The 288358-nt window shown below is 40.9% G+C and overlaps 2 protein-coding genes across 6 annotated transcripts; both read left to right on the plus strand.

Moving 5' to 3' along the window:
* Positions 1–45240: 45240 nt before the first annotated feature.
* On the plus strand, positions 45241–192939 carry NRP1 (neuropilin 1). Its single transcript, XM_069958963.1, is given in 19 exon segments — positions 45241–45471; positions 46423–46783; positions 52140–52320; positions 105316–105497; positions 112058–112285; positions 125795–125950; positions 126697–126863; positions 161526–161681; positions 163719–163863; positions 165886–166220; positions 167362–167506; positions 168693–168785; positions 172744–172800; positions 182634–182771; positions 185766–186043; positions 187033–187129; positions 188069–188125; positions 190875–191111; positions 191114–192939. Coding segments are annotated over 18 exon segments (2805 nt in total). The 5' UTR covers positions 45241–45471; positions 46423–46719; the 3' UTR covers positions 191203–192939.
* A 5859-nt stretch (positions 192940–198798) lies between these two features.
* Positions 198799–227860, plus strand: LOC138783804 (integrin beta-1-A-like). 5 transcript variants are annotated; one of them, XM_069958965.1, is made up of 14 exons: positions 198799–198898; positions 203963–204029; positions 204453–204538; positions 205485–205701; positions 207524–207694; positions 213999–214210; positions 216081–216236; positions 216333–216428; positions 216512–216601; positions 216687–216827; positions 222205–222404; positions 223475–223713; positions 223798–224001; positions 226950–227859. In XM_069958965.1, the coding sequence occupies exons 1-14, from the start codon at positions 198896–198898 to the stop codon at positions 227048–227050; spliced, it is 1983 nt and encodes a 660-aa protein (XP_069815066.1). In that variant the 5' UTR covers positions 198799–198895; the 3' UTR covers positions 227051–227859. The 5 variants fall into 5 exon arrangements, with proteins under 5 accessions (XP_069815066.1, XP_069815069.1, XP_069815065.1 ...); XM_069958964.1 differs by having other exon boundaries at positions 198816–198964; XM_069958968.1 differs by lacking the exons at positions 204453–204538; positions 205485–205701 and having other exon boundaries at positions 226950–227860.
* The last annotated feature ends 60498 nt before the right edge of the window (positions 227861–288358 follow it).

The raw sequence follows: 288358 nt of genomic DNA on the forward strand, positions 1-288358 counted from the left end.
GGTTTTTTATGGGGATTTGCTGCTGCTTTGGACAGTTCCTGACACAGACAGAGGTGGCAGCAGAGAGCACTGTGTCAGACTGGAAAGAATACACCACTTCCTGCAGGACCTACAGCAGCAGATATGTACTGGAAGCCTTGACATTTTTAGATAAAATTAAATCACAAATCTATATAACTTTCTGATACCAGTTGATTTAAAAAAAAAAAAAAAAAAAAAAAAAGAATTCTAAAGTATTCAATAGTGCCACCTCGTTGCAGTTGTTTGAAGGGTTTTAGCACTTTTAAGAGATTTGTTCACTTACTTATCTGTCTTTGTTTTGCTTTGTAACCCTTGGTTATTTAACAGCAATCTTAGAGATGGTCAAGCATGCTCTTTTTAGCTGCATATTGTTCATTAGTCTCTACTTCATATGCAAGCAAGGGGGGTTGTAGGAAAGTGTGTACTATGTTACATGGCAACAGCAGGAGAGCAAACCAGGAAGTGATCTTATCTATGGGAGAGAAGAACAGTACAGTGATGTTGATAAGTCACGGCGAAGGTAGTGGATTCACGATGGATGCCCCATCAGGGAGCGGGGAGCGAGTCTAAGGGGCTGCTGGTGTTCACGACCTCCAGGTCTCTAGCCTTGGCTTGGCTTGCTAAAGGCGGCAGGTAAGGTGCGCGTAGGTTAGCAGAAACACAGCCAGACTCCCGGCTGGAATCAGGACAGTAATCACAGGCAGGAATCATAGGGAAATTTATAGGTTTAAGTGCTTGTGCAATTAACCAATTAAGGACGTACTGTCCCTTTAAATTTCGTCGGCACACGCAAAAGTAAGAGCAGGAACTCGCCCAGGTAAGTTATACTCCGGTGGGGGACGGAGTGTAGATGGACCTGCGTTCCAGCAACATGGACGTACCACAGAAAGGGCAGAAGAGGAGCGGGGGTTGCTGTCGCCCGTGGTATGGGTCACCACCACGTCCGTCACATGATCATTGTACCTAAAAGAAACAGCTCATTTGTACTTCTTTATGTACTTGTATGTGTTACACTGATTTTACCAACTTTGCTACATGGGAAAACCGCTTGAAAAGTCGTGGAAGTAACTTTTGCAATGTTAGAAACCATACAGGAACATATCCTAAAAAATAACTGTGCTGTCTGTTTTACTTGTACCCAGAGCCGTTTTAATACATTGGTGGGCCCAGTGCACAGCCCTCAAGAGTGGGCCCCCCCCTTCCCTTTCGGCACATTGTATAATGTACTGAATTTGCCCCCACACTGTATCAAGAGCCCCAATACATACAGTAGTTACCTTATAACACTATTTCCACCATACATTGATTACATATTACATAAAAACTGCACTGAACAAAACAGAAAGATATCACCAATGATACCATTACATAATACCGCCACATCATGACCCCTAACACTACAACCCTATAACAGAGTGCAGTTACATCCAGTGACTCACCGGGGGCGTCTTCTCCGATCAGAGTCTGTCACCTTTTCTTTTTCTCTCCATCCAGCCTGGGCCACCTTGAAGTCTTCTCCTGGCTGTGAATCTTCTCTCCAGAATCTGCCAGACAAATATTTTAGGCTCCAACACATACAGTAGTTAGGTCCCTTGTACCCCTATACAGTAGTTACACCCCTCTGTACCCCTACATAGTTACACCCCTCTGTGCCTCCATAGTTTTAAGGTGTCCCTGTAGTATATAGCCCCTCATGTGCTCCTCCAGTTATATACAGCCCTCCTGTGCGCTCCCCCATTAGTATATAGCCCCCCTGTGCACTCTCCCAAGTAGTACATAGCCCCCCCTGTGCTCTCCCACAATAGTATATAGCCCCCCTGTGCTCTCCCACAATAGTATATGGCCCCCCTGTGCTCTCCCACAATAGTATATAGCCCCCCTGTGCTCTCCAATAGTATATAGACCCCTATGCTCTCCCTCAATAGTATATAGCCCCCCTGTGCTCTCCCCCAATAGTATATAGCCCCCTGTGCTCCCCCCCCAATAGTATATAGCCCCCTGTGCTCTCCCCAATAGTATATAGCCCCCCTGTGCTCTCCATAATATAAAGCCTCCCTGTGCTCTCCCCATAGTATATAGACCCCTGTGCTCTCCCACAATGGTATATAGCCCCCCTGTGCTCTCCCACAATAGTATATAGCCCCCCTGTGCTCTCCCACAATAGTATATAGCCCCCCTGTGCTCTCCCCCAATAGTATATAGCCCCCCTGTGCTCTCCAATAGTATATAGACCCCTATGCTCTCCCACAATAGTATATAGCCCCCTGTGCTCTCCCCCAATAGTATATAGCCCCCCTGTGCTCCCCCCAATAGTATATAGCCCCCTGTGCTCTCCCCAATAGTATATAGCCCCCCTGTGCTCTCCGTAATATATAGCCCCCCTGTGCTCTCCCCCATAGTATATAGACCCCTGTGCTCCTCAATAGTATATAGCTCCCTGTGCTTCCCAATAGTATATAGCTCCCCTGTGCTCTCCAATAGTATATAGCCCCCTGTGCTCCCCAATAGTATATAGCTCCCCAGTGCTCCCCCATAGTATATAGCCCCCTGCGCTCCCCCATAGTATATAGCCCCCTGTGCTCCCCCATAGTATATAGCCCCCTGTGCTCCCCAGTAGTATATAGCCCCCTGTGCTCCCCAGTAGTATATAGCTCCCCTGTGCTCCCCAGTAGTATATAGCTCCCCTGTGCTCCCCCATAGTATATAGCTTCCCTGTGCTCCCCATAGTATATAGACCCCTGTGCTCCCCAGTAGTATATAGTCCCCTGTGCTCCCCCATAGTATATAGCTCCCCTGTGCTCCCCCATAGTATATAGCTCCTCTGTGCTCCCCCATAGTATATAGCTCCCCTGTGCTCCCCCATAGTATATAGCTCCCCTGTGCTCCCCCATAGTATATAGCTCCCCTGTGCTCCCCCATAGTATATAGCCCCCTAAGCTCCACCATTGTATATAGCTCTCTGTGCTCCCCAGTAGTATATAGCCCCCTGTGCTCCCCAGTAGTATATAGCCCCCTGTGCTCCCCCATAGTATATAGCTCCCCTGTGCTCCCCAGTAGTATATAGCCCCCTGTGCTCCCCAGTAGTATATAGCCCCCTGTGCTCCCCCATAGTATATAGCCCCTTGTGCTCCCCCATAGTATATAGCTCCCCTGTGCTCCCCAGTAGTATATAGCCCCCTGTGCTCCCCCATAGTATATAGCCCCCTGTCCTCCCCTATAGTATATAGCCCCCTGTCCTCCCCCATAGTATATAGCCCCCTGTGCCCCCCCCATAGTATATAGCCCCCTGTGCCCCCCCCCATAGTATATAGCTCCCCCTCCCATATAACATTGAAAAAAACAAACACTGTTACTCACCTAGGTCCTCGCATTCCTCTTCTCTTCCCTCTTGTGGCCGCACTTCCTGCAGTCACAAGAGGCTGCACTCCCCTTACCCTCGCGCCGACGCTCCAGTGACGTCGGGCGCTAGAGGGAGAGTGCGGCCTCTTGTGACCGCAGGAAGTGCGGCCACAAGAGTGACTGACAGGGAGGGAGCCAATGGCTCTCTCTCTGTCAGTATCGCTGCTGCTGCAGAGCTGAAGGGCAGCGGCGAACACCGGGGGGGCCCTGCAGGGGGCGCCATGGAGGGGTAAGTAGATTACCCATCCATGGCGCTCCCCCCTGACAGGCTGGTGACCGGAGCCCTGTGTGACCGCATTGGTCGCACAAAGCAACGGCCGGCCTGCTCGGGGGGGCCCCTTTAACCAGTGGGCCCGGTGCACGTGCACCATGTGCCCTCTGGTTAAAGCGGCCCTGCTTGTACCTCATTCAATATTGGTCATGTTGAGGGTAACTTATGTCCATGTTTAGATTTGCCTTTCTTTTAGGTTGTTTTTATTTTATAATTTATTTATTTTTTTGTGCAAAAAAAATTATAATTTAAGCTAAATACGAGATAGATTTCTATTTTATACACGGCATTAAGCTGCCAATACTGAAGCAGAAGTCTGACTGCACAGAGGGGGGAAAAGAAGATTAGAAGCAGCAAGGCAGAAACAACCATATGCTTTATGGCCTCCTAATGTACACATATATAGTCACATATACATTCTAGTAAGCAGACTTAGAAGCACATTGTTAGTGATAATTAAAGGTCTTTAAAACAAAGCTTAAAGTTTCTGAACATCGGAGTCGGCGGGGGCCAACAATTACCCTGAGCGATGGATTAAGGAGAAATAGTCGAGAGCAAGAAATGGAATTTTAGCAATTTCTGTGGACTACATTGCAGTTACACGGACTTCGTACTATCACAAACGCTTTTATTTTTAGTAAATTAGGTGGAAGTCATTTCCTGGCATCCAGTAAATGCAGCGTCTGAGCTAAGTATCTGGAGGATTAGTGTTGTATGATAGGCATGCACATTATTAGAGAGACGTAGCTGAAGTCTGACTAGGAGACGTAGCTGAAGTCTGGAGAGAGCTGGAGGCCCCTTCACCTCCGCCCCTTGATCAATAGGAAGGTCTCAATGTACAGACTTCGGTCACGATCATACATCATTTCAAGCCCAAATAATTCCGCTATTCAGCGAATCACGGACATTGTGGGAGATTTATCCAACATGCTGTAAAGTGAAACTGGCTCAGTTGCCCCTAGCAACCAATCAGATTCCACCTTTCATTTTCCAAAGAGTCGGTGAGGAATGAAAGGTGGAATCTGATTGGTTGCTAGGGGCAACTGAGCCAGTTTCACTTTACACCATGTTTGATAAATCTCCCCCATTTTTTAGAACTAATCAATGTTATTTTGGCTCAAACTAACAGTAGTCAAATGGCCATAAAAAAAAACCTATAAGAACACGAGATTTTTAAATAGAAGTAAATTACAAATTTATGTAACTTTCTGTACCTGATTTAAAAAAATATTTTTGCTGGAGTACCCCTTTAGGGCCGGGTTCACACGCTGTATGACACCGGCCGTTCTGTGACCTGGCCGTGTCACAGAACGGCTGGTGTCAGTGAATATCTTCCCGACAGGTACTGCAGTACCGGCCAGAGGAACTTTATTTATGTTAAATTGGGATGCGGACGCATCGGTGTGTGCCCGCATCCCAATTCGCCATAGCACACAATAGAAAGTGCAGCCGGAGCCGGAGAACTTACAGTTCTGTGCGGCCGCTATTCAATGAATAGTGGCTGCAGAAAACTGACATGTCAGTTTTCCGTGCGGCTGCTTGCAATCCCGGCCGGAGCGTATACTATGGGGGGGATTTATGAAGACCGGCATACAAGTACGCCTGTCTTATATTAACCCCCGCCCCCTTTTCCGTGTACGCCTCTTAGTGAAACCGGCTGGCCACCCGAATCTGCGCCCGGTGTACCAAATCTACACCTGCTTCCAGTAGGTGTAGATTTGTGCCATGATTTGCGCCTGCAAGCAGACGTAAATCATGATAAATGAGGCGCCCCCGCAAGCTCCAGGGGACGCACGGGAGGCATACGCCAGGGAGAAGGGGTATATCTGCACCTTCTCCCTGGCGTATGCCTCTGGCGTAAGCTTAGTGAATCCCCCCCTAAGTGTATACACTCCGGCCGGGATTCCATTCCTCTTCAGTGCAAAGTATCTTTTGAGTTAATCACGGCCGTTATTGCAAATTGCAATAACGACTGTAATTACTTCAAAAAATATGTTGTGTGAACATAGCCTAAATATGTATATATGTATGTATAAAAAAGACCATCCAAAAAATGGTCGTAAAAAATATATATATATATATATATATATATATATATATATATATATATATATATATATTATCAGAGTATTTATCACAAGTCCAATAAAGAATATGTGAAGGAGGCCTCGTACTCTTCAGATCTCTCGGCCCATTTCACTACACGGAGTAATTGCTATAGAAAACTATTTTTCTCTAAATACCTGAAAGGATCATTTAGGAAAGTAGAAATCTGGCGCTGGCCTCAGCACTCCGGCTATCATTCTTGAACTCAGATTGTATTTGTGGTATTTCTTTATGTAATTGTAATCATAATGGAAGTGAGAGGAAGACCATTTTGTGTGGCCTCAAATGACTCTTAGCTGTAAATGGGCAATAGGGAAGATAAGAGGCTCACATGATCTCATCATCGCTCTGACAGTATCACACTCCGCCGCTGGAGAAGCTTTATTATAAAGTACCACATCATGGCTTCTCTTACACTATGATTTTTTAAAGCCTTTTTTTAGGCCGGGAAAGTGATCATTTTCTTTTAGATAGAGCTTCTCATCTTTCCGTTGTCATACAATGTCTTCGGTTTGTCCGATTTCTTAGGGCAGCCATGGTCGTACAATAACGCTGGCTACGCAGGCTATACAGATGTTCAGCGCAAGGATTTTTTTAGAGCAGTCTTATCCAATCTGTGGCGATCCAAGTTGGACAAAACTACAACTCTCATCCGGATCAGTTGTAGAGCTACAGGATGGAGGACACTGTTTTATTACATGCTGGGTTAATTGTAGAACCAAGAGGGCTGCAGGATAGGCATTGACATGGTCTGTAAATATGGATGATGTGCTACGGAACAGAGTTCGGAGCTCCTGAGGGTGTCTCCAGCTGTCGCAAAACTACGATTCCCATCATGCCTGGATAGCTGTAACTTTAAAGGGGTTATCCAGCAAAAATATTTTTCTTTCAAATCAACTCTCTTCAGAAAGGTATATAGATTTGTTATTTAAAAATCTCAAGTCTTCCAGTACTTATCAGCTGCTGTATGTCCTGCATGAAGTGATGAATTCTTTCCAGTTTGACACAGTACTCTCTGCTGCCACCTCTGTCTATGTCAGGAACTGTCCAGAGCAGTAGCAAATCCCCATCGAAAACCTTCCCTGTTCTCCAGGCTGGAAAAAAATATACCACTATCTGCAGGACATGCAGCAGCTGATAAGTACTGGAAGACTTGAGATTTTTAAATAGAAGTAAGTTACAAATCTCTGGCACTTACTGACACCAGTTGATGTGAAATAAACTTTTTTTTCCCGCTGGAGTACCCCTTTAAGGCTGTAGAAATGTATTTACACACCATTCATTCGATTTTTAAGTACTTTCAAGTAGCCTTTTACTATACTTGATAGAACGTGCTCATGTATCTCTACTAACAGCCCAATCCCATATTCTGGGACCAGCTTGTTATCACCTATAACAGCGATGGGGAACCTATGGTCCTCCAGCTGTTGCAAAACTACAATTCCCATCATGCCTGGACAGCCAAAGCTTTAGCTTCGGCTGTCCAGGCATGATGGGAATTGCAGTTTTGCAACAGCTGGAGGGCGACAGGTTTCCCCATGCCTAATCCACTGGCCTCAGTAGGGAACACTTCTCAATCCTTTAAGAGGTGAGAGTTCTTGATGTATTGTACATATAAATATTCACACATTTACCTCTTATGTGCCGGTTACAACATGTTTTATGAGGATTTCATTAGAAGACGGAAACGCCAGTTCTAACCAGTTACACGGCCGCCGTAATTGCACATATTCCAGTACATCCATAAATCTTGGTTACATTGCTGCTAATTTTCCCAGTTCACTATAAGATCCCGTGAGTGAAGGTATTGCTGGAAATATGTAGAGGAGGAGACGGGAAAATCACATTTGGAGAAGCCGATATTGACAACTTAAACATTAAAGAAAATCTTCATATATACAAAATGAGCGATTGAGGGATTTTCTGCCTCCTGTGTAGTGCGCACATTTGCATATCATATATTGTTCTACTCCAGGAATAGCTCTCATCCAGCGCCATTTACAAAGCTCCGCTAATCCCTCTCCCCAGCAAACATGACAATTTTCAATATAATAAACTGGAAACATATAGCTTATTGCTTCGAGATGGAAGACGCAATATAATATCAGTTTTTTTGTGTTTTTTTTTTTTCTGGAGCAACGTACAGTTTCTCAATTTCATGTCTACATTCATTTACAATATTTTCAGAAGTAACTGAGTAGTAATTTCCTAACCCAAATCTATTAAAGGGGTATTCCAACTCCAGGTTTTTGCGCACCCTCAGGCGACAGAGCTTCAGCGGGCCCCTCATCCATCCACTATGCACCGATCATCCACACACTATGCACAATCACTTGAGACACCACTAACATACACAAACACACATTATTGACACAGACACTGACTGACTGACATGGACACTGACCCTGACACTGACTGACACACTCAGACACTGACACCCACAGCGCTTACAGCTCAGTCTTCTCCCTCTTCCTCTCTGTCAGGCTTCCCTCCACATTGTAAGGTTGAGGACCTTCGGGTCATGTGATCAGGTCCTTCACCCTTTTCTCTCCCTGTGCAGGTCCTGCTCCACCTCCTGTGTCTTCTGATGCTCAGCCTGCTCACCCTGTACTACAGTGAGCGGCCTGAACATTAGAACACTGGGCCCCTCTCTTGGCTCCTAGAGAAGCTGTGGGCCCTGGCACCTGCCCAAGTAAGCCCTGTACCCTGACGCCGGCCCTGTTCCAACTTATTTCTTTACTCTTTTCCATGTGTCAGATTGTTGTGATTTTGAGGTTGGGGACCCTGCTCGAATATGTTCAGCAGCTCCATAGGCAATGAATGGAGCAATCGCTTGCATACATGATTCTCCACTCTGCAACAAGACTTGGATTCCTGTTCTCAAGATCATAGGGGTCTCAGTAGTTGGATAATATAATGGATATTTCTTAAATAAATGTAACTTGGGCACTTACATCTATAATTAAAAAAGGCTCAGGCTTGCATTTTGTACGAATTTGTTGGTTTTTGTTTGTCCACCCGTCTCTTGATGATTGACCACAAGTTCTCAATGGGATTAAAAGAAACAAACGTAAAAACAAGAAGTGGCTTGAAACAGCCGTACCCGAGTGATAACCAGCGCTGCCCAACACAGTATTCAGGAGTAGAGTGCAAATAAAAATGTAAAAGTTTATTGCATGCTGCACATATTACGCGTTTCAAGAGTACTAGGCTCTCTTCATCAGATTAAGGCACTTAATCTGATGAAGAGAGCCTAGTACTCTTGAAACGCGTAATATGTGCAGCATGCAATAAACTTTTACATTTTTATTTGCACTCTACTCCTGAATACTGTGTTGGGCAGCGCTGGTTATCACTCGGGTACGGCTGTTTCAAGCCACTTCTTGTTTTTACGTTTGTTTCTTGTATCATACGGGCCCCTTTTTTCTGGGAGTATCCCGTTCATGTACCCTCAACTAGCTCTTGCAGCCTAACATCACATCAGAAGGACTTCCGCCTGGACCCACGTCAGGATCAACCTTCCATCCACCTACCCTACCTCAGGGTGATATGCATAAAGCCCAAGGGGCAACAAGGTGAGCCTTGCTACCTTCCCTTTCTCATTACCAACAACTTTTGCGGTATCACACGAGGCGCCGTCCTCTGCCTGTTTTTTCTACCCTTTGTTCAATGGGATTAAGATCTGGGGAGTTTCCAGGCCATGGACCCAAAATCTCTATGTTTTGTTCCCTGAGCCATTTAGTTATCACCTTTGCTTTATGGCAAGGTGCTCCATCATGCTGGAAAAGGCATTGTTGATCGCCAAACTGCTCTTGGACGGTTGGGAGAAGTTGCTCTTGGTGGACATTCTGGTACCATTCTTTATTCATGGCTGTGTTTTTAGGCAAGACTGTGAGAGAGCAGATTCCCTTGGCTGAGAAGCAACCCCACACATGAATGGTTTCAGGATGCTTTACAGTTGGCATGAGACAAGACTGGTGGTAGCGCTCACCTCGTCTTCTCCAAATAAGCTGTTTTCCCGATGTCCCAAACAATCGGAAAGGAGATTCATCAGAGAAAATGACTTTACCCCAGTCCTCAGCAGTCCACTCCCTGTACCTTTTGCAGAATATCAGTCTGTCCCTGATGTTTTTTCTGGAGGGAAGTGGCTTCTTTGCTGCCCTCCTTGAGACCAGGCCTTGCTCCAAGAGTCTCAGCCTCACAGTGCGTGCAGATGCACTCACACCTGCCTGCTGCCATTCCTGAGCAAGCTCTGCACTACTGGTAGCCCGATTCACTTTTAAGAGACGGTCCTGGTGCTTGCTGGTCTTTCTTGGGCGCCCTGAAGCCTTTTTAGCAACAATGGAACCTCTCTCCTTGAAGTTCTTGATGATGCGATAGATTGTTGACTGAGGTGCAATCTTTCTAGCTGTGATACTCTTCCCTGTTAGGCCATTTTTGTGCAGTGCAATGATGACTGCACGTGTCTCTTTAGAGATAACCATGGTTAACAGAAGAGAAACAATGATGCCAAGCACCAGCCTCCTTTTAAAGTGTCCAATGGTGTTATTCTTACTTAATCATGACAGATTGATCTCCAGCCCTGTCCTCATCAACACCCACACCTGTGTTAATGGAGCAATCACTGAAACGATGTTAGCTGGTCCTTTTAAGGCAGGGCTGCAATGATGTTGAAATGTGTTTTGGGGGATAAAGTTCATTTTCTGGGCAAATATTGACTTTGCAAATAATTGCTGTTAAGCTGATCACTCTTTATAACATTCTGAAGTATATGCAAATTGCCATTTTAAAAACTGAAGCACTAGACTTTGTAAAAATTTATATTTGTATCATTCTCAAAACTTTTGGCCATGACTTTGGCCAATACTGCAGTATCGGTGATGAACATCATTTTCTTTCATTTACCATTTACCATTGACCTCAATACAATGTAAAGCTATGAGCACGGCCACACAGACTGTCTGCCGGCCAGAAATAGTTGACAGGTCAAATATTTCCATGGCCATGGTATTTACACATTTGTCCTGAGCTTTTAAAGGGAACGTGTCACACTAAAAATGCAGTGATATAGGGTTTTATTGCAAAAGTTTTACCTATTAATTTATTCATGTAAATGTCTGCTCATTCTGGGCTAAGTAGTCAAGTGGGCGGTCCTATCTCTCTAAAGCTCTCTCTATATGCACACCTGTATTCAGAGATATGAAGTAGCACCACCCACTTGACTACTTAGCTCAGAATGACCAGATAATTACATGAATAAATTACAAAATATACTAAAAAAAAAATTCCCACCAAACCATATATCAATCTGCTCGGTTCCTCCTGCTCCATAATAATTATTCAGTATGTTGCATGATGGATTGGTATAAACTCACAATTTTGTTAAAATTTAGCTTTTTTAGACAGTTTTTACATATATCACTATAATAGATTAGGGGTTAGTGGGTCAATGCGTCTTAACATTCCTCGCTGCCAATGAATCCACGTACATGTGAGTGACTACCAAATGGAGAAAAGCCATTGTCTTGTTGTAATAAAAACATTGAGCGGAATGATTTGTGATTAATGTCGATGTTGTGAACGTCTCGGAAGGGAAGTCAATGGCTGATGTGTAGTTATATAAGTAGAAAGTGGATGTTAAGCAGTAGAATTGGAGGAAATGTAGAGATTTGCTTTGGCTCCTTTATTGCATTCCTCTATCCTTGAGATTATATTCCTGTGTCCCTGACAACTAAGATTGCATTGTAAATTCCGCACGGCAGCCATGTGTAATACCAAGTAGTAAAAATTGTGGTTTCTACAAGCTGTCCCGGCTCCACTTGATAGAGTAGGTGGGAATAGCCTTGCCTACTTCTATTCCCCTCATAATGGTGATTGCGAGGCTTATGAAATTACTTTTTATACATTTATATTTCAAGAGTGACTGTGTCTAGCACACCAGCATAGGGGAAATGATGAAAAATTATTGTCAAGTACTAGTCAAAAGATGCAGCCGGAAAGTGTCGGAAAAAAACATTCAACATATTTGTGTGAATATTATTTTTCCAGTAACATCTATGATATTTTAGTAGTAGAAGTCTGTTAGACCATGTCACCAACATGGAGGGTAGATGTGTAACACCAGAAACCGATGGTATGTTTCGTGTTATCGGAAGTTTATTTATTCTCGTGGTTAGTGGTGAGTGGACTTGACGAACTGTTTGGGTTCGGCAACGTTCTCTGAACCTAAAGGCTTGGCATTTGGCTCCTAACAGCTGGAGAAATTGGTTACCACACTAGACAGTCATGGAAAATATGGATACACTCTTTGGCAGCCCTATGACGGCCCTCAACTTCTCTAGCCACCAGGAGTCAAATGCTGATTGTTTGGGTTCGGGGAACATTGCCGAACCCAAACAGTTCAACACTACTCATGATCTTAAAAAAATTAGTGTAGGTTCTACAGAATCTGTTCAATGTGCTATCCACCATGTTTGTATATTAAGGTTATACTTTTTCTTCTATTCTTGACGAACTTTCCCCAAAACATCTGGCTAAATGCTAGCAGAAGCATCAACAATGCCTTTAAGATGAAAAACAGACTAAGCAAGTGCCCTGACATGATGCTACCGATAGAAATCCAAAGGGGTCAAATTAGGAGAAAGTAGTGGCCACTTGACTGGACCCATACCACCAATCCACTTTTGGGAAACGGCACATCAAGATAGTCACCATCATCCTCCGGCATCATATTCTGTTCTTAATGGTTCACCAAATAATTGGTATGGGTAGTGCACTATGCTGTCGGTGTGGCACACCATGCGTTTGCCTACTGTAGGGGCAGAGAAGGGCACTGCTCCCTGGCTGTGGTTCTCTAATTGACACTTGGATAGGCGAGGCACCCTGGCATCACCTCTGAAGATGAGAGGACTATGCAGTAGAGGTATATACTTTGGAGAGTGATCTATGGTATATGTGTGATGTGGTTTGCGGTATTGCACACAGTAATATTCATGGCATCCAGCAAGATGTAGAACCACCATAATCCAGTTGGTCGATGCTACATCTATACATTGTAGGATGTTTCTAGAAATTTGACAGGCAGTGTATGGCCATTTTTATATAGTTACTAGAGAGGAGCGAAGCAGCCAGAAATCTGTTTCACAAGCTTCGCAAATTTTCAGTCAAACTCATTAAAATTTGTAAATCTTAAATTTTGTTAAAACAGCCAACACTATAGTAGCTACAGTACTGGGACTATTTTAGAAGGGCAAATTTTTTAAAGCATGTTGTTGTAAAAGTGTCAAAAATCACAAAATCACAATTTTAAAAAACAGTCGATCAGCCAGTCACTCATCCAATTTCCGCAATTCCTCTCCTCTCTGTCCCTATATCGCTCTGTTAGTCTCTCCCTGCTCTGCTGTAACTGCCTGCTGCCATCCTGCTCTCTCCTCCACATACAGCCTCCATAACTTAACTGCCTTATATAGAGGGGGAGGTGCTGACATCACAGAGGGGCCTGCAGCTGATTGTACAGACGCTAGGGATTATGGTTAATCCTTTTCTCCTACCCAGTGACGCTCCATGTGCATGTGTGGCCGCCTTTTTTTATTATTTTGAGAATTTCCTTAACATGGGAAACCTATGGTCCCCAAGTTCTTGCAATATCCCTCATACCTAGATAGCCAAAACTTTGGACAGTTGCAGGTTCCCTATTCTTCCTTTATACCTTTATTGGTAATATACCAACATTATCTAAGCACGACACATCAAACAATGACCAGGTGGTTCATCTTTGGCCCAAGGACAGATGTTTTCAGAAGTATACAACCCCTTCAATTCTTTTGTTTTATGTCCATAGATAGGCCTGGTTTACCAATGCCGAGTGAAGTTAAATGCCTATATAACTAAAGGCATACAAAGGAAATCAGATGCACATGTGTTTGCTGACATCCAATAGGTTGTAACATATATCCAAGACGAGGAAAGTGTTAAACCCAAGGACACTGGACTAGGGATGAACAATGTCTTGACATGATAAGATAAAGGACTTCAGAGGATATAAATACCTGGGTAGGAATACATTGACTTCTTTGTGTTTCCTCCATGACCTCCAATCACTTCCGTAGCTTATCTGACTATACAGTAGTCCTAGTTCTAATCATTGGCTGCACTTTTCATATGTTTAGCAGGAATAAAAAAAAAACGCAATAAAAGAATTGCCTGCAGTGTATTATCTTCCTATTTGTCTCAGCGTTCTCGATAGTCAGGTCTGATGGATGATGTCATCATCGGAGTATATGAAATCTGATCGCACAATGGTGGGCCGCTCTCTCCGTAAGGGATACATTTAATATACTCCACTGATACCTTGTTGATGTGTGGCTTTCTACATGGATTTTTTTTTTTGTCATCATGGCAAAATTGTGAGATTGCGAAGCTAATTTTAGAGTTCACTGCATTTTCACCCCGAGGGAAGGAAATTTTGGCTTATATGAAAGAGATATCCCCTCCCTTCTCGTCTCGTATCCAGAATAGAGGAGTTGTAATACTTTGCCTCTTCATGATGAAACCTGCATAAAATCACCTTCTTATACCCTGTAATCAAAAGGTAACATTTCCAGTAATAATAGGGAAAATGACAAATAAATTATAATAGTTTTGATAACAGGTTAGATCACAATTTAAAATGTATTTTTATATTCCGGCGAATCTGTCACTATAATATATCCTAGACATCAATAAGATTTTTTTTCCCATTTACTATAAAAAGCACTTAGGATTTGGATGTCACAAGGTGCCACTTCTACAGAACAAGCCTATACCATGATGTGCTTTGTGTTATGCCGGTGGGTGGCTCTATCACTTACTGTCACCAGCAATCGTCTCCTGCCCCAATCCCTGCCCATTGCTCTCTTCTGCCAATGGGTGGCTCACATCAATGAGCCGCTCTGTCTGCCCCTTTTTGCACCATGCCTCGCTATCCCAACTGTCGCAATGCTTCCCCTTAGGTTACTCCCATTTTGGGCCTATATATGCTGTGAGAAGGCGTCTTCACTTATCGAAAGGGACAGTGAGCACATCCCTAACTTTTCCGCTACCAGTCCACACTACTTTGGCGAATTTTATAAGGATGAAATAAAATTTATTTTTTTATCAAAAAGCTGAAGAGTCTGTGAAGTACAGTACACATATATATATATATATATATATATATATATATATATATATAGCAAAATTGAACATGAGGACGGCACTCCAGTAGTATATAGTGAAGATTTATTCACCCAATCACAAATAGCGACGTTTCGACTCTAACATGAGTCTTTCTCATGTTAGAGTCGAAACGTCGCTGTTTGCGATTGGGTGAATAAATCTTCACTATATACTACTGGAGTGCCGTCCTCGTGTTCAATTTTGCTATCCAGAGGAGTCGGGGGTCGACTTTTATGGGACGTGCGCCCATCAGCTTTAAGCTATTTTTTGACTTCAAGCCAGCACAGTGCCGTCCATCTACTACTTTCTATTTATATATATATATATATATATATATATATATATATATATATATTTCATACAGATAGCATTTACAGGGTCCTATAGCTTGACATCATCACACCTCTAGCCACCCATGACAAGTGGTTTTGGTGCCCTCATCCTGTTTTAATGACTTGTACATTTTCCACATTGCAACACGGAGACCACAAGCTTGCGCAGGTTCACACCATTTAAGTGAGAAGAAAACAACATAGATTGTGACCCCATTTACTCGAATAAGTGAATAAACATTGGAGATATTGCGGAGATTGGAAAAGCACTGCAAGCTCTTCAGTCAGTCGGGGTCCCAGGAGTCAGACCCCCACCAATCTAATATCGATGGCCTATCCTCAGGTTAAGCCATCAGTTCTGGATAACCCCTTTAAGTCCTCCTTAGAGTGATCATTTACTCTGCCCCATTGCTGACATTGCTGGCGGATCTGCACTAAAGCATTTATCCTTCAGACTTTTTATGGTAATAGAAATGTCTGTGTTTTTTTCCCGGATAGCCCCCAATGGCTTGTTAGACAACACATAAGCAGCTTAAGCTCTAATCTTCAGATACTTTTTTTTATTATTAATTCCATTTATATGTGAAAATTCCTCAACAGATTTCGTCTTTTCTACAATGGAATGCTGTATCTAGGAAAGACATGAAAAGCATCTAACTATGGGGGCTTATATACAAGTCGCTGCCCCAAGAAACGTCTTTGAACCTAACCCAAGTGAATATTAGTAATTATATTCTATATACTAGATTCTAGATGCCTTGGAGGTGTAAGGTTAGCCAATAAAGTAAAAAATCAGTGGTCGTTTTGATCTGTTAAAAAATGAGCGGCCGTTAACCACATATCCCCCACCCCATAATAGGCGGTGTGCGGCCATCAACTGATAGCAGCAAAGAGCCAAAAGAATGATCATTCATGTGGCTCTTCCTGCCTGGTGCTTGAACCTTGTAATAGGTTCTGTAAATGATCAATGATCTACAAGATCAGCGCTCATTTGTAGCAAGCATTGGGCCATTGGGGCAAAACTTTAGTTGGGTGTCTTTTCCTTTTGCAAAAAGCTCTGGTTTGACTAAAATCCCTAGCCAAAGTCAAATCTTTCTAATGGCTTGGACATTGACTAACATAGTAAACAGATTGCAATGAATGTTGCTGCACTGCAACGAGTCTTGTCACCGCTATAGTATTTAACTTTATTGATGATATCTTTAGGAAACTGATAAGGTTGAAGGAGATGTAAGAGGATGGTTTTAACCATGAAACCTCTCTCTTGTGTATGGCATTGAGTTCATGGATCTTGGTGCTGTAGTAGTCCATGGACAGCATGGACAGGTAAGCATACCTTTTTTTTTTTGTTTTTTTATGTGATTTAAATTGTGCGGCCACCATCTTTCCGAACTCATTACAAACTTTGTAAAAAGTTTGGTTTGGTAACGACCCAACTTTTTGCAAAGTTTGAAAAGAATCCCTTGGTTCGTAAGATTCATTTTATTCACCTCAAATCATAATCATAAAACTTATACCGCCCCCCACCCCCCACTGTTATAAAGCTTTAACACACCAATAGAAAGCAAAACATCTTGAGCAAAGACACGCAGAGAAGCAACTGACTGTAATGAAAGTTGAACACCTGTTACAGTATGCCCTCTCCCCGGGATCCACATCCCTGCAGGGGAACCAGATGCCACCTGGGAGAAAGCAATTGACTGCAGGCATGGAGTAGAACTGGTTCCATTGTTTTTGCTCCATATAAAAAACATAATGCCCTGTATACAAAACAAACAACGTCAAATAGGGAAAAAATCAGATAGGTCCCCATAAATAAAAAAAATCTGCATTAATAAATGAGTACAATTCTCCCCTGCCATGTGTTACATCATTGACTGTCAAAACTGCGGAAGTTTTCCACTAATTATAGAGACGCAGGTGATTTCGAGCTTATAAAATGGTTATTTTCACCTAGTAGGTGGTAGGAATAACACAAGGAAGGTGTACATTAAGCCTTCCAGCACAGATGTTAATTGTGGTATTTGTGTTAGCGAGTGCTGTAGGGCTTGTAGAGTCCACCCCATAGACTACCAGTGGGTCCAGCTTAATATTGACTGCGACATTTACACCTATAAGTTATTTTCAGTTCTACCACCCGGGGTTCTGGTTTATTATTTTCCAAAAATCCTAACTAACAAGCTACTATGGTAACTCGCAGTTGCGCTTGTCTTGGCAGGGTCCGTGTTATTTTGTTCCATCTGATATTATCCGGTTTGAGAGACGCCGCTGCATTTTCAGCCTGTGCGTTGAACAATATTAATATTATTTTTGGAGATTCTTTTGATCCACTTGGACTCTTGTGAATCTTAATAAACGTAAAAAGGATTTCGACAGAAAAAAAATAAAATAAAAAAAGAAAATTAATGATTTTCTGAGGTGGGGGTTTTCGAGAGACTTCTGTGTCTCATTTCAAATACTATACGGGAAGTGAAGTAACTTTATATTATGATGACTAAACTAAAGTTTCGGCTTTTAAAAAGGACTGCGTGCCTGTCGCGGGGAGAAAAAATAATTGTTTTCATTATTAAAATAAATGACATTGTACAGTTTGTCATAGGAAGTAAATGGACCCGAAAATTCTATTTGTACTGCACTGGATGGAGTCATTTATGTTTGTTACAGTGTTTCTAGATCTGTAACACGAAACAAAGTGACCTAGTAAGCAATTCAAGATGTATTTGGGAACATCTGTTGAAATGAAGGCAAGAATTAAAGTTGCACATATATCATACTGGATTAAACTGCTTTGGGCACTTGGGCTATGGCCACTTTGATAGGTAATGTCCAATTTCTCAGAGTGTAATGTCTATTGTAATGCTAATCTGCATTGGGTGAGGCTGTATGTGCACACTTCATGCAGCAGTATTAGTGATACAGTATGAGACCATGTTCACACAACATAAGTTGTGTATTAATCACGGCCGTTGTTGCCGATGTGCAACAATGGCCGTGATTAATACACAACTTACGTGCACTGCATTCTGAGGGAGTCCCGGCCTGAGTGTATACACTCAGGGGGGATTTATGAAGACCGGCGTACAAGTACGCCGGTCTTATATTAGGCCCTCTCCCCTTTTCCCTGGCAAGATTCACTAAGAGGAGCACACCTCTTAGTGAATCCAGCCGGCCAGGCGCCCGAACCTGCGCCCGGCGTACTAAATCTACACCTGCTTCCAGCAAGTGTACATTTGGATCATGATTTACGCCTGTGTCATGATAAATGAGGAGCGGGAGAAGGCCACGCCTCCTCCACGCCTAGTCAGGCCCCCCCAAGTTTCGCCAGCCCGCCCATCGGGGCAGCTGGCATGCAGCAGGCGTACGCCAGGGAGAAGGGGTGAATCTGCACCTTCTCCTTGGCGTTCACTGTAGGCAGACGTTTCATAAATGTCCCCCATAGTATACACTTCGGCCGGGATCGCTAGCAGCCGTACAAAAAACTGACATGTCAGTTTTGTGCAGCCGCTATTCCTTAAATAGCGGCCACACAACCATTGTGTTCAATGGTGAATTGGGATGCGGTTGCACATGGATGCGCCCACGTTCCAATTCAAGAGAAATGAAGATCATCTGGTCAGTACTGCAGTAGCAGCCGGGACGATCTTCACTGACACCGGCTGTTCTGTGACACGGCCGGGTCACAGAACGGACGATGTCAAACAGAGTGTGAACCTGGCCCAACTGTGTAGGCTTTTGCAGCCCTGTAGTTCCCAATAGGGCCACTAGTGGCAGCAGAGAGTTTTCCCCTCAGTGGAAACGTGAAAAAAAATAATAATATTAATAAAGTTATATTACAAAGTTATACAATTTTAACAAAAAAAATTAAAAAATAATTCACCTAAATACCTCTTTAAATGTTAGCATTGGAATCTTAGGTTCCAACTCATCTGATCTGACCTAGTATTTGTATGGATCTTGGCTTTCTATATAAGTTACAGTAGATTGGGATCCTTACTGGGATATATACTGATAGTTTCTGTACAGCACTACTGAATATGTTGGTGCTATACAGGCAGTCGAAATATAAAAAGAGTATATTTAATTCCTGTCAATCTTATTTAATAATATGAATATCCCCCTGCATCACATAGTCTTTGATATAGTTTCCTCTGCCATGGTGATACCAGTCCAACCCCATGATCCGTGAGCAGCTGATCCACACTAAGATGAATGATTCATATATAATAACTTCCCGGTAATGTTGACTTCTATAGTTTTACCTTTAAATGTTCAAACATTTGTGGCTTCCCCCTGACTCATATCTCTCTGTGGGAAAATACGGAAAGTCCATAGTCTTTAGTGTATTCCTATACATTGGGTCAAGCAACAGTGACGTCTTCCAGACAACCAAGGGTCCTGTGAGTGTTATGTGCCATAAAATGCCTGAACTCCTTTTTTTCGTCCTTGTATAAACAATGACAAGCAGATTCTATACAGAATATTTTTAAGGAACAGACTTCTAGAAAAGGATATGACTCAGAAAACTGTGCTCGATGTAACAGCCAACGTGTCACATGGAAGATACTGTAGAAAAACATTCCAGGGCCTTGTAAACATGATGGAGCCTGAGCTAAATTACCTCCTTGTACAAGACAATGTTAGTTCAGTGTATCCATGCCTCATTTACTACATAGGTTGTCAGTCCCTCATGAGAATAGAGGGGGCCATTTTATAAGCTTATTTCTTATGGTTTTATTAACAGCCTGTGATATTACAGCATTGAAAAGTATACAGTTTATTACAGGGGATGTACACTTGGTTTCTTGCTACTGGCTCACAACTTTTACTCAGAAATAGGGAAAAAACTTGGAACAGAAAGCCTGTGAGTCTATTGCAGAATGTCAAGAAGTGCCAAGTCTTTCCCCTTGTGAGGAGTTAGTCTTAGACCATCCCTGTGAGGAGTTGGTCTTAGACCATCCCTGTTAGGAGTAAGTCTTAGACCATCCCTGTTAGGAGTTAGTCTTAGACCATCCTTGTGAGGAGTTAGTCTTAGACCATCCCTGTTAGGAGTTAGCCTTAGACCATCCTTGTGAGGAGTTAGTCTTAGGCCATCTTTATGAGGAGTTAGCCTTAGACCATCCTTGTAAGGAGTTAGTCTTAGAGCCCTATTCCACGGGACGATTATCGTTCAGATTATCGTTAAATCGTTCGAATCTGAACGATAATCGTTCGGTTGAAATGCAGTTAACGATTAACGACCGAACGAGAAATCGTTGATCGTTTAATAAGACCTGGACCTATTTTTATCGTTGCTCGTTCGCAAATCGTTCGCATTGAATAAGACATCGTTCGATCGTTCTCAATAGATACGAACGCAATAGCGAATAAATAGCGAAGAGAAACGATCGCAATTACGATCATAAGTAACGATTATCGTTCCATGGAAATGAGTGAACGTTTTCAGGTCTTTCGCAATAGCGGTCGTTTGAGATCGTTAATCGTTAACGATTATCCAAACGATAATCGTCCCGTGGAATAGGGCCCTTAGACCATCCTTGTGAGGAGTTAGTCTTAGACCATAGTCTAGAGATGAGAGAACTTTTCAAAAGTTCTGTTCCGCTGGTTTGCCGAACTCTGAAGTAAAGTTCAGGTTCATTCAAACCAAGATTTAAAATAAACCACGTTAAAACAGCTGTACAATTGCAGGAGTTTAGCTGTTTTAGTGCAGTTCTGCAAGTTCACTCATCAATACTTACCTGTCCTGTCCTCTTTCTCTGATCTCCCATGCCCATGCAGTTGCCTCAAGCCCATTTAATCACTGGCCATTGTGCTGTCCCATCACAGTTAGTCAGTGATTGGCTGATTGGCTCTCAGGAGTGACAGCCTGCTCGCCAATCATTGACTGTGACAGTGCTATGGCCATTGCTTGGCTGAGAGGGGTTTACTTCTGAGGTGGGAGTGACAGCCAGCTCAGCCAATCACTAGCCGCAGTGTTGTCCTGTTTCAGTCAGTGATTGGCTAAGACAGCTAGAGACACTGGAGACCCATAGGAAGACACCGGAGGAGTGCAGACAGGTAAGCATACCCCTTTTATTAAATGTATTAAATTGTGCAGCCACTATCTTTACAAACTTGTTACGAGCTTTGCAAAAAGTTTGTAACTAATCTTGGTTTATAAGATTCGATTCATTCACCTCTACTTGGAACTATTCCAGCTTATGTAGAGAAACCTGTCTTGGTGTTTCTCTAATCCTGGTCCTCCCTGAGAGCAAGAGAGAGAAATTGAATAGTGGAAAGAGAAAGGGGGATGTTTTGTACAAGTGCCTTGTAGCATCACCCTAGGACCCTCCTGGGCTTCAGGCCAGGTTTAGGAGACATGGAACCTCAGCAACACGTGAGTAGAGACTTTTAGGTAAAGCTATTATCTGGACTGTCACCATCTTTTAAAGATGTTAGATGACTACAGTAAAAGTTGTGCTGTCTCCATGTTACGTAAATGTCCGGCCTTCTTTCCAGTTTGCAGCATCATGGGCATCCTAAACACCAACAGGCCCAACAGGTAAAAGGCTGTGCCCTGGGAGAACTACAACCACCAACATGTACAGTCCTCTCATCACTATGCTTTCCCATGACACCTGGGAGATTCTTGTGGCATCCCTCAAGACACTGTTACCAAAGCTACATCAACCATGAACAGCACAAAACTATGGGGGGAAATTTATTAAACATGGCGTAAAGTGAAACTAGCTCAGTTGCCCCTAGCAACCAATCAGATTCCACCTTTCATTTTCCAATGAGTCTGTGAGGAATGAAAAGTGGAATCTGATTGGTTTATCTGTTTGATAAATCTTCCCCTATGTGTCCTCCCCTGCTGCACCCCCTTTCTTCCCCCATTTCCCCCCACACTCACACACTGCCTATACAAAAAGTAATTTTAATAGAGGCTCATAATTCTTAGGAAATATAATTTGTTTATTATAGCAGGTGGTTCAATATAGGGACTGAACTATAACATCTTCGAAAACTTGAGAAATTCTTTTTCACTTTGAGAACTTCAAATTTCATTTCCTAAAAACCACGTTTTCGTACATACAGTCAAAAGCGTGATCACGACACGAGATTTTATCAGTGCAAATATCCCCGATATAACACAAAGATTTCTCGACAACAAGAAGAGGAACTAAAAGTTTATTTTTAACTCATCTTGCAGTAGTGGTCTGTGCACCAAGTAAATCCTAATGTACACAGCGCCAATATCCCTTCAGAGGCTAATAGCAGGGTTTTATTGTTCTGTGACTAGGACTCTTTGCTTGCAATATTTCCGCCAAGGGCTTTATTTGTGAAGAGCTAAAGGCCGCACACATTGAAAACATTTCTAAAAGCGAATCCTTTTGTGTGAAGAGGAATAGTATGTGGTAAAGTTGTCAAGTGGAAAAGAGTTATTGAATGTGATATCGGAAAATGTTTCTAGTTTTGGAGACAGGGCAGTATATATTGTTTTTTTTTTTAATACCTTTAAATAGACCTAAAATGGTGTTTATTGTCCTAGATAAATCTGTGTAGAGCCTTAACAAAAAGTATAAAAATTATAGGGACACAACTACTATATATATATATTTTTTTTTTATTAAAAAGACTGTACATAATTAGACAAACATGGCTTCTATCTTGTAGGAGACAAAAAAATCTTGGTAAGGGTCCTATTACACGACTTGATCATAGTGTAAACAAGCGTCGATCTGCTGGATCGGCGCTTGTTTACTGAGCAATTACACAGTAAAATAATAAAGTATTAACTTACCTTACCAAGTTCTCTGGTGTCCTCGGGCTTTCCCTGGCGCCCTCAGGCCTTGGGCATTCTCTGGTCTCCACAGCTCTGCCTTTTGTTCTGGTCTCTGCACTGACAGGCTGCGGCCGCTCAGCCAATCACTGGCCGTGGTCTCTCTGGGCCAGGACACTGGGAAAGGCCCGAGGACAGCAGGAAACGTGGTAAGGTAAGTTAATACTTCAGCCGTCGGCTATTACACATAGCAATGTGCGCCCAACACCTGAACATTTTAGGTCCTAACCTAAAGAAACAATCAGCTCATGATCATTTCATATAGTGATCATTCTCTTTATTACATGGAGCGATAATTGGCCGAATCGGCCTAATTTGGCCGATTATCTCTTCGTGTAATGGGGCCCTAACTTCTGGTCATTAGCCAACTTGGTTGAGCTGCAATGCATGAGGTCAATGCTTTTCTAGAGAACAACTTTTATTTAAAGCAGATCTCTCAGTAATTTTAATGTTGTCAAAACTGCTTACAACTAAAGTTAAGCGGACCTGTCAAAATGTTTGGGTTCTGCAATGTTCTCTGATTGTGAACGCTCAACGTTTTATTCCAATGGCTTGTGAAGGTGGATACCACCATAGGGAGTCCTGGAGAGCATGTGGATACAAACATAGGCTGTATCCATGTTTTCCTGGCAGCCCTAGGGTTGCATGTAACTTCTGAATCGGGGACTGTTCGGGTTCATAGGACGTTGCCAAACCCAAACAGTTTGACTAGTCCGCTCTACAAGAGGTTGGGGGTGGAGCCATACCTGTGGTTCAGTTTGCACGACTGAGAAAAATGGAGTTCAAAGCGTTCCTGTGTTTCAGGCAATTTTTTTAGGATAATCTGCTGTTTGTGTAGATGAGGGGCAGCACTATAGGAACATGAGGAACCTATACTATATGTTTGGATAAAAGGTTTTGGATTGAAAGCAGAAATATCATCTGGAGTGCACTTTGTATTTGCATCCTAACTAGAGATTAGGGAAACTTGAGCATGTCAGGTCTGATAGTTTGCCATTTGAACACCCTTGAATTTGTTCTGTCCTTCCTATGTACTTAGAAGCAACGAAGTTCGTGTATAAGTGACGAGAGTACACAATCTGTCTCAAGCTTATTCTTGTGGTACCCAATTGCTTCAACCTGGTTTTTATGGAACCTGTCACCACTATCATACTGCCCGAACCACAAGTCATGAGGGACGTCCCTAAGGTTTCTACCTTGAAGCTTGATTGATACATTTCTCTAGAGGTCTATCAATCAGGGACGGTAGGGCAGACAGAAGCCACATGGGACTAGCCAATGACTGGTTCGGGCAGCATGAAAGAGATTATTGGCACCCTTTAAACAACAAAAAAAAAGACATAGACCTAGTCATTATGGCTACTTTCGGTTCATGAGAATTCGAGTTTATTAAAGGGGAAGTCCATCATGACAAAACAAATGGTTATTTCTTGTATTCTGAAAAGTTATACAATTTTCCAATATACTTTCTGTATCAGTTTCTCACATACAGTATTTCACAAGGTTAAACGTTTGTGATAGACTCCCAGATGCCAGGGCTGACTACAATTATAGCATAGCATGTGCATATGTATGCCATGTGACCAGAAAAAAAATAAGAATTCTGGGAGTTAACAGGATCGTGGAAACCATAAGGCATTAACACAGAAAGTATATTTATATTATTAAAGAAAAAAAAAACAGCTAATAACTAAAACTGGAACATCCCTTTAAAGGGGTAGTGCGGTGCTCAACATTTATTCACTAAATAACACACATTACAAAGTTATACAACTTTGTAATGTGTGTTATTTAAGTGAATGGCCCCCTTCACGTGTTCTCCCAACCCCGGAAGAGTGGTGCATTATACTCACTGCAGTACTGTCGACCCCGGCCACCATCTTGGGGCAATAACATAATCTTCAGGGGACCAGCCGGACCGCTTCAGCCCTCCCTCATGCCGGCCCCTTTCCAGCGCGTCATCAGCTGCTCAGCCGCGATTGGCTGAGCATAGCTATGCTCAGCCAATGACACGCCAGAGGGGGGGGCGGCATGAGGGACGGCTGGAGTGGCCCTGCCGGCCTCCTGAAGATTACGTCATTGTCCCAAGATGGCGGCCAGGGTCAACAGTAATGTGGTGAGTATAATGCACCACATTTCCAAGGGTGGAGGGAACACAGGGAAGGGGGCCATTCACTTAAATAACACACATTACAAAGTTGTATAACTTTGTAATGTGTGTTATTTAGTGAATAAATGTTGAGCACCACACTACCCGTTTAAGTCCACCCATCACCTTAGTTTCGGGCTTCATACTTTGTATGCGTTCATTCTATGGAATGATACTTCATCTTTGTATGTCCGGGATTTTACAAGTATGAAAAGAGGAATAATCTGCTGCCAGACTCCTCTGTCAATTATTTATCTTTGTCAAGAACAAATAATGGGGCATACCTATGTTTCAAATAAGCATATATTGTACTGCCAGCAAGACAAATTCTGTGTCTCTGACCCCCCCCCCCATAGAGAAATCCATGAAACTAAATCAAGTAGAACATAGCTGCTACTACTAGAGACCCCATATATAAATGATGACCTGCCCCTTTAACTGTAGACTGTGTATCTAATAAACAGATATTTGAAATATTACATTTTTACAGCGATGTCTCTTTAAACCCACGACTGAGTGTTAATAACGCACCGACTGTTATAAAATAATAAAATATCAACACTATCACTATCATTAACCCCGCTAGCAGCAGCAAACACAACAATGAAGGCGATGGTATTAAGCATCAATTAATGAGCAATTATCACCAGATGCTGCGCTGATCTGTTTATCAGATTCCGAGCTTTTCTACAATCACGGTTCGTCGGGAAGGGGCAGTGGCGAGCGGCGCGGATGGGGGGGGGGGAGAAGGGTCCTGTAATCACATTCTGCACTTTGCAAGTCACTGAACCGTAATAAAATCCAGCAAACAGAAGAGAACCATTTCACAATTCACAAAAAGGTTTTGCTAAGACTTGTTTGCTAAAAGGCTTTTATGCCGGGTGGGTTTTGTGGCGTTTTTTTTTTTATGCTCAGTAAGAATAGTTGGTTGGAATATTAATTTCACTCAGCTTTTATCTGTATAAAAGGGCACAAGTGTATATGGGCGTATGTTATATGTGTGATGGTTCTATTAATTAGTTTCTCTTATCATATTCAGGGCGGGGGAGGGGGGCTACTGGCTCTCATTGAAGAAAACAGGGGTGTGGAGACTTAAGGCAATGCTCCATGGGGGGGGGGGGATATGCAAATGTGTGTTTTCCTCCACAAAGAAGTAAACTAAAGCTGGGTTCACAATGCGTTTTTGCAGTCCGATTGACATATCCGTTAAATGGAAAAAGAACTGATGAAAAATGGGCGTATTTGTGCTATCTAAAAACAGATCCGTTAAAAGAGTAGTCTGGCGTTTTTTAAAAGCCAGAAGCCTGAAGGGGGAAATTGATTTCAAGCAACAACTTACCTCTCCTTGTACCCGCAGTGAGCGGCCGCGGGACCCCTGGCGGGTTCCGGCATCTCTGGGTGTCCACATCACGACCCGGCTGATAGACTGCCCGCTTAGCCAGTTAGTGACTTAGGCAGGACGCTGCTCCAGTCACTGATTGGCCGAGTGGTCAGTTTATCAGCCAGGAGGACATCATCACAACTCGTGGCTTACCGCACGGGGAGAGGTAAGTGCATACTTGAAATCAATTTCCCCCCTTACCCTGCTGGATGCCAGCTTTTAGAAAAAGCAGGACTTTTCCTTTAAATGGACAGCAAAAAGATAGTGTGAACCCAGCCTTAGCTACACTAAGAACACTAAAATAGCTGTCTACAGGGGGTGACGCTTTTGGAGAAGATGAGTTTGCACCCACAATCTGACCCCCCCAAACCGCTTGTACTGTCAGACAGCAGCTTGTAATCCAAGATATTTCCTGGGTTCCGTTCGGCAGGGGATGCAGTTATTGTCCTTAAAAAAAAATTTTGAGCTTGCAGCCCTGTGTCAAACGGCCATGGCCTAGATTGTGTATGTACAACCTGTCTGTCCCTCTTCCCTGCCCACTTCATCATTAGGAATGCTCCAGGCAGATTTCCTACTATTCCTCACCTCTGTCAGCACGGCACATGGGCTGGATCGTTAAGGCACCTGTGCAATGTTCACTGCAGAGGAATAGGAAAAATGATGAAGAGGGTGGGGAGGAGGGACAGAGGGGTGGTGCAAAGTAAGGGCACAGATACTCCAAGTCATGGTCGTTGGGCACAGGGCTGCGAGTTTATAAGTTGTTAATAACTGCATTACCTGCCGAACGGACCCCAGGACAGATCTTGGATTAAAGCCAGCTATCCGAAGGTACAAGTGGTTTGGGAGGAAAGATTGTGGGTACAGAGTCACTTTAAAGCCCCCATATACATTTGTTAAAATCTAATGTGCATGGTGGCCTCCCAACTCTCTCTTGTCAGATGATGTTGGATTGCAACTGTCTAACCCTTACTTGTGTGGTTTCCTTGATTGGAGACATTCCTTGGCTTGGTTGTTTCTTTCCGGAGGAGGGTCTGGCTAGTTCACTGACATAGAGACACGTGATGGTGTCTCTGCAGTGTTCTTTTGCATATTTGGACTACGTTCACACTACGTAAGTTTCCGTAGATTTACGTAGTTTGAGTACAATGGAAAGTATACGATCTACGGCCGCACAGTTCACACTACGTACGGACTTACGCCTGGATCGTATGCGACGCTGTAAAAAATGAACCAGACCATTGTTTCGGGGCGGAAATGCTGTAATTTACGCCCGTAGCGTAACATGCGGTCCCGTACGTAGTGGTGATTTCTTCATTTTAAGACCTTTTTGTGCCGATCCAAAAGGTTCTGTAGGGTGTCCGGGGCTAGCTGAAGATTTCCAAGTAAAAGACCGCTGTCAGATCGCTCCGTACGCCGCTCGGGAAGCGTACGTAGCTTACGGGCGTAAGTTCGCGGTTCGTACGTAGCCGGCCGCAACTTGCGTAAATCCTGGCCAGAGTTTTACACGTATATATCCGGCCGCGAAAAATATGTGGCCGGACATATACGTAGTGTGAGCCTTACAATACTAAACACAACCTGTAAACAAAGGTGGCACTGTTTCAAGCAAAAGATCCAAAGAGGAGGCAAACCCTTATTTCTGACATAAAACATAAAGCAAATACTCAATACAATGGATACTAAACCCTTTGCCTCAAAGTAAAGTAATTTACTTGATTACTGGCCAAGTAAAAAGGTCAATGTGCCCCAAATGCCTTTATATATTATTATTATTATATACTGATTTGTAATGTCTCCTTCCAGAACTTCCTAACCCCCCCCCCCCCCCAGGCCAAACACAATACAGATTTTATAGGCTAAAGTGCCTGAGTAATGCTTCTTAAATGCAGCCTATATACAGTATACGGCTGAGTTACGACGGCCCTGTCAATGATAACTGAGAATATTATATGTGTCTGAGTGTATACGTTTTACTACCGCTTCGATATATGTTCCTGCGACGTACAAGTAAATTGCAGCGTCTGGCTCCAGAATTATTGGGTCCATTTTCCTCAACAATCCATTACAAGTCTATTTTAATCGGAGGATGATTATTCAGCCTGAGACTTTCGCTGGTTGACATGGTAAACAATGGGACGGTGCATCTGCCTTAATAGCCTGCGGTAGTGGTGGTAAACGTTCTACGTTGCACAGTAATTCAATGTTACACAACAATAAATGACCGGGATATTCCCTCGTGTGCTTTTCTGCAAATATTTTATAGATCAAATGTAAAATCCATTATCGAAAAGGCCAAAAAGCGCTAATCCTGAAGAACAAGTGGCGTGACATAAGGAGCCACTAATAACATTACCAGATTTCTATGTGTAAGATCCCATAAGTTGACAGATGTCTCACATTTAGGGGTAATTCCTGCAAAACCACGGCGTTGACCACGATGGCCGTTGAGATTCTGTAATGTGATAGTGATCGGGATCAGAACTGACACTATGACCCCAGTGACTGCAGCCAGGAATCCTAATGACTTGGCTGCCATGCTGGTAATAAGCATATGTACCGAAACCAACCCGTGCCAAGGTATACAGTGGAAAATAGATCAATGGACGAATAGCAGAACAACTGTATAATAAAATCAGAGAACACTTCTCAATATACTGCTCAAACAGAAGTCTTACCTTAACTCTTCAAGGGTATTTCTACGCTTTACTACTATGTCATGTTTAGGTAAAAAATAAATAAATATATATATATATATATATATATATATATCCTTCTTAGACACAGAGTTTATATTGATAGACAGTTTTATTATTGAGTTCAATGGATAAACTGTATGCAGTTAGCTCTTGAGCTCCCTCTATCTGCAGATACAGGTATTAGATATTATCTTTTTGTTGTACTATCTCATTTGACAATGCCAGCTCCATACATGCTGTAATGGCTGGAGAAGCAAATCCACTTGACCACAGCTAGCGATGGCTGTCACATCAGGGTGCAGAGTATTGGAGGCTGTTGGTCGTCACCAGAGCCTGCCGCAAGACGTGAGGGACTTGCTGCGTTAAGTCGCTATACCTGGCTTGACTTGCTAGCATTGGTGGCCGTGGTGCAACATTGAATAGAGACCTGTAACAGCTCTGGAACAGGCAAAAAGATCTTGGGCAGGCAATGTAGTCAGGGCCTGGAGCTAATGGTCAGAAACACGGGCAGGCACAACAGGCAAAAAACACCTTCACAATAAGCACAGGGCACTAAAGTTCTGGCAAGGGACGCAGGAAGAAGCAGGGCTGTTTATTAAAATCATAGACACCAAGTACCAATTAAGGGCACACTGGCCCTTTAAATTTCCCTGTGCTGGCACATGCACCCTAGGAGGTAGAGAAGTGTGTGCTGGGGAGGAGACCAGGAAACAGGAGCGAGGAGAGGTAATGGGCAGGTACAGGGGGGCAGAGCTGCAGTCAGATCCACGCCCCGGTACATGAGACTTGGCATTCGCTGCAGCAGAAGACACATTGAGACGAGTGCAGCTGCAACCCAATGTGCAGGTCGCAGCTACCACCGTAACACATGCTTGGTGTCAGTTGTGTATTATAACTGAAACCCACCAGCAGCATATCTAGAAACCTTTCTAGTTCATCTCATCTCGTGTGATAATGTGATACATCATAAAGGCAGCCCTGTTCTAAGCAGTAAACTGCTGCTGATTATGGTGATGATCATAGCAAGCTTGCAGACTAAAAATAAGGACAAAATTGAATTCTATTCAGGAGGCAGTACTGTGTGCAGAGTAAGAACACAAGTGTTTACATAAAAGGCCACTGGCCAGAAGAGGGTAACTGGATCCCATCTGAGGCTCATTGCATGTGCACAGTCTCTCTTTCTCCCCTGCATAACTAAGCTAAGCCCCACATCCTAAGTCCCATCCTAGTCTCTGTATGGTGTCCCCCAACAACAAGTAGTGGCCAGCAGGGAAGTTAGACACCTACTGGCCAAACCTTTAGGGCTTTTATCGTGGCTTTTTTTTTTTTTTGTAAAAGATTTACAAGGCTAGGTTCACACACAGTTTTTCCGTTAGGTATTTTGGTCAGTATTTTGCAACAAAAACCAGGAGTGGATTGAAAACACATAACAGCTATGTTCACATACTTGAAATTGAGTGGATGGTCGTCATTTAATGGTAAATAACGGGCATTATTACAAAATATTGGTGTTGTTTTATAATACTGGTAATTATTTCCCATTAGATGGCGATCAAGTCAGTGACAGTCTGCTGCTCATCACTCCATGTAATAGCTGATCACCACTGACTTCAATGGGCCACCCAAACAATACGGGCAGCCCCTCCCACTGCCCCCCATGGCCCCTCCTGCTGCTCCCCGTTCTCTGTCTGTGCATGTAATAGCACAGGTGGCGAGCAGAGAATGAGGGGAAAGAAGCTATGACCAGACATGGCTTCAAAAAAGCCTATCACATGAAGGGAAGCTGTTTGCAATGAGACCCGTTTAAAGCAACTCTGTACCCACAATCTGACACCCCCCCCCCCCAAACCACTTGTACCGTCGGATAGCTGCTTTTAATCCAAGATCTATCCTGGGGTCCGTTTGGCAGGTGATGCAGTTATTGTTCTAAAAAACAACTTTTATACTTGCAGCCCTGTGTCAAATTGGTGTGGCCTAGAGTGTCTGTGCTCTAACTTTGCACCGCCTCTCCGTCACTCTTCATCATTAGGAATGCCCAAGGCAGAATTTTTCCTATTCATCACCTGTGTGAACACTGCACATAAGCTGGATAGTTGAAGCACCTGTGCAGTGTGCAGACAGCTGATAAATAGAAAAAAATCCTGCCTTGGGCATTCCTAATGATGAGAAGGGCTGTAGGGGTGTCAGAATTCTAGGGCACACTCTAGGCCACGCCAATTTGACACAGGGCTGCAAGTTGTTTTCTAGGACAATAACTGCATCACCTGCCGAATGGACCCCAGGACAGATCTTGGAGTAAAAGCAGCTATCTGACGGTACAAGCGGTTTGGAGGGGTCAGATTGCAGGTACAGAGTCGCTTTAAATTCAACCAAATTTGTCTGTTTCGAGTATGAAGAATGAAAATCCCTGATGTAATTACTGACCGACTTTGACTCTTTTAGGGGGTTGGATACTTTTGCAAGGTACCTTCTTTTTACAATGCAATTGTTGGAAACAATAAAAGTGACCTCATAATCCCCCAATAATAGGATTTTGGTTAATTATGACACTGTATCTATAATATACTAAGCAGGTGCTGTGTACTGTACAGAATAGAAAGAATTATTTCTGTCTCTGACCATCTCCTTTCCTTCCATGTAAGTAGCCCGGCCATAATTGGCCATTTCCTGGCTTTCCTTCCGGTCATTGTCACTTGGAGTATAGTTTGCATAACCCGCCTAACACCATCATTCCTTGTGTGTGTGACAATAGTACAAGAACCTATGTTTATAAAACCCATTGATTTATCTCACGTACTCCGTGAGATAAATCCATACAGATTTGTAATTTACTTCTATTTAAAGATCTCATATATTCCAGTACTTATCAGCTGCTGTATGTCCTGCAGGAAGTGGTGTATTCTTCCCAGTCTGACACAATGCTCTCTGCTGCCACCTCTATCCATGTCAGGAACTGTCCACAGCAGTAGCAAATCCCCATAGAAAACCTCTCCTACTCTCCAGTCTTCAGGACATACAGCAGAAGATAAGTACTAGAAGATTTTTTAATAGTCTCTGGAACTTTCTGCCACCAGTTGAATTGAAAGAAAAGAAAAATGGTGAACAACCCCTTTGGGTCTAGAAAATTGCATTTCCAGGCTATGTTCACACATTGTAAGAGACCGGCCGTTCCGTGGCCCGTACTCCAATACCGTCCGGATGATCTTTAGCGCCGCTGAGTTCTGATGCCGAAGTATCCATGCGCGCCCGCATCAGAACTCCCCACAGCACACTATGGAGCGTGCGGCCAGAGCCGCACGCTCCATAGTGTGCACTGACAGGGTTTTCTGCAGCCGCTATTCATTGAACAACGGCCGCAGACAACTGACATGTCAGTTTTTCGTGGCGCCACTAGGAATCCCGGCCAGAGTAAATACCATGTGTATACACTCCGGCCAGGATTCCCTCAGCCTGCAGCACAACGTAACAACAGCCGTGATTAACACGGAACTTACGTTGTGTGAACATAGCCTAACATTATATGGAATTCCAGTACTTATCAGCTGCTGTATGTCCTTCAGGGAGTGGTGTATTCTTTCCAGTCTTGCACAGTGCTCTTTGCTGCCACCTCTGTCCATGTCAGGGACTGTCAGGAGCAGCAGCAAATCTCTCCTACTCTGGACAGTTCCTGACATAGACAGAGGTGGCAGCAGAGAGCACTGAGTCAGACTGGAAAAAATACACCACTTCCTGCAGGACATACAGCAGCTGATAAGTACTGGAAGATTTGAGATGTTTTAAATAGAAGTAAATTACAAATCTGGAGTACCAATTTAAAGCAGAATTTTGCACAGTAGTTTCCAAAGTTTTTCTATCTCCTAGCCATAGAGGGCATGCTTTGTGTGTGATATGGTTGTCACTCAATAACCCGGCTGCCCCCCCACCCCCTGCCATCTGGATTACCCTGCTGAAAAGAGACGAGATGCCAGCGACATTAGAGATACCCTGTGCACAATAACTCTACAATCCCCCAAGGTTGAAGTTGATTTGACATTTACCTCCTCATTTAAGGTTCTAGTAAGTATATTGTTTTTTTATTGCTAACATACAGTGATCAATGTATATATAGGGCCGGCCGTAGTAATGTTTATAGCTGTGAGAGCGCTGGGGCCTTGTTATTGCTTATTTTCTTAATTCCCAATCTGATTAATGAACAGGAAAAATACAAGAAGAAAGGAAAAAACTGGTGGCTGCTTGTTTAGCATAGCTTATATACATTGTATGTTTTTATCAAATAGATAGATAGATAGATAGATAGATAGATAGATAGATAATTGATAGAAGATAGATAGATAGATAGATAGATAGATAGATAGATAGATAGATAGATAGATAGATAGGAGATAGATAGATAGATAGATAGATAGATAGATAATAGATAGATAATAGATCGATAGATAGATAGATAGATAGATAGATAGATAGATAGATAGAAGATAGATAGATAGATAGATAGATAGATAGATAGGAGATAATAGATAGATAGATAGATAGATAGATAGATAGATAGATAGATAGGAGATAGATAGATAGATAGATAGATAGATAGATAGATAGGAGATAGATAGATAGATAGATAGATAGATAGATAGATAGATAATAGATAGATAATAGATCGATAGATAGATAGATAGATAGATAGATAGATAGATGATAGATAGATAGATAGATAGATAGATAGATAGATAGGAGATAGATAGATAGATAGATAGATAGATAGATAGATAGATAGATAGATAATTGATAGGAGATAGATAGAGATAGATAGATAGATAGATAGATAGATAGATAGATAGATAGATAGATAGATAGATAGATAGGAGATAGATAGATAGATAGGAGAAAGATAGGAGATAGATAGATAGGAGATAGATAGATAGGAGATAGATAGATAGATAGAAGATAATAGATAGATAGATAGATAGATAGATAGATAGATAGATAGATATAGATAGATAGAAGATAATAGATAGATAGATAATTGATAGGAGATAGATAGATAGATAGATAGATAGATAGATAGATAGATAGATAGAAGATAATAGATAGATAGATAGATAGATAGATAGATAGATAGATAGGAGATAGATAATACATAGATGATAGATAGATAGATAGATAGATAGATAGATAGATAGATAGATAGATAGATAGAAAAAACAAAGTTCACGCAGCACTCTAAAATTCAGGTTCTGCTGGGTGCCTGCTGTCACACCTTGGTCGACAGGTGTTTTATTCAGACAAACAAAGAAAATCGACTTGCAGCACATCCAGACTTGAAAGTGAAAATAGTGAAAATTTATTCCATAAACGATACACAAGGAAAAACAGCGATGTTTCGCTCCTCCGATAGGAGCTTTCTCAAGCCAGTGAATACACACATGTAACACAAGTGTTTTATACATTCATTAATGAGCCAATAAGTGACGTGTACAGAATGGCAGTGATCAATAACTATTGGTTATTCATGTACGGGAAAATTAATTCCAAAAGTGATTAAGACAAATAAATAAATGAATAATGTGAAAGAAATGAATCAAAATCATACATAAGGTTTAAAGTCCAATAAGGGGCAAAAGTGGATTCCTCACGGACAGCAACATTGACGGCATCTCCTACCATGTGTAAGCGTGAACCGCACGCTCCGATGGAACGCACGGACATATTGGGAAGTCAAAGGCGTCTCAGTATCTAGGCAACCAAAGATGACGTCAGGTGAAGACACCGTGTAGGAACATCGGTTCCTGTGTTCAGCCCAGCAGATGAGACCAACCGATTATCACAGAAGTCCGCTGCCCTCCGTCCGCGGGGGGCGATCTCAATCAGGTAGCAAACCTCTCTCACAGGGATGCAAATCCTGAGGATCCAAGGTTATCTGTGGGGGCTCATCTGGATTCGGCCTTGTAGATGGTAAACGGTGAATCACCTCGGTTGCTATGGATACTTTTTTGCCCCTTATTGGACTTTAAACCTTATGTATGATTTTGATTCATTTCTTTCACATTATTCATTTATTTATTTGTCTTAATCACTTTTGGAATTAATTGTCCCGTACATGAATAACCAATAGTATTGCTTTGTTCACTTGATCACTCCCATTCTGTACACGTCACTTATTGGCTCATTAATGAATGTATAAAACACTTGTGTTACATGTGTGTATTCACTGGCTTGAGAAAGCTCCTATCGGAGGAGCGAAACGTCGCTGTTTTTCCTTGTGTATCGTTTATGGAATAAATTTTCACTATTTTCACTTTCAAGTCTGGATGTGCTGCAAGTCGATTTTCTTTGTTTGTCTAGATAGATAGATAGATAGATAGATAGATAGATAGGTAGATAGATAGATAGATAGTCCACAGAAATCCGCAGCACTCCAACATGTGGTAAGAAAATTTATTCCATCAACACAGGTACAAAAATGGCGACGTTTCGACCCTCTCACAGGGTTATTCTCAGGCCTGAGAATGACCCTGTGAGAGGGTCGAAACGTCGCCATTTTTGTACCTGTGTTGATGGAATAAATTTTCTTACCACATGTTGGAGTGCTGCGGATTTCTGTGGACTGTGTTTGGGATCCCTTGCCAAGGGACTTTCTTCGCTGGCACCCACGCCTTTGCCCCCGGATGTGCGACTTTTCTCTGGACTAGATAGATAGATAATTCAGTAAATGTGTGTTCCCTACGGGTTCACACTATGCGGCGCTGCACTGCAGGTACCTGGCCACTATGCTGCTGTATAGATCTAGAGGGTTCCGAGTCCTCTATAGTGGTGTGAAACAATTAAAGCAAATATTGGTGGTCTATAGCGCTGTAGCTGGTACAGGGATATTCTATTACAAAGCAAAAAATATATGTATCATATAAAAGAAGAAATTGTGATGTAAAGACTAACAAAAACAGGTGGATATTTGGTGTATAGCTGTGTTGTTATCTCGATAACGGTATACTGGTACTCCACGTAGTAATGCCCAAGTGTTCTAGTGGATTTAGTATTGTAGCGGTGTCCTACCTGTGTTTCACAATGGATTCTTCCTATGATGATCTTGCTGTAAAGTCCATCTTGTGAAGTGTAAAGAGGAAAGTCCTTGCTGTCGGGGTTGGGAGCGAGCCCCGGCCGGCGGCTCTGCTGCTACCTAACGCCCGGCACGGTGGAGTGAGTTCAAAGGAGTCCACGTTTAGGTGACGTCACTATAGTGGATACGGAGGCCGATGTATGGCAAAAAGACATCTAACGCGTTTCAGCGAACTTGCGGTCGCCCTCGTCAGAGATGATGCAGGCTCCTATACTTCCTCCTTATATAGACTACTCCACCTATCATTCCTCTTCCTACTGCGATCATGTTGAGGTAAGTAGTATTCATCGGTTATGTTACGCTACGGTATTTATGTATTACCTGTGTCTATTGCTGTCTGGGTAACAAACATAGTTGCTAGTGTGTATAATGCGATTGTTATATACTTATATGTCTTACTCTTTTGTGAGAAGCTTGAGATATGATTTAGTGTTTGCGAGTCCAGTCAATTTAAAAACGCAAACAGTTCCAGATCCGCATTAAGACCATAAGGGATAAGACTGTTGAGCCTAAAAATCCATTCCGTTTCTACCCTTGACATCTGCTGAATAAAATTCCCACCTCTCCAATTCGGAACCACTATCTCTATGCCTGCAAATTGTGCATTTTTAAATGATCCTAAGTGTTGCTCTGTGAAGTGTTTAGACAGGGGGTGGCCCATAAATTTCCTTTCAATGTTGTATATATGTTCTGTTATACGTGTACTTAGTTGTCTCTTAGTTCTCCCTATATAAATTTTACCGCATGGGCACTTGATGTAATATATGACCCCCTTACATTTGCATGTGATATGTTTCCTAATTTGAACTGATCTCTTATCTTCCTGGATGGAGAGAACCATGATCTGCTTGCACCTGTTTTTGTTAGTCTTTACATCACAATTTCTTCTATTATATGATACATATATTTTTTGCTTTGTAATAGAATATCCCTGTACCAGCTACAGCGCTATAGATCACCAATATTTGCCAGATAGATAGATAGATAGATAGGAGAGAGATAGATAGATAGATAGATAGATAGATAGATAGATAGATAGATAGGAGATAGATAGATAGATAGATAGATAGATAGGAGATAGATAGATAGATAGATAGATAGATAGATAGGAGATAGATATATAGATAGATAGATAGATAGATAGATAGATAGATAGATAGATAGGAGAGAGATAGATAGATAGGAGATAGATAGGTAGATAGATAGATAGATAGATAGATAGATAGATAGGAGATAGATATATAGATAAATAGATAGATAGATAGATAGATAGATAGATGATATATACAGATAGATAGATAGATAGATAGATAGATAGATAGATAGATAGATAGATAGATAGGAGATAGATATATAGATAGGTAGATAGATAGATAGATAGATAGATAGATAGATAGATAGATAGATAGATGATATATACAGATAGATAGATAGGTAGGTAGATAGATAGGAGATAGATATATAGATAGATAGATAGATAGATAGATAGATAGATAGATAGATAGATAGATAGGAGATAGATAGATAGGAGATAGATAGATAGGAGATAGATAGATAATAGATAGATAGATAATAGATAGATAGATAGATAGGAGATAGATAGATAGATAGGAGATAGATAGATAGATAGGAGATAGATAGATAGATAGATAGATAGATAGATAGATAGATAGATAGATAGATAGATAGGAGATAGATAGATAGGAGATAGATAGATAGGAGATAGATAGATAGATAGATAGATAGATAGATAGATAGATAGATAGGAGATAGATAGATAGATAGATAGATAGGTAGGTAGGTAGATAGATAGATAGATAGATAGATAGATAGATAGATAGATAGATAGATATGGGATAGGGACAGCATGACAGATACCAATAGATACAAACCCCAGATCCTGTCAGACATTACTGCAATCCTTAAGTTGTTTATTTCTCCCTTTCTCTTGTATATACAATGGTTAGTGGAGTGAGGGGCTGAAGATTCTGTCTCAAACGTGGGAGAACTTGACTCAGATCCCAATTACTAGAAGTATGTGGCCTTTGACATAGTGTATGGGATACTATTTAACCCCCTGTTCACCAAATGGTGAGTGTTGATGCCTGACTAAGGCACAACTAGACAGCAGCAAATGCCTATAGCACCAGAGTACATAGAAACCCCACTGTCTCTCCATTGCCATGGCTTTAGTAAATATTATCCTGCCTTCCATGGAGCCTGCCCGGATGGATGTGTGACTGGGAGGTCATATAAAGCATGCCCCATGGACAGTCATGTGTGAGATACGCAGAAGTATACACAGGACTCCAGGAACAATGCCGCATTTCTCTGGCCACCAAATAAAAACCTTTACGATTTGGAGGGATTGTTAAAATGAGATCACTTCTTCTGCGGGTTGCGCAACCCCAGTCGTGAAAATCACGTCCGTCTGGAAATGTGGCTGATGTCATGTGTGTATAATCGCTTAACAATTAGAAGGGAGACTCACAAACAGGCAACAATGTTTTGACAGCGAGTTCTTTTTTTTTTGTGGGGTCCTTTCCTGTATTTTTCAGACTGAAAATAGAGTTTATATTGTGTAATGACGGATAATTTAATAAAAATGATCACTGCGATCACTACTATATAAGGAAATTGCCCGAGAAGTGCCCATCTCTCTTGACATCTCTATTTAAAGGGGTTATCCAGCAAAAATCTTTTTCTTTCAAATCCACTGGTTTCAGAACGTTTTATAGATTTGTAATTTGCTTCTATTTAAAAAAAATCGCAAGTCTTCCTATACTTATCAGCTGCTGTATGTCCTGCAGGAAATATTGTTTTCTTTCCAGTCTGACACAGTCCTCTCTGCTGCCACCTCTGTCCATGTCAGGAACTGTCCAGGAAATAGTGTATTCTTTCCAGTCTGGAGAGTAGGAGAGATTTTCTTTGGGGTTTGCTACTGCTCTGGTCAGTTCCTGACATGGACAGAGACGGCAGCAGAGAGCACTGTGTCAGACTGGAAAGAAAACAATATTTCCTGCAGGATATACAGCAGCTGATAAGTAAGGGAAAACTTGAGATTTTTAAATAAAAATAAATTACAGATCTATATAACTTTCTGATACCAGTTAATTTGAAAGAAAAAGATTTTCGCTGGAAAATCCCTTTAACTAAATATAAAATCTTCTCTTAGAACCTTGCAATGTGCTGTTCCTTCTAGAAATGTACAGATACTATGACAACTGGGTGTTACCATTTCTCTGATAAATAGGGGTGTCCCTATGTTCTATTCAATCATTGCCAATCATATCAGACTATATATATAATTGCACCCTTGTGATCAGGGATTAAATGGTAACGCCCAGTTGTCAATTTATTATATATTTACAGGAGGAATAATAGAAGAACATCACAATACAGAGTCCTAAGAAGCTTTATTTCCAGTGCAAATATTAACTTCCACAGACATGTCAGGGCGGATAACAGATGCTTATTTAATAGGTTGTCCTTACAAGCAGTAGTCTCCTTAATAATAGCCTGCAGGGACGTGGGGTATGTGAAATTCTAATGTTTTTTCCCAGTAGGAGCATCGCCAGCAGTCTTTATTGTATGGACGTGGGGTGACACACTGGTGTCACCATCATCCAATATGCCCCACATTTGCAGAACTAGATCCTTAAAGGGTTAGTTCACAAAAAAAAAAAATCTTTCAAATCAACTGGTGTTTTAAAGTTATACAAATTTCTAAATCACTTCTATTAAAAAATCTCAAGTCTTTCAGTACTTACCAGCTGCTGTATGTCCTGCAGGAAGTGATGCATTCTTTCCAGTCCGGAGTGCAGGAGAGTTGTTTGTTTTTTTTAATTGGGATTTGCTCCAGCTCTGGACAGTTCCTGACGTGGACAGAGGTGGCAGCAGAGAGCACTGTGTAAGACTGAAATGAATACATCATTTCCTGCAGGACATACAGCAGCTGATAAGTACTGGAAGACTTGAGATTTTTTTTTTCTTTTTTTTAAATAGACCTAAATTACAGATCTCTGGCACTTACTGACACCAGTTGATTTAAAAAAAATGTTGTGAACTATGCCTATATACAAAGATTAATTCAGTACTAGGGGTGAGCGAATCAAATTTCAGTCAAATTTCCAAAGAACGTTCAGATTTGTACAAATCCAAAACATTTTGCATTTTTGAGGGACAATTGGGACTATTTTGAATTTTAAACAAATTTAAAGGCTGATTCTACCAGATGAACTTTGCACATCTCTATGGAGGACTATGGCTGAATGGATTTGTTTGAAGTGGTTAAAGGGGTACTCCGGGCAGGGGTTATTTTTAGAGTATGGCCGGGGAAGGGGTGGAAATAGAGGGTGCCAGTCACTTACCTCCCCGGTTCCAGATACAGGTCCCGGATCGTGCGGCCCGTCCTCACCCGCTGAATAGCTGAGCTGCCTTGAGACGTCACGTCTTAAGCTGCAACTCAGACCAGGAAGCGGCGGACGTATGGGAGAACGGGGCGGTGCAATCCGGGACCTGGCGCTGGAACCCTATTTCCACCCCTTCCCCGGCCATACCTTAAATATAACCCCTGCCGGGAGTACCCCTTTAAAAACATGGCCGCTTTCTTCAAGAAACAGCTCCACTCTTGCACTCAGTTTGGGTGTGGGGTTTTGCAGCTCATTTCCACTGAAGTGAATGGAGTTAAATTGTAATACCACATGCAACCTGAGGACAGGGGTGGCGCTGTTTTTGCAAGAAAGTAGCTGTGTTTTTCCTAATGTTGGATAATGCCTTTGAAGATATATGTACATAAAGCACCTCTCTTGCTGAACACATCATATCTGTCTCTTTGTTTGGGGACTTTGTATAGTGACACACAAAGATCCTATTGATCTGTTTTATAGAGTCATAAACACTCTGGCACCATGTGCTCCCCGAAACACAACCCATCTGGAAGTGAATATCTCAATAATACAGCATAAAATGGAACAAATTCACATGAAAGTCTGGTATGAAGCACTTACAGGCTATAGGCTCCATGTTACAGATCTGTGCGCTATGGCTCATGGTCAGCTGTGCAGAATGATTCGTGCCGGCGGCTACTTATTGTATGTAGTAGTGGAGCCATGGATCTTATTATAGTGGCTGAGAAGAGCTCTTACAATACTTTGGGGAATTACTATTTAAGCCAGGGATGGGGAACCTTCGGCCCTCCAGCTGTTGCAAAACTACAATTCCCATCATGCCTGGACAGCCAAAGCGAAGCTTTGGCTGTCCAGGCATGATGGGAATTGTAGTTTTGCAACAGCTGGAGGGCCGAAGGTTCCCCATCCCTGATTTAAGCAATGATCTTAATACTGTAGTAGTCAAACTATAACTCTCCAGCTGTTTTCTAGGCATGCTGGGAGTTGTAGTTTCACAACAGCTAGAGAGTTGAAGCTCAGGCTGCATTTACACGTTTAGTGTTTTTCCTGGTCCGTGATTGTGGTCTGCTGCTGCTGGCTACCTCCGTGATCCGTGCAAAACTATCTTCCGTTTTGCATGTGTCCGCATTTTTCACGGATCTGTTTAAAGCATTTTAAAGGGATTGTCCAGCGAAAATCTATTTCTTTTAAATCAACTGATGTCAGAAAGTTATATAGATTTGTAATTTACTTCTATTAAAGGGAACCATTCACCCCGTGGCCCCCGGCAGAAACTGACATACAGTGACATAAAGGTCAATATACTTACCACATCGCTCCCGGTCCTGTCCCGCATCCCGTTGTTGACACGGAGAAATTGCCGATTCTTCTTCTCCCGCCCATTATGGTAATGAGCTGAGATGAGTCCAACGTCCATAGGAAACGACGGACGAGTCCAACTTATTCATGAGGTCCTCTTCTCGTCGCCGCCCATCCACGCCTCCTGGAACTTGATTGACGTCTTCAGTCTTCAGTCTTCTGCCGAATTCCCGCGCAGGCGCCGCTGTGATGGTCTCGTCACCTCTTCTGCGCCTGCGCGGTAAACAGGATACGGTCTTCGAGCAAATCGGCGCACGCGCAGTAAACAGTGAAGCTGCGGAGCGGCTTCAATTGTGAACTGTGCATGCGCCGAAAACGACTGTCACGGCGCCTGCGCGGGATCCGGCGAGAAGAAAGAAGACGAGGAGGAAGAGGACCTGGCGTCAATCAAGTGTCGGAGGCGGGGAGAAGGCTGGACTTCGGACCCGGCGGCGCTCATTACCATAATGGGCGCGAGAAGAAGAATCGTCGATTTCTCCGTGTCAACAACGGGCTTCGGGACGGGACCGGGAGCGATGTGGTAAGTATATTGAACTTTATGTCACTGTATGTCATTTTCTGCCGGGGGCCACGGGGTGAATGGTTCCCTTTAAGTCTTCCCATACTTATTAGCTGCTGTATGTCATGCAGGAAATGTTGTTTTATTTTCAGCCTGACACACTGCTCTCTGCTGACATCTCTGGCCAAGACAGGAACTTTGTCTCGGTTTTCTATGAATCCCCATAGAAAACCTCTCCTGCTCTGGACAGTTCCTGTCTCGGCCAGAGATGTCAGCAGAGAGCACTGTGTCAGACTGAAAATAAAACATTTCCTGCAGGACATGCAGCAGCTGATAAGTATAGGAAGACTTGAGATTTTTTAACAAAAGTAAATTAAAAATCTATATAACTTTCTAACACCAGTTGATTTGACAAAAAAGCTTTTCGCTGGATAACCCCTTTAAATGACATTCATTTCATCACATCCGTGTACATCCATGAAAACACGGATCTCATGGATTTCTATGGGGAATCTGTTCCGTGCTTCCATCCGAGTAAGGCTGCATTCACACATTCCGTGAAGTCGTCCGTGCGCACGGATCCATGTACACAGACAAATTTATAGCCTATTGCTTTGTATGGGGCTATTCACATGTTCAGTGTTTTCACGGATCTCCATTCTGGTCCGTTTAAAAATAGGACATGTCATAACTCGGAACGGAAGCGCCAAACTGATTCCCCATAGAAATCAATGAGATCTGTGTTTTTCACGAATGTACGCAGATGTGACATCCGTGAAAAACAGGGATGTGATGTAACCAGTGTAAGGCCTTATTCAGTGATTTTCAAGGTCCGTGGATGAAGTCCGCTATCGATCTCCATGATCCGTTAAAAAACATCCGTGATTACATCCGTTTTGCATCCGTGTCCGTGTTTTTCAAGGATCTAATTACATTTTGTTAAATGACACTGATTACATTACATCCATGTTTTTTCACAGATTGCACGGATGTCAGATCCGCGCAATCCGTGAAAAACACAGATCTCATAGACTTCTATGGGGGAATCCCTGCTGTCATCTCGTCCGAGTTATGACCTGTCCTGGAACGGATTGCGGATCCGTGAAAAAAAAAACGGTACATGTGAATAGCTCAATAGAAAGCAATGGGCTATATATAATATTGTCTGTGATCACAGGTCCGTGATCAAGGACAACTTCACGGAACATGTGAATAAAGCCTAATTTAAGATGCTTTAAACAGATCTGTGAAAAACACGGACACGGATGGAAAACGGGCGGTTTTGCATGGATCACGGAGGTAGGTAGCGGACCACAATAACGAACCAGGAAAAACACTGAAAGTGTGAATGCCGCCTTATGACATGTCCTATTTCTTAATGGCATGGATCCGTGCAATCACGGAGCGTCTGAATAGCCCAATACAAAGCAATAGGCTGTAAAATTGTCCGTTGTGCACGAATCCAATGGCACGGACAACTTCACAGAACATGTAAATGCAGCCTCACTGTTCAGACGTATTCTGGTAACACCGTAACAATAGTAACACTGAAACAATGTAACAGTCACCAGAATGGGAAACAATGTAACAGTCACCAGAATGGGAAACAATGTAACAGTCACCAGAACAGTCATTGTTTAGACTACGTGGGTCTGTTTTGTAAATATTATTGTAAATAATAATAATAATAATAATAATAATAATAATAAATAAATAGAACAAGATACCAATACCACTCATCCACCTGTTTAGCATCGCTGACACAGACCATTTGAGGACAGCGCACTCTTTACCGCTATTTCCCGTAATGTATATGCAGATTAATGTTCCCTACACAGGATTCACTTCTCCTATATTTCCAGTTGTGGGGATGAGATGAATGGGGTTTATTTGGAGCACAAGTCTGCCCCCTGTTGGTGACTGGTTGCATCATCCATATCCCCCAGCAGTAGATGTATGTTGTCACTTCTCAGTGCTCTCTGCTCCTGTGTCCTGCTGCTCTCTCCCCAGATCCCCCCTGGGGTGCAGACTCTTTTAGTTCTTTCCAAATCCTTTTTGTTTTCTTAAGTCAATCAGTTTGGCTACTAAGTAAACAGTTTGCCCTCCAGGCGGTGACATGCCAGCAGCCACTGTTCTCTTGTGGGTTGTGCTCTCTGGAGAGGAAAGTGTTAAAATCTCACAGTGACAAAAGTTCCATGTTCTTTTAACTCTTTCCTTTCCAGATGGCACACTGATTCCAATCAACAAACAGCAGCTTTACCTATAGTTACACCTCACCTCATCTTACATTGGAGTTACTGTGTAACAAGCCTCTACCTCCAAACACTGAAAGAGCTGTGAAGAAGTGACTGATCTGCACAGTCATCATAAAAGAAGGTCCTTCCCTCCTCCCCTGTGATCATCCTCCTCCTCCAGCCTCCTCCTCCTCCTTGCTGGGTTGCACACCATACCCTCCTAGCTGATAGCACTAGCTTGTTCTTCAGAGAGGCTCTGACTGGGAGTCTGTCAGCTCTCTCTCTCTCTGCCTGCTCCTATTCCTCCCATGCCTTCTGTGCTGAGAAACTGTGATCTTACAAATCCTTCCAAGGAGCTGCATGTACAACCACCACAAAAACACACAGCAGCCTGCTCTATACCTCAACAAGGACACTCACCCTTAGATTTGTACTAACCCTGCCATGGCATATTCTTCACCATAAAGGGGGAACAGTGCATCAGCTGAAGGTAAACTGCATTTATGTCTATGTTCATGTATTAAAGTAGATGCATGGCAGTTTGCTATCCACACTCCATCGTGTAATACACATGTACAGAATGCATGACCTGGAGCAAGGCTATTTTTTATTATTATTTTTTTGTTGCTATGGCATAAGCTTACCATGCGTAAAGGGCATCAGCTATACCCAAACTTAGCACTTGTCATCTGCTACTGGTGACACTCAGCAGCTTCTTGAGTCTGTATAATCCTTGCTGACAGATCTGTGCTCAGGGTTGAGTGGCATGGACCAAGAGCTCCAGATGTGCCCACCACCAGTCTCTTCTCCTGTCTATCTTCTTCATTAGATTTAATGCTGGGCTTTTGCACTTGGACTAGGTGCACCTTGGGGTTAGAAGAAGCACTGGCTTGTATAATGGAGAAGCTGGGAAGCTGCCTTTAATTACAGAGCTTGTTACCTGATGCAGATGGGCAGGTCATGCCTTGTCAGTTTCACTTGGGTTTACCTGGCACAGGGGCTGCTCTCTATAACCTCTGGGGTTTCTCTAAACAGTTGGGTGGATAAGTTCCTTTTTATTTTTTGAGGCTTTCTACAAGCTGTGGTCAGTCATCCTTGGAGATACTGAAAGGCTTGGAGAGGGAGGGTGAATAGACCTGTTCCAGGTGCAAGGAGCTAGGAATTGCATGGTTGGGGCAGGGACATACTCCTTGGCACTGTGTGTATGACTTGATGCTGGCTCAGCTGCCAGTCCCAACCCAGTAAGACCCTCTATATAACAAAAGGACCTGAGACTGGAGCCTGCCCAGATGCTGCTTGCACACAGTGGCTGAAAGAGCTCCCAGGGCTATCCATGTAAAGGAGACAAGTCATTAGCCTGGCTACTCCTGTCAGGGCTCTGGTGGTGGCTCTGCAGCTGCTCATTAATCATATTTTTGTCCTTCCTTCCTCATTTCTCCAGGAAAGCAAGGAGTCGTTTGGTTTCCTTATCAGTTCCCAAAGTGGCTTTAAGGAGGAGCTTGTATTTTTCTTCTTGCTGTTTGGAGATGGTAACAGAACACAGAAGACATCATCACCAAGTGTGGGAAGTGGTGGAGGAAACCCTGAAGTGAATGACAGGATACAGGACACTGCAAACACTAAGGCACAATTGTCCCTGCTTCTTTTTTTTTGTGTGTGTTTTTCCTGGAACTGGACTAAGGAATATAGGATTTGCAAGGAGAATTTTCAGTTGTATTGTTACCAATCCAGCCTGAGGATGCCTAGCAGGTTGGTTTTCTGCTGGGTGATGCTCATCCATTTCGCTGGTGCTACCAAGGAAGGTGAGTCTTCCAGATGTTCCCATCCATTCAGTGATATGGCACAATCTGTTCACAGTGGAGCTCTCCCACGCTCATCTATCACTATTACCCTGATATCATGGGGCACTTTATAATATATAAACATCACCCTTCCGGATGAAGTGCCGAGCCTGGGATTTCAGACTAAACAGAAAATGTTGGGATTCTGCTAGAGGTGTATTTGTCATTTGTGTTCTGATTTGCATTTAAAACATTGTATCGGCTATATAACTACACTAGATGAGTGTATCGGAAAGTTTAGGTAAAATTTTTTAGAGCTTGTTAGTCTCTAGTTCTGAGCTTTTTTTCGTAGAATAATAATATACTAAGCACTGAGTATCTTAATAGGAGTACAATGTGTAGAGTGTCAGACTATTGTGCTTTCACTTAGGAGTTTATGATAAAGTTTAAGTAAAAATTGCATGAAGAGCATGTTAGTATCTAGTTTTGAGCTTTTTTGTAGAGTAATTATATACTAGGCACTGAGTATCTTAATGTGTAGAGCGTCAGACTATTGTGCTTTCACTTAGGAGTTTATGATAAAGTTTAAGTAAAAATTGCATGAAGAGCATGTTAGTGTCTAGTTCTGAGCTTTTTTTGTAGAATAATAATATATTAAGCACTGAGCACAGTGTAGAATATCCGTCTATTATGCTTTCACTTATGAGTTTATGATAAAGTTTAAGTAAAAATTGCATGAAGAGCTTGTTGGTGTCTCGAATTTTGCTTTTCTGCATTTTTTTTATAATAAGCTCAAAAGGAGTGAAATGTGTAGATTGGCAAACTAATATGCTTTCATTTCATGTGGGCAATATAGTCAATTGATCTGTTGTAAAGTTTAGGTAACAAATGCAGCAAAGGCTTGTTAGTGTCTAAAATTGAGCTTTTTCTGTGAAATGATAATATACTAGGCTCTGAGTACTTTATTAGGAGTGCAATGTGTATAGTGACAGACTTATGGCTTAACTCTGTATGGTTGATATATAAAATGAGTTTATGGTAAAGTTTCAGGGCAGTCTGTATGAAGAGTTTGTTATGTTGGTGCCTAGAATTGAGCTTTTTTTATCAATATCAATGTACTAAGCTGTGAGTATATGAAGTAAGGTATATGTGTAGATTGTCTGACTATTTTTGGTCTCTCTATATGGGTCACATATGGGATGAGTTCAATGTAAAGTTTAGGGGAAATCCACATCAAGAGCTTGGTATGTTAGTGCCTACAACTGAGCTTTTTCTATACAATATAAATATACTAAGCTAAGCTAAGCTAAGAATATTGTGGTTTCACCCCCTATATAAGATAGGTTCATTGTGAAGTTTAGGTAAATCTGCATCACAAAGAGCTTGTTATGTTAGTGTCCGGCACTGAGCCTTTTTTTATAGAATATTAATATACAAAGCTCTGAGCCTTTCCATAGGAGGGAAATGTATAGTGAACATGACAGCTCAACTTGTAAAACAGCAAGAGCAATATGGAAACGGTGAATTATTCCGGTATAAACGGTGACTACCAATGCTAGTAAGTTACTCATCATTAGATTCCGCATTTGCCGGCATCGTCCATGGTTATTCCTTGTTGGTATCATGATGGATAAGGAGCGATTTAATAAATTGAGAATAATGGACTGGGCACATTCTTGCCAGGAAATAGCTGATACAGAGCTGCACTTTGCTAAACCGTATTAGTTGCAGACACTATTATGTGAGCGGAGCAGTTAGGGACTGTTTAATGACCTTAGTGGAGTCAGTCCTGCCATTAACCCACAGTGCAAAGTAACCGAGCCGGTGGATGAGGCTCCCTGCATCCAGATAGCACAGTCTCTAACATTTCCTTATTATATATATATTTAGGCCTAATGGTCAAAGGCCATTACCAGCGACTCCTATTAATGACCAGTGATGGTGAAATAGAGCACAGCCAGATACGTAGACGATTATCTGATTACTACGTCCCTTTTACAGAAGTCACAGATTAAGGATCATTGATGGTCCAGGATCCTGTGTTAATAATGACTGAAGTGACTCTGTCAAGTGACTGGGAACAAGGCTGCTTTATGTCACTTGTCTAGCAGATGCCAGATCCCTCTGCCATACTGTTTGCTAGGATAAGGAGGAGGCTTTAATGAGAGCCTATCACTTCCAGAGTCCTATCCTCAGTCAGTAGGAGACTCTCTCAGCAGATGTATCTCTCTCTCTCTCTCCTCGCACCTTCTGGAAATTGAAAGACATCTTTCAAAGCCTGGAAACAATGTCAGCTCTCCAGCCTCTACACATCCTATGCGTTTATTAGAAGTTTACCCCCCTCAGACAGAGAACACTTTGCTTAACAAACACTCTAATGAAACTCATATTTCTCACTTTAATTCTTGACAAGCGGCATCCACAATGCTGGTAGCTCTATGCATTTTTCATGGGCATATTCCGTTCATTTCCAATTGACCTGGTTTTTTTCCTGTAATAAAAATCTGTACATTTAGAAATTCATGCTGAGAGCCAGGGATGCTATTTCCCTTTCCACGGGGGAATCTATTAGGGGATAGGATAAAGAAGGAAAAAAACACACTGTCCACATCATTAAGAAGAGAAGCAATGTGTGGAGTGTGAGCGGCTCATTGGTGCCCGGCTGTTTACCTTCAGCCCATGCATCTGGATGGCTGGACTATAAATCGCACTAGGCACAAGCTGACAGATCCCTGTTGTCTAGAGGATGGAGAGGCTGGAAGCCATATGGCGGCACAGACTGCCACAGACGGACGGATTGTCGGACGATAATCAGGATTAATATTCCTGCCAACATATTCTGCAGCCCATCAGTCCTTACTAGGGACGATCTCATTTTTTTTAGTAAATTAAAACAGCGCCACACTCAGGTTGTGTGTGGTATGACAATTCTGCATTCCATCCAATTACAATTCTGCATCCCATCAGTCCTTATTTGGTCTATTTTTTTTTCTTTTTAGCTTAGAACAGCGCCACACTCAGGTGGTGTGAGGTATTACAACTCGGCTCCATTCAATTTAATGGAACTGAGCTGCAATACCATACGCAACCTGAGCACAAGAGCGGCACTGTTTGTTTTTCTAATTCCGGATAACCCCTCTAAAACTTCCGGACTCATGCAGAATATGTTAGTGGTAAAACACATTAAGGGTACGTTCACACTTACCGGATCCGCAGCAGATCTGCAGCAGATTTCATTTAAATAACTGAACACAGCATCAAATCTGCACCATCAAATCTGCTGTGGATCTGCTGCGGATCCTGTAGGTGTGAACGCACCCTAAAGATTTTTTTTTTTTTTTAAAGCCCACCCAAAATTACCTTGAACGCTACCTAATATATTAAAATGTAAGGTTGGTCATCCCAAAGATATAGTTGAGGTTTCATTGTATAGAGCAGGGGTAGGGAACCTTGGCTCCCCAGCTGTGGCAAAACTACAACTCCCATCAAGCTAAAGCTTTGGCTGTCCAGGCATGATGTGAGTTGTAGTTTTGCCACAGCTGGAGAGCCAAGGTTCCCTACCCCTGGGATAGAGTTTCAGTAGATGATGAAAAGTGCCCATAGGAGTTGGCATTGTTACTTTGGGGCACCCTGGTTATGGAAAACTATAGGGCAACTCCCAATCAAATTAACTTAAAGATTTTCCATCAAAATTCCTCTTGGCATGCTGAGACTTGTAGTTTTGCAACAGCTGGAAAGCTATAGACTGGGGAACACTGTAGATACCTATATACCAGGGGTAGGGAACCTTGACTCTCCAGCTGTTGCAAAACTACAACCCCCATCATGCCTGGACAGCCAAAGCTTTAGCTTTGGCTGTCCAGGCATGATGGGAGTTGTAGTTTTGCAAAGCTGGAAAGCCAAGGTTCCTTACCCCTGCTATATACTGTATATGTCTTAACCCATGGTAGATGCAATTGAGTTTCTTCCAGAAGAGTGTAAGCCTTTGTTCAACATACGCCATAGCTGTAGTTTGTCACAGCATGCTGGGAGTTGTAGTATCGTAGTCTATAGGTTCTAAGATGGTGCCCTCCATAACAATCATTCCATCTATGGCCAACATAATGGACCGGAGAGATAAGAGAGTCCATGCATTCCACCTCATTCCCCTCTAGAATGTTTGAATTTAGATTTAAAGGGGTTATCCAGCAAAATATCTTTTTCCTTCAAATCAATTTGTTTCAGAAAGTTATATATGGCTATGTTCACACTACGTAAAAAAAACATGGCCGTATTTTATAACAACGGGCGTAGTTGCGCAAACATCACAAATAACGGCCATTGTTTGCGCAACTACGCCCGTTGTTATGAAATACGGCCGTGTTTTTTTTACGTAGTGTGAACCCGGCCGACATCTGTAATTTACTTCTATTTAAAAATCTCAAGTCTTCCAGTACTTATCAGCTGCTGTATGTCCTCTTTCCAGTCTTACACAGTGCTCTGTGTTCAAGACAGAAACTGTCCAGAGCAGTAGAGGTTTTCTATGGGGATTTGCTACTGCTCTTGGACAGAGGTGGCAGCAGAGAGTACTGTGTCAGACTGAAAAGACTACACCACTTACTGCAGAGCATACAGCAGCTGATATGTACTTGAAGATTGGAGATTTTTAAATAGAAGTAAATTACAAATTTATATAACTTTCTGAAACCAGTTGATTTGAAACACAAAGGTATTCGCCGGACAACCCCTTTAAATGTTTGAAATATTTGAAGCTGACAGTTTGCCGTCTGGAGAAATCTGCTGCTTTGATCTCCAGTACTTAACTCTGTGGGGTAAGATAAAGAAGTGTCTAGTGTCTGGTCTGGTCTTGAATCAAACTACTGAAGGTCTTCTCACATAGCTTCACATTGGTGGGGGTAATGATGAGACAAAGGATGAGGCTGCTCCCAGCTTAAACAGATAGGGATGGTAAATGACCCAGCAAAAGGGTTTATCAGTGCAGGGGGGGCAGCCGGCATCTTTTTAGTGCCTAGCCACTTAAAGCATGTTCTCTAATGAGATTACAGCAGCTCTACAATAATCCAGACTGTGGAGGGGCCCCGGAGACTCGTTCACTGCAGAGGGCAGAGCGAGATCTTATTTTAGGGAATGAATCCTTATTATATCCTAGTGCCTGTTAATTTCCATCACAGGTTCCAATTAAACTAGAGTCGCTCTCCCGTCCGCCCCGAGAAGGCCCGCTGCTATTTCGTTGACATTTTTACAGCATTAACATTTAAATAATTTTTCCCCAGACAAAAAAAAAAATTGGAAATTGGAGCTAAAAAAAATAGAACCAATTAGGGATCCAATTACACAGATCTATCAAGTGACAGTTCTGATGTTTCTCTTCTTGCAGAGAAATGCGGTGGGACTATATCCGTCGAGGAACCTGGTTACGTCGTCTCCCCCGGATATCCGAATTCTTATACCCCGTCCCAGAAATGTGAATGGATATTAAAGATAAAAAACCCCAAAAAGGACCAGAGGATTCTTATCAACTTCAACCCTCACTTTGACTTGGAAGACAGAGAATGCAAGTAAGTGGAATGGAGTCTGTGTAGTCTTGGGCGCCATCTGCTGGTGGATGGAAAGAACTGGCGGCTTTGAGAACTTCTTGATTGATCGGTTGGAGACAACTGAAAGCCATGTCAGATGATTTGTTCTGGGTTTATAGGTTAGGTTATCGTTTTTTTATCGTATTATTATTATCTGCTACATATTGCTTGCTTTTCCTCTAAATCATATGGCCATTTAAACTGACAAAAGTTTCTTTGGTCTTCAATGATATAAGTATGGGAAAAAAAAGTTTCTTTGGTGTTACGTAGAGGCAGACTTACTACTACTATCTAATACTTAGACTGTGTAAACTTACACTAGAAGGTCTAAGAATACACCAAGTTGTGAAATCAAATCTTATCTGGTTTACTTTATGCCTGTGGTTGTCAAGACATGCTGAGAGTTGTAGTTTTGCAACAGGCCAAGAGCCGCATGTTATGGAGATATACTGTATATTAAAGAGGTTTCCAGGATTAAAATAAAATAGCTACTTTCTTATGGAAACAGCGCCATTCTTGGCCTCAGTTTGTATGTGGTATTGCAGTTGGAGTTGTAATACCACGCTTAACCTAAGGACAGGGGGTGGTGGTGTTGTGAGATGAAAAGCTGTTTTTCTAATCCAGGATAATCACTTTAAATGGGCACTGTCAATGTAAGAAACTTTTGACATCAAAAATTTTGTTCAGGCCACCAATCTCTATATACACCAATTCTCTCCCTAGCTCTATGCAAATGGCTGACATATACCCTTAATGTAAGTCTGTAGGACTTGTAGTAAGGGTGGTATTACACGGGCCTATGGGGGCCCGATAATACCTGTAAACGAGCACCGATCTAGCAGATCGGCGCTCGTTTACTGGGCCTATTACACGGCCCGATAATCGTTTAACAAGGGCTGCAGGGACATTGTTACCAATGTCCTTGCAGCCCTTGCTTAAACTATATACTTTACCTATCCACGCTCCAGGGCTGCTCCTGTGGTCCGCTTCTCCCCAGGTCCCACACGCTCTAGCTTCAGAGCGGCCTGTCAGCTGACCGGCCACTCAGCCAATTACAGGATGGGACGGCCATGGCCTTTGATTGGCTGAGAGGCCTGTCAGCTGACAGGCCACTCTGAAGCTAGAGCGGGGAGAAGCGGACCACAGGAGCAGCCCTAGAGCGTGGATAGGTAATGTATATCATCAGTCGCCGGCTGCGCACCGCTATTACACGTAGCGGTGCGCAGTCGGCGCCCAACAAATATAGGTTCTAACCTATATCATCGATCAGCAGATGATCGCTGTCATCGGAAGATGACCGTTGTATTTATTACACGGAGCGATAATTGGGCGAATCGGGCTGATTCGGCTGATTATCGTTCGGTGTAATAGTACCCTAAGTCTGTAATAAGTCTTGTAGTAGAGAAAGAAGTGTGCTTCTTCCTGCTTGTTCTAGTGCTTAACAGGGACTTGAATATCCAGATCCGGCTAATCAAAAGTTTTGACATGTCAAAAGTTTTTTATTTTTTTTTTGTTAAGTGTCAGGTAGACCTAAAGCTTGGGCAGATGCGCTCCAGTTCCATTCAGGGGAGTGCAGGTTGTTCAGTGCCTACTCTGTTCCTAGACTATATATATATATATATATATATATATATATATATATATATCCTATAACATATCGGATTTGCTGACACTAGGCAATGGAATAACTAACACTATGTTACAATCCGCCTGCCTGTTGCAAGGTTGAAGCATTTTACTATTTCTTGATGGGGGCAACTTGAAGTTTTTGGGATGCAGTGCAAAATCGGCGAAAGGGTCTCCTATTTATCATGTGCCATTTATACTGTGTTTTCTTATGGGCATCCTATGTATTAGGACCTGGGTGCAAATCCTATGTTGTCTAGTCTAGCGTTGACCATGGATGACGTTTTATTACAGGGGTACTCCAACGAAATTTTTTTTTATTCTTTCAAATCAACTTGTGTCAGAAAGTGCCAGAAATTTGTAAATTATTTCTATTAAAAAATCTTATCAGCTGCTGTATGTCCTGCAGGAAGTGGTGTATTCTTTTCAGTATGACACAGTGCCACACTGCCACCTCTGTCCATGTCAGGAACTGTCCAGAGCAGTATCAACTCCCCGTAGAAAACCCCTTCCTGCTCTGGACAAAGGTGGCACTGTGTCAGACTGGAAAGAATACATCACTTCCTCTAGGACATACAGCAGCTGAAGACTGGAAATTTTTAATAGAAGTACATTTTAAATCTATATAACTTTCTGACTATTTGATTTGAAGAAAAAAGAAAAAAGGGTATACCCCTTTAAATCTACCTGAAATGCATTGGATCTATATATCAAGGCTGCCAGACATACATGCTGATCAGGCCAGGTCAGTCCACACAGCCGCCCTAACTAGCCGTGCAATCAGAAAGTCTAATGCATTGCACAGAACATATAGATCTCGGGTTGTGCTGATGTTTCCATACAGCAGACGCTTCATTTCTAGATTGGTATTCAACGTGAAGCGGGATCATTAAATGCATTGTGTATATTGATCTGGTCAGGTGTCTTGTTGTGTCTGATTTCATTACATGGAAGGCAATCCCCAGCTCGCAGGTATAATAAATCTGCCTCCGTCACTCCAATAGACATGGATTGAATTGTGAGTGGATATGTTACTAGGCCGCTGCATGCCTGCCACTTGTTATACATTAGCATAATGTAATATAGGAAGAAGTAGGTTGTTTAGCGCTGCATAGTAATATAATTGTTACCATACTTCATTAGGCCATGGACGACTAGAGCAGCCTTCCCCATCCTGCGTCTCTTTCCAGCTGTTGCAAAACTACAACTCCCATCATGCCCTGACAGCCGAAGGCTCTCAGGGCATGATGGGAGTTGTAGTTTTGCAACAGCTGGAGATACACAGGTTGAGTATCATTGTGTTAAGGTGTAAGCCTGCAATTCACTTAGGGGGAGATTTATCAAACATGGTGTAATGTGAACCTGGCTCAGTTGCCCCTAGCAACCAATCAGATCCTTCCTTTCATTTTCCAAAGAGTCTGTGAGGAATGAAAGGTGGAATCTGATTGGTTGCTAGGGGCCAGTTTCACTTTACACCATGTTTGATAAAACTCCCCCTTTTTTTAATCAACTGGTTTCAGGAAGTTATATAGATTTGCAATTTACTTCTATTTAAAAATCTCCAGTCTTCCAGTACTTATCAGCTGTTGTATGTCCTGCAGGAAGGGGTGTATTCTTTTGAGTCTGACAAAGTGCTCTCTGCTGCCACCTCTGTCCACCAGGAGAGGTTTTCTATGGGGTTTTGCTACTGCTCTGGACAGTTCCTAACATGGACAGAGGTGGCAGCAGACAGCACTTTATGAGACTGGAGAGAATACACCACTTACTACAGGACATACAGCAGCTGATAAGTACTGGAAGATTTTTAAATAGAAGTAAATTACAAATCTATATAACTTTCTAACACCAGTTGATTTGAAAGAAAAAGATTGCATAAGGAATGAACTAACTCTTCAAGATCTTCCTGTATACATGCATGTTCGGCTTGGGTGAGCATACATGTATACCCCATAGGGAGAGGGGAGAGGGCCTGAGCCAGACTCCTCTGGTGTCAATGGGTTTGGCCAGTACTTATCTAATGTGTATTTATACAGGTAATGCTTCCTGGTCGGAGAGTCCCTATAGGTGGTTTGACTACAGTGGGTCCGCTTACTGTCCAGCCTAAGGCTAGGTTCACACACACGTTTTTGTCCGCCTTTTTGTAGGTCCGTCATTTTGAGGTCAAATAACATTTGTTGTTTTGCAATGACGCCGGTGCTTGCGAAATAACGGATGTTATTTGACCTTAAAATGACGAATGTCCAAAAAGACGGATATCGAACGGCCAAAAAAAAAGACATTGTGTGAACCTAGTCTTAGGGTCCTTTTACACATACAGATTATCTGACAGATCTTTGAAGCCAAAGCCAGGAACAGACTATAAGCAGTAAATATGTCATAAAGGAGAGATTGAGATTTCTCCTCTTTTGAAATCCATTCCTCACTTTTGGTTTCAATGATCTGTCAGATAAATCTGTCTGTGTTAAAGGACCCTTAGTGGCCTATTCCACGGGCCGATGGGGGCCCGATCAATCTGCTAAATCGGTGCTCGTTTACTGGGCCTATTACACAGCCAGATAATCGTTTAGCGAGGGCTGCAGGTACATCGTTACCTTGCAGCCCTTGTTTAAACACCATACATTACCTACACATGTTGCAGGTCTTCTCCTGCGCTCCTCTTCCTCCTGGTCCCGCGCGCAGCAGCTGCTTCAGAGCGGCCTGTCTGAGCTGACAGACCGCTCAGCCAATCACTGGCCGCGGCGGTCCTGGCCAGTGATTGACTGAGCGGTCGGTCAGCTCAGACAGACCTCTCCGAAGCAGCTGCTGCGCGCGGGATCGGGAGGAAGAGGAGCACAGGAGAAGACCTGCAACATGTGTAGGTAATGTACGGTTTTTGTGAGATCGTCGATTGCCCACAGCGCATCGCTATTCCACGCAGCGATGTGCGGTCGGTTCCCGCTGATTTTAGGTTTGAACCTAAATAAACGATCAGCCGATGACACGATCATCGGCTGATTGTTCTCTCTATTCCACGGAGCGATATCGGCCAATTATCGCCACGTGGAATAGGCCCCTTAGAGATAGAATTTTCTCACTTACGGCCACCATAGCTTTGCAGAAAAGTTTTCCTAGTCTCATACACCTCCTTCAGTTTAGCGTACAACGCACAACCAATGCAAACCGCCTCAGCTCTGCTACATTAGTGTAGTTCTTCAGTTCAGGAAAGCAATAAAGCAGCATTTCCTTAACCGACAATTGCCACAGCTCAGGAAATGCTTCAGTCTGGCACCCGCCTGTTTCCATTTCTTCAGCCTTGAAGCGCAGACTGTGGCTTAATGTCCTACACTTTGCATGCGGAGAATCTCTTTGGAAGGCTCCCGGCAGCCTTGTCCTTGATGGCAATGTAAAATGAAGGGTGTAACGGTACAGAAGTGAGATGCTCATTGTTGTGTGCACGCTCTACAACTAGTAAGCAGGCTGGAGGACAGGGACCCTGTGTCTCCGCACCTCTCCTCCTTCCTCCCATGTGGCTCTTGGCACTTTTTGGAAATTCCATCCAGCACTTTATGGGTCTTTTTAATTAGTTCCCAATGTTTGGGGGGAACATCATCCACCGTGAGAGTCTCTCAGCTATAAAGTAAATGCGTGGCCCATAAAGTAGCCGTATTAATGAAGGCTGGGATGTTTATTTCTGGCCGGCCCCAGGGAAGGAGACTTGTAGAACTGACTTATAGATGGCTGAACCTGGTAGGAGTTGTATTCCGGGAACATAGATGAAACATTATAGACATTAAATGCATTAAAATATTTTTCTTTCAAATCAACTGGTTTCAGAAAGTTATATAGATTTGTAATTTACTTTTATTTAAAAAATCTCATGTCCTCCAGTACTTATCAGCTGCTGTATGTCCTGCAGGAAGTGGCGTATTCTTTCCAGTCTCTGCTGCCACCTCTGTCTGAAACAGGAACTGTCTAGAGCAGGATAGGTTCTGATACTGCTCTGGACAGTTCCTGACATGGACAGAGGTGGCAGCAAAGAGCATTGTGTCAGACTGGAAAGCATATACCACTTCCTGCAGGACATACAGCAAATGATAAGTACTGAAAGACTTGACATGTTTTAAATAAAAGTAAATTACAAATCTATATAATTTACCCTTTAATCCATTATATTGCTTACCTGGGGTCCAGACCTTGCCCAGTCCTTGGGGGCCAAATCCTTTTCATGTTTCCACTTACTTTTGAGCAGAAACAGCCTGAATGTTAATTCTTTACTATATAATGTTTCGTATCTACGTAGTGATGACCTATATAGGTTGTTTTCATGGAGCAGAGACAGATGTTTCATATACTGAACCGATGTTCATTAAATTAAATTTCCTAAGAACTAATTGTATTAGTGAGGCTGGGGGCACAGAATGCCTCATTCAGCTATTACTAGGCAGATAACTACTGCAATGACTGCTTTCTTACACCATAGTATTGCTTAAAGGGAACCTGTCGTATTGAACATGTAATCTGATCTCCAGGCAGCATGTTATAGAGCAGATTGATATATTAGCTTGGTTATCTATATAATTTTATACAGGAAATGGAAATATTGAGACTTAAAGGGGTTGTTCACCATTTTTTTTTTCCTTTCAGTTCAACTGGTGGCAGAAGTGACAGAGATTTGTAATTTACTTCTACTTAAAAAAAAAAAAATCTCAAGTCTTCCAGTACTTATCGGCTACTGTATGTCCTGCAGGAAGTGGTGTATTCTTTCCAATTTGCAGAGCAGGAGAGGTTTTCTATGGGGATTTGCTGCTGCTCTGGATAGTTCCTGATATGGACAGAGGTGGCAGCAGAGAGCACTGTGTAAGACTGGCGAAAATACACCACTTCCTGCTGAACATACAGCAGCTCATAAGTACTGGAAGACTTGAGATTTTTTTTTTTTTAATAGAAATAAATTACAAATCTCTGGCACCAGTATATTTGAAGAAATGTTTTTTGGTGAACAAACCCTTTAAAAAAACATGGCAGCTTTCATCCAAAAACAGCACCACTCTTGTTTTCAGTTTGGATGTGGGTTTTGCAGCTCAGTTCTATTAAAGTAAATGGAGAGGTATTACAATGCCACAACAGGGGGTGGCGTTGTTTTGGTAAGAAAGTAGCTCTGCTTTTTCTAATCCTGGACAACCCCTTTAAATTTAGGAGTCCAGGGGAGATTCTAATGAGTAACTGACAGAACACTTATACAGGGGAGACTGTCAGTCACTTATTAGGACCTCCCATTGGACTCCTAAATATAGAATAAGCTGGGATTTCAATAAATAAAATACAACTAATACGGAATCTTTTCCCACAAAACTATAAATTAACCTGCCAGTAGACTGTACATTATTCCCATGCTAACCAGTTCCCTTTAAAAGGACAGTGTGAAGTTTGTTTTTTGTTTTTAACTGTATATGGGGTTCAGTTAAAAAAAAAAATGTACTCACCCTCCTCTGTCTGCTGCCACAGCTTATACATTTTGATTCCCACTGTGCAGCAATTCCTTGTATCCATGTTGGCACAAGGACCTTCTCACTCAGCCAATCAGTGGCTGCAGTTGTTAAATGGTAAGGTCCTTGTGCCCACAGCGATGCACGGAAATGCTCGCAGCATGGACGACACCAAGACACAGAGGGAGTGTGGAGGGTGAGTATATTTTTTTCTTTTCTATTTAACTGTGTCAATTTGAAAAACAATTCTCCGTAATATGCCTTTAAGCCAATACGGTGTTCAGTAAGTAGTCAGGCACTGAGACCCCTATGGAGTAACTATTTTCTGTCCCCATTCAGAGCAGACACTTTTCCCACATCCTATCACTTTTATCACTATAGAACAGTATGACTCACAGTCAGATCACCCCATACTCATAGAATCAAAGCCCCCCCCCCCTTCTCTCCCCCTGTTTTCAAGGGCTAAAAAGTTTCTTTTCACATTTTTAGAATATTCAATTTACTGAATATTCTGTTAGAACATCCAATGATTAACCTACAGGAGAGTTCATAATTAACTTTTCAGCCAGTTTACCCCCCAGGCCATGAGTGACCGGAGTCAATGTCCTATTACTTCTAAGTTCTCCCCCCCCATTCCTGTGTTCTCACTGGGAATTCTAGACATTCATGGCCTCTGCTATGTCTGGTCATGGAGAACGTCCCTGCCTGTTGCCTTCATGTGAGCAAACAGCTGGCAGTAATGAGCTGGAGCCTTAATCTAGGGAAAACTTTCATCGCTATCACTGACACTAAGCAAACAATGTACAAAGTGATGTCACTGGGAAGATAACGCTGGATTTTATTATCCCACAGCCTGGAAAGTGGACAGGAGGGGTTTTTGCTTCTGTGCAGTTGTCAATTTTCCCCCCTAAGGAAAGATAAGGTGATGTTGTCCATGAGTTTTCTGTCTCCAGCTAAAGTTATATATGGATGAGGATTGTAGAGGTAACTGCTCACATATTCCGGGGTTAATCATTGAGGCGTCCGGAGGGGGCTATAATAGGTTTCCTTCTATCAGGCCTGTAATAAGTGTTCAATAAAATAATGTCTGTAAGGAGATAGAAGTCTGATATTAGCAGTGTCACTTTTATAGATTTCATCAGTGCCGGATATAGAACATTAACTTCCCACCCCTCTTACCACTCGCTTACCCTTTCTCTTTACGTACCTTGTATTATCTCTTGATAGAAGCACCTAACTTTTGGTTAAAAAGAACACAGGATAATATTAATATATAATATATATATATATATATATATATATAGTGTGTGTGTGTGTGTGTGTGTGTCACAGCTTTTTTATCTATGTATGTGCATGTACGTCACACTTCGTATGTCTACGTGAAAGTGTGTCACAGTTGGTATATGTGACTGTATGTGTCAGTTTGCGTATGTATGTTTGTATGTGTCACAGCTTGGCTACGTATGTGCATGAGTCATAGTTTTTATATGTGTGTATGTGTCTGCTTGTGTATATATAGCTGTACATGTCACAGTTTGTGTGTATGTGTCTTATAGTTTGCATGTGTGAATGTGTGTCATGATATGTATAGGTATGAATATGTGTGGAGTTTATGTGTGTGTGTGTGTGTGTTCCTGTACGTACACTATGCAAGTGTACCCATGTGCATGGCTGTGAATTCACCCTTCCTCTTCTTCTTTTACAGTTTTGCATTTACCCCTCCACCACTAGCCTAACACCTTCCCCTTATGTCATGAAAGATATAGATAGATAATACATAGATAGATAGATAGATAGATAGATAGATAATACATAGATAGATAGAAAGATAGATAATAGATAGATAGATAGATAGATAGATAGATAGATAGATAGATAGACTGTATGTCATTGTCTCTCAGTAGAGATGTAACTTAAAGCTCCTTAGACCATGTGACATTTACAATACTTACTGTATATCCTCCTATATGTCAGGGCCATCTTTGAGCCTGCCCAGACACTAGGGATCAGCGGACTTGCCAAAAGTTTGGGTTCGATCCCTGATCCGCCTTCTCCGGGCAGTAGGATTCAAATGCAGATCATTCGGATTTGTGCGAACCCAAACTTTCGGCAAGTTCTCTAATTTCTATCTGAGACTTTATCTCATCACACCAATGGACCAAAGGTTAGTCTTCCTGATCTCCTATTCGGCAAAAAAAAGCCTTTAGGTTTTAGGTGTAAATTTACCTCTGTACCACTTGCCGCAACACTTGCCAAAAAGGATCATCGGGCAAACTTAGGCAAGATGCCCGGTGGGCCTCTATCTATGCTGCAACCATGTTGGGGTTAAGGAGCCCACATTAACACAAGAATGTATGCCTGAACCCCACTCCCCAGCCCCGCTCCCCTTCCCCTGGAGGATAATAGTAGAATGTGTTGTCTACATGGTTCCGCTATAAGTAGAATTAGTAACCTAAAATATGCCTTATTGTGAGTTGGATAAGTGAGGCAGCCCACCATGTGACTGGTCATTGGAGGCACCTTAACGTGACCTATATATGAACTATATATGAACTATCCCAGACGCATCTACAATGGAAGCATTTTACTTCTCGTCCCGATCTCTGGCTAGACTTGCGTGAGAATTCAGTAGGGCGGTGAAATGAATAATTTTTCGTTTCTCGGCGTAAACACATGCATGATGCTTACAAATTGTTATTGTTCATATTGAAAGAAATTCTTCATTTCCTCACATAGTGGTGGACTATAAAAGCGATATTTATTGGAGCGATAAATGTGATTGCATCTGATAGAGTGCTCCGCATTTACAATCGTTCTGTTTCCCAGCAAACTGTATCAGTGTGATCATTTACAATGTCTTGTGACAAATGCTGCTGAGAAAGAAGTGGATGGTTACCATCGGGTCAGATGTCATCATCGCGGGAGCTATAAAAATATCACAGATGCTGCATTATGGAAGCTGGGAGGAGGCTAGATCTCTATAAGGGCTGTGTGTACAGTCTACGCTGTATGTCCAAACCATCACTGCTTGTATAAGGAGTTGGGAATAGTTATCTTGTCAACACCAGGGTGGAGACAGGTCAAAGAAAATGGGGTCTTAGGGTATGTCCACATGCCAAGGTGAGGGATAATGGATAGGGGGGCAAGTGAAGGTGGAGGTCGTAAGAACAGTCTGTCGATGGAAGACGGATTGTTGGTTTCTTGTATTTTTATTGTGACCTACATAATGGTTTCTTGGGTTCCTCGGCCAAATTCAAAGGGGTTACAAATATCATTGAGCAGACTTTCCAAAATACTCAGGTTTGGCAACATTCTCTGAACCTGGATGCTTGCCATTTGACTCCAAGATGTGACCCTTGTTTTCTGGGAATGATGGGAGTTGCAGTTTGCAAGAAGTAGAAAGCCACTTGTTGGGGGCACTGCCTTAGAAAATGGGGGTTCTGTGCAACTGCCTGCATTGCTTCACCCTAAACACCCTAACACATACTGGAATCTAAGGCTTGGGGCCCTTTTTATCTTGTGGGGCCCCAATTCTTGTTATGAGCAGGGACTCTGCATGTGCGAGGCCATTTTATTCTTTGTCTATGGAGCATTTGAAGATATATCTAGAGATCGGTGGTGGTCTCGGCAAGTAAAGCTAGCTGTGCGTGACCCACCCCACTGGAATAACACATGGGGCTTGGTTGAATGTTCATGTTTGTGGGAAGAGGTCATTGTTGGCAGAATGATTTTCTGTGTGATAAGTCAGTTTTCTCCCCCATCTCCAGGATCTCTGGGACCCCCGCCGTGTAGTATCGGCTATCCAGTCAAGTTCGGCTTTTTCGACCAGCTCCATAGGCAATGAAGGGAACGGCTAGTCTCACCACTCAGTTCATACCAAACACTTAGGGGGAGGTTTATCAAACATGGTGTAAAGTGAAACTGGCCCAGTTGCCCCTAGCAACCAATCAGATTCCACCTTTCATTCCTCACAGACTCTTTGGAAAATGAAAGGTGGAATCTGATTGGTTGCTAGGGGCAACTGAGCCAGTTTCACTTTACACCATGTTTGATAAATCTCCCCCTTAGTGCTTTGTTCTGGAGATTACATGGTATCCCAGCAACTTATTTTTATCTCAGTATTCCCCTTTAACGTTAAGGACAGGTTCACCTACGACTGAGTTTATGACATTGGAAGTATGAACATGGAAATTCGAGCATGGACCTTCTAACTTAACAGCCGCCAAATTTCCTTGCTCAAAACTTTAATGTGCAGGTTTTGGAAGGGGATTTGTAGAGAAACTCAAAACTTTCGACTAACATGAAGCAGATCACTTCCAATATATACAAGGTCTAATACCTGCACAAACAGTAACAGACCCATAAACTACATAAGCATTTTTTTTCCTGGCAAATTATCCGACAGCACTAATAAATAAGAGGCGCTATCTCGAGACGGGAATATGTTTGCTCTAACGGTTCACTGTTGGGGCTCTTAGTTAAGATATGACATTCATCTCCTTCCAAGCCTGTCATGTGAGAATTGCTCCATGGCTGTCATATGGCAGCAGTTTATATATAGCCGGCCATCAGCCTGACGACCATCTTGCCTTGGTGCATGACTAACGCCTCCTTATAATAAGACTCTTTCCAAATCATAAACCCAAGTAAAACATTGCCTCTTATCGGAGAGCGGCGGTCTAGGGCAAACAGGTTTAATGCTTCTTGCTAAATTTAGCTCAGTGTAATTCTCACATTCTGCAGCAGCAAACACGCAATCTGATGAAGGCGGAAAGAAAGGGGGGGGGGGGAATCGACATTGTATTTGTATTTGATGTCGAGACTCCGGCGTCTTGCACTTAGCCGAAGCGTGTTTTATTTGCTGGAAAGCCATTGAAGAGCTAGGGCTTCAAAACTTCTCGCTTTATCATCAGATCGCTGGTGTACTTTGTTGCTGAAATTATGACAGAATATTATTTCTAGGCAATTACACCCATGGCTCGTGAATTAACACGTATTTAATAAAGAGCTAGAAGAAGGAGAGGGAAGTTGACATGTACGGCAACATGAGGTGCTAAGAGCTAATATTGCTGAAATTTGTTGGAGTATGAGGAAAAATGATCGGGATGAGAAGAATTCTTGAGGGAATCGGGGAAGTTGTACGAAACTGAAGTTTTCTAAGTCTTTACGAAAACGAATATTTTTCATGTTTTAAGGGTCACTTTAAAAAAAAAACTTACATACGGTCCCTAAATATGGGGACTTGAGCATTCTCCTCACCTCTTTTCTTCAGATCTCTATAATCTTACAGTATCCTATGTACAATGCTATAGGTTTCTCTTCCCTCTGGAGGTGATACCGTCTTCACTAATAATCAGCACTCATGTTTCAAGGCTCTTCAGTGGTCGGCAATGAGAGCAGTGCTTCTCATTTCCATTCCTCATGGACCACCAACAGGTCATGTTTCGAAGATATCCCATATAAAGAACACCTGTTATAATACCTGATTATATCACCTGTAAAATTCTAATGAAGGCCTCAAAACATGACCTGTTGGTGGGCCATGAGGACTAGAATTGAAAAGCACTGCCATAGGCTATATACCGTATTTTCCGGGTAATTAGGGTTAAAGTCGGGGGTCGTTTTATACGCCGGGTGTGGTCGCCCCATACGGTAGGGGGGCTCAAAAATGGCCCCAGCAGGGCTGTGGTCAGGCAAGGGTTAACAGGGAGGTTTTTTTGTATATTTCATCCCTTGAAGGAATATTTAAACAAAATATACAAAAATTAGAACAAAAATTTCTGCAAGAACTTTGGCGGTATGCTGAGCATAGGGCACCTGGTTGAATGTTTGAGTCTCCCATTTATTTCAGTGGGGTGGAAAAATCTAAAAATGTTAAATTTGTTTGAATTTGAATGAATATTGAAAACCTTTTAAGATAGGGTTTAGGGTCAGTAGGCAGCCCATGTATACAACTCTACTGATATGGTGTTCATCAGCAATTCTTTCCCATAGCTGGTAGTTTACCTCGTATGCAATATCTGTGAGGTATTGTGACAAATGACTCATTGTAAATTGCAATCAATTTTAATTAACCCAAAGTCTTTTTGGTTTCCATTAATCATTTCTGACTATCCACGTGCACATAAACATCTGGTTATAGCTCAAACAGCTTGTGTGTGCACTTTCTATTGATACAAGTCAAATCTGTTTACAGGGAACCCTACTCTGCAACATGCACAGGCAGGTCTATGAGGGCCTACAGGAAATCTCAGGTGGTTTCTGGCTCTTTGGCCGCACTGACATCTGTAAGACCTTATACTTATCTCATTCTTTTATTATTTTCCTACTGTAAACACAACTGGTTAATGTGTAGTTGCGTGCACCGCCCTGCCAACGCTCTTGTAAGGAATGTATACATTTACATGGCTGCAAGGAATGCAATGGACATAAAAATACCATGTTTATTTCTCACTCGACTGTATCAACCTACTACATAGCAATAGCAATATTAAAGTGTGAGCAAAGGGAAAAGCAAAGTGGGAGCATTTGCCCTTGTAAGACCAGGAAATGGGGACCCATCACATTGTAGTCTCTACTTTATCCTTTGTAGTGTCTACTCTATCCTTAATGTGACCCCAAGACTGGTTGTCCCTCTTTTATTTGCTACCATCATGGTGACTTTTAGATACCATGCACATTGTCTCTTTTATTTGAAAAGCCATCATAACAATGCATTACATGCATATTGCGTTGATTTCAATAGGTACTGTGCAATACTTTCTTTATCCTGCGGAGGTGCTATAGGATGTTTAAATACTTTAGGTTTCCCCTGAAGTCAGCAATTGGATTATAGTTGGATAATGTGTGATCAGTTGAATTTTGAGGGACCTGTATAACAAAAAAAAAATTGTGTGGAAAGGAAGACAAACCTCCTTTTTAAGACTATCTGCAAGGTGCATTAGTTTACTGGGGCTCACATTCTCAAAATCCACTGAATAGGGGCTAACTTTTTCAGATGAAAAACCCCTTTTATCATGGCTGCCTAGCATTTCAGATCAGTTCCACTGATGTAATTAATAGCTGCAATACCTTACACAAACTGACTACAGGTGGGGCACTGTTTCTGGGGAAAAAAAAATTCTTAATCCTGAACAACATGTTTAAACTCCTACTAAAACTTTCCACCTGTAAGATTACAAAATACAAGCGAATAGATCAAATGCACGTAAAACATTATACATTAACCAACCCGCTAAATTGATCGCCTGCGTTAACTAAACATTAAAAACATTCAACAGGGTATAATTTTTCCAAAATAAATAAATAAAAACCTGCAGTATATCTTGTGGAATAAACCAATAATTAAGAGCTGGATCTGGGATGGCTGCCTTATACCATCACCGGTGAATGAATTGTTATTGCCTGGCTTGGCAATCTACCTGTATATATAAAGACCTCCTCCTCCTCTTCTTCTTCTCCCCCCCCCCCCCCCCCCATTTTGGCTCGATTCAGCATATCGTTTTTTTTTTTATTTATTTGTTTGTTTGCAGTCGTTTAGCGTTTCCGCCTGGTGATTTATCCGTCATAATCATTTAATTGTGGTTAGAAAAGTACAACCTTGCGAATGTGCCGGGACTTGGCAAGACGTAAATGCTACACAAGCGCATGTAATATTTGATTACACAAAGAAGCAGAAAGGCAAATTGTTCGGTATTCATCGCGTAGAATCAATGCCGACTTGTAACGCCGCTTTTATTTTATGTTAAGATCCTTGTTTAAATCACAACTCCACACTCCCCGGCAAACATTTTCTTTTCTTTTTTTTTTCTTTTTCTCTCATTTGTTTGTTTTTCCCATGACTGGTCACTGTTAGCACCAGGGTTTTTTTAGTTTTTTTTCTCATTTTTTATGTAAATCAATCAGGCTTGTTTAGGGTTCGTAGCCAGTGTCCAGCTATAAACTAGAATGGAGCAGCTTGGAACAGCATGAGATAACGCACCGTGCAAGCTCTACGACCATTACAAAAGTACCTTCAAAAAGGTTTAATCGGGGGGTCGTAAATCAGGCCGAATCACATCACTAATCCCGAAAGGTAGAGCTGTCGCAATATCCTATTTGAATGAGATTAAAAGGCCGTTAGACGAAGGAGACGAGCCGGCTTTATAGCAGGACGGAGGGGCTAATGTTGGTTAATGTCCGTTATTACGGCTTCCTCAAGGTCCCTCCTCTGTAAACACTACAAGGAGTAATGAAAGAAAATGTTCAATAAACACACATCTAACATGTTTTCCCCAAAGCAGAATACTAGAGGTCATTGCATTTGTTGCTGTTCTCCATGGACAGAGGAAAATGTATTAGCACCGGAGAGAAGAAGACAAATAGATATAAATGGGGGGATTCAACTATATTGGAGGAAATGCCAATTGTAAGGAGGGTTTTTTTTTTCTCTAGTTTTAGCCATTCTTTTGAATTGTCTTAAAGAATAAGTTTTTCTTTAATTCAACTGATGTCAGAAAAATATATAGACTTGTAATTAAAAAATATCAAGTCTTCCAGTACTTATCAGATGCTGTACGTCCTGCAGGAAGTGGTGTATTTTTTCCAGTCTGACACAGTGCTCTCTGCTGCCACCTCTGTCCATGTCACGAATTATCCAGAGTTTTTCTATGGGGATTTGCTACAGCTCTAGACAGTTCCTGACATGGACAGAGGTGGCAGTGGAGAGCACTGTGTTAGATTAGAAAGAATACACCACTTCCTGCAGGAAGTACAGCAGCTGATAAGTACTGGAGGACTTGATTTTTTTTTTTTTTTATATAAATAAAAGTACATTACATAAAAGTCTATATAACACCAGTTGATTTGTAAAAAAAAAAAATCTCCAGATCACCCCTTGAAAAAGGTTGTCCAGGATTAGAAAAACATGGCAGCTTTCTTCAAGAAACAGCACCACTCTTGTCCTGAGTTGGTTTGTGGTTTTGCAGCTCAGAGACATTGAAGTAAATGAAAGTTAAATTGTAATACCACAGGACAAAGGTGGAGCCATTTTTGTAAAAAAACAAACAAACATTATATTATATTATTGGTGCAGGAATCTCAGGGTCTTTGAGGTGATTGAGGATGATAATGGCCCCATTTAAAGGGACCTTAAAGAAGTTGTCCAGAATTAGAGAAACATTACCGCTTTGTTCTTTAAGCAGCGCCACCCTTTTGTACAGGTTGTATCTTGTAATACAGCTTAGCGCCATTCACTTTAAAGGAACTGAGCTGTAATACCAGATGCAACCTATAGAGAGGTGTAGCACTGTTTCAGGAAGTAAGCATCCATGTTTCTCTACCCCACCTAAAGCCTGGAAGAAAATGAGCAGCTCGGCTATCATGTCAGAGATGGATATATATACTTAAAATCATCATTTAAACTTAAGTAAGATTAAAGAAAAGATGCTTAGATCCATCGGATAACCCCCCTTTAAGCTCTGGAATCATCTAACATTCCTTCGCTCTATAAAATAGCTGTAGATCTGCCTAAAAGAAGCTCGCAGGAAGCTGTAGGGATATGTTAACTCATTACGAAAGCTTGTAAAAGCAACATGATAGTCCCGTCCAAGTAACTTTATCCAAAAAGTAACCAAATGAAGAGGTTTTTTCTGTCTCGGTGCATGACTGTGTCCAGGACCCGGTTCTGGGGATTACATTTAAAGAGGTTATTTTTGGACATTTACAGTCAGCATGTGGAATCTTAAATTCCCTGCATGGATGTTAAAGCGAGACATCAAAGAGGCAACTCCAGCGGAAGACGGGTTTCATAGTGTCAGACAGTCCTCGCTGCCTTCCCACTGTGTAGGGGGAGGTTGTTCACCAGTTGTAATTAATTATACACCATCTTTCAGGAGCCATTTATCAAGCTTTAAAGCAGTCAGACTATTTTAAATAATTAAACAAAAGGTAACCGGCCACAAAAAAAAATTATTTGGCAACGTGTAACGGAGAAAAACAAAAAAAAAGCAAAAGTCCCCCGAGTGATGGAGGTTAATTACAACTAACTTTATAATTCCTTCTCGTGTTCCCAAGTCGATGCCCAATGGCTACAAAATGCGTCTCCGGTGCAACCATTTAAAAATTTTAAGTGAAAAATAAGCACTAAAGAATTCTCCGATAGGGCATTGGAGGATTTTATTATTTTAAGCTTTCCCCGAGGAGGTTGTGTTTACACATGATGATGGATATATGTCAGTATTTTAAAGCTTTGGTGGGAAATCATTATGCAACATTCAAAGGTTGGAGATATTAATGAAGGACCTGCGAGGATCAATCGGAAAGGGGGGGGGGGATCACTTAATTAGTTATATACTGTCGAAACTCCTAATGTAGAGATACATTTTCCGTGGACTTTTGTAATCCCTTTGGCAAAACTTTTAAATTATTTAGTTTGTATAATTGTAAAAATTGTGGATGTTATGTTTCGTGGATAAAGTGACTATAGGTTCGCGAAGAGAGAAGAGAGGAATAACCCAGCTCATGCTTCAAAGACGTAACTGGGTCATAAATAGTTTAGCTTGCTGATTCTCTCTGTCAACTTAGGTGACACCTACGTAGGCTCATGAGTTGTTGTTTCCATTTGTAAATCTTGAGATCTAAGATGGCCATACATTTTCAATGACTATTGCCTGAATGTTCAGTCAACTCCTGACCTCTTGATACATATGAACGTTTGAAACGACCAAACATTGATGTGTTCACTATAGGGAGGCTTAAGCTGCACCTAGACAACTCTAGTGCTGGTTTATCCCTCCCAAAAAAGAAAAAATACCAACAAGCTCCACTGACACGATCTATTGGTGGATAGTCGGGAAGCTGCCATACACTTCAAATAGTTGGCTGAACCCACTGTCCCACATTGTCAGTGAGTTTGGCAACTTAAGTCAAAAATCCCTATTACAAGGGCCAATCTGGAGGAGCAAGCGTGCGCCGACCTGTCAGGTCAGCGCTCGCTTGCTCCTTGTTCCCTACCTGCTGCCAACGCTATAACACACGCCAACAGCGAGCAGGTAAGAGCGGTGGACCGCAGGGAGCTGGCCAGATGTTTTAGGAGAGCCCATAGGATTTAGCGGCGGTCTGCTGCCACCGCTCCTGTCACATGGAGCGACGGCCAGCAGACCGTCGCTATCGTTTCAATTTTTTTCAATATGTTTAAAGACAAGTGCATGTAGGCTGATCATTGAATTTTAACACTAGCTATTACACCAAGCAATTATCGGCCATAACGGTGGATAATCATCCAAATATGGCCAATAATTGCTTGGTGTAACAGGGCCTTAAGGGTCTTTGTGTTCTTTATGGCAGACTACTCTAACTGTGACATCTCTCTCTCAGAACAAAGTGGTCGGCCATGATTTTCCATCACACCCGACCCCTATGTCCACTGACATCATCTGCCGGTGGTCATTCAAGAGAGCCCAATGCTTCTTATATTGACGGCCGATAGCAGTATAAGATATATGGGGACCTTTAGACTAAGGCTACCCATGACCGTGCAGCATAGGACTGCAATATGACCTCGCTATTAGAGATGATCGAACATCGGGATTTTGCAGGTTCGATCAAACTCAATTCTCAATGCCTTCGCGTTCCATGGGGACAGTGGAGACTGCCTGAGTATCGCCTGGAAAACAGGGATACAGTCTATTACCTAGGCTGTATCCCTGTTTTCCAGGCAGTACTTAGGCAGTCTCCACCTTCTCCACAGAACGGAAAGGCATCGGGAATCAAATGCTGAAGGTTCGAGTTGGCTCGAACCTGCAAAATCCCAATGTTTGATCATCTCTACTCGCTATATCACAGCTGATTATACTAGATTTTACCGAGACACAAGAATCAGCAAGCAATCCAAACCTGCTGGACTTCTGTACAACCACTGGCTGTCTGACCACAAGACTGCAATCTTACGTTGCATGGTCCAATGTCACCAAGTAGCCCTAACCAAGATACAAATAACATAGAATAGAGAGTGTAGCTTATCTGTTCACTTTTCTACTACAATAAATGGCTTTCAAAATGATTTCTGAAGCTGTGACCCCATAATGAGTAAGTCGCAGACATTCCACGCTATAGTGTAATGACTTTATGTTTCCTGTGCATTACCTTTTATTTTGTACCTAGTTAGCTAACTTCAAGCTGTGAGCAAGTATTTAAGAATTACCACCATGGAGACTGAGAATGGTCCATCAACTGTGGAGGGGCTTGGGGGCATGGAGACTAATTCAGTGTAGTTTTGATGATTCACTTCTATCCCTCCTCAATTCTCTTTTGCCTTGGTTCCGGTATAATCTAGGTTTTTATTACTTTGTGGCTTTTATTGTTTCCTTTGCAAAGGTGATCTATATTATAACCATATCATTAATAAGCCTCGGATATGCATGCCTAAAGGTGATGTCTCTACAATGGTATTTAGGTGTCAAAGAATGATGTCGCCCACTCGTGAACTCTTCTATAAGCCAGTTGTTTCCGCCGTTGAAACCTAGCCCATCTATGGGAGGTAATGGTAATACTACTTTTTGCCTTCAGTTAAAATATATGGTCCAACAAAACTTCTGGTGATCAACAGGGGTCGAGTCAAGTTGGCCACAGAACTTTAACAAACATTATATAAACACCAACACCATGAATGTTCATAACAGTTTTGAAATTAGGGGGTATGCCACTGCCAGACAGCTCTGGTGATGGCTAAGCTCTCAGAGAACCTTAGGGTCAAGGAGTTGCATTCCAACATGTCTGACCTCTCTCTTCTCCAACATCATCTGTCATTGGAGAGTCGGGAGGCGTCCATATTAGAGATGACTGCAACTCGAGCATGTTTGAGTATGGTCGTTTGGCATTTGAATATTGGTGGTTGTAGAAGTTGGATGGAGCCCAAGGGAGTCCTGAAAGCCATAGGCTGTAACCATGTTTTCCCGGACTCTTCATCCAACTTCTTCAGCCATGGGTATTCAAATGTTGACCGATCGGACGTGAGCATGCTCCATATACATTACAGACTTTGACGAGCTGGCTAACTTTTGACTAAAGTGTTTGGGGACAATCAGACCCACAAACATCAGCCAATTTCTATGCAGATGTATTTTTGGAAAGGTTGTCTTCATGGGATAACCCTATTAGAATTCTGTCGTAGAGCCGTCTTCAATATGAAGCAATAAGATGAAGATAGGACTCCTAAGCTGGAGTCAGTATGGAGCATAGTACATTGCATATAGTAGGACCTTTCCCAATAATATTCACCTGTGACCTATATACATCCATTATAATGCTGGTTTCTTCTTCCGATTTGATCATCCACTTATAAGACCATATTATAATTTACAAGTACCGAAATCTACATTTCCACCATGTTAGCGAGAAAATATACAGCAAAGACTTTTACCCTAAACGCTAGCTTTATATTATGTTTACATTATTATTATATATATAGCAACTATCTGCAAATATCTCTGCAATTGTTACCGAGCCTGGGAGCATTTCAAGGGAAATACAACCAAGTCAAAGGAAAGAGAAAGATGACCCCAGAGGCATTTAAGGTTATTTTTCTTATTGATCCCATACTTTGAAAAATATGCCACACTGAGAACAGTACGACTTCTTAAGAGAGGAAAACAGCATGATGCCAGATCACAGAATTACACTACAAGGTGGGAGTTAAACATATCAGGGGATTTACTTTTCTAATGTATTTTATGCCCCCATGATATGGAATTTTAAGAGATCATTGGTAAAGCTCAAGACTGTTCTGTGTTGCTTAAGGGATTGTCGAGGCTTAGAAAAACATGGCAGCTTTCTTCCAGGAACAGCACCTCTCCTGTCCTCAGGTTTGGTGTGTGTTTTGTAGCTCAGGTCCTTTGAAGTGAATGGAGCTAAATTGTAATACCACACCCAAATTGAGGGCAGGGGTGGCGCTGTTTTGCAAAAAAAGGAGATTTTTTTTCTTCTAACCCCATTACTGTTTTTTCTTTAGGACCCTTTTACACCATGTCTTCAACAGAGAGTTTAAGTATACTCTAAAGCCAAGGTTGTCTAACATTACAATATTGTCCACCTGTATGAGCGTCCAAAAAAGAAGCATATGCATTCTATTTATTCCGTCCTGATAATTTGCCCATAAGTTAGCATTGTTCCTCTTATGTGGTGACATTTTTATGTATTGTTTTTTGCATTTGCTTTTTATTGTTGAATTGTTGACATCACTGTGAGACCCAAAATCTACAAAGGACCCCCAACTATTACATGTCATTTGTAGTACCTGGCGCCCCCAACTATTACATGTTATTTATAGTACCTGGAGCCCCCAACTATTACATGTCATTTGTAGTACATGGGGCCCCCAACTATTACATGTCATTTGTAGCACCTGGGGCCCCCAACTATTATATGTTATTTACAGAACCCTCCACCACCATCTATACCCATCATTGCTATGATTGTCTTACTTTATTGAAGTGTAAGTCATGTCTGGCCTAGACAGGACTTCCTTGTTTGTCATCAAGTGTCTATTAGTCAGTCTCGACACCAGGCAGCAGATTTCCTATATATCCTTGCAGAAGAAAGTGGCTGACAGCCTGGAGGAGAGCAATATGCTCAAACCACATTTTCTTGGGAGAACAGACCCTTTGCTTTGTATACAGTATCTAATGTCCTATGTACAAAGCAAAGAAAATTGTGTAGGAGACATGCTGACATTTCCACTGAAAACAATATCTTCTTGTATCAAAACTGGCAAAATAACAATGGGGGAGATGAGTCAAAACTTGATGTGTTTCTCAGGAAAAAAAAGGATGTGTTATCTGAAAATCCTCTTCCTATTTATTTTGTTGAGTCGATTATTTCACTTGGGATCCTCTCTATAAAGCAAAGCACTGAAAAGTAGGGACTCTCTAATGAGATTATGTATTATATCCATTTGAATACCTGCATGTAATACTGCATTTCCCCTGTAGTGGCCACTGCAGGGCAATTAAGCAGCCAATTCTAGCTTCTATGATCTTGCGGCGATCAGTTGATCAGTGTACGGCTGTCAAGTTAAAAGAACTGTGAAAACTCCTTTAAGGCAGCAATCTAAATGGTTTCTATAGGTAACTGCTATTAATATTATATTGTAGAGTAGTAGTGATGAGCGAATACTGTTTGATCGAATAGTGAGATATTCGAATATTCAATATTCGTACGAATATCCCGCAAATATTCGATAAATATTCGATAAGCGTTCAAATCCCCCAGCTTCCGGTTAACACCCTCCAAATGGTCAAATAGATGTTTTTCACTAATCGAATACTTGTTCCCATAGATTTTAATGGGATCGAATATTCGATCGAATATTCGCGGGATATTCGTACGAATATCGAATGTTCGAATATCTCACTATTCGCTCATCACTATAGAGTAGTATTCCATACCCCAACCTGTGGCTCTGTACTGCACAATTTTTGGCATTATTGCAAAACTACAATACCCACCATGCCCTGAGAGCTAAAGGCTCTTAGGGCATGGTGGGTATTGTAGTTTTGCAACAACTGGAGACTCATAGAATAACACTGATACAGAGAATTTAGTTGTTTGTTGGATTAAACATTACAGAGCACACTTCTATAAGTACAGGGGGTGAAAGTCAATAAAGAGCCCATACCAGTATGCCCCAGTAATCATTAACCACAATATCCAGCTGGCTCAGCGTCCCCTATGGTGCACGTCCCAGCATGCCTCTGAAGCCACTGTGCTAGGTGCCTGGAGCTAGCTATACTATCAATGAAACCGATTTGCCCTTCTCCAATGATCTAAAGTCACAGGCCTCATTAACATCAAGTTTCCTTCTCCATCTTGCTCCTTTATGTGAATGAACATATTGAATAATTAACAACCCCGGTTATTTGCTATTCTGTGTTAAATGGAGTTTAAATGAACCTGGATTCAGAATTATTCCCATTATTCACTCTCTGTCATCTGTCTTAAAAGCTTCCAAGTGTTGCAAAGTAAAAAAGAAAAAAAAAAAGACTTCCATCTGAGCTGACAGCTTGTTTTCTGTATTGTAAGGCAAAACGACGCTCTTACAAGTCAATGGGATCGGTTGGGATCCATTATGAAAGAGATCTTACTCGGCGTGGCTTGAATCAGACGCTATCGGAAAGATCTTGGAAGGTTCTAGTGCAGTCAACTTCCGAGTATATATTACTATATATTGAATATATGGCTATGGGTATGAAGATATAAAATAACATAAAACCAGTACAAAACAGGACGTAAATTTGCTCGGGAGAATCAAGTGGTCTCCAATGTTATGTGTAATTATATAATGCAATGATGAAATTAATGTCTTCCTCTATAAGACTAGCGTCCTATTTATATACTCAGGGCCAAAGACATGTCTCTAATCTATAGATAATGTCAATTAGAGTGAGAGAGAAGAGGGTGTATTTTCCATTCCCCGTATATAAGTCTCTATAATATGATAAAAATGCCATTAGAAAACCTACAGACACACACACGCGTCCTATTAGTCAAAGTTTCCTTGACAACATGACCTATAATAATGTCAGTGGGCCATGATGATGTCACTAAATCACAAAATGTTGGCCCCAGCTTCATGTGCAGTCAGTATAGGGGACCTGGGCACACAACGTGGTGCGGGGCACATGACGTCTTGGGAACCCTGCACTTTCCTCTATATAAGGGACCTATTACACGGGCCGACTATGGCTCGATCATTTTAGTAAGCTCGTTTACTATTACTAATCCTATTACTATTACTAATCCGGCCGCAAGGGCTGCATGGACATCGTTAGCTATGTCCATGCAGCCCTTGACCAAACATCTGACACCATACCTCTCCTCGCTCCCGGTCTTCTCTCTTGTGCTCCGTAGATTCCCAGTCTGTGATTGGCTGAGTAGCTGTCAGCTGACAGGACGCTCATGCTGCTGCCGCTGGGCCCGGGAGGCTGCGGAGCACAGGAGAGAAAACCAGGAGCGGGGAGAGCTTAGGTGTCAAATTCTTGGGAAATTTTTAGCTGTATTACACATAGCAATTACACATAGCAATGCATGGTCGGGCCCGACTATTTTAGGTCCAAACCTAAATCAACGATCAGCCGATGATCGCTGTCATCGGCTTATCGCTTTCTCTATTACGCGGAGCGATAATCGGTCCGTGATATAGGGCCCTTACATCTATACTTTGACCATATCACAAGCTTATCAGTCCTCCCTTAGGCTGAGTTGACGCCATTTTTTTCCCAATGGAAGTAACACATAAAAACAGATAAAAACAGATGACTGCCTTCTGCAAGGTCAACACACTCATCTCCTGCTGCTGCAGCCATTCAATCGATGGGGGTTCTCTGATCCAAATAGCAATAGGAAATGAAAACAATACAATAACATGCTTAGACTCTGAAATGGCTCTGACTGTACCTTGAAGTCATATAAGATGCGGCGGTGGGGCTGATAAATATAGACACTCACCAAGATGCTGGTAAAATGTAAGGCCATGAACTAATTTCCAGGAAATAGGTTTCTGCATGTGGCTTACTACAAGAAAAGCTTACACACATACAAGCTGTGCACAGCCCTTCTGAATCCACTTAGCACCTCATTCACATAGGGGGGAATGAAGTGTTTTGCTATTTCTTTGTATCGGGGGGATAGCTGAACCGATGGGTATAGGCTGTATATGAAGATAATACTCACCTGAGATCTGACACTAAGGGAAATTGTATCTAAAATGCATATTCCCTATATACAACATGTTATTATGGGACCCATTTGAGACTTCGGGTCATGGTTTCATGTGAATTCTCAGGATTTCATGGATTCTTTTTGACACTAATATTTTTCCTTTAGTCTTTCTGGTCGGCCGATAATCATTCCTTGGAATAGGGCCTTTAGTCGCTGTAAAATATCCCCAACAGCAGCTTAACAAAAGAACCAGGTGTCATTAAACTCTCTAATTGTTCCTTCCCTTCTTTGCTAGGTGAACGTTGGGAAGTCTTCAAAGATGTAAGATGGTCAAATGGTCCTACAGAAATCAGTGGATTTAGCCAACTTTTACTCTAGGCTGTGGTTGGGGAACCTTCAACCCCCCTACGATTCCTGTCATGCCTCGACAGTAACAGCTTAGTTTGGCAGTCCAGACATGGTGGGTAATGTAGTATTGCTGTAGGCAAAGACTTAAGTTGCTTGTACACAGGCTGATCATGAAGAACAAGCGAACGCCAACCTTTTGGATCGCCGCTCGCTTGCTCCTCATGCCAGCACTATTACACACCGACAGCGAGCGGGTAAGAACGGAGAGGCCACAGGGAGCTTCTGTACGGGCTCCCCAGATGATCTTTAGGGAAGGCCAGCATCCCCACCCCCCTTGATCTCAGTATCGTAAGGTAATGTAATGAGGAGGATAGACCTTAAATGGGGCAAAACCAGAATTTCCAGTATATTCCGGATAAGCTTGTAAAGACGATGAATGGGAAGCTATGAAACGTTCATGGTTACTCTCCAGTAGTCAATTGCATTTAATGAAGCTTCTGAATACTCAGGCTGTCAGTTACGAGACACTTAGCTTATACTGTTACTGTCAAATGCTTCTTCATATGGAGTTTGGGAATCTATTTCCATATGATGTCAATTTAGCACAATAAGCCATTTCCTAGCGTCGTGTGAATGAGCTCTTGAGGGGTTTAAGCAATTTTTTTCCCTCTCCATTTGGTTCCACCGTATTTTGGCAAATGGCAAACATTCAATTCTCTGAAGATAAGGAATGTGTTTTTTTCTTTTCTTCTTGATGAAACCGTTCTGTACTTGAGCAGTTGTATTTATTGGCTGTCAGCTACGCGGCTTATTTCATTGGAACATGGAAAACCCCGGGTAAGTTGTGTGTTCTGGAAACAGATTAATTACACTAGACGGCCCGGAAAAATCCGGATGAAGTCAAATTCTTCGCTAGACTCTCTTACAATCAGCTCAAGGACAATGGCAGAACCATTACTAAATGGTTGCAGACAAATATCAGAAAAAATAAGGCTTATGTAAGAAAGGAAGCCAGTCTAACCAGGCAAGTCAGGCTAGGACAAGTATTTGCAAAGAAACTAGAGGGAAGATGGCTAGAATTTCAGACACTAGACCTCATATGAATCAGTTGCCTATTGAGTTTCCATTGAATGGCCCCCTGTCATAGAGGTTCTGTATATGCGTTGGTGATATAGTAATCAGTCATAAATACTCTATGGTTTACTGCTGGTACATGGCAGGATACCATAGTAAGTTCAGACCAGCGGCTTGTGCTCATTTTTATATATGAGGCCATGTTTCTTGTTTTCGATTTAAGAATAGTATTTTCTGCCTTGTAGAACTTCGGTTGTACAACTTAATTTATGATGTTTTGCATTCAGCCAAAATGTCCCATGACTGTCATGTCCTTGTGACCACTATCGTTAATGTATAGCACAATTTATCAAGTTTATCATTGTGAGGAGAGAAGCTGTGGATGAAGGGTAAAGGGATGGCAAAGTTTATACTTTTTTTTCACCACTATTAAAGTATAGGTTAAGAATTTATCATTACCCGGGGATGCTTTAAAAAATAAATAAATAACCATACTCACCTGCCCTGATCTCCTGCCAATGCCATTCTAATGACTTTCGTACCTTCTGCTCTCTACCTCTTTTCCTCCTTCCTCTGAGCCAATCACTAATGCCAGGAATAACTCAACTCAGTCAATGCAGGGGACAATATATGATAAGAAGGAGGAAGCAGCTGTGAGCAGCGTCAGGGGATTGGGGCAGGTGAGTATAGCCCCTTTCTTTATATAAGTACCGAAGGCAAAGATTTTTTTTTTTATTTTATTAAAATTATTTTTTTAAGGTATGAATCAATCAAAAATGAAATTATTTCTCCCCTGACCAAAGAGGAGATCAGAAAACATCAACAGAAATTGCTTACATTGTGTTAAAAGAGGATTTTTTTTTATCTGAGCTTGTAATTCTCTATCCATAGGATAGGGGATAACAAGCTGATCACTGAGGATCTGACTGCCAGTACTAAACCAATCTCAAAAACAGAGACACAATCGCCCCATGGTCATAAGCGTTAGGCGGACCCATATCGAATGAATGGAGCACAGGCCAAAGTGAGCTAGGGCGTATGACATTAGAACACTTTCAAAAACATTGTAATTGTAAAGCCTCTATTTAGTGAATTACATATTCTAATGCTATATTAAGATTGCGGGGGTGAAGCAAGTTATATCTTATATAGGAACGCATCAGATCTCTTCTACTCTCAGCAGTGGCTGTAGTGCCAACAAACATATGGAGTATAAAAATCCTTGGTTCAAAAATGTTTGCGTTATACATTCACTGTGCCTTGACACTGAACATATGTTCTGCATACCATGAACTGATAGCGAGATGTTGTCGGTATACATTGCAATGACTTCCACTAGACTGTTTAATAATGTGCAGGCGCTGTGTGGACTGCAGGTGCTCGTAAGCCACGGACTTGTGTCAATGAGGTGCTAACTGGATTCAGAGGGACTTTGCAGAGCTTTGCCTGTTAATGCTGAAATCCCACCAAGAGGCGAGAAGTGTGAGGGTGCAGGGCGAGGCAGCTCCAGTTCTAATTTATAAAGCATCGCTCTCCACAGGTGACAATGACTTTCTCGGTGCACAAATGTGTTGTGCATTCTCCAAACCTTACTGTCCCATAAATATTTAATGCCCCATTGTAAGTGGGACAAAAAAAAGAGCACAAAAGAGAGAAAAGTAAGCTAAACATTCATGGTAGTTACAGAGAACAAGCGGTGACCACACATGAAAGCTATTAGAATTCCGAGACTTATCCAACAGAATACATTTTATTTCTTAATTCCCAAGTGACTCAACCAAATTTACAGAGCATGACTGGTCTATAGGCCTCTGGGTTTAGGGGGATTAGTGATGTCACCACGTAGACATAGTGACACGTCGCCAAAAGAGCTTGTTACAATACAAGGAAAAGTGGTGAACTCTACTAATGGCTTCATGATGGAGTAAATGTTCTTTATGTGGCGGGAAAGGATAATCTCCGAACCTTCAAAGTTGCCAATATTGGGGGCTGGTAAATATTTTATAGATTATTGATTTCTCTAGATTGCTGCTATAACACTCATGGTGCCAGTGGGAACTTTTACAGCCTACGGCTATGTTCACATTAGGTGAATGACCAGCCGTTCTATGACCCCGGCCAACTCACGGAACAGCCAGTCTCTGCCCAGATCATCCCGGCCGGTACTTAAGTACCGACCGGATGATCTTTCCGGCCGCAGGGTTCTGATGCGGACGCATCAGCGCGCGCTCACGTCAGATCTTCCCATAGCGCATAATGAAGCAAGCGGCCGGAGCCGCTCACTTCATTGTGTACACTGACAAGGTTCATTGAATTCATTGAATTGCGGCTGCAGAAAGCTGACATGTCAGTTATTTGCGGCGCCGCACGGGATCCCGGCCGGAGCGTATACGATTTGTGTACGCTCCGGCCGGGATCCCATAGATCAATAGGCAGTGTTCACAGGTGTACAAAGTACAGCCGTTGTTGCCGATGGCAACAACAGCCGTACTTTTACGTAGTGTGAACATAGCCTACCACTGTATCCATGTTTTTACTGGACTCCCTGGGGTGGCATACAACTTCTGCAGTGGCAGGGAATTAAATGTGGAGTATTTGAGTTCAGAGAACGTTGCCAAATCACATACAGCCCATACTGTTCTATATTAGACTTATAGATTTTAACCATAATGTGTGCTTAGGGGAGTAGTTTGCTTTCTTGAGGAGACCACCTATTTTAAAAATAGAGTCTTACAATGCTCCATTGAAAAATGGATGCAAAGTAACCTATTTCCAAAAGGTAAAGAACTTGCTTTGTGGAGCCACCTAGTGGTAGTTTTCTGTACAGTCAATAATCAACCCCTAAACAGCCTTAAAACATGATTAGGGACTACTGTATATGCCAAGCCATAATGACCTATCAAGGGGTGAAGAATTCTTTTAGGAATGTTCTATAGGATGCATAGGCCATAACCTTTTCTTGATCTTCAAAATGATGGTCTTTTGTTTCTTAGACTATACCGTGGCTCATAAAGTTACTACTGTCTTTGTATTGATTTCTCTATGAAAGATTTAGTGGCCAGATGGGTATTAAGAGGAACAGCTGCAGACCCATCGACAATACACTACATGAGATAATGGGTTAGTCGGGTCTATGGGACAATAAATTGTATATAACAAAGAATAGAAGGTTATTGGTATCAACTGTTGGCCAGACATATGTGACCACAAATTGTTGCTTTATAGAACATATTTTTTTGTATGGAAAGAATGTGGATTTCCATCTCTTTCTGTGAATTCCTAGCACCAGGTCCTTTCGATGGTGTTTTTGGTTGATTATTAACATGTGGGAGATCCAGTAGATTAAGTTGGGAATGTTTACCAACGAAAATAACCTGACCTCTGTGAAGACAAGTCCAACATTTCGGGTGAACATTCATGGCTCCCAGGACGCGCCATACAATCTGTTTTTGCACACATTGCCGTGTCTCACTATGCTACAGTGTAACAATATATTGACACAGCCCTTGGAGAGCCATAACTCAATAATGGCTGGAGAAGTATAGCAGCAATTCAGTGGACGTCTGTCGGGAGTCTTGCCTCCAATGTGACAACAAACATATATTATTTTTCCATTAAACGGCATGAGTCAACGTTTCACTCCTCTTAAGTGACATCTGTACGGCGAAGAGCTAGAACAAGATGTCTGTTTGCTCCGTTCCCCCTAGTAGTCTGCGCTGAGAAACAACTCTGGAATGTTTTACAGAGCTGGAAGTAAATGGATGTCAGATGGCAGTAAATATCATCGAGCGGCCAAGTTGTACCTGCCTTTTAGCAGATTGTCTGACTTTTCGAGACGTAACACCTGGTGGCTACCATCAGCAATAAAATAGATCTACAGTCTGGCCCAAAACCTCACCACTGTTATCCAGTAGACCATATGTGTACTTGATAAAAGATAACATTGTAGAAGCTGTAGCTTTCATTTACCGCCACCGGATGGAACATAGTTTTTATTTTTCAATTGTAAATTGTATTCAACTGGAATTCACACCGATACTAACTATTGGGCGCCGACTCCTTACGTTACACCTCAGAGCCACCAATATATTCAAAGGAGAAAGAGTTGCCACCCAAAAATGTGAGCACATGGGTCTGATGTCATCAACAAGAAGGGAAACCGGATGATGACATCACACCCACATGCCGACCTCAAGATGAAGCCCATCTCTCATATTGTTCCTTATTGCTTTCATTGTTGTTTCATCTCAAATCTATGACTATGCCTTCCAGAAATCCATGCACCCTCCTGATATAACATGTTTGATGACATGTCGAAATTTTTGAGAGGTCCGAGGTTGGGTGGTCAGACTGCCACAGATTGGTAGATTCATCATGTTTGAATGCAAAAAGACATATGCATAAGTTACCTGTTCTACGATAGACACCTACAAGCTTCTCTCTCTTGTTTGAGTCTGATGAAGGGCATATGCTTGAAACACTTGCACAGTAATATCCTTATAGTGATAGCCTTTTTTTCTGTGGAACTTGAAGGCATCAAGAAGCAATAGAAACACAAACAAATGTACAACTATATATGAAAAGACAAGGTAAAAAAAAAAAATATATATATATATATATTTACAACATCATCAGTTTAGTGTTTCTTTGTTGCAATCAACTGTCACACTATATTTAAAAAAATATATATTTTTAAGGGGGGTTTAGGGTAAAGAGATGATGTGATTGGCTAATCGCAGCTGCCTCGTGTTCCGGAACACCATGACAGTAATTACTTATTGTCTGATAACCGGTACAAGGTGCCGCATAATAAGAAAGATAAATGTTTAAAATTACAATTTATGACCATATTTAACCTTTTCCATTTTCTTTCTGACACCCATTTCCCTTTAAATCTGACACATTGCCAAAATTCCAGCCTGAAATTAGAAGCAGAATATATTTTACAATTTCAAAAGCCACATGCCTAGAAAACACATTGTCACATTATAGCTTATGTATTGGGAATCTAATGAATATTTTTGCATTTTTCGGGCTTAGGACAAATTAGAATCAGCAGGATTTTCCTTTTTCCTTATGCAGGCTGCAATGAGATGATTTTGTACATTCAGTTACAATAGCCGAGGCTTGAATCCTAATTAGCACGAGGCTAAGATGTCAACTCCACCTTACGAAATACTGAAGAATTATTGCTACTGTAATAGCTGAAAATTTGGACTTGGCAGCTTTATGGATTGCCGCGTGACTAAAAAAAAAAAAAAAAAAAAAAGCTGCTGGATTTAAAAGCCTTGTGAAAAGGTTTCTTTCTAAAGACACCCACAGAGTGCTTATTTATATATACAAAAAAACACCCAATAATTTCTGTTACTTAAAAAGTATTGGCAGGGAAAAAAGTCATGATATTAAATCAATAACCTTTCCAAGCCCATGGCCTTTATTGAAAAGCATGGCGGGGAGCTTGTGAGCGAGAGAATGGTGGGTGGACAGGGTCACGGATAAATGAGTAGTTGGGAATGCCGCTTTGCTTTTAACAGCTTTAAAACATCTCAGACTTTAACTCCTTTTTTTTTAGACTGTTAGTTCCAGAAAATAGAGGTAGTTCATGAACAGAGCACTTTGCGGGAGTGTAGAAATGCACTTTACCCCTTTTGTTAGAATGGTTAGAATGGAACTTATACAAAAATACTAAAAAAAAAAAAATGTGCTTAGTATTAAAATGACAGTTTACAAAAATAGAGATTTGTATCTTAAATAGATTTCAGTTATTCATTTAACCCCGGGGGGAAAAGGTAGAATAAAAATTTAAGTCATGCATATAGTTGACAATGGATCTATTGGCTCCATACAAATGGTAGGTCATTGTTCCTGTAAAAAAATGAATAGAAAAATTGTCCCTGGATAAAATAATTGTGCTTTTCATAACAACCAAGAACAAGTATTCAAAAAGTCCCTATACACCCTATACTTTTGTAGACCAGACCCACGGCTTGCGGCCCTTTTCGCCATAAATATAAGGTGTAAATGGTTCTCATGAACGAACACCAATAGATGATGTCAGTGGTGATAGGGGTCAGGTGTGATAAAAAGAAACTTCCCGATCTCTTTGTTTTGGGAGAGATAAGCTGCAGCTGGAGCTCTCTGGCCATGGCTTAACCCTCCCCATAGAGAACACAGGAACACTAGGCTGTACCAAACTTTCCTGTATATTGGGGGGAGTACGAGGGCCAGACAGGAGCGATAACTGATGGCTGAACAATCAGTTATTGAAGGTGTATGACCATGTTTAAAAAAAAAAAAAAAAAAGGTAAGTTTAAAGGGAACCTGGCACCCACTACAAATTCTGCTCAGTCTACCAGCATCATGAGCAGCATATAGAGCAGGAGAAGCTGAACAGATTGATATACAGTTTTTTGTGTATATCTTATCTATTTGTGTATATCTCTGCTCATTTTGGACTTAGGAGTCCAGTGGGCGGACTCATTGATAATTAGGAGGATTAGGATCTTGCAGTGAGAGTTGTAATTTTGATCAATAAATCAATCAAAAAGTATTCTAAACTATACTGTAGATCAGTCTGTCTGGCTCCTCCTGATCTGTGCTATCAGTGTACTTTCAAAATGATAGGTTCCCTTTAAGTGTCAATCAGTGCAGTATCACCATAACAATAACAATAATAGTGTGCATGATTTTCATTGTCAGTCCATCCATTTAGAGGACTTGTGATCATTGGTGGTCCTAGCAGTTGGAATCCCACCGATCTGCTTATCCCCTGTTATCCCCTATTTTATGTATAGGCAATAACTAATAATAATAATAATAATAATACCCATTGCTTACCCTCTATATATGACATCTAATATCCAAACAATAGAAAAACTCTACTGTAAATTCCAAATAAAATATCAGACCAAGGAACCAATAAATCAAAGCCCCAATTAGACACATATAATTCATTACAGTAATTTCGAATATGGAATGTTTTTAAAAAAAAATGTTTTACTTTCAGCTACTGGTATAATTTTTTATTTTTTTTTTACATTAAATGTGTATTGCAAAAAATTATTTTCATGAATGCGGCTAAAAGAGAAGAGAAAATGAGACTATTCAGTCACAAGAGAGAAGCTCTGATGTGAAATAAATGCGATCTTCACGCTAAGGGTCATTGCAAATTCTTCAATAAAGGTTAAACCCAATATATATGGCCGAACAGATTTTATAATGCCTATTGTATAATCCTGGCAATAAATCAGCTTTTTTTTTTTTACCAGAAAGGTTTCACGATTTTTACTTCCACCGGCCCAATAGACCTCACTATCATTTTCAATTTCAATAAAACATAATCTTTGTTTGAATTAAGGAGAGTATAAAAGGGTATTAGATTTCAGCCAGACGAGCATACATCACTTTGGAAATAGCCAAGACCTTTTCAACAAGTATGAAGGCAAGTGTAGGGGGCAGGGAGAAGAAGAGGCGGAGAGCAAGTGACCTTAAAATTCCCATGGGGCTGAACTAATAAAGACAACGCACATTTCAATCATGTAAAGAGGCTATTTAGTGTTTGTTGTGTGCCATGTAAAGGGAGGGGAGAGGTATTTATACGGAATGAGTTCAGATCTCTGGTGAGAGGGTCTATCACAAGAACGGTCTACAGCACGACAAAGGAAGGCTAATCAGAGATCATTCTATTCTGCACCGATACATAGACGACGTCTTTCATATTAATTTCATCAACAACAATGCCCTCGCCCCAACTTACAGTCACTGTAATGCATATGGATTTTTTGGAGAAGGTTTTTTTTCTGGTTTTTCAGTAAGCTAAGTGTCCAGGGAGTCTACAATGTGATGAGGCCATGAAGAAGTCATACATCATCTGGGCACACACAGGATAGAGCAGTTCATTAGACAGGGCTGGCTATCTACTTCAAATCCCACATTGCATTACAAAGCTTGTTTGAATAGCACACATGGCTTTCAGCCAATGTGTCAGCCCGTTGTGGTCTGGCTGTGAACGTCTATGCTGTTTGCACTCTGTGACTTCCTTGGATATAGAGAAGTAATACTTTCTGTTTACGGACAAGGAATATTAAAGAAGACCTCAAGTAGGGAGACAAGTCTTAAATTCACTGATTCCCCACAATGTACTTGTTTAGCTTTAAGAGGTTTGTCACCGTCACTTAAGTAAAAATAAAAAAATTAAATAGTTAAAATTAATGACAGTAACACCTACACCGATCCTGCTCCAATACTTCCCAGGTACTCTGCTAAAGATTTCCAAAAGAGAGCAGATGTCCATGTCGAGAGGGACCAGTAGTACAGAAACCAGCAGGGAATCTAGGAAGCATCACAACAGAAGTAGCATGGAATAAGTAGCACCAAAAGATTTCTTTGCCTCTTTGACAAGGCCACCCCTTAGTTTCACCAGATTTCTCAAGACATTATCCATCCTGGCCATCTTCTTTTAGAAGAAGACCGCTCCACAGAAGATGAGTGTTACATGCAATTTTGGGAGATTGGCTTAAAGAGGTTTTACAAAGGGGTTGTCCCGTTTTGAAATCTTATGTTGATACTCTCTATTGGGAATTCTAAGGTAATAGAGGGAACTTGTTTTTTTCGGAATCCTCACCTCTTGGCAATTATAGAGAGGAGGTAAAAAGGTCAACTCTTGAGAACCTGCCCAGTACCCAATACAGATAACCCATTGATTTGTATCGGCTCTTGTCATTGTCACCTCAAAACTTTCCAGGTTTTTCAAAAGTTTTTTTATAAGTCGTGGTCTTATTGTTCAGATCCCCACCAACTTCTAGAAGTTAGTACCTAGCTAAGTGGTTACCTTCTCATCGTACTGCTCATAAGATGGGCTCATTAGACTTACTGTAGAATCTGTATTATAGAGTGAGACACAAGACAAGAGAAGAAGCTCTTAGTTCAGTAGCTCTCTCAGCTCTTTTTTGCAATAATTAGGGATTTGAAGACCAATCAAAACTTTGACATGTCTCACTATGAGTTATAGGGACTAGAGATGAGTGAACTTGCCGAAAGTTTGGGTTTACATAAACCGTAACATTCAGCATTTAAATACCACTGCCTAGAGGAGGCGAATGCAACCTGAGGACTGTCCGGAAACATGTATACAGTCTGTGGTCTATGGGTGTATCCACCTTCTCCAGGCAGTCCTCGGGTTGCATCCACCTTCTTCAGGCAACGGGATTCAAGTTTGTTTGAACCCGAAATTTCGGCAGGTTTGCTCATCTCAATAGTGACACCTAGGCTCTAGACTTAATGGACCAAATTTTTTGTTTGCTTTTTTTTTTTTTTTTTTTTAAAGTATTCTTTCTTTGGAATTTGTTACAGGGTACAAATGGTAACAATTAAAGACGTCTATGCACCATACAGTACAAATTGAGTGCATTGTTTACTGCATTGTTTGCTTTGTGGATTCCATTGCTGAGTGGAGTAAGATTGGGCCAAAATGTTGCAATTGATAACTACAACTAAAAACTGACAACACTTAAACCATTGCCTTTTTCACAATTTTGATGGACCTTAAAGGTGAAGACGCTAAAGGTATTAAAACACAAAAAATATATAGTGCAAGCCCAAATTGCACCCGAATTCTGGCACACTTGCAACAGTAAATTAGCCCCATCGCATTACCATTGCAGCTTGCCTCTTTTACATGCTAATGTACACAGCAAAGGGAAAGGAAAAGACCCTGAGGAAGTCCTCCCAGAGGAGACAAAATGCGCATGAGCCAAGAGAATAAAGAACAAGAGGCTTAATGATGACTAAGCGCATTAGCCCATGAAGCTCAAACCAAAAAAAATAAATAATAAAAATTGGGGAAGCTGCCTCTTTGTAACCACATATTCCGGCTCCGTATCTGGAGGTGTTTGCAGATGAGCGTTCCACCGATTCATCTCATAAACCCCAAGTGCAGATCCTTTTGTGCCAGCACAGTTAAAATAACTTAATTAGTGCAATTAGACAGGAATAACCATTTAATTGTGGATATAAAAAATCTAAATCCATTAAGTGTCTCCTTTGATGTAGCCGACTGATTTAATGATTAGAATTAGTGCTTTTAGTATGTAATGCTGAATTCAAGGAAAAAAAAAATTCTAATTAGTATGGGAAACCACTAGGACGGGGACGCACGTGACGCGCCAGTAATCGGAATGGCTTGTGTTAATAGGATTTCAGAGATCTCTAGTTCCTTATATTTATTTTCATGAAATAGGAACAGCTGCTGCACATAGATACTACCTGAGCCGCCTGCGGGTGCCGGATTCGCTGGGTCATACCTACTGATGAATTAGCAATAATTATTGGAGTGGTTAGATATTAATCACCGTCCATTATAAAGGACTTTATCAGTAAAAGGGATCACGGTCTAATTCACTATAGAATTTATAATATGCTTGTATTGAGGACATTGGGTTTGTTCAGGTTATTGCAATTTTTGCAGGTACAGTACTTAACCTCTCCTGACTACATCTAGTAATGTGCATCCATTTAGGAGGGAGGATGAGTGTTACTTTGAAAGGATGCAGTTTTCTATCGATAATCTGCCATATAATATATGAGCTGATAATTCAATCCATCACGGTATGTGGGATACTTCCTAGGAGACAAGGTGGGTGATTTACGCATTGGAGTGTGGATAGATGCCAAGCAGGGCCGATTCCTGATAGGAGGATGCTATATGGCCATGCACTCAGATATTCACATGCTAAGCACAGGGGTTCTTGAAAGGGAACTGTTTTAGGTTTGTGATCAGTGTTGTAGCTACAGTTTATTGCTACTCTGATATTACCTTTAACCCCTTAAGGTCCAAGCCAATTTTCGTTTTTGCGCTTTTGCTTTTTCCATTTTATGTTTAAAAGTCCATAGCGCTTGCATTTTTTCACCTAGAGACTTATATGAGTGCTTATTTTTTGCGAAACCAATTGTACTTTGCAATTACAGGCATAATTTTTCCATAAAATATGTTGTGAAACCGGAAAAAAATCATTTGCGCTGTCAAATTGAAAAAAAAACGAATTTGTTTTGATTTCGGGGAGTTTTGCATTTACGCCGTTCGCCCTATGGTAAAACTGACTTGTTATGCATGTTCCTCAAGTCGTTACGATTAAAACGATATATAACATGTATAACTTATATTGTATCGGATGGCCTGTAAAAAATTCAAACCATTGTTAACAAATATATGTCACTTAAAATCGCTCCATTCCCAGGCTTATAGCGCTTTTATCCTTTGGTCTATGGGGCTGTGTGAGGAGTCAGTTTTTGCGCCATGATGCGTTCTTTCTACCGGTACCTTGATTGCGCATATACGACTTTTTGATCGCTTTTTATTACATTTTTTCTGGATTTGATGCGACCAAAAATGCGCAATTTTGCACTTTGGGATTTTTTTGCGCTTACGCCGTTTACCGTGCGAGATCAGGAATGTGATTAATTAATAGTTCGGGCGATTACGCGCGCGGCGATAGCAAATATGTTTATTTATTTATTAATTTATATTTATAAAATGGGAAAAGGGGGGTGATTTGGACTTTTATTAGGGGAGGGGATTTTTTATTAATAAAAACACTTTTTTACTTTTTTTTTTACTGTAACTAGAAGCCCCCCTGGGGGACTTGTATATAGACAGCACTGATCTCTCATAGAGATCAGTGCTATGTATATACACAGCAAAGATCCATGAGATCGGTCATAGATTGCTATGGCCTGCTGCAGGCCATAACAATCTACTGCCGAGCCGGGATCAGCGTCATTCCGACGCTGAGGCCCGGCACGGCCAGAAGAACGGATCTCCCCCCCGCGATCACATCGCGAGGGGGAGATCCGACCCACTAGACACCAGGGATGTTGTGCATAAAGCACTTCAATGCAGCTGTCAGGTTTGACAGCTGCATTGAAGTGCTTAATTAGCCGCCGCGGCAACGGGACCCGCGCCGGCTAACAGAGGCACTGCCCGGCTGCACGTGTCAGCCGGGATCAGCGCCGTTCAGAGCGGGGTCCCGGCGGGACCCCGCTCTGAACACCCCCCGCGGCGCCATGACGTATCAGATACGTCATGGGTCGCTAAGGGGTTAAAGAGGGTTGTCTGCTTCAGATTCCCCTTTGTTTTATATATGGTGGTCTACTACAAGGGGTTTCATTCTATTAGTTGATTAGCACTGTGGACATACAGCAGTAGGAACACCAGCACAAGGGACAGCTGCCTTAGCTTTTTCGGTGGTGAGATATAAAACATGAGAAAAGAGCCTTGATTTACCTTTTAGGATCATCTACAACATTCAGACTGACTCATTTTGCTAGTACATAGCCCATTCTTTCTAAAGCACTCTCTATCCCTCTCCTGCACCGAGCACATGCTAAGCCCCACCCCCACTTCCTGTGTTCTGTCCTGATCCAGCTGATACTAGAGACAGATTTCACCTGGCAACAGGCAATGAACTACAGATTGCAGGAGAGGGAGAAATCTAGTAGGCAAGATTTTACAGCCGTTTTTCTGGGGTAGGGAGTAATTTTTAGTTAAATTAATAATTCACAAATATGGAACAAAAGCAACTGTGTAAGGCAATGGTCAATGTTCAGTGGGATTATATACATGGGGGAAATGTATGAATCTATGTACATCAGTTTTGATGTATTTTGTATTGATATTTATTAATTGATAAAGTTAAAAATGGATTTTCTTTAATAGATTGAAAAATAATCTACTGTGGTAGATATATTATACTATAATATAATATGTTATCTAGAATATTATTATAATAATAATATTTATTTATTTGTACAGCGCCAACAGATTTCACAGTGCTTAATGTATTACTGCTACTTCTCACCATCCAATGAGGAAGATTACAGGAACTTTACCCTGAATTCTTCACATACCTGAAAACACTCATGCCGATCACCTAGCCGAGCGCCTGGCGATTTAATATATAACCAAAATACCAAAACAACATGAATGGCCGTAGTGTGCAAATATTGATATTGTGGCAAACCTCTCACTAAACTAGCCCTGAGTTATTTGCTCTGCCTTTTGGCCTTATCAATTAATTCAGGGTAATCTGGGCTTGGAGAATGCATATAAATTACAAGCTTTTTATTTGGTGGAAAATTGGCAGGAAGGAAGATTTTGCTGTGAGCGAGAGATGCTACAAATGGCTTTATAATACATACCAGATGGCAGAATTTTACTTGAACGCCATATTCAGAGGAGTAATTTGGATTTCCCATAAATATCAGAGATCCTGCCTGATAAGGTTATCAGGGAATTTCAGGACTGGGCAGGATGGTAAGAGAGTCAATGTTATGGTCCATTCTATCTAGAGTTAAAGCTGACTTATAGCCGGACATTCAATGGTTTGAAACAGAATCTGTCTACCTAGTCTATCTATCTTCTATCTATCTATCTATCTATCTATCTATCTATCTATCTATCTATCTATCTCCTATCTATCTATCTATCTATCTATCTATCTATCTATCTATCTATCTCCTATCTATCTATCTATCTATCTATCTATCTATCTACCTATCATCTATCTATCTATCTATCTATCTATTATCTATCTATCTATCTATCTATCTATCTATCTATCTCCTATCTATCTATCTATCTATCTCCTATCTATCTATCTATCTATCTATCTATCTATCTATCTATTTATCTACCTATCATCTATCTATCTATCTATCTCCTATCTATCTATCTATCTATCTATCTATCTATCTATCTATCTATCTATCTCCTATCTATCTATCTATCTATCTATCTATCTATCTATCTATTATCTATCTCCTATCTATGTATCTATCTATCTCCTATCTATCTATCTATCTATCTATCTATCTATCTATCTATCTATCTATCTCCTATCTATCATCTATCTCCTATCTATCTATCTATCTATCTATCTATCTATCTATATATCTATCTATCTATAATCTATCTATCTATATATCTATCTATCTCCTATCTATCTCCTATCTATCTATCTATCTATCTATCTATCTATCTATCTATCTATCTCCTATCTATCTATCTATCTATCTATCTCCTATCTATCTATCTATCTATCTATCTATCTATCTATTATCTATCTCCTATCTATCTATCTATCTATCTATCTATCTATCTCCTATCTATCTATCTATCTATCTATCTATCTATCATCTCTCTCCTATCTATCTATCTCCTATCTATCTATCTATCTATCTATCTATCTATCTATCTATCTATCTATCTATCTATTATCTATCTCCTATCTATCATCTATCTATCTATCTATTATCTATCTATCTATCTATCTATCTATCTATCTATCTATCTATTATCTATCTCCTATCTATCTATCTATCTATCTATCTATCTATTATCTATCTCCTATCTATCATCTATCTATCTATCTATTATCTATCTATCTATCTATCTATCTATCTATCTCCTATCTATCTCCTATCTATCTATCTATTATCTATCTATCTATCTATCTATCTATCTATCTATCTATTATCTATCTATCTATCTCCTATCTATCTATCTCCTATCTATCTATCTATCTATCTATCTATCTCCTATCTATCTATCTATCTATCTCCTATCTATCTATCTATCTATCTATCTATCTATCTATCTCTCTCCTATCTATCTCCTATCTATCTATCTATCTATCTATCTCCTATCTATCTATCTATCTATCTATCTATCTATAGAAGAGAAAGGTGAGCAGCACTGCTGGTGCGGATTGCGGGTGCCAGCGGGCCCAGGTCCCGACTTCAGACCTATAAATATAGTAGAAGAAAGTCCGCGGCACACCAGGTAATGGTGAAGTAACTGTGGTTTATTTGATTAAAGTGACCCCCTTTGTGCATTCTGACATCTCTACACAGGTGTAAAGGGTAAATTTAGCGTTTTTCATACCTTATTTCATATCATACGTCATGGTGCTTGTTCAAGTAAAAAGTGTCCTTTTATCAAGCGCCACTTAGCCCGGCCCCTTTGACGCCATTGGTTGGCCAACGTAAAGGGGGTGGGGTCTAGACCTTTCGGCCAGCCTGTTCCAATGTCCGGTGAGGGGCGGGCCAACTGTGGTGTTGTGAGCGGGGCTAATTGGCGCTAATGCAGCGAGGCCCCGTCCACTTAACACAATCTGCAGTTGATAAAAGATGACTTTTTACTTGAACAAGCACCATGACGTATGATATAAAATAAGTTATGAAAACCGCTAAATTTACCCTTTACACCTGTGTAGAGATGTCAGAATGCACAAAGGAGGTGCACTTTAAGTGCAGCAATCCATAGACGCAACGTTTCGGTGGTATCTCACCACCATTTTCAAGCGCTTGAAAATGGTGGTGAGATACCACCGAAACGTTGCGTCTATGGATTGCTGCACTTAATCAAATAAACCACAGTTACTTTACCGTTACCTGGTGTGCCGCAGACTTTTCTCTACTATCTAACTATCTATCTCTCTATCTATCTATCTCCTATCTATCTATCTATCTATTTATCTATCTATCTCCTATCTATCTATCTATCTATCTATCTATCTATCTATCTATCTATCTCCTATCTATCTATCTATCTATCTATCTATCTATCTCCTATCTATCTATCTATCTATCTATCTATCTATCTATCTATCTATCTATCTCCTATCTATCTATCTATCTATCTCCTATCTATCTATCTATCTCCTATCTATCTATCTATCTATCTATCTATCTATCTATCTATCTCCTATCTATCTATCTATCTATCTAGTTATGATCTAATTTTCTATTAGAAACTACTGATGTACTCAGTAGACCGCAGAAGACTCAGTAGACCGCAGTAGACCGCAGAGGTCTGAAGCACGTCAGCAGTCAGTGTATGCCGGTTTTATGAAGCTGACTAAATAAAGCATTAGCGTTGTACCGGATTGCTAGAGTTCCTGTCTACAGTACATTGTGATTTCCAGTGAATAGGTTATTACTGAAATATCCCTTTAAAAGCACTGACAGGCGAAGTGAATACATTGATTATCCCACGACAATGGCTCCTGTCAAGGTTTGCCATATATTGGATGGGAATTTGACAGTAATTTCTTGAAGGTAATGTGTTGGAAGCAGGAAGGTAAGGATGTGAGTGAATGTGAAGCTGGGTCAGAGCATCTCCAATATGACAGGTCTTATAAGGTGTTCCTGGTAGGTATCAACTGGGGCAATAGGCGAACCAGTGATATGGTTATAGGTGGCTAATGCCCATTGTTGTACTTGTGGGTCCATCTGGTCTGATCCCACACTAGTTTTGAAGTTCCTACTGGTTGTAATGGAAACAAGTAAGACGACACAGAATATCTCAGACTTTTGCATATGGGTCTGCTTAGTCTCACATTACACTTAATATTGGGCAAGTTTTTTTTTAAAGAGGTAGTTCACCAAAAAAATGTTTTCTTTCAAATCAACAGGTGCCAGAAAGTTATATAGATTTGTAATTTACTTCTATTAAAAAATCTCAAGTCTCACAGTACTTATCAGCTGCTGCATATCCTGCAGAAAGTGGTGTCTTCTCTCCAGTTTGACACAGTGACACAGTGCTCTCTGCTGCCACCTCTGTCCATGTCAGGAACTGTCCAGAGCAGCAGCAAATCCCCATAGAAAACCTCTCCTGCTCTGGACAGTTCCTGACATGGACAGAGATGGCAGCAGAGAACACTGTATCAGACTGGAAAGAATACACCACTTTCTGCAGTACATGCAGCAGCTGATAAGTACTGGAAGACTCGAGATTTTTCTTTTTTTTTTTTTTGAGAAGTGAATTACACTTTCTGGCACCAGTTGATTAGAAAGAAAAAAAAAATTGTGAACTACCCCTTTAATATCATGGCAGACTGGTGTATAAGTGTATAGATACTGCCTGAAACCTATGTGTGCGGAGAGTCCATCAGTGCATCCCTCCCTCTCATTACTGCAGGCTGTGTACTCAGTAATGCTGCGCAGTCCCGTCCAGATGGTTCCACTGGAGACCCTGTCCTGAACTTTATTATTTACTGGAACAGACTGTGGAGACATACTGTACGTATTTCATTCTGGCACGGAAGGTACACACTCTTGATATACAGGCATTTTGTTTTCCGAATGAAACTTTGTCTGCATCCGAATGAGCTTATTACAAAACATCATTTCATATGGAAATCGTAGCGCTCTCTTGCAGGTTTTATGATTTTTTTCCCTCTTCTGTTTTGAAACGGGAAATTATAAATGCTGGTAGAGTGTTTGGATGATTGTGAAACTCAATCATGAAATGCGTTTCATGTCTGGAGCCATGCTTCAAGGTGTCATTTCAATACATTACCAAGTTTTGGCTGTACATTATTATTGGGAATGTTGGTATGAGTCGCTACGTTATGAAGAACTAGTGTTATGATTGTATTAGTCTTAAAGGAGAAGAGCGCTTTAACGAAGGATATAGCTTTGAGGGACTATGGTTTCCATTGAGGAGATCTAGCTAAAATAATTGTTACGGATTTGCCTCCAGACGCTTTCATAATGACTATCTGGTCCGAATTACAAGTTATATAGTTTATAGTGTGTACTGAGAATCAAACACCCTGAGCTTGAGAGCAATGCTCTATGGGAAAACATTTATGCAAATGAGCTCTCCTCCAGAAGGAATAAAACTGTCTCTCTAGAGCCACCTGAAGGTAGTTACCCTGTAAATCTACAGATGACGCATGAAAATCCTTGATAGAAAACTAAGCCACACATCAGAAATTCTTTTTAGACATCTCATTTTTGGGGGTCTTGTCCCTCGTTTTCTAGATCTCCTCAATAAGAACAATTGCCCCCCACTTCCCCCCATAACTGTATCAAAGGCATCTCATTTAGCCAACCTTAGTGAGTTAGGCATTGAATTATAGATCGTATTCTTTCTTCTGGAGGAGAGAATATTTGTATAACATAGAATATATATATATATATATATATATATATATATATATATATATATATATACACATATATAATTTTATATATATAATTTTATATTTTCTTATTATTTATTTATAGTTGTGAGAAGGTATAGTTGGTAACAAGGGAGTGTGTTGCACTTTGGACAATTCATATTTTAGTTCCACAATGAACCAACAGATGTCAGCTGTAATCTTTAGAGGGATAATAGGAGTGCCGTTTCTCTACAGCGCCACCATAGGGGAAAGAAAGCATTGCAAAGTACTCAATGGCACCATAGACTATCCATGTAATGCATGGACATGCATTTTCTAGTAGGGTATATAGAACGGATGTACAGATGTAAGAATATAGCTAAAAGTTATAAAATATATATATTTTTTATTATACAATATATTACTAAGAATTTTATTAAAGAAGTAATCCAGCAAAAAAACAATTATTTCAAATCAACTGGTGGCAAAAAGTTATATAGATTTGTAATGTACTTCTATTTAAAAAATCTCAAGTCTTCCAGTACTTATCAGCTTCTGTATGTCCTGCAGGAAAGGTTGTTTTATTTTTAGTCTGACACAGTGCTCTCTGCTGACATCTCTGTCCGAGACAGGAACTGTCCAGAGCAGTAGCCAATCCCCATAGAAAACCTCTCCTGCTCTGGACAGTTCCTGACATGGACAGAGGTGGCAGCAGAGAGCACTGTGTCAGACTGAAAAGAATACACTACTTCCTGCAGGACATACAGCAGCTGATAAGTATGAGAAGACTTGAGATTTTGAAATAGAAGTAAATAACAAATCTATATAACTTTCTGACAACAATTGACTTGAAAGAAAAATATTTTTGCTGGATAACCCCTTTAAAGAGGTTTCATGAGATTAGATATATGAGACTATTATGCATAGTCTCTATTTATTATTGCATCATAGCTTTAGTCTATGGCCAAGCTGCAATACCATTCACAACCCAGGAACAAGAGTGGTGCTGTTAGTTATAGAAAGCAGCCATGTTTTTTTTTTTTTTCTTAATACAACCCATCACATCATAATAGCCTAAGATACGAAACAAATTACAATGACATTAGCGGTAAATAATCGTAAACAAGTCTCGATATTTCTTCCTCTGCCATTCCGTCTTGCATCCGTAATGCTTTTACCTCTGTTACCCTTGGAGACAGTATTTCATTATTATTTCTTCTTCCTGTGTATACATTATTAGGAGCATCTGTGAGAACACAGCCCTACGCGCACCTGAAATCCTCCCCATTTCCACAGAGCATCGCACAATACACAGCGCACAGCCAACTATAAATATACGACGCTGGGGAAGCTTGGAGAAAAAAGATTGTTTATTTCCTGTCTTGTACAAAATCATATAGTCTCCTGGTGATTCCTGCTGCTAAAAATGTAGACGCTGAAATGGCTGAGGTTTATTTTTAGAGATTGTTAGGCTGTGTGTGTGTGTGTGTGTCTGTAGGAGGAAATGCACTTATGGTCTATGGATCTGTAGTGAAGCACGTATGTGTGGATACATTGTAACCTATAGGGGTCAAATTATATATTGTTTGTTACATTGTTACAGAATAATCTCCCCAACAACTATAAGTATAACTGACTCTTAAAGTAAGTAAGTATGACACTTGTAGTAAGTAAGTATGACTTTTGTAGTATATTATGGTCCCAACTGGAGTTGTGGATTCGCTAGCGATGGTGTAAGCCACACCAGGGAGCGGAGTCTAAGGGATCACTGGTCTTCACCAGTGCCCACTGCAAGGTGAGATGGCAGGTGACCCCCACGTTGCTACCCCTGGCTTGGTTTACTAGTGGCTCTGGGCGAGGTGTAGCTGGTGACGTAGGCAGGCAGGAACACAGCAGGACTCATGGCTAGAACCAAAGGTGGCAGAAACCACGAGCAGGATACACTGGCAGACATCCTGGGCAGCTGGGACCACACGCTATGGGAAGCATGCAGAGGCTCCAACCGAGGGGTCAGGGAGGTGCAGGGATTTATAGGGGAGTGTTTTGGGTGCAGCACCAATTAGAGACGTACTGTCTCTTTAAACTGTTGTGAGCCGGTGTGCGTGCGTCCTAGGAGGTGCAGACACGCGTGGGGGAGAGCAGAGGAGACAGGAGCGTGGCAGGTTTAGACGCCTCTGGGAGCTAAAGAGGAGGCAGCACTGAACCCAGACAGCAGGGAGCAGTGAGAGAAGGTGCGGCGGCACAGAGCATGGGACGCCGCCGCAGCCCTAACAATTATGGTATGCATGGAACATATGTTATATAGTTATGTACGGAAACATAGCTGCTATATATCACAAGTTGTGAAGCCTTTCTTCTCTTTAGTCACTGTAAAGTCTCTGCAGGGGAAAAGTTGGAAGCCCCAATATACCAGGGGCGGATTAACTTTACCATCGGCTTCGGGCTGTTCACCAAGCATGGGCCCCCCCACCCACTGTAACTAAGGCAGCACTAGCGTGGTGTTGATAGTAGAGGATATATAATGTCATGATGCCCTGATCAGTGAAAAATTGCTGTAGTAAAGCCACGATTTTTGGCAAATCATGGCAGAACTGTAGCCAGGAGACATTTCACCACTAAAAGTAAAAGGCTTTTTGGGTGGCCATGGGCCCCCCAAGAGCTCAGGGCCAAGCGCTACCGCCCGAAACGGACCTATAATAATCTGCTACTGCAATATACAATAGATTATTGACAGGTGACATGTGTTCACAGCTTTAAAGGGGTTATACAGTGCTACAAGAACATGGCCACTTTCTTTCAGAGACAGCACCACTCTTGTCTCCAGTTCAGGTGCGATTTGCAATTAAGCTCCATTCACTTCAATAAAACTGAGCAGCAAAACCCCGCCCAATCTGGAGACAAGGGAGGGGCTGTCTCTGGAAGGAAGCGGCCAAGTTTTTGTAGCGCTGGATAACCCTTTTAGGGTGCGTTCACACCTACCGCATCCGCAGCTTATTTTTCGCGGAAATCCGCAGGTCTGGTGGTGCAGATTTCAACCTGCGAGAAATCCGCATATGTGTGCGTTTTGCGGTTTTTCTGCAGCAAGTTTATCGCAACTGAAATGTCTATTTAGAATAAGAGACATTTTAAACTGACATTTCAGTTGCGATAAACCTAATGCAGAAAAACCGCAAAACGCACACATACGCGGATTTCTCGCAGGTTAAAATCTGCACTACCAGACCTGCGGATTTCCGGGAAAAAATAAGCTGCGGATGCGGTAGGTGTGAACGCACCCTTAAGGGTTATTCTCATCTCAACACACATAGTTAAATTCCTAGGAGTTGTCAAATTAAAACATTTTGCAAATACAATCATTTAGCCAACTTGCCTCCTTCTCCAGACATGCTGCTCTTTCCCTCCCATTGTTGACAGCTCCTTGTCTAGGTTACCGACCATCACCCTGCTCTAAAAGCAGTGGTCTGGCTGGTGTACAGATATGGTTATAGTATTAATCTAACCTGCTTGTAGTTCCCCTTTAACTTGATGAGCCCTACAAGTAGAAGATGGGAATACCCCTTTAGGAGTGTATCCATAGTTGCTTCACATAGATACAGTTCCCCCCAATTTAGTAAGGAAGCAACAACTAGACTAAAAATAAAATATCAGGTTAATATCTTTCTTTCATTTTCCATTTTCGAGTCTCATGATCCCCTATCTCTTTGAGGCTTGTCATCGGTATAACGTTATACGATGACTGGTGACTTTGTTTCACTGGAACATCAGCATTTACACCAAGATAGTCGAATAGACATTTCATCAAATTCTTATCAGCTACAGAATGAGTTTATTGTTGCGTACGGCAGACGCTGTTTCATCGTGTCCTCCAGTAAACTCCGCAGAAACAGCCGAGACAAAAATAAAAGGACAATTAAGCCGCCAATAATAACTGTTGCAGATTTCGAGAAGAACACTTTCTTGGATGGATTCCTCCGTGAACCTTTCAGTTAGTTATTTTTACCAGGAGTGAATGACAGTTTCTGGCCCTGGAGGGGTCGCTCGCTGCCAGTGTTGGGTAGGTTGTCTTTTTTTTTTTTTTCACTGTAAGGCAAATCATTTCTCCTGGCCCAGATATAAAAGCATTATACAGCCCTTACGCTTCCACTGTAGTGATGAAATATGCAGGAGTGATCTTGCCACAGGCTTGCCAGAACAAAACATCCCTGGTGGATATAACTTTTGTATTAGCGTCGGCATGTTTGTAAGCATGACACACATAATTTAGGGGCTGCTGAAAATTTCGACACAGGCAAAGTGTAAACCGAAGGTAGAAGGCTTCTGCGTGGCTTTAATTCCAAGAATTCAAGATAGGAACTTTAAATGGAACTGGGAAAAAATTACTTAAAACTTTTTTACCAATTTTATATAAGATGGAAAGATAGGCTATGTTCCCGTGAAGGAAATAAGTTGGGGAAAGGTGGCTGTCAAGTCATAATGATGGTCGTGAATAATGATCATAGTCATTATTGGCGGACATCATTTTAAGGTGATAACCACCTTTCCCTGATATGTTCCCAGCATGGGAACATAGCTATAAAGAGTATTTTCGTTTCAGTTTTCAGGACAAATTCTGTTATTGTTTACCTCCATGTTCCTTATAGATAGAACGCTTTGAACACACTTCTATGTCGTAAAAAAACAGGATGACAATGGATATGAGGATCATTTTGTTACTTTCTGACCCTGAAACTGGAGTAGAGATGAGATTTACTTATTTTGGAGACATGTTGTACTTAGTCATGGTACAGTACATTGATGGGCATTGCTAGAATTGTCTGCCCATCCAATCCATATAGAAAGAAGGGTATAGTCCCGTCAAAAAATGGCTGTTAATGACTTTTGACTCTAAACATTTTTCAGTGACCTCATTATTCCAATTGTACATACTCTAAGGGCAGACATCTTGAGTTCTAAAACTGTAGCTATTGCAAATACCACCGTTATACCATAATAGTTCCCACTTAAAAGGGGTGGTTCAGAAAGCAGAAAAGGTTTTCTACTCCCTAGTTCTTACATCTCCCTCTGCTGCACGTCTCTGAAATACAGAGAGCGGGAAGGAGTGAGTGCCAGTCATGATGATGATTATGAGATCCAATGGCCGCAGGATGCTGCTATAAGGGCCAGTCCACAATCAATGGAATTCTGTGGCAGAATCCCGCCTGCCTCAGTTTGACGGTGTTTCTCTATGGGAGGGCGCACACGGCTCTGCTCTCCGCAGCTGTCCACATTTAAAAAATTGCCATGTCAATTCTTTGAGCGAAGAGTGGCAGGGGCGGAGGCACATAAGCCCTCCCATAGAGAAACAGTGTCACACTGAGTTAGCGGGATTCTGCGGCAGAGAGTTTTGCAGCGGAATTCTGCTTATTTTACTCCATATGAACTGGCCCTATGGCCACAACATTTTATTTTTGAAAAAAATTAACACTGTTATTAATAAAACTGAACACCCTCCCCCCCCACCCCGACCCACTGACTTTCATGGGGCCTATTGGGTTTTTGGTATGGTATTTATTGACTGACATCTACAGTGAAGACCACAAACTAAGTCTTTGACGCAGGTGTGAACCCAGAATTATTTGAACAAATAAAATGGAGTTCCCTATAAAAAAAATAAAAAAGACTCTTTAGGTTTCCGATTCTGTCTCCCCAAGAACGGCCTCCATTTTACAGCATTATTTTCATTTTTCAAAAATTAGCAACATATGAAACGAGACTGGGAATTAATAAGCCGGGGCCAAACAAATGAAACACACATTATTTATACATCCTTCATGCGCAAATACATTGCCAAAGGGATTGTGGAAAATTGTAACTTGGCCATTCAGCATACAGAGTTACAGGAAGTGACTTTGTTAACCATGCACTCGTTTCAGTTTTATAGCTAGCATTAGTTTATGGAGGAATAAAAGATGTACTGTCTTTGTGCAGTGCGTATCGGTCAGGAAAAGCTGAAAATTCTGAACGCTCATTAATCCCGGGTTTCTGAAGAGTTTCAACTTCCAACCAATTTTATAACAAATTACCAGGAACATGGAAGGTAGCACAAAGCCCAAGAGCCACCGTGATGGTCTACATGTATTGAGCTGTGTGCAGTTAATTCAATAAGCCACGTATGCTAATGCCCAACGACCCCATCAGTGTCATTTTTCTTTCTTTTTTGATGCTCAGCAATACTGGAATACAAATTAACTTGATGAGGTAATGGTATTTTTTTTCCATGGAAGACCTATTACCTGTCTACTAACCAGTGATATCATCTCAGCCACGATCCCAAGGGACCTCCACCAAACATTCGTCTCGTGCTCGGGAAACCTGGGTACAAGGCTGTTAAGGGAAGCATTACGCATAATAAAATAATTCATTGTCCAGGGCCTTCTTGTGTTTGTTCATCAATGAGGCAGCGCTAAACCTAATTTAAAGCTACCAAGACAGAAATTGATGTTTAGCCTGAATTTTACGTCCCAAAATGATATATATATTGGAAAAAGCATTTCCAACACAAATGGTCAATTGTATTATGGTGCCGGTTGAAGAGATGCATGGAGCTGATCATTTAATTTGCTTTTTGGGTTCACAACCAAAATAGATATCTATATAATTTGACTTGGGTTATTGGTCATCATAAAAATGGGATGAATTATATTGTGTGGCTTTAGTACCTGGTAAAAGACTCACACATTGGTATTCCATATGTGTTACCAAGTGGATAAATAACATATTCTATTCTTTTCTACAATCTATTTTTATCTCCCATATATATATATATATATATATATATATATATATATATATATATATACTGTATATATATATCAAGCATAGAGGTTTCCAAAAAATTTGAGTGATTTTTTTATTCATTAAATAGCGTCCGCACAAGCCTGAGAGGTTAGACAATGGAGCGTGTGGCTCTGGCCACGTGCTCCATTTTTGAGTATGGTGAATTGGGATGTGGGCACAAACGGGGGTGCCCACATCCCAATTTAGCACAGAGGAAGATTATCCGGCCCGTGCCGCAGTACCGGCCGGGATTATCTTCTCAAACACCAGCTGTTCTGGGTCACAGAACGGACGGTGTTTTACACCATGTAAACATGGCCTAACACAGTAAATATTTTGAGCAAGAAGTATAATGGTTCACGGCTAAAGCTGCCATCTTGTAGCTATGTGATAAGGGTTCTGCATACTAAGCTAAGGCACATCATAGAATTCTCGGCAAAAGAGGTACAAACACTTTAAATCTAGGTTCACACTATGTAAAAAATGATGGCCGCCTTTCATAATAATGGGCATCATTGCGCAAATAACGTCTGTTATTTTTTTAATAAACGCACGTTATTTGCACAATGGCGCCTGTTATTATGTATAATGGCAGTCGGAAGTCTAGCAAGGCTCTATGAGTGAGAACAGGTATGTCCAAAACACGTTAGCTAGCATCTGCACCAATCTTCACTAGACACTCACGCTATCTCTCCGTTCCCCAGCATATTCAGATTATTCGATCTGAACAGGACCGAAATTTTGCCTTTACCGTAATTGTAGGAATATAATCATTTTCTAAGTTATGCACCAGTTGGAGCATATGTGATATGGAAATCTTCTTTTTTTTGGAGTGCCGTGGTTTTGTACAAAACGATATACTACACTAAAACATTGCAGGCAAAGTAAAATATTATGTTTCCCATGGGGTCAGGATTCTTTACTTGTGGTGATAACTCTGGTTTGATATCCTATACATTCTCCACTTCATCCACAACTTTTGTAGTGTTGGAACTCTCCAATGTCTTGCTTGAGGAACACTGGGGAAGAGGAATCCCCTAGAAAATGTAGGCCACTGGGTAATAGACCTCTTTTTGCCATTGCTATAACGTCGGTCTGCGTTGTCTACGAATGATGACGATGCCTGCATAGATTTTATTTTTGGCCAATGACTCTATACGTTTCTTCTGAATACTTTAGTTTTCGTGTCACTTGGACAGAACAGAAGCAAATTCCGGACAGAGCTTAATGTGAAGTATAAAGTGATCCCAATTATATTTTTTACTCTTTGTTGTCTCTTAAATAAATTTGCCAGTGGCTCCTTTGAGATGACATAATGTTTTTCTACAGTACTTGTGATGATGTTGTGATCCAAAGTCATGCTACTAATTCATCATCAGACGCGAGCAGGACCGGCACCCTCACGGCTTTAAAGCCATCTTTGCATTCCAAATCTATGAGATAAATATGTTTTCACCTCTTCCCACGAATTATGATGGTACTGTATTTATCTCAATATAAAAGCCCTTTAACTGCTTGTCACCAGCCACACCACGTTTTATAAAACTTCAAATGTTCCAACGCGTTTCAAAGGTTGCTTTGATGAAAAGAGATAATACTCTTTATTGTCATTTCAAAGTATTTATTTTAACAAGATTTCGACACTATCTGTAGCTTAATACATGGATCTAAAAAATGGATATGAAAAATAATACTTTTACTTTCATCCTCCACCCACAATGCCCCAGCACGTAGAACAACCGGCTTAATGCAAAACGAGTACTGTGGCCCCCAACCTATCATATGCCACCAATAATACTGGGGTCTTATGTAACAGAGGGGTCTTTTGGCTACTAGAAGCATCAAAGCCCAGGTGTGCCCACCACCTCTAGACCCCTGTATACCTCTACCCATTGTGGAAGGTGCATTTTCTCTGTATACTAATGCCTTATGACGTTGCACATTTACAATGTATAGAGAAGATATTGTATGCTATGTAACTAACTCAGCTTTTCCCTTCCGTTCCTTAGATACGATTATGTGGAAGTCTACAACGGGGAAAATGCAGAGAGTCCTCTTTTGGGCAAATATTGTGGAAAAATCGCACCGTCAGCCGTAATAACCACGGAACCATCCATGTTTATCAGATTCGTCTCAGACTATGAAACACACGGAGCGGGATTCTCAATTCGATATGAAATCCTTAAAGCAGGTCAGTTCCTAAACCAAGGACTCTTCTACTATCCTACTATTGTTTTTTATTCTTATCGGTATTGTCTCCTACCTGCCACCTGTCCTTCCCATACATAGGAACATTCGGCATTCCTGTGAGGGCTATAGGGAAGGGTAAGCCGTAGTGAATGCACTTTTGCTGTGGCTTATCTCTTTTTGAACAAATGGATCAGACGTGATTTTCCATCATGGCCAACCACTATCATATGACTGACATCATCTGTCGGTAGTTGTTCAAAGGGGCCCCATGTAGGCTAGACTGATGACCAACTCTACCATGAGCGGCAGGTTTGTCTGTCAGTAGTCTAAAGCCCCTATTACACAAAGCAATTATCGGCCATATTTGGCCAATTATCAGCCATAATTGCTTAGTGTAATAAAAGGCAACAATCGGCTTACATGCACGATGTTGGCTGATTGTTGTCTTTCAATGTCTCTCTACATGTTGAAAGACAAAGGACCACAACAGCAACGATCTGCTGACGTCACTCCGTGTAATAGGAAGGCAGCAGCAGACCACCGCTATCGTCCATGGGCTGTTTGGACGATCTAAGGATCACCCGATCTGACCCCCCCATGGCTCTCCCCGAACGAGGAGCAAGTTAGCACTGATCTGACAGGTCGGCGCTTGCTTGCTGTGAAGATTGGACCACGTAATAGGGGCTTCAAGTGTATAGAGACCTTTACAGATCAAGCATTGATCAAACATAGAAAAGCTACCTTAAGTAGGTGGCACTGTTCAAGTTCTTTTGTAGAGCTAATTTGCATACATGTTTTTCCCATGGAACATTGCATGGCTGGTAAGACTCCATTGGCCTGTTGGTGGACTCCTCAAGTAGATACACTCCAACTACCCTCTGAGCCTATGGCTATATCCTTGTTCTCCCAGACTCACTAGGGCTGCGTGCAACTTCTATAGCCATCCATATTCAAATGCTGAATGATTGGACTCAAGCACGCTCCAGTTGCACTTACTGTATGTCTACTCAGTACTGTTATTGCATTTCTTAAAGGGGTTATCCAGTGCTACAAAATGGCCACTTTCTTCCAGAGACAGCATGACTCTTGTCTCCAGTTCAGGTGTGGTTTGCAATTAAGCTCCATTCACTTCAATAGAACTGAGTTACAAATCCCACCCAAACTGGAGACAAGACTAAGGCGGCATTCCCACGTTCCGTGATCCTGACGGATCACGGACGTGGAATACATGTACCGGAGTCCCCCCGCGCCCGGACAGCATCTGTAATTATGAATACAGTCTCCCCCGCTCCCAGCATCTAATTACAGATGCTGTCCGGGCACGGGGGAACTCCAGTACATGCATTCCACGTCCATGATCCATCAGGATCACGGAACGTGGGAATGCAGCCTAATGCCGTCTCTCGAAGAAAGTGGCCATGTTTTTGTAGCGCTGGATTACCCCTTTAAGACTCTGGGTTATTCTCATCCATCATTCTACTCTGATGGTATATGTGGTGCCATGGTACTGATAAAATGTGGTTAGTAGTGGATTCATGTGCCCCTATTGCCAGTCACTGGAACACATTACACGAACGTAATTTAGTATTGCCATATATTACATCATTGGTCTGGTAAAAATCTTGCCCCATCTTAATATACAATGAAGCCAGCCCATAAACATGGTAGCTTGACCCTTTATAGTGTTCACTCCAAGGGTGCAAGAGGAAATATAGTGCCAAAAACTTTTCAGTAACTTCTTTCCTTGAGGTTTTGCCCTTGCATTATTGCAATATCTTCAATTTCCTTTCTCTCCGACACACTCACACCCCTTGGAAAGCCCAGTGTGTGTCCCGCCATGCCCTTCCAGCAGCTAGTCAAGTGTGCTGTTTACACAGCTGTTCAGTTATACTTCACATTGATTCTGAAACTCTCGTAGTCCGTTTCTCCTTCAGCTGAAGGTTCCTATAGAGAGAACAGCGTGGTTTCTTTTACAATGGTTTAATATTACATCATTTGTTAATACAATCCACGTCTCTGTTTGCCCCCGGAATTAAGGGAGTTATCTATTACGTCTGTGTCGAATCCTTGGCGATAATGAGGTGCATGGTGACCGGCAATAAAAATATCACATGACTTCATAAATCAGAAAGAAACTACTGAAAGCGAGTGTTCTCACAGTGCTTTCCGACGTGTAGTTAAAGTGATAGTTTGCTATGAAGAGAAGTTAAAGGAGAAGTTCATTCATAAAGGAGAAGTCCGTCCATTTTTAAAATTCGACAGCCAGCAGGGGGGATTTTAATTAAGTATGAACTTACCTCTCCTCGTGTCTACGGTGAGAGGTGGGTAAGGCATTTGGCGTCACTACTCGAGGGGGAAAGGCCTGTCCTGGCTGATGGACTGGCAGCTCAGCCAATCAGTGACAGGAGCGGTGTCCCACCCCAGTCACTGACTGGCTGAGCGGCCAGTCTATCAGCCAGGTTGTGCCGTGCCAACTCCGGAGATCCCAGAGCCCGGTGGAAGGCGTGCCACTCACCATGGGGATGGGGAGAGGTAAGCCAAAGCCAGGAATGGATTTCAAAAGAGGATAACTCTCAGTCTTATCTTTACAACCTGTTCTCTGTTTATAGTCCATTCCTGACTTTGGCTGAAAAAATCTGTCAGATAATCTGTCAGACATCTTTTGGTGTAATAGGGCCCTTAGGGTACTATTACACGGAACAATAGTCGACCGGATCGGCCATATCTGGCCGATTATTGTTTCGTGTAATAAAGACAATGATCAGCCGATGGTCGTTGTCATCGGCTGATCGTTGATATAGGTTCTGACCTATAATCGTCGGGCGTCGACCGCGCACCACTATGTGTAATAGCGGTGCACGGCCGACGCTGACAATATGCAAAGAGGAATACATACCTATGCAGGCTGCAGGGCTCCTCTTCCTCTGTGCTTCTCACTGGGTCCCACGCGCTCCGGCTTCACAGCAGCCTGCCTCAGCTTACAGGCCGCTCAGCCAATCGCAGGCCGGGACCGCTGCGACCAGTGATTGGCTGAGAGGCCTGTCAGCTGAGACAAGCCGCTGTGAAGCTGGAGCGCATGGGACCCGGGAAGAAGTACAGAGGAAGAGGAGCCCTGCAACCTGGATAGGTATGTATACAGTTTAAACAAAGGCTGCAAGAACATCAGTAATGATGTCCCTGCAGCCCTTGCTAAACGATTATCGGGCCGTGTAATAGGCCCAGTAAACAAGCGGCGATCTAGCAGATCAGCGCTCGTTTACAGGTTTTATCGGGCTCCCATCGGCCCATGTAATAACACCCTAAGTCCACAGAATAGGTCAAAAGTCAAGAAAAACCAAATACAATGCTTAAAAATGAACTTTCTACCTATCCACCCTAGCTGTCTTCTTTCACAAACAGCGCCTTTCTTGTCCTTAGTTTATGTGTACTCCTGCAGCTCCATTAAAGTCATTAGAGTTGAGTTATTATACCACTCACAACCACAATCTGAGGTGGTGCTGTTTTTTTGGGGGGGGGAAATGCAACTGTTGTTTTTCCAATTTTCTGAATTTTGAATCTTTTGAGTTTTTCAAATCTGATGAACCCCTTAAAATTTTTGCATTTCAGTTACCACGGTCTGCGTTTTTTTATAAAGCTACAGATGCAACAATGATATTAAAAAGGCTAAAAACAACCTTCCATATGAACAAGTAGATCATTCGGCCAGGACGTGTTTGCATTTAGAACCGCTCCAGAATGACATATAAAAATACAATATTGCTTGATTTAGAGCGTCAGATCGGGACTCATTCTGACACAGTATTGGATAATCAAAAACCTGCTGTGCCTTGATGTGCACTTAGACAAGTAATTTGACTCAATGCGTGGAAGGAAGTGACATATCACTGTGTAAAAAGAAATAACAGAGGAATATAAAGCTTCATTAAATCAAGGTAGCTACTCATAGCCACAGCATGGGTTATAATGATACCTGTCTCAGGATCATCTAAATCAATTGAATCTTCCCCAGGTCCCCACAATCTCAATTTTATTTTCGTGCTTTTTACATCTAGGTTGTGCTGATTGCATTTGTTATTGCATCAAACCCTGCTGACTGGCGTAAACTATTTTAATCCAGTTGCTAGAGCCTAATAATCACTTTCTTACTTCCCTCTCGTAGCTTAGCCAACATTTATTAAAACAGCCATCTGGAATGAGATCTACAAACAGAAGAATATGTCTTTCCCCGAGCACCTTTCTCAGGGTTCGGGAGATGAGGCGGTCATTCTATATGAAGAGTCGTCATCATGGGGCATATAGTGCAGGTCACATCCAATATTGGATAGGATTCCGGGAAATATTACAGGGAAATTAAAGGATTTTGTGGTGTTTGGGTTTGTGATATGAACCGGGAAAGGTTGGGGGTCTTACAATGAAAGTGTGATTTGTAGATTACCCTCAAAATTTATGATTCCTAATAGACCTAGGGGATAATGTGATAAAATTCAATTTTTTCATTCTCCAGTTCATGCCATGTTCTAAGGCTTCCTAATCAATGAAAGGTAAAGGTACTGCCATTCTTCACAGAACTCCCAGTGGAACATAAATGGCCTACACGCCTTTATGGAGCTCTCCTCGAAGAGGAACTATATCTCTTTGATCCCACAATGATAAGCCAGTCAGTACCCGCCTCTAAAGGCCCTATTCCACGGAACGATTATTGGCCATATTCGGCCGATACCGGCCGTTACGGACGATAATCGTCCTGTGGAATAAAAGGCAGCGATCAGCCTACATTGTTCATGTCGGCTGATCGTTGCGTCGTTTGTCTTTCAAACATGTTGAAGAACAAACGACTCATACAGCAACGATCTGCTGCCGTCGCTCCGTTGCATAGGAGTGGCGGCAGCAGACCGCTGCTGAAAACTATGGGCTGCCCAGACAATCTAGCAATCACCCGGGCAGCCCCCCTCCCTGCGGCCCCCCCCCGCACTCACCCGCTCGCTGCCGACACGTGGAATACCTGCGGCAGCGAGCGGGGAATGAGGAGTGAACGAGCGTTGACAGCATTGCCTTCTGCCTTCTGTTCTGGTCTCTAAACTGAAAGGCCGTGGCCTCTCAGCCAACCACTGGCCAAGACAGGCTAGGGCCAGTGATTTACTGAGAGGACACGGCCTGTGAGTATAGAGACCAGAACAGAAGGCAGAGCTCCAGACAATAGGGAGGCCTCCATGAACACCAGAGAAGGCCCAAGAACATCAGGAAATGTGGTAAGGTGAGTTAATACTTGATTATTTTACACTAAAGGCAAGGGCTGCACAGACATCGCTAACAATGTCCGTGCAGCCCTTGCTGCCCAATAGTCGGCAGCTCAGTAAACGAGTCTGCTAGAGCAGCGCTCGTTTACACTTTATGATCAGCCCGTGTAATAGGGCACCAATTTCAACCCTGCTAAGGAAGCCATGATTCAATGCTGTAACCACCACCTTCTGTAAGTCATCAGAGTATAGCCTGCTTATATGATCACCATACCTCAGATAAGATTGCTACAGTTCTAGCCCCAAATATAAAAATTTTTTTACAAAATTACCTAACATATACATTTAAAGGTGAGCAAATTGTCTTCCAAAGAACACCCGCCCTCCTGCAACTTTTACTTACGTTAATTTATCTTTAAATTCCTTCTATGATGTTCCGCTATGTATTATTTAACTAATCCTGTTGAAAAGAGAACAAAGTGGCAGGATGATGAATCAATATGCTTAGTAAGAGCTGCAGGGGGGTGCGCACACATCAATAAATTAAGTAATCATGGAAGTAGATAAACCTTTTGAGCATTTTAAACAGCAAACGCTGTGTGTCTTACCAACAAATTATTCCGAGTACATAGTGGGGATAAACAGGATGTTTATGTATTATTTGCCCTGTTTTATGTAGGATTTGACTACGACTAATACGCCTAGTTGAATCGCTGGTGTCAAGAGACTACGGGCCACACTGCCTATAACCACACAGTTTATCAAGCAAGTGACCTATACAAAATACTTTACTGCCCCACCTGTGTCAACATCTCAGTAACACTCCTTCACCCCGGCTACAACCAAGAACTACTTTTCACATTAACTTTTCGTAAGGCAGAGGTCACATCTGGCAATCTTAGGCTCCGTGTTGCAAGAACATAGAGGGGGGGGGGGGGGCAAGCCTTCTCTGCAGGTTTTAAATCGCGCCCACTTGTGCCGAGATTTCTTTGTAATTCGAAAAAATAAATGGCTGTCAACCTGTAGCTTTAAAGATTTAAGATTCAAGGCCCTATAATTATATCTCGGGGGATATGTCAAAATTTTTACAACTTGGATTTTTATTGTTCCCACATGACTTAATATTTGTCACAATCCTTCTGCTTAAATTGCTACGTACAAATGGAAATTCAGATCTGACTAGCGCCGTGCTTGAGATGTGTTACTACCAAACCGTTGTTGCATGCAATTAGCCGTGAGACCCATAGAACTATGATATGAAATCCTGTTGAAACAATTGTTTTTTTTTTCAATGATACATACCATATATTATTTTTTTATACAGGTCCGGAATGTTCCAAGAACTTTACATCTGCCAATGGAGTTATCAAATCCCCCAAATATCCCGAGAAATACCCTAATAATGCCCAATGTACCTACATTATTTTTGCACCAAAGTTGTCGGAGATCATTATGGAATTTGAAAACTTCGAATTGGAGCCAGACAATAATGCTCAAGCAGGGAGGCCGTGCCGATTTGATTTCTTGGAAATATGGGATGGCTTTCCTGAAGGTAAGTGATTGAAACCAAGTCGGTGTTATTTAAAGGGAGTCGTCATGTTGAACATGAAGCACAATCTGCACTCGCCATGTTTAGAGCAAAATGATCTGAGTAGATTGATATATATTTTTATTGCGAAATAGTTAGAAGAATTAGAACTATGAGCAAAGTCATGGAGTAGGACCGCCCCCTTGACTAATAGGCCCAGAATTAGTAGGGGATTAAGTAAATGAATGTCAAGTTGTCTTGGAAATTTTCACACAAAGTTATATATCATTCTGCTTAGCTCTTCCTGATCTATAACATGATGTCTGAAGATTATGATACATTTTCAATTTGACAATTTCACTTTAAGTAAATCTTTAACAATAACACCTATCTACTGTCACTGCATTCATTGTCTGGGGACTGCCTGAGCATCACAGTGCTGAACAGATGAGTTTTTTTGGAAAAAGCAAGCACCATGAGGTGAAGCTTATGCAGTAGTAGTAGTTGCAATTTTTAGGAGCATTCCCATGTAGAATGGGGTTTAAAGGAATTGTGTAAGACTAAAAAAACATGGCTGCTTTCTTCTTAAAACAGATCCACACCTGTCTATGGATTGTATCCACCAAGTTGCAATACTACAAATGTCCTGTGGACAGATGTGGCACTGTTTCAGTAAAAAGCAGCCATATTTTTGAGATGCTGAACAACCACTTTAAATTGCATGAGAATTCACTAACTATGATAATACTACAGAGTGGGCAGAGGGATAACTACATAATAATACCTAATTCAGAGGCTGGAAAACTGTTTGGGGTTGTCACCCTTGGATAGGTAGACCAAACATGAACAAAAATTAATCTGAATAACAGAGAGAGAACAAAACGTAGAACTTTTTCAGATATTTATACGTATTATAACATTGTTTTTTGTTTTTTTTTAAATAAACTATTTGTATATGAGTTGAACTAAAGCTGTAAATCCACATTTGGCATCCCTTCTGGATTCTGCAAAGTGGTAATAAGCAACCAACTCTCCTTCATCTAATTTGCAAGCAATTTGTCCTCTGTGCCCAACACAAAAGGCGTCATTCACATTCCCAGTTTTCACACTTTGACCACACAAGAGAACAATGGTGATTTTTTTGTTCCCACTCACTCAGAAAGCCCTTTGTGCGAAGTTGTGTAAATATTCCATAGATATGAATCTGACTTGTGGATCTGCTTACAGAGTCCATTCACAACCATAGATGAATAGGTGATAACTGCAGATCTCGTAATTGGTGATTGGTTTGTTTTTCTCACAGTTTTATGTCCGATCGGGTCTATGAATAGATGGATGCATTATGTATTATGGGGACATGTAAGACATTGGAAAATGGAATCATCTTTCTGCTTCTATTGTCTAATAAGCAGCATATATATCTCCATAATAAAAAATTTGAGATCCGTTATGCCCAATTCCATTGTAGGCGACATTGGAGTAGTTTGACCATTTCTGTAAAAATTAATGAGTTTGGCCTTCATTAATCTCCTATCTATGATCCAACACTGTAGAGCATAACGTTGCCCATGCACATAACACAGCTGCCCTCTCCCCATTGCGTATAGATCCATGCCTGTCCAAGCATACATATACTGTAAATATGTTCAACCGGCAGCTAGAACTCCTGATTTCCCCTTACACATATACGTTTAACTTGGTTGAGCATGCAAGTTTCCTCAATAGGGAGAAGATGCTGCCAGATTCCACTAGTAGACGCTTTTCTCACTAAGAACAAAAGGATCGAGATCTTTCTCACTTAGACATCTGAATGACAAATCAGCCTAGGTTAGCACTTTGCATAGTGCTCAGGTTGGTATACAACCCTGCTTAGCTAGGCAGTAGAGATGAGCTTACCTTAAATGCTTGGCTTCGTCCACATCCGAAACCTTCGGCGTTTGATAACAGGTGGCTGAAAAAGTTGGATGCTCCCTGGAGAACGTTGATAAAGTCTATGGCTTTCGAGGGCTGCACCCAACTTCTTCAGTCACCGGTAGTCAAATGCTGAGAGTTTGGGCTCGGACAAACCTGAGTGAGCTCAAGGTTAGCGCATCTCTACTAGGCAGGTTTACCCATTCATATCATAACTCCTGTATACTGCCATTAAGGTTGTCACTAGAGATGAGCAGACCTGGCCGAGGTTTGGGTTTGTACGAACCTGACCCATCAGTATTTGAATCCCGCTGTCTTCCCGTTCCTTGGGGAAGGTGGAGATAGCACAAGTCCGGCCTGGAAAACAGGAATACAGCCTAGGTTATTGGCTGTATTCCTGTTTTCCAGACTGGACTCGGGCTGTTTCCACCTTTGCTACGAGACGGGAAGACTATTCAAATACTGATGATTCAGGTTCGTACGAACCAGAACCTCGAACAGGTTCGCTCATCTCTAGTTGTTACCCAGGTGCTCCACAAACAGATATAACATGAATTGTCTGAATAGCTGTGCCGTGTCCAGTGCCGGACTGGCCCACCAAAGGACCGGAGAATCCTCCGGTGGGCCCCCAGCTTTAGAACCAACACAAACACTGAATGACATGTTGTCTCTCACTGGTTCTTCATTGGTGGGCCCCCAGGATCATTTCCTCTGGTGGGCCCCAGATACCCCAGTCCGACACTGGCCGTGTCAGGGAAGGGTCAATTGTTCTGGAAAGTTCCTGCTATTGTTTGGCTACTAACAAGCATCCAGCATGGAGAAAAGCCGCGGACTAGTCACTGAACCACAATTGCTATACCATACCCATCCAGATCCAGGATCATGTTTCCACCCCCCATTTTCTTGCAGAATATGATTTCCAAAACACACCAGAAATCCATTTCTTGCCGCTGTCTGTAGCAGCTAATGACATTTCTCACCTCTGCCGAGCAATATATTACAGTCAAGAACATTTCCTTCCCCGAACAAAGACGGAGTTCTTACATGTTAATTAGTTCTCAGAATAATAGAAATCCAATGTGTTATGTAGCTAGAGCTTGCATGGCAACCGGGGTGTGAGAAACTGTATCAACTCCAAATCATACTGATGAAATCCATAGAACAAAAATGGCTGAAATTTACTTTTCTGGACCCCAATTTACTTGCAAAGCATCCAACCCCCAATATATACACTAGATTATTTTATATTAGGAAGCTATTATGTTTTCTAGGTACGCTATATGTCAGGATAGCAGCACAGAGGCATTCTGGCATACACTGTGGCACATCCATTGACTTTTACAGAACAAATATGGTCCACTAATGACTGTATTCCGTCTATTAAAGTCAATGGGGGAGATTTATCAAACTGGTGTACAGTAGAACTGGCTTAGTTGCCCCTAGCAACCAATCAGATTCCATTTTACATTCCACACAGATTCTTTGAAAAATGGAAGGTGGAATCTGATTGGTTGCTAGGGGCAACTGAGCCAGTTATACTTTACACCATGTTTTATAAATCTCCCCCTATGTGTGCAGAGAATTCCAGTACTCATCAGCTTCTGTATGTCCAGCAGGAAGTGGTGAATTATCTTCAGTCTTATATAGTGCTCCCTGCTGCCACCTCCGTCCGTGTCAGGAACTGTCCAGAGCAGGAGAGTTTTTCTATGGAGATTTACTTCTGCTCTGGACAGTTCCTGGCACGGACAGAGGTGGCAGCAGAGAGCACTGTGTCAGACTGGAAAAAAATGTGCCACTTTCTGTAGGACATACAGCAGATGATAAGTACTGGAAGACTTGAGATTTTTAAATAGACGTCAAAACCTAGAGAGGTTAATTATGATCGCAATATATCTGATTAGTCTAGTCTGAGCAGACATCCCCCCCCCCCTTGTCTTCATGTACTGTATGCGCCAGAGTAAGATATCTCTACGCTCATCTAAAAGTAAAAGGTGACCTTTAATTCAGCCCTCAGCAAAGCCAGATCTGGGAATGTTTATGTATGCTCCTATTTTGTTGAAGCTGCAGCACAGTGTGAGGCTGAACAACAATTCCAGTTCTATTTTACCTGTGGCTCGCTTGTGTAGATAGTTAATTAACTACCGCGATATTCGCTTGATACTCCAGCATGTATTATTCATGGGCTCCAGTGCACATATTTGCATACAACCCTTAGGGTCCCACGGTAAAAAAAAAATATTACTGCTGGAATGAGGATGGGGATAAAGACCAACCTGTCAAAACAATAAAAAAAATACAAGCAAAAATGAACATGTCCTTTAAGGTCAGGCCGAGCGGATGGGCCCAGGTGCCTTGTTTCTTCATTTAGGTAAAAATCCCTTCTCCGAGAATCCCAGCGTATTGTTTTACACCCGCAGCTGTAGGTCTCTTGCTGGAGCGATGTGCGGCAGGCACGTTGATTAAAGTTTCTCACCTCATGCGGGAGCCGGAACACATCACCAGTTTGTCACTCACACATCCTAAGGTGGAAAACAAGTAGCCATTGTCATGCCAGCAAAGTAAATCCTCCTTACAATGGATATGAATGCAGTCACGTATGTATATGCAGGAAAGCTATATTAGACTAAAACAATAATTACAATGTAAGGCTTTATTCACACAACATACACTTTAAAAAAAAAAAATGGCCACTATTTTCCATTAAAACAACAGCCGTCCTTTATATACTGCAATGATGTGCATTGAAGTCAATGCAACAACGGCCATTGTTTTCACACAATGTATGGAACAACAGCCGTTGGTTTGAGTGCCAAACAACGGGCGCTGTTCAATGCATTGGGTGAAAAAAACGGTTGTTGTTGCATTGACTTCAATATATATCATTGCAGTATGAAAAGAATGGCTGTTGTTTTAATGGAAAACAGTAACCGTTTTTTTTTTTTTAAGTATGTTGTGTGAACAGGGCCTAAAGATGATAGATAGATAGATAGATAGATAGATAGATAGATAGATAGATAATAAATAGATAATACATAGGTAGGAGATAGATAGATAGATAGATAGATAGATAGATAGATAGATAGATAGATAGATAGATAGATAGGAGATAGATAGATAGTTTTGAAATTCCACTACTATTATTTAAAGGGGTATTCCAACCCCATAAAAAATTTAAAAGTGGTCCAATGGTACAACGAAGAAAAAAAAGCATACTCCCCTGTCCCAATCCCCTCACTGGCACTTTATTTCTAGAATTAAAAATGTCTTCCAAGATGAAAGAATCATGGACGCCTTCTTCCGAAAACACCGCCACCCTTTTCTATTAAAACAACAGCCGTCCTTTATATACTGCAATGGTGTGTATTGAAGTCAATGCAACAACGGCCATTGTTTTCACACAATGTATGGAACAACAGCCGTTGGTTTGAGTGCCAAACAACGGGCGCTGTTCAATGCATTGGGTGAAAAAAACGGTTGTTGTTGCATTGACTTCAATATATATCATTGCAGTATGAAAAGAATGGCTGTTGTTTTAATGGAAAACAGTAACCGTTTTTTTTTTAAGTATGTTGTGTAAACATGGCCTAAAGATAGATAGATAGATAGATAGATAGATAGGAGATAGATAGATAGATAGATAGATAGATAGATAGATAGATAGGATATAGATAGATAGGAGATTGATAGATAGATAGATAGATAGATAGATAGATAGATAGATAGATAGGAGATAGATAGATAGATAGATAGATAGATAGATAGATAGATAGATAGGAGATAGATAGATAGGACATAGATAGATAGATAGATAGATAGATAGATAGATAGATAGATAGATAGATAGGAGATAGATAATACATAGGTAGGAGATAGATAGATAGATAGATAGATAGATAGATAGATAGATAGATAGATAATAGATAGATAGATAGATAGATAGATAGATAGATAGATAGGAGATAGATAGATAATACATAGGTAGGAGATAGATAGATAGATAGATAGATAGATAGATAGATAGATAGATAGATAGATAATACATAGGTAGGAGATAGATAGATAAATAGATAGATAGATAGATAGGAGATAGATAGATAGATAGATGATAGATAGATAGATAGATAGATAGATAGATAGATAGATAGATAGATAGATAGGAGATAGATAGATAATACATAGGTAGGAGATAGATAGATAGATAGATAGATAGATAGATAGATAGATAGATAGATAGATAGATAGGAGATAGATAGATAATACATAGGTAGGAGATAGATAGATAGATAGATAGATAGACAGACAGACAGACAGATAGATAGATAGATAGGAGATAGATAGATAGATAGATAGATAGATAGATAGATAGATAGTTTTTAAATTCCACTACTATTATTTAAAGGGGTATTCCAACCCCATAAAAAATGTTAAAGTGGTCCAATGGTACAATGAAGAAAATGTCCCAATCCCCTCACTGGCATTTTATTTCTAGAATTAAAAATGTCTTCCAAGATGAAAGAATCATGGACGCCTTCTTCCGAAAACACCGCCACCCTTGTTGTGTCTGATGTTGCAGTTTGCTCCAAAGCAGTAGATGGAGCTGAGTCGCAGTACCAGGCATCACCTGTGGGCACTGTTTTTGGCCATGTGTTTGTAATCCTGGATCCTTTAATATACAACCTAACTATATGCTAAAAAAATATACACCACCTCTTGTCTACAGCTTTCATTGTTACCGATTTGGAATTCCATTGTGGAGTTTCCGACGGCATTGTAGCCTAGAACAATATCTAGCATCTAAAATCAACAAACACGTAAAATTTAAATACCCATATAAATTTAGTTTTTATTTTTTTTCCCATAGACCTATGTGGCTTAAATTTCCACAGCTGACCTAAGCCACGTGTAATACGGCCATATCAGTGACAAAAGCAGCAGAAAAACATTGGAAAACATAAGGAAAAAATTTCCGGTCCTAATGACCCTGTGCGTTTGACCATAAATCCTTGAGACCTCGAGATGTGCCTAAAATTCAGGGTCAGATCTTTGGAGTGCTGTGTAATGGTCATAGGAATGTCAGCCATGAGATAGTGACCTCGCTGGAGCATGAAGCACATAGTAACTAAAGAGCAGTAAAAGCCGCATGAGAAATGAGAGGGTCTACCTGCTAAATGTAGCCTCTACAAAAGGTGGTAAAAAAAAAAAAAAAAAAGTAGTCAAAAATAGACATTGTACAATACATTATAGATGTACGTCATTGATTTTTATTTATTTTTTTCCTAATCAACTGGTATCAGAAATTTATTTAATCGATTTATAAATTACTTCTATTTAAAGGAAAAGTCTGGTGGGTTATAAAATCCTGTAGCCAGCAGGGGCAGGGAGGAAATTGATTACAAGTACTAACTTACCTTCCCCGTGACCAGGGTGAGCAGCGGGACCCCCACTGGAGGTATGACGTCACAACTTGGGGGAACATGCCTTTCAATCAAGGTCCGCGGCTTGTTCCGCGGGCATTTTCCTCCAAGTTGTGATGACGTCACGACTCTGGGGGGGTCTTTCCTGGCTGATGGACTGGCTGTTCAGCCAATCAGTGACTGGAGCAGCGTCCAACCCCAGTCACTGACTGGCTGAGTAGCCAGTCCATCAGTTGGGTCGTAATGTGTCAGGCTCTAGAGATCCCAGAGCCAGAGGGGGGTCCCGCAGCTGATCCCGGCGCTCACCGCAGGCTCGTGGAGAGCTAAGTTAGTACATGTTGTCAATTTTCCCCTGCCCCTGTTGGCTGCAGAATTTTATAATCCGCCAGAATTTTATAATACGTCTCCAGTTCAGGTGCGGTTTGCAATTAAGCTCCATTCACTTCAACTCCACCCAAGCTGGAGACAAGAGTGAGGCTGTCTCTGGAAGAAAGTGACCATGTTTTTGTAGCGCTGAATAACCCCTTTAAACATCTAAAGTCTTCCATGTCTGCTGCTCTGAACAGTTCCTATCATGGACAAAGGTGGCAGCAGCGAGCACCACTTCAGACTAGAAAGAATACACAACTTCCTGTAGGACATACAGTAGCTGATAAGTACTGGAAGACTTTAGATGTTTAAATAAAAATTGGTTTGGAAAAAAAAAATGCTGGAAATAGTATAATAAAACTTATAGTATGATAATTATAGTGATAAAAAGAAGGTTTATATTGTTTGTAGCCCTTGCCCTTGGGCAGGCTGATATGAATACAATTTTGGAACTCTAGTCTTGGCTCGACTTCAATGCCTAAGTCAATAAAATAAACACCCTTCTAGATGAAGGCACAGAAAGCACTGTCTTCCGATAGATGTTAATGCCATAGCAAATTAAACACTCTATTAATCTCTTTTATCTCAACTTCCTCTGCGTCTTGTCTAACTTTGCTGTCACCCAGACTTGCACTTCTCAAAGTAATGTCTACATATAAATGATGGAACGGAGACCGCTATGATTGGCCCGATCCGAACAGGAGCGGAGTGTAAAAAAAGAAGAAAAGAAACAGTAAAGAGTGTAATAAAGCAATACTTCATGTGTAAATGCGATCAGAATGCAATCCCTGCGAGATTTATAGGCAATGTAACTGAAGAGCGACAATACTTTGTAGTCAGTCGTTAGAGCGACTTCCATTTATATAGGGAAAAAACATGCAATTGGATTTATCCTTTATGCTTTAGTTTGCTTTAGTTATAAGTGTTTGATGTCTTCCGGAATTGATGTCACATATTGTGCGTGGGATTGCATTTCACTCTCTTGCAACGGTAGTCGCAACTAGTGCTGAGAAAACCTGTCAAACTGTTCGGGATTAGCATCGTTCTCCAAACCCGAACTCTTGCCATTTGATTTCCATGGCTGCAGAAATTGGATGCCACCCTAGGAAGTCCTGGAAAACATGGATACAACCATGGGCTGCTCGGGATTGGAGAACGTTGCTAACTTGAACAGTTTGACGGGTCCACTCAACACTAGTCACAACCCCTATAACGCTATACCGAGTTGCCAAACATGGCCGAGCATTCCTGTGTTGTCTATGTGGACCGAACAATTGTTCTCCTGTTCCTGTTCCATTTCCGTGGTGTTTCCATCCAACTTTTTGACGTTTTTAGTTGAACTAGACACCCTTCCTCTCCTCTGTCAAGCAGGGGGCACCTGGTTTACTTTTTGAGTCTCCTATTGACCTTCATGACATTCATGGGGTTTGTTACTCAAATCAAGCATACGAGCATTGAAAAATGCTCGACCCAAGTGACAAGCACTTGAGCATTTTAGTGCTTGCTCAACACTATTTCTCACTTGTAGCAGATAGGACAGACATGAATGTCAGATGGAAAACTCAACAAAGATAAAAATCACATAGACAACATGACCCAGTTGGTCAACCACCATTAATGGGATCGGCTGACATGATGGCCAGTAGTGAAGACTGATGCCGTCCATCAATAAGTCTGGTCCTTTCATTAATGTAATTTTTATAATAATTTAGCAACTTTCTTTTTATTTTATTTATATGAAGAAGTCGGCTTATTAATGATCAAAAGGTGATGGTGATCGTTCAGCACTTGATAGGTGCTAGAATTGTAACTTCTCCAATTATGCCTGAAAGTAATCAGATCCAATTTATGGGTAATAGGAATGGAGATACTTTAACCTTTTGTTTTCGAGCGGTCGATGGGAGAAGTGTACTTAGCGATGAAATTTAATTGATTTTTTTTTTACTAAGACTCGGCTCGGCCATTGTTCGCCATCATATTCAGTTGCATAAAACTAAAGACTGAAAAATGAGAAATTATTTAAAGGGGAAAATAATTTTCTATAAACAAAGGATTACACGATTGAGTTTCCTGGCAGAGCTTTGTGAACAGTTGTATGGGGGCACGGAGTCCCTGGAAACGGTACATCGCTTATTTGTCTTTTACATGAATAGAGCATGCTGATGTGGGGAAACTGGTGCCGCAATCCTTTTTTTAAACCGCTCCCTAGTTTCAGTGCATGGTGCTGGTCTATTGCCGAGCACCAACCGGGAATCAAGCAGATCCCCTACTCTCCGTGACGTAGCTCCATTAGAATCAATGGAGCCGCGTCACAGAAGGGAGGGAAGACCGTCCCACTGGGGGCCAACCTCCAGTGCTTCTTTCCTGGTTGGTGCTCGGAAGTAGACCAACACCATGCACCAGGGAGCGGTTAAAAAAAGTACTGTAGCACCGGCATCCTTTGTTATTCATGTTATCCATTCATATACCAAGTAAAAGTTGGGTTAAGATGCAAGGAAAAATTTTATAATTAAAGAGGTTTTCCTGGAATAGAAAAAACATAGCTGTTTTTATCCACATACAGCCTCACTCTTGTCCTTAGGTTGTATGTGGTATTGCAGCTCAGTTCCATTGACGAGAATGGAGCTGAATTGTAATACCATTTAGACACGTAATGCCCTAGCCACATTATCTACAGGATATGGCATAACTAAGAGATTAAGGCATAATTAAAGGACCCCGAAATCCCCACTGGATGGAGCTTTGGACCAGACACAAAAATCACTCCTCCATCCATTCTCTATAGAGATGCAGGTGGTAGACAAATGCTGCTTCTGGCTATCCACGACGGCTCCATAGAGAATGAATAGAGTGACGGGCGCACATGCCTACACTCATATTTCAGATTCCCCATTTTCAGGATTTGGGGGGCCCCTGTGGTCAGAACCCTGCAATCTCTTAGTTATGCTTAATCCTGTGGATATTGTGGATAGGCCATTACTTGTCTAGATGGAAATACCCCTTTCAACAGACGTCCACTAGAGCAAGATGTGCGGAAACACCCCCATTCACCTTCGCAAACTCCCCACCCTACAGGAACACAGGCAGTAACACAATAGTCTACACTATCTGCCACAATCTTTGGGTGACCAAAAGTTGACCTTATAGAGACGGACATAGATCTAGTTGGTTCTCTATAACCCAAATAGCATCATCATCCAATTTGTGGCCAATTCTACGGTGACGCAATGTGTCCTAGACAACAAGAGTTCTAGAATTACAGCGACTCTAATAGGATTGCCTATGCCCATAAATATAGACCACATAAACCTGTCCTTTGTATTGCTTAATCTGCAGACAGACCATCACGCGTATAGATTCTTCCTTTGTACATCTCTATCGATCGGGAAGAAAGTCTTTTGTTCCTCGTTTCCCAGGCCGACATTATTCGGTCTTTCTCCATTGGAGTTCTTTTCTTTTTTTTCCAATAAACTGGAATGGGAAAGGTCATATAAATATGTGTATATCATTAGTTCCTGGGAGATAAGCGGGTTTAATTACTTCCTCTCATCTCCGACTAGACATTTGGGCTGAAGTTGTTAATTATAAGCGTTAATAATAGATACACAAGGAACGCAAGTGGATGATTTGCCGCGGCTCATAATTTTAATATGTCGGAGGAAAATCATGAAACAAGCTCTTGCAAAATCTAGAAATAGGATCAAAATTTCTTAATTTTTTTAAAAAAATTCTTAAATTTTTTAAAAACATTTGGCTAGATAGATTGATAGACATAGATGGGCAGATCTACTGGACTTGAATGGGCTTTATTAATAATTTGTGCTTTATCCAGCTCACCACAGATCAATATTGCATTAGCCGGACAGGGAATGCCCATTCAAAGAAATTCAATACTTCTTTGTATGGTGTTGTCTCGGCGGCTCCTGACCGTATAATAATCACAGACAAAGTAAAGTACTAAGATGTCCAGGGGGCAAACTAAATGTAGACATCCCAAATAATTCCATGAAAATTATAAGCCAGTGAGTCACAAACAGGCCCTTCAATCCCAGCTCCCAACCCAACAAAGTTCTTCTGTTTCCAGTTCAATGACTGGCTTGTTTATATTTCAAAGAAGGCACCTGAGTTCAGCGGCTGACATTTATTGTTTAAGTGGTTTCAACCCAATCTTTATGACTGTGTCTGTATGCTTTACTTCTTGAAGGGGAAAAAAAAAGTTGGCCCGTATTAATAAGAGATGGCCACTGAGACCGAACATATTTTATGAGCAGTTTGAAGGCTGCGGTTTAACCATTTTTGGTCATTTTAAAATTTCTAAATTAAAACAAAAAAAAATGAAATATTTTTATTTGTTTATGTTTATTTCTAACTTAATACTCAAATCTAATATTCACACTATTGTAATGGGAAAATGGATTTGTTTGCTGTCATCTATTATTAATATAGCACTAACATAATCCGTAGTGATGTAAACTGAACACGTCCATCTCCAATGTGTGTCACAATCCAATTCATGTGTCAAGCCGGTTAATAGTCAGAGTTGTAATACGACCCTCTAAATAGTGTACAGCAGTTCTCTAATGTTCCATAGGGAGCGACCTTGTGATCTTCTCAGACCCAAGTACCCCAGGGCTGAAGTATGACCTACACCTACTAGTATAGGCCAAAATCCTTTCCCATACTTAGTTAGACTAAGGTTGGACTAGGATAAAAAAAAATACTATCATTACTTTTATCATTGAAGTCCCCAGTAAATCATATGGGGTCGGGGGGGGGGGGGGGGGGGGGGGGAGGCTACAACTCGATCAATCTTTTAAAAGTTTTCTTGTTGATTATTTTTCTTTTTTGTCTTTTTTTATTTAATGAATGTTAGTCTTAAAAATAGTATACATATATTTTTCAGCCTTGTAGACCCAAAGGTATTATCTAGAGTTAAGCGAATCAACAGTAATATTCATCAAATGTAATGAATCGGCTATCGGTGCATCTAGTCTTGTAAAAATGCAATTCGCTGAAGTAGTCAGGAATGAGACACTGGACTAACTCTTTCCAGATTTCTTTGGAGAATCAGAATACTTGGAAAAGTGGAAAACTTTTGCAAGATTAAATTAATCAATCTTTGATCCATCAGCATCTCGTTCGATTAATTGAATATTACTGCAGATTTGCCAAACTCTAGTGTTATTTTATGAATGATTTCACGGACCTGAACAGAATCCATCTCCTTCCCCCGCTTGCAGCTGAGAGTTTAGTCTCTTCTTACTTCCATTGCAGAATGATTCTTCCTAGCTATACTACCACGTTAAGACTTTCCTGACAACCAGGACAGAAAGCTATTTCTATTGGCTGCTTTGCAGTGAACATAGATAGGCTCACTATGGAGAGTGCTGAATGTGAGGAGAGTGACTGAGCGTGTGTGACCACCAGTGCTTAGCCCAAAAGGTGGACATGCACATTGCTATACACTACAAACACCAAGTAAATGTTGTGAATCCTCTATGGCACATTTTTGTTAATGGAAAACACCACGATTTTTATGAACTGTGCAATAAACATTAGAACAATCATTCTATATACTGTATACTATGTATTGTAGATCCTATTGCTGATTCAAAGCAGCAATTTCTTAAGTAATTGATAGCCTCTTAGCGCTCAGCTCAACAAAAGCCCATTATAATAGGTGTTTATTATTGTGGGTGATACCATTTCCTCCTGACCTTTATGGATAATAAATAAGTGTACACATTTCATATAACATACAATAATACAATATAATGGCAACAAAACAATTATTGGAATTTTTATGTCAACCAACTTTTTTTGTTCCCTCCCTTTACAGTGGGACCTCACATTGGACGTTATTGCGGACAGAACAACCCAGGACGAGTCCGGGCCTCATCTGGAATCATGTCCATTGTTTTTCATGCAGACAACGCAATAGCAAAGGAAGGATTCTCTGCAAACTACTCGGTATTACAGAGCAACGCAGAAGAAGGTCAGCCCTGCATCATTTATCTGTGTTATGTATCTCACTGCACAGCCAGTCACATAAAACATTGAAGAAACTTCTACATAAATCAGAGGACAGGAGGAATATTGCACTTTTCTTATATTGCACCAAGGTATTATCTATAGAAAGCGGTAACGAATACATAGGAATAGGATAACACACACTGTAAATAGGTTATCCTCTAGGAAGATGATATGTAAGGTCCGACATTATCTAAATACAAGTCCCTTAGAAAAACATGCCCGTGATTCTCTGATGGAGGATATTTTAAAGTTTTGGAACTTTTGAAGGACACGGTGAAGAACAACTGGAAAAGATTATGTGGCCTTATATAGTTCCGTTTTATTGTCATGGAAGAGCAATGTTCTGACCTCATAGCACTTAGTAAGGTTAGTATTCATAATAGCAGGAACAGCAAGGCAGCTTAACTTCAAAGCTGACCTCAATTACAAGGAACACATAATATATTACGATAGGCCCACCGGCAGGAAAAGGGTGGACAGGCCTGAAATCCATAGAAAAATGAAATGAGACTTATATTTGTCAACATGGATGACCCCCACCATACAGAGTCATGTCAAGTATAGATGAACGACTAAATGAGTTTTACGCTGCATTACAATTGTCATGCTACTGTCTACTATAAATAAAATCAAGTAACGTAGATCATAATGTATGAAAGATGGCTCCTAACAACACAGTTGATACTATACCAAAAAATTATTTTTCAGATTTTGTATGCAAAGACCCACTCGGCATGGAATCGGGGGAGATAACGCCGGACCAGATCACGGCATCTTCACATTATAGCACCAACTGGTCTACGGAAAGATCGAGACTCAACTATCCTGAGAACGGATGGACACCTGGTGAGGACTCGGTTAAAGAGTGGATACAGGTATGTGCCAATGATATTATAACAAAGAAAAAATACATGTTTATGACTATAAGATCTGCAGAAATTCTTTGTTATGTTTTGGTTGACTTCATGTTATGGTCCATAGCTGGAATTTTTAGGAATCATCTGGGTGAGCTAGACAGCAGGTGTTTGATGTCCCTGCAATGCCTCCGCAGGGGAAATGAAGCATTACACAGTGAAATCGAAAGTTTTTATTATTTAAAGGATTTTGCAGTCTTTTTTAATTTTTTTAATTTTTTAATTTTTAATTTAAAAGTTTTAATTAAGTTGAAAAAAAAGTTATTCTCTTCTTGGATATCTGCTGTTGTTTAAATGTTCAAATGCTTAGCAGTTCCTGCTGAACACTACTCCCTGGTCCCATCCTGACACACTTAAAATGGCTGGAAAGGTGACGTATACAAGTATGTCCTGCTAGATAACTCCTTTAGATTTGTCAAGCATTCTCAAATATGAGCGGATTCCAGTTGACTTTAGTGGTCAACATAGAGTTGATGGGTTGTTGAAATATACAAAATGGAGCCATCTTCTGGTACTTGTTCATGGTATAACACCTGTTACCTAGGAGGAGAGCCTCCACCTACTCATTTCTAGTGACCCTCAAGCAAAGCTCCTCATTGCTCATAGTCCTAACCCAATGGACAGAAGTAGTTTTGCACCACAGATGGGGATGATGTTGGATGTGGCTGACCCAGCAGTCTTCACTATGGTTCATGGACTCTTACAGTTTATAGATATGAGAATAGTTAATCAGTGAGACTCCAGAAAACACATATAGAGCTTATAAAAAATATCTTGAGATTCTAAGACTGTGCGTAAGGAGATTATGCTCAACACAAAAGAGGCAGATCCTGCTGAGAGGCAATGTGCCAAGCAATTACAGCGGAGATATTTGCATATTACATCATATGCATAAAATAGAGGATGCAAAGGATATTTTAATTAAGATTTTTAATTTAGGTGTTCCCCGCTGTGGTGTTATTGCCGCACTATCTTAAGAATCTGTCATTGTGGATAAAAGATCCCAGTCTGCTTCTTTGTATTATTGATGTTTCTCCATGATGTATCTTTATTTCGCTGTTGTTGGAAACCACTGGCTCAGTGTGAAGTTCATCCAAAGACCATGATGACGTTTATCCACCATGAGTTAACCTACTCTTCGTTTTGTTAAGTGTTTTCAAACTTGCTGCTCTCCAGCTGTCGGCTGGTGGGACGTGATGGAAGTTGTAGCAAACACTTGACTCAATCCAGCTTACCACCAGTGTGGAAGTGCCGGGCCAGCACAGTCCAGTATGGGACTTGAACAAAGAGAAGGCAAGGAACCGACGTGTTTCGGCCTAATTCATCCCCTAGTCATAGTTGACCATGGATAATGGACGTTATAGTTTTGCAATGGCTGACGAGCCACTGTTCTAGGCCTAACCTAATGATAACGTTAAAGCGACGCTGTCTCTTGTGTATTTTAAAATTTTTGAGAATTCTGGAAGCATCTTACTTTCAATTTATCTAATACACATCAATGACAACAGAAAATAGTGGAGCTCTAGTGTATTGGAAGATGCCTTGGTTGTAGATATCTATTGCCATCAGGTCGACACCTAGCAAAGGTTTTCTGTGTTGTCCTAGCTTTTGGCCTTATGTACTTGTTGAATGTTACTTCTCACTTGGATGACCAGAAACTGGGATGCTTTGAACGTCCTTCTTCCTTGATGATTGACTGATTTATTCCAGGTACACATATGGCAGTCTAGCATACTTACCATATAACATGGTTGCACCTGATCATGCTTTGTAAATAAAAACAACAGTATATCAGATTGTCCATACATCAGGCATTGTGCCCCATGGATTCGGCAATGGTTCCTATTTGTTCCATAGGGTGTTCCCATCCAGGCCAGCTCCAAATTGTCAGACATAGTTGAACCCAACCTTAGTGGACACTTTAAGAAGCTTTTTGTCTTGGGATGTCTTGTGCATTGTGTGTTTGCTCCTTGTCATCAGATTTATTGTAGGCTTTACCTGTTACAATAAGGGAGTATTGTAACCAAATAGATTTATATATGTATGAAATCACAAATTACATAGATCTCCACCAGTACGTGTTATTTCTTGCTGAGGACACAACATGTTTTTATTATGTCTACCTTTTATACCGAGAAAGCTTAAGTGCAGATCAGTTCTTACTTCTAGTGGACTGTGGCTATGCATTCATAGTGAACTTTTTATGGTATGCTAATATTTTATATACGTGAATAGCTGCATTCATTGGGGAATATCATTTGACAACAGAGCGAAGACTTTTTGCTAGCAGGATGACATACTATACTACTATCCGTGCTTACAGTCTGCTAGCTTGTCTTTTACGCCTCCAAAAATGTTGATGTTTCTTCCAAACCATCCAGCAGCTCGCCCCCTTGACATAGCTAATGGGTAAACTGTGTGACCTCTGAACCTCCTGCTGTTTCCAGTGGGAGGAAATGCCACTTAATACGTAAAATGTTACGGCTTGCTCTAGCTGGCCTTAATTCTCATCTATCATCACTCTATCTGTCTGTCTATCTATCTATTTATCTATCAATCTATCTATCCATATAGCTAAAATCCTATGGGCCTCAGAGCAAATTTTACCACCTTAAGCTTCTTGTTCAGACGCATGGGTGCTAGTGCCATTGCTTGGATCTATAAAGATATATATTTCAGTGCACGATAATGTATCATGCAATAATAGTCAAACAGTTGCTAAATAATACCACTATACAGGGAACAACTATTATTATCATTATACATATTACCAATATACTGTTATTAAAAAAAATCCCAGTATTTGAAAGCCATGATGTACAGCTGGGTTCTCATCTTGATGTCTGCAGCCCATTACAGGTGGAATAACGCTGTGATGTCATCTTGCCGCCTGTTTCGGGATGCTATCGTCCTTAGTATACTTTCGACTAGTTACGTCGAATTTAGAATCCGGTTAAATTTGGATACAGAGGTACCCAGATTGCCCTGGAATTTCCCACACAAAGTGTGTACAGGAACGGGGACTCCTGTCAAAGAAAGGAGTCCCTGCTCCTGTACAGTACACTTAGCAAATGGGCCAAGTGCAGAGCTCCTGGCCCAGCAAGTGTAATGAGTGGAAGCTGCAATGCATATACATAACTTGTTTCCTCCTGGCTACTCAGTGTACAGAAGCAAGGACAAAATGAATCCAAATTTTTTTTTTTTTTTTAAAAAGGTCAGATTTTAACAAATCCATTTTTTGTGAATTTTTTTGTGAAATATGGTTAGTCCTGAATCAATTCACTCATTTCTACTCCCAACCCCTTATAGGGTAAAGGCCCAAAGTAGAGTGTGGCTTACAAGAGTAAGGGGCCTATTCCACGGAGCGATAATCAGCCAAATCGACCCGATTCGGCCGATTATCGCTTTGTGGAATAGAGAGAACGATCAGCCGATGATCGTGTCATCGGCTGATCGTTTATTTAGGTTCAAACCTAAAATCACCTGTAACGATGTCCCTGCAGCCCTCGCTAACGATTGTCAGGCCGTGGAATAGGCCCAGTAAACAAGCGCCGATCTAGCAGATTGGCGTTCGTTTACATCGTTGATCGGGCCCTGCTCGGCCCGTGGAATAGGACCCTTAGTGGCAGCGCAAGGAGTCAATGGCTCCCTGTTCCATCACAGTTCCCCACTGGCTCCTCATCCTGATACAGTTGGAGATGGTTGGATCCAGTTCATGCATCCCCTCTGTTCCCCTCTGTTTTCCTCCTATAGAAATACCTAAGCCAGACAGACTTTCTAATAATACAACTTAATTCTGTGGTGTATTGGGATCTGGAACAATAGAAAAGAAGGTCACAGGCGCCCCCCTCTTCCTCCCTACCTGGCTTCTGAGCATATTTCCCGTGCGGCTTATAATATCTTAATGAAAGTGCATTTCACTACATTTTTACTCACCGACCATTAATAATAGGGAGGCATAAAAATTTAACACACATGTCCAAGCTGCTCTACATCTAAAATGACAGGCGAACAAGTAGTTAGGGAGATGAGGAATCAGGACTGACGTTCCATCGTATATCTTCGGAAAGAGCTTGAATGCACAATGAAACACTTGAGAAACCGCATCATAGCAAAACTGTAAACACCATCCTGCTAAAATGAATGTAATGAATAATGGATGGTCAATCAGCAGATCTTCCAAGCCTTTATACATATTCCTGCAGCAATTCTGCCGACTAAAAATGTCATCTGTCTTTGCCAAATAACATGGTATTCAGCAACAATTACTCACTCATAAAGTCCGGTCGACGTGCATGGGAAAATGTGGGATGTATTGGAATCGAGCAACGAGTGTTTCTTATTTATGAAATGATTCTTCACTGTCAGCATCTGCTGCTTTATCTCCATCCTTGGCCGTCTTACCGCTCTACAACACAGAGGATCTAGACAGGAAACTAATGCCCTGGTGGCGACACAGGAGAAATACAATATGTTTAAAGGGAAAATAACAAGAACACCGAATCCATAACATACAGACAATTATGGTGGATGTATAAGATTAAATTTTTTTTACAGTAATTAAAACATTTCATACTGGTTCAAAAATATTTAAAATATTTTTAAACAACCGTTGGCAAATTTGAGAAATTCAAACATTTTTTTTTATAAATTCTGATTTAAAGGTCATATATCACTGATCAATGGAGTGCCGACACCTAGCACCCCCACTGATCAGCTATTCAGCGATACACAGTAAACAAGGGCGGAAGCAGTTGGCTCCATTCACTGTTCAGTGGTGGTAATGTCGTGGTAAGGTAACTGAATGGCAGCCATGAGTAATCAGGTCTGAACAGAGCCAATATGTTTCAGCCCCGTTCACTGTGTAGTGTGGGTGCTGAACAGCTGATCAGTGGTGGTTCCAGGTGTTGTGGATACTCCATCAATCTGTTTTCCCCTGAAAACCCCTTTAAATCTTTGGTTCAATCCCCTTCTACATTGGCCGATAATAGGTAGATAATCAACTAGTGTAATTCTGCATTTACACGAAACGATAATTGGCCCGATCGTACGATTAACGATGTCAGAGTAACGATTTTTTTTTTTCATAACGATCAGCGTTTAGACGGTACGATATATCGTACAAAAAATTCATTTTGCAATCGTTTAAGCCTGTCTCACACATTGGTTAAATCGGCAAACGACTGTTTACACGGAACGATCTTCGAATTTTTTGCGAATGACGAACGACGATTTGCGAACATGTTGTAAGATCAAAATGAACAATTTCTCGTTCGTCGTTTGATCGTTCGCTGCGTTAACACGTACGATTATCGTTCAAATTCGATCGTTATCGTGCAAATTCGCACGATAATCGTTACGTGTAAACGCAGCATAAAAGTGTTAGTGATCTGCCACCCATCTTCAGGGGATGTGCAATTGATAGCAATATATTTAAATGGTTGCACAAACAATACAGGGATCATTTGTGCGGCCTGTCTCAGTAGTTTACCGTGCCCTCTAAAGGCATTGCAAATGATCACCTATCTTACTGATCGGTGCTGATTTGCATCCTTGAATGGCCCCATATCTTGTGTAAAAAGACTCTTAGAAATTCTGAATCAGTGATTGATGCTATGCACACTCATACAGTAGAGGCTGTCAATTTCTGAGTAGTACCGCCTACCGGACTCCTAAGTGCAGAATAAATAAATAGTTATACAGAATCTTAGTCCACAATTATGTATATGCTCCAATCTTTCATGTCTATACTATGCTGTCTCCAGCTTGGACTATATTTTCGACAAGACCTCTTCACTTTAAAGGGTATCTATGACTTTGGCGGCACAGTTCGCTGTGAAAATGCAGACAGCTACAGTAGGCTGTCTCTCCTGACAAAAGAAAGGTACAGGAACCCCCGGAAGCGCCATAAATTGCTTTGGAAATGCATTACAGTGCAGTCTATGGCGCCTCCGGGAGTTCCTGTACCTCGCTTATGTCAGGAGAGACAGCCTACCTGTCGGCATTTTCACAGTGTATCCCCCCAAGCCGATGTAGTGATAGGTACCCTTTAACAATGGTGGATGTTCATTTTAAAAATGTGGAGATTTTACAGTAACCAGCCAGATGACAAAGGTCCTTTGAGTCAGTATCCACCTTATGTTTTAATATATTAGCAATTCTTGTTTATACCATCACAACCACTATGGCCAAAAAGCTCAATATATAAAGCACTTTGTGAGTACAACAAATACTATTTTTGAATTATATATAATATAACACAAGTCCATCTGTTGCTTCGAAAAAAAAAAAATTATACCTTCCCTTTGAAATACTATAAATGGAGTCTCAATTTCGCTAATAACTGATGTATATAGCCCTTCGTAAATGCCAAGTAACCTGGTTACCATGGCAACATTAGATGAAACTAACGAAAAACCTCATAATTTTTTTTTTTTTTTAAACAAAACAGAACAAAGTGATAAACTAAAAACAAACAGCTGCCTATAACATATGTTATCAGAGTCCTGCGCCACTTTCATCTCTGGAAGGGATTTGGTACTATAAATACTACTTCCTGAATACTGGACGCTCTTCGTTTGAAGTTTCTCAAAAATAAGTTGATTTGTAGGAAAAGTTTAGTAGGCATGAAAGTTGTGGCGGCTGAGTTGCCATGTGGTGCTTAGAGGATGATTGGTAGAGGAAGATGATAGATATGTGTAGATTCATAAAAGGGGAGTAAGCCGATAGTGGAGATGATGAGTATTATGATCTGTATTATTCACGCCACACTCTTCTTGTTCACATTGTAGTTTTCCCACAGTTGTGCAGCAGGTTGGAGTCACTGGTTGAAGGCAGGTTGGGGATCACTGGTTGAGGGCAGGTTGGGGATCAGTGGTGGAGGGTTGGTTGGGATCACTGGTTGAGGGCAGGTTGGGGTTCACTGGTGGAGGGTAGGCTGGGGATCACTGGTGGAGAGCAAGTTGGGGATCACTAGTCCAGGCCAGGTTGGGGATCACTGGTGGAGAACAGGTTGGGTACCACTGGTGGAGGGCAGGTTGGGGATCACTGGTAGAGAGCAAGTTAGGAATCACTAGTCGAGGGAAGGTTGGGGATCACTGGTAAAGAGCAAGTTGGGGATCATTAGTCGAGGCCAGGTTAGATATCACTGATGGAGAGCAAGTTGGGGATCACTAGTCAAGGGCAGATTGGGATACCGGCGGAGGGCAGGTTGGGTATCACTGGTAGAGAGCAAGTTGGGGATCACTAGCCGAGGGCAGGTTGGGGATCACTGGTAAAGAGCAAGTTGGGGATCACTAGTTGAGGGCAAGTTGAAGATCACTGGTGAAAAGCGGGTTGGGATACTACCAGAGGTTAGGTTGAGTATCACTAGTTGAGGGCAGGTTACGGATAACTGGTGGAGAGCTTCACAATTTCAGGCATGACTAGGTCAAGCTTGGTCTAAACTCCAATCAGTAAGGTATTGCCAGAAACAAAAAAACATTCTAAGGGACTGCATACTTTTTGGCCTCCCTATTACCATTGTAAGTCATATGTGATGACGGTTATCAATGCAGGTCTTTAGACTCATGGTCAGGTCGTGACTTATTGTGGTTCTTCAGGATAGGATAGGTATCATCTGCAAAAACTCTGCAGTGTTTCTATAGGAAATCTTTATTGTATTTAAAGAGTAATTGTCATGAATAAAAACTTTTGACATATCAGAGACTTGTTAAAAGTTGAATCAATCGGGGCCTGACTGTTCAGTAGAACAAGTGAGGAGGGACATCCCTAGACTTATACTATGTGGCTGCACCCATAATGTAGCAAGGAGAAGAAAGAGAATGCGGTAAGTACTGTACGTTCCCGACTCATTCTCTTGACTGATCGGAGTCTGAACACTCAAAAGATTTTACGTGTTCGTGACATACGACACCCTCAACAATCATAGTATCTCAAACAGATTACATTTTCGTCTAATAGAAAGCTATGAGTATGGCCCAACACAATAATCAACAAAGACCACTACAAACTCAACTGCAGATTTTTTTCTTGGCATAAACCACACAAGCATATGTAGTCTGGCATTACCGGTTTGCCAGCACTGTTTATTAATCCCATTCCTGCCCTAAAAAAAACCTGATTCTGGCCTCCACGGTCTTTTTGACAAATCCAACCCCATTAACAAGTCACTCTAAAAATTGCATGAGTGTTCGGAACACAACGCCGCAATGTATCCATGCACACGCTAAGGACATCTGGCTTCGTACAGTACACAGCCTTTAATACGAAACTGTAATTAATTTTTATGAAAAAACCTGCTAAAAATTTCACAACTATGTAAGGGATGTTTTGAAGCTTTGCTGTAAAGCCCGGCAAGGAGGAATAAGTCACCATTGTGTTGCCAGCATGTATGCTTTAGTGTATAAAATAAATATTTTATGAACCTTTTTAGCCTCGGGAGAAAAATAATTCCATTAATCATCCATTTAACAACAGGTTTTGTTTTATAAACAGTCACTAAAACAGTGATGTAAGCGCATGAAAAATTTACGCCTCTTTGGAAATAAAAGGCGGATTCGAAACTTTGGGGCTTTTCCAACGATAAGGGGATGGTTATATTTCTACATTTAGTCCCCAGCCTACTTATTTGGTGCTTGAAGGTTTCTACAGCTAGGAATCATGGATGGCAGCCAAAACTCTAACAGAGGCAAAGCACTGTGGAGATAAATGTCTTCAGAACACTGGTATTCTAGATAATGCAACTGTTATTCAGGGGGACAGGCGCAATATAGTCAAGGAATACTGGATTCATTCTGCATCTCGGAAGTCAAGATCTTTTGGTAGCCAAGGCCGGGTTTTCAATACCAACCGTCTACCTCTCTTGATGGACCATTATTCAATCTCTCCTAATGTCCCTTCTAGAGGAAGGAAAGCAGCTCTTTAGTTAAGTTGAGATTCAATTTATAGGGAAGTTACTTCCAATAGATGGCACTAGAGGGCGAGCTTTCTTCTCTATGGAGTGCTAATTTGCATACTACTGTATTTTCCCAGTAAGCATTGCCTGACCCGTAGGACACTAGCTTAGCAGTCTCTTCAATAAGACACATTACCCCCTCAAAACCACTTCAAAGCCTCTCACCAAATCAACCAAAGCTTAGATAGAGATGGGTCCTTCTCTTTTTGGAGGAAATTCTGGTTTGGTTCATGTTTTTAAGGTTTTTAGTATTGACTTATACTGTAGTTACCACCAATAGAGAGCCAGCTTCCTTCATTCTAGAGAAGAGCTATTGTGCATGTCTTTTCCAAGGAAGCATTGCCTGGTCTATACGACACCCTTCGCCAATGTTTTTCCCAAAGAGAGGAGTGCCTGGGTACCCTGACTCCTATAACATTGTCAGCATTCCGTAACACCTGTCTACAGATAGATCATCTTCCTTTTGGAGGAGATTCTGGTTTGGCTGTAATCCCTACTTACATTGTAAGGCTCTTTTAAGGTCAAGCTTTGACTTTGCTCCGGATCCCCCCATTCACCAGTAGTAGGGTTCGGATGATTATTGATCAAATATCCAAATGGTTCAATAGAGATATTTAAAGGTTAAATTAAATTTTTTTTTTAAATTACATCCCATATCTCATTGCCGCCCTAGTTTGTTGCCTACTTTGCCTACTTGTCCCCATTGTTTAGTGTTGGCTTGCGTTGGCCGCAGCTGGTTTTAATGGCCACCTGCACAACACAGTACACGGAAACTATAAAAGGAGGTCGATTTCAGTATCATCTCAACTCATCAAGCATCAAGCGCTAATATCTGGGAGTCGGTAATGCCGGTAGCCCATAATGGCAGTCACACTTATAGTCAATAAACAACCATTGATTCTCAAAAAAAAACATCTAGTAAATGTCATCCCATTGTTTTCCCTTTATTTAAAACCCATTCATAATCCTCCATGAGACTGCAGTAATGGAGCACCCATAACCCCACCCCCACTTTAATCTATGGCTAACCAAGCATCGATTGTTGGTTTTCACTGATCTATAGACATGAACTTTTCGCTTTGTATCTGACAGAGAATTACATTATTGCAATGTCAGAGTAAATAAAATAGGCTCCTCCGGTGATCTGTCTATTCTGTGCATACAAGTTTAAGGTAAAAAGTGCAGCGAGCTGCTTTATGGCGCTCCCATCATTTTTCAGCTGGATGTGCTCTGGGCTAAGATAAATTGGCACTTTAATGAAACACTAAAAGCAGCGGCTGCAATCAGCTGAGAAGTGTAATGTGGAGATTGCTCGGCTCTATACATGCACATACTTCAGCCTGTGATAGGTGCATGAGTAATGGGAAATTATGTGTTCGCTAGCTATCTTGGAGACCCTAGAAAAATTAACATACTGTGCGATAGGTCTGAACATCTTTCTTCATTTCTTACTTTTTAATGAACAGTACAGGACAAATAAAAACATTACAGCTCATCACGTAGAAGGACTTACATTAACTCGTGGGGATTTTTTTTCTCTTTTGTCTAGTTTTTACTTTCTGCCGGGAACACTATAAATATTAATAGCTCGTGTACATATAGTAAGTATGATATATGTAAATACAGCCTTATAGACATGCATACACACATCTTGTCCATATATATTATATATGTAGATAGACTACCATTTGCATAACATTCATTCATGGTCAAAAGATGAGTGGGCAAACAGTGACACTCGCTTTATATAACCGATGATCCGTTACCTTTCCATTTAAAGTCTGCAATGTTGGGTGTTGGCCGGAGAACGGAAAGCAGCTGAAGCCTTCAGCTCCCCGGTTCTTCCAAATCTCGGGAGTTAGTTTTTCGAAATGTGGAGGGGGTGGGTGGATATCCCGAACCTCAAGTGTGGGTGAAATCACTGCTGCACAATGAGGCCACAACATGCAGGATGAGAAGGCTTCAGCCGTCTTCTGTTCCCCAGACAACCGCTTTAAGGTGCTGCAACAGTTTGGGCCGACAGGTATTCCTCATGATCCTACTGCTCCCCGATTCTTCCAAATTTCGGGAGTACGTTTTCTCAGATATTGTGTGTGGGGGGGTATCCTGGTCCTCGAGTGTGGGTAAAAACCACTGCCGTACAATGAGGCTGCAACATGCAGGATCAGAAGGCTTCAGCCATCTTCTGCTCCCCAGACAACCGCTTTAAGGTGCTGCAACACTTTTGGGCAACAGGTGTTTCTCATGATCCTTCTGCTCCCCGGTTCTTCCAGATCTTAGGAACTAGTTTTTCAAGAATTGGAGGGGGTGGGTGGATATCCTGATCCTCGAGTGTCTGTAAAACCAATGCTGCACAATGAGGCCGCAACATGCGGGATCAGAAAGCTTCAGCCATCTTCTGCTCCCCAAACAACCCCTTTAAGGTACTGCCACGCTTTTGGCCAACAGGTGTTCTTCATGACCCTTCTGCTCCTTGGTTCTTTAAAATCTTGGGATTTTGTTTTTCAAAATGTGGAGGGGGTGATCCTTGAGTGTGGGTGAAACCACTGCCGCACAATAAGGCCACAACATGCGGGATCAGAAAGCTTCAGACATCTTCTGCTCCCCAGATAACTCCTTTAAGGTGATGCAACACTTTTGGCTGACAGATGTTCCTCATGATCCAGATGAGATTAGAGTTCCAGCAAATGGGGTTGCCATGTTAGGATGTCCCCTTTAAAGAGGTTATCCAGGCTTAGAAAAACATGTTGGCTTTTTTTTGCAGAAACAGCACCACTCTTGTCAGTTTGGGTGTGTTTTTGCAACTCCGTTGCATTAAAGTGAAAAACTGCTCCCAAACTGGACTGAAGAGTGGTGATGTTTCTGCAAAAAAAAGCCACCATGTTGTTTTTAAGCCTGGAGAACTCCTTTAAGTACAACTAGTTTTACTGTCTTGGTCATGTATGAACTCAAATCAGATTACCCTCTATTTTTTATTAATAGAGATGCACATCGCCAGGGAGCACAGAGGTCGGATCCCCCACAATCTCTTACCTTTCCCCTATCCTGTGGAAAACCCCTTTAAAAATTTAATGGTGGCTTCTTTATCTGGTTTGATCGCACCCAATTTCCCATAGGACATATAAGGTGAAACAAGATGATATATATATATATATATATATATATATATATATATATATATATATATATAGTCAGATTTTCCTTTCCTCTGCATTTCATATCCGATATCTATATGAGTAGCTCGAGTGCCATACAGAGTAGTCAGCTTAATTTTATTAGTCGTGTAGAAAAATGAGACCTGAAAAATAACCAGCTGCTTCACAAATTCTTCCAGGGGGTCGTCTTTTGTTCCAACATTCCTTTCAGTAGTTAAAGGAGTCTTAAATCTGTCTCTTTTGATCAAAAGCAAAGAAACACACCTGATTTTTTTTTTTTTCACTTTTCTGCTGTTTTTCCTTTTTTAAAGGGAAAAAAAAAACAGAACCACAAATAAACTAATAGCCAACAATTGCTGAGAAATTTGGAGCCAATCAGATCTCAGCGCTCCACATCTGTTTTTTTGTGAAACTATTTTTGCCTGTGGTATTTAAATGTTAGAAAACCTCAGGGTTTTTTTTGTCCAAGAGGGAATCCAAGGGGGGAAGGAACAAGATGTTAATAAAATCCATAACATTCGTAGATTTTATGATTGCAATTTGAAGACGTTTACCGAGAAGCGAGTGCTGATTTCTGCTCTGGAAGCCGTAATTGTCCTTTTCTGCAGAGATCATAAGTCCTCGCATTGAGAATCCGCCGTTATGTTGACAGAGAGCAGCACAAGAAATCATTACAACCTAATAACTCTCATATCTTGTTTTAAAAGCCTTTGGGTAGAACCTGCACTTTACTACATATCAAAGACATGTCTGGTGGATAGCAAATACTGTAGTGTAGAGGAAAGCTTCCAATAAAGGGATTAACCTTATATTGTATAAACGTGAGGTAGTCATGTGCACAAAAGTTTATGTTCCACCCTGTCTGGTCCAATGTTTTATAACTCGAATGTTAAGCCAAGAGGAGAAAAGTTGCATGGGTCATCATATAAGATATTAGTATGAGGAGAAGTCAAGGTAAATGTCCAAAAGTTTTATGGTTTGCAAAGGTCAAGATGAACATGGTGGCCAACGTTGTGCAATCCTGTTTAGGTTTATGGCAACATGGCGCTTGGTGGCCAAGAAATGTTGGAAATTCAAATTGACCATCACATCACATTACTTTTATGGTGCATGTATTAAAGGGGCTATCTAGCGCTACAAAAACATGGTCACTTTCTTCCAGAGACAGCCCCACTCTTGTCTCCAGATTGGGCAGGGGTTTTTCTGCTCAGTTACATTGAAGTGAATGGAGCTTAATTGCAAATCGCACCTAAGACAAGAGTCGTGTTGTCTCTGAAAAAAAAAGTGGCCATGTTTTTGTAGCACTGGATAACCCCTTTAAACTTTCAAACTCACCTAATTATTTGCCAATAGTGACAATTTTGTGCATTGTAAAATAGGAGTCTTCATGAAATGTATGCCCCAAAGTGAGATTTTGGGGTGTTACTAAGCATTTTGGGGCCAGTCTCTAGGCATGTGTGCACATGTAGCTTGGATGAACCTAGCAAGAGTATTTCTCAGGCCCCATCTACAATGGAAACCCAAGATTTAAAGAGAATATTAAGCTTAATATTATTCTCAGAATGAATGTGCTGAGCTGCAGCATGCATGCCTTCTCCCTCCTCCACCGCTCCCTCCTTTGGCTAATTAACATGTCTGGCTCCATGCTGAAAGAGAAGTCCTGTACTTTATTAATTAATACAACAAGGAGTGAGGGAGGGAGGGAGGAGGCATGCATGCTGCAGCTCAGCACAGCCTCTTTGACTGTTTGATTCATTCAAGCAAGATGTTGAACCGACCGATTCCCTTTAAAGGCATAAAATGCTTTAGATCTGTTTTAACTGACATTTGAACCCGTAGACATTATAATATATATGCATGTAGTAGAATACAATGCATAGAAAAGAGGAGGAAAGATCAAAATGGACCTTCATTATGAAGTTGGGTTTCGTTACCCATGACAGTAGCATTTGTTTTCCCCTCCATGCCACTTTTCATGACTCCTGGGCCATTAAATGCCCCCCTCATACCCCCAGGCATGATGGGAATTGTAGTTTTGCAACAGCTGAAGGGTTGAAGGTTCTCCTTCCCTGCACTAGTCCCTGTCTGTATTTTAGATAAGGCGTGTAGACAGCCGTAAAACACACAAAAATTTTTATATGGCAGGAAACTGATGTCTAGCATTAATACATTCTCCACGTGGTCTTCCGCAGCCCTCTGACTATATCTATGTCTGAACTATGATATTTTAGGGCTTTAGCCAATTCCTTATCACCCTTAGTCTAAACAGCAGTTCTGGAACTCATTCAGGATAGTAGGAAGTAAATTTTCTGTTAAAAAATATATAGTTCTGTTAAAAATTCCCCCGACATTTTAAGCGCATGACGAACTCCCTTACATAGCATGCGACCACAGAATAGAAAGTTTGGCTTGGCTTCTAACTATCATTTCTCGTTCACATTAAAGGCTTCAAATAGATAAACCTTGAAAGATGAGTAGTATTTTCCATGATTTAGAAGGAAGCACATTTTAGCCTTGATAAATTGCACATTATCTTCTGTTTTTGACTTTAAACTGCGCCGGTGACGTTCTTTTGTGAGATAGACCGTTACTAATGAGCAAAAACAACTGCTGCAAAACTCCCAACACTCCATAGTCAGAGATAAGGGGTAAAGTAACTGAAACTGTAAATAAGTTCCGATAAATTTTTTATTTTGTTTTAGAAATTTGTTATTTTGTAGTTTTTTATGGTTAAACACAATTAAGATGGAGTGTTAATTTGCGCAACCTTATCGTATTTGTCGGCAGTCTGTTTTCAGCCTCCTCCCGGCTATATGTCTGCTGTAAAAGTCGTCTCCTCTCAGGACAAATTAAATTAAGTGAAAAATAATCCGGTTGGAATAAGTTTTGCTGGGCGTTTTTAATAAAGTGGCGGCAGAGATACCATGGCACTTTTTTTTTTCCATCTGGCAATTAAATTGTAATTAAGTTTAAGGCTGGGGTTATGTGGCTCGTATTAAACCAGCTTTAAAAATTTGGGATTGTAAATTGGTTGTCAGTGGTTTTTATTTCTATTAGAAACAGGTGAATAGTGAGTGCTGAAAAATAGCTCCCCGTTATTAAATCACAAGTCTGGATGAGGCCTGTATGGCATTACATGGAGTACTTACAGAGGACTAATGGACGCCCATGTCCTATCAAATAGTGAGTTTGTTCAAAATCCATGTGCCTACAAAGGAATATAGACATACGGTATATGGGCGTATAACAGGCCAAGGGTGCCATATAAAGCTTCCATACAACACATATACATCATATAGCCATTTCTATGAGGTCCTAGTTTCCTCTCTACTACAAATGACTAAAATCACCTTCCTTAAGGAGAATTCCACCAATCTTATGAAATTGTATTGAGACATTTCAGCAGATAACATTGGTCATGAAAAGATGAATGATAAGAAAGCTTTAAAAGTTTCCTTGGAGTTGGGTCAAATCCAGTTTGTTCCAAATAGATTAGCTGGTAATAAGAATGCTAATTTGATCTTCTCGAAAAGGAAGAAAACTTACTCAAATGAGCCAAACCTTGGGTCTTCTAGAATAGGAAGAGTTGCCAATCTATAGAAAGCCATTCATGTCCCCTCGCAGGGTTCTAGTTGGTTAGAGACATGCTAGTGGCTCCATATGCTTTACATTTCTGTTAGACAAACCAGATTCAGCATGAAGTGTATGGAGGACTCCAGAGACTCCACAACAGACCCTTTTGTTCTCAAAGAGATAGGCCACCAGAGCACTCTGGCTGCTCTTATTTCACCGGACAATTATCGTTCAAATTATCGTTAAATCGTTCGAATCTAAACGATAATCATTTGGTTGAAATGCAGTTAACGATTAATGACCGAATGAGAAATCGTTGATCGCTTTATAAGACCTGGACCTATTTTTATCGTTGCTCGTTAGCCAAACGTTAGCAAATCGTTCGCATTGAATAAGACGTCGTTCGGTCGTTCGCAGTAGATACGAACGCAATAGCGAAAAAAAACAAATACGATCATAAGTAACGATTATCGTTCCATGGAAATGAGTGAACGTTTTCAGGTCTTTCGCAATAGCGGTCGTTTTGGGTTCGTTAATCATTAACGATTATGCGTACGATAATCGTCCGGTGGAATAGGGCCCTTAGTGTGGGACTGGTCCACCAGAGAACCAGAGAATCCTCCGGTGGGCCCCCAGCTTTAGAACTTGCACAAACACTGACTGGCATGTCGTTTCTCAATGGTTCTGCATTGGTGGGCCCCCAGGATGATTTCCTCTAGTGGGCCCCAGATACCCTAGTCTGAGACTGGCTGCACATAACCCTTCCCCTTCCCATAGAGAACACAGCAATATTTAGCCATGCTTAACGTTTCTCTGTATGTAGAGAATGGGAGCGATAACTGTTCAACGAACAATCGTTCAGCCAACAGTTATTGGAGATGTATTCCCACTCTTATTGCCTCTTTAGATGGGCAAAGAGGGGCTAGTTTACTCAGCCTTCACACAGCTATAATAATTGTGTGCCGGCTGGACAATTGCTTGATCATTCGTGTGGCCCTTAACTCGTGTGGCCCTTAAGGTCGCATATCTTCTATTTATAAGGTCATACTCAGCCTATAGCAGTTATTTTACTCATTGGCTGATTGTTGGTTATTTTAGTTATCAAGAAAGAATGTTCCTATGAGTGCTCTTAGAGCTAGTAGTCAGTCCATGCCAAAGAGCTATACTACTCTGCTCAGTACCCCTCTCAACTGTAAAGAAGACATATAGTGATCTAAATAAGACATAGTGATCCAAACTTCTCCGCAGAAGGTTCTGTTTCCCGATATCATCCATCCTTGCCACAATTTTCAAAATAATTGTAGAGCTTCTGGAGAGTTTCTAAAGGTCAGGCTAATAAGTAACATTGAAAACTACAACCCATATCTTCTTCTGCCAAGAAAAAGACGGCCATCCATCAGGTCCCGGCGTTCCCCTCATGAATCACTGGCACAGCCTCAGACTCTTTTTATTCACTGCATGCTTAAAATGACTTTGACTTATTTTGCACAATAAGTCAAAGTATTTGCTTTCAGAGAAAAGGCAGTTTTAATACATCACTCAAAGCTATAATCGAGCGAAAAGACTCTCATTGCCTTTGTGCCACCACAATACACGCCTGTTGTAGCTATGATTGAGGCCGTTCATTGACTCGGCCAGCCCCACAGTGTTAAGTCTTTTTCCCCCTTTTCGCACACTGTGACACGGCTGTGTCTTAACCTGGAGCACTGAGTTGCTTTTGTTTCTTTTCCACTGAAGCCCATTCTTGCCAATATTTTACAACTCAAACAGATTTCATTATTGAAAGAAAACCAGATGGAATGGAAGTTCAAAGGAACCATCTGAATTAAATAATTTTTTTCTCCCTTTTTCTTGCTTCTGATTTATGCATGAAGAACACAAAAGCATTAAAGAGTTTAAAGACTCCGCACACAAGACCGACCATCCCCGGCAAAGCATTGTCTCCTTTAATCTCCAAGAAACACATTCAGTTTTTAATCTTCTCGACTCCATTATTTCTTATGCGTTGCTCATTTTGTTGACTTCTAAGACGCAACACCACCGCCTCTTGGTTACACCACCACCCCACTGTACCGGCTTTGTGTTGGAGTTTCTAAGATTTCTCTATCTTAGGTTTTCGGACGTCTCCTATTCACGGCGCATTGGTATCTGGCTATTAGGCGTTGTTCGCAGTGAAAAACTCAGCACCGTGCCGGTTCTGAGGAAATCAATAGCAAAATGGTTAATTATGTTATGTTTCAATGGCTGGAAGGATTCATTCATAAGATCTAACATTTTATGACACAATTAAAACTAGAAGCAGCGTGTTGCCTCTCTGTTACAAGCCATTACATCTTAATGCTTAAAATTAGTCTTTTTTTTCTTTTACGTCCTTACAAGAAGGCTTCTTTCAGTTTCTCGAATGCGGTTCAACTTTTTGCATTGTGCAAACAGCATTACAGAAGACTGTAGAAGGGAACTCGTTCAGGTCACGGACAATGCAACAATATTGAGATTTATTTCTTATTTATTCTATTTTGTGCTATAGCTATGTGTTGCAATTTGATTATTATAGATTTTCATGTTGTGTTCCTTAAATTATTCCTTTATACAGTATAATCCGAATTGTATACACAGTACAAGTACAATTCATATTTGTTAGAGGAGTCTGTGAGACGATTATAAATGCCAGTGATTTGTAAGGGAACTTGGTAGCAAATAGAGATGAGCGCAACTCAAGCAGGCTCAGGTCCATCCGAACCTGAGCGTGCAGCAATTGATTACCGGTGGCTGGAGGGGTTGAATGCAGCCTTAAGGTTGCCTGGAAACATGGATACAGCCATAGGCTATAGGCTATATCCATGTTTTCCCTAGGGCTGCATCCAAACGCCGCCCGCTCAAGTTCAAACGGACCTGAGCATGTGTGCATTGTGCTCATCTCAAGTAGTAATTATTCAACTTCTCTGGAGTGCCACCATAGGGGATATAAACTATTATTAATGTCCTATGAAATGTATGGGCTTTACCTGCAGTGCAGGGAAGAGGGAACCTGCGGCCTTCCAGGTGTTGCACAACTACAATTCCCATCACGTTTGGCCAGCCATAGTCAAAGAATGATAAAAATCAGTCGTTTTGCAACCGTCGGACAGCTGCAGGTTCCCCTCTCCTGCTGTAAGGCATGGATTTGTTAAGTTCTCCAGAAAAATAGAGAGAGGAAAGCTTTGTTAGGCTATGTTCACACAACGTATATTTTCGTAAAACTACGGCCGTTGTTGCCAATTGCAACAACGGCCGTGATCAATACGAAAATATACGTGACATTGCCGCCTATGGAATCCCGGCCGGAGTGTATACACATGGTATACATTCCGGCCGGGATCTCTCGCGGCGCCGCCAAAAACTGACATGGCAGTTTTCTGCGGCCGCTATTCATTGAAAAGCGTCCGCAGAAAACCCTGCCAGTGCGCACTGTGGAGCCACCGGCTTAGGACGCACGCTCCATAGTGTGCAGTGAAGAGTTCTGATGCGGATGCGCCCCCATCAGAACTAAGCAGGGCTAAAGATCATCTGCAGTACCGGCCGGGATGATCTTTTTTGAGACTGGCCATTCCGTCCATCCGTCTCTTACAAGGTCTGAACATGGCCTTACAAGTTAATGTTTTAGTTAAAAGCAAGCTATCATCGCTTTCATGTTGCCTAACACATGAGTCATTGGGATTGGGGTGATCCCCAGCAGCTTCTCCATACCCACGTATCTTGATCGCTACATCTCTTCCTGTTTGGGTATAGGGAAAGATCTGTTTATTCAGGACCAGCAAGGTAAATGGAAACCAAAGAGGAGCACTGCAACGAGGCAGCATGAAAGTGATGACAGATCCCTTTTAATAGATAAGGGTCTTGACGGGGAGACCTCCCTCAATAAAAACTCAATTCCAGTCAAAACCAGTATAACTTTGCTGACCTCGGCATATGCACCTCTTGTGCCTAATCTACCAACAACCTCTATGGGAGCTGTCGGATCAGACAAGTTTTATTTTAGCTCCATTCCCTTGGGATGAGCTTGCTAGAGCTATGTGGCAGTTCTTACCTCTCCTATTGCCCAAAACATTGGAAAATCCACTCATTTCAATCCAGTATCTTACGATCATTCGGCTATAAATGACTGCCAATCTACATCTTGATACTTTTCTCTGTTGTTTTTGCGTCTCTGTTTACAAACAACATCTCGGATACAAAAATAAGAAGCCACAATGTTTCCATTAATGAGACGACTGATGCAACTCCTACCAGTGGGAATATTGTTACTTTGTAAATGCGGTTCTGTATTCCCGAGTGGCCTGTGAAGATACTCGCTTAGCGTAGTAGGATATTTGTCTTCTCGACTAAGCTGACCCATATGAACAAATCAACCCTAATAGCAACGTACCTGAGGAACGACTGACAACAGTATAATGTACACAATGTATGTAGTGATGCAATTCCCCGATGTGACAATTGCATCAGTCAGCCGGTTTGATGGAGTCTCATAAGGAATTTGTTTTTGTGTTTGTAGCCCTGTACAGCCTTGGGACAGTTTTACGTAGGGAATACATACTGGTCTATGGTGACTGTTTTTACCTGCAGCCATTTGTTATGTAGTATAACAGCTCCGCGAGCGCAGTAAGAGCCTTGGCTGCTTCTCAAGACTGTAATCCATTTTTGCTCCGTGTAACCTTTCAAGAATATTTATGTATCTAGGAATCGCTATGTATAACTCGTTTTATTACATGTCACACAATTCATTTAGGAACATGAAAAAGGCAGCGTTATTTAGGTATCTATCATAATGTTTACATATTTAAGGCAACGGGAGTCGGGGGTGGCGGGGTGGGGTTAGGTTGACTTCTAAAGACAAAGATGTCTAGCTACAATATTACCCCATGACCCCAACCCACAGATGATGTTATTGTTCAGGTTCTAATGGCCCCAGATGAACCTGATAGGGGTGGAAAATGTATCTATACCATGTATCTAAATGAACATCTTAGGCAACAGCAATGACATTGTACTGCAGGTCAAGAGGTGCAACAATCTTCCACAATGGCTAAATTAAAGTTTACTCCAGTTTTTTTCAGTTATAACTATGATATACATATATATATATATATATAGAGAGAGAGAGAGAGAGAGAGAGGGGGGGGCAGTTTGACCCAGTTGTTAGACATTATTAGGAAATACCCAAATGGTTATCTATCTATCTCCTATCTATCTATCTTTCTGTCTCCTAGATCTATCTATCTCTTATCTATCTATCTATCTATCTATCTATCTATCTATCTATCTATCTATCTATCTATCTATCTCCTATCTATCTATCTTATCTATCTGCCATTTCTATCTATCTATCTATCTATCTCCTATCTATCTGTTATCTACCTATCATCTATCTATCTATCTCCTATCTATCTATCTATCGATCTACCTACCTACCTACCTAACTAGACAGTCTATAAATGCACCAGATTTCTATATTCAGACAGTTTAGTCTAAGTTTGCCAAGTCTATTAGTGAACTTGCTTTCACACTTAAAGTACACCAAAAAGTGACGATTGTGAGCCATAGCCCCTCAAACTAAAGCTACTACCAAACTTAAGCCACACTCCGTAATAAGCCACACTCCGTGTCAATCAAGGAGCAAAAATTTGTATCTATCTATAAAAGATGTGGATTTTTTTGTTTTGATTATCTCCTCCAATGTCTTCATTGTTTTTTTTCTCCTATTGCCTATACAGCACCAACATACTCCTGTCCCAAATGGAGCTCAAAATATTGGTTCCATATCTAAGACATACACACAGAGTATGACCAGTACCCTATCAATATGTTCTAGAAATTAACCCATCCCTCAGTTGGATTGTACCACTACCCATTTTTTTACTTTCTTTATCCTAAATCTTGTAACTTTAGAGCTATGCCTACATGGTATACATAGATAAAGAAGTTACTATGCCATGATAATAATTATAATTTCTTTTTAAAGCGACCTCGTCCAGATCCTTATACACATGATAAGGGGGTTAACATATAGGGGGAGATTTATCAAACATGGTGTAAAGTGAAACTGGCTCAGTTGCAACCAATCTAATTCCACCTTTCATTCCTCACAGACTCTTTCGAAAATGAAAGGTGGAATCTGATTGGTTGCTAGGGGCAACTGAGCCAGTTTTACTTTACACCATGTTTGATACATTTCCCCCATAGAGTATAACAAAAAACAAGAAAAAACTACATGACTAAAGACAGAGAGGATTGTGCCCGCAAGGGCTTCTCTATTACAGGGATGGGGAACCTTCGGCCCTTCAGCTGTTTGAAAACTACAACTTCCATCATGCCTGGACAGCCTTCGGCTATCCAGGCATGATGGGAATTGTAGTTTTGCAACAGCTAGAGTGCCGAAGGTTCCCTATCCCAGTTCTATAGAGTTCACATGATCAGCACATTCTACCTTACAGTATCGGGTTAGATATTGGCTCAGCACCGGTCTCCATCATTCCTTAAGCACTTGTAGGTCATTCTCTAAAATAAAAAATGGGATAACCCAGAACCCATTAGTTCAAAAAATTGCCCTCGTCTCGGAAGAAACATTTAATCCATTATTAACCGCAGTGGGGCTGTAACCCATTTATATTCCGTGCTACAAGTTTGTCTTTTTTTTTATTTTTACCAAGAAACCCTTTATCCTCCGCCTTGACCTGCTTTCAGGTAATTGATTATTTCGTCAGCCTCCATATTTAAGGTAAGACCCCGTCCCTAATCCATCGGGCAATCATTTTCTATGCTTTGCAGCTAATGAAGCTCAATGTAGTCGATAGACGAGTCAATGGTTGAAGTATGGAAGGCTTCAAAGTCTAAAAGCATTTCTGAGCGATCGGCCCGGAGCTGGCGGATTACAGCCTCGCTTAATAGATTAGTTTGAAGAGGCGAATCAATTAAAAAGAAATCTATTTGGAAGCATTATTTACTCGGATAAGAACAAGAAAAGCCAAAGCCTGACAGTTTCCAATGACATTTCTCCGATGTGTAAAAACCTCCCACCTGCTGGGAAATGTTACTTATTGCCTCAGTCTATACCAAGAATTTCTGGCCTCAGATCTGCAAGGCCTATTTTTTTTTTTTCAACCCAAGTATAAGGTCAAGTTTTCCGTAACCTCATCTGTCAGTGCGGTGTGTTTCACTGTATTATCGGCGCTTATGATATTGATGGATTCTTTCAAGCAACTGCATTATAATGAGTCCGTGAAACCATCATGAGTCCACCATGATTTCTATTGAGATGATGGATTAACCAGAATCATGGTGCCAGCATTGCCCATTCGAAAGTATCTAGCGGTTAAAGGGAACGCGTCACCATGAAAATGCTACCGAAGCTATCGGCATTGTGTTATAGAGCAGAAGGAGCTGAGCGGATTGATATATATCTTTATGGGAAAAGATTGTAATTTATTGATTGAAATCTCTGATGTTTCCAGGCTAAAGAGTCCAGTCCATTGCCTGACACCGCCCACTGGACTCCTTATCACAGAATGATCAGTGATTTCAATCAACATTTTACAAGTTATACTGAATCTTCTCCCGCAATATCGATCTGCTCAGTTCTTACTCACATAATATTGATAAATTAGATTGAATTGTCTTGGTGACTGGTTCCTTTAAGTCAAGAGAGTGAGCTTGGTCTTCATTGCTTCATTATATTCTATGGACAAGAGTGGAGTTGTTTTGGGAATGAGTCTACTAAATCGTAGAATTAACTACACTATATTGATCAAAATTGAAGCATTTTAGACTGTCTTTAAAGGACTATTCCCATATGACAAAGTTATTCCCTATACATAGGGGACAACTTACATTAGAATGGTGTAGCGGGTCACGCAAGTTGGCAGGTACACCATTCACTCTCTATACTTGCTATACTTCTCTAAAGTTCAGCTGTTTCCAGCAGCTCCAATAGAGAATTAATGGAGTGGTGGCACACATGTATAACCTGACACTCTATTCTAACTGGAGAATGGGGTCCCTGTACTTGAGATCATGGGGGTTCTGACTGCTGGGGCCCCCCTGTGGGTAGGGATTACCTATGTCGTAGTCAATAAATTAAATCTCCATGACTCTAGATATGTAATGCAAGCCAGGGGAGTGAGGAGCTAAGATGAGTGCTTCTCCTGGGTCTATCTAATGTCTGACATGTCAACAGTTTTTTAAAGTGACATGAACACTTTTGGTCCACACCATTCTTGTACACATCCAGACACTAAATATCTTCTCCATCTAGTCCTGCTCTCTTACCTGAGAATCTGTTACACTGTATTAAAGAGGTTATACAGCGCTACAAAAACATGGCCACTTTCTTCCAGAGACAGAGACACTCTTGTCTCCAGTTGAGTTGTGGTTCACAATTAAAGGGGTTATCCAGGGCTACAAAAACATGGCCACTTTTCCCCCTCTCCTGTCTCCAGATTGGGTGGGGTTTCAAACTCAGTTCCATTGAAGTAAATGGAGCTTAATTTCAAACCACACCTGAACTGGAGACAATAGAGGGGGAAAAGTGGCCATGTTTTTGTAGCGCTGGATTTTAAGCTCCATTCACTTCAGTAGTTGCAAACAGCACCCAGACTGGAGACAAGAGCGATACTGGAAGAAAGTGGCCATGTTTTTGTAGTGCGGGATAACCCTTTTAATTTAGGCAAATCATTGAGCAACACACAGCAGCCTTGGCCAAGTGTCCACTTGGTATATGTTTGACTATACCTTTACTCTCCCATGTATGGATTGAATAATAGTAATATACAGTAGTATAGTAAGATAACCTGTATGCCATGCCAATGGCAGGAATATATATCATTACAATGCATTGCATATGCTTAGGAGATACATTTTTGGAACATTTCCTATGGAAATCTAATTCCCAAAAGCAGCGTGATCCTAGGCTTAACTTTACTGATACATTGTTGCGCACTATGTAAAGCAGTGATGGTGAACCTACGGTCCTCCAGCTGTTGCAAAACTACAATTCCCATCATGCCTGGACAGCCAAAGCTAAAGCTTTGGCTGTCCAGGCATGATGGGAATTGTAGTTTTGCAACAGCTGGAGGACCGTAGGTTCGCCATCCCTGATGTAAAGTAACAGAAACAGATACAATTTATTACGAAGAACTGACATCGGTAAACAACATACAAAGTCGGCAAAGTATGCGCGTTCCCGATTTCCTCCAAAAGCCACCGTTTATTGCGTGCATTCTCTGATTTATTCCAGCACCAGATCTAGGTGACCCCCATCGTATACCAGCAGCACCTACACCCTCCGATATGGATCACTTACACGGCCCTCTAAAAAGCCCTTCATCTGATTACCTATTCCGTAATCACTCCTGGTAGAAACCCATTATATAAAGCCTGAAATGTGAGCTAAAAACCTGAGATCATTATCAAAATGGCTCCATTCTCGGAAGTGCCACTTAATGAAGAGCGCAAAACAGAACCAGAACAGAGAGAGAGAAAAATACTACTCACATTTCCCATTATTTATTTTTTTCCTTTTTTTCTCCCCAAAAAAGTATAAAAGACGATAATTACCCCTTCCGATGGACTGATCCTCCAATTTAGAAAATAAGCCATAAATGAAATAAAATGGAGGCGTCCACTATAACATATGTGGATAGTTAATGCATCCTTGTAATGACGGCTCTTGTAGTGTAGTGGCCCCAAGCCATTGCGTGGGCATTGATCTACCTTTCCATGTAATAGCGGCGTTGGTGTTTTAGATGTACGGCCGCTCTGTTACCCACTACTTCCTGATACTTAATGGATGCATTTTACTTTATGGGTCTAATTGAACACTATGGTTTGGAATTTCCCTGAAATTACTGCCAGCAATAATGAATTGCTCATGCTAGACAACTGGTCAGTAATTAAAGGGTTTTTTTTCATCAAGCCCTCGAATACTCAGAATATTGAAGTCAATTCGGGCTCTTCAAGCCTGAAAATAGCTTCAGAGGAAAAGAAGAAGGAAAAAAAAAAGGTCCCTGAAACTTACATGTAATTAATCATTTTAATCAGGGTCATTACAAGTTTTACAACTGCAAAATAGATCCCTCTGGATATTGTCCAGTGTTACAATAAATCAGATGTTATCCCCGTGCAGTAGACATGACACATGTGGGACCTGGGGAGGAGGAGGAGGAGGGATAGGAGTAGTTAGACTAAATTCTAAATCAGTGATCTGGATGAGGATTAGGAATCCCATGAACTTCATATTGTGTTAGAACAATGAATTTTATTTTAGAGACATATTGGGAATTGAGGGTCTACAGCACAATGGCGGGGTTCATGCATCTTGCTTTAATTATATAGCGCTCATATATTCTTCACTTGTCATCATTCCAGTCCCCAATGGGTTTTGCGATCGACATTTTACATCGACCTATCAGTATGGGGAAAAAATAGTATAAGAGGAAACCCATCCAAATGCCACGCATATACTGTCCTTAGTGGGATTTGAACCCAGGACTGCAAGACAGCCATACTGATCTGGTGATCCAATACCGATCTAGATTTATTGGGAAAAAATTATCAAACATGGTGTAAAGTGAAACTGGCTCAGTTGCCCCTAGCAACCAATCAGATTCCACCTTTCATTTTCCAAAAAGTCTGTGAGGAATGAAAAGTGGAATCTGATTGGTTGCTAGGGGCAACTGAGCCAGTTTCATTTTGCACTCAAGGGCCTGGTTCACACTGAGCAAAACTAGCGGAATCCGCTGCGGAATTGTCCGCCACGGAATGCCGTTAGCCTCCCTCTCATAATGGGAGTCTATGGGAGGCGCGCGCTCCTGCTCTGTCCGCGCTGAAGAATGAACATGTTCATTCTTCAGCTCGGAGAGACGCTGTGAGAACAGCAGCGCACACCTCCCATAGACTCACATTATGAGAGGGAGGCTGACGGCATTCCGGACAATTCTGCTAGTTTTGCTCAGTGTGAACCCGGCCAAACAGTGTTTTTTTTCTTATCTGGTGTAACCAGCTGTGCCAGATGTATAAACCTGGCCTAAATTATACTGATGAAATAAAATGGGAGACATTTATCAAACTTATGGCCAGGGCGTATGCCAGGGGGATGGAGAGATTCACTCTTTTTCCCTGGCGTATACCTGCTGTATCCCCCGCTCCCCCGTTGGGCGGGCAGGGAGGGGGGGGGGGCAGGGGGGTTGCAAGACGGGGAGGAGTCATGGCCTCATTTATTATGATTTTCCCTATGCTCGCAGGCGTAAATCATGATTCAAACCTACACCTGCTGAAGCTGGTGTAGATTTGGTACACAGTACGCGGGCGCAGGGTCGAGCCCACCAGATTCAGTTAGAAGCAAGCACCTCTTAGTGAATTTGGTCGGGGGGAAGGGTGTGGGGCCTAATTTACACCAGTCTTGACAAATCCCCCCCGTGTTAACTATATGTGTTCCCTTACATTCTAGAAACACTAGGAGTATTCAGCAGTAACTGTTCAGTTTTGAAACAGTGCCACCAGTGGGGAAATGATGAATTACACCTTGGAAATCAAGGGCAATCAGTGCAATATACAGAAGTGTTGGGTGTAATAGAGTCAAAATATTCCCTTGTATCCCTTCTGTACTATAATATATGAGGGTGCTGATTTGGAGATCCCACTCTATTAACACAAGAAATACAAAATAATAGTAACCAAAATGCAATTATGAGAATGACAACCACTACAGCCCCCATTTGGGTTGTCAGTCAACTTTTTTTAGAATCCTGAATGACAAGAGTGCCTGTGACTATATCTCCTACTAGTGTACTGGTGCATAACTCTTTAGTTTAGATATGGTGCTTCGAGCATCACTGTTTGGATATTATTGTATTATTATTTTTTTAAGTACAATTTGCATAACCCAAATGTTTTCCTCATTTTCAATTACGAAAAATAATTGCTGTATATGACACATGCTGGGAAATTGAAGGGTTGAGCTCCAGAACAGTAATTAAAATAAGGCTAGAAATACATGAGAATTTTAATAAGCCGCATCTTCTCCACGGTCCCTCTATTTTGATGTAGTCAGTCATACGTTTAGATAGATAATGTGACATAATTATAATGCAATCCACTATATGTGATCAGACCTATACAATTATTTCTGTCAGGGGGAAGAACCAGAAAGCGCAATGGGCCAATTTGCTTAAAAATAAATTTATATGCTTGTAGCCTGTAGCCAAATCCAAAAATTAGATGTTACCACCATTAAAGGGGTACTCTGGCAAAAATCTCTCTCTTTCTAATTAACTGGTATGAGAAAGTTATATAGATTTGTAATTTACTTCTGTTTAAAAATATCAAGTCTTCCCATATTTATCAGCTGCTGTATGTCCTGCAGGAAGTGATGTATATTCTCCAGTGCTACACAGTGCTCAGGTGTCAGGAACTGTCCAGAGGAGAAGCAAAAACCTCTCCTACTCTGGACAGTTCCTGGCTTGGACAGAGGTGGCAGCAGAAAGCACTGTGTCAGACTGGAAACAATACACCACTTCCTGCAGGACATACAGCAGCTGATACGTACTGAAAGACTGGAGATTTTTAAATAGAAGTAAATTACAAATCTATACAACTTTCCGACACCAGTTGATTTGAAAGAAAAAAATTTCGGAGTACCCCTTTAAATTGCTGAGGGTGCCCTGATCACACACCTTTTTAAAGTTTCTAAACATGCCCCCCCCCCCCCCCCCCCCCCCCCCCGTTCTTGAGATATGTGAGTTTATAGTTTGTCAATTCAGTTAATAGTCAAGTGGGCATGAACTTAATTTTAATAATGGGAGGGAATATCTGGTGATGGGCATGATTATACAGTCAGGGGGTGTGAACGTTTTACATAGAGAAGCAAGTATACCTAATACATACCCCTTGACTGTATTAACATCACCTGACCTTCACTCCCATTATAAGGACACGCCCACCTGACTATTAACTGAATTGTCAATCTAAAGATTAACTCACATATCTCAGGAATGGAAGGACATATCGAGAAATTGTTAAAAAGTGTGTGATCATAGCACCCAAAGTTATTAAATGGTATTAACATCTCATTTTGGGAGGGGGGGGGCTAAAGATCCTTTCAAATCTCAAGTAGCAAATCGTAGAGAGGCCCCCACCCCCCACCCCCCCTTATGTCTAACAGCTCATTTGTAATTTGAAGCCATTAATTTAATACATGCAACCGAATACACAGAAGCTACTTTTAGGGGGGGGCATAGACTTCCTTTGTGTACTGGGTCCAAGTCTATTCTATGAAGTGTTGTTAAAGCATCTTGTCTTGTATTGGGTTGGCTTTGTCAAGTTGGAAATTGCACGAAATTGCAAGTATAGAACTCAAGAGGTGGCATAAAGAAGTGCACCCAATCTGTCAAATCGTGTACACCTAAGTGATGTATGTGGTGCATCCTCAGTGGTAGCCGCTTTAGTTTCAGGCTATCTTTATTAAAGCCTATTAATAAATCTGCCCCATTGTCTGTATGCATAAAGTGCATGTCTATAAATCGCCTTGGTCCCGGAGGGAATAGAGCACTTTGTACATTGTGATACATTATAATCAGCCAGCTAATCATTCTGCAGCTCTATTGTGTCGAATAAGCTCGGAGCCTGCACAGGCCTCTCCTTCGCTTCTGCTGTATTGGTCCCAGAGAGAGTCACATAATTAGTGTTTTCTGATACATTTTAATGGAACGATGCATCAACATATAAGCAAAACAGCATCCTCCCTGTTTTTTTTCTGTATATACAGCTGTTTTATTTTAATATGAGTGGTAATAAAGGAATAAGGGAATAAAACCCAACAAAAACAACAGCAATCCCCATCTTGTATTTACAGCTGCGCTGTGTTATATCCCTAGTAATAAAACAGAATGTTTTCAATAAACCAACTTCATATTTATTAATATACAGAGACCGGAACCATTTTATATTGTGTTTGGGTAAACATCATGGAATCCATTATTATAACGTGATTTGTCAGATAAATAGTGTTGAGTAAAAAAAAAAATTCTAAGTGTATGGGTATGGCAAAGTGGCCTTGGGTAGGTGGTTGGTTGGTTGGTTGGTTGGCTGGTTAGCTGGTTGGTCAGTTGTGTCATTGGTTGGTTGGTTAGCTGGTTTGTTGGTTTGTCATTTGTCTGGCTGGTAGTTTAGTTAGCTGGTTGGTTGTGTGTTTCATTGGTTGGTTAGCTGGTTTGTTTGTTGGTTGATTGGTTGGTTGGTTGTATGTTTGTTTGTTTGTTTAGTTGGTTGCTTAGTTAGCTGATTGGTTGGGTGTTTCATTGGTTGGTTGGTTAGCTGGTATGTTTGTTGGTTGATTGGTTGGGCGTTTGTTTGTTTGTTTGTTTGTTTGTTTGGTTGCTTAGTTAGCTGGTTGGTTGGGTGTTTCATTGGTTGGTTGGTTAGCTGGATGTTTGTTGGTTGATTGGTTGGTCGTTTGGTTGGTTGCTTAGTTAGCTGGTTGGTTGGGTGTTTCATTGGTTGGTTAGCTGGTTTGTTTGTTGGTTGATTGGTTGGTCGTTTGGTTTGTTGGTTGGTTGGTTGCTTAGTTAGCTGGTTGGTTGGGTGTTTCGTTGGTTGGTTGGTCGGTTGGTTCGCTGGTTTGTTTGTCTAATACCATCTGAAAGAATATGGAAAGCTATCTAATTCAGTGTCTGGTCAAAATTTCTTTGTCGTATGTTGGGGAAAACAAGGAACAGTCCACCAGAGAGGTCTAGCCTATTCTCCTCTACCCATTGAAATCACTTTTACTCTTGTCTAAACTAAAGTGCGTATGGGAAAGACAGAAAGAGCAGCTGTCAGCCAAAGGAGCCTTTGTTCGCGATGCAATTGAAGGTATAAGGTTACCTTTTAGGTGTCACTTTCATATAGAAATATCAAAAGTTTTGATCAGTCGCAGTCAAGGTGTTCAGAGTACTTTATAGAGCCCATCTCCTGCAGCAAGGAGAAAGACTAGAAGGAAAGCTTTTCTAGTGATCAGTCAGGGTTGAACACCTAGACCCTGGGCGATCTAAAACTTTTGACATGTCACTATGAAAAGTTTTTTAAAGTAACAGTGACACTTAAGCTGTCCATAGACATTGAATAAAAGTCATCCTTCCTCACCATCTTAAGTGTGATCAACCTATATAATAAATATAGGGGCCTCCCAACTCTCCTGTAATGGGAAAGAAAAATTGAGTATGTTGAGTATGTTGGATTTTAACATATTTAATATAGAAGAATAGCGTTCAGCCTGCTGCGATCTCAAGAGGATGGCCAACTTCATAGGGTCATTCCTCTGTTTACGAACCATTGCTGGCTATTCAGTCCAATGTGTACATAATGGGGGGGATTTACAAAGACTGGCGTACAAGTACGCCGGTCTTATATTAGGCCCCACACCCTTTTCCCCAGCAGGATGCACTAAGAGGCGCATGCCTTTTAGTGAATCCGGCCAGCTGGGCGCCTGAATCTGTGACCAGCGTACATCATCTACAGATTTTGGTCAAGATTTTGGTCATGATTTACACCTACGAGCAGGCGTAAATCACGATAAATGAGGCGCGGGAGGAGGCGTCTACCCATCGGGCGAGCGGGGCATACGGGAGGCGTACGCCAGGGAGAAGGGGCGAATCTGCACCTTCTCTCTGGCGTACGCTTCGTAAATCCCCCCCCCCCCCAATGTATATAGAGTCTACACCAGTTTGAAATGTATGACCTGGCCAATGGCTTTCACACTTCTAACATTTAGTATCCCATTATATTTCTCTCCAGTGAATTGTTCTTTACACCAGTCTCCATTTTATTGGCCAGAATCCTTACTAATATTATTAATTATAGGAGTGAGTTCATATGTTGGCATCTCAATATTTGTACAATACGGTGCCAATATAATCCAATCATAAAGAGCGTATGATATAACATAATACATAGCGTGACCCTACACAGGGGAGCTGTACTTTCCGTTATCATATATGGAATGAGAAAAATTATTAACTCCATGTAAAATTCTGTAATTTCTGGATAATTAGTTTCTCTGGTTGCTATGTGAACATTGAACATCTGCCAAATGCACAAAAATTCACATTTTTTTTCTTCTTCTTAAACAGATTCCCTCATCAATTTATGCAGTTTAGGAGAGTTTGCCAGAATGTTTTTTTCTTTTCTTTTTTTTTTCAGTTAACAGGCTCCTTTTTATAGACTTTTCTGTGGCTTTCAGTCAATGGTAAAAGGCTACTTAAAAAGAAATATAAGAAACCACAGTGTGGGTTTATTTTTTTGCATTCTTCAAATACATAGTCATAGCCGCTTAAATGGCTTAAATACACAACCTCCTCAGTGACATCACCTGATCTTAGTCTATACTCCCAAAAGGTTTTCAATATCTAATCCGAACTCCCCTGCCAATCATCTGACCAAAGCAAACAGCTCCATACATTGTATAGTGGCCATGATGAGTTACTGCAGTTCAGCTTCCATTGAAGTGAACAGGAGATGAGCTGCAGTAACCCAGCATGACCACTACACATTGTATGGCGCTGTTTGCTTTCTACTGTGGGCTAACAGCTGATCTGTGAGTCCTGGTTGCTGGACCCCCTTATAAAATAACCCTTTAAAAGAATGTCACGGATCCCTCCAAAGTTTAACGACATGATTTCTTTCTACCAGTCTATTAATAAAAATCTATATTTTTAGTCGGGATAACTTAATTACTTCATAAAACCATGAAGAGATGCGGCAATGAGATCATGAGATGTAAAGGGCTCTTCAGACCGGTAAGAGCACAGGATGGGACACAAGCTCCTAAGACCTCTCTAAAATCACTTGACAGGAGAGGGTTTACATTTTCAGTGGCAGAGTAGTATACGAGCTTACTAATAAGCTTACCTAGGATGCATTGTGTATGTGTGACTGTGTTAACCATGTGCTGGCACAATACAAGGGAATATAAATTAGCGGGTGCAGAAATGAGCAGATAAAGCAACGAGACCATAATCTACAAGATGGGATATCACTGCATTTTATTTACACGGAAATAAGTAACATGTCTGCTTGCTATATATAGATGGCAGGATGTGTTGGCTCTAGAAGTGAGCACTCGTACAATCAATCTGTCTACTCATACGCTTCTACAGAAACTAAAGATGGATTGAAAGTATGTTGTATGTAGGTGGGTGTGGGGGGGAGAGTACTACAGGCTCGGAATCTATATCTATAGACAAATTCAGCTACTTATGGACATGCAGAGTATAGGTGGAAGACCAGTTCAGAATACTCCGCTATGAGATGTCTATGGGGGAGATTTATCAAACATGGTGTAAAGTGAAACGGGCTCAGTTGCCCCTAGCAACCAATCAGATTCCACCTTTCATTTTCCAAAGAGTCTGTGAGAAATGAAAGGTGGAATCTGATTGGTTGCTAGGGGCAACTGAGCCAGTTTCACTTTACACCATGTTTGATAAATCTCCCCCTATGTGTATACATATTTCCAATGGCGATATCAAAACATTATCAGCACTAGAAAGGTCAATTTCCTTTTTGGACAAGTTTTGTAGGCCACTTAAGATTATGTCCACCTTTGAACCCTATTGATAGAGTAAAGGTCCCCATACACCTTCAATAACTGATGACCGAACAATTTTTCAGCCATCAGTTATCTCTCCCATCCTACCCATACACGGGAATGTTCAGCATGGCCCAGTCATGCTGTGTTTTACATGGATAGGGTTAAGATGTAGCCAGAGAGCTCTGGATGCGGCTTATATCTCCAAGAAAAAAAGTTGTTGGGCGGTGATTTTCCATCAAACTGTAACAATATCATCTGTCAGTGGTTGGCCGGGAGACGCCCATACACTATATACCGACAGCGGAGTGTAAAAGGCCCTGTTCACACTGAGCAAAAACGTCTGAAATCTGCGGCGGAGAATCCTGCTGTCACTGCAGGACACTGAGCACAATTACGCTGTTTTTGCTCAGTGTGAACTGGGCCTAAGGTGTATGAGGACTTTTATATATAGATATAATTTACCTAGTTCAAAGATAGTTGTTTCCAATCTAGTATCTAGTGTTGTGTTGTAGGTATATGTAAAACAGTACACTAAAGTCTTTGTTGAACTGAGACAACTGTCTAACAAGTAAGATGGCCTCCCGACTCAAAACAGAAGAATTGGGTGTGTATGTGATCCAGTAGTAGATCAAGAAATATGTCTGATTGATGGTTCATCCTTAGGGCGCCCATACTCCTTAGACTAAAGTCAGCTGGTGGGTTCAGTCAACTTTCTAAAGTTTCTATGGTGGCCTCCTGACTTCTCACTGACTGATGATTTCAGTGGAGAGAAGAACCGGACTTGTTGTATTTTTAACGCTCAACCCTATTGTTCTGGGAAAGATAAGATGCCACCAAAGTTAACTGGTTGTGACTTAACTTTCCCATAAAACATGAACGTTTATGTGTATGGGGAGGTTGGGAGAGATAACAGTTTGCCAACACTTATTGAAAGTGTATGGATGTAGATCTGGTCTTGCAGAACAGAAGGTGTATTAACCATTGGTTTCAATGTTACATTTGCAGTCACCAGTTTTGGAACAATTCTGTTAAGTTATTTATTGGTCCTTTATTAATTACTTGAAGTAGAAAATAGCACCAAAGAATATTACTCCCTCTGGAGGACCCGGCCTGTTTGATTGCAACAAGCACAATGTAATGCTTAATTTCAACTGTGGGGGCGCCGACAGATTTTCCTGCAGATTATAACTGATTGGATCACTCTGTACTCTTATTTTTGGGGAAACTCTTCTAATAAATGTAATTGTTCAAAGTAAACAACCCCATGAAACTTCATTAAATTCCATTATATGAAGATCCCAGTGTATGTCTAATATTAACATGTCTTCTCGCTTCTCATTATACAGGTAGACCTTGGACTGCTCCGGTTAGTTTCTGGAATTGGGATCCAGGGAGCCATATCAAAGGAAACCAAGAAAAAGTATTACCTGAAGTTGTATAAAGTGGATATTAGCTCCAATGGAGAGGACTGGATTACCCTTAAAGATGGAAATAAACATCTGGTAAGAGTCAAGGGTCTATATATATATATATATATATATATATATATATATATAATTTTTTTTTTGTAGCCCGTAAATTAAAAATCATAGCAACTAGTAAGAATTTATAATAAAAGATCATACTAATATTAAAATACCATGAAAGCCATTATTAGACCTAGGCCCCGTTTCTGTTTAATACCTCGCCGGTACTATAGTTCCCCAAACAGGTCTGTGCAATTTAAAAGGACTTAAGAGACTCGTATATAGAATGCAAGATACGGGGACTATAAAAACACAAAGGGCCCCTGCATTGATGGGGGAAAAAAAAAGAAAAAGAAATAAAGCAACTGAACTCACATCCTCATAGACCCGGAATTATATGGGAATGTTTATAAAGAAAGTCTGAAATACATAAAACTTGATTTGTGGTAAATTGTTATTTTAGGCCATTGCTCACTTCTGTTAATGGCTGAAATAAAATGAATGGCCCTTAGAAGGGAGGGGAGGCCATTCATGGAAATAGAATTACAACTGAAGCTGTAGGAAAACAAGATGTATAAGTATACTTACCCACTTTTATCAGAGGAGAATATATCGATGCAATCTGTTCACTGTTACCAGCCATTTTGGGATAAAAGTAAAGACTTTAATTCTATTACATGATGCCTGTGTATTTTTTTTGTTAAATATTACGCAATTTTATCAAGCTGTACCCAAATCATTTACAGAAAGAAAATAAATAAAATACAATCTGTACATAGCTATATAGGGAGAGCCAGGAAGAGAGAGTATTATCTGTGCCTATAACATTTACAGGGAGAAACAAGGAGACAGTATTATCTGTGCCTATATCATTTACAGGGAGAAACAAGGAGACAGTATTATCTGTGCCTATATCATCTACAGAGAGAAACAAGGAGTCAGTATGATCTGAGCCTATATCATCTACAGAGAGAAACAAGGAGTCAGTATGATCTGAGCCTATATCATTCACAGAGAGAAACAAGGAGCCAGTATAATCTGAGCCTATATCATATACAGAGAGAAACAAGTAGTCAGTACTATCTGAGCCTATATCATGTACAGAATGAGACAAGGAGTCAGTATGATTGGAGCCTCTATCATTTACAGAGAGACAAGGAGCTAGTATTATCTGTGCCTATATCATTTACAACGAGATACAAGAAGCTAGTATTATCTGTGCCTATATTATTTACAGGGAGAGACAATGAGTCAATATTATCTGAGCCTATACATTTACAGGGAGAGACTAGGGGTCAGTAGGATCTGAGCCTATATCTTATACAGAGAGAGAGAGAGACAGGGAGTGACTATTATCTTAGCCTATATCATATACAGAGGGAGACAGGGAGTCATTATTATCTAAGCCTATATCATTTACACTTAGAGACAAGGAGTCAGTATTATATGTACCTACTGTATACCATATACAGGGAGAGATAAGGAGTCAGTATTTTCTGTGACTACACACATTTTACAGAAAGTCGAAGCTGAAGGACTAATACCTGTATCTACATAGTTTACAGAATGATACTAGGAGGTAGTATTATGTGGAAGGGGGTAGCTTTAGGGTTCAGCTGTTCTTCTAATATGCAGGAGAATAGGATTGGTGCCGCATCCCTCCCTCCACTGTCCAGCTGCTGATTGACAGCTGACTGCCTACACACAGCATGGATAGATAAATGGCAATCAGCAGCTGGTGGGTGCAGTTTACTGCTTCTCATGAATATCCAGGACTACTGGGCTCATGCGCATAATGAGGGGACTAATTATTGTCCATGTTATTCAGGAGGATATCTCCGCATCAGCTGCACAGAACAATGTAAGTGATACATCATTCTGTTTAGCTTCTCTGTCACTACTTTATGCTACCCTTAGGTAGGACAGCCTAAACCAGGTGACAGTCTCTTTAAGTTCTTATGGTCAAAAAATGTTGCACATAATTTGACATTATTCAACTACATACAGATGATAATTTGTTAAAGTCTTTTATAAATGCAATGGATTCTAAAAATTTTTTATATCCCCCTACAGGTATTTACAGGAAACACCAACCCGATCGATGTCGTATACAGCGCATTTCCTAAGCCTGTCCTCACTCGGTTTGTTAAAATACGTCCCGTCACTTGGGAGAACGGCATCTCATTACGCTTTGAGGTCTACGGCTGTAAAATTCCGGGTAAGTCGAGTACCTACTAAGCAATAACATCCATATTTCTACTTTTACGCCACACTAACCTTCCTATGGAACTCATTGACCCCAATTGCGCCACAAAACAACCAGCGGAATGCAAATGAAGAAAATATATATATAATTATAGAGTTCACTGCATGTTGTACAGTCTTCATCAATCAGCAATACTCCACGGAGTAAACTGTAATAACTCCACTTGTAATAGCCACATAATAAAAGTCTTTATTGGAGAAGTAATAGGCCCTTAAAGGCTCCTTCACCTGTACAATTATAGCCGGTTTGACCTCACATCACATTGTTCTTTGTGCCCTTTGGCACCTTTGTAATGACTTAGGTTGAGGCAGCGCAGTAACATTCTTTTCCCGCTTTACAAGGTAACTTTGTAGTTTTGGCTTCTTCGCTGTCGAAGCTGCACCTTTGTTATTAATTGATACAATTACGTATTCGCACACAATACATGCGGCATTATTGTTTTGGGTTAGCAAGCCAATTTAGCACCAAGTGAAGTGCATTGCTGATGTTCGCCAGGCCCCTGGGTGGGCAATTAAGAGCTGATTGTGCCCGACTCCCACCGACTCCAGTCCCTAGGTATCCATTTAATGTGATATAAACACCTGAGCACAGCTGTGTGGCTTCATTTAGTATGTCATGCATAGACGACACTAAGAAAATGTTTGGAGTTTTTTGTTCCCTTTACCGCAGCTGAAGCGAAACATAAAACCATTCATAATGTAATGTCACGTCTAACATCTACATTTCTATGGGGAACATCTAGTAGGGCAGGGACGTAAGAGTTTCTTGAAAACGGCTAATTATAGCTTTGGTCTGTAGAAGTATCAAAGTGGGAAAAATTAGTTGGTGTAGGTAGAAGGAGGGGCCGTGTGAGCCCTATTGATGCCAGATACCGTTTGAGGTATAGGAACACATTTATACATGGAGGACAAGGGTTAATGTGCAACTCTATACCCCTTATTGTTAGGATATGAATAGTAACTCCATAATACAGTTTTACTATAAGGAATTCCATTATGCTCCTTCCTTAGATTGGAGATTCCCAAGCTTTTGTATCTTGTGAACCACATTCAACATTGAGTGATGGTCGGGGGGGGGGGGGGCATATTCAACTCAAAATACTAGTATTAGACCATTTAGATTGACATTGTTTGGTGGTGTGTGTAACAATGTTAGTTTCAAGTACATATGGTCATCATTAGAGATGAGCACAACTCAAGTCCGATGGTTCGGCATTGATAAGTGGTGGCTGAAGAAGTTGAATGAAGCCCTAAAACTGCCTGCAAAATATAGATACAGCTATGGGCTGAATCCATGTTTTCCCAGACTCCCTAGGGCTATATCCAACTTTTTCAGCCACCAGTATTTAATTTCCGAACAAACAGACTTGAGTATGCTAGAGTTGCGCTCATCTCTAGACATCACTTAGGACTCCCATGGTGGGCCATACATTACGAAGCCATTGGTTAGGAAAACAGCTTTAAGCCTTTTACACGGGCCAATTTTCAGGTTGATGAGCATTTGTAGGAATACTCATTCCCAATCATTGGCCTTTTTGAAAGAGCCAGTGATCGGCAATCGCTTATGTGGCCACATGACTGATCAAGTCGCTCAGTAAATGGCCACCAATTGCATAAATTGGCACTTTTTAGCCACCACCGTTATGTAGAAAAATGTATGTGTATAGACTAATTTCTATAGATTATAGGAGAGTCCACAGTTGGTTCTTCCTTAGAGTATGGAGAGGCAGGAACTGGTAGACACATCAGTTGCTGCTTACCTTGATCGATAGCATTAATATAGTTGATTTTAGACTAAAAGATTTTCACAAAAAAATCCAATGATTTACTTTTGTCTTAATGGTTTGAAAGGCACCATAATGCAACCAAAAATTTGCATATATTGTAGGTTCTCATATAAACTCCATATAGCTCCATAAAACATATTGCAGGTAAATGAAATGATTGACATGTTTAATTACTTTATGTCTTGCAGATTATCCGTGTTCTGGAATGTTAGGAATGGTTTCAGGACTTATACCCGATTCCCAAATTACGGCCTCAAATGGGGCTGACCGTAAGTGGCTTCCGGAGCATGCCCGTCTGCTAACCAGCCACTACGGATGGGCATTGCCACCTCCTGTTGATCATGTATATACCAACGAATGGTTGCAAATTGACCTAGGGGAGGAGAAGATCGTGCGTGGAATTATCATTCAGGGCGGGAAGCATCGAGAGAATAAAGTGTTCATGAGAAAATTTAAAATTGGATATAGTAATAATGGGCAAGACTGGGACTATATCATGGACTCAAGAAAGAACAAGGCCAAGGTAAGAAGAAGCATCAAGACTGTTGATTTAGTCAGTCTCATAGAAAGTACTAGTATCAATAAGAGCTGGTGGATAGTGTTGAGTGGATGTGTTAAAGTCTTCAGGTGTGGCAACATTATCCGAACCCGAACAGCTATGGCTGCATCCATGTTCTCCATGACTCCTTAGGGCTGAATCAAACTTCTGCAGCCATAGGGAATCAAATCGGGTTCAGATAATGTTGCCGAACCTGAACATTTTGACAGATCCGCTCAACACTACTGGTGGATCTATCGTTAAGTGTTATGGAATCTGACAATAACTAATAGCCTTCCCTGCCAGTTTATCAGTGTCCATTCTTTACATTGGGCAATAGTTCTTCACATTTTGAGAATGAACACGTCAAGCTTCTTTCCAAGTTTAGGTTTTATTCTTCGCAACACCGAAGGCATGTAAGGTGAAATCAAAGAACAAAATGATCAGCCAAATACAGCATGGCTTTATATGTAACGCTTTCATCTGTATCAAATATTCATATCACTAGATGGTGTCCTTTAAGTGTGCGGCATTATTTATGTGAAATATTCAAAGACCCTTCTTTATAAAAGACAATTTAGGAAAAATCTTAAGGAAGAGTCTTGACTCAAGTCGAAATTACAAGAATGAAGTTTGACACGTTTAAATTTTTAAGGCGAGGGAACGGGCCGTTCTTGCATGCAAAATAGTGGAGGAAATTTCCGTCAAATATCCTTTGATTAGATGACAAATTGCTTGAAGTGGATCTTATTACTTGGCTGCCACAGTCAATTGGTACAAATCTGAACGAGGTGATTATGTGTAATACATTCCATAATGCAGCTACAGCTTACATAACTTTTGATAGCCTTCACGGATAGACACTCCTGGGCAGGCAGTTGCCTAGGGCGCTGAGATAGCAGGAGTGAGAGGATATCTGACAGCTTGTCTTGCCTAATACACAAGATATTCGTCAATCAGTATGACATCTTTACATTTGTGTATAACGTGTATAATTTAGAATTTTGGATTGAGCGCAATTACAGTCACATTTTAAGACGTCAATCAGGGATCGGTGCTTGGGCCAACAGCCATCTCTGAGCCCATAGGACTCTTCAGTTGACCTGTTAATATCTTGTATTTGTAGACATTTGAAGGGAATATAAACTACGATACTCCAGAACTACGCACTTTTGCATCCATACCCACCAGATTCATCCGGATCATTCCCGAAAGAGCATCAACGTTAGGTCTTGGGCTACGAATGGAGCTGTTGGGCTGTGAACTTGAAGGTAACCAACCACATGCATTATATATGGACACGTTTCCTTATTTCCGTCTGCCAAAGTATTAAGGCTGACATATATATTTATTGAACTTGGAGCCGAGTTACATTACCGCTAATGCTTTTGTGTCCCTTCATTGATAATCCATCCTATGGCCAATCTACTTGGATTTACAGTCCTTAATAGTAGGAACATTAATGTTGCACACAATGTCCTCCTTCCATATCCTGCAGATGACCCATTATAGTCATTTGCATCTGTCATCATTGCTAATGTATATTGTTGGGGGCTTAGCATTTAGTCAAACAAATGACCACATTGTGTCTTTCTCCTAATTGGTTAATGAATCAATGTCGTCTATGACATATTATTGTACAGCGCTCTGGGATGAAGACGGCCAAGATTATTATTATTGCCTATTGGAAGGGTAGGGGGCTGCTTATGTATAATCATGGTAGATGGAAATGGTACATCACTTATATGTAACCACAGAATATTTTCCCATGACCGCAATGTGTGCTTTTTGGATAAAATGCATCGGAATTGGATTAGATCTCAGCCCCATTAAGTATTCAGAGCTAGAAGGCATCACTATGTCTTATCACTACAAAGAAAGACAGGAATCTGGCATTACATTAATGACTCTGGGCTGTTTAGTAGTGTCTCTTTTGGGAACTCGCGAGCTTAGCGGAGATACTGAAAAACCTGATTACATTCCATAATACAGTATTAGGTCATTTCGGAAGAGGAGTGAAACTTTTAGACAAGGCCTAAACAGAAGGGAAGAAGAAATAGCATGTGCAAATACGGTATCTTTACAATTATAGTGAACATGATTCATCCTCAACTTTCGAAAAGTCAAAAATTTAGTATTCAAAAACAGTTGTGTTCCTGGTCTACATGACCTGTCTGGTTACCTACATATGTCCATCAAGTTAAACCAAGGGCAGGTAGAAGATATGAATGAAGAGGAGGGGTATGAGTAACTTCAAAACTTATGTTCCCCTGGTTCATCCAAAAGAAATGAGAACCAATCTGGGGAAGAAGTTCCCACTTGGTCTCAAGTGGCGATCAGATTGGGTCAATGAAGAACCCACATAAATAAATCTTGATCTGTAACATTGACCACAAGAACATTAACCCATATAGGATGGTACATGGGTCTAAAATGATGATCTCTATTTTTTTTTAGCACCAACAGTTATTCCTACCAGCGCTGAAGATAATTGTGAGGACGAGCAGATTCCTTGCCACAGTGGCACCAGTGAAGACTACAAGCTCTCAGGTAAAGTAACGCTTTTGAAACACCATTTAATTTGGCTAATATGAGACATGGATTAAAAAAAACAACTGCCTAAACTTTTCTAGAGCAATGAAGGGAACCATTTGGAATTTGTTTAAGACCAGTAAATAAAAGAGAATCTATCAGCTCGAGATCATGCTCTAAGCTCAGGTGTCAAGGTGGTTGTGCTGAGCTGCAGCATCCAAACCTTCTCCCTCCTCCATCATTTCCCACCTCAATTGGTTGAAGTACAGGGCTTGTCTTCCAGTCCTGAGCCTTGAATGTAAATAAGTTAAAGCAGGGAGGGGTGGGGGAGGGAGGAGTCGTGCATGCTGCAGCATGATCTAGTGTTGATAGATTCCCTTTAAATAATACATTAGTTGGTTTTTATTATTTTTGTTATTTTTAGGTTTTATGCATATAGCTAATTGGTGTGCACAGGCCTGGCACACTCCACCCCAGTGCATACTGTACATGTAAGAACTCTTGAAAAAATATAATATTACAAGTTATGGGCATTAGATTTCCGGTGATACGGTGATCCAGGGATTATTCTGATTGCCATTTGGATTTGGGGAAGGCATTTTCTCCCTGTGATGGGGCAGTTGTCGTATGCCTCATAGGGGGTTTTGCCTTCCTCTGGATCTACACTGTAGGGTTTCTCTAGGTTGAACTTGATGGACTCTTGTCTTCTTTTAACCTTACTAACTATGTTACTATGTTCCTAAGTATTGCTGTATGGTGCCACCCTGCCTCCATGTGCCTCTCTATAAAATCAGGGGCAAATAAATACTTAGTATAGACAGCTATATAAAATAAAAGTTCTGAAACTAAGTGTATAGTAATTGGCCTAGTCATGTATCCCGAGCCCCTATAGTTCTGCAACACACATTAGATGCTGTATTATCCCCTCGAGGCACAATATGGACCCACACGTTTCTATAGGCGTCGTATTATGAATAAGTATAGCGCTAATCTGTAAAAAGTCGGCCCGCATGAGCCGTAAAACCGGACCCTTACTCATAACCATAAAAACCATGTTCACCATATCGATATCCAAACCAATTACGTCAAAGTCAAACAAATAAATCAAATGTAATTACTTTTGATAGGTTTAAAAGCTAGAAATTCATTAATCTGTACACAGCCTTTTGGTTCCAGGTCGTAAAACTTTATACGTTATTAACACATCACCTGCTCGGTGGTTTCTATAAGTTTTACAAGCCCTTATTGTTAAATATTGGGGAGGGGGGGGTATGTAGACCCCGGGACAGATTTAATTATCGAACCTTGAGCATTTTATTAAACTTCCAATTGAAACGAAGGCTTGTGCAACACGTCAACAATAGTCCCCGGTATAGAATTTCGCTCATTGGTAATTTACTTTTTAATTGTTGAGAAATCCCATCCACAAACTCTTTGGAGTATAAAGCCAACGATGTAAAGTGTAACCTAAACCATGGAAGACCACATGTTCCTTGTTAAAGATCAACACAGTCTTACAAGAATGGATGTTTTTGTCTTTTTTTTCCACAATAATTACCAGATCATTAACGTTCCCTGCTTGAAAGTTCATTATCTTCTCCAGAAATGGTGAACAATGGGGCAGGATATTGGAGTTTCCCAGAACTGTTGTAAAACCAATAATCCAATAATTGCCCCGATGGCTTCAAGATCTATTACACCTGTTAATATTTTCAACAACTCAGACAAGCTGCCATTCATGGGGAACCCGATACATAAGACAGAAGAGATCATTTGGGATAATTTAGTTCGTGTAGGTTATAAAAAGAATAAGAAACACATGAGTGACACAAGGCCTGGTAATTGTTACCAGCGCCCTAAGTGTGAATCTCATTTTAATCGACGCCAGCCTCGCTTCACATCAAAGTTTATTATGGTAAACTTACACCCTTTGATATCGCCGGGAGTTCATTTTGGATGGAGGACAAGCAATATTTTCCATTTGAGATCTTTTTGAACTATTTCAGATTATTTCAATACCCCGTAATATTCTTATTATTAAATTCTAAAAAAAAAAATGATTTGTTACCAATTAACTCCATAATATAGTAACCTAAATTTTTTGCTTTTATGTGCTCATATTTTGCAAAGATTAGGTTCTTAGTAACAGATCTCAGAAACCACTTCTAATACATGGCAGACTTCTATGGAACCTAGAGAACCTACATTTTCTCTATATTATTAAACAGAGACCGATCTGTAGCCATGATCTCGATCAGGGATGGGGAACCTTTGGCCCTCCAACTGTTGCAAAACTACAATTCCCATCATGCCTGGACAGCCAAAGCTAAAGCTTTGGCTGTCCAGGCATGATGAAAATTGTAGTTTTGCAACAGCTGGAGGGTCAAAGATTCCCCATCCCTGATCTAAAAGATCTGCAATCATTTTTAACATAGAGTTCATTGCGAATATTCCTAAAAAATCCTATTTGTTGTATAACGAGGTTTCCTCTTTGGGTTTCCTGCTGCTGGGACAACTAATGATCAACTGTGATCTATAGGAGGACCTAACAGGAAGTGTTTGATTTCTTCTGCACTGCCACCACAGGAGACACTTGGCATTGCACAGATCCCATACAAAAAATAGTCAGTCTGTGTTATGCAGGGATATATTGGGTCCTCTTGAAGGTAGGACACTCTTTATAACTGATGATAGAAGAAAATCTTGAATAGAGGACTTCTATAAACTCAGAATTCCCTAATAAAGTAGTCGAAAGTAGGTTTTGTAAGCTACTGTTTACAACCTATTTGCTAGATATGACCGCTAATGATCAATTGTTAGCTCTAGGAGTACTTGGAACCAAGTGTTCAGATTCATCTACACTGCCACCATAGGAGAACTATGGCATTACACAGATCTTACTGAAATTGTGGGCTGTCCATGTTATACATAAGTTGGTAATGTCCTCCAGAGCATAGGGTGCGCTTTGTAATTGTAGACAGATGAGGATCTTGAATGGGGGCCACGTCTCTAAAATTTGTCTTGAAGATTAATAGGCTGCCTGTGTACTGCCTGGATATTTTGAGTCCTCCAAAGGATTAGACACTCTTTGTAACTGTAGATAGATGAATATCTTGAGGGGTTGTCCTGTTATAAATTCCGACTACTTGAATGTATATATGGGGCAATGCACCAGCCCAAAGCACAGATCTGCCCCTGGCTTGGCTGCATCTTCTAATGATTATCATTGGGGCGACCCAATCTGGGGGCGGAGCAAATTGACACTCTTGGGGTGGGGCAGATCGGCGTTCTAGCGCTCCAAACAGCCTTATGGGACAGACCACTTCATGAAAACTCCACAGGAATGGCGCCAAGGATGAAGGTAAGGCACTTACCTTCATCCTCAGCACCCCGTGCATAATAGGGAGCTATCAGTAGGTTAGATTCATCTAACCTGCTGATAGTATAGTTCCCCTTTAATATGATACCAGTAAGGGGTTTCAGTGTTGGCAACAATCTCCTTGACTATTCACTGTGGATTGAAAACCTCCATGCATAAAAAAATTCTTCTTGCATAATATTCTTCGTGGCTAAACTGTTGGCCTCACACAGGGAACGACTGCTTTTTACCAATTACCTAACAGGCAATCTTTCATAGACAACAAAGATGACTGCCAACACGACATTTGCTGTTTTCCGATAATCAATGCACTCAACATATTAAAAATAAAAGAGAGATAATGCGCACCTATCACTGGCGTCCCCCCGCACTCGCACTCCCACCCTCTTACAATAGTGAATTCTTAATGATGATAAGTTTGATGTATAGAGCCTTGGTATGATCCGCACAACATTATCTCTCTATTAAGGTGAATGATGTGCAATGTATTATCATTATTGTTAAAGACCCTGCATTTTAGCTGTCTTATTATATAGGAATATGTGGCTATTGTAAATGGTGACTAATATTGTTAATTCATCGCTTTATTTATTTTAGCAGGAACTACCATTCAGAGTACAGAGACGCCGATCATACTGGACATCACAAAGTCAGGTAAAACGGATAGAATACTTCTATAGAATACTGTAGCATGCATCACAATTCCTTATGGTAGAACAACTATTTCTATACAGCTCTCATTCTATGTACAGCCCTACGGAATATGTTAGCACTGTATAAAAAACAAGTGAAACCTAATAATAAATCAGTCCCATGTTTTTAATCAAAGACTAAAAATAATAGAAATCACTAGAAGACACATCCACAAAATGGCTCCATATAGGAAGGAACCTGGATGGAACCGTACTGTATCCTATCAGGACTAAGCTTGACATCCAATCTAATAAGACATACAGGCTCCATGGTTCATTGGTCAAGGGATAGTGCAACTCACAATATAAGTTTCAAGTTAAAAGTTGCAGACCCCTGCTATAGGCTAATGGGTCATGTTAAAGGGGTACTTGGGAAAAACAAAATCAACTGGTATCAGAGAGTTATACTAATCTGTAAATTACTTATATTTAAAAAATCTCAGTACTTATCAGCTGCTGTACATCCCACAGGAAGTGGTGTATTCTTTCCAGTCTAACACAGTGCTTTCTGCTGCCACCTCTGTCCATGTCAGGAACTGTCCAGCACAGGAGAGATTTTCTATGGGGATTTGCTGCTACTCTGGACCTGACAGTTCCTGACATGGACAGAGGTGGCAGCAGAGAGCATCATATCAGAAGGGAAAGAAAAACCACTTCCTGCAGGACACACAGCAGCCGATAAGTACTGGAAGGATTGAGATTTTTTAACAGAAATAATTAACAAATTTGTATACCATTCTGACACTAGTTGATCTTAATTTTTTTCCAGCCAAAGTACCCCTTTAACACGTAGATGTATACCAATGATATATGGTGACACATAGGGGGCCATTTATTAAGTCCGGCGTTTTCTGCGCCGGACTTAAAAATGTCCCCGCAGCTACGGAGGTACTGCCTCTACATAAATCCCATGCTCGCCAGTGTGCGCGGGAGGAAACCTACGCCAGCTAAGAGCTGGAGAAGGTTTCCTGCTTATTATTACGGAAAAAAAATTATGAATCGCGCAGACTCTAAATCCGCGCCCCCCCCCCCGTTCCGCCCCCTCCACACCCCCTCCCAGGCGTACCGGGTGGAAAGTATTTATTCACAAATGGCCCCTTTCCGCCGAAAAATAAGATTTTTTTACAGCATGGATGTGACTGCTACCCATAAACCCTCTAAAGCTATGGACCTATATAAAAGGATTGGTAGGTGTCACAATATTTGTTACTATAGTAGACGTCCTTTACTCGGTGGTTTCTTTTTCCGTTTTGCACTTTTCGGGATATAATATTTTATTTTCCGAGCTAGAGAGGATAGAACGGCCAACCTCTGGCTTTTTCTCCCGCTCTGTAAATCTACTTTGCATCTGTTCCTGTTTGTTCCATAAATATATGTTGTCCTTTTTCTCGGCCTGGAGCTTCTCCATGGTGAGCAGAGGAATGTGCCATGTTTGTGTGAATACTAAGCAGGGCACAATTTACTAGGAGCGGCCGACTCGGCGCGGCCGCTACACAAATCCTCATTTACTTTCTTTTTTTATTTGCAAACTTAATTAAATCAGATGAGAGGGACGTGGGCGAGGATCAATAGTTTACTCTGGAGAAGGAATAACAGGGACCTTTCTCAGGATAATCGCTGCCATGTAAATGTTAAGTAGCTGAACCACCTGTATTTCACCAGCAGACTTTTATTGCCTCTTCACTTGTTAACTCTCCCATAGTCACATTCTATGTACAGTCAGGGCAGGGGGGCTTGTTTTGTTTTGTTTGTTTGTTTTCTGTCTTGTTTTGTTTTGCCAAAACTGTGAAAATATCCATCAAAACTTTATATGGCATCCATTGACATTGTATGGCGGCACATGGCATTCCATTAGGTCTGTATTAGAAACTTGTGTGTGCCTCCGCAGAGAACCATATTAGCCCTAAATAACGATACTTCTAAGTGGGAATACCTCCATAATATGGCATGCAATAGAGTCCTTAAAGGGATTCTCCACTTTCACAGTCCTTTTTTTTTATTTTAATTGTTGTTAAGGTCCCCATACACTTTGTTAAAAATGTGGCTAAAATTGGCAATTTGCGCAAGATTGGGTGACTCTTAAATGTGTATGGCGGCCAGACAACTCTTGAATAAAAAAAGGATTGGGCATGTTGGGTTTTAACTGCCCGATCCCTTTGTATTCAGCGACATAGACCACTGCCAGAACTGTCTGGCAGCAACATACTTGTACCTCCAGTCTCCTTATTCAAATTCGGACATGCTAAACATTCATGTGTATGGGGGGGAGGGGGGATAGGGCTGTCAGATGAAGTTATTTGAGGTGTATGAGCACTTATGCCAGTATGCCATGTATTCTGTTGCAAAACCTGTCAGTAAGTGTTCAATTTACCTGCAGCACCAGACACGGGAAAGGGTTACCATTACGCAGTGCCCACTTAAATGGGTGCTCCGGAGAAATTTTTTTTTCCTTTTTCTATTTAAAAATGTCAAGTCTTCCAGTACTGATCAGCTGCTGTATGTCCTGCAGGAAGTGCTGTATTCTCTCCAATGTGACACAGTGCTCTCTGCTGCCACCTCTGTCCATGTCAGGAACTGTCCAGAACGGTAAAGCTTTTCTATGGGGATTTGCTGCTGCTCAGGACAGTTGTTGTCACAGACAGAGAGAGCACTGTGTCAGACTGGAAAGAATACACAACTTCATGCCGGACATACAGCAATTGATAAGTACTGTAAGACTTGAGATTTTTAAATAGAAGTAAATTACATATCTGGGTAACTTTCTAACTACAGTTTTTTTTCCTCTGGAGTACCCCTTTAAAGGTAGGACAGGATAGGTCCTCTAGACTGAAAAACACTCTTTGCAACTTTACACTTAGACAGAGAAGGATTTCCGCCGCGGCAGCTTTCTGATCCCTGAGTCACGTCCACAATCTCTTATTCAGCAGCATTTTCTATTTAGCCGACCAGACAATCTGCATAAATAGCCAGATGATTGCGTCTGCTCCGATAATGCGTCTTTCCCTACAGACAATATATGCAATGATTAAAACCTTGCCTCCACTATTGCCGTCATACATTCAGTAGTAAAGCACGATATTATCTGTTTCTCACATTCAAATTAAAGGAAAATTACAACTAAGCATATGTTCAACCTAACGGCAGTATAAAGCGCATTGACTTCCCTGCAGCTGGCGCTCCTTTCTTATTATTATCATTGGTAGGATCCACATGATAGGACGGCAGAGGGAGACCTCCGTCCTTCTACTGAACTCTGCCGTCTGCAAATTTACATTTCCAGATAATATTTTACTGTGGGGTTTGTGCAGCTGTCATCAGTCATGAGACATGGATCTCCGCCATTACATAACTCTGCCGAGAGATCCTATCTGTATGAAGGCGAGTAGATGGAATGATGTATGGGGTTCTTTAACATCTTTGTGGTTACAGATGTTGCCGAGCTGAACTTATCACATTAGGGAACCCATGCATATTAGATTAATGTTGACCAGGGTCATTGTAACACACTGATGGACTGGAGGCGAAGATTTCATTAGTGTCTTATGCTGGTATTCCTTACAGAGTGTCTGGGACAGATGTCCAGTGCAGTGCACTAGTCTTAGGTGTCCTCCAGAATGACTGGCATAGATACTCTCTACAATGCACCAGTCTTAGGTGTCCTCCAGAGTGACTGGTACAGATACTCTCTACAATGCACCAGTCTCAGGTGTCCTCCAGAGTGACTGGTACAGATACTCTATGCAGTGCACCAGTATTAGATGTCCTCCAGAGAGACTGGCACAGATACTGTACGACGTGCGCTAGTCTCAGATGTCATCCAGAGTGACTGGCACAGATACTCTATGCAGTGCACTAGTCTCAGATGTCATCCAGAGTGACTGGCACAGATACTGTACAACGTGCGCTAGTCTCAGATGTCATCCAGAGTCACTGGCAAAGATATTCTATGCAGTGCACCAGTATTAGATGTCCTCCAGAATGACTGGCACAGATACTCTATGCAGTGCACTAGTCTCAGATGTCCCCAGAGTGACTGGCACAGATACTGTACGACGTGCGCTAGTCTCAGATGTCATCCAGAGTGACTGGCACAGATACTCTATGCAGTGCACTAGTCTCAGATGTCCTCTAGAATGACTGGCACAGATACTCTATGCAGTGCACTAGTCTCAGATGTCCCCAGAGTGACTGGCACAGATACTCTACGCAGTGCACTAGTCTCAGATGTCATCCAGAGTGACTGGCAAAGATATTCTATGCAGTGCACCAGTATTAGATGTCCTCCAGAATGACTGGCACAGATACTCTACGCAGTGCACTAGTCTCAGATGTCATCCAGAGTGACTGGCAAAGATATTCTATGCAGTGCACCAGTATTAGATGTCCTCCAGAATGACTGGCACAGATACTCTATGCAGTGCACTAGTCTCAGATGTCCCCAGAGTGACTGGCACAGATACTCTATGCAGTGCACTAGTCTCAGATGTCATCCAGAGTGACTGGCACAGATACTCTACGATGTGCGCTAGTCTCAGGTGTCATCCAGAGTGACTGGCACAGATACTCCATGCAGTCACCAGTCACAGATGCCCCCAAAGTGACTAGCACAGGAACTCTATGCAGTGCACCAGTCTCAGATGTCATGCAGAATAACTGGCACAGGTACTGTAATCATTGCGTCTCAGATTTTCTCTCACTGTGACTGGCAAATATGCCCCATGCAGTGTACCTGTCTTAGATGTCCTCCACAATGACTGGCATAGATACCCATGCAGCATGGTAGTCTCAAAAGTTCCCTCAAGTGACTGGCACATAGGCACAGAAGGTGCCAAGTATATCCCATGACAGCTACCCCATTTGGCCTATGAGTGATTTGGACCCCCACTGTAATGTGTATAGGGGGCCACCAAGCTGTCTCATTGGGAACAAGTATAGGATTGGACATGATTGGATAGCAGTACATGTCATTCTCTTTAGGGCTTCCTAAAATAGAGTTCAGTCCAATAAAGAATGAATGAATGAATGGAGTGCGGGCCCTGCATGCACGCTGCCTTCTCACCTGGGGATAATTGACCTCCATTTTCTGGACCAGCAGCCAGCGATCCAGTAGTCAAACCCTGACAAATCAGCTAGTTATCCCTTACCCTGCAGATAGGAGATAGCTTTGATCTTGGAATAACCCCCTTTAACCCAAGGAATACATAGTAAAGTGAATCTTAACGAGTCTCTAGGTGAAACAGAAGGAAGCTTACCATCAATCATCCATAAACCGTTATGACATATGACAAACTCGGCTCTGCTAGATCTGTCGATGAGATACGTCTGACTCGTGCCACAATCACATTAGACCATTCATGTTTGGACGTCTAGAATCTTCATTAACGTCCCCTGTGAATTTCCAGGAAAAGCGTATGGCCATCTTGTCTATACGCTCCAGGTCTTCCTGGAATGTCATGTGACTCTCTGGAGCGACTACCACTAGGTGCACTCTAAACGCCTCCTCTGGGATAGCAGTCGGCTCCTATAGTCCATTAAGTGACAGCAGCCTAGCATGCTGTCTAATGTACATAGTCTATGCATAGATGTCAAACTCAGGCAATCCAGCTGTTACAAAACTACAATTCCCATCAAGCCTGGACAGCCAAAGCTTTAGCTTTGGCTGTCCAGGCATGATGGGAATTGTAGTTTTGTATAAGCTGGAGGGCCTGAGTTTGACATCCATGGTCTAATGTATATATGGCCTATATATTGATCAGACGTGCAAGGGTTAACAATTCTATTATAGGTAATTGGCGTATGGCAAAACGTTTGAAATTCAAATATAAACATAAACAATAAATAAACAAATGACAGCTGTAATAATAATAATAATAATAATAATAATAATAATAATAATAATAAATAACCTAATAATAATAATTTATAGATCTCCATATATAATATCGGTGTATTCCCATAGGTGTCTCATGTCACACTATAATTCCATCATTACATGGACAGTGTGAACCCTATAGATGGCTAGGAGCTCGGACTCTCTCTAAAGAGCAATTTCAAGTGCACCAGATGTGCTGTCACCACGGAAACCACAGTGATCCGCTACCACTCATTCCCGCTGTCTCGGAGCAGAACCCATTATTACTATGCAGTTTCATTCATGATTTCAGGGCTATTACACAGTGCAGCATAAAAAAGAAAACCTATTTGGTTTCCCCATGAGCTACTTAGTTGTAATAACCTTGGCACAGTCATAAGATGCCACTAGACAGGCCGACTTTCCATCCACCTGATAGCCGCACATTGGGAAATCTGGGAAGGGAGACTATCCCATCTGGATAATGATTGCAGCAACAGGGAACATTGTTTTTTGTTTGTTTGTTTGTTTGTTTGTTATTATATTTTATTTTTTATTTATATTTATTTTTCTTACATTTTTATATTAATAAATATATTTATTTTTTATATTTTAAATATATTTTTATTTTATTTATATTTGTGTACATATTCATTTATTTATATTTTTTATATTTTATTTATTTTTTTGTATTATATTTTTATTTATTTATAGATTGATTGTTATATTTGCTTTCTAGCTATAGTTGTCCGAGACACTTCCCATTTCAATGTCTAATATCTATATTATTATATGGCGAATATGTCTTAAAAACAGACCAAGAGTTTACTGACAACTTATTTAGGTCTAATACTTCTCCAGCTGAGGGGTTGTTTCAATTACATCCAGTTCTGACAGTCCTCTGGGAGTCAAACAGTCTGGACTTTAGGCTGATGCCTTAAAGGGGTTATCCAGCGCTACAAAAACATGGCCACTTTCTTCCAGAGACAGCACCGTTCTTGTCTCCAGTTTGGGTGCAGGTTTTGCTGCTCAGCTCCATTGAAGTGAATGGAGCTTAATTGCAAACCGCACCTGACCTGGGGACAAGAGTCGTGTTGTCTCTGAAAGAAAGTGGCCATGTTTTAGTAGTACTGGATAACCCCTTTAACAGCACTGATCTATTGAAGCAAACTACAAGGAGAGAAGTTAAAGGAGTATTACATTGAAACATAACCTTTCATATGTCATTGCCCATGATGTGGCTAACAATTAAAGGGGTACTCCAGCCCGGGGGTATGTTTAAGCTATGGCCGGGGAAGGGGTGGTTATAGACGGCGGCGATCACTTCCCTCCTCGGGTCCCGGATTGCGCCGCCCCAAACTGGGAAGGTAAGTGATCGCCGCCGTCTATAACCACCCCCTCCCCGGCCATAGCTTAAAAATACCCCCAGGGCCGGAGTACCCCTTTAATTCCATACTTGTTATTATCTATCCAGTCTCCTTCCCCCAGTTCTGAGCAACTGCTTTCTGTGAAGACACAAAAATTGTGTGTGAGCTTTTCTCTCTGTCTCCTCCTCCTCCCTTCTGAGATGGCTGAGGTAAACGAGTCCCTATCTGCAGCTTTGTAATGGCAGAAGGAGTCATCTCAGTGATTTCTTTAAGAACTTGACCTCAGATTGACCTCCCAGTTGCAGATTAAGCCTAGCATGGACTTGTTCACATCAGCCATGTCAGAGAGAAAAGCTCACACACATATTTTTGTGTCTTCAGCAGAAAGCAGCAGCTCAAAACTGGGGGAAGGAGACTGAATAGATAATAACAAGTATGGAATGAATTGTTAGTCTCACCATGGGCAGTTATGTTTGAGTGGAATACCCCTTTAATTTGTGTTGCTGATGTGTTTAGAACACTGGATACAATTGTAGCAAACCTCCAGCTGTGAAGAATATAAAATCAGTTTTAGGTTTTAGAGAATACAAGTTCCTATACACTAACCTGTAACCTGTTACACTTCTGCAAAACTACAACTCCCATCATGCCCAGACAGCCTTCGGCTGTCTGGGCATGATGGGAGTTGTAGTTTTGCATCCGCTGAAGCATCACAGGTCCTTCCAAGGGTTAATTGCATCAGTATTATGTATGTCTCAATGACTTTATTCATCTATAGGGTGTGTATTTTTCTTTGTCAGCACAAACACCACAATTCTCAGAGGAAACGCGATTCATATGTGTAACCCTCCGGGCGCCAGAGGTGTTAAGCGCTGGTAGAGGAGTCTTCTCTGCAGAGTATTGCATTGTTTGGCACTCAATGGGAGAAGGGGCCTAATGCGAGTGCTGTTTTTAAAGGAAATGGCATCGAAAACACACAAAAAAAATCAAGACAATTAGATCACGGACAAAGTATGCACTAGCTGGGGAAGGATGTCGGATTTCTGAGACCTTATTTGACTTTGTTGTGAACAACGGCAACATTCCTGGAAGAATATTATTCTTTTTTTTTTGTTCTTCGAGGCAGGTTTCCTTCCTTGGGCAAAAAAAAGCAGCAGTCAGGGAGTTGAAAGGATGTCTGAGACATGGTTTTTTTGCAGCGGGCAGCAGAAGTCAAAAACATAAATAAGATTAGCTTTATCTGTTGCACACATCCTTCTATTCATCTTTCTAAACCTTTAGGAGAAAAAAAAAATAAGAAAAGCAATTACATTGTATAAGGCTGTTGGGAAGCTTGGAATCAAATGCACACAATTTTATAGGATCTCATAATGTCATCTAATACCAGCTCCCTTGCTGTACGCTGGAGCCTGGGTTGGCATTGTGCCTTTGTATATGGGGAAACTTGATGCACAGTGACCTCTAGTGGCGACTTTATGTAAATGCAAGTGTCCAATACTGTCCATAAACTATACATAGAGGAGACAAAGTATTCTGTTTTTCAATCCATTTGTACACCGCTCTGTACAATAAAAATGAATAAAAATGAGAACAACAATAAAAAAAATTATTAATTCTTTTATAGCGCTAACATATTCCTCAGTGTTGTACATAGATCGCTGTTATGATTTATTATTATTATTAATTTATAATTGTTTTATTGATTTATTGTTCTCAGCTAACCTTATAATGAAGTTTCCTGTAATTTATTATTTTATATTCATCTGTATAGGCTGCATTTAAGGGATTTAAAGGATGGGCTGACCAGTCAGATACATTTAAAAGGAATGGCGCATTGAAAATGCAGACCGATCTGCAGGCAGCATGTTATATAGAGCAAGAGGAGCTGAACAGATTGATATACAGTCTTATGGGAAAAGATTTAGTATAATTGTTATTTATTCATGCTTGTTCTGGGCTATTTGGTCAAGTGGGTGGTCCTACTTAGTGATTGACAACTAATTGAGCTGCCAATCACAGAGTAGGACAGCCCTAATGACTATTTAACCCAGAATGAGCAGACATTTATATGATTAAATAATCCTGGATCCTAGTCTGCTCAGCTGCTCTATAACTGGATGCCTGCAGATTAGACTGCATTGTCAATGTGAGTATTCTACAACCTGTGTCTGATGCACACTACAACTCTCAGCATGCTCTGATAGAGAATGGGAAAGTGATTTAGGATTTTGGGTAATATTACAGCTGCAGTTTTTCTATTGGCCACAGTATTAAAGGGGTTATCCAGTGCTACAAAAACATGGCCGCATTCTGCCAGAGACAGCATGACTCTTGTCTCCAGTTCAGGTGCGAGTTGCAATTAAGCTCCATTCACTTCAGTGGAAATGAGTTACATAACCCCACCCAAACTGGAGACAAGAGTGGGGCTGTCTCTGGAAGAAAGAGGCCATTTTAACCCCTTTAAATAACTCTCAGTACTCCCCTCTATGGGGGGGGGGTTACATGCAATTGTATCAAGAACTATGTAAGTATTACTATGGCTGTTTCTCAATGCCACCATGCTTGTGATTCCTACAGAGCCACCACCCAGTGATCTGGACTGTAAGTTTGGATGGGGATCAGAGAAGACCTTCTGTAAGTGGGAACACGATGGCACAGCAGGGCTGAGGTGGACAGTGCTGAACAGCAAAACCGGCCCAGTACAGGATCACACAGGTAAGCACGGCCATGTTAGTTCCTTCTATATGGTTTATTCTGATTTGGTTCATTGAGTATCCCTACATATGATATATGCTTAAAGGGGTACTCCATCAAATAAAAAAAAATCAAATCAGTTGGTGTCAGAAAGTGCCAGAGATTTGTAATTTACTTCTATTAAAAAAAAAAAATCTCCAGCCTTCCAGTACTTATCAGCTGCTGTACGTCCTGCAGGAAGTGGTGTATTCTTTCCTGTCTGATGCAGTGCTCTCTGCCGCCACCTCTGAGCAATCCAGAGCAGTAGCAATCCTGTTTTTTAGACTGGAAAGAATACACCACTTCCTGCAGGACATACAGCAGCTGATAAGTACAGAAAAAAATTTAAATTTTTTTTTAGAAGTAAATTACAAATCTCTGGCGCTTTCTGGTGCCATTTGATTTGAAAGATTTTTTTCTTTCTGAAGTATTCCTTTAAGGGTGATGACTGCCATCTAGAGGAAGCACACATGCCACTAGGTAATTTGCCTATGCTAATGAAGTTGGCCATGGGGAAAAAAAATTATTTTAAAGAGAAACAGATGATGTTTTAATTCTCAGACCTGGGTATGGTGTATTAGCATGTGCATAGAAGTACAAAAAGTCACATAAATCTTGTGCTGATGCCAAGTTACAGCATGTAATATACAGCACAGCTGCATTCACAAATCTGAAGGCTCCAGAGCTGAAATCTTCCAGTTTTCTTATCAGTAGAAGCACAGTATAGTAACATTACATAGGAAAATAATAACTGCCCTACCACGTTATAAGAGAACAGGGATTTTGTCCAATGACAACCAGCAGAATTATAAATTTAGCTCTGGAGTATGATACAGGGTACAATGTTTTACAAAGTTGCTTGAGTTTTATGCTAATTATATTGGTCTACATGCAGTATAAAATGTAAGACTTACCCTTTAACTGCTGCCATATAACTTGCATTAGCTACTGGAGAGGGACATATACAGTGGAGTCAGTACTTTACTACTCGCTGTATATTGGGAAAATTAACATTGCCTTTGATGAATTGCGCTGATAATGAAACATGATGTAATGTACTCCGATGGCCGGGCGTTCCGCGTGTTGGACGGCGAGCCGCACACATCGCATGCGGTTAGGCATTAAATAGACTGGTTATCTGTTCCAGGCACTTGGTCTACAGTACAATGGCTTCACTATGTCATCACAGCCAGTTTTCATATTTAATGTTTTTTTTCTATTGTGCAATGACAGAACTGTAGATAGCAAAAGAAAAAAGGAGAATAGCTGCTCATAGGAAGATAGTCACTAGGAAGTAGCCCTTAAAGGGAATATCCAACTCAGAATGTTATCATGTAACTCTATGTTTAGTTTACATGTTTGTGTATGTGTATGTAATTCTAATGGATTTGGGGGGAGATTTATCAAACATGGTGTAAAGTGAAACTGGCTCAGTTGCCCCTAGAGTACCATACCAGTATAATAAAGCACCATTCCAACATACAGTACTATATGAGTATCACAGACTAGAACATATGTGCATCACGTATAAGTGATATAGAGTACCATACAAGTATCACAAAGTACCATAAGAATACCATGCCAGTACCATAAAGTACCATTCAAGTATAAGAGTAGTATACCAGTAGTGTAAAGTATCATACAAGCACCGTACAGTACTATACAAATACAATGCAGTATTATACCAGTACCATAAAAATACCACAGAGTTCCATATCATTACCATAGAGTATCATACACATAGGGGGAGATTTATCAAACATGGTGTAAAGTGAAACTGGCTCAGTTGCCCCTAGCAACCAATCAGACTCCACCTTTCATTCCTAACAGGCTCTTTGGAAAATGAAAGGTGGAATCTGATTGGTTGCTAGGGGTAACTGAGCCAGTTTCACTTTACACCATGTTTGATAAATCTCCCCCATAGCGAGAGTTCCATATCATTACTATAGAGTATTATACACATAGCATAGAGTTCCATATTATTACCATAGAGTACCATACAAATACCATAGAGTTCCATATCATCACTATAGATTACCGTACAAATACCATAGAGTTCCATATCATTACCATAGAGTACCATACAAATACCATAGTGTTCCATATCATTACCATAGAGTACTATACAAGTACCATACAAATACCATAGAGTTCCATATCATCACCATAGAGTACCATACAAATACCATAGAGTTCTATATCATCACCATAGAGTATCATACAAATACCATAGTGTTCCATATCATTACCATAGAGTACTATACAAGTACCATACAAATACCATAAAGTTCCATATCATTACCATAGAGTACCATACAAACACCACAGAGTTCCATATCATCACCATAAAGTACCATACCAATACAATACAAACACCACAGAGTTCCATATCATTACCATAGAGTACCATACAAGTACCATACCAATACCATAGAGTTCCATATCATTACCATAGAGTACCATACAAATTCCATGTCATTAGCATAGAGTACCATACAAGTACCATACCAATATCATAGAGTTCCATATCATTAGCATAGAGCACCATACCAGCACCATATTGTATCATGGAGTACCATACACCATTGGGGAGTACCATAGAGTAGAGTACCATACAAACACAATAGAGTTCCATATCATTAATCTAGAGTACCATAAAGTACCATGCAAATACCATAGAGTTACATAACATTAATATTGAGTACTATGAAATGCCATACAAATGCCATAGAGTTCCAGAGTACCATTAAGTAGCGTACAAATATCATAGAGTTCATATCATTACCATAGAGCACCATGCCAGTGCCATATTGTATCATGGAGTACCATACACCATTATGGAGTACCATAGAGTGGTATATTACCATAGTACTAGTCCCAGATCAGTATTATAGTGTGCCATAAGTATCATAGAGTTTATACCAATACCATATCAGTGCAATTGTCACTAAAATACAATAAATCTGTCTATTACAGGAGATGGTAACTTTATATACTCTGAATCTGACGAGAGACACAGTGGTAAGGTGGCCCGCCTGCTGAGCCCTGTGGTGCCCTCCATAAACTCCACCCAGTGCATGACATTCTGGTACCACATATCTGGCTCTCACGTCGGCTCCCTGAGCATAAAGCTACATTACGAGAGACAAGAAGGCTTCGACCAGCTGCTCTGGGTGGCCGGGAGCGACAGAAAATACCACAACACGTGGCGAGAAGCTCGAGTTCCCCTCTACAAGTCCATAAAGCCCTATCGGGTATGCTGTTCTTGTTTTCTCTTCAGATTCTCCATTTGTATATGTCACTAACTTTCCATAGGAAGCAGCATTGTTTACCTGTGGGAGGACTCATTCCCAGGGCTGGGATTAGCAATGTTCTTTCTGGTGACCTGACTTCACCATTTGTTTCGAAGGTATTTTATGAGGTAAAAATATTAGTCCAGACAATTGCATAATGTTCTCCATATATCCAGAGGAGTTGCTTAAAGCTCCTGGGTCCCAGTGCAAAAGCTATGACAGAGCCCCAACCCACCACTTATATTACTAGTAGAAAAATTAAGAATATTAGAGGGCACTCACCGTTAAAAATATATCTTTATTTCTAGAACTTTAAAATCTTCATGCAGGTAGATCTTCATGCATCCTAGCTGATTGCAGAACACGTGACATCTGTTTCGCGCGGTAGTCGCGCTTCTACTGTCGTCAGTAGAAGTGTGACTACCGCGCGAAACAGCTGTCACGTGTACTTATATTAAAAGGTATGATGGCTACCAGTGTCGGACTGGGGTATCTGAGGCCCACCAGAGAAAATGATCCTCAGGGCCCGCCACTGAAGAACCAGGGAGAAACAACATGTCAGTCAGTGTTAGTGCAGGTGTTAAAGCTGGGGTGCCCACCAGAGGATTCTCCGGAAGTCCAGTGGGCCAGTCCGGCACTGATGGCTACCTTTTCATCTCTGTATGTCTAGACTAATGATGATTATATCATTGCTATATCGTAACATCAAGTATGGGACTGCTGGAGGTAGCTGAGTACAACACTTGGACATCTTCAGCAGTCCCATAGAGTTTTATTGCAGCGGCAATACACATACTTAATACCCAGGGGCAATGAAGACCCCCATTTTTAAGATTCTTGGGGATCCCATTGATGCCTATTGCCGTAGACAGTAGCTGTATATAAGGACACAGTGCACTATGATGGTGCCTATATAGTAATCTATTGTTTTTCTATTCTATTCTATTAAGGTGGTAGTGGAGGGCACAATCGGCAAAGGAAGTACTGGAGGCATTGCAGTGGATGATATCGCCATTAGTAATAAAATCGCTAATGAAGACTGTAAAGGTAAGTAACCTCATCTGAATGAAAGGAAGACAATTGGTCTATACTTCTTGTTGATAATCCCATTGAAGAACACTGAAATGGCTGATAACAGAGAACAATGTATAGCGTTCAACTGCCTAGTAATGGAGAAAAGATAGAGTCAAGTTTTTAAGTTGTGTCTCTATAAGAATAGATGGTATTTGGAGGTTCCTTCTTTCAATTCAGGTTAGAACACATGTGCTCGGAGCCCTACAGAGGCCCTCAGTACAGAGCCATAGTTATAGTGCATCCATACAGACTCTATTATGGAGATATGATTCTATGGGATAACTCAATAATACGGCTTCTGGTGGAAACTGCTACTAGAAACCTCCATAAGGCATTTTAAGGTGCATTAAACCCCCAAAGCCCCCAATAGGTACCATATTATAGCTCTATCAACTTGTACAAAGATGTAATATGACCCTGTGCATGATGTTTTTTTCTCTTTTAAATCAACTGGTGTCAGAAAGTTGTATAGATTTGAAATTTACTTCTATTTAAAAATCTCCAGTCTTCCAGTACTTATCAGCTGCTATATGTCCTGCAGGATGTGGTGTATTCTTTCCAGTCTGACACAGTGCTCTCTGCTGCCATCACTGTCCATGTCTGGAACTGTCAAAAGCTGGAGAGGTTTGCTACTGCTCTGGACAGTTCCTGACATGGACAGAGGTGGCAGCAGAGAGCACTATGTCAGACTGGACAGAATACACCACTTCCTGCAGGACATACAGCAGCTGATAAGTACTGGAAGACTGGAGATTTGGAAGACAGGGTGATTGCTCTGTCACCTGACAGTTCTCTATCCCAATCTCTATAAACAATAACATTCGGTGAGGGGTTCTGAGCACCTTTAATATACTATACAAACGGTTGCTTCTTATTGCAGTCACATTGATCACTCTCTTTTGGGTTATTTAGGTCCTGAACCACCGGAATCTGGAGCAGGTACCGTGGACCAAACAAATGTTAAACAAGGTATGTCCCATGCTGAAACCACACAAGAATGGCATGTAGTCAAGAGACCAGTCATACAGGGTCCAATAATAGTAAGAGGGGACCATAGTCCTTATTTTGGCTGGATAGTCCTGTGAACTGGATTACAAAAGAAAAAGGGTTTATGTATATCCCATCTAAAAGTGTTTTTTGGGGGTGCCCCCAGGTGTTCCTTAAAGGGCTTATCCAGCGAAAACTTTTTTCTTTCGAATCAAGTGGTTTCAGAAAGTTCTATAGAGTTTTTTATTTTACTTCTATTTAAAAATCTCAAGTCTTCCAGTACTTATCAGCTGTTGTATGCCGTGCAGAGAGTGGTGTATTCTTTCCAGTCTGACACAGTGCTCTCTGCTGCCACCTCTGTCCATGTCAGGGACTGTCCAGAGTACGAGAGGTTTTCTATAGGGATTTGCTACTGCTCTCGACAGTTCCTGACATGGACAGAGATGTCAGCAGAGAGCACTATCAGACAGAAAAGAGAACAACAGGACATACAGTATAGCAGCTGATAAGTAAGGGAAGACTTGAGATTTTTAAATAGAAGTAAATGACAAATCTATATACCGTAACTTTCTTAAACCAGTTAATTTGGAAGAAAAAAGATAACCCCTTTAAATTTCCAGATTTTGGCATTTTATTAGGCAAGTATCAGCAAAGCAATGCAGCAAAGTAACAGGGGCAATATATCCTGCAACTAGCTGGGTGTTATCTCATATGACCAATGACCTTTCTAGTGCTTTACAAAACTCAGGACAGTGGAACAGGGTCGTAGCAAATCACTGGTCCCATGTTGGCCATTTTGACCCGTCACCTTTTGGCGATAGCCTAAATGACCCCCCTATAACCCTTCACTGCTCAGGCCCAACTTGTCCGCCCTCCCCAGTTTATCTAGTAAATGGAGCCTTGCAGCAGATGTTGATGGAGTCAGGATGTGCTAGAGAGGAAGAAATTTTATGGACTCTCTAAGATCTACAACTTGCTGCCTCCATAAATAATACAGGACGCTGCAGAATGTCAGCAGCGAAAATATGGAGCAGCACCTGACAATCTCCCTACCAGACAGCCGTACATCATACACGAATGTCAAATATCGGACAGAATGGGAATTTTTTTTTCCCCCTCGGGCTACAGAATAATTCTGAAGACCAATTTATATCTTTATCGTAAACAAGCTGCAATATTGTCCTCGTGCGGAATTGATTTAACACTTATCTCAAACGCTCGGGGCTTATCTACAGTATGCAGCTGTGATACTCGATCAATACGACAGATATTATCCCTTTGTTTAAATCAAGTAAGGAAAATTTCCTACGTTAAGTCGACCGAGTATCTGGCTTCAGCCTGTTGGCTTGTATACGGTATATGAAAGTATTCAGGGCATGCTGGGAGTTGTAGTATCACGGCACAAGGTAGAAAAAGATTCCAGCTACAGTATGAGCAGTGTTTACTCTGGAGAAATCTAGTATATGGACATTTGTTTTTTTTAATTCATAAGTTTTTATTAGTTTTACAAAAGTCAAGACACCCAATAAAAAAACAATCCATGATTAATAGTATATGGACATTGACCATTAATATAAATGCACCAAATGGTGTCCCTTGGGCTAGTATGAAGAGTGGGCTAAGAGGATCGGAAGATGGACGTTATACCAGGCAACTTTTTTTTTTTTTTTTCAAATTTGCCTGAATTAAAGGGGTACTCCAGATGTTTTTTTTACTTTTAAATTAATTGGTTTAAGAAAGTCAAAAGATTTGTTATTTACTTCTATTAAAAAATCTCAAGTCTTTCAGTACTTATCACCTGCTGTATGTCCTGCAGGAAGTGGTGTATTCTTTCCAGTGCTCTCTGCTGACATCTCTGTCCGTGTCAAGAACTGTCCAGAGCAGTGGCAAATCCCTATAGAAAATCTCTCCTGCTCTGGAAAGTTCCTGACATGGACAGGGGTGGCAGCAGAGAGCACCTTGTCAGACTGGAAAGATTACACCACTTCCTGCAGGGCATACAGCAGCTGATAAGTACTGGAAGACTGGAGATTTTTCAATAGAAGTAAATTACAGATCTGTATAACTTTCTGGCCCCAATTGATTTGAAAGAAAAAAGAAAGTCGCCGGAGTACCCCTTTTAGTATTTTTTCGAATTTAAAGAGTACTATAGCATCCAAGAGTTGGGGGGTCAAATAGGCTTTATTCATTCATACATTGAGAAAAGCACAGCTCTCTCCTGATCTTCCCATACACATGAACGTCATGAATGTTGATGTGTTGCCTATAGAGAGAGAGCATCAGGTATCAGCTTATCTCTCCAAGAACAATAGAGTTGGGCAGTTTAAATCTAGCATGGCAGACCTCTTTCTCCTCTGATATCATCTGTCGGGGGGAGAGTCAGGAGCCCTCCATACATTTAAGAGAGTTGGCCAAATCTGCTAACGTCATAAGGTTTTGCCTACTGGCAAACACAATGTACATGGTGGACTGTCCACCCTGGCATAAGGTTAGTGCCTGGAGATCCAAGCCAGTTCTCAATGTTCAGCGCAGGGCCGGCAATAAATCCAAATGTTAACCCAAACCAACGTTATCATGGCTATTAGAATGAGTCTAACTCTCCATCTACATCTATGGAGCACAAGCACCAATAGGTCCAAAGCAGAGCCTTAGTATATATAAACTTTAATAGACTATAAAAAATAAAACCAAAAAGAGTCGACACTGATCACGATGATTTTTTTTTTTTCAGGTATCACACCTAACTATCCTGGTTGGAACAACGACACAGTGGTCCGGCATCCAGGGGGCGTCCTGAAGAATCTTGACCCCATTCTTATCACCATCATCGCGATGAGCGCTTTGGGGGTCCTCCTAGGAGCTATATGTGGTGTGGTCCTCTACTGTGCTTGCTGGCACCACGTCATGTCACAAAGGAACTTGTCTGCCCTAGAAAATTACAATTTTGAACTTGTGGACGGTGTCAAGTTGAAAAAGGACAAACTAAACACACAGAATACCTATTCAGAGGCATGAGGAGGCGGCAAGAGGAAACGTCGCGTTGCGGATACTTTCGGTGAAAAGACTAAAAGTCAATCTTGGTGAAGGCGGACCGATGATCTTTTACTGTTTAGGCTAAAAAAGTGCGTTGGTTGTCGTGAAGCCAAACTTCTCTCAGGAGCTTCAGTGAATATACCTGAAAACTATGAACGTATATACAATCTGAATCATGTACAGCTGGCTTTTCCGTTTGTTATTTTGTTTCCGGATAATCAGATGCTGGTGTTGAGACCAATTTTGATCGATTTTATGGTTTTGTAACCTCTGTTTGGTTTTGTTCTGTTTCCTGCTGCGGATACTTCTTGGTTGTGCACCGAAACCCAGAATGCGGTCACGAGAAAAAAAAAAACTATGGGGGACTATGAATGGGGCAAACAGACGTTGGCAGCCCCGATCCCTACACATCAATGGACTCGCGGCACAACTACTTCATGTTTGTGCATATCTGTCTGTGCTGTAACAAAGGCTTAGGAAGTCCTAAAATGTGCCACTATGATGTTTTTTTGGCATTTTTGAAGCAAAGCTATCCATTATTGTTGTGTTTCAGTGTTGTTCTGAAGCATAGTGCTTAAAAAAAAAAAAAACGTCTATACAGTACATGCACCGTCATCAAATGCAATGGCAATAGGGGGTATCGGTCTACCCTTCGAGGAAATGTTGCGGCACTAGCTAGTGGATGTCCTCTCAAGTGCCTTTTTGTGTTTGTGTTAGTTTTGACTGTATTCTCACTGATTACAATAATGTTCTTCTCTTTTTTTTTTTATCATAGGCCCTTGTCAATAACTGTGTACTAGAATGGTCAATTTTTTTTTTTTTTTTTACGATGACCTCAATAAGGCAAGGGCTCTAGGTAAACCACCAACTTGGCTGAAAAGCTTTTATTTCTGAATATGGATTCTTTTTGTTTGTTTTTTTTTGTTTTTAAGTCGGAACCACAACTTTATTGTACAAAAAAAAAAAGCTGCAATATCTTCTTTGTGTTCTTCTCTGTAGAATGTATTTAACAATTTTTACTCGACTCTCTGAGTAGACGATGTAAAGCTTTGGCCATTGGCAAAAAAAATCAGCTCTCTGGCTGAAGACCATCCTTTTTTTTTGTTTCGATCGAATAAGGGAAAGTTCTGACATTTACCCTACAAAGTTTAACTTTGACTTTCTATTCGGAGGTCAAAAGCTTCGGTATCATTTTTCCAAATAAGTCAGGTGCTTATGAAATATCATTTGGTAAAGAAGGAGTATCTCAGTATACGTCAATGGAAGTTGGTGTCTAACCTGTTGGTATGTCACGTCAATGATTTTTGTACCATGTTATTGAATAAACCTTAGGGATAATCTACATGAGCGATTTACGGTAGTACAAGTATGGCTCTCAAGTGGCCAAAGTCATAGCCAAAAACTTTATGGCTACGACTATGATTGAGATTGAGAATAGTAGCAGAGTGGGCAGTGATCCATGAGCTTGACTAAAAATAGATTCCTATAAAGTGCAACTGATTATGAATGGTTTCAGTAAAGTCAGCCTACTCAGTATTGACATGTCAGTTCCTTTGGCGGACGGCGGAATCAGCCCGGCTATAGAATGGTGTCTATGGAGCCGGCGGAGCGGGTACAAGAGATAGAATCTGCCGAAACTTCTCCCCGTGGATTCCGTAGTGTGAACCCACCCTTATCTACATTCAGTTGACAGCTACTAAAGGTGAATGGCCTTTATAATTTTTGGGTCCATGTATGGAACTTAAAGGGAACCTGTCACTCCCCCGTGCAAGAACAGAGCCCGGCCTACTCCCCGGTGCAGACCCATATACTCACCGCTTCCGAGAAGTCCCGCTCCTGCCGCTAAGATATCTCCGTCCGAAGCCGCGCGCGTGCTCCCAGAGATGAGTCCAACGCCTATAGAGGATGACTGGACTCATCCCTGGAAGCGCGCGCACGGCTTCAGACGGAGATATCTCGGTGACGGGAGCGGGTCCAACAGCGGGACTTCTCGGAAGCGGAGAGTATATGGGTCTGCACCGGGGAGTCGGCCGGGCTCTGTCCCGGCACGGGGGGTGACAGGTCTCCTTTAAAACGGCATAAAGTAGTTGGCCATATACTTAGAGGAATATAACATTTTGATACCGTTAGTGCTATGGTCGATACTTTGTGCCATTGTGCTATGTCCCAGCTTCTGTTCTCACAATCGACAAATTAAATTCAAATCAAATTGGTAAATTTGCTGAATCTAAGGAAGTTAATACATTTCTACCTAAAAGATTTGCTTCCATGTTCCCCGTGTACTTTCCATCACCCAATTGGTTGTATGTGCATAGTAAGTTGTTGGGTGTTTTAGATTCTAATTATTCACAATAAGCAACCTTGTAATTTATTATTTATTACTTCCTATTACATGTAAGAATATTAGATGTACCCTCAGCTCTAGCACCCGCCCATGTCTCGTCTGCTCCTGGAGAGCAAAAAAAAAAAAAAAACAGACACAGCAAATGGATTCTTAAATTATGACCACAATACTGTATGAACCTGCAGGAAAAGCTTTCCTGGCCGCTCTTATGGTGATCAATAAATACAGGTCTGGATGACTTGTACGCCTGTGATTTCACTACAGGATTAACTGTTGTAATAAAATCACAGCCGAAATGATGTCATAAAATTGGGGAGAAATGGCCTTGTGCTGTGCCGTGTACTGTACCGGGCTGGTAACATCCCTACGGCATCACAAAGAAGAGACAGGAACGTATTTAAGGTGCTACAAACCTCAGTCTGTTTGTTACATGTTGGTCACTCCGCACAAATACTAAGGGCAGATGTCTCACCGACACTGGAGGTCTATGGGACACTTGCCCATCCTCTCCGAATTGAATATCACTCTTCTCTTTTCACATTGAAAAGGGAAGGAATGGGTTTGGTGTTATATATATATATATATAAAATGTTTTTGAACTTCCAAAAACTAGTCCTAATTTTCCTATTGGGCCATGCTATGAAAAGTCCTAATAATCGGATCTGTGGTTAAGAACAGGGAGGCCCCAGTTTCTAATATACAGTTGGTTGTTCTCCTTTAAAAATATTGCGAGTTACGGAAAGGCTGTCAAGTCATGGACTTTGTATGAGGTCACTTTAGTGACTTTAGTGACTTTTGTGACCATTGCCTGCGGGAAAACCTATTGTTATCACTCATGCAACATTTATATTTTAGCCATCCCTCTCATTCAACCTAAAGAACAATGGAAATATAGCAAACAATTATAGGCAACAATAGTTTTCTAAGCAAGGTCTATGCCACAAACTAAATTTCGATTGGTTACTGGGAGAAGAAGAGTTTTGCTTTGACCCATTTTAAGACTCTGTTCAAACTAGTGTTTATTCCTTGCCATACTGGTTCTGTAGTTTGTGATGGCTATTAATGGTGTTAAAAACACAGAGACCCAATGGGCCCTAATGGAAGACAATGGGCCCTATTATAACACAAAAGGATCTGGTAGGATTTCTTAGGATTTTTTACAAAAAGGAGCTTTCATACAGGCCCGTAGTGTGAACAGAGGCATACCTTACTATATAATGTGTATCATTTTAAAAAGTTATTCATGTAGAGAGTGTTGTATTATACTTTTCTTGTAGCACCTTTTAAATAGCACCCAGGTATCGCTGGAGTTTTTGTTTGATTTTTAGGGCATTTTGACCTTTTTGTATATTTTGTGTATTATATTGCCTTTTTTTTTTTTTTCTTTTTTACTTAATGGCCAAAATATGAAGAAAAAAAAAAATTCACAGTAAAGCCGGTTTTAGGCGAGTTTAATACAGTCGCATAGTTTTCTGTTCCATTCATTACAAACACGACTGGGAAATACAGCCGTAATGTGGATACAAAATGCGGCCATATAACGCGCCGAAATCCGGCCGAAATCCAAGCTCTTATCATAGCACCAATGGAGGTGATTCTGGGAAAAATGATACTGAATCTTTAAAAAACTGAGAGAAAGGAATCTTGCACTGAAAACTATATTTAAAATTATATGTTGATAACATTATTAACCCCTTTTCCATCCGGAGAGGGGCGGCAAACGTTTGTCGTTCGCCGCCCCCCCCCTCCGCGTGGCCCAAGAGGTTTTGTTTGTAAAGGCAGTGTTACAGAAAATTGTTCATTTATATTTGTTTTAGATTGTTTCATAATTTTTAAAATGTAAAAAAATAACATATTTTTTCTTTATCGAAAACTTATTAAAAAACAAAAAAAAACTTTTTTCCTGTAGTAAAATGATTTCATTTTACTGGTATATTATTGCTTCATGTTTTGTATCATCATGAAATTTTGTGCAAATTTTTTTACAGAAATTTTTATTTTGTATGACAATATGACACTTGTAAACTGTTGTTTTGGAATGAACTGCAAAGCCTTAACTTTGAACGACATTTGTATTCTTGGACATTGAATCGCATAAAATCACATAAAATAGAACTGTAACTTAATTCCCAAACGATGACTACTACATTCCAAAGATACAGTTAAAATAAACATTTTCATAAAATATTCCCAATTTTGCATGAATTTCTTATAATACTTCATCCCTGTCGGAAAAGCAATATTCTGTAAGTACACGTGGCTGGTTGCATCAGTAGGCATGGTAGACTATGCTACACTGTAGCCTTCCATTAAAAGGGTACTCCAGTGGGGAGAAATATTTTAAATCCAGTGGTGTAAATTATTACTTCTATTTAAAAATTTCAAGTCTTCTAGTACTTATCAGCTTCTGTATGTCCTGCAGGAAGTGATGTATTCTTTACAGTCTGACAGTGCTCTCTGCTGCCACCTCTGTCCATGTCAGGAACTGTCCAGATCAGTAACAAATCCCCATAGAAAATCTCTCCTGCTCTGGACAGTTCTTGACATGGACAGAGGTGGCAGCAGAGAGCACTGTGTCAGACTGGAAAGAATACACCACTTCCTGCAAAACAAACAGTAGCTGAAAAATACAGGAAGAGAGGATTTTTTTTCTTTTTTTTTTAAATAAAAGTAATTTACAAATCTGTATAACTGTCTAGTAGTAGTAGTTTAGCAGCAAATGTTACAAATTTCATATACAGTAACAGTGGCAACAATCAAGTACACTAATGGGCGACAATTAGGTACAGTAAAAGAGGTGACAATCAGGTACTGTAACAAGGGCGATGATAAGGCACAGTAACAGCAACAATAAGGTACACTAATAGGTGACAATTAGGTACAGTAGCAGAGGCGATGATTACGTATAGTAACAGAAGCAATGATTAGGTACACTAAAAGACCCAACAATCGGGCACAATAACAGGGGTGACAATCAGTTACAGCAAAAGGGGACAAGGACGACAATTAGGTACAGCAATAGGACAAAGAGGGAAAGAAGGGGTTAATTTGTCTTTGTTGTGTTTTTTTTTTTTTTTTTACATTACGGTGCAGTTTAAGCGAATCTGTACTGAGCCCCCCCCCCCCCCCCCAAAAAAAAAAAACAAACACAACAATGGTACTGTTCTATAGATCCGTGCCTGCAGCAAGAAGCCATGGATTTTTTAAAGCTGCATGACCATACCAGTGGTTTGGGGGGTGTAGGGGCATAGTATAGATTTTCTTTAAACTGTCACTGCGCCATTCTGCACAATTACAGTTTAATGCATTCACGTAGATGTATGTTGGGCTGCACAACCCCAACCGTACATGTATATGAATTTGTGTTTAGGGGTTAAAAGTGCTCAGCCTGCGACCTCATTCTTTTATACGGCCATGGGGACTATTACAAGAGGAGATAATCAGGCAAAACTACAATTCCCATCATGTCTGGACAGCCAAAGCCGAAGCTTGTAGTTTTGTAACAGCTGGAGGGCTGTAGGATCTCCATCCCCCACACAGTTTCTGCAACAGAGTTTCGACACGAAAATCCACAACAGTACACTTTAAATAGATTTTTTTATCATGAGTTTTTCCACAGGAAAAAAAATTTGTTGTGTATCTGCCCTGTGTCACCATACTCTTAAAAGAGTTGGCCACTTTATAGTAAAATTGCTCAGTGTACAGTATTAGTAAGTGTACTCACTGTATATACTGACGGCAGCTCCCTGTGTACCTCATAGAACTAAAAACAGACTCCCCTCCTCCAGGCTGTGCTGTCCTGCTAAGTAGTGAGTCTGTCCATAAGATGGCCGACATTGAGTAGCATGTGACCATGCCCCGCCCCCAGGTGTCTAACACTGAGCCTGTATATGCCTATCGAGCACAATTGGGAGTTTTGCATGGTCACAAGCTCCTCCATGTCGGCCATCTTATGGACAGACTCACCACAGAGCAGGAGAGCACAGCCTAAAGGAGAGGAGTCTGATTTTAGCTCTATATAGTATACAGGGAGCTGCTGATGGAAATACTGTGTGAACATAGCCCTGTAACAGTTGGAGCCCCATAGGATGAAGAGCAGTCATGTCACAGGTGTCATGCCTGCAGCCCTCTAGCTGTTGCAAAACTACATTTCCCATCAAGCCTGGATAACCAAAGCTTTGGCTATCCAGGAATGATGAGAATTGTAGCTGTGGAACAGATGGAGGCTGCAGGTACAGACTTCTATAGACCTAACATTACCTCCGCACAGTGCAGCAGGAAACCACTAAAACACTGGGAGGGGGATGTTAGAATCAAGTATCAGGAAGAAACATTGGGGGAGATTTATCAAACATGGTGTTAAGTAAAACTGTCTCAGTTGCCCCTAGCAACCAATCAGATTCCACCTTTCATTCCTCACAGCCTCTTTGGAAAATGAAAGGTGGAATCTGATTAGTTGCCAGAGTCAACTGAGCCAGTTTCACTTTACACCATGTTTGATAAATCTCCCCCCATTGTGTCCATTCACTGACAGCAGCAGAAATCTTTAGAATGGTAAGAATGTCCAATGCATTCGCTAAGAGCAAAGAGAGGTTCAAGGGGTATTCCACTCAAAAATAACTTTTCATATGTTGCTGCCCATGGTGAGACTAACAACTCATTCCATACTTGTTATGTATTCAGTCTCCTTCTCCCAGTTCTGAGCTGCTGCTTTCTGAAGAAGTCTCTCCCTCCTCCCCTCTACCTTTCTAGACAGCTGATGTAAACAAGTCCCTGTCTACAACTTCGTAATGCTGGGAGAGATAATCACAGTTGATGATCAGTAACTTGACCTAAGTTTAACAGCATTACAAAGAAGCTACAAAGTTGCAGATAAAGCCTGCCAGGGACTTGTTTACAACAGCAGTCTGGGAAGGGAGGGGGGAGGAGGTAGAGATGGAGAGAAAAGCTCAGACACAGATTTTTGTGTCTTCAGCAGAAAGTAGAAGCTCAGAACTGGAGGAAGGAGAGTGAATAGATAATAACAAGTATGGAAGGAATATAGACAGCAACATATGAAAAGTTATGTTTCAGTGGACTACCCCTTTAAAACTGTGAGTAATGGAAACTCATTCACTGACAGCAAGTGGAGATGTAGGAAATGGTGAGACAATGAAGCTCATTCACTGACAGCATCTCATGGATGGGGACATCATGCCTACAGCAGAGATTATGATACGGGAGTGTAAAAATAAAATCCAATCTCTGTCCCCGTGCTGACGTCACGGTACTGGAATGCGTTTACTCTTCTGGGCTGGGTGAGGCACTAGAAGTTAGTGAGACACTGAGACCAGAGCCCGGACCCTGAACACAGCCCCCTCCTCACTGCAGCCCGCATGGTGAGATAGGAGGGGTACTGGGGGGCATCAGCTGAAAGAGCTGTATAGGAGGATCGTATATGTATGGTAAGGAATGTGTGATAATGTGCACACTGTGTGTGTGTGTGTGTGTGTGTGTGTGTGTGTGTGTGTGTGTGTGTGTGTGTGTGATATAATGTGTATACAGTAGAATAGTTACATGTGCATCCTATATAAAACATGAGTATTTTTGTTGTTTTTTGTTTGTACATGTGTTGATAATTTTTGTATATATATATATATATATATATATATATATATATACATATGTAGGGTGGACATATTGGTACTACTGGCATAGCTGTATATACAGGAGTCATCTATGTTTCTCTATAGGTATTGAAACCTATATCTATGTAGCTATATCTATTTGTATATATATCCACATCTCTTTTTCCTTCCATATCTATTTCTATATATCTATCTATGTCAATATCTATCTCTTTGAATCTCTATCTACATAAATATCCACATCTTTTTCCATCTATGTCTTGCCTCTTTGTATACGTGTCTATAGCAATCTCTATCCCTCTGTATTTATAATGTATCTATAGTAATTTGTATTTACACCCACATGTATCTGTTTGGCTATATTCCCATCCGTCTATATCTCTGTATGTCTGTCTACATCAATATCTGTGGATCTATCTATATTGGTATTTCTTTATATCTTTATATTATATATTATATTTGTACTATCAGCTTACAGTTTGCAGTGCATCTAGGGTGCAGACACGGCAGTGAAAGGGTTACTGGTTTTTGTAGGCTTTAGCGTCCCCTGATGTCCAGCATATAAATTGACACACTGCACATGGGGCTTCTATTATGCTGCTATACACTAATCCTATATACAGTTATGTTCACCCCTTGGTTAGAGGGGTATTCTACTCAAACATAACTTTTCTTATGTTGCTGGCCATGGTGAGACTAACAATTCCTTCCATACTTGTTATTATTTATTCAGTCTCCTTTTCCCAGTTCTCAGCTTCTGCTTTCTGCTGAAGACAAAAAAATCTGTGTGTGAGCTGTTCTCTCCCTGCCCTCCCTTCTGAGACAGCTGATGTAAACAAGTACCTGGCAGGCTTTATCTGCAACGTGTAGCTTCTTCGTGATGCTGGGAGGGTTATTCCAAGGTCAAGTTGCTAGTGAACTCACTATATGATTAATCCTCCCAGCATTACAAAGCAGCTACAAAGTTGCAGATAAAGCTAGTCAGGGACTTGTTTACATCCGCCGTCTCAGAAGGGAGGGAGGGAGGGAGAGAGAAAAGCTCACACACAGATTTTTGTGTCTTCAGCAGAAAGCAGCAGCTCAGAACTAGGGGAAAGATACTGAATAGATAATAACAAGTATGGGAGGAATTGTTAGTCTCACCCTTTGCAGCAACATATCAAAAGTTATGTTTGCGTGGAGTACTCCTTTAAGTCATATTGTAATCGGTTGTGTCCTTTCCCCCAGAGTCGGTTTCACAGTAGGAATGCGCAGTGGAAAAGAACATCCTGGGTTTTTTTTAATCTTTTTGAGGGGTTAAATGTGTTTGGATATTTGGCCGAGACAGGAGCCTGGCGCATGCGCTGCTGCAGCTTGTGGAGGAGGCTGTGGATGACACACTGTAACAATGTCTATTAGATGTATAAATATTTACTCATCACTGTGTAAGGGCTGAAGCATCTGCTTTTAGTCAGCTAAGACACATAGTGGCGTCCCTACCTCTTCCTTAAAGTGACTCTGTACCCAAAATCTGAACCCCCCAAACCTCTTGTACCTTCGGATAGCTGCTTTTAATCCAAGATCTGTCCTGGGGGGTGTTCGGCAGGTGATGAAGTTATTGTCCTAAATAAACACCTTTTAAACTGGCGGCCCTGTGTCAAACTGCCGTGACCTAGAATATCTGTGCCCTAACTTTGCACCACCCCTCCGTCCCTCCTCCCCACCCTCTTCATCATTAGGAATGCCACTAGAACATTTTCTCCTGTCTGACCATTGCACAGGTGCCTTAACGATCCATCTCATTTGCTGTGCTGATACAGGTGATGAATAGTAGAAAATATGCCTGGAGCATTCCTAATGATGATGAGGGAGGGGAGGAGGGACGGAGGGGTGGTGCCAGCCTAATGCATACACAATCTAGGCCACGGCCATTTGGCACAGGGCTGCCAGTTTAAAAGTTGTTTTTTAAGACAATAACTGCATCACCTGCTGAACGCACCCCAGGACATACTGGGGCTATATATTAGTATACAGTTAGTAATGTAGTAAAATACCTTTTTTATGTTAAATGAGTGAAAGGTGGGGGGTTGGTAGAGGGGCGATACCTGGGCACCATAGGGCACAGATACAACACAGTGTGGCTACTGCTCATGTTTAGAGACCTGGGGATCAGACCATAGATCTGGGCCAGAGTGATGCTTCTTTGTTGCAGGATATTAGATCTATGTGGTGTCCCACCACGGGTGTTGCTATTGGTTATACCCTTCAAGCCTGTACTTTCAAGTGTAAGTGGGGATGTAGTAGTACCAGAGTTTTGCCACAAGATGTCATTGCTGTAACTTATTATGATTAGATGTTGCACGGCTGTAGTACCCAAAGGGTTATTGTTTTGTTTGTGTACCACATCGATCTGCACACCAATGAGAGTTCTTTCTTCTCTTTACCTATCATCTCTCTCTTTACTTCTCTATATGCACTCCTCACCCACTCACAGCACACCTTACATGCACTGTAGGAGGGAAGTCACATGGGTAGAGGAAGTGTAGGGTCTTTGGATTCTGTAGAGGAAGGACGCAATCTAGAATGCTCTCAACAGCAGTCAAGTTGGGCCCTGGCTCCTGCAAGGTCCCCACTCTAAGTTGTGCAGTCTAGACATAGACAAGAGCACATGCAGCTACCTACAGTTTTCTCTCAAGTAACTGTATTTAACACTTTGCAGTGTTAAGCTTCTACTAGAGAGGACAAGTCAGGGATCATCCTTGCCCACGCTGTGGACAAGGAGAGACACACTGCAGGACAGTATCCATCACAAGTAAAGGAACTGATCCAAATAGAGCAAAGTTGCTAGAAGCCTATGAACTATATCGCAGCGCAGGTGTAAGCAGGGAACCCTCAGCATTCCGCTCATCCCAGGTAACAAGGTCTGGGGCTTGTGTTACCCTCTAGGATGGGTCACTCGACACTGGTGGGCAAAATAGGTAGTGCAAAGACCAAAGAGTCAAAACACAGGCACAAGTATTCTCTCTACTCTCAAGTATTCTTTTATTTCTACCTCCGAAGTTCTGGCAGAACACAGTACTACATTGGGTTGGGACTCTCTCAACATCCTCCTCTCTACTCTTCTGATCCTCTATTCTACTTCTCCTCATTCAACCCAGTCAGCATGACTGTATCACTCCTTCTACTCTCAGTGCAGATCTGAACTCTAGGGTGTTAAGTAACCTATCAAGTGAAAAGTATTGTATCAAGGCAAAGCTGTATTATCTGCTGCCTACCTCAAGTATCTTCAGAGTAAACAAGATTATATTTATACTAAAGAGACTCTGTGATTCCTTGTCCAGCACTGACACAGTACACACACCTTCCTATGGTCATATTCCCTTTCTGTGGGTGGCAGTACCAATAGTCCGGGTGGGTCACTACTCCACTCCAGACCACCGTGATAAGTACCCAATGGACCCCGCAATAACCGGGCAGGTCACTGACCACAGGGGAACAAGGTATAGCCAGCCCATTAAAACAAAAGCAGGTGTGCCACCATACCCAGTGGCGTAGCTACCATAGAGGCAGGGTAGGCAGTTGCTATGGGGCCCATGCAGGAGGGGGGCCCAGGGGAGAAGCTAAGAGTGTGTGTCCTTCTGCTTAACGCCTTATGCACTTCAGTGTGTAAGTGACCCAATGTTTACTTACATGCTGCAACACAAAAAAAAAGGGTTAAAGGGGTTGTCCGGCGATAAAAAATTATTCACAGAATAACACACATTACAAAGTTATACAACTTTGTAATGTATGTTATGTCTGTGAATGACCCCCTTCCTCGTGTCCCACCACCCCCACCCGTGTACCCGGAAGTGTGGTGCGCTATACATTACCTGTCGCGTGCCGACCACGGTCTCCGATCGTCAGCAGTGACGTCTTCTTCGGGAGCTTGGCGGATCTTCCCGAGTGCCGGCCGCCCTCTGCAGCGTCATCCGAAGCTCAGCCGCGATTGGCTGAGCATAACTGTGCTCAGCCAATCGCGGCTGATCACTGCTGACGATCGGAGACCGTGGACGACACGACATGCGGTGAGTATAATGCACCACACTTCCGGGTCTAGCGTGGGTGGGGGGAAACACGGGGAAGGGGGCCATTCACAGACATAACATACATTACAAAGTTGTATAACTTTGTAATGTGTGTTATTCTGTGAATAATTTTTTATCGCCGGACAACCCCTTTAACAAGCAGAAGACAGATCTCTCCTCTGATAACCTCTGACCTCTGTTCTCTAGCTGTGCAATCAAATATGCAGCGCTTCCTGCAGAGGTCAGGGGTTATTAGTACACCAGCAGTAAAGCAGATATCTCCATGTCTTCTGAACATTGGGTCACTTACCTAATGGGCCCTTATAGGTAAAAACAGATGACTGACAGAGCAAGCAGCCATTGGCTCTCTGCTCTGCCAGTCATTCTTGTGGTCGAGCCAGGATTCTGCCTTTGGCCCCAAGAGATTAAATTTTTTTGTCCACATCACGGAGCACAGTGCTTTGTGTTGTGCATAGGGGCCCCTTAAAATTTTTGCTATGGGGCCCCGTGAATCCTAGCTATGCCTCTGACTATATCTGTGTGCCCAACCAGCACTGGTGTCATGACACAATACCATCGGGCACGGCTATATCTCGGCCAACCACCATAGAACTGGGGTCACACCTAACCATCTGGCAAGTGACTGGCCATCTGTCCCTGCTCACCGGCGGGGCAGTCACCACATCTACATGTGTAGGGACAAAGATGCCATACTGTGAAACTTATACTGACTGCAGCTACTTGACTCTTTGTATCCTTTGTCTTGTAGATGGCGCGTATCCTATTTATTGTGGGGCTGTGCATGTATTCACTGTCATACACCAGCGCACAACAAGGTAAGGCTGCTGTATGTCTTGGACCTAACATCTAGCTTTCATTTGTCCTTGAAGTGAACGTTTCTTGTTCTAAAGATTCGCATGTTCGCTAGTATGTGCGTGTCTTTCCTCACTACAGAAGACAAAGTCGATAAAAAGTCTATGGAGCCAGTTCTGTAGCGGGAAGAGAAGTGCTTAGCTAGGCACTTCTCCCCACTTGTTCTGTTGATCGTAGGGGGGGGGGGGGGGGGTCACAGCACCCGAGTCTGTTGCCTCTGATATGTCAAGACTTTTTTTCAAACAGGAACAATATGATTACAAGTGAGACCTTCACTGATCATGACAACATTATGGCGTCCGGCTCTGACCAATCATTACAATCACTTGTAATGATGACTGATGACAATCTTTTTTCTGTATTTTAATTTGACTTTGTTCATGTAGGAGGAAGTGAATGTTTAAAGGCAAAAGCCAGATCATGTGGAGAGTGCATACAGGCCGGACCAAACTGTGGCTGGTGCACCACAGTGGTGAGTACTATATAATATGGGGGAGATTTATCAAACATGGTGTAAAGTGAGACTGGCTCAGTTGCCCCTAGCAACCAATCAGATTCCACCTTTCATTTTCCAAAGAGTTTGTGAGGCATGAAAGGTTGCTAGGGGCAACTGAGCCAGTTTCACTTTACACCATGTTTGATAAATCTCCCCCTATAAGTTGTGACAATGAGCATGGAGTATGGTGCTCGGAGCAGAAGAATTAAATTTAGAAATAAGAATAGCTAACGTTGATTTAGAAATTGTTGGCAACTTTTCATCAGAGGGATTTCCCCATCCCCCCCCCCCCCCCCCCCCCAAAAAAAAAAAATAAGGGGTTTTCCAGCGTTCGGCATTAATATATTGCTACTGGTGCATATAAAACGATTAACATGTGCCCTGTGTCCTCCTCTGGTCTCCCCCACTGACTACAGAGCCTCCACTTCCAAAACAAACTCGTCTCTGGAGTGACAGCCTGCTCAGCCAATCACTGGCCGGGGGCTGTACCGTCTCAGTCAGTGATTGGCTGAGCAGGCTGTCACTACCAAGACAAGTTTGTTTTGGAAGTGGAGGCTCTGCAGTCAATGGGGGAGACCAGTAACACAAGGGGAAGACACCAGGGGAGCGCAGACTAGTAAGGATAGGGGAGATTTATCAAACATGGTAGAATTGGCCCAGTTGCCCCTAGCAACCAATCAGATTCCACCTTTCATTTTCAAGAGAATCTGTGAGGAATGAAAAGTGAGATCTAACTGGTTGCTAGGGGCAACTGAGCCTATTCTACTTTTCACCAGTTTGATCGATCTCCCCCAACATGTTTATTGTTTTATATGCACCAGGAGCAATATATTAAAAAATACTGAACGTCGGACTACCCCTTTAACCCATATTTCAGAAAATTTTGCCCTGGGCATTAGATAACATTGCCATCTTCTTGTAGGACTTCTTGCAAGAAGATGAACCAACATCTGCACGTTGTGACGACTTAGCTGCATTGAGAAGTAAAGGATGCCCTGAAGAAAGTATTGAGAACCCCAGAGGCAGCACAGAAATAGTGAAGGATAAGCCCATAACCAATAAGGCCAAAGGAGAATATGTGGATCCTGCGAAAATCATCCAGATTAGACCCCAGCAACTAATGTTTAGACTGAGATCTGGTAGGTAGTGTAATGTTGAGGCTGTATCACACCTATAGATGATCACTAGATAGTTTGTCCAGCGAAAATTTTTATTAAAGTATTGTATTGTCCCCCAAAAGTTATACAAATTACCAATAAACACTTATTACAGAAAATGCTTATGAAGTGTTTTTTTCACTGCACTTACTGCTGCATCAAGGCTTCACTTCCTGGATAACATGGTGATGTCACTTCCTGGATAACATGGTGATGTCACTTCCTGGATAACATGGTGATGTCATGACCCGACTCCCAGAGCTGTGCGGGCTGTGGCTGCTGGAGAGGATGATGGCAGGGGGACACTGAGGGACACAGGACACTGGAGGGACACTGAGCATCCCTCTGCCATCATCCTCTCCAGCAGCCACAGCCCGCACAGCTCTGGGAGTCAGGTCGTGACATCACTATGTTATCCAGGAAGTGACATCACCATGTTATCCAGGAAGTGACATCACCATGTTATCCAGGAAGTGACATCACCATTTTATCCAGGGAGTGAAGCCTTGATGCAGTAGTAAGTGCAGGGAAAAAAGCACTTTATAAGCATTTCCAGTAATAAGTGTAAAATGGTGATTTGTATAACTTTTGGGGGGCAATACAAAACTTTAATAAAAATTTGCGATGGTCTTCTCCTTTAAAGCGACTCTGTACCCACAATCTGACACCCCCAAACCACTTGTACCTTCAGATAGCTGCTTTTAATTCTTGATCTGTCCTGGGGTCTGTTCAGCAGGTGATGCAGTTATTGCCCTAAAAAATAACTTCTAAACTGGCAGCCCTGTGCCCTACGGGAGTGGCCTAGATTGTGTATGCATTAGGCTGGCACAACTTCTCTGTCCCTCCTCCCCGCCCTCCTCATCATTAGGAATGCTCGAGGCAGATTGCCTACTATTCGTCAGCTGTGAGAGGACGGCAAATGGGCTGGATCATTAAGGTACCTGTGCAAATGTTCAGCATGGAGAAAATGTTCCAGTGGCATTCCTAATGATGAAGAGGGTGGGGAGGAGGGACGGAGGGGTGATGCAAAGTTAGGGAACAGATATTCTAAGCCACGCCCGTTGGGCATGGGGGTGTACGTTTAAAAGTTGTTTTTTAGGACAATAACTGCATCACCTGCTGAACGGACCCCAGGACAGATCTTGGATTAAAAGCAGCTATCCGAAGGTACAAGTGGTTTGGGGGGGGGGGGGGGACAGATTGTGGTTACAGAGTCGCTTTAAATATTACCCAGATATAGAAAAGCACCAGCGCGGGAAAGCCGGTGCCGCTGTCTTTTTTTTTTTTAACTGCGGCCCGGTTCCCGTGTATGGCGCCATTCTATTCACTGGTACTGGGCTGAAGGTGAAGCACTAGAGGTGGGCCAGTCCGCCCCCAGTGGGAGGAACCCCCCACCCCTCTATAACGTGGCTCCATAGATTCTAAAGGAGAGAAAGGGAGAGAAATTCTAAGAGGCAGCTTAGTGAAAGGCAAAGAAAGAGAAAGGAGAATGAGGTAGAGGAGAATCAGCGATAGGAGAGTAAGTGACTGGAGTTCTTGTGGTCCTGGAGCCGCCACGTTTCTGGGTATGTGCAAGCAGTACATGGTCAAACACCATTAACCCGTTCCGAACACCATCCAACTTTGTTTTTTAAACCTATACCCTGTAAAAGTCCCACTATTATAGCCGCAATGGTTTAGCTGCTTTGTTGTGGTTCGTTAAGATTTGCTTTGCAAAATTTGCCAATTTGCGGGGAAAATTTGTGAATATCACGAAGCAAATTTTTCAATAATTCGCTCTCATGTAATTTTTTACTCTTTGTAGGTGAGCCCCAGACATTTAAGTTAACCTTCAGAAGAGTAGTAGACTATCCTATTGACCTGTACTATCTTATGGACCTGTCAGACTCTATGAAGGACGACTTGGAGAATGTGAAGAAACTCAGCACTGAACTTATGGAGAAAATGAAAGAAATAACATCTGATTTTAGGATAGGTAAGTAGTTCTATTACACGAAACGATAACTGGCCGAATCGGCCCAATTCGGCCGATTATCGCTCTGTGTAATAAATACAACGATCAGCCGATGACAACGATCATCGGCTGATCGTTGATATAGGTCAGAACCTATATTTGTCGGGTGCCGACCGCGCTCCACTATTATGCGTAGGCAACAGGCCGGCGACTGATGATATACTTTACCTGCGATGCCCTGGCCCCTGGGGGCCACTTCCGCAGTGCTGGTGTTATGAGCGGGCAATGACCGGGGCAGCTGCAGGGGTTATACTTGTCACGGTATAGGCCTGAGGGCGGCACAGCTGTAGGGCCGGTCTGTGGAATCTGCGGGTGATGATGGGCATGCGATTCTTCGCTGCACCTAGTCAGGGCACCAGTTAGTGGACACCAATGCCAGGGTTCAGTAACAGCGGTTTTATTATAGATGAGGTAACTAGTAGCAACCGTTCTGTCCGGATGCAACCGGGTACACAGCAGGCTTTGACAAATAAAGCAGGAGTGGTGCTGCATAGGCTGTGAGAACACGTGCCGGATGATGGGAGTAGGAGCATTAGAGAAATAGCGTTGCTGGGTGGATTAGCCTGAGAATAACACTTGCTGTGAATCCCTGCAGCGATGAGGAGAGATAACGGAATGACACCCAGATGAGAGAGAAGAATCCGGTCACTTGAGCAGGCAGATACAGCCGAAGACTTGAATACAGCAGCAGAATCAGTCACTCTTCTTATGGTGAAGAGGCTGCAGAGATGCTTTTGTCCCCCTTCTGAGGGAGAGAACAGAGCAACACAACCTCCTTGCTTGAAAGCAGGGGCTGAACTGACTTGTCAGCAGGAAGTGGGAGGTCACATGGTTGCTCCTGGCCAGAGCTAGTCGGCCATTGGAGGAACCATGGTTACAGGTCACGTGATCAACAGCCTTGCATACCACTGTACAATGCAATAATACACAGGAATACATGAGAATACACATGAGAATGCACATTACTAGAGAATACTAGGGGAAAACCAGCAGCAGTTGCAGTGCAAACACTTACCAGAACAGGCATTGACACAGCAAGAGAAATGACCATAATAGGAGTAGTAGTCTGCATGTTCTGGGACACTGCATACCTCCCTAGCAAATTTGAGCCGACCTCGGCGAATCTAGAAGGCAGCAAACATGAATAGACTGGACAATCAAACAACAGGAATGAATGATGAGAGTGAGTGTGATGAGGTGTGTGTTTCCCACGCCCAAGGCACAGGTGAGAAGAGAGAGAGAATGAGAAACCCTAGTGGCAGGACTTCACCTAGGGGTGCCTAACGTACTCTGGCGACCAGGTAGCTAGTGCGTGAACCATCTGACATGTAAGCCAGGACAACTTAACTGCTGGCGGGTGACCCTCCATATTCCAGCCAGTTAGACAGTAGGTTTTCTGTTAAATGTGTTACCCTATTGGAGGAGAACGTGAAGACCTGTGTACTATCTTGGCGTGTTTGTGAAATGTCTTGGATACCTGAAAGAGAATAGAACAAAATAATAAAAGCAAGCATACATCTGCGCGCCCATGCATACGGGTCAATCATACAACACAATTACTCAATAGGCCAAACACACGAAAGGGTATCCAAGGTGCAATATGTATGGACCAGTGTGAATGTTAAGTAAGACTATGTGTGATTACTATTGTGTTGGGACAAGACAGAGGTGAACAAATACTGGAAACAAAAGGAAAGGAAACACAACAGACAACAAATACTGCGAGGTCTTGAGGAGAACTGGCTCACATGAATCTGAATGAAACCTGAGAAAAATATGAATGAAAATATGAGAAAAATCTGCATACGAACTGGCTCAATTAAATCTTTCCAGCTATAGATATGATGATAATAATACACAATAATGAGACTGGATGAGAAAATACACTCCTACATAAACTGGACTTTCTCTGAGGTATATGTAAACTGACTTCTCTTACTCAGAGGAGGAGCTATCTGACTTAGACACTGGAAAATATACTGTTTTACAAAAGAGGCACTCTACTCTGAGGCAATCTATGTAACCTTTTGCTTACTCAGAGGAGGAAATACAAATGACTCCGATAACACTGAAATGCAATAGTAGAAAAAAAAATGCAATAATGAAATAAGTGCAATAATACCCTGTGTGGAACACACAATCACAGGAAAGTGCATTAGGAAGGAATGGATTAAGTGTCTCTGTTAGGTAGAGTCTCTTTTAGGCAATTAGAACATCGTCCATGTAAAAGGCTCTGGGACAGGCACTAGAGAACCTTTTGTTATGGTAAGTGTCCATCAGCTCATGGCTGGTTAGTACAGGGAACTTGGTCAGGAGGACCAGGCACGAACCTTGAACGTTGCAGGAACTGGAACAATTAAACAGTTAGACAACAAAAACAGTTTAAGGGCTCTGGTCTCTGTAAGGATACTTAGCAGAAATGTCCTGGAGGACCCTGAGTAGGCTTCTTCTTTTTCTTCTTCCACGGATAGCGATAGCGTGAAGGGCCTGGAGCAGAAGCATCACTGGATGCCGTAGTGACTACAATGCTGGGCGTCACCATGGTGATAGGAGAGATGATGGGGGCCACATGATAGGTGACGGTCGTGGTAGAAGAGGCAGCCTTAGCCACAGCAGTGGGGGCAGTAGAGGGGACTGCGGTAGTAGACGGGCCCGCTGTAGTGGAAGCTGCAGGAGTAGCGCTAGGCATAGCGGTGGCAGCTGTAGTGGCAGGCGACAGGGCAGCGAGGGCCTGCTGAATGTCCTCGATCAGCTGCATAATCTTAGGCCCCGGCCCGAGCATCCATTGCGGCAGGGGCGGTGAATCACGCCCTGGAGGTTGCCACAGACCCGGGGATATGAAGGCCTTAGCAGAGTTCTCCCCTTTTGGGCCAGGGACTGAGGACAACAGAGTCGGTCCACTTACAATATGTTCGCTGTCCGGTGATGAGGACCCTCCGGTACAAGAAGCGAGGTCAGCGGTGCTGGAGTGACCGGGTCCCAGAGAAATGCTGGTCTCAGGTATGGGCCCCTCATTCTGATCAGCAGAGGCCGGGATGAAGGCCCGGCGAAGACTTCCGTCGTCCGACGGGGCAGCGGCCCAGCTGGTGTCGCTGTAGGATGGGAGCGGTGCTAGCAGGCAGGCAGGATTGCTCTCCGGCAGCTCCGGCATCACTGGTGCTGCGGCTGCAGGCAAACGTTTCTCAGGGGCCGCCATCTTGTCACGCTCTGGCCGGAACTTGTAGCAGGAAGGGGAGGAGCGCCAGACTGGAGGATCAGGTTCCAGAATCTGCCCAGCAACAGTGACGTCATCTGGCCCAGGCAGCCAATCAGGAGCAGTCAATGGAAAGTCTATGGCGCCGGGCGATTCCCGCGCTTTGGCAGCATGGCTGTTAACCCCCTCCTCACCGGGGTATGGCGCAGCCAGAAATTGAAGAAGACGGCGGCTATCTTGTGTACTGTTTAGGGCCCGAAACACTTCAATCAACCCCATAGCAATCAGCAAAGTCTCTAGGGGGTTTCAGTACAGTTCTGGGGACACTGACAGTTGGCACAACACAGTCTGTATCCTGTTCGTGACGCCAAAAATGCGATGCCCTGGCCCCTGGGGGCCACTTCCGCAGTGCTGGTGTTATGAGCGGGCAATGACCGGGGCAGCTGCAGGGGTTATACTTGTCACGGTATAGGCCTGAGGGCAGCACAGCTGTAGGGATGGTCTGTGGAATCTGCGGGTGATGATGGGCATGCGATTCTTCGCTGCACCTAGTCAGGGCACCAGTTAGTGGACACCAATGCCAGGGTTCAGTAACAGCGGTTTTATTATAGATGAGGTAACTAGTAGCAACCGTTCTGTCCGGATGCAACCGGGTACACAGCAGGCTTTGACAAATAAAGCAGGAGTGGTGCTGCATAGGCTGTGAGAACACGTGCCGGATGATGGGAGTAGGAGTATGAGAGAAATAGCGTTGCTGGGTGGATTAGCCTGAGAATAATACTTGCTGTGAATCCTTGTAGCGATGAGGTGAGATAACGGAATGACACCCAGATGAGAGAGAAGACTCCGGACACTTGAGCAGGCAGATACAGCCGAAGACTTGAATACAGCAGCAGAATCAGTCACTCTTCTTATGGTGAAGAGGCTGCAGAGATGCTTTTGTCCCCCTTCTGAGGGAGAGAACAGAGCAACACAACCTCCTTGCTTGAAAGCAGGGGCTGAACTGACTTGTCAGCAGGAAGTGGGAGGTCACATGGTTGCTCCTGGCAAGAGCTAGTCGGCCATTGGAGGAACCATGGTTACAGGTCACGTGATCAACAGCCTTGCATACCACTGTACAATGCAATAATACACAGGAATACATGAGAATACACATGAGAATGCACATTACCAGAGAATACTAGGGGAAAACCAGCAGCAGTTGCAGTGCAAACACTTACCAGAACAGGCATTGACACAGCAAGAGAAATGACCATAATAGGAGTAGTAGTCTGCATGTTCTGGGACACTGCATACCTATACACGCTCCAGGGCTACTCCTGCAGTCCGCTTCTCCCCAGGTCCCGCGCGCTCTAGCTTCAGGGCGGCCTGTCAGCTGACAGGCCGCTCAGCCAATTACAGGCCACGGTGGTCCCGGTCTGTGATTGGCTGAGTGGCCGGTCAGCTGACAGGCACTCTGATGCTAGAGCGCTCGGGACCTGGGGAGAAGCGGACCACAGGAGCAGCCATGGAGCGTGGATAGGTAATGTATATAGTTTAAGCAAGGGCTGCAAGGACATTGGTAACGATGTCCCTGCAGCCCTTGTTAAACGATTATCGGGCCGTGTAATAAGGACAGTACACAAGCGCCAATCTAGCAGATCGGCGCTCGTTTACAGGTATTATCGGGCCCCCATCAGCCCGTGTAATACCACCCTAAGACTTAAAGGGATTGCTAGGGGAGGTAAAAAGAGGTAGAGGGCGCTGGGGAGAGAGGAAACAAAATACCTGTAGGGAATGTTCAAAGTGAGCAATAGACGAGGAATTTCCTAGGAAATCTGCGCTTAGTTTAAAAAATATTAAGCCTGTAAAATATGTACAGAGCCATGTCCCATTGTGTTCAATGGGATTTCTGCTCTGTTATTCACACTGCGGAATTTTCTGCCACAGATCCGCTCTGCATAGACATAGAATGTTGGCATAGACTTGTACAGTCTGTTCAGCTGCAAAGGGGCCCAGGCCACTAGAGGGGCCCACCAGGCTCAGTCTCTAAAGTGTCAGCTCAGCATGGCACATGTCTGTAGGGGGCCCCCCCAGGCGGTATCAGCACTCGGGAAGTGTGGGCCCCCTGCTCCTGTGGGGCCCTTAGTTACTGGATGCTGTGCCTGGCAAGGTCTGTGCCCCCCTCCCCCCATGCAGAATAGTTGTTTTTCTCTTTTATTTCCCCCCTAAGCAGACACATATAGTACATGTATTTCACCTGTGCAGCCACATACAGTACATGTATCCCACCTGTGCAGCCACATACAGTACATGTATCCCACCTGTGAAGCCACACACAGTCCATGTATCCCACCTGTGTAGCCACATACAGTACATGTATCCCACTTGTGCAGCCACACACAGTACATGTATCCCACCTGTGCCTCAACAGTGATTAAGGGCCCCTTTGTTCTATCCCCTATTAGTGCTGTTCTAGGGTCACACTCTGAGCTATATACTCTCATCCCCCATACAGCATCCAGTGTACAATGCGCCCAGGACCCTCCAAGTACAACCGCTGCAAAACTCCCAGCATTTACTGCAGTCTGCAGCTCTCAGGATGTGCTGGGATGTGAAGAACAAATAAGCAGACAACTCAAGGAGAACTACAACTCCCAGCATTCTCTGAGAGCTTGATAAGTATAAGGCATTCTGAAAGTTGTAGTTGTTGTTATTCTAGGAGTTGTGGTCTTGCATACATCAGTCCAAGATGGGACAAGGTCAGCATGTCGCTTCTGACGGGTTCTTTATTTGGGTGTCCCACATGATTAGTTCTATTGGTGGGCCACAGGTATCCCAGTCCCACACTGGGGCCTGCACAGATTATGGTACAGTCCATTAGTGGGCCATGGCATCTATACTGTGCTGTAGGGCCCTCCTGAGAAACCAGGACACATGTACCAGATACCCGGGCGTACATATGTGTGCGCCTTTAAGGCAGAAAGGTGGAGAAACAAATAGGTTATGGGGGCCCAAACACATTATTTCCACAGGGGCCCTCTGCAGTCTGTGTTCGCCACTGCTTATGCGTGGTCCTTTGTTTCATTTTAGGTCTTGGATCTTTTGTGGGGAAGACAGACATTAGCACCGATCCCTGCACCACCGAGCAGAACTGTACTAGTCCATTCAGCTTCAAAAATGTCCTCAGTCTCACACATAATGGCAAACTGTTCAATAAGCTTGTGGGCAAACAGCAGATCTCAAATAACCAGGATTCCTCAGGAGGTCATCTTGATGCAATAATGCAAGTTGCCGTGTGTGCGGTAAGTAGGGTCACTGACCACTGGGATGGCTTCCTGTAGAAGGCTTAGAAGGGATTCACCTGCATTGTTGACTTCAGCACATCCATACACACGGTTATACATTGCATTGTATTCCCTGCTGGGTCAGCTGCTACGGTGGTGTGGTAGCTGAGTGGGTCTTGGGTCACTTGGGCACTTGTCACGGTAGCCTGGAGTGGTGTTGAACCCACCTGACAATTGGCGCCTCTCCAGCACACAAAAATTTTTTTTTAAAGTGTACACGTGTGCATGGGTGCGCAAGGAGTGAGCCAGAGTCCAGTGCATTTGCAAAGTAGAACACTTTAAACACTTTAAACATAGTACAAAACAGAAATAGTACTTGTTGTGGTAGTACAGTCCAGTGCAATACAACAATCTTGTAGAAGACTCAGGTGCTGGTAGTTGAGGTAGAGACAAGATAGAGAAGGTGTCCTGTTCTGCGCAGTGGAGAACGTAGACTTTTCCTTAGTACCTTTGTTCTACTGGGGTCAGTTCCTATGGCTTCTAAGGTAAGTTCCCTACACCTTTTAGAGAGGTTCCTGGTAACGGCAAGGTGTTCCCTGTTTGGCATCTCACCCCTTGTAAAAGCTTAGCACTGCATAGCAGTTCTGTTGTTCATAAGAGAAACTCTGTGGCTTGCTTGCTTAAATGTTCGCTAACACATCCACTCACTAGGAACATCTACTCCTAACTGCTTCACTTCCTCCCACCAGGAACGAACTCCTCCCTACAATTAAACCCTCCTGTGATTGGGCCAGAAGCAAACGAGTGCCTATCTCATGGGTCTCTGCAGCATATCTATGCTGCAGAGATCTCTATGAGAGATCAAAGTGTATATACTAGAAGTCCCCCAGGGGGGCTTCTAGTATATGTGTATAAAAAAAAAAAAAAAAAAAAAAAAAAAAAAAATGATTGTCATTAGTAAAAAGCCCCCTCCCCTAATAAAAGTCTGAATCACCCCCCTTTTCCCAGGTTTTAAATAAAAGTAAATAAATAAACATATTTGCTATCACCGCCTGCGTAATCGCCCGAACTATTAATTAACCACATTCAAATCCCAAAGTGCAAAATTGCGCATTTTTGGTCGCATCAAATCCAGAAAAAATGTAATAAAAAGCGATCAAAAAGTCGTATATGCGCAATCAAGGTATCGATAGAAAGTAAACATCATGGCGCAAAAAACGACACCTAACACAGCCCCATAGACCAAAGGATAAAAGCGCTATATGCCTGGGAATAGAGCGATTTTAAGGAACGTATATTTGTTAACAATGGTTTGAATTTTTACAGGCCATCAGATACAATAAAAGTTATACATTTATATCGTTGTAATCATAACAACTTGAGGAACATGCATAACAAGTCAGTTTTACCCCAGGGTGAATGGCGTAAAAACACATTCCCCCCAAATAAAAGAAATGTGGGTTTTTTTTTCAATTTCACCACACTTTGAATTTTTTTCTGGTTTCGTAGTATACTTTATGCAAAAATTCAGCGTGTCATTGCAAAGTACAATTAGTGACGGGTTAAAGGGGTACCCCAGCAAAATAGACTACCACTTCATGCTGGGTATACAGCAGCTAATAAGTACTGGGAAAGTGGATGTTTTACATACTTGTTACAGATGTAAAATTACAAGGGATGACTATAAGGCTGTTTATTTGGGAGGTAAACCTGCAAACGTTTTGGGGGATTATAGCTTTTATTTATTTTTTATTTATTTTTTTGCATTTAAACCTGAACATGAATATGGCAGAACATAATCTAATAGTGATTTACCTAGAGACTAAACACATCACACTTGTCTTGTACTTGACCTGTGTGTCCTTCATGCTGCCGCCTTTTATTTTAGGAGCAGATTGGATGGAGGAACGTCATGCGCTTGTTGGTCGTCTCCAGTGACACTGGGTTCAAATTTGCCGTAGATGGAAAATTAGGAGGAATTGTGCCGCCAAATGATGGGAAATGTCACATGCAGGACAATATCTACACAATGAGCCACTTTTACGTAAGTCTATTTTAGTAATCATGGGGGGTCTCTGCACCTCACTGACCAGAACCTCTGACAATGTCTGCCATAACCTTTCCCTTGTCTCCCCCATAGGACTACCCAACCATTTCTCACACAGTGCAAAAACTTAGTGAAAATAACATCCAGACCATCTTTGCTGTCGGTGAGGATTTTCAGCCAATTTATGAGGTACAATATCTGTCTAACAATACTAACCTTTTCAGTAGATAAATGATCCATTATATCAGTGGATAATATGAAAACGTTAATAGGAGCTGAAGAACCTGATCCCCAAGTCAGCCGTAGGAACTCTGTCTTCAAACTCAAGCAACGTGATTCAGTTGATCATTGACTCCTATGATGTGAGTATATTTGATAGAAAAACTCAGTCCAGGCAATATCATACCAGTGATGAGTAGTAAATCATGTGGGTTGTTTCCATTACAGTCACTATCTTCAGAGCTAATCCTGGAAAGCAGCAAATTACCTGAAGGCGTAACAATCAACTATAAGTCCTTCTGTAAGAACGGAGTAGTTGGAACAGGAGAGAACGGGAGGAAATGCTCCAACATCTCTTTAGGAGATCAGGTAGGTGGCCGCTTGGAGAATTGTTCCCTTTTTCCTGTTTTTTACCTGCAATATTAATGATCAGTCATTGAATACAGTACAAGGCAAACTTAAAGGGGAACTATGAGCAGGTTAGACGTATGTAACCTGCTGATAAACCCCTATCGCACAGAAGACGCAGAGGATGAAGGTATGTCTCTTACCTTCATCTTCACTGCCATTCCCGTGCACTTAGTCCTTTACTCCGCAGTTGGGTAAGACTGTTAGGAGCACAGAAGCACCATTAGGAGCACTGCTCCACCCCCACAGCGCCAATCTGCCCAGGCAGGCCCGTCTCTTCTAATAATAATCAATGGAGCAGGCCAACCGGGGGCGGACCGTCACTATGGGGTCGGGGCAGAGCTCCTTACGGACTTACTGGACCGAGGAGTAAACGACTAAGTGCAAGGGAACAGTGCAGAGGAATCTCAGGGGCAGATTAACTTTACTATGGGCCCCTGGCTATCCACCAAGCTTGGTCCCCCCCAACCCCCTGTAACTATGGCGGCACTAACTTAAGTGTTTTTCCTCCATAATGCAGCCTGTAAAGGACCTGCAGTGTCCCAGAACATGCAGACTACTACTCCTATTATGGCCATTTCTTTTGCTGTGTCAATGCCTGTTCTGGTAAGTGTTTGCACTGGAACTGCTGCTGGTTTTCCCCTAGTATTCTCTGGTAATGTGCATTCTCATGTGTGTTCTCATGTATTCCTGTTTATTTTTACATTGTACAGTGGTATGCAAGGCTGTTGATCACGTAACCTGTAACCATGGTTCCTCCAATGGCCGACTAGCTCTGGCCAGGAGCAACCATGTGACCTCCCACTTCCTCCTAACAAGTTAGTCTTCCCCCTGCTTCCAAGCAAGGAGGATGTGTGTTGTCCCTCTCCTGCCTCAGAGGAGTTGGGCTTCTTCTCTGCAGCTCCCACTTCACCACTAGAAGTGTGGATCAGGTGCTCTGCTATATTCAAGTCTTCGGCTGTAGCTGCCTGCTCAAGTGACCGGAGTCTTCTCTCTCATCTGGGTGTCATTCCGTTATCTCTCCTCATCGCTGCAAGGATTCACAGCAAGTATTATTCTCAAGCTAATCCACCCAGCAACGCTATTTCTCTCATACTCCTACTCCCATCATCCGGCACGTATTCTCACAGCCTATGCAGCACCACTCCTGCTTTATTTGTCAAAGCCTGCTATATACCCGGTTGCATCCGGACAGAACTGTTGCTATTAGTTACCTCATCTATAATAAAACCGCTGTTACTGAACCCTGGCATTGGTGTCCACTAACTGGTGTCCTGACTAGGTGCAGCGAAGAATCGCATGCCCATCATCACCCGCAGATTCCACAGACCGGCCCTACAGCTGTGCCGCCCTCAGGCCTATACCGTGACAAGTATAACCCCTGCAGCTGCCCCGGTCATTGCCCGCTCATAACACCAGCACTGCGGAAGTGGCCCCCAGGGGCCAGGGCATCGCATTTTTGGCGTCACGAACAGGATATAGACTGTGTTGTGCCAACTGCCAGTGCCCCCAGAACTGTACTGTAACCCCCAAGAGACTTTGCCGATTGCTATGGGGGTGATCGAAGTGTTTCGGGCCCTAAACAGTACCCAAGATGGCCGCCGTCTTCTTCAATTTCTGGCTGTGCCATACCCCGGAGAGGAGGGGGTTAACAGCCATGCTGCCAAAGCGCGGGAATCGTCCGGCGCCATAGACTTTCAATTGGCTGCTCCTGATTAGCCGCCTGGGCCGGATGACGTCACTGTTGCTGGGCAGATTCTGAAACCTGATCCTCCAGCCTGGCGCTCCTCCCCTTCCTGCTACAAGTTCCGGCCAGAGCGTAGCAAGATGGCGGCCTATGAGGAGCACTTGCCTGCAGCCGCAGCACCAGTGATGCCGGAGCTGCCGGAGAACAATCCTGCCTGCCTGCTAGCGCCGCTCCCATCCTACAGCGACACCAGCTGGGCCGCTGCCCCGTCGGACGACGGAAGTCTTCGCCGGGCCTTCATCCCGCCCTCTGCTGATCAGAATGAGGGGCCCATACCTGAGACCAGCATTTCTCCGGGACCCGGTCACTCCAGCACCGCTGACCTCGCTTCTTGTACCGGAGGGTCCTCATCACCGGACAGCGAACAGATTGTAAGTGGACCGACTCTGTTGTCCTCAGTCCCTGGCCCTAAAGGGGAGAACTCTGCTAAGGCCTTCATATCCCCGGGTCTGTGGCAACCTCCAAGGCGTGATTCGCTGCCCCTGCCACCATGGATGCTCGGGCCTGGGCCTAAGATTATGCAGCTGATCGAGGACATTCAGCAGGCCCTCGCTGCCCTGTCGCCTGCCACCGCTATGCCTAGCGCTACTCCTGCAGCTTCCACTACAGCAGGCCCGCCTACTACCGCAGTCCCCTCTACTGCCCCCACTGCTGTGGCTAAGGCTGCCTCTTCTACCACGACCGTCACCTATCATGTGGCCCCCATCATCTCTCCTATCACCACGGTGACGCCCAGCATTGTAGTCACTACGGCATCCAGTGATGCTTCTGCTCCAGGCCCTTCACGCTATCGCTATCCGTGGAAGAAGAAAAAGAAGAAGCCTACTCAGGGTCCTCCAGGACATTTCTGCTAAGTATCCGCTACAGAGATGAGTCCTTAACTGTTTCTGTTGTCTAACTGTTTAATTGTTTCAGGTTCCTGCTATGCAACGTTTAAGGTTCGTGCCTGGTCCTCCTGACCAAGTTCCCTGTACTAACCAGCCATGAGCTGATGGACACTTACAATAACAAAAAGGTTCTCTAGTGCCTGTCCCAGAGCCTTTTACATGGACGATGTTCTAATTGCCTAAAAGAGACTCTACCTAACAGAGACACTTAATCCATTCCTTCTTAATGCACTTTCCTGCGATTGTGTGTTCCACACAGGGTATTATTGCACTTATTTCATTATTGCACTTTTTCTACCATTGCATTCCAGTGTTATCAAAGTCTTTGTATTTCCTCCTCTGAGTAAGCACAAGGTTACATAGATTGCCTCAGAGTAGAGTGCCTCTTTTGTAAAACAGTATATTTTTCAGTGTCTGAGTCAGATAGCTCCTCCTCTGAGTAAGAGAAGTCAGTTTACATATACCTCAGAGAAAGTCCAGTTTATGTAGGAGTGTATTTTCTCATCCAGTCTCATTATTGTGTATTATATCTATCTATAGCTGGAAAGATTTAGTTGAGCCAGTTCGTATGCAGATTTTTCTCAGATTTTCATTCAGATTTTTCTCAGATTTTCATTCAGATTCATGTGAGCCAGTTCTCCTCAAGACCTCGCAGTATTTGTTGTCCCTTGTGTTTCCTTTCCTTTTGTTTCCAGTATTTGTTCGCCTCTGTCTTGTCCCAACATAGTAGTAATCACACATAGTCTTACTTAACATTCACACTGGTCCATACATATTGCACCTTGGATACCCTTTCGTGTGTTTGGCCTATTGAGTAATTGTGTTGTATGATTGACCCGTATGCATGGGCGCCCAGATGTATGCTTGCTTTTATTATTTTGTTCTATTCTCTTTCAGGTATCCAAGACATTTCACAAACACGCCAAGATAGTACACAGGTCTTCACGTTCTCCTCCAGTAGGGTAACACATTTAACAGAAAACCTACTGTCTAACTGGCTGGAATATTGAGGGTCACCCGCCAGCAGTTAAGTTGTCCTGGCTTACACGTCAGATGGTTCACGCACTAGCTACCTGGTCGCCAGAGTACGTTAGGCACCCCTAGGTGAAGTCCTGCCACTAGGGTTTCTCATCCTCTCTCTCTTCTCACCTGTGCCTTGGGCGTGGGAAACACACACCTCATCACACTCACTCTCATCATTCATTCCTGTTGTTTAATTGTCCAGTCTATTCATGTTTGCTGCCTTCTAGATTCGCCGAGGTCGGCTCAAACTTGCTAGGGAGGTATGCAGTGTCCCAGAACATGCAGACTACTACTCCTATTATGGCCATTTCTTTTGCTGTGTCAATGCCTGTTCTGGTAAGTGTTTGCACTGCAACTGCTGCTGGTTTTCCCCTAGTATTCTCTGGTATTGTGCATTCTCATGTGTGTTCTCATGTATTCCTGTGTATTATTGCATTGTACAGTGGTATGCAAGGCTGTTGATCACGTGACCTGTAACCATGGTTCCTCCAATGGCCGACTAGCTCTGGCCAGGAGCAACCATGTGACCTTCCACTTCCTCCTAACAAGTTAGTCTTCCCCCTGCTTCCAAGCAAGGAGGATGTGTGTCGTCCCTCTCCTGCCTCAGAGGAGTTGGGCTTCTTCTCTGCAGCTCCCACTTCACCACTAGAAGTGTGGATCAGATGCTCTGCAGTATTCAAGTCTTCGGCTGTATCTGCCTGCTCAAGTGTCCGGATTCTTCTCTCTCATCTGGGTGTCATTCCGTTATCTCTCCTCATCGCTGCAAGGATTCACAGCAAGTATTACTCTCAAGCTAATCCACCCAGCAACGCTATTTCTCTCATACTCCTACTCCCATCATCCGGCACGTATTCTCACAGCCTATGCAGCACCACTCCTGCTTTATTTGTCAAAGCCTGCTATATACCCGGTTGCATCCGGACAGAACTGTTGCTACTAGTTACCTCATCTATAATAAAACCGCTGTTACTGAACCCTGGCATTGGTGTCCACCCTGACTAGGTGCAGCGAAGAATCGCATGCCCATCATCACCCGCAGATTCCACAGACCGGCCCTACAGCTGTGCCGCCCTCAGGCCTATACCGTGACAAGTATAACCCCTGCAGCTGCCCCGGTCATTGCCCGCTCATAACACCAGCACTGCGGAAGTGGCCCCCAGGGGCCAGGGCATCGCAGACCTGTGGTGACATCATTGTCACATGATAAGGTCCTTTAATATATTCTCTAATGTTACTGCATTGTCTCCTGGCTGCAGTTTTGCCCTGATTTGTGCAAAATTGTGGTAAAAAGCAGCGATTTTTATGCAAATCATGATGGAACATAAGTTTATTGGGGGGCCATGGGCCCCTCAGGAGCTTAGGGCCCCGGCTACCGCCCGAAACGGACATATTATAGTCTGCTACTGCTGAGGATTAAAGTAAGAGACATATATTCATCCTCTGTGTCTCCTGCGCAGTAGGTGGCTATCAGCAGGTTAGATTAATATAACCTGCCGATAATTCCCCTTTTAAGCTTATGCCTTGGACACTGTTTGCATAGGAATATAGGCGCATTGTGGATTCTCAGATCAGCAGCATGGTCATTATGTTGTGATTCTCAACCGGTTTCACCACTGTTACTGCAGCACGGGTGACATCGGCAGAATCTCTGTTACTTGCAAACCAGTGATTTTTGTTCTAGGTGGAGTTTGAGATCAGTGTAACTGCTCACAAGTGCTTTAAGAAAGACTGGCCTTTTATAAAAATCAAGCCTTGGGGTTTTACCGAAGAAGTAGAGATCCTTCTTGAACATATCTGTGAATGTGACTGCCATTGGACTGGCACACCCGATAGCCCACTTTGTCACCTTGGAAATGGCATCTTCGAATGTGGAGCTTGCAGGTACATTCATGTGACTGTGTTCAAGGCATCCCCCAAAAGTAAGGCACCCCCTGAAAGTAAGGCGGACCCCAAAAGTAAGGGCGTGCCTCTCACCTTTCTTCCTCCCTCCCATACTTTTCCTGTACCACTCACCTCCCTCCCTCCCCGTGCTTGTCCCGTGCATCTCACCTCTTTCCCTCCCTGTACTTTTCCCGTACTGCTTACCTCCTCCCCCTCCCCGTGCTCTGTCAGGTGCTGCTCACCTCTCTCTCTCCCTTCTCCGTGCTTGTCTAGTGCCGCTCACCTCTCTCCCACCCCATGCTTTTCCCGTGCCACTGACCTCTCTCCCTCCCCGTGCTTGTACCGTGACGCTCACCTCCCTTCCCCTCCTCCCCGCACTTGTCTGGTGCCGCTAACCTCTCTCTCTCCCTCCCCGTGCTGTCCCGTGGCGCTCACCTCTCTCCCACCCCATGCTTTTCTTGTGCCACTGACCTCTCTCCCTCCCCGTGCTTGTCCCGTGACGCTCACCTCTCTTCCCCTCCTCCCCGCACTTGTCTGGTGCCACTCACCTCTCTCCCACACTCCCTCCCTGTGCTTGTCCCATGCCCCGCACCTCCCTCTCCCCCCGGGGGGAGAGAGAACAATAAGGCATCCCCTGAAAATAAGATATAGTGCTTCTTTGGGAACAAAAAATGAATATAAGGCACTGTCTTATTTTCAGGGAAACACAGTATGTATTGAGGCTGGTAAGATCGGCAGCAGGTAACGGTACTAGGCTAATGGATGAGGGTTTCCAGATTTCATCCACGTGCTAAAGACATTTTTCAACCAACCCATGGCTTGCTTATTCTATTGTGGATTTTCACTGCTGATTTCATTCACCTTCATTGTAATGGAGTCAAATCAACAGGGAATTACTAAAATGAGAACTGTGCTGTGGTATCGGTGAAGAATTCTTTTACATGGGTGGCATAAAACATATTGAACAATGAACCATTGCATCTAGATGTGGACTTTATGGTGATCTTGAGTTGATAGTACGAAATAAACTTGTGCGCTTGTCTCACATTGAAAATTTGTTTTCTGTCCAGGTGTAATGAGGGTCATATCGGAAAACATTGTGAGTGCAGCACAGATCAGGTCAGCTATGAAGATATGGATGCTCAGTGCCGGAAGGAGAACAGCTCTGATATCTGCAGCAACAACGGTGACTGTATCTGTGGGCAATGTGTATGTAAGAAGAGGGATAACCCCAATGAGGTCTATTCTGGCAAATACTGCGAATGTGACAATTATAACTGTGACCGATACAATGGACTGATCTGCGGACGTAAGCATGAGCACTGATACTCCTATGTGATCTACTCTTTTCCTGTAGTATCAGATCATGATGATTTTGTTCTCTTTGATCCAGATAATGGAATTTGCCAATGCAGAGTATGCGAGTGTTTCCCCAACTTCTCTGGAAGTGCGTGTGGCTGCTCGGAGGACAAGTCTACGTGTGTCGCGTCAAATGGGCAGTTGTGCAACGGTAGAGGCGTCTGTGAATGCGGAAAGTGTAAATGTACCAATCCTAACTTTTATGGAGACACCTGTGAGAAATGTCGGACCTGCGCAGGTAATTTCCACTAAAGACACAGAGTATTAAGATGGGGTCCTCCTCTCTTCAGCAATTAGTATTCAAATTCTTTATATGATATTTGATGCTTTATATAACTAGTGCTGCAGTGTCCCAGAACAGACCCTCTTATCCTCACACTTTTATTATAACCAGTTCTTTTCTGGAAAGCTATGGTCCACTGCAAAATGCGAGTATTTTGTCACCCCTCTCAGTGTTCAGGTCTGCTATTCCATTCATTTCTTGTATGCATATTCAGTTATCAGTGCCTAATGGTATTATGTCGCCCCCCAGTGTTCAAGTATGGTACTTCTCATGTATATTTCTCTGTATATGCCTAATGGTGTGATGATGCAAAGGCTAGTGTATCACGTGACTGTGCCCTGTTGCCATGGTACCCCCAATGGTCATCGAGCTTTGGCTGGGGTTACCATGTGACTTCCTGTTCTACCTCAGTCTATTCCCTACCACAGAGGGGATAGGTTGTGTCTGTCCTCTCTCCCTGCTAAGAGAGAGGACTGTGTGTGCTCTGCTGCTCCAGTCCACTGGCTGTGTTCCTGTCTCATCTATTCTCAAGATTCTCATCTGGGTGCCGATTCTTCAATCATTCCTCTCATCATCTTCTCTAATCATCAACAGCAAGTATTTCATTCAAGTCTCATTCCACACAGCATCTCATCTTCAGTTTCACTACTACTCCCATGATTCAGTACACTACCATCACAGCCTATTGCAGCATCACCCATTACTCTGTCTTATCCAAGTCTGCCTTATACCCGGTTGCATCCGGAGAGACTGTTGCTACTAGTTACCACCGTTACAATAAATACACAACTACCGTTGTTTCTGAACCTTGGCATTGGTGTAATTATTGGTGCCCTGACTAAGGACAACGAAGAATCGCATGCCTAGTCTCCGCTCGGTCAGGAGCCCGGTTTCCAGCTGTGACCCTTCGTGCCTAAACCGTGACAACCGTCTAGCTAGCAGCTGCCTCGGTTCCTGCCAGTAACAACACCTATCAGCGGAGTGGCCCCTAGGGGCCCGGGCATCGCAAGTGCCACCTTCTGTGATTAGATTGGAGGCCCTAGTTTTCCTGGCTAAGGGCTCTTTCAGTGGGGAATCCCTGGCTTCTGGAAATTTGGACTTTTTTAGTGCAAGGAGCGATAGTCCATTCCCAGGTCAGCATTCTTCACTTAACAGCTTGGCCCTTGAAAGGCTAGCCTTGAAGATTACGGGTCTGGAGGATGCAGTGATTCTCCCCTCCTTGCAGAAAAGTAGGAAGTTGGTCTCAGTTTTGTGGGCCTAATAAAGCAGCCAAGGCCAATAGGGATTAAAGGGATTTCGGAATTTATGTCCAATAGCTGCACAGTGGCTCCGATGTTGCGGAGACACTAAGTAGCTATTGGACATCGCATGCGGGCGTAGTTTCACCCACATGCGATCTAGACCAGGCGTGTCAAACTCTGACCAGCAGGCCAAATCTATTGATTTCCTAGAGCTGGGCCGCCAATAGGACATTGCAACAGATTATAATATGGGTGATGTTCCAAACTTCCCATATTATAATCTGTTGCAATGTCCTAACTTCTAGAATGCACTTGGCACAGGGTGTGAGTGGGTGATGTCACCATGCTGCATTTAATTTTATATTAATTTAAATTTTTTATTGCATTTAATAGAAGACAGTGTTGTGTTCCGACACAGGCAGCGTCTGTGCCAGGCGTAGGCTACTGTATGGTACACTAATGTGAGGATTGGCTATTATATGGTATACTACTGTAGGGGGCTGGCTACTACTGTATGTGGGACACTATTGTGGGGGGCTAGCTACCATATGGGTCATTATTGAGGGGGCTAGCTACTATATGGGACACTGTTGTGGGGGCTGGCTACTATATGGGGTATTATTGAGGGGGCTGGCTACTATATGGGACACTATTGTAGGGGCTGGCTACTATATGGGACATTATTGAGGGGGCTGGCTACTATATGGGACACTATTATAGGGGCTGGCTACTATATGAGGCATTATTGAGGGGGCTGGCTACTATATGGGGAACAATTGCGGGAGCTGGCTACTATATGGGACACTATTGTGGGAGCTGGCTACTTTATGGGACACTATTGTGGGAGCTGGCTACTTTATGAAGCACTATGTGAGGCACTATATGAAGCACCATTGTGGGGCTGACTTCTATATATGGCACCATTGTGGGGGGTACTATGTGGGACACTATTGTGGGGACTTACCATATCATCCATTGTAGTGCAAAGCACTGGATGACGCCAGGAGCGCTGCACTCCACTCTGAAGGTTACAGAAATGCCGCTTCAACAAATATCAAGGACTTTGTCCAAGTTTTTATTTTTGGCCCACTGTGTGTTTGAGTATGAGATCCCTAATGTAGACCAACTCCTCCATGTCTTGGAATGGGAAGGGACTTCAAAAGTTTAAGGTGGGGAGCAGAATGCAGTAGCCGTCCTCTTCTCCGGAACAACCCCTTTAAGCAGGCCATCTCTATGGCAAATGAGAATTCAAGACTTACTTCTCCATCAGGGTTTGGAGCCCTTTTCACCTGGACTCTTGCTGCAAATCAGCAAGTGCCTATACCAGTGATTGTGTTTTCTTGAACCATGATGGCACCCTTATAATCTCACCTCTTACGTGTGATGGCTATTTATGGTTTCAAAAACACAGGGACCCCAATAGAACCCAATGGGCCCATTATAACACATTGGGATCTGGTAGGATTCATTTAAATGACCTTTCATACTAGTCATAATCCACTAAGAACAGACAGCATGCAGGGGCGTGGGCCCTGGTGCAAAATTTCAGCCCCCCTCCCCCATCAGATGCAGTCAGAAGCAAAATAAACTGTTATATTCGGTGATTCACAGATGACGTCTTCACTGATCGGAGTCATTATTTTCACTCTCTTCTCCGTCTAGCCGAGGCTGACAAGAATTCTTCTGGTCACATCTCATCCATGCAGAATTTGCTGCCCAGATGTCTTTGGATCCTTACTATCTATACTATCTGCTACTATTGACACAAAATGCCGCTTGTGTGATTCCTGATCTGAATATTTATTCCACTGGCACTCCAAGGGATTATCTGAATGTAAAAAAAATGTACAGTCTGTTATTGTCAGAAAATAAAAATATGGTATCCTGACCTGTTTTATCTCTGTTATGTACCGTGCCACAGTTCTCTCTAATGTACCATGTCACTGTCCTCTCTAATGTACTGTGCCACTGTCTACTAATCATCATTTCCTAATCTGCGGCTCTCCAGCGGTTGCAAAACTACAACTCAACCATCATGAGCTATCAGTGGGACATGATAGGGGTTGTAATTCTGCAACCTGGTGAGCCACAGGTTAGGTAACACAGTCCATATTACTCTACCCCCTGGTAATGCTCACCTCTCCTGGCTCCTGCTGGTCTCCGGTGCTCTGACCTCCTCTGGTCAGGTCTAGGTGCTGTGTAATGTGGGCAGAGCTAATCGCTCTTCTGTGCGTCACTGAAACCGATCATGTGAACTCTTATCATAGCATAGAATATCGTGGCACTATAGAAATAAAATTATTATTAACTCTTTACTGGTCAGAGAGGCTGTAAACGTTTGTTGCCCTCCACTTTGAACAAGGGGTTTGCTTATTATAAAGGCAGAAAATTGTTCATTTTTTTATGTTTCAAAATTTCGTAATTTTGAAAGAATGTAAAATAATTTTTTTTCTTTATCCAACTATTAAAAAGAACTAACTTTTCTGTAGTAAAATGATTTCATTATTTTGTTATTATTTTGTATTTTCCAAAAATTTTGTGAAACTTATTTTTTTATAGACATTTTTATTTTGTATTTGGCATAAACTGCAATAAACATTCATTACAAAAAAATTCCCACATTTGCATTATTTTCTTAATAGTAATTATATTTTATCCATCCTTGTCCGAACAGCAATATTCTACATGTCTGCTTGTATCATTGGATATAGTAGGCCTCCGAGCCTGAACAGAAAGCCATAGTCTCATAGGAGTCTCTGCTTACTTTTAAGACTGGTAATGAGAATAAAAACTGCAAAGTTTCAGGATTATAAAATGTAGACAATAAAATGGAAAAATATATTTTAAAAAAATATATTTAACATAAAACCTTGCTAATAGCTAAATTACTGGTGAAGCATACCCTTTAAAGACTTAGTGGCCCAAATGTACTTAAAGGGTATTTGGCTCAAAAATAACTTTTTGCTGCCCATGGTGACACTAACAATTCCTTCCATACCGTGTTTCCCCGAAAATAGGACATCCTCCTAAAATAAGGCCCCCCCACTATCCTAGCAAGTAGCCTAAAGTAAGACATCCCCCCGAAAGTAAGGCACCCCAACCGACCGCAACCCCCGCGACTCACCTAATCTCCTCGTGGACCATGACATCCAGCATACTGACATCCCCACGTCCTGCCGCACATCCCACCCCCACGCTTCCCGATGTCCTGTCGTATGCTGTCATGCTCCTACAGAACGTCGGTGAGTTTGCTGAGAAGAGCCGGGAGGAGAGTCGGGGGGGTAAAGCCTGGAGGAGAGCCAAAGGTAAGGCCGGGAGGAGAGCCGGAGGGAAAGGGTGGAAGAAGAGACGGAGGGGAAGGCCGGAAGGAGAGCCAGAGGCGGGGAGAGAAATAAGACATCCCCCAAAAATAAGACATAGTCTAATGTGTGTAACTATTCTAATGGGAATTGGTGTGTTGCAATAGCTTGTGACTGATTCATTAAAAAGTAGCACTGCCATAGTGAATGTATCTAAGTAAAAAGTTGCAAAAATTGCGTAATTATTGCGTAAGCCTGCACCTATTTGTGTGACTTTCTAAAAAGTTGCAAGTGATAAATTAGGCGCTAATCCCAGATTATGTGAACTTTTTGGTTAATACTCAAAACAGGCAGATAAAAAAAAAAAAGTTGCATCTAAAAAATATTCACCCATTGAATACTGATTCATAAATAAAACTTAGACCAAAAATGGGCAAAAAATTATTCACCTAAAAGTAGGCACAAAACCCTTGGTAAATTTCCCCCATAGTGCCTCTTTGGGATCAAAAATTAATATAAGACACTGTCCTATTTTCGAGGAAACACGGAACATATTATTAATATCTATTCAGTCTCCTTCCTCAGTTGTGAGCTGCTGCTTTCTACTTAAAACACAAAAAAACTGTGTCTGAGCTCTTCTCTACCCCCCCATCCTCCTCCCCCCTCCCTTCTGAAACGACTGATGTTAACAAGTCCCTGGCAGGCTTTATTTGCAACTTTGTTCATCAACAACTTGACCTCAGATTAACCCTCCCAGCTTTACAAAGAAGCTACAAAGTTTCGGATACAGCCTGCAAGGGAGTTGTTTACATCAGCTGTCTCAGTTTTTTGTGTCTTAAGCAGAAAGCAGCAGCTTAGAACTAGGAGAAGGAGACTGAAGCGATATAACCAGTTATAGAGGGGATTATTAGTCTCACCATGGGCAGCAATATATGAAAAGTTATGTTTCAGCAGAATACCCCTTTAATTTACTATGTGCAAACATAAAGTTTACGGTCTTCAAATGTGCCAGACTTATCACTGTGGCATACGCTATTTTTTTAATTTGTGGCACCTGACAACTGTCTATTTGAGTTTTAGACCAACTATACGATTGCCTAAAATGCACTGTACTTGGCTGTACTTTATCTCAAATTGAAGAGTTGCATGCAACAAGTTTGTCTTCTTGCGCTGCCCATTAATCTTGGGGACTAGTATGGGCCCAACCTTTGGTCCTAACTACACAGGGAAATTATTGGCCAAAAAGGTTTATTTATGTATTAGAGCTATAGTGATCAGCCAACAAACAAACGCTTGTCCATTGGCTGGTCTGGTTGGTCCTACCCATCAAATAATCATTGGCCCTCGACCCAACATCTCCCTGTGTAATATGATTGTATTCCGAGCGCCATTCTATGAGAGCGTTAGCTTAGTCAGTGGCTCGGGCTGTGTAATAAAACACCTATAAAATCAACCTAAAAAGTCACAAAAAGCTTAAAAATTTGACACTCATTTAGAAGCTAAAATCATAGTTTTCGTCAGGACCAGCTATCTACTACTCTCCCCTGACAGCAGATGCTGGGGGGGATAAGCATTGGTAAGTTGGATTACTACATCCCGTATCCCTTAGTTCTCGGACAAGATTAGCCGAACACATACACGCTTGACCAAGCATACAAGTGTATGGGGGACTCAGGAAACATAGTGCTCAGCCGAATGCTATGTGAATTACCATGCCGGCCTTGATTGAAGTACACTTCAGATCTTTGTATGCAAATGCTTTGCCTGCTTTATACTGGTCCAGAGTTTCACCACAGCCTCTTCTCCTCTCACAGTGAAAGCTGCATTTACATGTCTGCTGGTTTACACTTGGAATCCATCAGACATTTCTAATTCTAATTTACTGAGGACATGTTTATGCCGATCCAGCAAACACAGAAATAATGGGGACAGAGGGAAATGAATAGCGGATGGATGTAAGTGGAGTAGAAGACATGATATCACTTGATTTGCAGGAATTAAAGGGAATCTATCAGCTATATATCATGCTCATGTCAGGGTGTCCTGGGGTCTGGGAATATGGCAGTCCCTTCTCTCGACCCGCAACCCCTGTCCCTACCTGCTTGCCCCCCTAGGCTAAACCCTAGGGCAGCAACTGGGCGACAGTCCCTAGCCTAACTAGGGATGTGGGGAGGTAACAGAACACACAGACAGGTATATACAAACAGGTCAGGCAGTCCGAGTCGGCAACAGGAGGTCACGTCAAAATCCAAATCAGCAAACAAAGGGTAAACAGAGTCCGGTCCAAGGTCAAGCACAAGAGGTAACGCAGTACAGAGGATGAGGCAGAGGCCAAGTCCAAGTCCAAATGTCAAACAACAAGCAGAACAATACGATATACTGGCAATTACAGGGAGTAATTCACCAGCTTAAATGCTACCAGAGCTCCCGCCCCAGCCCCTGATAGGAGCAAGGAGTCTGACAGCAGCATGAGACACCAATAGCAGCCAGGGAGCCCTCCCCTGTACTCAGACAGGAGCAAGCCTCAGGAGAATGCAACACCTGAAGGCTTAACCCCACGAGCACCAGAGAGGAGTCAGGAAAAGTATGAAGCCGGGTGTTGGCTCCCTGGCAGCATAGTATGAAGTGTGTGAATCAGGTCAAAGGGATAGGGCGTCGGCTGGTTCTTCCAGCCGAATTCAAAAACATTGAACGAACTCTAACAGCTCAGAGCTGAAGACAGCTGATAAAGAAAATTATACCTGTTATAAAATCATGTTTTCCTTCCAAGCCTAAGTGGCATTGAGGCTGTGCTTATACAGGGGCTGGCTGGCAAATTTTAGCCTGGGGGGCAAGCACACAGCACTGGCCCATGAGTAGCCGCCTCGTGGCCCATCCTTCAAGGACCACTCTAGGCCCTCATTTATTACGCTCCCCACATCAGTGCAGGGAAGGTAGATGCCACCCACTCCAATACTTTCTCCAGTAGCACTGTTCTCACACTTCGGATAACACATTCGGCCCTTCCAGTAATTTGTAAACAGGGAATTCCTACTGCTCGCTGTGACGGGGTCGGGGATCTCTTTACTGTATAAGTATATGGGACGGCTCAGCGTTGACACGGAACCATCCCATAGACTTACATTGACAAGGTGACTTCTGGCCCCTTCACACAGAGCAGTAGGAATTCCCTGTCACAAATGACCAGAAGGGAAGGAGACGTTACCCCAATGGTTGGAACATCGCCGCTGGCAGAAGTACAGGCCTGGGGTGCCATCTACCGTCCCTGCACTGATGTGGGGTGGGTAATAATAGGTAAGGGCTGGAGTGCTCCTTAAAGGGAACCAATTAGCACAATTGTGGTGATATGGTTTTCCGCTGCACAGTATAGATATACTATGCAGCTCCCCGAGGCTACCAGCCACTGAGTATAAGATGGTGGGAAAGCTGGGTGACCTCCATCTTACTGAGTATAAGATTGTGGGAAAGCTGGGTGACCATAATATACTGAGTATAAAATGGTGGGAAAGCTGGGTGACCATATTATACTGAGTGAAAGATATTGGGGAAGCTGGGTGACCTCCATTTTACTGACTACAAGATGCTGGGAAAGCTGGGTGACCTCCAACATACTGACTACTATATAATATGCTCCAAAATACCCTACAAACTGTGTATATTGTTCTGTATGAGTGCGTATTGTTCTGTATGGGTGTATATTGTTCTGTATGAGTGCGTATTGTTCTGTATGGGTGTATATTGTTCTGTATGAGTGCGTATTGTTCTGTATGAGTGCGTATTGTTCTGTATGGGTGTATATTGCACTGTATGGTTCTGTATGGGTGTATATTGTTCTGTATGGTTCTGTATGGGTGTGTATTGTTCTGTATGGGTGTATATTGCACTGTATGGTTCTGTATGGGTGTATATTGTACTGTATGGTTCTGTATGGGTGTATATTGTACTGTATGGTTCTGTATGGGTGTATATTGTTCTGTATGGTTCTGTATAAGTGTGTATTGTTCTGTATGGGTGTATATTGCACTGTATGGTTCTGTATGGGTGTGTATTGTACTGTATGGGTGTATATTGTGCTGTATGGGTGTATATTGTGCTGTATGGGTGTATATTGTACTGTATGGTTCTGTATGGGTGTATATTGTTCTGTATGGGTGTATATTGTTCTGTATAGGTGTATATTGTACTGTATGGTTCTGTATAGGTGTACTGTATATTGTTCTGTATGGTTTTGTATAGGTGTATATTGTTCTGTATTGGTGTATATTGTTCTGTATGGGTGTATATTGTTCTGTATGGTTCTGTATGGGTGCGTATTGTTCTGTATGGGTGTATATTGTTCTGTATGGGTGTATATTGTACTGTATGGTTCTGTATGAGTGTAAATTGTTCTGTATGGGTGTATATTGTTCTGTATTGGTGTATATTGTTCTGTATGAGTGTATATTGTTCTGTATGGTTCTGTATGGGTGTATATTGTTCTGTATGGTTCTGTATGGGTGAGTATTGTTCTGTATGTGTGTATATTGTACTGTATGGGTGTATATTGCACTGTATGGTTCTGTATGGGTGTATATTGTTCTGTATTGGTGTATATTGTTCTGTATGGGTGTATATTGTTCTGTATGGTTCTGTTTGAGTGTAAATTGTTCTGTATGGGTGTATATTGTTCTGTATGAGTGTATATTGTACTGTATGGTTCTGTATGGGTGTATATTGTACTGTATGGTTCTGTATTGGTGTATATTGTTCTGTATGGGTGTATATTGTTCTGTATGGTTCTGTACAGGTGTATATTGTTCTGTATGGGTGTATATTGTACTGTATGTTCTGTATGGGTGTATATGGTTCTGTATGAGTGTAAATTGTTCTGTATGGGTGTATATTGTTCTGTATGGGTGTATATTGTTCTGTATGGTTGTATATTGTTCTGTATAGGTGTATATTCTTCTGTATAGGTGTATATTGTTCTGTATGGTTCTGTTTGAGTGCGTATTGTTCTGTATGAGTGCGTATTGTTCTGTATGGGTGTATATTGTTCTGTATGGGTGCGTATTGTTCTGTATGGGTGCGTATTGTTCTGTATGGGTGCGTATTGTTCTGTATGGGTGCGTATTGTTCTGTATAGGTGTATATTGTTCTGCATAGGTGTATATTGTTCTGTATGGTTCTGTATGAGTGCGTATTGTTCTGTATGGGTGTATATTGTTCTGTATGAGTGTGTATTGTTCTGTATGGGTGTATATTGTTCTGTATGAGTGCGTATTGTTCTGTATGGGTGTATATTGTTCTGTATGAGTGCGTATTATTCTGTATGGGTGTATATTGTTCTGTATGGGTGCGTATTGTTCTGTATGGGTGTATATTGTTCTGTATGGGTGCGTATTGTTCTGTATGGTTCTGTATGACCGTATATTGTTCTCTATGAGTGTGTATCATTCTGTGTGTGGGGGCACAGCAGTCTGAAATGTGTGTGTGTGGGGGGGGGAGGGGGGGGCAAAGCAGCCTGAAAAGGGGGGGGACCGCAGCCTGAAGGGGGGGGGACCGCAGCGTGAAGGGGGGGCACAGCAGCCTAAAAGGGGGGGGAGGGGCACAGCAGCCTGAAGGGGGGGCACAGCAGCCTGAAGGGGGGACACAGCAGCCTGAAAGGGGGGGGGGGGAGAGGCAAAGCAGCCTGAAAAGGAGAACACAGCAGTCTGGGGGGAAGGCTCACACAGCAGCCTTAGGAGGTACATATCAACTACAGGTGCAGAGGGGCAATGCAGCCTGTGGAAGAGGGTGCAGTTATAGGGGGTAAAGGGCAGCAGGTACAGGGGGTTGGGGGAACAGATGCTAGTGTGTGTGTTTGCCTCTGTCAGCCCAGCCCAGCAGACAGCCCTCTCCTCTCTGTCCCGACCTCCCTCTTATCTACAACCCGAAGTACCTGCATTTATAGCTGCTGAGCAGAGAGCAGGACACGAGGGGGATGGTCAGGGAGCAGGAGCCTGGAGCTGGAGGTTAGCAGCAGCCAGCCTCCTCCTCTCCACACTGTGTAATACAGGAAGTCCCGGGCCAGGAGGAACATGGGACGGTACACAGGGGGCGGGGCTTAACGGGGGCGGGGAGCAGCTTCAGCTGCCACTAGCATCACAGAGCGGCCCTGCAGCACAGGCAGAGATGAGAGCGCTGGGGCGGTAAGCAGCCTCAGTGCGGCCCTGTAATGTACTGGGGAAGGCCGGCCCGGGGGGCAGATGCCACCCTGCCCCCCGGCCCAGCCCGCCCCTGCTAATAGACATACTAACCAACCTTCCCAATAAATACTAGACACTGGAATAATGTCCTCCTCCAAAACCTCAGACAAGGTCCACAACACATTAGATAAGTCATTTTAAAATTAAGCTCCTCCCAGCAAGATGAATAAAGGCAGGTACATCCTGTGACCATATTTAAACAAAATTAACAATAATAATAATAATAATAATAATAATAATCTGATTTTAATATTTCCATTTTACAAGTGTAGTTTTCTCATATTGGTATTTCAACACAGATTCCGACTGCAGTGATCAAATATCACCACTAGATGTCACTAGAGCTTTATATTTTGCTGCTGTAGTAATCTCTATGTGCAGATGTGAAACACTTGGTAGGCATATGCAATGTACTTGCCAAATATGAACATTATTTTCCGCCGCTGCAGCTTCTGGAAAATATTACCCAGGCTTAGCGCTCTATGACACATCTGTAAACTCTTTGCAAGAGTTTAGATTTCTTTCTAGAGTTTAAAATTCCTAGAATAAAATATATATATATATATATATATATATATATATATATATATATATTTATTTATTATAATATATATTTTTTTTTAACTTTGTTTTCTGATGGTCACATAGTTTTCTCTGACTACAATGCTGGAAAGAAGAGATCAGAGAAACCATCAAGAACCACTAGTCAGACCTCCCGGCCACCATAAGCAGAGCAGCAGCTGTAGATGACAACGCTTCCATTCTATCCTTCCTGTTTTATAAACAGAACAGGAGGCTTCAGATGATAACAGCGAATGTAGCAGATGTCAGATGACAGCCTTTCCCTTCTCCCCCTATGCTGCTTTACTGTAATGCTGCGATTTTCTGTAATGCATGGTGTGCAGCAAGGCTTTTGTTCTTATTAGTCTCTGATCAAAGGTGTGTGCTAGAGGAAACTGTTCATGGACGCTCAGGTTGTGGAGACCATGGAGTCAAAGGACATTAGCCATGGGATTGCTTCTAGCATCCCTTCTTTCTACAAAGGAAGAATATGCCTAACGGCGGGGTATATGATGGTATAAGCCAACGCATGGAAGGGACCCATGTAACATTTAGTATGGGGTCTTCTTTATGCATAGAGGCATAAAGCTTCCTGCTGAAGAGACAATCACAGGGAAAGAAGCAGCTGCCGGATGACAGCTGATCCTGTCTCTCTTTTCTCTCTACTAAACAGGGCAGGAAAGATCTGACACTTGATGAATTAGTAGACTAAAGGTAGGCACAACATTTATAGGTATCAGAGACTGAATATTATAACCTACGGCCTAGTGGCTATAAGCCAATGGGTGCCATTTGCTATTTTTCTGTATGGCTCCAAGCTAAGCTGCTTAAAGGGGTGCTTCAGAGGCGAAAAATTAAATCAATTGGTGTAAGACATGGACAGAAGAGGCAGTAGAGAGTACTGTGTCATGCTGGAATGAATATACCACTTCCTGCTAGGCATACAGCAGCTGATAAGTACTGGGAAACTACTACAGGAATGCACCATCACCTATCAGATCTCTCTTGGCAGATCGCAGACCTCTCTCCACCCAGTTTACCTCCTTGCTTCTCTGTACAAGATGCTGCTGAAGTCAGAGATCAGGAGTGCAGTGATGTAGTAGGAGAGTCCATATGATAATCAGCTGCAGAGTTGTATCCCCTGCTTGTAAGAGCTTACAGGAAGAAAACTAGGTGATAAGGCTGCCCCCTCTGCTTCTGTCAAGTCAAAGTCATTATAGGAAATGTAATCATTTGGAATAATATCAGAGGGGAAATAGAAATCAAGATGGCAGACAACCCGTGACTGAGACACTAAGGGTGTTATTACACGTGCCGATGGGGGCCCGATAATAACTGTAAACGAGCGCCGATCTGCTAGATCGGTGCTCATTTACTGGGCCTATTACACGACCCGATTATCGTTTAATAAGGGCTGCATGGACATCGTTAACAATGTCCTTGCAGCCCTTGCTTAACTTTATACAGTACCTATCCAAGCTGCAGGGCTCCTCTTGCGGTCTTCTTCTCCCCAGGTCCCGCAGGCTCCTGCTTTAGAGCAGCCTGTCTCAGCTGACAGGCCGCTCAGCCAAGCACTGGCCGCAGGGGTCCCGGACAGTGATTGGCTGAGCGGCCAGTCAGCTGAGACAGGCCGCTCTGAAGCTACAGTGCGGGACCCGGGGAGAAGAAGACCGCAAGAGGAGCCCTGCAGCTTGTATAGTTAATGTATATTGTCAGTCGCCGGCTGGGCACCGCTATTACACGTAGCGATGTATCGGCACCAATTATCGGCTGATCGTATTTATTACACGGAGCGATAATTGGCCGAATTGGGCCGATTCAGCCGATTATCGTTCTGTGTAATAGTACCCTAGAACAGGTATACAGAAGGCATACATAAGGACCTTTACATTATTTGCTAATAGCCTATGCTACAATATGTAAGGAAAAAAATCCTGGAGAGCCTCCTTAAATTCAAGCACCATATTACCAGGTTACAGTATATTGTTACTATCCCAGGTGGCATAAACCAAGTGGCGGTATGAGCCTATGGTCTGTGTCTCATACACTATAAGTGGCGGTATATTATGGAAGGAATAAGCAACAATACAGAGAAGTGTTGATTGGTTTTCGGTCATTGAGTGAAAGTACATAAAGCATCAAGGTGCCACTTATCCCTCCTTGACACGTATATAAGATCTAAGCTTCTAGGATGTATAGAACAAATTACTTGAAGGAAATGAGAGTCTTCCTTCCCCTGAGGAAGGATTTAACCTCTAACTGCAGGAAACTGTGACTTAGCCTCTAGAGGGGCTTTTCACTTCTGCAACAATTAATTTGCAACTATTTGTTCTCCGCTGATCTCCATAGTATATAATAGGGGTCTCAAACTCGGCTGGGTAAATTCGCTGCCCACAAAAAATATGACGTTGACGGCCACAGCGCTATGAAATTCGATAAAACACTAAATTATTGTTAATCAATTAGACACAGTAATAATGCCCCCTGTGCCTCCATACAGTTATAATGCCTCCTGTGCCTCCATACACTCATAATCTCCCCTATGCCCCCATACAGTAATAATGTCCCCTGTGCTTCCATACAGTGATAATGCCCCTCTGTGCCTCCATACAGTAATAATGTCCTCCTGTGCCTCCATACAGTAATAATGCCCTCCTGTGCCCCCATATAGTAGTAATGTCCTCCTGTGCCCCCATATAGTAATAATGTCCTCCTGTGCCCCATACAGTCATAATGCCCCTCTGTGCCTCCATACAGTAATAATGTCCCCTGTGTCTCCATATAGTAATAATGTCTGCTGTGCCTCCATACAGTAATAATGCCCTCCTGTGCGTCCATATAGTAGAAATGTCCTCCTGTGCCCTCATATAGTAATAATGTCCTCCTGTGCCCCATACAGTAATAATGTCCCCTATGCCTCCATATAGAAATAATGTCCCCTGTGCCTCCATATAGTAATAATGTCCCCTGTGCCTCCATACATGTGCCCCATACAGTAATAATTTCCCCTGTACCTCCATACAGTAATAATGTCCCCTGTACCTCCATACAGTAATAATGTCCTCCTGTGCTTCCATACAGTCATAATGCCCCTCTGTGGCCCCATACAGTAATAATGTCCCCTATGCCTCCATATAGAAATAATGTCCCCTGTGCCTCCATACAGTAATAATGCCTCCTGTGCCTCCAAATAGTAATAATGTCCCCTGTGCCTCCATACAGTAATAATGCCGCCTGTGCCCTGCATACAGTAATAATGTCCCCTGTGCCTCCACATAATAATAATGTCCCCTGTGCCTCCATACAGTAATAATGTCCCCTGTGCCTCCATACAGTAATAATGTCCCCTGTGCCTCCACATAGTAATAACGCCCCCTGTGTCTCCATATAGTAATAATGCCTCCTGTGCCTCTATAGAGTAATAATGTCCCCTGTGTCTCCATATAGTAATAATGTCCCCTGTGCCTCCATATAGTAATAATGTATCCTGTGCCTCCATATAGTAATAATGCCTCCTGTGCCTCCATACAGTAATAATGTCCCCTGTGCCTCCAAATAGTAATAATGTCCTCCTGTGCCTCCATACAGTAATAATGCCGCCTGTGCCCTGCATACAGTAATAATGTCCCCTGTGCCTCCACATAGTAATAATGTCCCCTGTGCCTCTATAAAATAATAATGCTCCTGTGCCTCCATATAGTAATAATGCCTCCTGTGCCTCCATACAGTAATAATGTCCCCTGTCTCCATATAGTAATAATGACCCCTGTGTCTCCATATAGTAATAATGCCTCCTGTGCCTCCATAGAGTAATAATGTCCCCTGTGTCTCCATATAGTAATGATGTCCCCTGTGCCTCCATATAGTAATAATGTCTCTTGTGCCTTCATATAGTAATAATGTCACCTGTGCCTCCATAGAGTAATAATGTCCCCTGTGCCTCCATACAGTAATAATGTCCTCCTGTGCCTCCATACAGTAATAATGTCTTCTGTGAACCTATATAGTAATAATATCCTGCTGTGCCCCCAAACACTAATAATATCCTGCTGTGGCCCCATATAATAATAATGCCCAGGGTGTTCCCATACAGTAATAATGTCCCCTGAGTAAGGCCTCTGGCATTCTCATCTTTATCAGCAGCCTGTGTTAATATTCTTAAATATAAGACATATCGATAGAGACTTCTATCCCCAGCACAGATCAGATTCCTTTAGGAATAGATGAATATTGTATATACTTTTATTCTGGTTATATATTGACTCTGTGCCTAGAAATAATAGAATTGTTTATCTAAGCAAACGGGACTTTCTTCACTGCATTAGATGTTCACAGATCAATAATGTGCATCTTACAGATTGATTCAAACCAGACGTTATTACCTCACTAAGTGATGTTTTATCCTATAGGACAGCACTCACCAGACTGACCAAGAGGATGCCTGGGCCTCACTATCTGTGGTGAAAGTCCATTTAAAAGCTGGAAATAATGCCAGGGCTATCTTTCACTCATCTCCCAAGCTCTATATACTAATAAAGCAAGTACAAAATAAGTTAATAATGTTGCTAAAATGGAGATTTTTCCAAACAGAAAAAGGACTGTACAGATCATAGTCACTTTTGTGAAAAAGGGCTCCCCAGCTGGGCCCCACCAACAACTAGGGGGCGCCTCACTGGGGAGGCCCGCCTTACAGTTTGAGAAGCACTGACTTATATCACCACATATATAACCACATATATCACCATTCATATCACCACGTATATATTTCCATATATCACCACATATATCACAATACATATCACATAATATATGACCATTCATATCACCACATTTATCACCATTCATATCACTATATATCACCATACATATCCCCACATATATAACCACATATCACCACATATATCACCATATATATCACATACATATCACCACATATATCACTACATAAATCACCATACACATCACCACATATATCACCATATATATCACCACATATATCACCATATATATATACCACCACATATATCACCATACATATCAACACATATATCTCCACATATATCCCCACATATATCACCATACATATCACCACATATATCACCATACAAATCACCATACATATCACCACTTATGTCGCCACATATATCACCAAATATATCACCACATTTATCTCCATATATATCCCCACTTATATCACCATATATATCACCATATATCGGCATATATATATTACCACATATATCACCACATATTTCCACATATATCACCATAGATATCACCACATATATCACCATAGATATCACCACATATATCACGACATATAACACCATAAATATCACCACATATATGACCATACATATCACCATAGATATCCCCACAAATATCACCATACATATGACAACTTATATCACCATATATATCACCACTTATATCACCATATATATCACCACTTATATCACCACATATTTCACCATATATATCACCATACGTACCACCACTTATGTCGCCACATATATCACCAAATATATCACCACATTTACCTCCATATATATCCCCTTATATCACCATACATATCACCACATATATTACCATATATATATCACCATATATCGGCATATATATCACCACATATATCACCACATATCTCCACATATATCACCATAGATATCACCACATATATCACCATAGATATCACCACATATATCACGACATATATCACCATAAATATCACCACATATATGACCATACATATCACCATAAATATCACAACATATATCACCATACATATCACCATATATATCACCACATATATCAGCATATATATCACTATACATATCACCACATATATCACCATACATATCACCAAATATCACCGCATATATCCCAATACATATCACCTCAAATATCTCCACATATATCACCATAAATATTACCACATATATCACTATATATATACCACCACATATATAACCATACATATCAACACATATATCTCCACATATATACCCACATACATCACCATATATATCACCATATCACCACTTATGTCGCCACATTTATCACCATACATATCACCACATATATCACCACATATATATACCACCACATATATCACCACATATATCACCATAGATATCACCACATATATCACCATACAAATCACCAAACATATCACAACATATTTCACCATAAATATCACCACATATATGACCATACATATCACCATACATATCACAACATATATCACCACACATATCAAAACATATATCACCAGACATATCACCATATATATCACCACATATATCATCATATATTTCTCTATACATATCACCGCATATATCACCATATTTATACCACCACATATATCACCATACAAATCACCATACATATCACCATATATATCACCATATATATAACTATAAATATCATCACATATATGACCATACATTTCACCATACATATCACAACATATATCACCATACATATCGCCACATATATCCCCACATATATACCCACAAACATGACCATAGATATCACCACATATATCACCATACAAATCACCACACATATCACCATATATATCACCTCATATATGACCATACATATCACATCACATATCACCATACATATCACAACTTATATCACCATATATATCACCACTTATATCACCATATATATCACCATTTTTATCACCACATATTTCACCATATATATCACCATACATACCACCACTTATGGCGCCACATATATCACCAAATATACCACCACATATATCTCCACATATATCCCCACATATATCACCATACATATCAACACATATATCACCATATATATCACCATATATCACCATATATATATATTACCACATATATCACCATAGATATCACCACATATATAACCATACATATCACCATAGATATCACAACATATATCACCATACATATCACCATATGTATCACCACACATATCAGCATATATATCACTATACATATCACCACATATATCATTATACATATCACCAAATATCACCGCATATATCACCATGCATATCACCACAAATATCTCCACATATATCACTATTCATATTACCACATATATCACCATATATATATAACACCACATATATTACCATACATATCACCACATATATTTCGACATATATACCCACATACATCACCATAGATATCACCACATATATCACCATACAAATCACCACATTTATCACCATATATACCACCACATATATCACCACATATATCTCCACATATATCACCACTTATATCACCATACAAACCACCATACATATCACCACATATATCACCATAAATATCAGTACATATATTACCATACATATCACCATACATATCACAACATATATCACCACACATATCAAAACATATATTACCAGACATATCACCATATATATCACCACATATATCACCATACATATCACCAACTATAACCGCATATATCACCATACATATCACCAAAAATATCCACATATATTACCATACATATCACCACATATATCACCATATGTATACCACCACATATATCACCATACAAATCACCATATATATCACCATAAATATCACCACATATATGACTATATATTTCACCATACATATCACAACACATATCACCATACATATCACAACATATATCACCATATATATCACCACTTATATCACCACATACATCACCATAAATATCACCATACATATCACCACTTATGTCGCCTCATATATTACCATACATATCACCACATATCACCACATATATCTCCACATATATACCCACATATATACCCACATATATCACCATACATATCACCACATATATCACCATATATATCACCATATATATTACCACATATATCACCACGATATATATCACCACATATATGGCCATAAATATCACCACATATATGTTCATACATGTCACCATAGATATCACAACATATATCACCATACATATCACCATATATATCACCACATATATCAGCATATATATCACTATACATATCACCACATATATCACCATACATATCACCACAAATATCTCCACATATATCACCATTGATATCACCACATATATCACTATATATATATATATATATATATACACACCACCACATATATCACCACACATATCACCACATATATTTCCACATATATACCCACATACATCACCATAGATATCACCACATATAGCATTATATATATATCACCACTTATATCACCATATATATCAACATACATATCACCACTTATGTCGCCACATATATCACCATACATATCACCACATATATCTTTACATATATCCCCACATATATCACCATACATATCACCACATATATCACCATATATATACCACCACATATATCACCATAGATATCACCACATATATCACCATACATATCACCACGTATATCTTTACATATATACCCACATACATCACCATAAATATCACCACATATATGACCATACATATATCAACACATATCACCATATCTTGTGCAACAAAAAATGAGATACTGTGGCTGGCACTACCAGATAGTTCACATTGGGATATGGAAAAATAAATACTGCAGGAAATGGAATGTGTATAAATTATTTTAAGGTGGTGCTCACCCCTGATAGAAAAAATTAGATAGGTGCAGTTCCACAAATCATAGAAGAAGGAAAAAATAGGAGGGCACTCACCATTAAAAATTAACCTTTATTTCATTTCTTAAAAACCGTCCATTCAGTCAGGTACGAGGACGCCAGCTCCGGCGTCCTGGTCTCATGCCTTATACTTTCTATGTATGGTCGGAGTAAAATACCGTATATCATTTTGTTGAAATAAACTTTTCACTTATTCTTGCAAATACCGAAGTGCCGTGGTTCTTTCCGATACAAGATTCATGGGTGAAGAACCCATTTACCACTGAGCACCGGCTTCCACATTTAAGGCAGAGGTGTGCAGCACTGACCCTATACAGCTCCGGCGTGATTGTGAAGGGCGTGACAGCTGTTTCACACGTGATTCGTGCTTCTACAGGCGTCTGTAGAAGCACGAATCACGTGTGAAACAGCTGTCACGCCCTTCACAATCACGCCGGAGCTGGCGTCCTCGTACCTGACTGAATGGACGGTTTTTAAGAAATGAAATAAAGGTTAATTTTTAATGGTGAGTGCCCTCCTATTTTTTCCTTCTTCTATGATTTGTGGAACATATCACCATATATATCACCACTTATATCACCACATATATCACCATATATATCACCACTTATATCACCATATATATATCACCACATACATCACCAAATATATCACTATACATATCACCACTTATGTCGCCATACATATCACCATACATATCACAAAATATATAACCATAAACCTCACCACTTATATCACCATATATATCACCACTTATACCACCACATATATCACCATATATATCACCACTTATATCACCATATATATCTCCACATACATCACCATATATATTACCATACATATCACCACTTATGTCGCCACATATATCACCATACATATCTCCACATATATCACCATACATATCACCACATATATCACCATATATATACCACCACATATATCACCACATATATCTCCACATATATCACCACTTATATCACCATACATATCACCACATATATCACCATAAATATCAGCACATATATGACCATACATATCACCATACATATCACAACATATATCACCACACATATCAAAACATATATCACCAGACATGTCACCATACATATCATCACATATATCACCATATATATCACCATATATCGGCATATATATATTACCACATATATCACCACATATCTCCACATATATCACCATAGATATCACCACATATATCACCATAGATATCACCACATATATCACGACATATAACACCATAAATATCACCACATATATGACCATACATATCACCATAGATATCACAACATATATCACCATACATATCACCATATATATCACCACATATATCAGCATATATATCACTATACATATCACCACATATATCACCATACATATCACCAAATATCACCGCATATATCACCATACATATTACCACATATATCACCATATTTATACCACCACATATATCACCATACAAATCACCATACATATCACCATATATATCACCATAAATATCACCACATATATGACCATACATATCAACATACATATCACAACACATATCACCATACATATCACAACATATATCACCATACATATGACAATATATATCACCACTTATATCACCATATATATCACCACTTATATCACCACAAACATCACCATAAATATCACCATACATATGACCACTTATATCGCCACATATATTACCATACATATCTCCACATATATCTCCACATATATCCCCACAAATATCACCATACATATGACAACTTATATCACCATATATATCACCACTTATATCACCATATATATCACCACTTATATCACCACATATTTCACCATATATATCACCATACATACCACCACTTATGTCGCCACATATATCACCAAATATATCACCACATTTATCTCCATATATATCCCCACTTATATCACCATACATATCACCACATATATCACCATATATATCACCATATATATAACCATATATCGGCATATATATATTACCACATATATCACCACATATCTCCACATATATCACCATAGATATCACCACATATATCACCATAGATATCACCACATATATCACGACATATATCACCATAAATATCACCACATATATGACCATACATATCACCATAGATATCCCCACAAATATCACCATACATATGACAACTTATATCACCATATATATCACCACTTATATCACCATATATATCACCACTTATATCACCACATATTTCACCACATATATCACCATACATACCACCACTTATGTCGCCACATATATCACCAAATATATCACCACATTTATCTCCATATATATCCCCACTTATATCCCCATACATATCACCACATATATCGGCATATATATATTACCACATATATCACCACATATCTCCACATATATCACCATAGATATCACCACATATATCACCATAGATATCACCACATATATCACGACATATATCACCATAAATATCACCACATATATGACCATACATGTCACCATAGATATCACAACATATATCACCATACATATCACCATATATATCACCACATATATCAGCATATATATCACTATACATATCACCACATATATCACCATACATATCACCAAATATCACCGCATATATCACCATACATATCACCACATATATCACCATATTTATACCACCACATATATCACCATACAAATCACCATACATATCACCATATATATCACCATAAATATCACCACATATATGACCATACATATCACCATACATATCACAACACATATCACCATACATATCACAACATATATCACCATACATATGACCATATATATCACCACTTATATCACCATATATATCACCACTTATATCACCACAAACAACACCATAAATATCACCATACATATGACCACTTATATCACCACATATATTACCATACATATCTCCACATATATCTCCACATATATCCCCACAAATATCACCATACATATGACAACTTATATCACCATATATATCACCACTTATATCACCATATATATCTCCACTTTTATCACCACATATTTCACCATATATATCACCATACATACCACCACTTATGTCGCCACATATATCACCAAATATATCAACACATTTATCTCCATATATATCCCCACTTATATCACCATTCATATCACCACATATATCACCATATATATCACCATATATCGGCATATATATATTACCACATATATCACCACATATCTCCACATATATCACCATAGATATCATCACATATATCACCATAGATATCACCACATATATCACGACATATATCACCATAAATATCACCACATATATGACCATACATATCACCATAGATATCCCCACAAATATCGCCATACATATGACAACTTATATCACCATATATATCACCACTTATATCACCATATATATCACCACTTATATCACCACATATTTCACCATATATATCACCATACATACCACCACTTATGTCGTAACATATATCACCAAATATATCACCACATTTATCTCCATATATATCCCCACTTATATCACCATACATATCACCACATATATCGGCATATATATATTACCACATATATCACCACATATCTCCACATATATCACCATAGATATCACCACATATATCACCATAGATATCACCACATATATCATGACATATATCACCATAAATATCACCACATATATGACCATACATATCACCATAGATATCACAACATATATCACCATACATATCACCATATATATTACCACATATATTAGCATATATATCACTATACATATCACCACATATATCACCATACATATCACCACAAATATCTCCACATATATCACCATTCATATCACCACCTATATCACCATATATATATATATATATATATATATACCACCACATATATCACCACACATATCACCACATATATTTCCACATATATACCCACATACATCACCATAGATATCACCACATATAGCACCATATATATCACCACTTATATCACCATATATATCAACATACATATCACCACTTATGTCGCCACATATATCACCATACATATCACCACATATATCTTCACATATATCCCCACATATATCACCATACATATCACCACTTATATCACCATATATATACCACCACATATATCACCATAGATATCACCACATATATCACCATACATATCACCACGTATATCTTTACATATATACTCACATACATCACCATAAATATCACCACATATATGACCATACATATCACAACACATATCACCATATATATCACCACTTATATCACCACATATATGACCATATATATCACCACTTATATCACCATATATATCACCACATACATCACCAAATATATCACCATACATATCACCACTTATGTCGCCATACATATCACCATACATATCACAAAATATATAACCATAAACCTCCCCACTTATATCACCATATATATCACCACTTATACCACCACATATATCACCACTTATATCACCATATATATCACCACATACATCACCATATATATTACCATACATATCACCACTTATGTCGCCACATATATCACCATACATATCTCCACATATATCTCCATACATATCACCACATATATCACCATATATATACCACCACATATATCACCACATATATCTCCACATATATCACCACTTATATCACCATACATATCACCACATATATCACCATAAATATCAGCACATATATGACCATACATATCACCATACATATCACAACATATCTCACCACACATATCAAAACATATATCACCAGACATATCACCACATATATCACCATATATATCACCATATATCGGCATATATATATATATATTACCACATATATCACCACATATCTCCACATATATCACCATAGATATCACCACATATATCACCATAGATATCACCACATATATCACGACATATATCACCATAAATATCACCACATATATGACCATACATATCACCATAGATATCACAACATATATCACCATACATATCACCATATATATCACCACATATATCAGCATATATATCACTATACATATCACCACATATATCACCATACATATCACCAAATATCACCGCATATATCACCATACATATCACCACATATATCACCATATTTATACCACCACATATATCACCATACAAATCACCATACATATCACCATATATATCACCATATATAACTATAAATATCATCACATATATGACCATACATTTCACCATACATATCACAACATATATCACCATACATATCGCCACATATATCCCCACATATATACCCACAAACATGACCATAGATATCACCACATATATCACCATACAAATCACCACACTTATCACCATATATATCACCTCATATATGACCATACATATCACATAACATATCACCATACATATCACAACTTATATCACCATATATATCACCACTTATATCACCATATATATATCACCATTTTTATCACCACATATTTCACCATATATATCACCATACATACCACCACTTATGGCGCCACATATATCACCAAATATATCACTACATATATCTCCACATATATCCCCACATATATCACCATACATATCACCACATATATCACCATATATATCACCATATATCACCATATATATATTACCACATATATCACCATAGATATCACCACATATATAACCATACATATCACCATAGATATCCCAACATATATCACAATACATATCACCATATATATCACCATATATATCACCATAAATATCACCACATATATGACCATACATATCACCATACATATCACAACACATATCACCATACATATCACAACATATATCACCATACATATGACCATATATATCACCACTTATATCACCATATATATCACCACTTATATCACCACAAACAACACCATAAATATCACCATACATATGACCACTTATATCACCACATATATTACCATACATATCTCCACATATATCCCCACAAATATCACCATACATATGACAACTTATATCACCATATATATCACCACTTATATCACCATATATATCTCCACTTTTATCACCACATATTTCACCATATATATCACCATACATACCACCACTTATGTCGCCACATATATCACCAAATATATCACCACATTTATCTCCATATATATCCCCACTTATATCACCATATATATCACCACATATATCATGACATATATCACCATAAATATCACCACATATATGACCATACATATCACCATACATATCACAACATATATCACCATATATATCACCATATATATTACCACATATATCAGCATATATATCACTATACATATCACCACATATATCACCATACATATCACCACAAATATCTCCACATATATCACCATTCATATCACCACCTGTATCACCATATATATATAAATATATATATATACCACCACATATATCACCACACATATCACCACATACATTTCCACATATATACCCACATACATCACCATAGATATCACCACATATAGCACCATATATATCACCACTTATATCACCATATATATCAACATACATATCACCACTTATGTCGCCACATATATCACCATACATATCACCACATATATCTTCACATATATCCCCACATATATCACCATACATATCACCACATATATCACCATATATATACCACCACATATATCACCATAGATATCACCACATATATCACCATACATATCACCACGTATATCTTTACATATATACCCACATACATCACCATAAATATCACCACATATATGACCATACATATCACAACACATATCACCATATATATCACCACTTATATCACCACATTTATGACCATATATATCACCACTTATATCACCATATATATCACCACATACATCACCAAATATATCATTATACATATCACCACTTATGTCGCCATACATATCACCATACATATCACAAAATATATAACCATAAACCTCCCCACTTATATCACCATATATATCACCACTTATACCACCACATATATCACCACTTATATCACCATATATATCACCACATACATCACTATATATATTACCATACATATCACCACTTATGTCGCCACATATATCACCATACATATCTCCACATATATCACCATACATATCACCACATATATCACCATATATATACCACCACATATATCACCACATATATCTCCACATATATCACCACTTATATCACCATACATATCACCACATATATCACCATAAATATCAGCACATATATGACCATACATATCACCATACATATCACAACATATCTCACCACACATATCAAAACATATATCACCAGACATATCCCCACATATATCACCATATATATCACCATATATCGGCATATATATATATTACCACATATATCACCACATATCTCCACATATATCACCATAGATATCACCACATATATCACCATAGATATCACCACATATATCACGACATATATCACCATAAATATCACCACATATATGACCATACATATCACCATAGATATCACAACATATATCACCATACATATCACCATATATATCACCACATATATCAGCATATATATCACTATACATATTACCACATATATCACCATACATATCACCAAATATCACCATACATATCACCACATATATCACCATATTTATACCACCACATATATCACCATACAAATCACCATACATATCACCATATATATCACCATATATATCACCATAAATATCACCACATATATGACCATACATATCACCATACATATCACAACACATATCACCATACATATCACAACATATATCACCATACATATGACCATATATATCACCACTTATATCACCATATATATCACCACTTATATCACCACAAACAACACCATAAATATCACCATACATATGACCACTTATATCACCACATATATTACCATACATATCTCCACATATATCCCCACAAATATCACCATACATATGACAACTTATATCACCATATATATCACCACTTATATCACCATATATATCTCCACTTTTATCACCACATATTTCACCATATATATCACCATACATACCACCACTTATGTCGCCACATATATCACCAAATATATCACCACATTTATCTCCATATATATCCCCACTTATATCACCATATATATCACCACATATATCATGACATATATCACCATAAATATCACCACATATATGACCATACATACCACCATAGATATCACAACATATATCACCATACATATCACCATATATATTACCACATATATCAGCATATATATCACTATACATATCACCACATATATCACCATACATATCACCACAAATATCTCCACATATATCACCATTCATATCACCACCTGTATCACCATATATATATAAATATATATATATACCACCACATATATCACCACACATATCACCACATACATTTCCACATATATACCCACATACATCACCATAGATATCACCACATATAGCACCATATATATCACCACTTATATCACCATATATATCACCATACATATCACCACATATGTCTCCACATATATCACCATACATATCACCACATATATCTCCACATATATCCCCACATATATCACCATACATATCACCACATATATCACCATATATATACCACCACATATATCACCATAGATATCACCACATATATCACCATACATATCACCACGTATATCTTTACATATATACCCACATACATCACCATAAATATCACCACATATATGACCATACATATCACAACACATATCACCATATATATCACCACTTATATCACCACATTTATGACCATATATATCACCACTTATATCACCATATATATCACCACATACATCACCAAATATATCATTATACATATCACCACTTATGTCGCCATACATATCACCATACATATCACAAAATATATAACCATAAACCTCCCCACTTATATCACCATATATATCACCACTTATACCACCACATATATCACCACTTATATCACCATATATATCACCACATACATCACCATATATATTACCATACATATCACCACTTATGTCGCCACATATATCACCATACATATCTCCACATATATCACCATACATATCACCACATATATCACCATATATATACCACCACATATATCACCACATATATCTCCACATATATCACCACTTATATCACCATACATATCACCACATATATCACCATAAATATCAGCACATATATGACCATACATATCACCATACATATCACAACATATCTCACCACACATATCAAAACATATATCACCAGACATATCACCACATATATCACCATATATATCACCATATATCGGCATATATATATATTACCACATATATCACCACATATCTCCACATATATCACCATAGATATCACCACATATATCACCATAGATATCACCACATATATCACGACATATATCACCATAAATATCACCACATATATGACCATACATATCACCATAGATATCACAACATATATCACCATACATATCACCATATATATCACCACATATATCAGCATATATATCACTATACATATTACCACATATATCACCATACATATCACCAAATATCACCGCATATATCACCATACATATCACCACATATATCACCATATTTATACCACCACATATATCACCATACAAATCACCATACATATCACCATATATATCACCATATATATCACCATAAATATCACCACATATATGACCATACATATCACCATACATATCACAACACATATCACCATACATATCACAACATATATCACCATACATATGACCATATATATCACCACTTATATCACCATATATATCACCACTTATATCACCACAAACAACACCATAAATATCACCATACATATGACCACTTATATCACCACATATATTACCATACATATCTCCACATATATCCCCACAAATATCACCATACATATGACAACTTATATCACCATATATATCACCACTTATATCACCATATATATCTCCACTTTTATCACCACATATTTCACCATATATATCACCATACATACCACCACTTATGTCGCCACATATATCACCAAATATATCACCACATTTATCTCCATATATATCCCCACTTATATCACCATATATATCACCACATATATCATGACATATATCACCATAAATATCACCACATATATGACCATACATACCACCATAGATATCACAACATATATCACCATACATATCACCATATATATTACCACATATATCAGCATATATATCACTATACATATCACCACATATATCACCATACATATCACCACAAATATCTCCACATATATCACCATTCATATCACCACCTGTATCACCATATATATATAAATATATATATATACCACCACATATATCACCACACATATCACCACATACATTTCCACATATATACCCACATACATCACCATAGATATCACCACATATAGCACCATATATATCACCACTTATATCACCATATATATCAACATACATATCACCACTTATGTCGCCACATATATCACCATACATATCACCACATATATCTTCACATTTATCCCCACATATATCACCATACATATCACCACATATATCACCATATATATACCACCACATATATCACCATAGATATCACCACATATATCACCATACATATCACCACGTATATCTTTACATATATACCCACATACATCACCATAAATATCACCACATATATGACCATACATATCACAACACATATCACCATATATATCACCACTTATATCACCACATTTATGACCATATATATCACCACTTATATCACCATATATATCACCACATACATCACCAAATATATCATTATACATATCACCACTTATGTCGCCATACATATCACCATACATATCACAAAATATATAACCATAAACCTCCCCACTTATATCACCATATATATCACCACTTATACCACCACATATATCACCACTTATATCACCATATATATCACCACATACATCACTATATATATTACCATACATATCACCACTTATGTCGCCACATATATCACCATACATATCTCCACATATATCACCATACATATCACCACATATATCACCATATATATACCACCACATATATCACCACATATATCTCCACATATATCACCACTTATATCACCATACATATCACCACATATATCACCATAAATATCAGCACATATATGACCATACATATCACCATACATATCACAACATATCTCACCACACATATCAAAACATATATCACCAGACATATCACCACATATATCACCATATATATCACCATATATCGGCATATATATATATTACAACATATATCACCACATATCTCCACATATATCACCATAGATATCACCACATATATCACCATAGATATCACCACATATATCACGACATATATCACCATAAATATCACCACATATATGACCATACATATCACCATAGATATCACAACATATATCACCATACATATCACCATATATATCACCACATATATCAGCATATATATCACTATACATATTACCACATATATCACCATACATATCACCAAATATCACCGCATATATCACCATACATATCACCACATATATCACCATATTTATACCACCACATATATGACCATACAAATCACCATACATATCACCATATATATCACCATATATATCACCATAAATATCACCACATATATGACCATACATATCATCATACATATCACAACACATATCACTATACATATCACAACATATATCACCATACATATGACCATATATATCACCACTTATATCACCATATATATCACCACTTATATCACCACATATTTCACCATATATATCACCATACATACCACCACTTATGTCGCCCCATATATCACCAAATATATCACCACATTTATCTCCATATATATCCCCACTTATATCACCATACATATCACCACATATATCACCATATATATCACCATATATCGGCATATATATATTACCACATATATCACCACATATCTCCACATATATCACCATAGATATCACCACATAAATCACCATAGATATCACCACATATATCACGACATATATCACCATAAATATCACCACATATATGACTATACATATCACCATAGATATCCCCACAAATATCACCATACATATGACAACTTATATCACCATATATATCACCACTTATATCACCATATATATCACCACTTATATCACCACATATTTCACCATATATATCACCATACATACCACCACTTATGTCGCCACATATATCACCAAATATATCACCACATATATCTCCACATATATCCCCACATATATCACCATACATATCACCACATATATCACCATATATATATTACCACATATATCACCACATATATCACCATAGATATCACCACATATATAACCATACATATCTCCATAGATATCACAACATATATCACCATACATATCACCATATGTATCACCACATATATCAGCATATATATCACTATATATATCACCACATATATCTCCATACATATCACCAAATATCACCGCATATATCACGATACATATCACCACATATATCACCATATTTATACCACCACATATATCACCATACAAATCACCATACATATCACCATATATATCACCATATATATCACCATAAATATCACCACATAGATGACCATACATATCACCATACATATCACAACACATATCACCATACATATCACAACATATATCACCATACATATGACCATATATATCACCACTTATATCACCATATATATCACCATATATATCACCACTTATATCACCACAAACATCACCGTAAATATCACCATACATATGACCACTTATATCACCACATATATTACCATACATATCTCCACATATATCTCCACATATATCCCCACAAATATCACCATACATATAACAACTTATATCACCATATATATCACCACTTATATCACCATATATATCACCATTTTTATCACCACATATTTCACCATATATATCACCATACATACCACCACTTATGGCGCCACATATATCACCAAATATATCACCACATATATCTCCACATATATCCCCACATATATCACCATACATATCACCACATATATCACCATATATATCACCATATATATCACCATATATCGGCATATATATATTACCACATATATCACCACATATCTCCACATATATCACCATAGATATCACCACATATATCACCATAGATATCACCACATATATCACGACATATATCACCATAAATATCACCACATATATGACCATACATATCACCATAGATATCCCCACAAATATCACCATACATATGACAACTTATATCACCATATATATATCACCACTTATATCACCATATATATCACCACTTATATCACCACATATTTCACCATATATATCACCATACATACCACCACTTATGTCGCCACATATATCACCAAATATATCACCACATTTATCTCCATATATATCCCCACTTATATCCCCATACATATCACCACATATATCGGCATATATATATTACCACATATATCACCACATATCTCCACATATATCACCATAGATATCACCACATATATCACCATAGATATCACCACATATATCACGACATATATCACCATAAATATCACCACATATATGACCATACATATCACCATAGATATCACAACATATATCACCATACATATCACCATATATATCACCACATATATCAGCATATATATCACTATACATATCACCACATATATCACCATACATATCACCAAATATCACCGCATATATCACAATACATATCACCTCAAATATCTCCACATATATCACCATAAATATTACCACATATATCACTATATATATACCACCACATATATAACCATACATATCAACACATATATCTCCACATATATACCCACATACATCACCATATATATCACCATATCACCACTTATGTCGCCACATTTATCACCATACATATCACCACATATATACCACCACATATATCACCACATATATCTTTACATATATCACCATAGATATCACCACATAGGTCACCATACAAATCACCAAACATATCACAACATATTTCACCACAAATATCACCACATATATGACCATACATATCACCATACATATCACAACATATATCACCACACATATCAAAACATATATCACCAGACATATCACCATATATATCACCACATATATCAGCATATATTTCTCTATACATATCACCGCATATATCACCATATTTATACCACCACATATATCACCATACAAATCACCATACATATCACCATATATATCACCATATATATAACTATAAATATCATCACATATATGACCATACATTTCACCATACATATCACAACATATATCACCACATATATCTCCACATATATCACCACTTATATCACCATACAAACCACCATACATATCACCACATATATCACCATAAATATCAGCACATATATGACCATACATATCACCATACATATCACAACATATCTCACCACACATATCAAAACATATATCACCAGACATATCACCACATATATCACCATATATATCACCATATATCGGCATATATATATATTACAACATATATCACCACATATCTCCACATATATCACCATAGATATCACCACATATATCACCATAGATATCACCACATATATCACGACATATATCACCATAAATATCACCACATATATGACCATACATATCACCATAGATATCACAACATATATCACCATACATATCACCATATATATCACCACATATATCAGCATATATATCACTATACATATTATCACATATATCACCATACATATCACCAAATATCACCGCATATATCACCATACATATCACCACATATATCACCATATTTATACCACCACATATATGACCATACAAATCACCATACATATCACCATATATATCACCATAAATATCACCACATATATGACCATACATATCATCATACATATCACAACACATATCACTATACATATCACAACATATATCACCATACATATGACCATATATATCACCACTTATATCACCATATATATCACCACTTATATCACCACATATTTCACCATATATATCACCATACATACCACCACTTATGTCGCCCCATATATCACCAAATATATCACCACATTTATCTCCATATATATCCCCACTTATATCACCATACATATCACCACATATATCACCATATATATCACCATATATCGGCATATATATATTACCACATATATCACCACATATCTCCACATATATCACCATAGATATCACCACATAAATCACCATAGATATCACCACATATATCACGACATATATCACCATAAATATCACCACATATATGACTATACATATCACCATAGATATCCCCACAAATATCACCATACATATGACAACTTATATCACCATATATATCACCACTTATATCACCATATATATCACCACTTATATCACCACATATTTCACCATATATATCACCATACATACCACCACTTATGTCGCCACATATATCACCAAATATATCACCACATTTATCTCCACATATATCCCCACATATATCACCATACATATCACCACATATATCACCATATATATATTACCACATATATCACCACATATATCACCATAGATATCACCACATATATAACCATACATATCTCCATAGATATCACAACATATATCACCATACATATCACCATATGTATCACCACATATATCAGCATATATATCACTATATATATCACCACATATATCTCCATACATATCACCAAATATCACCGCATATATCACGATACATATCACCACATATATCACCATATTTATACCACCACATATATCACCATACAAATCACCATACATATCACCATATATATCACCATATATATCACCATAAATATCACCACATAGATGACCATACATATCACCATACATATCACAACACATATCACCATACATATCACAACATATATCACCATACATATGACCATATATATCACCACTTATATCACCATATATATCACCACTTATATCACCACAAACATCACCGTAAATATCACCATACATATGACCACTTATATCACCACATATATTACCATACATATCTCCACATATATCTCCACATATATCCCCACAAATATCACCATACATATAACAACTTATATCACCATATATATCACCACTTATATCACCATATATATCACCATTTTTATCACCACATATTTCACCATATATATCACCATACATACCACCACTTATGGCGCCACATATATCACCAAATATATCACCACATATATCTCCACATATATCCCCACATATATCACCATACATATCACCACATATATCACCATATATATCACCATATATATCACCATATATCGGCATATATATTGTAGACATGTCACAGGAGATGTGTTCGAGGGGGTGTACATCTCACCTAGGCTGATGCATAGTGTGAGATGGTAAGTCCAGGAGGGATCTGTTGCTCAGCAGTGTTATGCTGCTGAGTTATTATTTATTTTTACCGGGCCTGGATTTACATGGAATGGCAGGTAGGTTTTGGTAGTGGGACTTGCCATTCCCTCCCCCCGATCCAGTTTGGGTTTTGCCATCAGGTGAGCAATCAGCCTGAGAAGGTAAGAGCTCCACAGAGATGCAGGTGGGGGCTCTCAGCCAGGGTGAACAGCCTGCATGCTGTGTTTCCTGGGAGCAAGGAGTTCTATCGCTGCTGGGGCCTGTTCACACCCTGCAATACTGCCGACTGAAGTGTCAGAGAGGTAACCTGCTGTGTTAGTTAGCGCCCAGACGGGCAAGACCTTTTGTTTTGTTCTTAAAGCACAGTGTTGCTATATTTCTGTTACGGACTGTTTATGCTGAAAATAAACGCCAAGCTGTTGTTTTACAAGTCCAAGTCTGCTGTGAACTGTGTCCAAACACACCATCCCCCGGGAAGATCCCTACAATTGGTGGAGGATGCGGGCAAAAGGGTTGCTAGGGGCAACGGTGTGCATCAACTTGGCTACAGCTGCTTATGTCCTGGGTGAAGGCTGCGGCTTCACTCCAAAAACAGTCAAGCAACATGGAGGAGATGATGAAGCAGTTAATGCAAGTGAGTGTGCAACAGCAGCAGGCTAATATGCAGCAACAACAGGCTCTGACAGACGCTAACCTACGCCATGAGCAGGCTAATCGGCAGCAACAACAGGCTCTGACAGACGCTAACCTACGCCATGAGCAAGCATTGGCCGCACAACAACAGGCATTGGCCGCACAACAACAGGCTCAGGCAGCCGCTAAACAGGATCAGGCAGCCGCTAATCTGCGCCATGAACAGGCGATGGCTCAACAACAGAAACTTATTGAGTACCTGATAGCAAAGCAAGAGGCGTCTGCAGGTGCTAATCCCCAGCTGGTGGCAGCAGCCGCGCCAGAGACTTTGTCTGTAAGAAGAGCTGTGCAGCGTGCGCTGCAAAAGATGACTGCTGATGACGATGTTGAGGCCTACTTAACTGTCTTTGAGCGTGTGGCTGAGCGAGAAAAGCTACCCTCCACTGAGTGGGCAGAAGTGATTGCGCCCTATTTAACAGGCGAACCTCAAAAGGCCTACTATGACCTCAGTGAGCAAGAGGTCAAGGACTATGCTCGGCTAAGAGCAGAGATACTCGCCCGACTAGGAGTTACTGCTGCTGTCCGTGCCCGGAGGGTCCGCAACTGGAGCTACAGTCTGGACAAGTCAGCGAGGTCCCAGATGTACGACCTGATTCATCTGGCAAGAAAGTGGTTGGAGCCAGACACTTCTACTCCTGCCCAGATCCTAGAGAGGGTCGTGATGGATCGCTACCTCCGTGCACTTCCTGCTGATCTGCAACGCTTGGTGGGACAAGGCGACCCTAAGAGTGCCGACGAACTTGTCAACCTTGTGGAGAGGTTCCAGGCGACTGAGGACTACCTCCGTGATGTTCCTGCAGCACCGTCACCTCCCCGGAGTGCCAGATCTGTGCCATCAGCTGGTAAGAGACTTCCATCTATTGGGGGAGTGTGGAGGGGTGCTGATAGAGGGAAGAGCGCTCAGGAGGTGTCTCAGGGGCAAAAGACTGGTGATGGTCCCCGGTGGCTAAGTGGCCCTAAAAAGGACTCCCTGCCAAGGAGACCAGGCCCTATCCAGTGCTGGAGATGCCATGAGACGGGACATATGTCTGCCCATTGCCCTCTTACCACTGAGCCCATGGAGTGTGACGCTAGCCGGCGTCAGTCGCTATTTGCGGAACCGTCTTTTGTTGCGGTCACTGGACTAGAGACTGAACCGCAAATCTGCAACATTACTGTAAATAACTTTCCTGTTAAGGCGTTGCTGGACTCAGGAAGCCTTGTCACCCTGGTGCATGCCAGTCTGGTGACTGGGGACTTTGTGCCAGCAAGACATATGAGTGTGGTATGCATACATGGTGATACAAAGGTTTACCCTATAGTACGGGCTAATGTCGGGACTGAACTAGGCGCTGTACAATATGAAGTGGGTGTGGTTAAAAATCTTATGCATAATGTGATATTGGGGCGTGATTTTCCATTGTTCTGGGCTCTATGGGGAAAACAACAATCCCCTGAAAGGAGTGAGGAGACCCCTAAGTCTATTGCATTACCCACGGTAAATGATAAAAATGTACAGGATGAAAATGATGCTTTTCCTTTGCAGGTCCTGGCTGGAGAGGAAGAGGCTCCTCCCACTGCGCAGAATGTTCCAGACTTAGAGGTGTCTAGGGATAATTTTGGTACTGCACAATTACAGGACCCCACTCTCAAAAATGCGAGAGAGCAGGTCACTGTTATGAATGGGGTACCTCAGGAACCAGAAGCTGAGAGAAAGTTTCCACATTTTTCTATGGCTAATGATCTCTACTATAGAGTCACTAAAATTAATGATGAGGTTGTGGAACAGCTCCTGGTGCCTAAGTCGTACCGGCGTCAGGTACTCGACATGGCCCATAATCATGTCCTTGGGGGCCACTTGGGGACAGATAAAACGCAGGAGAGAGTCCTCCAGAGGTTTTATTGGCCTGCGATTTATGCTGACATAAAAAAATACTGTGAGTCGTGCCCCACATGTCAGCTTAGCGCTCCAGTGTCGCATTTCCGCAGTCCTTTGGTCCCACTCCCCATCATAGAGGTACCTTTTGACCGGATCGCAATGGACTTGGTGGGTCCCATTGTAAAGTCAGCTAGGGGTCACCAGTACATTCTAGTTGTGTTAGACTACGCGACCCGCTATCCTGAGGCTGTACCCCTAAGAAACACTGCCTCTAAAACAATTGCACGGGAATTGTTTTATATGTTTTCCAGGGTGGGGATCCCCAAGGAAATCTTGACTGACCAAGGTACCCCATTTGTGTCAAAGGTGATGAAAGAGCTATGCAAACTGTTTAAAATCTCACACCTACGTACCTCTGTATATCACCCACAGACAGACGGGTTAGTGGAGAGGTTTAATAAAACCCTGAAACATATGTTAAAAAAAGTGGTGGAAAAGGATGGTCGTGATTGGGATCACTTACTACCTTACCTGATGTTTTCTATTAGGGAAGTACCCCAAGCGTCCACAGGGTTCTCTCCCTTCGAATTAGTCTATGGTCGTCACCCTAGGGGTTTGTTGGATATAGCGAAAGAGACATGGGAAAGTGAGTCCACCCCATACAAGAGTGTTATAGAGCATGTAGCACAAATGCAGGACCGTATAGCCACTGTAATGCCCCTAGTAAGGGAACACCTCCAGAGGGCGCAAGAGGGCCAAAGCAGAATTTACAATCGTTCTGCAAGAATCAGGACATTTAGCCCAGGTGACCGGGTACTCATACTTGTTCCCACGGTAGAAAGCAAATTCTTAGCAAAGTGGCAGGGTCCCTATGAAATTGTAGAGAAGATCAGTGAGGTCAACTACAAGGTACACCAACCAGGTAGAAGGAAGCCTTTCCAAGTTTATCACATAAACTTGATTAAGCCCTGGAAAGACAGGGAATCCTTGGTGGCGACAAAGCCTGTTGGTCATCTGTCACCACCAATCCCTCCGGTCAGGATTGGTGACACCCTATCAGTGTCCCAGAAGCAGGAAGCTAAGGAGTTCCTGCAGAGAAATAAAGACAAGTTTTCTGACCTACCAGGGCGTACGCATCTCATTAGTCATCATGTGGAAACCGAGCCTAGAAGCAGAGTAAACCTTAAGCCCTATAGGATACCAGAAGCACGGAGGGAGGCGGTATCATCCGAGGTAAAACGTATGCTTGACCTAGGAGTCATTGAGGTGTCCCAGAGCGAGTGGTCCAGCCCGATTGTGTTAATCCCAAAGCCCAATGGAACTTGGAGGTTCTGTAATGACTTTAGAAAGTTAAATGAGATCTCCAAGTTCGATGCCTACCCCATGCCCAGGGTAGATGAGTTGATAGAAAGGATGGGTAATGCCAGGTACATAACTACCCTCGATCTCACTAAGGGCTACTGGCAGATCCCACTCACTCCTGAGGCTAGAGAGAAGACTGCATTCTCCACCCCTGATGGGCTCTTCCAATACGTAGTGATGCCATTCGGGTTACATGGAGCCCCTGCCACTTTTCAGAGGTTGATGGACTTAATCCTGCGACCACATCGGGACTACTCTGCTGCCTACCTTGATGATGTGGTCATTTTTAGCCCTGATTGGGAAAGTCACCTCTGTAAGGTCCAGGCGGTGTTAGATGCCATAAGTGATGCGGGGTTAACCATCAATGCAGAGAAGTGTGCACTAGCCTTAGAGGAGGCCAAATACTTGGGCTACATTATTGGAAGGGGGTTAGTGAAACCACAACTAAATAAAATTGAGGCAATACAGAATTGGCCTCAACCCCTCACAAAGAAACAGGTCAGAGCTTTCCTGGGTATTACGGGCTATTACCGAAGGTTTGTGCCAAATTTTGCTTCAGTTGCAGCCCCACTAACTGACCTGACAAAGGGTGCGAAGTCCGCAATGGTGACATGGACTCCAGAGGCCGAGAAGGCTTTTCAAAGCCTTAAGTCTGCCTTGTGCCAACAACCTGTGCTAGTTACCCCTGACTTTAGGCGAGAGTTTCTAGTACAGACAGACGCCTCTAATACAGGGTTAGGTGCCGTCCTCTCACAGGTTGTGAATGGCGAGGAGCACCCGGTGATGTACTTGAGTAGGAAGCTATCCCCGGCCGAGAAAAACTATGCCATAGTTGAGCGAGAATGTCTGGCAGTGAAGTGGGCCCTAGAATCCCTGAGGTATTACTTACTAGGCAGGAGGTTTAAGTTAGTGACAGACCATGCCCCCCTAACATGGATGAAAATAAACAAGGAGAAGAATGCAAGGGTGACTAGGTGGTTTCTGTCCCTACAAAACTTCAATTTCACTGTGGAACACCGGCCAGGGAAATTACAGGCGAATGCTGACGCCCTATCAAGGGTACACTGTCTGTGGGGACAAAACGCTCAGCCCTCCGGTCTGAAAAAGAGGGGGGGGATATGTAGACATGTCACAGGAGATGTGTTCGAGGGGGTGTACATCTCACCTAGGCTGATGCATAGTGTGAGATGGTAAGTCCAGGAGGGATCTGTTGCTCAGCAGTGTTATGCTGCTGAGTTATTATTTATTTTTACCGGGCCTGGATTTACATGGAATGGCAGGTAGGTTTTGGTAGTGGGACTTGCCATTCCCTCCCCCCGATCCAGTTTGGGTTTTGCCATCAGGTGAGCAATCAGCCTGAGAAGGTAAGAGCTCCACAGAGATGCAGGTGGGGGCTCTCAGCCAGGGTGAACAGCCTGCATGCTGTGTTTCCTGGGAGCAAGGAGTTCTATCGCTGCTGGGGCCTGTTCACACCCTGCAATACTGCCGACTGAAGTGTCAGAGAGGTAACCTGCTGTGTTAGTTAGCGCCCAGACGGGCAAGACCTTTTGTTTTGTTCTTAAAGCACAGTGTTGCTATATTTCTGTTACGGACTGTTTATGCTGAAAATAAACGCCAAGCTGTTGTTTTACAAGTCCAAGTCTGCTGTGAACTGTGTCCAAACACACCATCCCCCGGGAAGATCCCTACAATATATTACCACATATATCACCACATATCTCCACATATATCACCATAGATATCACCACATATATCACCATAGATATCACCACATATATCACGACATATATCACCATAAATATCACCACATATATGACCATACATATCACCATAGATATCCCCACAAATATCACCATACATATGACAACTTATATCACCATATATATCACCACTTATATCACCATATATATCACCACTTATATCACCACATATTTCACCATATATATCACCATACATACCACCACTTATGTCGCCACATATATCACCAAATATATCACCACATTTATCTCCATATATATCCCCACTTATATCCCCATACATATCACCACATATATCGGCATATATATATTACCACATATATCACCACATATCTCCACATATATCACCATAGATATCACCACATATATCACCATAGATATCACCACATATATCACGACATATATCACCATAAATATCACCACATATATGACCATACATATCACCATAGATATCACAACATATATCACCATACATATCACCATATATATCACCACATATATCAGCATATATATCACTATACATATCACCACATATATCACCAAATATCACCGCATATATCACAATACATATCACCTCAAATATCTCCACATATATCACCATAAATATTACCACATATATCACTATATATATACCACCACATATATAACCATACATATCAACACATATATCTCCACATATATACCCACATACATCACCATATATATCACCATATCACCACTTATGTCGCCACATTTATCACCATACATATCACCACATATATACCACCACATATATCACCACATATATCTTTACATATATCACCATAGATATCACCACATAGGTCACCATACAAATCACCAAACATATCACAACATATTTCACCACAAATATCACCACATATATGACCATACATATCACCATACATATCACAACATATATCACCACACATATCAAAACATATATCACCAGACATATCACCATATATATCACCACATATATCAGCATATATTTCTCTATACATATCACCGCATATATCACCATATTTATACCACCACATATATCACCATACAAATCACCATACATATCACCATATATATCACCATATATATAACTATAAATATCATCACATATATGACCATACATTTCACCATACATATCACAACATATATCACCATACATATCGCCACATATATCCCCACATATATACCCACAAACATGACCATAGATATCACCACATATATCACCATACAAATCACCACACATATCACCATATATATCACCTCATATATGACCATACATATCACATCACATATCACCATACATATCACAACTTATATCACCATATATATCACCACTTATATCACCATATATATCACCATTTTTATCACCACATATTTCACCATATATATCACCATACATACCACCACTTATGGCGCCACATATATCACCAAATATATCACCACATATATCTCCACATATATCCCCACATATATCACCATATATATCACCACATATATCACCATATATATATTACAACATATATCACCACATATATCACCATAGATATCACCACATATATAACCATACATATCACCATAGATATCACAACATATATCACCATACATATCACCATATGTATCACCACACATATCAGCATATATATCACTATACATATCACCACATATATCACTATACATATCACCAAATATCACCGCATATATCACCATACATATAACCACAAATATCTCCACATATATCACCATTCATATTACCACATATATCACCATATATATATAACACCACATATATCACCATACATATAACCACATATATTTCCACATATATACCCACATACATCACCATAGATGTCACCACATATATCACCATACAAATCACCACATTTATCACCATATATACCACCACATATATCACCATACAAATCACCACTTATATCACCATACAAACCACCATACATATCACCACATATACCACCATAAATATCAGTACATATATGACCATACATATCACCATACATATCACAACATATATCACCACACATATCAAAACATATATTACCAGACATATCACCATATATATCACCACATATATCACCATACATATCACCAACTATAACCGCATATATCACCATACATATCACCAAAAATATCCACATATATTACCATACATATCACCACATATATCCCCATATATATACCACCACATATATCACCATACAAATCACCATATATATCACCATAAATATCACCACATATATGACTATACATTTCACCATACATATCACAACACATATCACCATACATATCACAACATATATCACCTTACATATCACCATATATATCACCACTTATATCACCACATACATCACCAAAAATATCACCATACATATCACCACTTATGTCGCCTCATATATTACCATACATATCACCACATATATCTCCACATATATACCCACATATATACCCACATATATCACCATACATATCACAACATATATATCCATATATATCACCATATATATTACCACACAGGGCTCCAGATGGCGACCAAAATGGTCGCCAATGCGACTGACCTTTTGCAAATGGCGCCCAGATTTATTAATCTGGGCGCCATTTGCGACTGGCCCCGGCGGCGGCGCGCTGTCTCTTTAAGATGCGCGGCTGATGCGCGGCTGCCCGGGGGTGTCCCGTCCTATCCCCGGCAGCGCGGCGCATCAGTGAGCTGCCTGGGGCCCTGACTTCCGGCACAGGAAGCGCACGTCAGAGACGCTTCCTGTGTCAGAAGTCACAGCCCCGGCGTACAGGGAGCTCACTGATGCGCCGCGCTGCCGGGGATAGGACGGGACACCCCCGGCAGCCGCGCATCAGCCGGGGACAGCGTCCGAAGAAGAAGAGGATCGCCGGGGGAGCGGGTTGTCAGGTGAGTTTGTGTGTTTGTTTTTTTTAAATATTGCTTAGCATAGAGGAAAGGGGGGGGGGGCTTTATAATTGGGGGAAGAGAAGGGGGGCATCTATAATGGGGGGAGAAGAGGGGGCATCTATAATGGGGGGAGAAGAGGGGGCATCTATAATGGGGGGGGAGAGGGGGCATCTATAAGGGGAGGGGGTATCTATAAGGGGGGGAGAGGGGGCATCTATAATGGGGGGGGAGGAGGGGGCATCTATAATGGGGGGGGGAGAGGGGGCATCTATAATGGGGGGGGAGGAGGGGGCATCTATAATGGGGGTAGAGGGGGTCATCCATAAGGGGAGGGGGTATCTATAAGGGGGGGAGAAGAGGGGGCATCTATAATGGGGGGGGAGAGGGGGCATCTATAATGGGGGGGAGGAGGGGGCATCTATAATGGGGGTAGAGGGGGTCATCTATAAGGGGAGGGGGCCATCTATAGGTGTAGGGCAAACTGGCTGCAGACACTGGGAGATAGATATATGCACAATTATTATTATCAGGGCCCCTCAGGTGTCTGTATTGTAGGGGGTCACTTGCATTAGTCACTAGGTGAGAGATATATCTATCTATATATATATATATATAAGTCTAGCTCAGTATGTATAGACTGTTGCAAGCTTTTAAAGGGAACCTGTCTCCCCCGGTGCCGGGGTGACAGGCTCCCAACCCCCCGTTAGAACCCCCTATACTCACCTCATCGCGCCGGGTCCCACTTCTGAAGATGGTCGGGTCACGGAGATCTCAGCCGCTGCAGCCTGACGCGCACACTGAGAGAGGAGTCCAACGCTCATAGAGAATGACAGAGCGCTGGACTCTCCCGTCATTCTCTATGAGCGTTGGACTCATCTCACAGCGCACGCCGGGCTGCAGCGGCTGAGATCTCCGTGACCCGACCATCTTCAGAAGCGGGGTGAAGATGAGGTGAGTATAGGGGGCTCTAACGGGGGGTTGGGAGCCTGTCACCCCGGTACGGGGGTCGACAGGTTCCCTTTAAGTTCAAGTTCAGAAGAGTAAGCCTCATTAAAAGGCTAGCCAAGTGAGGCTGAAGTACTGAGTCAGACTGTATATGGTTGTCAGACTGTATATGGTTGTCAAGTTGCAAGTTTCCATGTTGAACGTTTTCAAACTAAGAAAAGAAAGGATCTAAAGGAGGAGGATGCTGTGGCCTCTGCACACAGTAAGTCCCAAGTAACATAACATTAATTTTACATGGTTTAAAATGTTGGCGACCAAATATTCTATTTGGCGCCTAAATTTTTCAGGTTAGGAGCCAATGGCTCCCAGGTAAATTTTTTAGTCTGGAGCCCTGCCACATATATCACCACATATAACTCCACATATATCACCATAGATATCACCACATATATCACCATACAAATCACGATATATATCACCACATATATGGCCATAAATATCACCACATATATGTTCATACATGTCACCATAGATATCACAACATATATCACCATACATATCACCATATATATCACTACATATATCAGCATATATATCACTATACATATCACCATATATATCACCATACATATCACCACAAATATCTCCACATATATCACCATTCATATCACCACCTATATCACCATATATATATAAATATATATATATACCACCACATATATCACCACACATATCACCACATATATTTCCACATATATACCCACATACATCACCATAGATATCCCCACATATAGCACCATATATATCACCACTTATATCACCATATATATCAACATACATATCACCACTTATGTCGCCACATATATCACCATACATATCAGCACATATATGTTTACATATATCACCATACATATCACCATACATATCACCACATATATCACCATATATATACCACCACATATATCACCATAGATATCACCACATATATCACCATACATATCACCACCTATATCTTTACATAAATACCCACATACATCACCATAAATATCACCACATATATGACCATACATATCACAACACATATCACCAAATATATCACCACTTATATCACCACATATATCACCATATATATCACCACTTATATCACCATATATATCACCACATACATCACCAAATATATCACCATACATATCACCACTTATGTCGCCGTACATATCACCATACATATGACAAAATATATAACCATAAACCTCCCCACTTATATCACCATATATATCACCACTTATACCACCACATATATCACTATATATATCACCACTTATATCACCATATATATCACCACATACATCACCATATATATTACCATACATATCACCACTTATGTCGCCACATATATCACCATACATATCTCCACATATATCACCATACATATCACCACATATATCACCATATATATACCACCACATATATCACCACATATATCTCCACATATATCACCACTTATATCACCATACATATCACCACATATATCACCATAAATATCAGCACATATATGACCATACATATCACCATACATATCACAACATATATCACCACACATATCAAAACATATATCACCAGACATATCACCACATATATCACCATATATCGGCATATATATATTACAACATATATCACCACATATCTCCACATATATCACCATAGATATCACCACATATATCACCATAGATATCACCACATATATCACGACATATATCACCATAAATATCACCACATATATGACCATACATATCACCATAGATATCACAACCTTTATCACCATACATATCACCATATATATCACCACATATATCAGCATATATATCACTATACATATCACCACATATATCACCAAATATCACCGCATATATCACCATACATATCACCACATATATCACCATATTTATACCACCACATATATCACCATACAAATCACCATACATATCACCATATATATCACCATATATATCACCATAAATATCACCACATATATGACCATACATATCACCATACATATCACAACACATATCACCATACATATCACAACATATATCACCATACATATGACCATATATATCACCACTTATATCACCATATATATCACCACTTATATCACCACAAACATCACCATAAATATCACCATACATATGACCACTTATATCACCACATATATTACCATACATATCTCCACATATATCTCCACATATATCCCCACAAATTTCACCATACATATGACAACTTATATCACCATATATATCACCACTTATATCACCACATATTTCACCATATATATCACCATACATACCACCACTTATGTCGCCACATATATCACCAAATATATCACCACATTTATCTCCATATATATCCCCACTTATATCACCATATATATCACCACATATATCACCATATATATCACCACTTATATCACCATATATATCACCACTTATACCACCACATATATCACCAAATATATCACCACATTTATCTCCATATATATCCCCACTTATATCACCATACATATCACCACATATATCACCATATATATCACCATATATATCACCATATATCAGCATATATATATTACCACATATATCACCACATATCTCCACATATATCACCATAGATATCACCACATATATCACCATAGATATCACCACATATATCACGACATATATCACCATAAATATCACCACATATATGACCATACATATCACCATAGATATCCCCACAAATATCACCATACATATGACAACTTATATCACCATATATATCACCACTTATATCACCATATATATCACCACTTATATCACCACATATTTCACCACATATATCACCATACATACCACCACTTATGTCAACACATATATCACCAAATATATCACCATATTTATCTCCATATATATCCCACTTATATCACCATACATATCACCACATATATCGGCATATATATATTACCACATATATCACCACATATCTCCACATATATCACCATAGATATCACCACATATTTGACCATACATATCACCATAGATATCCCCACAAATATCACCATACATATGACAACTTATATCACCATATATATCACCACTTATATCACCACATATTTCACCATATATATCACCATACATAACACCACTTATGTCCCCACATATATCACCAAATATATCACCATATTTATCTCCATATATATCCCACTTATATCACCATACATATCACCACATATATCGGCATATATATATTACCACATATATCACCACATATCTCCACATATATCACCATAGATATCACCACATATATCACCATAGATATCACCACATATATCACGACATATATCACCATAAATATCACCACATATATGACCATACATATCACCATAGATATCACAACATATATCACCATACATATCACCATATATATCACCACATATATCAGCATATATATCACTACATATATCACCACATATATCACCATACATATCACCAAATATCACAGCATATATCACCATACATATCACCACATATATCACCATATTTATACCACCACATATATCACCATACAAATCACCATACATATCACCATATATATCACCATATATATCACCATAAATATCACCACATAGACGACCATACATATCACCATACATATCACAACACATATCACCATACATATCACAACATATATCACCATACATATGACCAAATATATCACCACTTATATCACCATATATATCACCACTTATATCACCACAAACATCACCGTAAATATCACCATACATATGACCACTTATATCACCACATATATTACCATACATATCTCCACATATATCTCCACATATATCCCCACAAATATCACCATACATATAACAACTTATATCACCATATATATCACCACTTATATCACCATATATATCACCATTTTTATCACCACATATTTCACCATATATATCACCATACATACCACCACTTATGGCGCCACATATATCACCAAATATATCACCACATATATCTCCACATATATCCCCACATATATCACCATACATATCACCACATATATCACCATATATATCACCATATATATCACCATATATCGGCATATATATATTACCACATATATCACCACATATCTCCACATATATCACCATAGATATCACCACATATATCACCATAGATATCACCACATATATCACGACATATATCACCATAAATATCACCACATATATGACCATACATATCACCATAGATATCTCCACAAATATCACCATACATATAACAACTTATATCACCATATATATCACCACTTATATCACCATATATATCACCATTTTTATCACCACATATTTGACCATATATATCACCATACATACCACCACTTATGGCGCCACATATATCACCAAATATATCACCACATATATATCCACATATATCCCCACATATATCACCATACATATCACCACATATATCACCATATATATCACCATATATATCACCATATATCGGCATATTATATTACCACATATATCACCACATATCTCCACATATATCACCATAGATATCACCACATATATCACCATAGATATCACCACATATATCACGACATATATCACCATAAATATCACCACATATATGACCATACATATCACCATAGATATCCCCACAAATATCACCATACATATGACAACTTATATCACCATATATATCACCACTTATATCACCATATATATCACCACTTATATCACCACATATTTCACCATATATATCACCATACATACCACCACTTATGTCGCCACATATATCACCAAATATATCACCACATTTATCTCCATATATATCCCCACTTATATCCCCATACATATCACCACATATATCGGCATATATATATATTACCACATATATCACCACATATCTCCACATATATCACCATAGATATCACCACATATATCACCATAGATATCACCACATATATCACGACATATATCACCATAAATATCACCACATATATGACCATACATATCACCATAGATATCACAACATATATCACCATACATATCACCATATATATCACCACATATATCAGCATATATATCACTATACATATCACCACATATATCACCATACATATCACCAAATATCACCGCATATATCACAATACATATCACCTCAAATATCTCCACATATATCACCATAAATATTACCACATATATCACTATATATATACCACCACATATATAACCATACATATCAACACATATATCTCCACATATATACCCACATACATCACCATATATATCACCATATCACCACTTATGTCGCCACATTTATCACCATACATATCACCACATATATACCACCACATATATCACCACATATATCTTTACATATATCACCCTAGATATCACCACATATGTCACCATACAAATCACCAAACATATCACAACATATTTCACCACAAATATCACCACATATATGACCATACATATCACCATTCATATCACAACATATATCACCACACATATCAAAACATATATCACCAGACATATCACCATGTATATCACCACATATATCAGCATATATTTCTCTATACATATCACCGCATATATCACCATATTTATACCACCACATATATCACCATACAAATCACCATACATATCACCATATATATCACCATATATATAACTATAAATATCATCACATATATGACCATACATTTCACCATACATATCACAACATATATCACCATACATATCGCCACATATATCCCCACATATATACCCACAAACATGACCATACATATCACATCACATATCACAACTTATATCACCATATATATCACGACTTATATCACCATATATATCACCATTTTTATCACCACATATTTCACCATATATATCACCATACATACCACCACTTATGGCGCCACATATATCACCAAATATATCACCACATATATCTCCACATATATCCCCACATATATCACCATATATATATTACAACATATATCACCACATATATCACCATAGATATCACCACATATATAACCATACATATCACCATAGATATCACAACATATATCACCATACATATCACCATATGTATCACCACACATATCAGCATATATATCACTATACATATCACCACATATATCACTATACATATCACCAAATATCACCGCATATATCACCATACATATCACCACAAATATCTCCACATATATCACCATTCATATTACCACATATATCACCATATATATATAACACCACATATATCACCATACATATAACCACATATATTTCCACATATATACCCACCTACATCACCATAGATGTCACCACATATATCACCATACAAATCACCACATTTATCACCATATATACCACCACATATATCACCATATAAATCATCACTTATATCACCATACAAACCACCATACATATCACCACATATATCACCATAAATATCAGTACATATATGACCATACATATCACCATACATATCACCACATATATCACCATACATATCACCAACTATAACCGCATATATCACCATACATATCACCAAAAATATCCACATATATTACCATACATATCACCACATATATCCCCATATATATACCACCACATATATCACCATACAAATCACCATATATATCACCATAAATATCACCACATATATGACTATACATTTCACCATACATATCACAACACATATCACCATACATATCACAACATATATCACCTTACATATCACCATATATATCACCACTTATATCACCACATACATCACCAAAAATATCACTATACATATCACCACTTATGTCGCCTCATATATTACCATACATATCACCACATATATCTCCACATATATACCCACATATATACCCACATATATCACCATACATTTCACAACATATATATCCATATATATCACCATATATATTACCACATATATCACCACATATAACTCCACATATATCACCATAGATATCACCACATATATCACCATACAAATCACGATATATATCACCACATATATGGCCATAAATATCACCACATATATGTTCATACATGTCACCATAGATATCACAACATATATCACCATACATATCACCATATATATCACTACATATATCAGCATATATATCACTATACATATCACCATATATATCACCATACATATCACCACAAATATCTCCACATATATCACCATTCATATCACCACCTATATCACCATATATATATATATATATATACCACCACATATATCACCACATATATTTCCACATATATACCCACATACATCACCATAGATATCCCCACATATAGCACCATATATATCACCACTTATATCACCATATATATCAACATACATATCACCACTTATGTCGCCACATATATCACCATACATATCAGCACATATATGTTTACATATATCACCATACATATCACCATACATATCACCACATATATCACCATATATATACCACCACATATATCACCATAGATATCACCACATATATCACCATACATATCACCACGTATATCTTTACATATATACCCACATACATCACCATAAATATCACCACATATATGACCATACATATCACAACACATATCACCAAATATATCACCACTTATATCACCACATATATCACCATATATATCACCACTTATATCACCATATATATCACCACATACATCACCAAATATATCACCATACATATCACCACTTATGTCGCCATACATATCACCATACATATCACAAAATATATAACCATAAACCTCCCCACTTATATCACCATATATATCACCACTTATACCACCACATATATCACCATATATATCACCACTTATATCACCATATATATCACCACATACATCACCATATATATTACCATACATATCACCACTTATGTCGCCACATATATCACCATACATATCTCCACATATATCACCATACATATCACCACATATATCACCATATATATACCACCACATATATCACCACATATATCTCCACATATATCACCACTTATATCACCATACATATCACCACATATATCACCATAAATATCAGCACATATATGACCATACATATCACCAGACATATCACAACATATATCACCACACATATCAAAACATATATCACCAGACATATCACCACATATATCACGATATATCGGCATATATATATTACAACATATATCACCACATATCTCCACATATATCACCATAGATATCACCACATATATCACCATAGATATCACCACATATATCACGACATATATCACCATAAATATCACCACATATATGACCATACATATCACCATAGATATCACAACATATATCACCATACATATCACCATATATATCACCACATATATCAGCATATATATCACTATACATATCACCACATATATCACCAAATATCACCGCATATATCACCATACATATCACCACATATATCACCATATTTATACCACCACATATATCACCATACAAATCACCATACATATCACCATATATATCACCATATATATCACCATAAATATCACCACATATATGACCATACATATCACCATACATATCACAACACATATCACCATACATATCACAACATATATCACCATACATATGACCATATATATCACCACTTATATCACCATATATATCACCACTTATATCACCACAAACATCACCATAAATATCACCATACATATGACCACTTATATCACCACATATATTACCATACATATCTCCACATATATCTCCACATATATCCCCAAAAATATCACCATACATATGACAACTTATATCACCATATATATCACCACTTATATCACCATATATATCACCACTTATATCACCACATATTTCACCATATATATCACCATACATACCACCACTTATGTCGCCACATATATCACCAAATATATCACCACATTTATCTCCATATATATCCCCACTTATATCACCATATATATCACCACATATATCACCATATATATCACCATATATCGGCATATATATATTACCACATATATCACCACATATCTCTACATATATCACCATAGATATCACCACATATATCACCATAGATATCACCACATATATCACGACATATATCACCATAAATATCACCACATATATGACCATACATATCACCATAGATATCCCCACAAATATCACCATACATATGACAACTTATATCACCATATATATCACCACTTATATCACCATATATATCACCACTTATATCACCACATATTTCACCATATATATCACCATACATACCACCACTTATGTCGCCACATATATCACCAAATATATCACCACATTTATCTCCATATATATCCCCACTTATATCACCATACATATCACCACATATATCGGCATATATATATATATATTACCACATATATCACCACATATCTCCACATATATCACCATAGATATCACCACATATATCACCATAGATATCACCACATATATCATGACATATATCACCATAAATATCACCACATATATGACCATACATATCACCATAGATATCACAACATATATCACCATACATATCACCATATATATTACCACATATATCAGCATATATATCACTATACATATCACCACATATATCACCATGCATATCACCAAATATCACCGCATATATCACAATACATATCACCTCAAATATCTCCACATATATCACCATAAATATTACCACATATATCACTATATATATACCACCACATATATAACCATACATATCAACACATATATCTCCACATATATACCCACATACATATATCACCACATATATCTTTACATATATCACCATAGATATCACCACATATATCACCATACAAATCACCAAACATATCACAACATATTTCACCATAAATATCACCACATATATGACCATACATATCACCATACATATCACAACATATATCACCACACATATCAAAACATATATCACCAGACATATCACCATATATATCACCACATATATCAGCATATATTTCTCTATACATATAACCGCATATATCACCATATTTATACCACCACATATATCACCATACAAATCACCATACATATCACCATATATATCAACATATATATAACTATAAATATCATCACATATATGACCATACATTTCACCATACATATCACAACATATATCACCATACATATCGCCACATATATCCCCACATATATACCCACAAACATGACCATAGATATCACCACATATATCACCATACAAATCACCACACATATCACCATATATATCACCTCATATATGACCATACATATCACATCACATATCACAACTTATATCACCATATATATCACCACTTATATCACCATATATATCACCATTTTTATCACCACATATTTCACCATATATATCACCATACATACCACCACTTAAGGCGCCACATATATCACCAAATATATCACCACATATATCTCCACATATATCCCCACATATATCACCATACATATCACCACATATATCACCATTTATATATTACCACATATATCACCACATATATCACCATAGATATCACCACATATATAACCATACATATCACCATAGATATCACAACATATATCACCATACATATCACCATATGTATCACCACACATATCAGCATATATATAACTATACATATCACCACATATATCGCTATACATATCACCAAATATCACCACATATATCACCATACATATCACCACAAATATCTCCACATATATCACCATTCATATTACCACATATATCACCATAGATATCACCACATATATCACCATACAAATCACCACATTTATCACCATATATACCACCACATATATCACCACATATATCTCCACATATATCACCACTTATATCACCATACAAACCACCATACATATCACCACATATATCACCATAAATATCAGTACATATATGACCATACATATCACCATACATATCACAACATATATCACCACACATATCAAAACATATATTACCAGACATATCACCACATATATCACCATACATATCACCAACTATAACCGCATATATCACGATACATATCACCAAAAATATCCACATATATTACCATACATACCACCACATATATCACCATACAAATCACCATATATATCACCATAAATATCACCACATATATGACTATACATTTCACCATACATATCACAACACATATCACCATACATATCACAACATATATCACCATACATATCACCATATATATCACCACTTATATCACCATATATATCACCATTTATATCACCACATACATCACCATAAATATCACCATACATATCACCACTTATGTCGCCTCATATATTACCATCCATATCACCACATATATCTCCACATATATACCCACATATATCACCATACATATCACCACATATATCACCATATATATCACCATATATATTACCACATATATCACCACATATAACTCCACATATATCACCATAGATATCACCACATATATCACCATACAAATCACGATATATATCACCACATATATGGCCATAAATATCACCACATATATGTTCATACATGTCACCATAGATATCACAACATATATCACCATACATATCACCATATATATCACCACATATATCAGCATATATATCACTATACATATCACCACATATATCACATACATATCACCACAAATATCTCCACATATATCACCATTCATATCGCCACCTATATCACCATATATATATATATATATATATATATATATATATATATATATACCACATATATCACCACACATATCACCACATATATTTCCACATATATACCCACATACATCACCATAGATATCACCGCATATAGCACCATATATATCACCACTTATATCACCATATATATCAACATACATATCACCACTTATGTCGCCACATATATCACCATACATATCACCACATATATCTTTACTTATATCCCCACATATATCACCATACATATCGTCACATATATCACCATATATATACCACCACATATATCACCATAGATATCACCACATATATCACCATACATATCACCACGTATATCTTTACATATATACCCTCATACATCACCATAAATATCACCACATATATTACCATACATATCACAACACATATCACCATATATATCACCACTCATATCACCATATATATCACCACTTATATCACCATATATATCACCACATACATCACCAAATATATCACCATACATATCACCACTTATGTCGCCATACATATCACCATACATATCACAAAATATATAATCATAAACATCCCCACTTATATCACCATATATATCACCACTTATACCACCAAATATATCACCATATATATCACCACTTATATCACCATATATATCACCACATACATCACCATATATATTACCATACATATCACCACTTATGTCGCCACATATATCACCATACATATCTCCACATATATCACCATACATATCACCACATATATCACCATATATATACCACCACATATATCACCACATATATCTCTACATATATCACCACTTATATCACCATACATATCACCACATATATCACAATAAATATCAGCACATATATGACCATACATATCACCATACATATCACAACACATATCACCATACATATCACAACACATATCACCATACATATCACAACATATATCACCATACATATGACCATATATATCACCACTTATATCACCATATATATCACCACTTATATCACCATATATATCACCACTTATTTATGGTGATGTTTGTGGTGATATAAGTGGTGATATATATGGTGATATAAGTGGTGATATATATGGTGATATAAGTTGTCATATGTATGGTGATATTTGTGGGGATATATGTGGAGATATATGTGGAGATATGTATGGTAATAAATGTGGCGATATAAGTGGTCATATGTATGGTGATATTTATGGTGATGTTTGTGGTGATATATCACCATACATATGACCACTTATATCGCCACATTTATTACCATACATATCTCCACATATATCTCCACATATATCCCCACAAATATCACCATACATATGACAACTTATATCACCATATATATCACCACTTATATCACCATATATATCACCACTTATATCACCACATATTTCACCATATATATCACCATACATACCACCACTTATGTCGCCACATATATCACCAAATATATCACCACATTTATCTCCATATATATCCCCACTTATATCACCATTCATATCACCACATATATCACCATATATATCACCATATATATCACCATATATCGGCATATATATATTACCACATATATCACCACATATCTCCACATATATCACCATAGATATCACCACATATATCACCATAGATATCACCACATATATCACGACATATATCACCATAAATATCACCACATATATGACCATACATATCACCATAGATATCCCCACAAATATCACCATACATATGACAACTTATATCACCATATATATCACCACTTATATCACCATATATATCACCACTTATATCACCACATATTTCACCATATATATCACCATACATACCACCACTTATGTCGCCACATATATCACCAAATATATCACCACATTTATCTCCATATATATCCCCACTTATATCCCCATACATATCACCACATATATCGGCATATATATATATTACCACATATATCACCACATATCTCCACATATATCACCATAGATATCACCACATATATCACCATAGATATCACCACATATATCACGACATATATCACCATAAATATCACCACATATATGACCATACATATCACCATAGATATCACAACATATATCACCATACATATCACCATATATATCACCACATATATCAGCATATATATCACTATACATATCACCACATATATCACAATACATATCACCTCAAATATCTCCACATATATCACCATAAATATTACCACATATATCACTATATATATACCACCACACATATAACCATACATATCAACACATATATCTCCACATATATACCCACATACATCACCATATATATCACCATATCACCACTTATGTCGCCACATTTATCACCATACATATCACCACATATATCACCACATATATACCACCACATATATCACCACATATATCTTTACATATATCACCATAGATATCACCACATATATCACCATACAAATCACCAAACATATCACAACATATTTCACCATAAATATCACCACATATATGACCATACATATCACCATACATATCACAACATATATCACCACACATATCAAAACATATATCACCAGACATATCACCATATATATCACCACATATATCAGCATATATTTCTCTATACATATCACCGCATATATCACCATATTTATACCACCACATATATCACCATACAAATCACCATACATATCACCATATATATCACCATATATATAACTATAAATATCATCACATATATGACCATACATTTCACCATACATATCACAACATATATCACCATACATATCGCCACATATATCCCCACATATATACCCACAAACATGACCATAGATATCACCACATATATCACCATACAAATCACCACACTTATCACCATATATATCACCTCATATATGACCATACATATCACAACACATATCACCATACATGTCACAACTTATATCACCATATTTATCACCATATATATCACCACTTATATTATCACATATTTCACCATATATATCACCATACATACCACCAATTATGTCGCCACATATATCACCAAATATATCACCACATATATCTCCAGATATATCCCCATTTATATATCACCATACATATCACCACATATATCACCATATATCACCATATATATATATATTACCACATATATCTCCACATATATCACCATAGATATCACCACATATATCATCATATAAATCACGATATATATCACCACATATATGACCGTAAATTTCACCACATATATGACCATACATATCACCATATATATCAACACATATATTAGCATATATATCACCATACATTTCACCAAATATCACCGAATATATCACCATACATATCACCACAAATATCTCCACATATATCACCATTCATATCACCACATAAATCACCATATATATATATACCACCACATATATCACCATACATATCACCACATATATTTCCACATATATACCCACATACATCACCATATATATCACCACTTATATCACCATATATATCACCACACACATCACCATATATATCACCACACACATCACCATATATATCAACATACATATCACCACTCATGTCGCCACATATATCACCATACATATCACCACATATATCTTTACATATATCACCACATATATCACCATATATATACCACCACATATATCACCACATATATGTCTACATATATCACCATAGATATCACCACATATATCACCATACATATCACCACATATATCTTCACATATATACCCACACACATCACCATAGATATCACCACATATATCACCATACATATCACCATATATATCACTATAAATATCACCACTTCTGTCACAGGGCTCCAGACTAAAAAATTTACCTAGGAGCCATTGGCTCCTAACCTGAAAAATTTAGGCGCCAAATAGAATATTTGGTCGCCAACATTTTAAACCATGTAAAATTAATGTTATATTACATGGGACTTACTGTGTGCAGAGGCCGCGGCAGCCTCCTCCTCCTTTAGATCCTTTCTTTTCTTAGTTTGAAAATGTTCAACATGGAAACTTGCAACTTGACAACCATATACAGTCTGACAACCATATACATCTGACAACCATATACAGTCTGACTCAGTACTTCAGCTTCACTTGGCTAGCCTTTTAATGAGGCTTACTCTTCTGAACTTGATCTTAAAGGGAACCTGTCACCCCCGGTGACGGGGTGACAGGCTCCCAACCCCCCTATACTCACCTCATCGTGCCGGGTCCCGCTTCTGAAGATGGTCGGGTCACGGAGATCTCAGCCGCTGCAGCCCGGCGCGCACACTGAGAGATGAGTCCAAAGCTCATAGAGAATGATGGGAGAGTCCAGCGCTCCGTCATTCTCTATGAGTGTTGGACTCATCTCTCAGTGTGCGCGCCGGGCTGCAGCGGCTGAGATCTCCGTGACCCAACCATCTTCAGAAGCGGGACCCGGCGCGATGAGGTGAGTATAGGGGGTTCTAACGGTGGGTGACAGGTTCCCTTTAAAAGCTTGCAACAGTCTATACATACTGAGCTAGACTTATGACTGCAGCCATAGTGACCCCCCACAAGATGTGTATATAGATAGATATATCTCTCACCTAGTGACTAATGCAAGTGACCCCCTACAATACAGACACCTGAGGGGCCCTGATAATAATAATTGTGCATATATCTATCTCCCAGTGTCTGCAGCCAGTTTGCCCTACACTTATAGATGGCCCCCTCCCCTTATAGATGACCCCCTCCTTTTATAGATGACCCCCTCTACCCCCATTATAGATGCCCCCTCTTCTCCCCCCCTTATAGATACCCCCTCCCCTTATAGATGACCCCCTCTACCCCCATTATAGATGCCCCCTCCTCCCCCCATTATAGATGCCCCCTCCTCCCCCCCATTATAGATGCCCTCTTCTCCCCCCCTTATAGATACCCCCTCCCCTTATAGCTAGCCCCCTCTCCCCCCCTTGAAGATGGCCCCTCTTCTCCCCCCATTATAGATGCCCCCCCTTCTCTTCCCCCCATTATAGATGGCACTCTCTTGTCCCCCCATTATAGATGCCCCCCCTTCTCTTCTCCCCCCATTATAGATGCCCCCCCTTCTCTTCCCCCCATTATAGATGGCACTCTCTTCTCCCCCCCATTATAGATGCCCCCCCTTCTTTTCCCCCCATTATAGATGGCACTCTCTTCTCCCCCCATTATAGATGCCCCCCCTTCTCTTCCCCCCATTATAGATGGCACTCTCTTCTCCCCCCATTATAGATGCCCCCCCTTCTCTTCCCCCCATTATAGATGGCACTCTCTTCTCCCCCCATAATAGATGGCACTCTCTTCTCCCCCCATTATAGATGGCACTCTCTTCTCCCCCCATTATAGATGGCACTCTCTTCTCCCCCCATTATAGATGGCACTCTCTTCTCCCCCCATTATAGATGGCACTCTCTTCTCCCCCCATTATAGATGGCCCCTCTTCTCCCCCCATTATAGATGCCCCCCCTTTCCTCTATGCTAAGCAGTATTTAAAAAAAAAAAACACACAAACTCACCTGACAACCCGCTCCCCCGGCGATCCTCTTCTTCTTCGGACGCTGTCCCCAGCTGATGCGCGGCTGCCGGGGGTGTCCCGTCCTATCCCCGGCAGCGCGGCGCATCAGTGAGCTCCCTGTACGCCGGGGCTGTGACTTCTGACACAGGAAGCGTCTCTGACGCGCGCTTCCTGTGCCGGAAGTCAGGGCCCCAGGCAGCTCACTGATGCGCCGCGCTGCCGGGGATAGGACGGGACACCCCCGGCAGCCGCGCATCAGCCGCGCATCTTAAAGAGACAGCGCGCCGCCGCCGGGGCCAGTCGCAAATGGCGCCCAGATTAATAAATCTGGGCGCCATTTGCAAAATATCAGTCGCATTGGCGACCATTTTGGTCGCCATCTGGAGCCCTGTGTCACCACATATATCACCATACATATCACCACATATATCTCCACATATATCACCATACATATCACCACATATATCACCATATATATCACTACATATATCACCACATATATCTCCACATATATCACCACTTATATCACCATACAAATCACCATACATATAACCACATATATCACCATAAATATCAGCACATATATGACCATACATATCACAACATATATCACCAGACATATCACCATATATATCACCACATATATCACCATATATATCTCTATACATATCACCACACATATCACCAACTATCACCGCATATATCACCATACATATCACCACAAATATCTCCACATATATTACCATACATATCACCACATATATCACCATATTTATACCAGCACATATATCACCATACAAATCACCATACATATCACCATATATATCACCATAAATATCACCACATATATGACCATACATTTCACCATACATATCACAACACATATC

The sequence above is a fragment of the Dendropsophus ebraccatus genome, chromosome 2, assembly GCF_027789765.1.
Source record: "Dendropsophus ebraccatus isolate aDenEbr1 chromosome 2, aDenEbr1.pat, whole genome shotgun sequence".
NCBI lineage: Eukaryota > Metazoa > Chordata > Amphibia > Anura > Hylidae > Dendropsophus > Dendropsophus ebraccatus.

Excerpts from the sequence above, each read along its gene's own strand:
- LOC138783804 (XM_069958965.1), top strand. Across the intron at positions 216,237-216,332 it reads ACACAATGAGCCACTTTTAC|GACTACCCAACCATTTCTCA; the intron begins GTAAGTCTATTT and ends TCTCCCCCATAG. Across the intron at positions 224,002-226,949 it reads GAAATGTCGGACCTGCGCAG|CCGAGGCTGACAAGAATTCT; the intron begins GTAATTTCCACT and ends TTCTCCGTCTAG.